The sequence below is a fragment of the Artemia franciscana genome, chromosome 10 (assembly GCF_032884065.1).
Source record: "Artemia franciscana chromosome 10, ASM3288406v1, whole genome shotgun sequence".
NCBI classification, from domain to species: domain Eukaryota; kingdom Metazoa; phylum Arthropoda; class Branchiopoda; order Anostraca; family Artemiidae; genus Artemia; species Artemia franciscana.
In genome coordinates, this window is record NC_088872.1 from 13,333,021 (window position 1) to 13,542,916 (window position 209,896).

The 209,896-nt window shown below is 35.4% G+C and overlaps 2 protein-coding genes across 9 annotated transcripts; both read right to left on the reverse strand.

Annotated features, from left to right (window-relative positions):
- Window positions 1-44,364: 44,364 nt before the first annotated feature.
- Window positions 44,365-64,274, reverse strand: LOC136031808 (voltage-dependent anion-selective channel protein 2-like). Its single transcript, XM_065711616.1, has 7 exons — window positions 64,165-64,274; window positions 59,022-59,220; window positions 56,576-56,696; window positions 53,170-53,288; window positions 49,833-49,941; window positions 46,016-46,224; window positions 44,365-44,588 (listed from the first exon to the last, which is right to left on the reverse strand). The coding sequence occupies exons 2-7, from the start codon at window positions 59,218-59,220 to the stop codon at window positions 44,497-44,499; spliced, it is 849 nt and encodes a 282-aa protein (XP_065567688.1). The 5' UTR covers window positions 64,165-64,274; the 3' UTR covers window positions 44,365-44,496.
- Window positions 64,275-69,918: 5,644 nt separating this feature from the next.
- Window positions 69,919-205,562, reverse strand: LOC136031809 (uncharacterized). 8 transcript variants are annotated; one of them, XM_065711620.1, is made up of 9 exons: window positions 176,495-176,615; window positions 161,007-162,558; window positions 126,359-126,482; window positions 111,642-111,768; window positions 96,387-96,500; window positions 88,737-89,078; window positions 78,114-78,169; window positions 72,947-72,965; window positions 69,919-71,435 (listed from the first exon to the last, which is right to left on the reverse strand). In XM_065711620.1, exons 1-9 carry the CDS (start codon window positions 176,597-176,599, stop codon window positions 71,427-71,429), a joined length of 2,448 nt encoding a protein of 815 aa, XP_065567692.1. In that variant the 5' UTR covers window positions 176,600-176,615; the 3' UTR covers window positions 69,919-71,426. The 8 variants fall into 8 exon arrangements, with proteins under 8 accessions (XP_065567692.1, XP_065567697.1, XP_065567693.1 ...); XM_065711625.1 differs by having other exon boundaries at window positions 176,440-176,586; XM_065711621.1 differs by lacking the exons at window positions 72,947-72,965; window positions 176,495-176,615 and adding an exon at window positions 205,492-205,562.
- Between the last annotated feature and the right edge of the window lie 4,334 nt (window positions 205,563-209,896).

Genomic DNA, 209,896 nt, shown 5'->3' on the forward strand with positions numbered 1-209,896 from the left:
TGTTCGTTTTGGGTTTCATTTATTCTTTAATAGTAATTGCTAGTTGTTTTAAGTTTGAGTTATTGTAGGTTTCTATTGCTTCTGATCTTAAGTTTAATATGACAATATTTTTTTATTCCAAAATATATTAACAGTTTTTAAGAACTAATAAATTATACTTAGTTTTCTTAGAGATCTAGGGCCACTGGCCAGGTGGAAAACCCCCAGTTGTAACTGAGGGTAACCTATTATAAACACGTGGATGTTGTTTAAAGAAATTTTTCTTCAAGAGGTTTTTCAAGACGTTTCAAGAAATATCAAGACTTGTTTAAAACATCTGCAAGACATTTTTCAATACGTTTCAAGATATTTTAAGACTCTTTTCTTTAAGACTCTTTTAAGACTCACGCATTCCGTAGCTCAAGGAGAATGGCAATAGGGAATCATATTGTTTCAAGCAAAAATCAGCACGCTATGTGCATTTGTCTGGAAGCATTTACATTATTTTTTGCTAGTGTTGGCAAAACTACTGCTTCTTCAGTCAGGTTTTCGCTCTCACAACCCGATTACAAATCTTATCTTGGTCCGCCTTGTCTCAAGTCGATGGTGTTGTATCCTACTTCTGAGGTTGAAGTAGCCATGATTGTAAATAGCTTGAAAAGTTCTTCGGCGTCTGGCGCTGACTGCATTCCAGCTATGGTAGTCAATTTCATTGTTCCTTCAATTATTTCTCCATTGACGAAGCTTATAAATCTTTCTTTTGAAAATGCGATTTTCCCCAGTCCTCTTAAGCGACCTAAAGTAATGGTTTTATATAAAGGTGGACCTCGAAATGATCCAGCCAATTATCGACCTATATCCTTGCTGTCTGTTTTTAGTAAAATTTTCGAAAAGACCATGCTTTCCTGACTAACAGGTATTATAGAGGCTAAAAGTTTTTTTCATGATTTTGAGTCTGACTTCCAAGCTAAACATTCTACGGAACATGCATGTGTAACGCTTTTAAATTTTCTCCACACCGCGCTTGACTCTGGTTTGATCCCTGCGGCTATATTCCTGGATGTCCGTAAGGCTTTTGACTCCTTAACTCATGGGATTCTTCTTTTTAAGCTATCACACATTGGTGTAAGAGGACAGGCTCAATGTAAGTTTTCTTTATTTTCTCTTAAGAAACAGATTGATTGATTGATTGATTGATTGATTGGATGGCGCTCATATATTCCCGGAAACAATGATAGTATTTGCATTGAATGTAATTCTCGGGATATAATATTAGGAAGGATTTCTTGACAAAGGTGGTTAAGCCAGCATTCCATTGGGGAAATCTCTGGGCTTACATTCGATTCCTACATCAGACAAAAATGTTTGACGACGGATTATATAGGTTACCTGATGTAATAGTCTTTAAGAAAAAATATCTTAAAACACTAAAATCTGGAAGAAAATGAAATCTTGGAGAGATAAAAGAAGCATCTTGTAGAAAAAAAATGTCTGGAAGAAAAGAATCTTGAAGAAAAATGTATTAAAAAACGTCATGAAATGACTTGAAAAAATCTTGAAAAGCATCTGTAAGATATAAAGAGAGAAAAAACTTATTAAAAACAACAGACTAGACTGCGGCCAGTAGAGAGAAAAAGACGAAACACGAATTGAATATTTCACCTGTATGTAAACGAGTCGTCTTCAGCACAGAAGAAACAAAAATAAAAACTAAAATAAACTAAACACATACAAAACGACCATCAATATTAATAAAATATAATTGTTGCAACTGAGGTCACAGAAGCTAATACAGTGACTTTGATGAGAACACCAAAGCAACTGAGTGAAAAAGTATAAAAATGAATATGAAGGTAATTATTTTGTTGCAAAATGGTCCTATTGTTAGCTATTATTGAAGCAATTCCTTTTGGTCTGGTAGGGAAATTCGTCCCCTGGTGATTTTGTAAAATCTTAATTCCCTTATTAACTATTGCTTTATTTTACAAAAATTAGTATAAATTGTTTCAATATTTGAATCTTCCGCATCCCTGTTTATTTAATGATTAGCAAACATATGTTTTTTGAAAGCCTCCCTTACCCACTGAGAAAAACTTCATTAAATATAGCCATGGCCTCATCAAATTGCACAAAATGTTTAGGATGAAAGAAGATATGTTCTGTCAAACCCGAACACAAAAGTTTCACGAGGTCTGCGTCTAGAAAAATAAATCCTTTTTTGGTCAAACGTTTTTTACTTTTGGTTTCTTCTTTGACAAGAGCGATGTTTTACGCTTCTGGCATGACTTGAGACTGAGTTTATATCACTGAAATTAAGCTAATTATTTCGAAATGCTGACAGAGAAACTGGTTTTAAATAGATCAAACTACTTGAGCGAGGCCGGGATAACAGACAAGTATCAGATTTTCAATCCCAGCAATGACCACATCTGAATATTCTGTATACGAAACATACTATAAGCATATACAGAAGTAGCATAAAGTTAAGTAAAATAAATTTTGTTCTGGCCTGACTTGAGACTGATGAGTGATGAGGTGTTTCTTGCCTTTTCCAAACCTTTGCCGCTTTTTCGAGATCGTGCGCTCGAGCTGAGATTCCGTGAAAAACTTTCTTGTAGAGGAGGTTAAAATCCGCGGCCACCAGTACAATATATGTCTTAGCCAGGGATAATGCAGAGAGAAACAGCTTAGCAAACCAATTGCTAAGACCGTAGCCGGATATTGGCAAACGACCCCTGTAATAGTCCATTCCATGACCCAATTGTCATGGTCCTGGAGTAGCAACTAGCAATCAATATCAAGAGAAACAAAGGTATTTTTTAGAAACCACCTCGTTATTGAATGGGTAGAAAATGAGATGTAATTACAGCCAAACCCATTGTATTGTTTGAAGGTCACCCAATTCGCTTCTTAATGTTAACTGACAGAGCTCCAAATACGAAGCGTTGACTGGAATGTATTGAAGATGCTTTATATTATAGTGGTGAATGTGTTCGTGACTGGTTTTTTATTCCAGAATACGTAGAAGGGGGACATTGGTATTAACAATTCTCGATGTTTCAACAAGGGATGCATAAAGAAATATACAACTGTCTGAGGAGAATCCGGGTACACAGTCTGCATGGATACCATGATCCTTGCTAATGAAAATTTTTACTTTGATAGTACGATCTTTAAAACTGAGAACCTCACATAAATCCTCATTTGAGAATTATTTCATTCTCAAATGGATTGGTACTATAAATTCTCCCCTATTCTGTTGAACATTTGAATTTGAAGCCACTCTGTTTTTGCTTCGCAATTTTCTTGTTGATAGTTTGACACATTCATATTGCCGCATTCCTCATAGGGTATAGTAGAAAAGGGGTAATCATCAGAGTCAAAATTTGCCACCAAACCCTCGTCAGAGATGTAAAAGGAGAGTGAGGCCGGGCTAACAGAGAAGTATCAGATTTTCAATCCCAGCAATGACCATATCTGAATATTCTACATACGAAACATACTATAAGTATCTATAGAAGTAGAATAAAGTTTAGTAAAACTAATTTTGTTCAGTCTCATTTGAATCACCACAGATAGGGCTCTATACAAATTTCATCTGATTTTAAATACAAGCATGGCATTTACTAGCTTCAACAACAGACACAACTTAAGAAATATGAGGTAGAATTCCATTTGAAGGTAATTAGAAGCTATACTATTCATTAAAAATAAAAGAACTAACAATGAAGCCTCTACAATTAAAAATTGGGGTGAAATAGAATAATACATATGTAAACCCAAACATGAGTATTTATTAGAAAATATGCCAACTCACGTTTAACCCCTCAAGAGATCGTGAATCTCTGGTGAGTGTAATAAATCTTTTTTCAAAATTCAAAATTATTTCTCACTTGGGTGTTTTCTTTTAATATCTCTTGATGAACCAGCGGTTTAGGTATTTTATACGAATTATTTCTAGATAAGAAGCTTATCAGTTTAGCAAGCGGATTTTTTTGATCTAAGTATTTGTTTTATAATAAGATTATCAGCTGGGTAAACATAAACAAAATCTATTTAAAACCACCAGAGCCATATAGCTAGAGCCATATTAGTTTTTAAGGATAAAAATAGTTTAAAAAATAAAGAGCTAATTGGGCCAAAAGCGAGCAAAATCAAAATCAAATACTATTTCCAACATGTTCTTCAGATATTTCGCATCTTCTATAATATTTAAAACGACGAAAAAGCACATTAAATATATAAGTGAAACACAATGCAAACAAAAATTAAAAAGAACAATCAAATCGAACCCAAAAAGAACAGAAACTACCACAATGAGGATCAGGCTGAACAACCCCTACACCTTCTAAGGATAAAAACATTTAAACTAAAGAGTATATAGTGATTCAAGATCAAGTAAAATGATAACTCCTGAATTATTATTTTCCTTAATAAGGTTATAGCTTTATTGTATAGCCTACATGAAAAAGTTGTTTTAAAAAAGAATGAAGAATTGACACTTGAACTATTTGACAGTAAGAAATATAAGGAATCTATATTTCTTTGTACGAAATTTCATTATTGTGTAAAATTTGGTGCCTTATCTGAAATGCACATTTAATTAAAAAAAAAAAAAACAACGCAAATCATCCGTCAAACACAATTTGAGAGTAGGTGATATATATGGCGAATCCCACAAACCTTTCCCGAGGTTCGAATTGTCAGGCTCGAGCTTCAAATTTGTTTCTCTGGAGAATACTTTACGCAATGACTTTCGTGATTTAATGATCGAACTGGTTGATAGTGCCGTCAGTCTTCTCCAAGTGGCCCTATCCTGGGCCTAAGTTGGGTTGAAATTGCAATTCGAATGGGAATTATATAATGAGAGATTCAGCTCATATTATGCCGAAGTCATAACCTCGTTTAATTTTTCTTTGACAAAGAAATGTATTTACATTAACAAACAATTATAGAGCTTCTTCAAAATGCTTGTAGATTTTAAAGAGGCAATTCATCAATGCTGGTAGATACAATGTTCTGCGTAGATTTACCCCGTTATTAAGCAGTTAAGTTGTTTATTTTTATCTAAAGGTTTATGCACCAAGATTTTTTACTTAGCATCACAACCAGATTAGAGGTTTGTTATACCTTAATTCCCTCAAAATATATAGATATTAAACCCACCCTCAACTTGGTAAAAATTGGGAAACGAAGCTTATCAGGTATAAATCAAATCCTTTTCTACATTTATGTTTTTTAGTTTTCTGACAATAGCGTCTTAGTTGGCTGATAATAAGCTGGTAGGTGAATTAATGTAAAAATTCTGATTTCTTTATCCTTCTTTTATTTTAAGGCAACTTAAAAGACAAGTACTCAATAGCAGGATAGGCTGAAAAAAAAATTGCCAAGCAATAGGTGGTGTTGGAGGAGTTGTTTTGGACGTTGTCCTAAAGTCAGCTCTAATCTTATAGGTTTTCAATACTTTTTTGAGAGAAATTAGAGTCTAAAATTAAATGAAGCGGGTGCAAACACAAATCCTCTCGAGCTTGAGGCTTTTATCCAGCTTACTCGATATGATCTGATTCTCTTTAGCCCACATCAAACAAACGTTTAACAGTGCGTTCATCAAAAGAGAAATAATAGCACTGGTATTTCATAGGACTATGATAGGAGGTAGTCTCTGCCCTTCAGTTTTTGAGAAAAAGGGATTTGTTTACATCTTTTATTCTAGAAATAACGACTGAATTTGAAAGGAAAAATCAGAAGAAAATTAACAGAGATGAAAACCAAACTCAACAGTTTGGGATCCAAATTATGTTCAAAGTAATCAACTTAAATAAAAATTGAATTTTATATTTTCATATTGTGTGTATTTATGCTAGTATATAACACTTTTTTAGTTACTCCTCTGAATAGCATTTTCGTTCCGTGTTATTTTCCTTCGGTTCAACAACTTTTTGTATTTTAACTTTAATTTATTCGTTAATCGCAAGATGTCCTAAAAATTAGAAGAGAAGAAGACTTGACGAAATTTTATGTAAAAATACATTAGCCCAAAAAGATTTGTTGTATCTCTTTTATTTGTATTGCTATTTGTATAGCTCAATCTAAACTGAATCTAAACAGATTAATTTCCCCCCTCTTTAACGGATTGAATAGACCGGTTTTAAAGCTCAGCTATTTTGCAAAACACATAAAATTAAACTGTGCATGCATAAAATTGAAATAACAAAATATAATCTGAACTCGTATAAAACTGAAAAATATACGTAAAAGGGCATTAAACGTTTTTGTCGAATGAGTAAATCTCAATGGACTGCAACAACAAGCTCAACACAGCAAGGTCAAAGACGGATATATGTCACCATTCTTTGCAGCAAAAGTAAAAAATTTCTTGTCCCACCGTCGGCCAAAGTGATGAAATCCTCCTGCTCGAGGTCAGTTTTGACACAGGCAAGCTACGTTTCGTGTTATCCCCCTTGGCGTTTTTTCCAGCAGGGGAGAGGCTGGCAGTGAAGAGCTTTTTTTGGTCAGGTTTTTTTGGTTTTCTATAGTATAAAGCACACAATAAGCAAAGCCAATCAAAGCAAGCACATAATAAACAAAGCACAGCACATAATAAACAAAGCAAAGCATGGAGAGCTCACAAGTAGGTAAGCATAGCACACACAGGGCAAGCAGGTAATACTACATCTCCCTTCTTCACGATTAGGCTTTTGTAGTGGCTGTCCACATGGTCCAGATCGAGTCACTCATAAGTTCATTCTTCTCAAAAATTTTAGAGGTCTACCATAAGACGTTCGCTGAGGGCTCGTGATAGATTTGTCAAACCACGGTTGCAGACTGGCCTGTGGTGTATTTGGAGTGTGATATGGCGGCGTTTGATAGGGAGCGGTTGCTTCTGACTGGCAGTGGCCTCGACTTAATAGTGTTATGTCTTCAGCTGGAGAGCACGGCTTGGATGCAGAAGCGACCTCTGGCGGTGTGGCTTCCGAATCCGATTTTTCACTGCGATCTCGATATCGCAGATGTCAAATTTGTCGCTCTTTCTTGACATTTGAGCGGATAAGGGTAGATGATGTCTCTGGTAAAGTTGAGTCCAGGTGAGGCCCTGGCTTCCTTGTGGAGGGTTGGGAGACTTGGATACGATTTCTTCTCAGTAGGGACCCTGTCGCTGTCCTGACCATGTATGATCTAGGGTTCTCATTGTAAGAGACAATTTCTGCTTTGGTCGAGTTACCATCTTTTCCTTCTTGTACGTAGACTTGGTCTCCCACATGTAGTTTTGGCAGAACTTTTGTTCTTTTGTCGTAGTACGATTTCTGGCGCAGCTGTTGTTTCGTCCGGCCTTCCATGAATATCTTCTGGGGGATTATTTTTGGCTTAAGATGTTGGTTTGTGCACGGTAGGACTGATCTGAGTTTTCAACTCATAAGAAGTGGTGTGGGTGAAGCCAAACCGTCAACAGGGGTGTTTCGATATTCTAAGAATCTAATGTATGGATCTGTTCTGCTTTCAAGCAATTTTGACATGATTCTCTTGCAGATATGTATTGTTTTCTCTACTAAACCGTTTGACCTTGGGTATATGGTGCTTGACGTCTTGTGTTGTATTCCCCAGGATTCAGTGAAGAGTTCCATTTCTTGTGATGATAGCTGAGGACCATTGTCAGATATTATCAGTTGCGGTATGCCACGGCGAGCAAAACGTAATTTTAGTTTATGGATGACAATTCCTGAAGTTATGTGCGACAGTTTATCTAGTTCAAAATACCGGCTATGGTAGTCCACAGTGATGAAGTATTGCTGCTTATTCCACTCAAACAGGTCAATCCCTACTTGCTGCCATGGTAAAAGGGGAATGGCAGAATTTATCAGTGGTTCTTTTGGGTTGTTTGGCACAGGTTTAGTACAGGTTCTACATTTCTTTACAAATTTCTCGATGTCAGCACTGATGCCAGGCCAATAAACCAGCATGCGGGCTCTTCGTTTTATTTTTTCCATGCCGAGGTGGGCGGCGTGAAGCCGTTCCAAGATGTTACTCCGGCACGCTGGTATGATGATTTGGGGACCTTTCAATAGCATTCCATCAAAAGCTGATAGGTCGTGCTGAATGTTCCAGTAGGAGCAGATTTTGGGATGGCATCGGTTTCGTAAAGATGACCAACCTTCCTTGAGGGTAGCTTCAAGCTCTTTTAACTGTAAGTCTGATTTGGTCTTGTCTTTGGTTTCCTGAAGTTCGGTGTGGCTGACAGGCAGACGGTTTATTAATGTATGCACAAATACCTCGATGTCTGCATGTCTGCAAGTAGCGGACAGTGAGGTCATAAGGCTGAATTTGGATCATTAGTTTCTGTATCCTGGGAGGGGCACTGTGTAGTGGCTTTGAGAGGATAGTTTTTAGGGGGTGATGATCAGTTGTTACATTGACTTTTCTGCCATATATGAAGTGGTGGAAGTGCTTACATCCGTATACTATTGCGTAAAGCTTTCTCCAACTGGGAGTAGTTTTGATCTGTTGTGTTCAGGGCTCTTGATGCATATCAGAATATAATGTTGTTAGCTGAAATCCCTGCTCCTAGGCCGTGTTTTGAGGCATCAACTTTAAGCTCAATAGTTCTGCAGCTATGGTCAAAAAAAGCTAATCCAGAGACAATAGATTCCTTGATATCCTCGATACACTCACGATGATTATTCTGGAGGAGGAAGGATTCTTCCTTGAATAAGTCTCTTAGATATTTGTTTTTCGATGATTGTTCGGGGATGTATCTTGACAGGAAGCTTCATCCTTACTGTCATCCCAGTTAACTGCATACAGGTAGAGGTCTGACTCTTCACCTGAGTTTGAGTTGCCTGGGAGCTCTCCACTAGGTGAGTTCTCACTATGCAGATGTTCCACCAAATTAACTGCTTTGCTTTACACATACAAACCCCCCCCCCAGATTTCCTGGGTATTCAAATTAAAAGCCTGCTTATGTAAATGGTGCCCCAGCTCATGCTGCGCCCAGGGATTACCGTACCCCCTTCCTTAGCTATGCCATTGCATACGAATGCGTCAAGTTGTTTTTTGTAATCTTTGAACTTAAGATATTAATATATTTTTATCTTGTTTTTGCCATTCCTTCCACCCTTCTATGAAATAAAAGATGCCACTCGGCTGTAATTTCGCTTCGGTCCTTGGTTTTTCCCCTCCTAAAAATCTACTAATACAATATTAGTTTTTAATTCTGTTGAACAAAAATTGATGCAGGCAAGGTCAAACTTAAGGGAAGGAAAATTGGAGAAAAAGAACTTTAGAGGAGAGAAAGTTGAATGAAAGTCAGAGAACAAGAAGTTTAGGGAATGGAAATTTAGCTACCCACTGTGTGTATACCGTTTGAGTCGTAAAGAAAAAAGAAAGAATAAATACTAAAATTTCAAAATAGAAATGTAATTTTTATTCGATTCAAATTGTTTTCTACGATACAAATGCCACTTGGCTGTGGTTACTCGGCTGGCTTACTCAAAGATGCCAATCATCTGAGGTAATTCAAAAGGTGTTATGTCACAGCATAAATTTTGAGGAGAGGGGGGAATAGCTGAAAAATTTATTTATTTTTCACTTTATAGGACCAATTATTTTGCACAGGGTTATTTCAAACCTAACAAAAACCTTCACATAAACCCAACATAAACCTTAAATTACTATGTGTTTCGGTTTTACGGTTTGTTTTCCGAATCTTAACTACGATTGTTAACTACTGTTATGTGAACCGTAATTCATACGATAATTCTGACAGGGCCTTGGTGTCAAAGGTTTGCTTCTTGGTCAGCATGTCAATTGTCATGTTGTCAGACGGAAACATAAAATGGCTTTACATTAAGGGGAAGCTCAGCCGAGTTGATGTATTAAGCCGACCACCAGACGACACACTTCTTCAAACTAGACCTTTCTCACTCGCGGATGAAGAAGCAGAGTTTTTTTGGCAGTGACAGTACAGATAGAATCAACTACAATGAATTCAACTTCGCCGAAAGGAAGTTTGGACTTTCTAGGTTTAGAAGTTCAACAGATTAGTAAGTACCAGATGAACACCATAGAATTAGCACCAATGCTAATGCTTCAGCACGGGACAAATGATTACGCGAAATTTGGATTTAGTAGCACAAATGGGGATGCCCTACAAAGACAGGAACATCGGGACGCCGGGTTGAGATTTAATGAAGATGGAAATGGAAAAAATAGCCATATTACAGTTAGTCCACAGGACCATGACTCCTTAGGAGAGGCTGCTAGTCTCCAAGACTAGCCTGATTATATTGATACTTCGAAAAGAAATGAGAAATTGAATGATATGAAAGGAAATGAATGTATATTTATAGATCCACAAATGAATCCAGGAAAGCTTGAAAAGCTACTGGAAAAGTGGAATATTGTGCCATGGCTGCAGAAGGAAGTTGACAGGCTCATTTTGTGGGAGAGGATCTTGTATCGGATGCCGCCACCGGAAGAAGGCAGAAAATAAAATGCGTAGATTTTACAACTACTGATTCCTATGTGCCTGATTTTTGGTGTTTTCCAACTGTTGCATTCATATGTCCTTATGGCCGCCCACCATAACGCGGAAAGAAGCCTAGTCAAACTAAGAAATATCTGCTATTTCGACAAGATGTCGACACATATGAAGAATTAGGCTCAGAATTGCCATATTTGCGTGCGTAGAAATATTACCCCCGAAGTTGTGCCCGATCTACAAAAGAATCTCTCCGCTGAAATAAGCTTTGAAACATGGTGTTTGGACACTTTAGGTCCTTTGCCTTTGTCTGGAGGCAACAAATATGTCGTTGTCTGCGTAGATGTCCCCACTTCCTTAGTTGTCTTAGAACCAGTACCTGATGTTGCTGCAGAAACTATTTGTAAATTTTTACTGCGTCGCGTTATTTCTTATTTGGAACGCGGATTTCTGTTCAAGTCTTTTCAAACGACTCATGAGTTCTTGAAGGTGAAGAAACTCTTCACCAGCCATCGGGGTCCTTCCACGAATGGAGCAGCAGAGAACAAGGTAAAACTTCTTAATCCCCGCTCTGGATAGGGCCTTGGCTAATGGGTTTTGACGTGCTTCAATAGGATCGATGTTATTGTTTTGCTATTAAATACCATTATTATGGGTTCCACACAAGGCTGTAATTGCTCTTTCAAATTTCAATAATCACATTGTAAGACTGAGGGGTAGGAGCACTTGATGTTAAAATAAAAATCAATAAGAAAAAAGTCCATTTTCCTATCTCTAACTGCTGATGAAACTAACTTCAGTTTTGGTCAAAATAATTTTGGTGTGGGATGTGTTTTATATATATATATATATATATATATATATATATATATATATATATATATATATATATATATATATATATATATATATATATATATATATATATAAATATATATATATATATATATATATATGTATCATTACAAAAATTAGCCAGGTTTGACTTTTGTTTTAAGTTGTGTTTGTTTATATGCGCATATATATATAACTGAGTGCTTCCACTCTACTAATGTCGTATTAAAATATCAGATTACCAAAACACGTACAACTATAGTAGGATACTTTCTGGGAAAAGAATAAATAAAGTAAAAGTTGTAAGATGCCCACATAACCAAGGCTTAAAGACTATTAAGACAGAGGGGCTGCTCATTTGAATTTTGGGTATACACTCGAAAAAATTTAACAACGACATGATAAAAATAGTCATTTAGAAGCTACAACTATCTTAGGACATGAAGTTCTTTGTCAGTGGCTTAGGGATCATTCTTTTTCTTTTTAAGAATTGATCCAAGAATTTATGTCTATAATTTTATGGACCAAGTCCATAAGTCGGCTTGGTCCATAAAATCCTCCTCATCCTCCCAAATCCTTATGCGCTCGCCATTTCTTCTAACGAAAATCTTTTGGACCTGGTTAAAATTGTAAAATGTGAACTCATGTCAACTTCAGAGCAGTTAATAAGTGTTTGCTATTTACCATTGAATCGAATAGGCAGTGAATTTAACTTGTATGAAACAATATCAGTGCCGTAGAGAATAAGTAACTCCCAACATTATATTAAAACTCAACCTTCTTCTGACTTTTTTGCTGTAGCAAATGATGCTGATTCATACCTGTTATTGAATCGTTATGATTTAGAATTTAATTGTGTATCCTATAAGAGAAAACCATTTGTGATAGCCATATAGTTCTGAGAATAGCTAGCTTTAAATTAAGCTCATATACTGCTTTTACGGAAGATACAAGTGCGATCAACCAGTTATGCAAAAGGAAGTAACAACGTTCTCCTCTCCATTTGCAGCTGTTTTAGACCAAGACACCTATGTCTTTGCAAGCCCTTCGTCAGGACCAGTTACCTTGAATGTTGTCTGTCCTGAATCAAATTTATTTTTAACTAATAAAACTTATAAACATTATTCATCTACGCTAGTGAGGCCCTAGTTTTTCTATCAACAGTGAAGTGTAAAATTAGTCATTCGTCTTTTATAATTCAAGATTTTTATAGCCCTGCCGCTTCGTTTCGTGCCAAATCTTTTTCACCCGTATCAGAAGTAAAAAGCTAATCTTATCATTAGATCAAGTTACGTCAAAGTTTACCATTAAAGAACTAAATGAGTACTAGCAAAAAAATTAATATAAAAAACTAATAGAATTGATAAAACCATTGAACTTCCACTCGAACTCTTCTTGACGGGCGAACCAACCAGTACTCATCCACCATCATTAACACCAATTTTTCTACTCTTAACTACATCAACAATAGTAGTTATTTTATGTATGTGCATGTCTGTGTATTTAATCAGAGAACTTAATAAATTTTCTGATACAATGTTTATGCCTATCCAAAATCTGAGGGAATAAATTCCTCCAGAAGAAGGAGCCTTGTGAAAAAGCTATCTTGTGACTAAATGCTCAAAACGGTTGATCGAAACTGAAGAGAAAGTTGAATTTCTAGCTGGGAGCCTACTATACATAAATAAAGATTAAACAAGGTTTCAGGGAGGAATTTGGAAAAGAGAAAACAATTACTTCAGTATTATCTTACCCCCCCCCATATTCATTACTTGCTCTTCTTAGCTTATGTTATTAAATTTCCCACGTGGGGTATTCACAATCTTCAAAGTCGAGTTATTGACAATTAAGGGTTATTCAACAACCTTATTGCAAAAACGGACGTACTGCCATTACCTGACAAACAAAAAAATGCACTCCTCGGCAAAGCAGTCGATATATTATGTGGTTAGTCAACCCTATATTTTGACACCATACACAGATTCACATAAAACCCTTTCTGTCTGCTCAGGCATGACGAGCATATATGACACAACAAAGGGGTCAACACTCTGGCGAATACTATGTAGGTATAAATATACCACAATCGGGAATTTTCATAACTAGACTAAAAGAAGTATATTCCTAGAATCATCTTTTTTTTTACCGAAGTATTTCAAACTCTTATGAAAAGCTCATATCAGTAAAGATTTTTGGGGTGTTGCTCCAGGTAGATTCATTTAAAATTCAGATTCGGATAACCGCTAACGTTAATAAAATTTGTGTAGTGTACCGATTTTAAAGAAAAGAAAAAAGAACCCTTGAAAAAAAGAATAGACACTGAAAAAAAAAGAGAACACTTGGAAAAAAAACAAGACTGGAAAAAAAGGATGATAACTCCAGCGATCCAAGAAAAAAAGAAAAAAGGGGATAAACGGATTTTTATCATATAATTCAATTATTTCTTGATATTCCCTGTGAGAGGTTTTGTTCTGTCAAAGATTTTTGTTCTGTCAAAGATTAAGTTCTGTCAATGGTTTTGTTCTGTCAAAGATTTAGTTCTTTCAAAGATTTTGTTCTTTCAAAGATTAAGCTCTGTCAAAGATTCAGTAGTGTTCATTGTATGTATTTGTGCAGTGTTTCGTCAAGACTAATACTTGACAAGAACCAATCTTTCGTAGCTTTGCCTTCGTGATGATATATCATTGTATAAGTATATATTATATGTTGTGTAATGAGTTCTTGTTCGACACAAGTTTAAATTCTAAAGTTGACGTAAGTTCACACACAAATCAAAGTGACTAACCTATTAGAACAAAGAATATTAGGGGAAGAAATGGATAAACATGATGACATCTTAAATCACTTTACTAATACATCCTACCTCTCTTATAATTATTACAAAACTATATTGAGTTCCCTCGGACAAAGTGCAAAAAAAATCAACCAAAAAAATTATTTTTCGTCATGTTTTCATCATTTTCTGTTTTTTTTTTCATGAAATCTTTCATTTCATGAAACCTTATGGGTTAGGGTGCTATAGAGATTTTTTTTTTCTCAGGCACTCCGATCTTTAGTGTTTCATGTTCAATGTTTTAAACCCTCTATTTTTCAGATTCTTCTCGTATAGTAGATAACTAGATCAGTGGTTCCCAACCGGTGGTACGCGTACCCCAGGGGGTACGCGAAACCCTCGCAGGGGGTACGCGAAGGTCCCAAAATTAATTTAGTCTACATCTTTAAAACTTGTTTCTGACTCAGTTCCAACATTTCCCTCAAAATCAGATAACATAACCCATTGTACGTAATTTCAGACTCATTTTCAAAACTTTCGCTTTCAGTAACCCGCTAATTTTTCTCCATAGCCGTAAGGTCTCGATTTAAACTCAGCGAGTTCAGTATCTTGTCATCTGTTGCAACACGAAGTTCGTGAATTGTGGTTGCAAACAAAGATGGATAGATTCCTGATCAGCAATAACAAGAAGCCGAATGATGGTACCCAAAACTCTGAACCTGCACCTAAGAAGAAGAAATATGACGAATCATCGGTCAAAGTGCGTCGATATTTGTCAGAATACCTAGGGCTCGGATTTAGTGCGACAAAGTCTGATCCAGTGAATGCACAGTGCGTTCTTTGTGGTCAAGTCTTGGCCAACAGTTCCATGAAACCTGCGCATATGAACCGGCATCTCAGTACTGTGCACCCTTCTCATGTCGGTAAGCCCATAGAGTTTTTCAAGCGTAAACAAGAAGCATTCGCTAGTAACTGTTTGGAAATTGCAAAAGTGGCATCAGTTTCTTCAAAGGCTCTCCGGGCTTCGTATGCTGTTTCATATTTAGTTGCGAAACAGAAAAAACCGCACACCATCGCCGAATGTCTGATATTACCAGCACTAGTGAAAGTCAGTGAAATAATGTTTGACACGAAAACTGCTACTGCCCTTCAGTCTATTCCTGTGTCGAACAATACCATTTCAAGAAGGATAGAAGACATTGCAAGCGATATTGTCATGCAGGTTATTGAGCAAATAAAGTTGACGAAGATGTTTGCGTTACAGCTTGACGAAAGCACGGATGTGTCAGGTGAAGCCCAGGTGATCGTCTTTGTTCGATATCAAGATTGTTCTGACATAAGAGAAAATATTCTGTTTTGTCAAAACCTACAGTCAAGAACAACAGGAGAAGAACTATTCAAGGTGATTGACAAATTCTTCGCAGAAGAATTTGTCCCACAGAATCTTGTGGGACTGGTGTCTATCAGTTTGCAGTGATGGAGCTGCCGCCCTAACAGGGAAGAATAATGGGCTCATGGCCTGGATAAGGAAGAAAAATCCAAAGGTGAAGTGGTTGCACTGCATCATTCACAGGCAAGCTCTTGCATCGAAAAGGATGAACGCACATCTGCACGAGACCCTCAACGAGGCTGTAAAAGTGATCACCTTCATCAAAGCCTGACCACTGAACTCAAGAATGTTCAAGTTGCTGTCCCAAGAGATGGGTTCAGAACATCAACATTTACTTCTGCACACAGAAGTTCGCTGGTTGTCTCGTGGGAAGATTTTAAACAGACTTTTCGAGCTTCGACAAGAAGTTCATATGTTTCTTCTGGAGCAAAAATCTGCATTCAGTTCACTTTTTGAAAACCAGGACTGGGTCTGCAGGCTGGCCTATCTTGCGGATATTTTCGACAAACTGAATGACTTGAATCTGTCAATGCAAGGTTTCCGTTCGGACGAACTCTCCCTGAATTCGAAGATGTGTGCTTTCATCAAGAAATTGGAGTTCTGGCTTAAAAAGGTTCAAAGAAACAGCGTTAGTGTCTTCCTGACCCTTGACAAGTTTGCGGACGATAGTGAAATTGATAACCTCAACACAATCTGTGATTGTATTCGGGAGCATCTGACAAAGTTGCGAGATGAACTTGTGTCATATTTCCCATCGATTATGAACCATGATAGAACGCAGGATTGGATCCAAAATCTATTTGTTGAAGACGTGACCTCAAGCTCCGGTCTTAGTGACAAGCTTACAGAGAATCTGATCGAACTTGCCAGTGATCGCGCCTTAGAACTGAAATTCCAAAATGTAACTGTTTCCCAGTTTTGGCTGGAGGTGAAAGGAGAATACAAGGAACTAAGTGAAATCGCCATGTCTGCTTTGTTACCATTCGGATCCACTTACCTTTGTGAAGTATCATTTTCGGCAATTTCATTGATCAAAACCAAACACAGAAACAGACTGAGTGTACAAAATGACCTTATAATTGCCGTTAGTGACATCGAGCCAAGATTTGATAATATTTTAGCAAAAAAGCAGCCTCAAGTTTCTCATTGATTTTGTAAGTACATTTAAGCACCGTCATATTGGACAATAAATCTCGTGTTTTTGAAAATCTGATTTTAGTTAAGAAAAAAGTAAAACAACGATTCTCAAGAAAGGGGTACGCAAACTTTTTGGGCCTTGACTAGGGGTACGCGGACCGAAAAAGGATGGGAACCACTGAACTAGATGATACAAACTACACCAGAACAGTTTTCAACAACACAAAGGCGGTTTGTTGGCGTAGCACCGAGCCGTGCTTTTTCGAAGCTGGGGAGTATGTGAGAAGTCGCTTTTTGTTATTTATTTATTGCCTCATCACTTCACGACAGACTGACATCCTCAAATTCTTGTTTACCCGTTTTATTTATCTGCTCTTATTTACCAGTTTTATTTTTAGACGGGTAGCCTTCACCTACGATCAAGTTCAACAGGCTGACACCCTCAAACCCTTGTTTACCCATTTTTGTCTACTCTTGTATACCTCGAGCGTTAGATAACCTTCAATCTATAGTCAAACTCAAATCTTTAATTTATTACAAAACCGGACCGAAGAGAGCGACCATTAAAAGTGAATATTAGAACAATATTCGGGGAGTTCTGATTCACAATTTCTGGACGACAGATTGATACAACAGCCCTGCTACTTTGATTTGGTTTATCTACTTTCCTCTTAGATCACCATTCTTTCTTGGATACTAGCTTTTCAATTAATACGAGGGACAGCCTGTCGTGTGTATTTACAAGATTTAACGTAAGTTTTTTGTTTCCAGATTTATACTTCTTCGCCCAAGCAAGGACTTTTCATCAACCAGAAAGAACTCTCCAGCTCAACTTCTTTCCACTTTATATTTCTTTTACCAGTTTTTTACATACTCCTTCTAAAATAAAAGTCCTTGTCTGGAGAGACTGTCCTTGTCCTTAGGAAACAGATAGACTGTTGCCATAGTAGATAGAAAAGTGAACCTATTCGCACATTGAATACTAGTGACACGCTACCATAATTCAAAGCACTAGTATTCGCTTGTTTTTTGTTTTTAATTGGAACCAGAGAAAATATATTCTAGCTTCCTCAAATTCCTAGACTCCTTTAGATATTCATTATAATTAGTCCAATATGATGTTTGAAAGAAATGTTTTCGTCAAGAAGAAAACCAACACATCAGACAAACAGATCGCTAAATCCACTGAGAGAACCCCTTGACAAATGGACATCAGATAACTTAGAGCATATCAGATAACCAAATGACTACTTTTTCAAAGAGGCTCATTAGTTTCGGAAACATCTCAGAATCTGTTCTAACTGCGGTACCAAGTGTATCATCAGCAAAACTGACAAGAGCTTGCCCATCCAATAAAATTGATTGACTTTCTAGAGCATTGATATATTCAGGATTGCACAGGCAGTTTTTATCATAAGTAAGTAAGTAAGTAAGTATAACGGTACTAGACCCTTAAGGTCAAAACCGGCAGTTCTAACCTCCGTTTCATGAACCATTAGCTAAAATTACAATGGGGGTGGGGCTGGGGGCCAGCCATCCTGTGCTTCCACTCACCTTTCCTGCATACCTTCCCCAGATTTATCCACGTGTCCATTTAAAGCTGGGTTGATTCCAAATGAGCTTACAGAATCACATCACTGACCCCTCCCAAACCAAAAACTGGACACGTCTGGGATCGAATCTTTGCCCCTTGGACTAAAAATTCTCAACCTAGTGCACGTCCACACAGCCAGGACGGCACAAACTATCATTAACTGACGCATTAAACTATCTTGTCGACGGCGTTTCTGTCTTTTAACCACCACTATATGGTTATTAACATAGATCAACGCAAGAAGAAGCCTACGAACAGAGCCTAGAGGAAGACCAAACGCAACTTCAGACAAAAAAACAGGAAAGAGAATCTATGGACATAGTTCTGCAAAATGAAAAAGAATCAAACCCGGCATAATCCTGCATGGCAGGGTTATGCTGAATTCCAGGACTATGCCAAAAGAATAATTCTATTGGTTAGAAAATCAAAAGCTTTACTGGAATTCAGAAAAATCGCAGCTGCAATCAGACCAGAGTCAAGCGCGGCATGGAGAAAATTCAAAATAGTTGAACATGACTAGTTCTGTTTGTATGTCTGAATCTGCGTGTTTGTATGTGTTTCCGTGCCACTCACTCTCAGTACCTGGGAGTCTGGGCGGGTGTTGGCTCGTCTCCAGTGTCTGTGTTTGTCTATTTGTATGTCTGAATCTCTGTGTTTGTATTTGTTCTTCTCTCTTACTCTCTTTACCCGTGTGTCTGGGCGTGTGTTTTGCTTGTCCCAGTGTCTGTCTTTGTCTCTTTGTATTTCTGAATCTGTGTTTTTGTCTCTCATACTCTCGATCCCTGTGTGTCTGGGCAATTGTTTGCTTACCAAGCCCCTGTTTCTGTCTGTATGTCTGAATCTATGTGTTTGTATGTGTTTTTGTGTATATCACTCTCAGCCTGTGTGTCTGGGTGGGTGTTTGTTTGTCCCAGTGTGTGTCTTTGTATGTTTGTATGTCTGAATTTGTGTTTTTGTATATGTTTTTATTCTGTTTCTCTCACCCTCCATGTCTGTGTGTTTAGGTGGGTGTTTGCTTGTCCCAGTGTCTGTAATTGTTTGTTTATATGTCTGTTTGTGTTAGTATGTGATTTTGTCTCAGTCAATCTCTGTGCCTGTCTTTCTGGGCGGGTTTTTGCTCTTTGCCCCGTGTCTGCCTTTGTCTGTTTGTGTGTCTGAATGTGTGTGTTTGTATATTTTTTTGTCTCTCTTACTCTCTGTGCCTGTGTGTCAGGGTAGGTGTTTACTAGTCCCCACTGACCATCTTTGTCCGTTTGTATGTCAGAATCTGCGTGTCTGTATATGTTTTGTCTCTCTCACTCTCAGTATCTGTGTGTTATTTGTTTTTGTCTTATTCTCTCTCTTTGACTTTGTTTTTGGGTGGGTGTTTGCTCGTCCCCAGTGTATGTCTTTGTCTGTTTGTATGTTTGAATCTGTGTGTTTATATGTGTTCTTTTCACTCTCATCCTCTGTAGCTGTGTGTCTGTCTGGTTGTTTGCTTGTCCCAGTGTCTGTCTTTGCCTTTTTGTATGTCTGAATCTACGTGTTTGTATGTGTTTTGTATCGCTTACTCTCTGCCTGTGCGTCTGGGCCGGTATTTGCTTGTCCCAGTGTGAATTTTTATATGTTTGTATGTCTGAATCTGTGTGTTTCTATTTGTTTCTATTTTGTTTCTCTCGCTTTCCATGTCTGTGTATTTAGGTGAGTGTTTGCTTGTCCCAGTGTCTGTGTTTGTCAGTTTATATGTCTGAATATGTGTGTCTGTATGTGTTTTATCTCTCTCACTCTATGCCTGTGTGTCTGGGTAGATATTTGATTGTCCTAGTGAGTGACTTTTTCTATTTGTAAGTCTGAATCTTTGTGTTTGTATGAGTTTTTTGTCTCTCTCACTCTCCATGCCTGGGTTTCTAAGTAGGTGTTATGTCTGAATTTGTGTGTTTTTATATGTTTTTGTCTCTCTCAGTCTCTGTACCTGTGTGTCTGGGCGGGTGTTTACTAGTCCCACTGTTCATCTTTGTCTGTTTGTATGTCTGAATCTGTGTGTTTGTATGCGGTTTTGTCTCACTCACTCTCTGTGCCTGTCTGTCTAGGCGGGTATTTGCTTGTCCCAGCGTCTGCCAGGCTCTATTTGTATGTCTGAATCTGCCTGTCTGTATCTATTTTGCCTCTCTCACTCTCTGTGCCTGTGTATTATGCGTTTTTGTCTCAAACACTCTCTTTGTATTTGTATCTGGTTGGGTGTTTGCTTGTCCCCAGTGTCTTTCTTTGTCTGGTTGTAAGTCTGAATCTGTGTGTGTTTTTATGTTTTCTTATCTCTCTTCCTCTCTACCAGTATGTCTGGGTGTGTATTTGCTTGTCCCAGTGTCTTCCAGTGCAGCCCCTCTCTTCAAGTGTCCCAGAAACTAGTACCACCGATTACCCCAATTATTATACTGTCTCAATCAAGAAAACCAACCCTTTTCAATCAAGAAAACCGTCAACCCTATTCAAAAGATCGAATAATTCAAATTAGGAAAGCTGTCTTTCTGATCGTGAAGATAAATTTTTAACTTATTTTCAAGCAGGAAGAGCCTATTGATATTTACTTTACATCTTCTCAGGTGGCAAATCATGTCCTGTCAAAATTCAAAAAAGTAATTCTTGATGGCTCAAAAATTTTTGCCCCAAATAAAGATGTGGAAAAGTTACAAAGGTATGTACTGTATGGTTTTGATACCAGTCTAAAAGTGGAGGAAATACAGACTGAACTAATGGATTCTTCAGGCCTTCTAATCAATCCTTCAACTGCACTAAGTCTAAGTTTAAACAAATAAAGAGTCCTTCACGCAAGCCGTTCAATCCTCCTTTCCTGCAAAGTTGAACCTAACAGAGAAATATTCTTGTACGGTATGTCCCTTTTTCACAAGATTAAGAGCCTAAGCCCCTACAATACTCCACGTGTCTGGCCCACGGCCACAGCATAAAAAAAATACTGCAAAAATTCCCATCCGTCTTGCCTTAAGTATGGGAAAACAGGACACACAATTAGTGAATGCCTTGACTCAGACCCTTTCTGCAGAAATTGTAACCATAAGGGACACACAGCCGTCCAAAAATAATTTTGCCTGTTTAACCAAAAGCGAGTCGTAATCCTTAGAACATCTGATAAAATGAACCTACCATACTTAGTTGTAGCTGCAAGAATCCTTTGGCAACCCACACCCCATCGGCCCAATAGAAGCCAAGTAACAGTTACTGTAGAAGATGCAAAGACAGTATCATTTCCAAATGAGGAAAACAATGTTCATACTCAAGGTTCTAGTCATTCCCCCATCCCTTACCTAAGTTTACTTCAACATCCCGCCCTCCAAAAGATTCGTCTGAAAGTAGCCAAGAATGGCAAAGGCTTGCAACTTATCTCACAGTCAGTCACTTAATTGAGGTTAGAGATGAACCTGAGAAAACCAAAAATATCCTCCAGAAGAAAGCTATCACTAAACTCCTAGGGGATGACATCTTAAAAACAGCTATAGCTCAACTATCTTCCATCAAAAAGGACATAGATTCCACATCAAAGCCAGTTAAGCCTGTATACTCAACTGCATATCAAATTAATGCAGGCTCTGACAATGCCACAACCCCCAAGACGGCTGAAGAAGAATTTCAATGTTCAAATCAAGGAGAAAGTCGATGAAATTCAGACCAAAATGGATATACAAGATTTTACGTTTCTCACGAATTGATGACTGTGCAATGATGTTGTTTTTATCTATTACGATGACCAAAGTAATTTTCCCACCAGCCCATTAGCTAGCCCCGATAGCCCCTTAAACCAAATTAAATGTGAATATCTCGACACTGTTAATTTTGTGAAAGATGTGAAAAATAAGCTAAAGGAAGAGACCAAACTTAATATAGTTTGCTTTAACATCAGAAGCATACGGGATAAGTGGGCTAACTTTAAAGATCTAATTTTAATTAACAGCTACTGCCCTTTCGACGTAACTAGAATAATGGAGACGTGGCTTTCAGAAATTGATGATACTAATGAATTTTCCCTCCATGGCTATGAAGCTCTGCATATTGTAAGAAAATTAACAAAGTCCTCTCGCGGTATTTCTCTTTACGTCCGGTCAAGTCTAAAATTCACCGGGCTATTAGACTGTGAATCCTTAGTCTTCCAACCTATAAATAATAGATGCATTTATTCAATAACCGTATACATAAGTGTTGACGAGAATTATTTTATTTTTTATTGTTTTATAAACCACCATCATTTCCGACACCTTTCTTTTTTAATATGTTTGATTATTTTTCTAGTTTTATTAATTTACCGCAAAAGAAGGCAATAGTTTTTAGGGCTTTCAATTGTAATTTACTAAATGTTAGCAATAATAATGATTGTGATACCTTCTTTGAAATATTTACCTCAAGTGTTCTTGTTCCCACAATCCTTTTTCCTACTATGAGAAACCAAAATAGAACCTATTGATTCTATGAGGTCTACAGCTTCTGCAAATGATAACATTTTGATATCCACTTCCCTGGGAAACAACCTGTCCTCCAAAATAATTTTTTTTGACCTGCCAGACCACTTTCTATTCTATCTATAAGCAAAAAAAAAACGAGGACGACTTGGCGGAGGTCCTTGTCGGAATATTTGCTTGTTTTTCATATTTTGCTACTGGCTGATAAAATCCTCGTTTTTCGCCTATTTGAATTTTCTCTTTTCATTTATCATTTCCTTTCTTTGCTTTCATAAGTCATGCATAGCCAGTATGGTCTCAGAACGTATTTATTTATCTTTCCCTACCCTCCCTACCAGCTACTCAGCCCTCTAGAACGAATACCCCTATGTCTAATAGAATATATAATACTGTGAATATGAACCAATTCACGGATCGTTTGAAATCCTTTGACTGGTCCAAGGTTTTGAATTGTCAGGACGTTAATTCAGCCACAAATGGTTTTACACAGAGACTGAGTAATCTTATCAATTCAATCTTTCCAGTCAGTAAAGCAAACCGATAAACTACCCATATACGCCCCTGGATGTCCAATAGCCTGATAATCTGTTTATACCATAGGCTAAAAATGACCTATAAAGTTAGCTTGCAAAATCAGTAGCACTAATGACCTAACTAATTATAAAAAATACAAAAACTTATATACCAAATTCGTCTGGTAAGCAAAAAAAAATATTACTATTGAAAAATCCCTCGCTGCCAAGGGAACTTGCAAAAAATTTGGTCCATAATAAGTGACATTCTTAAAAAAAAAAAAGGAACTCAAGATCTGTACATATTAAAATTAAGGACATCAATGACAAATTATTAGACCCGATTTCAGTACCGGATGTTTTTAATAATGATTTTACTAATATTCCAAATGTTAACTCCTGTCCCCCCTCCTAGTCAGCACACCCTAGCGAGAATTCCAGGTCGATGTTTTTCTCTCCAACTGATAATAAAGAGATGCTTCAAGTTATCAAAACTCTCTCTATCATTAGTACACCTGACTTGTCACCGGAAGAGATATGAAAATATCAAGAAGTGAGCTGACATAAGGATATAGGTGTCTGTCACATTCCTTGGCAGTTTCTTCCACTGAACTAGGAAAAATACCTCCTTCTCTCTTAACTCGAAGCCATCTACTTCTCCACACATGAACCTCTGCCAAAATAAGTGTTTTTCTGGTAGACGGCACGGTTAAGCCAAGAAGTTGACCGTACATGCTAGAGATATCTTTGACGGAAGATTGCAGCAAATCATCAGTACAATTCACAATATTTGATGGCAGCAGTACGGTCAGCCGGAAAGAGTTCAGCGTGTCTCTTGAGAATCGGCTCTTTAAGTCACTTATGACCGAGTCGAGCATAGGTATAAAAACAACAAGTCGATAATATTCTTCAGGTGTAGTATGAGGAGGATTATTTCGATAAACCTGTCTTTGAGTAATCCTTGGAACTTCAACAGCCAATTGGATTTTATCTGACAATTCTTTTCCTTGCTCGAATACTAATGCGAACTCTTTGTCACACGTTTCCCGTCGCTTTGCTAGAACATCCAAAAGATCGGAAACGTGGCCATCGGCAGCGCCCAAGTCCAAAGTCTTTTCTGGAATAGCCGACTAAGAGGCAAGGTCAGAGCGCAAATACTGTGTAGACACTGAAGGGAAACCACGAATTTCGCACTATGCAACGCTTAGAAAAGCGTTTTTGCCTTCGGAGCGGTCACTGATTCACTCCAGTGACTAATGTGTTCCAACTTCCAAAGCCTGGATGATTTTTGGAAGTTCGGACACAAACTACACAAGTGACTCGTGCCACTCGATCCACCTCTCGCCGATTCCCGCGAGCTGAGCTTTTAGAACCTTATTCAAGACGTAATTTCTCTTCGCAGATGCATTACAAAAATACAACAGCTTCTCTTATAATGCCTATGGCGTTTCTGATGCTCGAAACAGCTGAGCTTCTTGACAAAGAAAGGTTCAGGGCGTGGTTAAAGCAGGGACAACGAGACGCATTTTTAGCTTTTTTCTGAATTTCAACTACAGTACCACAGTTATTTGATACCATCATTGCACACCCATCCGTACCGATTCCAACGCAGTCGAGTAAATTCAAACCCATTTCTTCTAAAAGGCTTAGAACTAGCTGGCCAATCACTTTTCCGTTCACAGTCGTCTCTTTGTCTGCAGTGGAAGGTTCAAAGGTGGCATGATGAACATCAACAAAACCTATAAAGTCCTCGCGTCTATGGTTATCGAAGACATAGCAGAGAGTTAAACTAAGTTGCGATGAATGTGACACATCTGTTGTCTCATTGAAAATGATTCTGTAATACCTTGCTGACTTTACTCTTTCTAGAATGACACCTATAGCTTCTTTCCCACAACAGTCAATCTACTGGTTTTGAGTTGTTTTGCTGATGTAGGTATAATTTTTTCCTAGTGTTTTCAGTTGTTCCTTTAATTTACTGCCGCCACTTTCAGCACGATAACGTAGTATTTCTCGAAAGTTTCCTTCAATGGAAAGCGGCATGTCATCCAAGTTTAAGCTGCCATCATCCCGATGGCCCCTCAGTGGAATATTCTGTCTTCCTAGAAATATGATTGATTCAACAATCGGCTTAAGCCTCTCTCGGTTTTCTGTTACTTGCTTCATTCGCTGTTCGTTGACGCGATTATTTACAGATTCGTGCGGAGAATGGTAGGCTCTTAAAAACGACTTTCCAGCCTCTACTGCGTCATGACGGTACTGGTAAGTATCATGTACTGTCAGGTCTCCATCTTTTCCCAGTAATTTAGCAAATTTTTGACAGACCTTGTGACCAGCTTTTGTAAGGGAACCTGTCTGTTTGAACCCCCGCTAGCCCTAGTTACAAAAAGAGGGCAGTATTTGCAAAAAAGGCCTTTCTGGGCAGCAGAATATACAAGCCAGTGGAAACTCTGCAAATAAGAATCGTTCAAGTACCTTTTTTCGTCTTTCCCCCGCTTTAAAATAACAGAATACAGCATTTGGCATCCAATCAGGAGTTTCCATGGCCTCTCCAGAAGCTTGCACTTTATTCGGTCGTCAAAGGCATGTATTGTATCGATGTGGATACCAATATTTTTATCCGGAAACAGGGTAGGGGGCGGGGGTGTTGTTGGATGATCACTCTGAACGCTAACGGGGTTAACAGAAGATTGCAAAGTGTTAGGAATTTGACCGTGTTCGCCACTTCCAACAGAACCAATTGAAGAGCTACTTGCAGTTACAGTTACACTATACATTCTGCGAGACTTTGAAATGACAAAGCTGTCAAGCGTCTTTTGTCCGCGTTTTCCCGGCACCAATATTGCTTAAACAACGAAAATCTTCGTGACACTTGCACACTCAAATTTCATTATACACTGGAACTAAATGTTTGTTTTGACACTTCAGGTCCAGTTGGGTTGCGAAACCCCACTTTTACGAAACCCAAATTTACCGGGTGAACTGTTGCTATGCTATGAGGTGACAAAAAATACTCGAGGCTAGCTTGATAGTGGAAAAGCTGTGGAATGAACGTAATGTAAAAAGGTTTTACAGTCTAGCTACAACAGTTAGAATATGCGTTAATGCAGACTTCCGTAAGTGCAGTAAAAAAAATTACAGCCCGTCTAGGGGGGCGATCGCCCCCCTCAACCCCCCACCCCCGGATCCGCCCCTGAGTAAATGTTGCAGTAACAGTACTAGCATGCAGATAGCGTCTTTTGATTTAGTTTGAATTTTCCCTTAATACTGTATAAGGTGTAGTCTAGTGGTAGTAGTGTTGGTAGTTATAGTAGCATTGGTTGAATGCACATTTTGCCTTTTGGATCATATCCCTTATCATTTCTTGAATTTTCCAAATTAATACACTCAGTTATACCTGTGTAACACCCTTTTGACAATCTTTATACACATTAAATAAAAAAACTATTTTTTTTAACTGAAAGTAAGGTGCGACATTAAAACTTAAAACGAACAGAAATTTCTTAGTATATGATAGGGGCGGCTTCCTCATCAACGCCCCGCTCTTTACGCTAAAATTTGACCCTTTCTCTCAACTCTTCTTTTTAAAACAGTAAAACACTTTAGCGTAAAGAGCGGGGCGTTGATGAGGAAGCAGCCCCTTTCATATACAAAATACTTTCTGTTCGTTTAAAGTTTTAATGTCGCTCCTTACTTTCAGTTAAAAAAAACTTCTTTTTTTTAAATTTAATTTCTGAACGTTTTTGAATCAATGCATGTTTTGATTTTGACTCTCCGCAGAGGAATAATTAAAACGAAATTTACATATTCATTTTTTTGTCTATATGGCTTTCTCATAGTTTTGATCGAATGATTTTGAGAAAAAGGAGCGGAGGAGGAAGCCTAGTTGCCCTCTGATTTTTTGGCTACTTAAAAAGGCAACTAGAACTTTCAATTTTTTACGAATGTGTTTATTAGTAAAAGATATATGTAACTTATAAATTAGATTACGTAACGAACTTTTGTATTCTTGTGTTTTTATTAAATATATGAGGGGATCCCCCCCCCCGTCAGTACCTCACTCTTTACACTAAAGCTTAATTTTGTCCCAATTCATTATGAATGATCCCTGAATCACAAAAGCCGTAGAATAAATAGTTGAAATTACTAAAAATACTTTAGCGTAAAGAGCGAGGTATTAGGAGGAGGTGAGCCCCTCATATGCGTAATAATTTCTGTTCGTTTTAAGTTTTAATGCTGCTCCTTACTTCCAGTTGAAAAAGCTTTTTCATATTTATTTTTCATTGTTTTTTTTTAATAATGCTAGGAAATCTTGCGCTCCCTTCATGGAAATTTTTTTCTCCCATGACAAATTCCTCGGTGGAAAGTTCCCCCAACATATCTCCCTCTTCTCAACCCCTCCCCCCAACCGAAAAATCCCCCTGAAAACGTATGTATACTTCCCCATAACTATTACTATATGTAAGCACTGGTCAAAGCTCGTAACTTGTAGCCCCTCCCACGGGGACTGTGGGGGAGTAATTCGTCCCCAAAGGCATAGTTATTAGGTTTTTCGACTACGCTGAATAAAATGGGTATCTCAGAATTTTGATCCATTGACCTTGGGAAAAATAATTAGCGTGGGAGGTGGTCTAGGTGCCCTCCAATTTTTTTGGTCACTAAAAAAGGGCCCTAGAACTTTTGATTTCCGTTAGTATGAGCCCTCTAGCAAAATTCTAGGACCACTGGGTCGATACAATCACCCCTGGGAAAAAAAATAAGAAACACGCATCCGTGGATTTGCCTTCTGGCAAAAAATACAAAATTCCACACTTTTGTAGATAGGAGCTTGATACTTCAACAATAGGGTTCTCTGATTTACTCAATCTGATTGTGTGATTTTAGTTAATATTCTATGACTTCTAGGGGGTGTTTCCCCTATTTTCTAAAATAAGGCAAATCTTTTCAGGCTCGTAACTTTTCATGAGCAAGACTAAACTGGATAAAACTTATATATTTAAATTCAGCAGTAAAGTGCAATTCTTTTGATGTAGCTATTGGTATCAAAATTTCATTTTTTAGACTTTTGGTTACTATTGAGCCGGGTCGCTCCTTACTACAGTTCGTTACCACGAACTGTTTGATAACGTGTTTTTATTTAATTTAGCACTTCCCTCGACATTCTCTGAAAGCCTCACCTGAATGTCCTTCATTTTCTTGGAATGTAAAGCTCAAACATCCAGACCTTTTTCCAATAACATATACTATGTGTACTGTAAACAATCGACGAATCGCCTAGCTTACTTCCCTTGTCCTGAGAACTCTGGGGAGATTGACACCCCCAAAGATATGATTACTGGACCTTTTAACAAGGCTGAATAAAATAGATCTCCTAAAAGTTTGATCGGATATGTTTTTGGGAATGATAGTCTTGGGGGGGGGGATAATTACCCTCCATTCATCTTTTACTCTTAAAAAAGGCAGTAAAACTTTGGACTTCTAATCAAAAGAGCTCCATCCGATCCATCAAAACCTTGTATACCCTGGGGTGTAACTTACAACCCTTGCCCATGAGCTCTGGGAGATTGAGTCTACCCTAAAGACATTGTTATTTGGTTTTTGAACTGTTGTTAACAAAATGGCTATCTCGCAATTTCAATTGAATATGTTTCGGGAAAATAGGAAGTCAAGAAGGGGGAGGGGGGCTAGTTGCTCTCCATCATGTTTTACTCTAAAAGTGACCTAAAGCTATACATTTTCAATTAAAAGAGCCTCTTCTAAAGTTCACAAGACCGCCCCTTCCAAAAGAACCTTTTATGCCCTCGGGGCACAACTTACAACGCTTACCCCTAAATCTGGGGGATTCTGTCAACCCCAAAAGCCTCAATTATATGATCTTTGGGCTATTTTTCCCATTTGTTAAGAAATAGTAGTTATGTCTTTGGGAATGTCTATCTCCCCACAGTTCTCAGGACAAGGGCTGTAAGCTAGGCAATTCGCTCATTGTTTTTAGTACACATAGAATATGTTATTGACAAAGGTATGGATATTTGAGCTTTACTTTCCAAGAAAATGAAGGACATTCAGGTGAGCCTTTCAGATAATGTTGAGGGAACTGTTGAATTAAATAAAAACACGTTATGTGTATAAGGATTGTCAAAAGGGTGTTACACTGGTATAACTGAATTTATTAATTTGGAAAATCCAAGAAATGATAAGGGATATGATCCAAAAGACAAAATGTGCATTCAACCAATGCTACTATACCTACCACCACTACTACCACCAGACTACACCTTTTACAGTATAAAGGGGAAATTCCAACTAAATCGAAAGACTCTGTATGCATGCAAATTGTCAAAATAGCTTATTTCAAGAAATGGTTTGGGTATTAATTTGGAACTTTCAGAGAATACTTAAAGGGGAAAACCATGTCCTCAAAAGACAATATGTGCACACTACTGCTAATACTACTATTACTGCTACAGCCAAAGTTTCACTTTTGTTCCAATTATTTAAGAATAACTCCTGAAACACAATGAGAGTTTAGTTTGAATAATAAGCTTTTTCAAAAGTTCTAAGAAAACCTTAACGTAAAGAGAATGTATTGAGGAGGGGGAGTATCTCCTCATATACTTAATAATTTCTGTTTGCTTTAATATTTAATGTCGCCCCTTACTTTCAGTTGAAAAAACTTGTTTATTTATTTGATTTTTGATTATAATTTTAAATAGTGCCGGGCAACTCAGCTCCCAGTCCATGGAAAACTCCCTTCCCCGAGAATAATTTGTCCATGGATGTATCCTTCCACGTAGTCCTCCACCAGATAAATCCACCCAAAATCTTTATACTTCCCAATAGCCAATACTATATGTCAACAAAGGACAAAGTTCATATCTTGGAACCCTTGCTCTGGGGGCTGTTGGGGTGAAGTCACCCTCAAAGATATATTTACAAGATTTTTTGACTCTGCTGAACAAAATGGGCATTGTAATTTTCGATCAGACGACTTTGGGACATAATAGGCATGGACGAGGGGATAGTTACCCTGCAATATTTTTGTTTAATTAAAAAGGGCACTAAAACAGTTGATTTTGATCAAATTAGTCCTGTCCCGATCTTCTAGGGTCACTGGTTTGATACAACCACCTTTGAAACAAGAGCTAAGAGCTCATATGGCACTTGTGACGAGGCAAGAAGAGCCAAGAGCCAAGAGCCCAAATGGTATGAGCTCTAACAAAATTCTAAGAATCAATAGATTGGTTTAAAAGGAAAATCAGCAGCTTAATGCCAGTCAGGATTTAAAATAAGAGCTCTGAGTCACGATCCCCTTCTAAATATCCAAATTCATTAAGATCCGATCACCCACTCGTACGTTATAAATACCTAATTTTTTCTAATTTTTCCTCTCCCTTTAGCCCCCCAGATGGTCGAATCTGGGAAAACGACTTTATCAAGTCAATTTGTGCAGTTCTCTGACACGCCTACCAATTTTCATCGTCCTAGCACGTCCAGAAGCACCGAACTCGCCAAATCACTGAACCCCTTCACTGAACTGAGCGAATCCAGTACGGTTACGTCAATCACGTATCAAGGACATTTGCTTATTCCATCCACCAAGCTTCATCCCGGTTCCTCCACTCCAAGTGTTTTCCAAGATTTCCCCCTCCAACTCCCCCAATGTCAAAAAATCTGGTCGGGATTTGAAATAAGAGTTCTGAGACATGAATTCCTTCTAAATATCAAATTTCACTAAGATCCGATCACCTATTCGTAAGATAAAAATACCCCAATTTTCACATTTTCCAAGAATTCCGGTTCACCCCCCCCCCAACTCCCCCAATGTCACAGGATCTGGTCGGAATTTAAAATCAGAGCTTTAAAGCACAAGATTCTTCTAAATATCAAATTTCATTAAGATGTGGTACCCCCTCGTAAGTTACAAATCCCTCAATTTTCAAAATTACCCCCCCCCCCAACTCTCCACCTAAGAGAGCAGATCCAATTCGGTTATGTCAGTCACGCATCTTAGACAGGTTTTTATTCTTCCCATCTAGTTTCATCCTGATCTCTCCGCATTAAGCATGTTCTAAGATTTCCGGTCCCCTCCTACTGCCGCCCCCAATGACACTGGATCCGGTTGAGATTTAAAATAAGAGATCTGAGTTACGAGGTCCTTCTAAATAAGAAGTTTCATGAAGATCCGATCACTCCTTCGTAAGTTAAAAATACCTCTTTTTTCTAATTTTTCAGAATTACCCCCCCCCCCCCCTCCAATAGAGCGGATCCGTTCTAATTATATAAATCACGTATCTAAGACTTCTGCATATTTTTCAAACCAAGTTTCATCCTAATCCCTCCAATCTAAGCGTTTTCCATGATTTTAGGCTCCCCCACCCCAAACTCCCTCCCCCCAATGTCACCAGATCCGGTTGGGATTTAAAATAACAGCTTTGAGACACGATATCCTTCTAAATATCAAATTTCATTGAGATCCGATCTCCCGCTCGTAAGTTAAATACCTCATTTGTCTAATTTTTCGGAATTAACCCCCCCCCCCCCAACTACCCCAAAGAGAGCGGATCCGTTCCGGTTATGTCAGCTTATTTTTCCCATCAAGTTTCATCCCGATCCCTCCACTCTAAGTGTTTTCCAAGTTTTTAGGTTTCCCTCTCCCAACTCCCCCCCCCCAATGTCACCAGATCCGGTCGGAATTCAAAATAAGAGCTCTGAGACATGATATCCTTCTAAATATCAAATTTCATTGAGATCCTATCACTCGTTCGTAAAATAAAAGTACCTCATTTTTTCTAATTTTTCAGAATTACCCCCCCCCCCAACTTCCCCAAAGAGAGCGGATACGTTTCGGTTATGTCAATCATGTATATAGGACGTGTGCTTATTTTTCTCACCGAGTTTCATCCCGATCCCTCCACTCTAAGTGTTTTCCAAGATTTTAGGTTTCCCCCTCCCAACTCCCTCCCCCAATGTCACCAGATCCGGTCGCGATATAAAATAACAGCTCTGAAAAACGATATCCTTCAAAACGTCAAACTTCATTAAGATCTGATCAGCCGTTCGTAAGTTAAAAATACTTCATTTTTTTATTTTTTCTGAATTAACAGGCCCCCACTCCCTCCCCCCAGATGATCAAATTTGGAAAACAAACCGGTCCGGTCCCTGATACGCCTGCCAAATTTTATCGTCCTAGCTTACCTGGAAGTGCCTGAAGTAGCAAAACCGGGACCGACAGACAGACCGACAGAATTTGCGATTGCTATATCTCACTTGGTTAATACCAATTGCCATAAAACCCAAAAAATAAACACGCATCCGTGATCTTACTTCTGGCAATAAATGCATAATTCCACATTTTTGCATAAAGGAGCTTGAAAAACTTTTACAGTAAGGTTCTCTGATATGCCAAATCTGATGGTTTGATTTACACCAAGACCAATTTATGGGTCTTTTTTTGGGGGGGGGTCCTCTCTTTTTTCGAAAATCTGGCAAAATCTTTCAGGCTTGTAATGTTTGGTTGGTAAAAATAAACTGGATGACTTTGATACATTTTGAATAAGTATCAAAATTTCATTCTTCTGGTGTATGCATTGTTTTAACGACTATGTTTCCTAGAGTTTTGTTTGCTACTGAGACGCATCACTCTTTAGTCACAGTTCGATACCATGAACTGTTTGATTCCTTATGCATAAAGTCCGTTATGTTTTATTGTTACCTGCCAAAAGCTGTTACCGATTTACATAAAAGGAGAGAAATACCCGAAAAAAGCAAGAAATTTTCATGAAAAATCATGCTTTTCCATTCTTTTCACCAGAAAGCCCTACTGTAGACAAGCTACTGTTTGCAAAAATGGAATTTTTTTCCTAGAAGAAAAATCGTGAATATATATTTATTTGTTTTTGTTTCTTCTCTCAATGGTAATTGTACTAGATTCAAGGTCCTAGAAGACTGGGAGAGACCTCATTGGAACGGAAATTAGAAGTTCTTGGGCATTATTTAAGTGACCATAATGATCGACCCACGAAGAAGTTTTGTTTATGTCTTTTTGTGGCACCAAACTACGATTTTGCCAAAAAGACGACATCCATTAAAGATATAATCTAAGCTAATCAGTTTGAAAGAATCAAAAAAACATATTTTATGTTTCCCATTGCAGAGGAAGTATTGTCATGTGTTGCATATGATAAATGCTTAAAAGAATATTTACCTTATTGTCGATCTACTTTATTTTTCTGAAACTATGCTTAGTGATGCATAATTACGAATCAGCAACTATGAAGGAGGAATAGTGGGTCATTGTGTAGGAAGGGCGGAAGACCCTTCCTACAGATGTCTATAAGACCAAATTTAAATTCAAAACTGCTAACTCTTCACAAGCCCTAAGATAAATATGCAACAGGTTAGAGAGGGGGGGGGGGTGGTTGCAATGTAAATCTTATTTTCTTTTATTTATAATAAATAACAATAATTGTACTACAGGTTGACATCTCCTTTCTCATTACAAAAAAAAGTACGGAAATTAATTTTAAAGCTTTGTTTAAGTAAACTGATTTGCTTTGTACTGTTTGAAATTATAGCATACACAGGATGTGTAATAACGCATCAACATATGGTGAAGGAGTGTTGGGTTACTGATGATGAAGATAGGGCATTGGTCTTTTCTTATGGGCGGGGGAGGAGGGCAGATGAATCAAGAAATATATTTTAATGCCAATTCAAAGCTTTTGCTTGATTCATGAAACTGGTTAAATAAATAAAAAAAACTAAACTTTTTAAGTATTCTTAAAAAACTTCCTTATTATTCAAATTAAACGATCTTTGTGTTTCAGGAGTGGCTCTTGAGGAATCGGGACAAAATTTAAACTTTAGCATAAAGAGCGAGTTGCTGAGAAGGGGGCAACATCCCTCATATTCGTAATAATTTCTGTTCATTATAAGTTTTAATGTTGCTCCTTATTTTCAGTTGAAAAAACTTGTTTTTTATTCAATATCTGATCGTTTTTGAACAATTCAAGGAAATCTGGCTTCAACTGAACGGGAAGATCCCCATCCTCATAGAAATTTTTTCCTGATAATTCAATCCCGGTGAAAATTTACCCTGGACAATTACCCTTAACTTCTCCAGGCATAATTTCGAGTCGACAAAGAGAAAGCCAGACATAAAAAAGGAATTACGTATGGGTAATATGGCAAATTCCTCCAGTGAAAAATTTCTCCTGTAAGGTTCACCTTCATTAAACGTCTCCCCCATAAGAAATTATCTCCGTGAAAAATCCCTCAAGCGAAAAATTTGCCACCCACCCGAAAAATGTATACATAATTCATAATAACAAATACTATACGTAAACAATGGGCAAATTTTATAACTTAAAGACTTTCTTTGGTGGCTATGGGGGGTCTTATTATCTCAAAAATCATAGTTATTAGGTCTTTCAACTATACTGAAAAAAAATTAATCGGACGATTTTGGGGAAAACGGACTTGGGAGGGGGCCTAGTTGACCTTCAGTCTTTTTGGTCACTTAAAAAGAGCACTAGAAGTTCTAATATCCGTTCGGATGAGCCCTCTACTGATGTTTCAGCACCACTGGGTCGATACCATCACTCTTTGGAGAAAAAAAAAACACATACACCCCGTGATCTTTCTTGTAGCAAAAAATTCTAAATTCCACTTTTTGTATATAGTATTAAACCTCTACAGTAGAGTTCTCTGATATGCTGAATCTAATGGTGTAATTTTCATTGAGGATTTTCAGGAACGTAAGGCAAACTCCAAATGTTTAACATGGGATGTACAGGAACATTTCTTGAGAGTTCGTCCCGCATTAAGATTCTTTGACTTTTAAAGAATATTTCCTCCTTTTTTTGAAAATGAGACAAATTTTCTCAGGCTCTTAGCCTTTGATTGGTAGCACTAAACTATATGAAACTTAAATATTTGGAATCAGCATAAGAGGGAAATTCTTTTGATATGTTTATTGGTATCAAATTTCTGTTAATATTGAGTCACTCTGCTCCTTACTTACAGTTCAATACCATGAATTGTTTGACATATTAATACTAAGAGTCCTATATATAATTTTGTTTTTAATTTCTATTATTTCTCGGAAAAGTTCCACAGAAGTGTTTCGTTTGGTCAAAAAGCATACTATGGTGCAGAAAGTCAAACATATGCTCTGGTAATGTTGATTCGAAAGTTTCTGAATTTTTATTATATTCAAAACAACAGGTCAAAATTTCAAATAACTTAAACATTAACATATAGTGTAATGATCCCCAAACAAATATAAATTTTATAAGTAGAAGACAGGATGAAATCGATCAAGTTACTGCAATAGTGCTGTTTAAGTAAAGAGTGAAGTGGGCACAATGTATTATTGTTTCTTTCTGACCAAAGTACGTCGAGCGGAAGGAGTTGTCGTAGAAAGTTCAAAAGAAGCTCATTTCGATTGAAAAATTAAAAATTGTAGTGCCCTTTTTAAAAGTAAAAAGTGATTGGAGGGTATACAGCCACCTTCCAAGGCTATCAACGCCCCAAACACATGAAATCAAATTTTGAGATAGCCATTTTGTTCCATATAGCTTGAAAGTCCAGTACCTAAGCGTTGTGGAATTTCAACCTTCTCTGTGCAGCCCTTGAGGCCAGTGCTGTAAGTTTTCAAAAAATTGAGGGAATGTTGAGGGACAGATTGAGATAAATAAAATATACTATGTGCATACAAACTGTCAAAAGAGTGTATCAGAAATATCTTTAGAACGGCTCACAGTATCGAACTGAAACTTCAAGGGCTTCACGAGAGGAATTTCAAATCGCCATTACTGTTGCTAATACTACTAATACAGCAATGCTACTGCTAGTGTTATGTATAGAAGTAGCGGTCGTAGAAAGTTCGAAAGTAGCTCATTCGATTAAAAATTGAAATTTCAAGTGCCCCTTTTAAGAGTGAAAATTGTTTGGACGTACATCAGCCTCTTCTCCCACACTCATCATTTCCCCCAAAACAAAAATCAAATTTTGAGATACCTATTGTGTTAAACATAGTTAGAAGGTCCAGTAATTATGTCTTTGGGGATACATTGGATGCCAATCCCGTCTACCTTCGGCCCCACATCTCGAAGGGAATTGACTGTAAGTTATGAAACCCATCCTTTACTTATATATTAAATAAAAAAAAACAAGTTTTTTTAACGGAAAGTAAGGAACGACATTAAAACTTAAAACGAACAGAAATTACTTCGTATGTGAAAGGGGTTGCTTCCTCATCAACGCCCCGCTCTTTACCTTAAAGTTTGACTCTTTCTCTTAACTCTACTTTTTAAAACAGTAAAAAACTTAGTAGAGAGCGGGGCGTCGATGAGGAAGCAACCCCTTTCACATACGAAGTAATTTCTGTTCGTTTTATGTTTCAATATCGCTCCTTACTTTCCGTTAAAAAAAAACTTGGTTTTTTTATTTAATTTCTGAACGTTTTTGAATCAATGCATGTTTTGATTTTGGCTCTCTGCAAATGAATAATTAAAACGAAATTTTTTTTTTTTGCTCAATGGCTTTCTCACATTTTTGATCAAATGATTTTGAGAAAAAAGGAGTGGAGGAGGAGGCCTAGTTGCCCTCCGGTTTTTTGGTTACTTAGAAAGGCAACTAGAACTTTTAATTTTTTACGAATGTTTTTATTAGTAAAAAATATAGGTAACTTATAAATTAGCTTACGTAAATAACTTCTGTATTCTCATGTTTATATTACGTTTATGAGGGGGTTCACCCCCTCGTAAGTACCTCGCTCTTTACATTAAAGCTTATATTTTGTCCTAATTTCTTAAAAATGACTCCTGAATCACAAAAGCCGTAGAATAAATAGTTGAAATTACTAAAAATAATTTAGCATAAAGAGTGAAGTATTAGGAGCAGATGAGCCCATCATATGCGTAATATTTTCTGTTTGTTTTAAGTTTTAATTCTGCTCTTTACTTTCAGTTGAAAAAGACTTTTTCATATTTATTTTTTCATTTTTTTTTTTTAATAATGCTAGAAAATCCTGTGCTCCCTTCATGGAAATGTTCTTCCCTCATGATAAATTCCTCCAAGGAAAGCTCCCCTAGTATATCCCCCTCTTCTCAACCCCCCGCCCAACGAAAAAAATCCCCCTGAAAACGTCTTTACACTTCCAAATAACCATTACTACATGTAAGCACTGGTCAAAGCTTGTAACTTGTAGCCCCTCCCACGGGACTGTGGGGGAGTAATTCATCCCAAAGACATAGTTATAAGGTTTTTCAACTACGCTGAATAAAATGGCTATCTCAGAATTTTGTTCCGGTGACTTTGGGAAAATAATTAGCATGGGATGCTCTCCCATGGTCCCCTCCGATTTTTTCAGTCACTTAAAAAGGGCACTAGAACTTTTCATTTCCGTTATAATGAGCCCTCTTGCAAGATTCTAGGACTACTGGATCGATACGATCACCCCATGGGAAAAAAACAAACAAACAAACAAACAAATAAACACGCATCCGTGATCTGCCTTCTGGCAAAAAATTAAAAATTCCACATTTTTGCAAATAGGAGCTTGAAACTTCTACAATAGGGTTCTCTGATACGCTGAATCTGATGGTGTGATTTTCGTTAAGATTCTATGACTTTTAGGGGTTGCTTTCCCCTGTTTTCTAAAATGTGACAAATTTTCTCAGGCTCGTAACTTTTGATGGGTAAGACTAAACTTCATGAAACTTACATATTAAAATCAGCATTAAAATGCAATTCTTTTGATCTAGCTATTGGTATCAAAACTCAATTTTTTAGAGTTTTGGTTACTATTGAGCCGGGTCGCTCCTTACTACAGTTCGTAACCACGAACTGTTTGATAGTATATGCTATTGAGAGACCTGGGTATGTTTGACCTTTAGTTTCTAAAAAGAAAAATGGCATTCAGATGAGCCTTTCACAGAATTTTGAGGGAAGTGATGAAAAAAATTAAAACCGTTATGTGCATACACGTTGTCAAAAGGGCGTAACTCAGGAATGATTAAGTATGTTAATTTGGAACTTTTGGAAAATAACAAGGGAGAAGATCAATAATATGCAGCACAAAAGCACCACCTAAATAAAGAGCAATGTGGGCACAATGTGTTATTTATTCGCTTTTACTGACCAAGGTACTTTGTGTAGAAGGATTGTCATATAATCTTCGAAAAGAGGGCATTTGATTGAGAATTGAAAGTCCTTGTTTTCTTTTTAAGTCAAAATGATCGAAGGATAATTTTTCTTCCTTCCGCAGCTATCAATTCTCCAAATACATTCAATCCGAACTTTGACATGGCCCTTTTGTTCAGCATAGTTGAAAGATCCAGCAACTATGTCTTTTGGAATGTCAGCTCTCGCGGCAAGGGCTGTGGGTTATGGAGTTCGCCCGTGTTTACATATAGCATTTGCGATTGCGAAAGATGGGCATGTTTAATAATTACTGTCCGAGAAGAAGAAAAACATTGAAATGAACCATTTAGAGAATTTTTAGATTAACTAAATCAAAATACGTTATGTGCATACGGCTTCGCAAACGAGTGAAACTCAAGATGACTCTGTGCAATAATTTGGAGCTTATTGGAAATGATTTGAACTAAAATTGATTCAGCCTAAATTTGAACTGATTGAAAAACATCTAAAAACCTAAATGTATATGATTGATTTTTTTACAAAATCACGTAAGTCAACTTGAGCTCAAACTAGACGACATTGAACAGGAAGGGAGAAGTTATTCCCTTTTGTTTAATGATGTGAGGCAGATTCGTTTGTAGAGTGTGGGGGACCTGCGAAGCACATAAAGTTTGTCAATATGGGTCTAAGTAATATTAAGGATTCAGACGTGTTCAGCGATTTAATGTTGGATCAGATAATGTTCAAAGACCAGATAAAGTTGCCCCATTTCTCGTCCAGCTTTGATTTAAAGCGAAGAAGCAGCTTAGTGGCTCAGGCTTATTTGTGGCTGAGAACCTTACGAAACATAAGCACGATCTTCTGAAGGCTTCAAGAGATAAGTTTGGAAATCGCAGTGGGTGATCTGATCAAGGCCATATTTTTGTGCGCGAAACTGAGACTGCTCCAATCAGGCTTATCTAGTCAATTTATGATCTTTTATAGAGTTTTCTTTTTAATATTTGTGTTTTTTCTTTTTTTTCAAGTGCTTTTTCTTGTTCTTTTATGTAAAAAATGATAATGCCTGATCAACACCGATTCAGTCTTCAGGATTATTTATCAAGAGCTATTACCGGCCATGAGGATAAACCGATTGTTGAGCTAAAGCCTATGAGGTAGAGAGATTATATTCGGTTGCCGTATAGTCATGATACAAATAAAAAGGGCATGCGGCCATGTTCTTGGGATGTCCATGTAACTACAGGCTACCTGGATATTTTGAAACTAATTGAACAATTTTCTTCCTCTTTTGCCATTATAGGATTGTGTGAAACATATTTGTTCAAACCAGTCTCTTTCATTGTATTCATTTCCAGGCTATTATCTTCGTGTTTAGAAACGAGTGGTGATGGGTCATGGTGGTGTTGGATTCCTTGTAAAGAATGGGTTGAATTATAATGAAAGGGGATGATCTTAGTATATGGATTTAAGGTAAGGTTGAAGATTTTTCAATTGAAATTGAATTTGACGACGGAAAAAATATAATTAGTATGGTGCATAAGTCACCTAGTACTCAGTTGGAGGACTTTGTGGGAGGTATGATTCAGCTGATTTCAAGGGTACTGTCTGGAGCTAGTCATATTGGTATTGGTAATTATAATTTTAACCTACTTGATTTGTCTAATCATAATGTTGATTTTTTAAGTTTTATGATTTCGAATGATCTATACCCGCTTGTGAGTGTACCAACAAGTATTATTGGAAAGAGTGCAACCCTAATTGATAATATTTTCGTTTGTTCTGCCGATTTTAAGTTTTGTTATGCTGATGTTGTGGCTTGTCCGGGCTCTGACGCATCTTCAATAATACAATATATAATAATAGTTACCGCAGCAGATTGGCTTTGATGCTCTCTTTCGAATTCGAAGGATGTGAGTTCAAGTCACTCTGCGGTAATGACATAATAAACTAATTGATGCAATTAGGTTTCCTGGTGTTCGGTACCCCTTCCCCCTCCCTGGACAAAAAATCTCCAGGTATTGCTTAGGTTTCTAATAGGAATCTTTTTTCCAAAAAAATATAATTAGAATGAGAGCAATTATGAATACCATTACACCAACCCCCCAACTTAAAGTTTTGCGCCAGGAAAAAGCGGACAAGTGAAGTAATAACAAATATGCATAATTAACCCTTTAAGTGCCATCTCATGGTCAAATGACCAATGGTCAAATGACTAGGAATCCAGAGGATTTTTAGGGCTGTAACTTCTTTTGAGATTCAATGAACTGCAAAATTGAGGAAATTGTTACAAATAACTGTGTTACTGAAAACTCTGTAATAATTGTAAGATTTTCAGCAAAATTAACTTTGCATATTTTAATCTGAAATTGAGGAAACGTCAAAGACTATCTGCAGAGATAAGGACTACAGGTTTAAGTTCTTTTTCATTTTCTTTATCACCCCTTATTAACCACATCTTCAATAATACAATAATACAATATATATTGATAGTTATAAAAGCCCTTTCAGTGCTATCTAATGGTCGAATATTCCGAGATGACAAGGAATCCAGAGGATTTCTAGGGCTGTAACTATTTTTGAGATTCAATGAACTGCGAAATTGAGGAAATTGTTACAAATAATTATGTTATTGAAAACTCTGTAATAACTGTAATAATAACTGTAGTAATAACTGTAATAACTGTAATAATAACTGTAGTAATAACTGTAATAATTGTAAGATTTTCAGCAAAATTAATTTTGCATATTTTAATTTGAAATTGAGGAAACTTCAAAGACTATCTACAGAAATAAGGACAACAGATTTCAGTTCTTTTTCATTTTCTTTATCACTCCATGTTAATCACATCTTCAATAATACAATATATATTAATAGTTGCTGCAGAATATTGGTTTTGATGCTTTCTTTCAAATTCGGAGGATGTGAGTTCAAGTCACTCTACGGTAATGATAAAATTCTAATTGTTTCTCTTGCATAATTAGCGCTTTCAGTGCCATCTCATGGTCAAATATTCCGAGATGACTAGGAATCCAGAGGGTTTTTAGGGAGGTAACTATTTTTGAGATTCAACGAACTGCGATTCATCACGTACTGCAATAGTAGGAATGATTCCTGTGGGTGTGAAAAATACATCATTGTAATACAGATTACTTTCTTAAACAATTTGTTTAAAACTGCAGAGCGGTTTTCAAAATTCAAGAAATTACAAGAATTGTTATACAAAAGATAACCTCAATTCGAAATCTATACAATTATTATATAGAAGGTATTATGGTTTTAGAGGTAGCTGAAACCTAGCAAAGAACATACCACGGCATATAGTAACTGACAATTTAGATATTGCATGAAGCATGAACAATAGCACAAGTTTTGAACAATAGCATGAACAATGAATCAAAGAAGCTTTGCTTAAAAATTTAGAACCTGAATCAGCATGTTCTTGAATTTCCCTCATAGCCTTACAGCCTTAAATTGCTTTTAAGTGCTCCACCCATCTAGTCTCACAAAATTTTCGCAATCCTGTTCATTCTGTCCCTGTGATAAGATTACTTCTTTAAACAATTTGTTTAAAATTGCAGAGCGGTTAGGTGCAATTCTAAAGAAATTAATGACTTCTTTCTAAGTTCCTAGACAATTTCTAATAACAGGCACGTTGCACAAGGGCTAGGTTTAAGGAGTGACTTGTACAGTGAACATAGCAGCATGGAGAAAACTTTCACAAAGTATAGCAGCAAAACCTTGGCCACTCATAGATGAAGGTCGCATAACCTTGTCCCCGTGAGCATTTTAAATTGAGTCCCATTTCAACCAAATAAAGTCTGATAACTGTTTCTTACCGAAAAAATCTATAATTGCTGATTTTGTTTTGACATAATGAACGACTAATTAACAGAGACTTAGACTTCTATAGGAACAATAAAAAAGCACATGCGTGATTTATGTGAAATTCAACAATCTTAGGATTGTAACAGCACGTGGTTATAACAGCATACGGCTTACTTGGCGGCAGTCTGGCATTGTTCCCAACTGCACTTTCATGAAACAAAAATTCTCGTGTTGAGATCGTCACACATTACCTACCCGCTTTTACGTATACATTACTCTTTATCAACTGGATTAAAACCCATAATGAATTTGGTTAGTTTTATGACGGTTTCATTTTAAATTTCATTTCAAAAACAAATGAGCAATTCATTTTTTTTTTATCCTCGTTACTATAAGACTTGCGGAGTGCGTTATCCTTTCGTATTAGTCAAGATCTATAAGGATGTCAGCCCTTTAGGACAAATTTTCAGAATTTCGGGCGGGGGGTGTGTCCCCGTTATCACCCCCTCCCCCTGGGGTTAACCTTGCTTATGGCAATCTGAATTGCATGTAGTGCGTTGCATTTTAATTTTGTTGAACATCCCCCTAAATATCGCCTGAAAGATTTATCGTAATACCCTTAGCCTTATTAGTAGTAACAATAAAAGTAGTAGTAGTGGGAGCAGTTACGTGTCATATTACCTTTTTGTCAATTGGTCATCCCCCGAAAGTTTTAAATTGATACCCTTGACTTGAGGCATTCCTGGGAAATACCCTTCTGACAACCTTTATGCAGAGTGTGTTATGATTTAGTTCAACTTTCTCCTCAATATTCCCTGAGAATTTTACTATATATTTATACCCTTAGCCATAGAAGTTGCAGCAGTAGTATTACTAGTTCTAGCAGTAATAGAAGCAGTACTAGTATGCACATGCTACCTTTTGGTATGTTGAACATCCCCCAATCGTACCCTGGAAGTTTCAATTTAATACGATATGCCGTTTTAAAAACATTGCTAATGCACCCTTTCGACAACAGGTATGTTCATAGTGTTTGATTTAGTTCAATATTTCCTGAAATTTTCACCTTTATACCTTGACCCTTAGCAGCAGCCGCCTTAGCACTTGCAGTTGTAGTAGTGGTGGCGGTAGGATCTCAAATTTGTGGTTGGATGTCTTTGGGGGAAAAGTTCCGTAGTTTTTTATTTTTAAATGAAAAGCACTAGAACTTTCAATTTCCAATCGAATTAAGCCTCTCCGAAGTTTTTGCGACAACTCCTTTCATACAAAGTGCCTAGGCAAAAATAAATAATACAATCTGCCCAATTCGCTTGTTACTCTGTACTATAGTATCCAGATTCTATTTTGTGTGATTGAAGAATTGGTGCGGGGTAGTTGCTCTTCAATACATACCCGCCTTCTACCACAAATTCTTCAGAATAAATGCACAGTAATTTGTTTCAGTTGGAAATTGTAAGAATGTTCAAAATTCTGAGAAAAATAATTGACCAATTTTTATTCTTCTAAAAAAAGCATTTCGATATCTAGTTTGCATAGCTAAATTGAAATACGTAAGAATTTGATAAAAGGACGCATTACCTAAATAAGTGTTAATCAAATGATTTAAATAATTAATAAAACAAGCATACTACTCTTGATATTGTCCATCTAGATAGAAATGTTTTCTTAGTCTTTTAGAATAACTAGTGATGACTGAATCAAGTTCAGTACGGTCTCTAGTTTCAGTCAGCAGACGATTTTAAAAAAAATGTTAAGAAGTGAGGGGGAGGGGAAAGAATTTTCCCGACGTTTGTTTTTAACACCAAAAAATGGCAATAACCGAACTTCCAGAAAACATTATATAGCCGTATTTAAGAAAAAATCCGTATACACATAGGCTATATATTAATAATAAGAAAATGTATATATATATATATATATATATATATATATATATATATATATATATATATATATATATATATATATATATATATATATATATATATATATATATATATATATATATATATATACATATACATTTTCTCAACTGCCCAGAAGATAGACCAAATATGTCTATGCAATTAGCTAAAAATAAAGTAGTAAATGGAATCAAAGTTTTGCTGATTATGAACATATTAATAATAAGAAAACGTATATATATATATATATATATATATATATATATATATATATATATATATATATATTTTCTCAACTGCCCAGAAGATAGACCAAATATGTCTATGCAATTAGCTAAAAATAAAGTAGTAAATGGAATCAAAGTTTTATTGATTATAAACAAGATCATTATTTAAAACCGGGAAAAGCTCACTTTCCACTGTTGACCTTCAATTAAAAGCATATGAGATACAGGAACTTCACTAAATAATCTCCATTGATTTAAGCCTCAAATTCAAGGGCGAGACCAAGCTTGTGTGCCCCACTCCCGAAGTTTTTACCATCAATCAAAGTCGAAAGGGTTAACTTGACACCTATGAAAAGAAAACAAGAATGAACTTTTATAAAACCTGACATACACCTTCTCAATAGGAAGTAGGTGGAAATATTTTCATGGTGAAATGTATGCTCTTAGAAGTGATGGTAAATGCATATTTTCTCTACCCTTCTATCTCTACAAATGCATATTCTTCTTATAAAAATCTTTTTTAATTATTCTTGTATCTTTTGGATCCCAACTTGTTGATAATTGAGCAGCACATATAGGTTTTTATTCGTCGTCGTGTATCGTCGTGTTCCTCATAAAGTAAATTCGATGATACAGCAATAAATCAGATGCTAAAAATAATTTAGATCGTTTCGAATTTTTCGCTCCCACAAGATGATCGATGAGGGGGAAGGGGTTACTGTCATGCCATGTCATTGATCATTGTCATGGCTGAGATCCCTTATCACCATTTTAATTAAAGGAGAAAGTAATATCGGCGTTAACAGGGGAGACTACGTTCATCACGAAGTTTATACAAGAAAGCAATGAAAAGTGATAGCTGGTACCACAGATTTTACAGAGGTTTGATTTTTATTGAAAGTTATGGAGATACGTAATTGCGAGCAGTTAGCGACGTCCGTCAAATCGTGCAATGCATTGATGATATTGTTATATAACCAAAGTTATATCCTGAATGAAATTTTTAACAAGAGGTTTTGTTTGTATTAGACTCTTCATCAAGATTTTATAAAAAGTTTGTAAAATGGATTTTGTTGAATATTGGAAGAAGGTTGTAGTCACCCATCTTTCAAGCAGGGCCACTGTTACTGACTGATTTTACTAAAAAGACAAGATCTGGCAGTTAAGCAAAAATTAGTTAAAAGTAATTGTGAATATTACTTAAGACAGGAAAATAGGTAGGAATTCGGTGACTTATCGAAACATACCTGTTAAGGTTGCACGTCAAATTAGACAAAAAAAAATCAAACGGGATCGCTCACTCCATCCCTCTCACTCCCTCTAGTCCCTAATCCCTCTCACGCCATCCAATTTAAGAAAAACATTCTTGTACTATAAGGACTGTAGTCTTTGTAATGATACGCACTTAGTAGGTTAGATATAACCATCGATGAAACGCACTTCCCCTAGACCCCAGTTTGCCCCCCCCCCCAGCTGAATTTTGGTGTCTTCAAAAAGCTTGTCAAAACTAAAATAAAACTAAATAATTCAAGCATTCATAGAATTAGATCAGTTTTCTTTAGTATACCTTTCCCTTTATGAAATTACATGAGTCATTTTTTCTTTTCACTTGATTTGGAAAATTGGCTCCCATTTGCAACCCCCCCCCCCCCAGAATTATGACGAAACTACACCGCTACCTAAAAGACAAACTTTTGAAACGCGTTAAAGTTTGATTGAAACAGATTTTAGGCCCCTTTCTTTTTTTTTTTAGAATAAAAAAAAGATTTGTACCGTCTTTGAGTCTATGCTCATAACCAAGTCCAACTTGACTCTGGTTGTTAACTTTGGCACGAATAGAACTGTCACGATCAAGAGCATATTTAGCTCCAATACCAATGCGACTAGCGTTTGAGCCTGAGGTCCATGCTAGCTGTACAGCAGTCTCAAGAACTGGGCTAATACGATGATGGACGGATGCGCCAAACTCTTGACCATCATTCCTAGAACAAAATGGCTGAATTACGAACGATGAGTACCTCAATTTTGACAAAATTATAAAAAAAAAGCATAAATGCCAAGATTATCATTTTCCTCGTCATGCTGTGTCAACAAGAGATTCAAGCACACCTAGAAAATATTGGGAGAATTAAAAGGCATCACTGGCGGATTGCGATCCGAAAATTTCAAGTTTCACGTTGGAATCAAATTATTATCTGATTCCAACAAATCCTGTGTGGATGTTACAACCTAAGCTTCCTGGGTTTCGTAATACTTTACGGTTTATAGTTGTTTTTTTAGTATTAATAAATTGATTGATTGATGTTGCCCACACAGGGGTAGCCGAATGAACCCTAGCCACCAGTTAGCCAAGGCTGCCAATTCACGAAAATGTGGGCGGGGGGCGAGGAGTTTTTTCGATTTTTTTTTAATAAAAGTACAAAAAAATATATTTTGCTAATTGTAGGGGGGGATTTTTTGTTAGAATAAATAAAAATAAACCAAAATAAAGGCAAAATCTAAGAGGATAATTGCACCACCTTCCCATTGGTGCCCTGTGTTGAACATAATTAACAAACAAGTAAATCCTACTGATAAAACAATGTTAAAAGTCTAGAAAGTTTCTAAAACCGGCTATTTTAAAATTCAAAACCACATTTTCTGTTGAAGCAGCTAATTATAATTTTAGTGATTTTTTTGGTTGATTAGGGGTTTTTTTTAAGAATTTACTGAGGGTTTTTTTTCAGCTGGTGGCAACTATACTCTTTCGTTGAACCAAGTGTATCAGAACGATAAAATGTATTAAAGTACAGGTAATTCTAATTTTAAAACGTTGATATATTACCTGAAATTATGTGGGTAGTTAAAGATAATCTACAGCCTTATTTTTATGAAGTTAAGGCTGTAAGCAAGAATTTTATTTCCCTTTACAGCTATGCCATATAAAGTCTATAGGCAAAAATTTGAGTAAAGGTCTAGATTAGGGGCTATTGAGGAGGAAACCCGTTAAAAAAACAATTCTTACTAAATTAGACACTGTCAAAGCACTGAGGTATTACCCTAGGCACAATAATACCCAAGGGATAAACTACACTGTTTATTAAATTGATGTAATTCTAAAGGAGTGTATTGCCTTTTTTAGGCCCAGGAAAATAAAATCATTGAAAATTTTCATTCAAAGCTGAAAAAATGAAAAACTAAAAAAAAAAAAAAAATGCTCAACTGGTCTTGCACCCACAGGGCAACTCTAAGATACAAATTTTCCTTACCATGTTTTTCTTTCACTGTCATTTTACAACACTATGATTGAGTATACCCTTATGAACGACCTTGTAATTGGTGGATCTCGGTTTCCTCACAGAGATGTGCACAAATACGCATGGAAATCACCAGATTGAGAGAACAGAAATCAGATAAACCATTTCTTGGTATGGCAATCTAGCCCATATGATGTTCATGACAAGAGGAACTGATTACTCAGATCATAGCCTTATCATATCGAAATTGTGTCTATGGGTAAATCATTTCGAAAATTTACCTAATAGACTGCCGCTAAAAGAGCCCCGGACATTCCAGAGGTCTTCCCTGAAGCAATACCACCGATTCAACTTCTGCCAGGGATGCCCAAAGAGCAGCAAATAAATCGAAAAATTGAAATTCTCGGAACTGGGCCGCATATCTCCGAGACAATCGACCTGTCGGCCTGGAGACAGGACACATTCCTTGAGATATTCAAAAAAGGAGACGAAATTGAGCAGAGTAACAGGCGGGGTACAAGTCTACTGTCAACATCTGGAAAGATGCTATATCGGACAGAGGATATAAATACAACATTGTGGCTTCCACTCAAACCACTCATGAGCATATCTCAAATTCACGCTGAGACTTCTAATTGAAGAAAACAGAGAGTGATAGGATCTATCCCTATCTATCATCTAGAAAAATTCATAGGATCATCTCGGACTTTGAGAAGGCTTTCGAATTCGCAGACAATGAAAGTAAATGGAAGATCCTCACCCATTATTGAACCTCTGAGATAACAGATGCTGATATTATCGGCGAGTATAACGGTATTAATGCTGCTTCAAAACGCCAAAGGGCCAAACTTGTTTCCTTTGGATCCTATCAGGATTAATACAAGGATGTGTTCTATCACCATTACTTTTTGTAATAATGATTGATTATATTCAGAGGAACACAAATACAGGAGGCATCAGCCAAGCCCCGAAGTTCAGGACAACAACTGGATTTTGCCGACGGCACACCAGTGTTTGAGTCATGCGAAACATGACTTCAAGAATAACTAAATGAGATAACCTGAGCTGGAGTGAATATAGTATTGCAACAAATTCAAAAGCCTGGAATATATAATCGAGAACACCGGCTCCAGAGGAAAATAAACGCTCGTTATAATAGGACAAGTAAATGTCAACCGACAACGTCAAGTCTGGATATCTTATAAACTTTCTTTGAGCCTGAAGCTACGTATGCTACTATACACCGCAAAACATTGCGGTAGTACGCATACATACTAATGGTACGCTAAAGCTACTATACACCGCAAAAACATTGCACCTGAATCAAAAACAAGACAAAAATCATGACTCGGGGAAATATTGAACATTCAACAGTTACAGAAGACGACAAAACAATCCATTTGTGGAATGACGCAACAACATTTAGTGAGTGACACCATCAGGGCTTGACGGTACAGATATTTGGGTTATGCCCTCTGTATGGACAGCCACAGAACATGTATGTGGGAAATTAATATTATAAACTGGAATACTAATATTGGTGAACAATAGCCGTAGAAGAGAGGAAACGAATCTGACATTATTTTCTTCCAGTTATTATCTTCATATAGACTGTTCTATGTGAAACCATTGCATTTTACAATTGGTGCCATTTGAACCTCAAATATTGTATCATAATTGCATCAATACTAACCTCTTTTCCATGATTGTTTTTACTAACTAAAACACTAGTGTATATGCTGGTTGGTAATATCTAGTATCGGCATAACTGAGCATGACTAGTGCGTCAGAATTTTCCGTAAGTGTCCTCTGGTTTACCACAACGATAGTATGACCACCACTACAGATTAATTTGAGCATGCCTTACCCCGATTGAATGCTCTTACCATTTAGTGGCACTTCTCTACAGATTGTCTGAAAGCTATTCTACACTGTTAGTTTTCACCACGTCTCGACAATCGTAGTAGCATAAGATATAATAATTTCCTTATTTTTGAACATATCCAGGGTTTCAAACACTGCTCTTGCATTACCTAGACATTCTATTATATAAAATAATAGAATCTGTTTTTATATTTAGGTCAAGGAAGAAAAATACTACATAAGCTATAGAAAAAGGAGATGGCAGAGAAAAAATAGACAATGAAGCAAACCGGAAATAGGTGTCACAGGAAGAAAATTGCTGTTAAACAGTGAATTCATTAAATGAAAAACAGATTGTTTTTCACAGATAGTAATCAAATAAAAAATTTAGATAAACTGAATCTACGACAAAACAGTCAAAGACCATTGCAAAAAAAATAACTTGAGGTACTCGTTAATCTAGGAAAAAAAGAATAAAAAGATCTACATACACATTTGTGTGAACAGTATAGTCTGGGCCTTGGAACCCAATGGCAAAATTGCTTCTGGTCAACTTTGATTGCGCGGTATTAAACGTCATTTGGTAGCCGGCGAGCCATCCTATCAAGAAAATCAGTATAAAAAAAAGATTAACTATCATCCCCTCGCATTTTCTTTTTTTCAGAAGATATTATAATGGTAGTTACATGCAAAACCTCGTGTGAAAGACCATTTTTCAGGAGACTAAAAAAGATACTTAAGTACTTTTCCCGTTACTAAAGAGGTACACTCAGTAAATCCAGACATTTTCATTATGTTGTTATCAATCATGCAACCCCAATTCATAAGGGTGGTAGTCAAAGTGACCCAGGAAACTGTACTTCGATATCCGTCTTACCCATTATTTCACGTGTTTTAGACAAGTGTTTTAGTGCTAGAATGATTAGTTTTTCGGAAGATCATAAGTTAATGGGTAGGGACACATTTTGGGTTCCGTAGAAAAAGTAAAATGGAACAGGCGATGATTCATTTTACAACTATTATTCATAATGCATTAAATCTAGGTTTTAAAATAGGTGCTGCATTTTTAGATCTGATGAAAGCTTTCGACACTGTGGCTCATGAACTTCTACTTAAAGTGGAAGGTGTATAGTCTGAGGGGAAAATCGTCAAATTGTTTTAACAAATATTTTAAATAACCGTTAGCAGTATGTTCATCTCAATTATTCCTCTTCAGGAAAAAGCCGCGTTAAAATAGGTGCTCCGCAAGGATCAGTTATTGGTCATATATTATTCTTGACATTTAATAATGATTTACCAAATTACCTAAATAATTTTTGATACTAATGGTAATCCGACTAATAAAACAGTTCCGCTTTTTGCTGATGACACAAAAGCCATTAGCACAGCTAAGACAGCGGAACTGTTGGAGAAGTCCATGAATAAATAAGTTGATTGAGTTGTAAAATGGCTGAGGTAAATAAACTAAGGATTAACATAGGTAAGTCTATTTTTTTATTATATTATTATCAAATTATATCATTATATTATATTATTATATTATTTTATTATATCATATTATTATTCTATTATATTATTTTCTCACGACCGCCGGACTTGTACTCATAGATCAAGGAATCAAATATGTCTAATGGAGTCATAAAACGTGCTGTGTCTTTGAGATCCCTTTGGATTGTAACTGATGAAACCTTATCTTTTAAGAAACATGAAACATAAACTAGTAAAATTCTGGCCAGAAATCAAGGTATAATGAAAAAACTGCAGCATCTTTTCCCTAAATCTGTCTTCCGTCATCTTTACTTTTCTCTTATAAACTTTATTGGTCAAGCATTTGACTCTCTACTTTTCCATTTATCCTCAAACCAAAAAGAATTCTACAAAATCATGCATTAAGGGTTTAACAGGTATTTCTCCTTGTCAGCCTTTTCGGGAAATTTCATCCAACTTTGAAAATTTTGCCTACTGCAGGCCTTCGTGAATTCAATGTATTGCGGTTTATTTTTGGATTGCAGCAGGATATTCAGCCTCGTTGTTTTTGTAATTTATTACGCATTAGGACTATTATTTATTCTCACGATATAAGGGTAGTGTTGATTTCTATGTAACTAGAGGTATTGATTCCCAGTCATGTTTTTCTGTTTTTATAGAAAAACATGGAAATAGAACAGTTTAACTAGTTATGCTAAGATTTTTTGGAGGCCCCAATATATTTATAAAAACCATTAAGGAACTAATTTTGTAGAATATCAGTTTTTATTTATTGTGGGGGTTATGACGTTATGATATACCCGGAGGAAAAGTAATGATGTTACGATATACCCGGAGGAAAAGTAATGATGTTGTGATATACCCGGAGGAAAAGTAATGATGTTTCGTCTTTTTTTATATTTTTTGTTTAGTGTGATGATATTATAGGTGTAGGTGGCCAAGGTTTCTTTTTATTCTAAGGATTTTGTTTTCTCTACCTCCCCCATGGACAGGGTTTGCTTTTTAGGGCAGGTAGCAATAATTTTTGTTGATTATGAATTATGTAAATAAATCCTTCTTTCTCTTTAAAACATGTAAAGACAGCAATTGCAAAAAAATTCACAATGAATGCAACGCAATACAGCAAACACGTATGAAATTGAGAGAAAATACAATACTGGCTTGAAAAACAATATGGCGTATTCAAATACTTTTTCGGCCGTTAATTAGCAAGTGAGAACTTCTGATTTAAATGTACTTACAGAAAGTTTTGGACACTGGTCAGGATTGGGACAACATTTCTATTATCTCTAGTTCAAAGAGTATTTAACATAATTTATATAAAAGCTTAAAGACTCCCTCTGACTCAACGACAATCCAATACGGAACGTCAAAAAAATATTTCTGCAAAACGCTTAGTGAGTGCGCTTTTCCCCTTATGTAAAAACATGAAAAGATGACAAGCAACGTTTCCCTTCCGGCAAGACTATGCAAACCACCTTAATTCGATGTCGCCAAGATTACCATACACAATGCATACCATATATATATATGATGAAGCTTTCACAAGTGTAAAAGCAGAAGTTAGAATTTCAAATGCAAAACTCTTGAAATTTCCAAAACTATTTTCTCAATTAATTTTCACCCAAACTTTAAATATCTAATATTTATTTGATACAGCTTGAAAGAAGCCGTTTTCTGTCATTTTTTTCAGGGTCACGGCATTTTGTTCTTGCTTTTTCGCTGAGCCCAAACAAGCTTGACTTGGTGGTATATAATTTACATAAGGTTCTTCGAAAAACATGTAATTTTTTCATTTAAAAAAAAGAAGAAAGATAGCCGTGTTCAAATACAATGCTCTTGTAGTAATATCCTTCAAAGTAATTCTCTTTGACTGCCACAAATTCTCCCGAATCTTCTGTCATTGACAGAAGCAGTGCTGCTTCTGCACTAGAATACATCTTTTGAGATGACTCGCCGCTGGTCCATCACAATCTGCAAGATGCATTTCCTTACTGGAATCTAGCCGCTTTCTTTTATTAGTGCGTGAATATGGGGGAGGGGGGTATTAAGTCACGTAGAGCCATTAGTCAGGGGTCTCACGAGGCACAGTTATACTGTGATTGGCGAGGAAAATCAAATCCAATCGGAACAATTGGTAGGTATGTTATTATGATTGAACAGCCAATTCTTTGCAGCCTGTGGGCAGGGCTGTTTGCAACTAAAAGTTTTACAAAGGCAACGTATACCTTCTTTGCTTAGTAATTTATACCGTCTGGACTGTACTCACGATGAACTCAGCGTATTGGTACACAAGTGTGGAAAAAGAAAACTGGAAAATTTAAGATCCAAAAAACTTACCATTAAGGCCACAAACGGCAGCTCCATGAACAATTGGCCCATTCAAATCTAGGTCAACATCGCAGTTAGCAGATACGTTATCAGTACGGAAATCTGCTTTTACCATACCAGACTTCTTGCTATAAAAGAAAACGATTTTTGCAAGATATCTTATTTAGAAAATTAAAAAGGAAGCACGACATAAAATAAATGACAAAAACAAAGTTTAATGCTTTAGAGGAAAAAAGATTTCATCTACATTAAATTGAAAAACTAAAAAAAAAACAACGAATCATAAATCTTCTTTTTCGTCGAGATGGGAGATGTAGAAACACGAAAAGAGAGCTCTTTCACCTCTTCGGTGATTAGACTGTGATGCTGAATTCTATTTATAGGTCTACCGACTGCTGGCAAAACACTGTAAACAATTAAGGGGAATCTAGCAAATTTGTCCCCTTTTTCAGTACAGTAATCATCACTATAAAAATCATTGTATCATCACTGGGAGGAGGGCGAGAATTCAGAATTGCATTGAAGGTTTTACAGATGCTTGCTTCGAAGCAAATATGCTTGAGACTTCCAGTTTTCTTGAACTGGGGATTATAATCAAGTTGGGTGGTATCATCAACTGAAAAGCATGAATGACAAAGAAGAGAAGAGTTCATCCCCAATTAAATACTCTCTATCTAATAAAGGGACTCCTGATTTTAACCTGAGTTATAATATGATCTCATTTCATGAAGGGACCTTCATGGCATCTGTCGGTGTTGATTTATTGGTATTCATCTGATTACATCCCTTGCATTGTGACTCACAGAAGTGCTTGGGGTTATGAAGGCTACATTGACTGCTATTAAATCTGCCATCTCAGTATATTTAATTCTTTTATGGCTTGGAATGTGTTGGAAATCACATTACCATTTGGCTGTGGTTTTAGGAGCTGTCTTCTGATTATTTCAGATCATTGTCATCAGTAATTCGAATAATCTTTTGGAACAGGGACATTGCAGATAGGAAGTTCGTTAGAGAAAAGATATTTTTAGACAAAATAGGAGCCACAGACCACATTTAAGATATGGGGAATAACATTCAGCTCAGCAGATATAACTGATGATCCATGAGGGAGGGGAGAACAGAGGTTCGGAGAAGATGCATGTAGCTTCACCCACTTTCCTTCCTTGTAAAAACCCTTAAATCTATACGAGAGTTGTCTCAAAAATTTTTGGCCTTAATTTGAAAATGGCAGAACTTGTCAACGAAAATTGGGCAACGCGGTTTCACATCTTTTGATGGAGTCTCGCCAAATTCTTAGCCATTTTGTAAACGCACCTGCTGGGTGATAATCATATGAAATGTTGATGCTAGAGAATTGTGGAAATAGATAAAACCAATACTGAGCTGTCATCAATATTTAATTAAAATGCAATATGCCCAGGACATTATTATCATCTATTAAAACTACGTCATATACAAAAAAAAATGACGGAGTATTCAAAAAAAAAAGACAAAAACGCACAACTGATAGAGACTTATAGAGACAGCAACACTAATATTACAAATACAACATAAAGAGTAAAAAATATACACTCGCATGACATGGACGCACGGACTTAGTAGTCAAGAAATATCAAGGTCAGTTTGTTGAAGTGTATATTTACAAGGGCACTATGCAGAGAAATAAAAATGTATTTAAAGTAAAACAGTTCAAAATAGGGATGAAACCTTTTTATTGACAGTCAATAGATACAAAATTATTTAACTGGATATATCTATTCACTGTCAATAAAAAAATTTCATATCTATTCACTGTCAATAAAAAAAATTTATATCTATTCGCTGTCAATAAAAAAATGTTATATCTATTCACTGTCAATAAAAAGGTTTCCAACCTATTTTGAACTGTTTTCCATTCGTCATGGAAAGGCAGTGTGGTCTTCGAAGTTATAAAAATGTATTTCAAATGTCACGCATCTTTGTAAGGTATTAAACTTTTGAGACTACCCTCTCATTTAGGTATTTATTCTGCACGAATATTCTAAACGGATGGATTTGGTACCAGGTTTTTATTTATATGAATAATGTTAGCTTGGCAATAAGGTGGGCTCATTTCCAAAGGGGGAGGAGATTCACCAAAGGGGTGAGCTTCAGGAGTTTGTTGAATCCAGTTGGGGGCCTCTGATAGAAACAGTTTCCGGATGCGACGTCCGTTGGGGCAAACTGTCTTCTTTGCATATGTATCTACACATTAGCAGCTTACTGCCACATATTAGAATCTATGAGGAAGCTAATTCTCTTAGAAGTTTCAATCCAGACATCATTCTAAATTTAGTCAAATATATGATTTGTTCAGGGCCATAGCTATCCAAACAGTAGAATTAACAGCTTAAACACAGCTTGAACGGTGTTCAAAGATGATTGACAGCAACAGAGGAAAGTGGATATCCTTTACTAATCTAGGTTTTATGTTTGGTTTACAGAAGTCTATCGTAATTCTTTGGTGACATCCCGATTTGTTCCAGCTAGTCTTTTTAGAATGGAGAGTCTCTGCACAATGCTCGTTTTCAGAGAGTTAATTTGTCAGCATCATCATAGTTTGGAGTCGATTTCCCAAGACCAAGCAGCTTTACTTTATTACAATAAGGAATCTGCCTAGAAAGTATTTGAATTGGTATGGAGGGCCTCGATTTTAATTAGTAAAAATAAAGGGATTAATTTTCTGATTGAGATTGGAAGGCAAAATGATGAAAAAAATCAGTAGCTAAGAGTTACATCTTGTTGGAGTAGGTCAATATAGCAGGTCAATATCTGTTTAAAACACAATTACAATTAGCACATTTAGATTACCATTCTAACATATAACTAATATTAGCTTCAAAGCACTAAAGATGAAGGAAGTGAAAGAAGTTATGGGAGAAAAAAGAAACACTAAAAAAAGACAGAAAACATAAATATATAGAATTTTAGTTTTGAATCCTCACAAATTCCCCGGGGCTCATTCTATGATCTTGAAGGCCATGGAGACTTACCCTCTACACATCCTATTTCAACATATTACCAGATTTGTTTTTGACACTATAAAATCCTCAAAGAATAAAGAATACATACTCAAAAGCAAGAAGCTGTTTCCACTATTTCCCCTGCAGCTTAACAATATCAAATGAAATTAATTATCAGTTATTTTTAGGGAACCAAGAACATAACCAGAAACCCTTAACCCCTTGAAAATGTCGATTAAAACACAATGAGTAGCATTTTGGTATTCTGCAGCACCTTTGGAAACACAACATTTAGTAAACTATACACCATACCCTAATATTGGCAAAGCTACCCAATTTCCTACCAAACCTTAAAAAATTGTAGCATACTTAGATGTAGGTTGTTGAAAGAGAAAAGCCTAAAGCAAGGGTATGAAATAAATAAAACTTACTTAGTGTCTGGTGAGAAGGAGCTGTCAAAAGAGACCTTTAGACCCTTAGCAATTTGGTCTTGAATTGATATTTCAGTTGCAATAACATTGTTAGTGCTCCATTTTTCTGTGAATGTCAGACCTGCAAAAAAAAGAAGTAAGGCTGTCAGCTGTCTAACAGCATAGAAGCCTACTTAGCAGGGATGCCACCCATTAAAGTTTATTTGCGAACATTTATTTAAGTTCAGACCTGAGCATTGGATCTTGAAAATGGAATTAAATGAAATATTGCCCTTATTACCCTTACCAAAGAGCATATATACCTAATTGTTATGCAATATCTTCTAATTGTTTTTCAACCTTTGGATATTTTACAGGCTATCTTGGGATATTATAAAATTTCAGGAGCAGTCCTGCTACTAAGCTGGACAGGAGCTAAATCACGTTAATCCTTTTTTTCAGTATTTTATATTAGCACTGGAACCCTTTATTGGCTCTTAATTAAAAGGTGATCAAAAATACTTGGAACACAAAAATAATTAATAAAAACAACAACAAATAATTATAGTTTTGAATCACTAAGACTGCAAGAAGACTAGCATTATCAAAAGAGGCTGATAAAATTCTCAGCAACAACTATTTCATTCTCAATCATTTGAATTCTTGAGATAAGACTGGTGACAAAGGTTTACGGGATTTTCTTCCCTGCTGAACTAACAAGTTACTTTTTACTGAATAAATTTGAAAAATTGTGTTGACTCGTTTTAATAATCAACTTTTAACCCTCAAGAATCAGGAGGTAAATTTCAAGTGCCATAAGGAACAGACACCAGAAATCCAGATCCTGGAGTTTGTGTCTTAAGACCCAGAAACCTTTAGTCTCCAGATGAGACATTATTTCCAAAAGTGGCAGAATTTTACCCAAAAAATTAGTCTGTTCAAGAAAAAAAAATTATCTGGGGCATTTCCAAGGATCAAACAACACAAAATTCTGCTAGAAATCACATATGAAAGTGAGACCTCACAAGCCATTTTTTGGTTGTTTGTATGTGGGTCAGAAAAAAACAATTCCTAAATTGTAACAATTTAAGACTGTACATTCCGAATTCTTTTTTTCTGTTTGTGGAAAGGTATTTAACTGGGTAAAGGTGGAGGAGACCCCAAAGACATGGGCAAGTACATTCATAACTTCTTGCTATAAAAATACAGTAGATTAATTCAGAAAGACAATAATATAACTAAATTAAAGCCAATCTATGCAGCTGCCCTCTATAATTAAACCATATTTATTCTTGGTAACCCCCAAAACGAATTTACCCCTGCAACAATGCCCAATACTTTACTTTTTGCATTCCTACTAAATTAAGGAGATATTAGGATTATCAAGGGAAATACTTTTTAGTTCCAGACAGCACAAAAAAAGAAATAGCAACACAGGTTGTAAATTTTAAGTTTTTTATTTAGTTAGCTAGTCCCTTGAATTGAGAATATGACTTCTCCTTACTTTGTGATTAATCACCTGTAGGTTTTGTTATTTATTACTTTAGTTGTTTTATCTGTGCAAAACAAGCTTGTCTCTCTGCCAGATATTGGTATAATTAGTATATTATGCAGATATAATAGGAAAATAAATGAAACTGAACCTAATACTTTGCATTTCCAATTTGTAAGAACTTATAATTTACAAAACTCTATTATGTTCTTAAAGTGTGTACCCCACACCCCCAAAAGTATGTTGGAAAACTTCATTTACTTTATTTGTATTCAGTTTTAGAACAACAAATATTTTAAATCCAGAACCCAGTTCAATTCAAACCATTGCACCTTTTTGTTCAAAATTGGAAAGTAGGATACCTCAATAATTATTACAATTATTTTTTTGGTAATTCTTTATGTTTACCATTAGTCTGTATTTCTTTTACATATTACACTGTATTTATTTGAACTTAATTGAATTATTGCTCTAGATTACTTAGCCAATTTAGCTCTCAGACCTTTTGAAATAAACATTATCCTGACCTTTAATTTACATGTACAGTGCCATGTCATTGCTATCATGAAGTATAAAAATGCCATAGTTTTTACAAAATATTATCACAGACACAAATGCAAACAATCAGACTTGTATCTGCATACAATCAGAAAAAAGGGATGTGAGAAGAAAATGATATTTGCTATTTGTTTTACTTCTCTAAAAAGACCTATTTATACTGTATATATTGTTATTTGTTATTGTTGTATTTATTATATTGTTATTGTTGTATTTATTGTTATTACATGAACTCTATGGCAAAAAAAAGACAACCTACTAAAATTTGTTTCTGACATTCTACAGGAGCAACAGTGTGGTCTGTAACCAATTAAACAACTACTCTATGTAGATACCATCCAAATTTCAAAAACTTATTCACAACTCTGTCAAACTTAATTAAATTCAGCCTGCAATAATTCAATACAGACTACATACCATACTCCTTGACTTTGTACTTTGTCTCCAGTGCTCCAACTACTTTTCCAGTATCTGTACTATTGCTGCCAGAAGTTGTAAATTCCATACCAGAAGCAGTTCTAGTTTTGCATTCTAGCTTTACAAGGCCAAAATGATAGCCTTTGCCAAAAACATCCCTTGAAGATTTTCCAAGATCAGCATAGACAGGTGGAGCCATCTAAAAAAAGAATGTTTTAACTTATGGTCTTTAATTCATACCATTGACAGTTTTCTCCTATCATTGGTATTTCCAAACATACTGAATTGAGACTTCTCTATGTTGGAAAACATTTGTCAAAGGAACCTCAAATTAACTCAAGAACCCAAGCAATAAAAATTTAATGCCTCTAAACACAAACTGAGAGTACAAAAGTTAATACAAAATACCCAGCTCTAATGAAGAAATGAAAAATTATTCAAATATATTTAGATGATATTTCTGCAGAATATTCTATCTTGATTCATATGTTGCAAAATCCTTCAATAGCAAAGCAGCATCAATGGAATCTAAAATCAGTAGCTCTATGAAACCATTCTTGATAATGAATGGCAAGCTTTAAATAACATATTCATACATAATATCTACTTCATTAAGCAGATTTTTAAAAAATGCAAATCTATTAAGTTTCTAGTTATATAGCCAGAACAGTTAGCACATAAAGCTTGCATAAAAATCTTTTTTTTTTCCAGAAAAGGATTCCAAGTCTAAGAACTTTGTAACAGGTTTCAGCCATACAACAATCATACAAAATTTCATACTTTCAAAGGATAGTATTGTATTTGTACTTTTTTTAGGGGATGATAGTTTCAAACTAAGGATTGTAAAATATTGAGAAAAGGGCTATTAAAAACAGAAACTTAATGTTCTAATCCTCTTTTTAAGTAACAAAACCAATCATGCTACAACAAAAGCAGTACTTTTGGTATTTTCATGTTGCCAAATAGTTTTAACCCACAAAAAGCCAAAATATTATCTCGCAGCTTAGTAAATACATTTTTAGCCCTAAATTTTCTGATTTTTTATTTAAGATTCATCATATCAAAATAGAGCAGATAGATACTGAGCCCCATAGTTCCCTTTCAATTTAAAGGTATGGGAAAACATACTTGGTTAAATAGGAGGATAAAACTCTCCATTAGTTAAAAATACAAATTGAAAATTATAGTAAAAAAAAGAATTGTTGGATATTTTTAGTCAGAGGTGTAGGATTAGGTTAAAAAGTTAATGCTAAGAATAACAAAGTACTTGAATTAGCAATAACTGAAGATGAGGAAACAGCTTAATCAGAAAATTTTGTGATTGGATTCAGTTACTGTGGTAGCATTAGTAGTAAGGGTGGCAAATACAGTGAAAATACAAGAAAAAAGTAGAATAGCCAAGGCAAATTGTATTTGCTGCAAATGGCATATTCATACACTACAGGGGATAAAGGAGGGAGAGTACCCAGTTTGAAAAAATTTTCAAAAATCTGATCTAAAATGAATTAAGACACCAAACTCTGTTATTATGAAAAAACCCTTAAAGGCAGACATATTAGCTTAGAGGGAAATCCTATTGCTGCAAAAGTTGAGCAATAGTAACAACCACTAATGAAGAATAGACCTACATATATGATTCCCTCTTTTCTTTTATCTGCACCCCTCCTTCCTCTGACCTACTCAATCACTTTGGGTTCTAAAATAGTGGACATTTTCTTCACACAAGGGGAAAATGACCATAAGCAATGGGGGTATTTACAGAAGTCTTCTTTGAAGTATGTAATTTAGTTTTCTTTTCTATTGGAATGGCTTAACTTTTCAGATAGGTCAACTGGTTGCACAAAATTCCTTGAGGACTTGGAACATGCCAGGAATGAATCTGTATGCCCTTCTCCTCTAAATACTGTATTACCCTTCTTTGAGATTTCTCAGTCAAGGTTCAATAGGGTTTAATTAAAAAAAGGAAATAACTAAACTTAAAGTACACTGCTCTGTGACAAAACTCACGTTGAGACCCATAAACATAAAAGATTCTTCACTAACACACAGTACAGCTCCCACTTCACTCTTCAACACAACCACACGCCTCCCCATTATATAATTTGTTTTGATTTTAACCATAGGGTTCCTCCCTCCCTCCCTGGACATACAACCACCTCACCTGAATATACCAAAAAATCTAAACTTCATCTAATTTAATTTATCTTTCTTTTTTTATCTTTCATTTATTGACCTTTAACTAAATATTTATTTAAATTATTTGAACCAGCTACTTCAGTGAATTTAAAAACCTAAAATAGAAAATAAACACAATGTGAACAATAAACCAAATTCAGAGCAATCTTATTACTTACCATGTTATTTTAGTGTGAAGCAGGGTGCTTAAGGAGTCTAGATGAATATATAATTGCAGAAAATTGTAGGGACTGATGCTATAGTTCTCATTTAAGTTGTTGAAAGCTCCCCACCCTTTAATGGGCTAAATCCAAAGAATTAAAAAAACGCTGCCCAAAATTAGAAATCAATCAACAGTAGGATTGCCCAAAATACAGGAATAATTTAGCCAAACAAGGATTGCCAAAATTACGCTTTTAAAGACACTTAGAAATTAATTAAATTAAGTCAAAATAACAAACGTTATTGCCCTAATCCATACAGCCTAGAACGTAGCTTTCTAAAGATTGCTTCTTGGAGTCATTTACAAGGTCCTGTCTTAATTGGTAAAAAAAAGCGTTACAAGGATTTGCTGACTAAACAGAGAAGATTTGCTATTTTTAATTACACATGGGATGATATGATAAAACCCCTCTCTCCTCTTACTTATTTGTCTCCATAAGAATGCCCCAATAAATCATTAATATTTTCTATTTCTGTGTTTTGTGTCACTGAATAGCAATTCTTTATATTGTTGTACTTTTATTTTCCTAATAAATACAAGAATTGAGGACTGTAAATACAAATAACATTTTTTTTTTATTATTATATTAAAATAGCAGGTTCAAAATGAGAAATTTGGCAGTATTATGCCAAAATAAATAAGTAAAAAAGAAAGAAAAATGATGCATGTAAAATACAATTTAAAAAAAGGATATAAATACCTGTCACATAAATAATTTTCTGCTTGATGTTTTTTTTATTTGGTTTGATTGTTTTCTTTTTTCTTTTTAGTTTTTTATGGTTTTATATGTTTCTTTTTTTACGTAATTCTGTATCATTGTCCTGTAGTTGTTCTGATCATGCCAAAATAAAGTAATGGCCTCAAAATGATAGATACAACAAAATCATGTATACACAATACAAAAGGAAGAGTTATGGAAATTTTGATTACAAAATTCAAGTTTTTTTCCAAATAAAGTAAATAGATTTCTGTAACAAAAAAAATTTTTAGCTTGACCGTTTTTTGATTTGGTTTCATCACTTCCTTTTTCTTTTTATTTCTTCAATGATTACATAGTTTTTTTTATGTGATTTTATTATAATTTTTTTCCACTCTGTGGACATCTTGTTCAATATAGACAAGATTTCCTTGTAATTATTCTCCTTCCGTTGATGCACTTATTTAATTGCAAATAACAGGTTACATGACCCATGCAAAAAACATCAGCAGCTAGAAGTACATATGAAAAGCAAGGAGACTGATCAGCCATAGCAAGGTCTGATTTTTTTTTTTCTTATTGTTGTCTTTGTTAATCTGTTTTTTTTCCTATTTTCTTTGTTTTTTATCCATCTATTCCTGTTTGAAAATTTTAGCCACATTAAATCATTTTAGCCACACAAGCTCTTTAGAGCTTATTGGCTATCCCTTTTTATGTATTTTGTTCCTTTGATTTTGTTCTATTAAATTGATTCTTCTTTTTTTCACTCTCTATCCAATTAACAATTTCAGATATCAACTGAAACAGATTGTGGAAGGGAGATGGAAGTTTACCAGATAAAAATTTAAAAACAAAAACTGAGCATGACAGACAGTAAAGGAAACCAAGGGACAGTCAATTTTTATGACATAGTCATATAAGTGGAAGATGTTTATACAATATTGAAATTAAAAAAAAATTCATCCAACAGATATGTTTTGTTCAGGTGATTTAGCCTTAGTTAAAAATTATATCTCAAGGGCAGCATTTAAGACCTTATGGGAAGTAGAATAGCAAAACATCAGCATATTTTGATTTATAAGCATAGATATATATCACATCACATGTCTCTAGGATAAATTTTTCATTGTTCATATTATTCCCATACAAATAAAGTGAAAATACCACTCAGTGCCTTTTTTAAACTCTTTACAAATATAATAATTGCTTCTATAACAAATTCAAATTTAAGCCCTTTTTGAGTTCTTGAAAATAACCAAATATTTTTAATTATTGGGTAAATATTTTAAACTTAAAACAAACAACCTAACCTTTAAAACAAACAAAATTTACAACAGAAGCCAATATTATATTCATAGAGCTTAAAAAAAGGCATCAACTGGTATGTTCACTTTATTTGTAAGTCAATAATAGGAACAATGAAAAATTTACTGTCCCTAGTTTGTTTATTACCTCTCTAATGGATCTAGGCTTCAGGTTTAATTCTATAACTTTTTTAGCCTGTTTGGGTACTTCTTAGAGCCAAATTTTTAACTGATTTCATTTGGCTATGAATCAGATCTTTTGAAAAGCTTCTTTTATTCTTTTAGAACATTTGCTTAAAAGCAGTGGCATAATTTTGTCAAAATCCTGGAGGAAGAGGCAAAGTTAGAGCCACTTCTCCTAAGTGAAGCAATTGATAGTGAAAAAAGGGTCATATAGTATTATAAAAACAAATATGCACTAAGGAAAACTGACTAGCTGCTGTGGATGCATGAATTAGTATATACTATGCATGCCTGTAGGCTATTAGGCCTAGTTTTGACAAGATTTTTGAAGGCACTAAACTTCAGCTGAAGTAGCAAAATAGGGTCGGGGGGAGGGCAGTAGACCCAGACCCTACAGAAAATTACATTCCTGTTTAATGTTTTAGGCCTAGCCTATTTGAAATGGCCTGAGCTGGGCAATGCAAGATAACTTCATCCTGGAGCCTCGTCTATCATGGAAACTAAAAAAAAGTATGCATTCAAAAGAGAGGGCTGTTACATAGGAAACAGATTCATTCTCACCTTATAAGTTCAAAAAAATCACAGCAGAAAATCACTACAGAAGACAATCAGGTGATGAGAGTGCTGAAAAAGACGAAAATTTTCAGGAGATAATGACAGCTTGAAATTAGATGGCATTCTTAATAATGGAAATTAACCAAAAACGTTCTCTCAAATTTTCGACCACCCAAAATAAAAATTATTCATAAACACTGTTAAAAAATGGATGTGCAATTTTTTTCCTTTCTTTATAATCTTATTATGCTGAGTGAATGATTGTGGCTCAACAATACCTCATTGCTAGAGCATTCGAAGCACAATACTCAAACACTAATAATATAGCAAAGTAGGATTACTCGTTATATGCAGCAGACGTAGACTTTTATATAGAGTCCATGATTGCTAATATTTTTCTGTTTGTATATTGTTTTTTTGGTTCGATAAAAACGCCTAGAAACAAGCAAGCCTTGTAGGATGAATAAAATCTTGGTTTTAGTCTACATTCCGGTCTACTCAAAAGAAATCACTATATAACTCTGAAAACAACTTTAAAAATTACTCAAGTACTTAATACCATCATTCCTAAAAGTCTATCACTTTAATTTATCTACCTGTCTGTAATGAGCAATATCCGATGTGCATTAAGTGTATTTGAACAAAAGAGAGACGTAATCAAAAAGCATACTTTGCAGACTAATCTTAATCTTACTTTAAGCTTTCGGTACAAGTTACGAAGAGAACAAATTATCACCTTGTCAAGGCGAAAACTAAGCACAATCAACAACAGCTGACCATCAAAACAGGAGTCGAATATTTGATTTGATAAGCCCACTGTAACAGTATATTCTCAAGTCCAAATGTAATACAAATGTAGCATGAATTAGTTGTGTAGAGGTTTTCTCTTTCTACTATTTTTATACAACTAAAATCTAAATTTCGGTAACTTTGCATTAATAAGTATGAGCTAATTCAGACTTCCGATGGGCAGAGTTTAAGTAATTGTCTTAATGGGGATTCTGCCATCGGTATCAGCTATCAAATAAACAAAAAAAAATTAAGAATACACAGAGCATGTTCAGCCAATAAATAAAAACGTCACATTAAGATCATATTAAACACCGTAATTAAGAATCTCCAGTATCCTTAAGTCTTTAAAACTAGCAGTAGCACTTTGAGATTACTTCTGGTTGAAGAGGGTAAAGTTGGACGTAGCATCGAACCTTAAAACAAGCCTTGTTAGTTACAATTCTTCCCTGTGGTCTAACTAGTCAAGGTGTTCAGCACAAACAAAAACCATTTACTTGATTTTGTCGCATCAACCCTATGGGTTTTCTTGCCTCTCTTCCAACCAAGGCAAATTTCATTAGAGCCCTCCCCCCACTCTGTCTCCCAAAATATTTTAGGTCAAATTTTAACAAAATTTTCAAGCATTAAAAAAAATTATAAGCATTCATACCATCTTGAAATAACTTTTCTGTATTAGGTAAAATTTCATATACAATTTACTTATACGTATTGTCAACTGCGCCCTCCACTTTATTTTGGTAAAAATAAAACTTCAAAATTGTGAAATGATTGTATTGTATCAGATTAACGACGCTTCTTGACTACTAAGGTCCTTTTGACCGTTAGATCATTTATTTGAAATTTTGCGCTAAAATTTCTACGCCTGGGGCAAGTCTCTATCCCTCCCCCCTCTGCTCCGCCTCCACATGAACCCTGGAAGATATGAAACGAAAATAAATAACTCTAGAAAGCCTATGAAACAAAACCTTGCAGAATGTCGGCATAGCTACCATATCAAAAATACTTTGAAAGGAATAAAAAATTCCTATTGCTGGACATGCTAACTTAGTTTTGAGGTTCAACGTCATATCGGAATATCGTTTAAGAGAATAGTTAGTAGAAATTTATGGTAAAATCGTTTATTATAAGATTCGGTGGAAGTCATTTTTTCGAAGGGAATCGGTGCTAAATAGATTTACGATATAAAGTGGTGGTTTCGTAACATTAAGCCCCGAGTGTGCTTAACCCCTGTGGCACCCAGGGTTATTTCATTGTCAATGGCTAAAATTTGAAAATATAAAAAAGAAGCTGTATCTCTGCCTTACTGCACTCGAAATAAGGCATCCTCATCTGACTGAAAAATTTAGAATTTTCACTTTTGTAGACGTCTTCCGCCTCAATTTAAAAATAATTCCTTGACTCTTCCTCATATAAGACTTATTGTCCATTTTAACAGTGACCTACAAACCATTCGTGTCTTTTATTCCCTTTTTTAACTCATTCAACAAGATTTCAGCACTTCAATTCTGCTTTTTCGTCGTTTTTTTTGGTTTTTATGTCGTTTTAACTTACATACCGATTATTTTGTATCTTTTTGGATTTGTCTTTCGTGCTATGTGCAATTTTAGCAAGCGAGTAATTTTGCATTCTAGCCAACTTGGTCCATTTCCAGTATATTAGCAGTAAATACTAATCGATCTTAGAGATAGCGATAGAGATATCTTTAGCTACATTCGGGAGATCCGACAAAATATCGATAAAAACACTACCATCGACTTCGAAAAGGGAAATCAAACAGTTTGATAATTTTCTATTTTTTTGATTGAGAAGACCTGAACGTTTAGGGAAACAAATTTCAAATTTTGGATTCAAATATCAGCAAGAAAAATATGTCAGAAGTATAGGCTATATATTCTAAGACTGGTTGAATAGTAGGGTGATCGAAATCATAAGGGTTTATTGTACCTTATAACTGATTTAAATGACGCTGTTATTTTCATCACACATATCATATGTATCAGAAAGGAAAATATTAAGTCTGAGTTTTTTTAAGACAGATTTTGCAGCTCAAATGGCTGAGCTTTCAGTATATGATACGAATAAGCTAAAATCCATCAATAGTTCGAATTGTTTCATTGCCAGGTTTATCGTTCGGTTTTCGCTTGCAACCAAGAAAGCATTACTTACTTACTTATATCCCGGATGTCCTCATTCCTCGGATGTCCTCATGGGTCCATCTATTTCACACATTCATGGATCAGTTTTTTATATCATGATCAGTCATCAGCTTGTTTGAGAAGGCGGAGGAGATCCCCTCCGAAGTTGTCTTGCCATCTCTTTCTAGGTGTTCCAGGTGGGTGGCTGCCGTGGACTCTTCCCTTCAAAGGTAAATTTTGGCAGGCGTGATTTTTCCATTCGGTGTAAGTGACCCAGCCACCTGAATTGCTGTAATCACACTTTGTTGAGAATTTTAGTTTCCCGTTTTAGTTGCCTTCGAAAGTCTTTATTGAAGATTCTGGCTAGATACGTTACACCAGCTATACAGTGGAGACAATTAGTCTTGAAGGCTGAAATACTGCATTCGTCCTCGATTTTTAGTGTCCATGTTTCTCAGGTGTACATGGGAACAGGGATGATTAGTGAGTTGAAGAGCCGGACCTTTAACTGTATTGGTAGGTGGTTATTTTTAAAGGGGGTAGGGAGCATTCTCTGAATCTTGGAGTTCCCAGGGCAAGTTTTCCTTTCATTTCATCGGGATAGCTGTTGTCCCTAGGCTTCAAGAGGCCTTGAAAAGTTGTGGAGAAAGAATGCAACCTTGTAGAACACCCAAGGTTGTTCCCAACTGTTCTGTTAGACCTTTTGGGGTTCGAACGCATTTACGGTAGTTTTTGTGCATGTTTTTGATTATGTTCAATACGTTTTCAGGAGCACCGTGATGGGCTAGTAGTCCATCACATCTTACTAAATCAAAGGCCTGTTTGAAATACATGAACAGCTGGTGGATTTCTTCGCCAAATTCAAGGTACTTTCTGTGAGTTGCCTTACTACAAAGATCTGGTCAGCGGCAAACCGTCCAGCTCAGAAACCAGCCTGTTAGTCGCTTATGACATGGTCTGTTATGGCTCTCATTTGGCTTAGAAAATATCCTTGTTATGAATTTAGCTGGGTGCCTTGTAGCGCTTATGGGCTGATATTTTCGGAGCCATTATTAGGGCCTTCCCTGTGAAGCCACGCTCTCTTGTAAAAGAGCACCAGAAGAGTAAGAGAGCAGACTTTTGTAAGAGAGTATGAGATAGTTGTAAAGGATAAGTACTCGGTTTTGTAAAAATGCGCATTAGTTTCTTAGTGCAACTTTGGTATAAATTTGCTTAGTAATTAGATGCATGTATTTTGAAGCTGACTAAAATAACACATTGCCAATTGTTTCTTATGCTTAGCGGAGTCTATAGTAAAGGTAAGGTAAAGGATACGGCATTAGACTTTACAGTCCCTACCGGCGGTGCTGATCTCCGTTTCATGGCCCTTCAGCCAGGAAGTGCAATGGGGGGTTGGGGGCCAGCCATCCTGTGCTTTCGCACACCCTTCCTGTTTACCTTCCCCAGATTTCTCCAGGTACCCATTTAGAGCTGGGTCGACTCTGGCTAAGCTTACAGAGTCACGCCACTGACCCCCGTCCCAACTGAAGAATTGGGTACACTGGGATTCGAACCCTCGTCCTCTCAGACAAAGGATCCCGAATCCAGCGCACCAACCAACTCGGCCAGGACGGCTATAGATCTATAGTAGCTGAGCGTATTAGCTGAATCGGACGAGAAATAGTCATACCCAGCAAAAAATAATTTTAGATTACCAGCAAAACATATCCCAACTAGTTAAGATAAATGGTTACATAATAATTAAGATTTTTTTTCTTGCAGAACTTCAAGCCTAGGAGCAACAGAACTACAAACAGATTATCCACAAGAGTAAATCAGAATATTGATCTTATAGTTGCAGACATGCTGCATGAGTGGTGGCGTCAATTGGGCAAGGGCGAGGGGGGGGGTGGGATGCGGTGTGAATTTACCTTCTCCAGAATTTGGGGAAAAAATTTAGAATGTTTTCATTCTAAAGTTCCTTGTGAATTTTTGTTGAAAAATAACAAAATTATCCACCCCCCAGATTTTTTAAAATACATTTGTATCCTCTACCCTTCATTAAATGAGTTGATGCTACTTTGTATGGTTTTATCACAATTATGTTTTCTGATCTGAATCGGCATAATTCTAAAAGTGTAAACTTGTTTTAATTGATATTTTTTTTTTTTATTCTTTAGCATAATCACAATATTAGAAGTCAAGTTTCCAATGCAAACTTATCGGCTTTAAATAAATTATGGGCTATTACAATTATTAGTTTTGGATGTGATCGTCTCTTACTAGGTTGCTAGCTAGCGCTGCAACCCGGATAAGGGAATGCATGGTTTTATTACAATTCTGTGTTCTAACCTAAATCGGCATAATTCTAAAAATGTAAACTTATTTCAATTGATATTCTTGATTTATCCTTTAGCATAATCACAACATTAAAAAGTCACGTTTTCAATACAAATTTAACAGCTTTAAATAAATTATGGGCTATTACAATTCTTAGTATTGCATGTGATCGTCTCTTACTAGATTGCTAGCTACCGCTGCAACCCAGACAAGGGAATGTATCGTTTTGCCACAATTCTGTTTTCTAACCTAAGTCGGCATAATTCTAAAACTGTAAACTTGTTTTAAACGATATTCTTTATTTACTCTTTAGTATAATCACAATATTAAAGTCGCGTTTCCAGTACAAACTTATCAGGTTTAAATGAATTAGGGGCTATTAGAATTCTTAGTATTGGATGTGATCGTTTCTTACTAAGTTGCTAGCTACCGCTGCAACCCGGACAATGGAATGTATGATTTTATCACAATTCTGTTTTCTAACCTGTATCGGCATAATTCTAAAAATGTAAACTTGTTTTAATCGATATTCTTTATTTATTCTTTTGCATAATCACAGTATTAAAAAGTCAGGTTTCCAATATAAACTTATCAACTTAAATAAACAAGGGAATGAATGTTATGACAGTACCAAGAGGTGTGTTAAATCACAAAGCACTTATAAACAAGGAGCCAGGATAATGTAGGTAGAAAAGACCAAAGAGTATGGGAAATCGGCAAGAGTCGGATTTTTGGTTTAACATGGGAAGATGGATAAATAAAGGATTGCAGCGCCACTTTTACTGCAGCGTCTCGAAACTCCAAAAATCCCTATAACACTCAAAGCAGAAGATTTCAAAGAGAATGGGGATAAATGAAATTATTAAACTGTCTTTTTTTATAATTAAAACAAAAACTCAATAATAGCAATAAGTAATAAGGATTCTAGTACTTGTATGATAAACACCCTACCGCTCAAATTGCTTATTCATTGCCGCATTATAGAACCTTCTTTTTACTCGTTTCTTTCAGCTTAGCGTGAGAAAAAACAAAGAGAGGTGACAGAATAGATGGAAAACATTTAATTTGGCAATATATTTGCACATTATGGGGGAGGTCAAAAGATTCTTACTACATAAAAAGCAGAATAATTATACCTAACACATTAGACATGAAGACCCACTATACACCCCCCCCCCTATTATGCAAATATATAGCCCGATTTTGTTCCTAAAGTATTATAATTTTATCTTACTTCGGTATATTTCATTAGGATTGAGCGTCAGAGAATTACTATTAGAAGAATATTAGGTAGGGGGTATATCATACAAATAACAGGATTTTTTTTTTTCAAGGATAATTTTAACTCAAAATCCAGTTTGCAGAAAGTAGATACACTAACCAATCATCATGGTCAGTTCGAAAAATATTGGCAGATGAAGCAGAATAGGTGAACAAAAGCTGGTACAGGTGAAAAAACTTGGTAACCTTTACAATCACCTAAATTTTAAAGAGCCTGGAAACACAAGTCTGCAGTAGTTGATAGTAACTGACTATTCAACATAGTGCAAAAATGTCAGGGTAAAATTGTGGATCAGATACTTTTAAGCGTCTTGGAAGGTAGTTGAATTTAGAAATGAAACTCTCGGGAGTAAATACATAGTCTTAATTGAACTGCGTGAAAATATTCTTCAATTCAAAAGAAATACAACGTCAGCGAAAGACACCAGACACAAGCTGCCATGAGTATCTTTTTACGACAACGCCAGTTTTCAATCTTGCTAGTTTCTCATACTCAATGGGAATGACTAGGATATACATTCTTATTTTGCTTATTTCGCATTCACCGGATGATACCTCACACTTCCATTAATACCAAGTTTATTTGACGCGGCGGGATGAATTTCAACAGGGAGCACTTTCAATGAACAGTTGGCTTTCGGTATTTTTAATTCTTTGCCCGGCACATCTTTGGCACACTTCCGGAAATACTGATTTTCTTCATCTTCTCTGTCGTCTTCAATGTCAACTAAATCACCATTTTCATCTGAACTAAAAAAAAGATTTAATCACTTAAAAAGAATCTATATATATAAACAATAAAACAGTAAATAAATTCAAAACGCAAAAGAACAGTAGAGATATAAATGATGAATTATTTAATTTCACAGGGTTTAGTTGATTTGAAGTGTTCAATAAAAATGGTTTCTTCCGTTTTTTTTTCTCTTCATGTTAAATGGAGAGATTTCCATCATGTTAAATGGAGAGATTTCTCTCATAAATAATTTTAGCGGACTGCTAAGAATAAATTTGCTTATGCCTTTTTTGTAACTTGAGCCTTACTAAACCATTTTTTAAACCAAACTGCCTTTCAACAACAAACCCGAGAAGTAATTAAAGTGAGAAAATCCCACTTTGTCAGTGACGAAAGCTATTGCAAGCAGATCTACATTCAGTTCCATCTCTAGGACCTTTTATTACTAGAATTGAATAAAAAGTAAGCACTTAACATAACATTCACAAAACGTTAAAAAAAAAGGAAAACTCTTATGTAAATAATATCAACAAACAACATGAATACACTTTTTCTTCTGTGCTATAATTTCATCCTCTATAAGTGTAGCGTTGAGTACATATTCCAAATTTCAGACGCATGTTCCCATGGCCCTATATTTACTCAACTGTAAAACTGTCAACTAAAAACTGTAAATAAAACATTTTATCTGCCTTTTCAATAAAAATAAAAAAAAGAAATATAACTAACCAAATAAAGGGATATTTCTATTTAGGTTTCAATCATTTACGATGTTACTTTGATAAGCAGCATTAGATGGGGTTGGGTTTTTGTTTTTCTCAGAGACCAAGTTGAGTTTCATCTCTCATCAGAAACCTATACTTCTGGAAACGAATAATATCACAAAACGAATAATATCACATATAGGGAATGTCGTATCCGTAGGGGGAAGAGGAAGATTGACACTCCCCTCTATATATTTATATATATATATATATATATATATATATATATATATATATATATATATATATATATATATATATATATACCCCCTCGAATAAAAATCCTAGAAACAGCTTTGCATAAGGGAAAACATTTTCTTCACGGTTAAGTAAAAAGCATATATAACTTGCAAGAGTGGAAACTGGAGCTACTGTCAACAACAAAAAATTACCAATGCTATCTAGTGTATCGTGTTTCTAGTCATTTTGCAGTTTAATAATAAGGGGAATTAGTGTAGTTGCCAAAATTAGTACAGTAATGAGTATCGGATTTCAGTTTAAGAAACTTATAAAGTTTGAAAAATAAATGCCAAGGAATGCCAAATGCTAGATGACCCTGGTGATTTCTTTTGGAGACAGGCGCCCCATTCCAATCTTACAAGTTACCAGTATTCTTTGGTCCTAAGTACAGCAACAATGGGGCAAGGGTTGTTCAACATGATAGGATTTGGATTTTCGAGCAGTAATATCTTAGTTCCGTCAACTGGAGTTTACTGTAAGATTTACTAGTATGTCAACGAATAAAAAACTATAAACTATAATACCTCATGAATCCTTGTGCGGCTGTAAAGAGGAAATTAGTTGTAAGTAAATTGTTGGACAAGTTGAAGATTAACTTTCCAAGTTTTAGACAGTTTCAAATATAATTCCAAATATTAAACAGTGGTGATTCAATTTCATGAAAGATGACGTTTAATAGTTAAGAAAGTTCGAAGTCATTAGATAGATCTTTTACCGACGAAAGTAACTTCAGTTTAAAAAATTGAAAAGTGGCTATTCATGTAGCCATTCCTTAAGATGGATATCTATTCGTTTTTGGTCAATTTGTTGACAAAAAAAAAGTGTTTGGACAAACAAGATAAAAACAAAGCAAGAGCAGCACAGATAAGATTAAATATTTTACTTGTAATTAATTCTTATCAGAAAAAAAAAATATTGTCCTTTTTTGTCATATTAGATGAGGCAAAAGCATATTTGGAAGTTTCCTTTAAGACTGAAAATTACCAAAAGTTGTAGAGATTTGTATAAGGTAAAAGTAACATAAAGTGACAAAATTTGAGAATAAGGTTAACCTGATTTAAAACAAAAGAAAAAACTACTGTCTCTGCTGCTCGGAGTGGCCATTCAGAATGTTGTTAGGAAGACAGGATAGGGTGAAAGAGGACTCTGGTTTACAATTAGAAAAGTTCAATTTCGATCATTTATTGTTGTGAACCGATCTTAGTTTAAAGATAATTGCCAAAAAATGCAAAACACTCTTTTAGTACTTGAATAGAAGGGTTATCATAGCCATAGGGGTTTATTCTGCATTAAAATTAATGTTACCAAGATTGCTATTACCACCCCACGCATTAACATCCCTGCCTCTTGTGAATATAATTTTTTTTTAGAAACCACTAAGGAGGCAATAAATTACTGATTACAAGTGAACATCTTCATAAGCATGTCTGATAATGCCTCCAAAAATGGCCACAAAATTAGAAACTACCTCACAGAAAAGTGCCTTTAAGTTATTTCTAAGGTTAAGCTTTTGTAAATTTTTTATGAAAAGTCTTCTTTCAATTTTGACGCCTCAATCTCTTTGATATTACTGTATGTTATACCTTCTTTTCTACCAAAAGGCAGAAAAAGAGATAAGCGCAACAGAGTAATGAATAGAGCCACGTCACCTAGAAACCATGAGGTCTGTAGTCTAAACATAGATATGGCAAGGTTGTCTCCTTTCAAGATTAACGTTTTGAATTCAAATCAAGTTGCCTTCAATCCACAGCTAATTGAAGAAAAAAAAACCAAGACAGTTGATAGTCTGAGTGAGAAAAACAGCTGACATAAGCCTTTTTCAGGAATGTATAGAAATGATACCATTTTCCCCTTGTTGATAGATCAGTGTATCATCCATCCCTCCATTTTGGGATAAAACTAAGGTATATAGTCATAGAACTGTAGGGATGATCAAGATTTCTGGGTTGACTAGTGACGAACAATGTTGAGTGGACTAGTATGCAAGTGGGGGGACTGAATTTGCTTGGACTCACAGGTGAACTGTAAACCTAACCCTAATAAGCTCGCCTACTTAGAGTCTCAGGCCGACTACCGTGTTTTTGGATTGACAGATGACCAACAAGTCTCCTGGACTCACAGGCAAACAGGGAGACCAAATAGTTTTCCAAGTGTTTAGGTAAATGACCTGGACAAACAACAGGAGTAGGTATGACCTTCAAATTGGAAAAATACTTGTCTATTAACTTTTGGAGAGGCACACCGGCCTAGAGTCTCAGGTAGGTTGACCAAATTTTAGAACTGACACATGACCATGACCATGAGTTAGTTGAGTTAGTGTAGACAAGGAACAGACACGATTTTACCCTTCTGAATAGAATTTGATTCCTAAAAATTACTTTGTGATACTTCCAGGCTGCTTTATGCTGCGAGTCGGTAGTAGTAGTTATTTTTGATTTCCCATCAATTTGGAATTTAAACAAAATTCTCTGAATCTCTCTGATAGTAAAATTCGAATCATAAAAATTATCATTGAGAACCACAAACCAATACCCCATACCCCCTTCTTTAAATTTAATTTCACATATAAGGAAGATGTAGAACAATAAATGGTGAGCTCATTGATCTTGACCCAAAAGATTGCCTTAGTCCAAATAAGAGCTTACAGTGTGAAAACAACCAAACTCGAATGCAAAAATGAAAGAGAAGAAGAAAGAAATATTGAGTTAGAAGAAAAACACCATCGCAATCTTCGACAGAAAAAAATATGGCACAAAACCCAGTTCAAACCTACAAAGATACCATTAACTAGACAACTGTTGAATATTTGGGATTATAGCACAACAGCTATAATCCCAAATATTTTCGTTTACTATAGGAACTATATCTAGCATCTGCTGTGTAATTATAGCGAATGCTTGTGTGTTCTTTTGCAGCGTATAATATTCCGTTTCACCATATATATTACTTGCATGGGAGTTGAACTAAATATTCCCAGGCGACTAGCCGGATCTTCCAAACCTAGACCAACAGATACACCTGGCCGTCCTTGGATAACTCTTTATTGTAGAGCAACAGTTGAGCACAGAGCATGTAAAGGTATTCTGAGCTCAGTTAGGCTTGCAGAACATGCATCTCTGGTGGCAACAGCCCAAACTTTTCCATACATATTTATTTCTTTGCCGTATAAAACAATATTCTGGGTCAAAGCAGTGAAAGGATCAGTCACACCAAGTGTGAACGATCACACAAAGCTCCGGCTAGTAACCGGAGAACGTCCGGTTCAAATCCCTCACTTACAGCGATTCTTTGAAGCAATTGTCTTTAAATAGCATTTTGGTGATTAGACTGTTTTTAAGTTTCCGCTAGGCTTAATAGAGCATGTTGTCGTAATTACTTAATTGTTGGATCATATACATGTGTATGTTTTTTTTAACGGTCGCTCCATATTAGATCAACCAGACTACGTCATAGTCATTACCTCAGATTTTGACGAAACTACGTAGTTATATTTTGTGGAAGAGAGCAGCGAGCCATATTTTTCCAAGTAGCTCTACAGTTTTAGCTTTATGGTCATTCCAGATTTTCAGGATTTTGACTTTTTCATTATATCTCGGAACACAAATGCTAGAACTCTGCCCTTTTGAAAAATGATTTTTACCGTCTATATTTATGCAATAGTTTTATTTAATATTATCATTACATTTGGTTATTATATAAGAAATATAAAATAAAAAAATGACTTACTGGACACTCCCAGAGATAAAATGAACTATATTAGTGAAGAAGCGTAAAATTTTCAGGAAATACTAAAGTTTCGTACTAAAAGGATTAGTGTAAAATACTTAAATTCTGTTCATTACCGTGCAGTCTCACTGCATTATTCAAGATCTCAGGCTTTGCTCCAGAAGCACAAGGTTCTGAAGAATAGCAAGAACTAACTGAGTTCTAGTGGAAACTATGCGTTTAAAGTTAAGCATCCATCTTTTGGGCATAAACTGGGCACTCATATTCCACCTAGCATCGATTATGCCTACCCAGAAAATTATTTATTTATTAGTGAGTAGTCTTCAATGAAACTGTGACTTTAGAATTTCCCAAATAATTTGGTAAAGTCTTTCCATTGTTGTATAGTAGATTAAAATGCTACATGCAGCTTCCTTTACACCAATGATTAAATGGAAATGTTTCTGTTTTCCTACTGTTTCTATATTTTTTGGTTAATGTCTTCTTGTTTCCCAGGCAAACAGCTCCCTATTCCCGATGTTTATGGGGAAAACCCCTAAAAAAAGATGTGTTCCAAGAATTCGCCTTGAATATCCGATCAGAGATGTCAAGAGCCAAATCAAATATCAGGGCAGGACACTTGTCATACTATCCCTAACAAGGCCCTCTAAAACACAACAGAAAACAGCTTCTCCTACCGTTGTCTGTACATGTGTTTTAAATTTTAAGATTTATCCCCCCCCCCTGTATAACCCCTTTTCCTGTCAGTTTTTATTCATAACGGAGATATTGCAACTCTAAATAAAAGTATTGCTGCCCACCCATGCATTTAAAACCTTCAAGTTGTCATTCATTGCAAAACGGAAGCAACACATTGGCAATATCGAGAATCAAAATTCCATTTATTAGTTCCAATTATTTATTAGTTCCATTAATTCCAGATATTATTTATACTGTCCCAGTGTATCTTTTATTGGAGTTTGAATCACAATGGGTCTAAAAATGAATATATTGGAGGTTCTCACGACTGACAAACTTGCACAATTGCTAGCATCTTTAGCCTGGCCTCTTAGCGTGGGTACATATGAATCAAGGCATTGATGGCCAGGAATTAAAATCGTAGAAAAATAAATTTTAACATGAAATTAAAAAATCCCCATGGGAAAAACATAATTCCTTGCTGCGTCCCTTACAATATCTTATAATGAAATTTTTATTGAGCAAGTATTGTCAGAAATCGGGGAAAAAGCTAGACCTGCATTTCGCACTCCCTTTAATTTAAAAACAATTTTGCCATCCCTGGCGGTGAACACCTCTACTGTTAAACCTTGATTTTAACGCCAAAATACTATTTTAATCACTTCAAAATTTAAGAATTCGAGACAGTTCGCACTATTTTTAAAGTCAAAGTGGAGACTGAAATATATCCCCCCCCCTTCCACCCTGCATTTCAATTTATAAATCACTCTAAATTTTTGCCAAGAACGACACCTGCTATTCCTTTCTTTCCAAAGCCGTAAATCGCGAATTACAATAGGTATTAAAATTATACTTAATGCATTTAAGATTTTATCCCCAAAGGGCCAAACACATTCGTTTTTCAATCAAATCTACTGTCAACAAATTTTCAACCACGATAAATTTAACCAAAATTATGAAGAGCATGACCCTTCAAGTGCAATATGTTTTATATTTTCCTCTGTGTTGTCCTTTAAGTTTCTTTATTCTAGTTTTAGCTATTTTGGGTCCAAAAAAAACCTTTTCCCCCTTCTGATAAATTCTCCTCTACATGTTTAAACAAAAATAGTTGCACTTTATTTCCTTTATAAATAAAGTTTGAAAAGTAAGAACTTCTTTCAGGGTAAACAGAAGTAACAGAGAAAAATAATTTGCCAAGTAAGAGGAAAAAAACTTGAAAATTTTATTTTACCGAAAAAACTTCAAGAATGAAATTCAACAAAATAAAACCAATAAAAGAAAACTTACGCACAAATTCCATCTATCGCACTGTTTTGAGTTCGACTCCCAAAACTTGACTTAATCTAAAAAAAAATAATAATAAAGCTTAGCTAGACATACCTGAATATTAAGATGGTGAATGAAGAAAAAATAAGAAAAAAATCAGCAGTAATGAGCAGTCCATTCCACAGTTGGAAGAGGAGGTGGTTAGCACGGCAACATAGTCTAACCCTCGTTTTTAATAGTTTAAACTATAAGACTATTCTTTAAAACAGATTTTAAATAAGTCTGAATTTGAAATTCTAAAATTTGAAAGACTGAAGAAATAATCAAATTTATATTAAATTAATTAAAACATCAATAATCATGAGTTTTAGAATGCCACACCCCAGGATTAATGCATCTTGATAAATACAAGCATTTTACGGCATTTGTTGATTTTCCAAAGGGATGAATTTTCTGAAAACAGTGGATAAAATTTAATATACAACCTACACGAATATTTCGGCTGTATAACCAACAACTGTATTCAGTGGTTGTTGGTTATAATTTGCAAATATAATACAAAACAAAGAAACTAACTAAAAATTTATCGATAAAAACATTTTCCTACTAAGCAAAAACTAACTAAACTAAGCTACTAAACTGCATAACAAAAATTAAAGGCGTCATTACCTCACACAGGTTCAGCCAAGACTGATAAAAAAAAGGTCATTGATACATGCTATTCCAATCGATTGATACCGGGACCATTCCTTATTGCAGTATTGGCTGTTTTTACACCTAACCTTGTGTCTTTTGGATAACAGTTCATTTTCATTGGCTACTGATTTTAATCTATAATGTGTTAAATCCCTTTTTTGTAATTAGAATTGGGTTCATAGGGTTAAGTGTGCATTCACCCACTTCTTATATTTTACTAGAGGTGGCTTTTGGTTATGTAGGTGACATATTAGCTTAGACTGTGTATCATTTTGAATTCATTGTTTTCAGAAAATTCTTTGCTATCTTTTTACGCTTTGTAAGAAAGAAAGGCAACATGATCTTCATTATTATTTATCACAAAGGGCAATTCCTAAAACGATAGATAAACTCAAATTTTAGAAAAAAAACTACCCTTCAAAAGACTAAATTAAAACTTGATGACTGAAGAGTTAATACGCACGATTTCTATTATCACGCTCAGTGTAAAAGATAACAGAATGTTGTTTTGTTGGCGAAATCAATTCGTGTACTAATGATCTTTGCTCCCTTTATCAAGATAAGAAAACAATTCGAGAAGAAGAAAAAACGAAGATATTTTCTGCGAGTGAAAATGAAAATGGAATGCGAATATTTCCGCCGAGACCTCCGCTGGGCCGTCTTCAGCAACCGCTGAAATAAATACAAACATATTATAATATAATATGTTTTATGTATTATAATATAATATCTTATAAAAACATATTATAATATAGAAAATATTATAATATAAAAGGTTTTTGTGTGCTTTTTAGTTTTTTGTGTGCTTTTTTCTTTTTTGTTCATTTAATTGTAGTTTGGAGAGAGTGTTTGCTTGGTTGTTGCATTTTGGTACTTACAGTGTCTATGGATTCCCTTGTTGTTTTTTCTTTCGTATTTCAAGTCGAATTATCTGTGAGTTTTAATGCTTTTATTTTTCAGTGGGAGAGGCAAGGGGGGGGGACTCCTTGATGTGATGTCAATGCACGATAATGGTTAATCAAGCTCATGGGATCCCTGCATCTAGACTGGAAGAATTTGTAAGAAAATCAGCCCTCTTTAGTAATGTATTCCAAACGCCCGTAGTCCATGATAATAATAAAATTTTAAACTCTATTTTAGTCCCCCCAAATAAATATTTGTTTTCTCATAAAATAGCTCATAAAAACCAAAATATGAGGAGAATATCTTTTTGGAACTATCGTGGTTGGAGGAGTGGGCAAGGTGTGACTGAAATTTTTTTATTTGAATCGGGCACAGATATTCTTGGGGTTTGTGAAACATTTTTAGATGAAAACTCGACAAATAAAATTAATATTAGCGATTTTCAATTCTTTCACGTAGGCAGAAATGAAGACAAAGCAAGGTGGTTTAGCAATACTAGTTAAAAAATTATATTCCGGCGCGACTGAGAGAAGAATTTCTATATCTGAATGCTGAGATGGTTTTTGAAAGCTGTATTATTGAATGTTTTTTACCAAATAATGAAAAATTTTTAATTACTGGAATTTATCGCCCTCCCTCATCTAGCATGACAGACTTTATTTTGAAAATAATAATTAATAATTTATTTGTTACCCGCTTGTTTTGACAAATTAAGCGGAGTAAAAACATTAAGGAAAGAAAAACGAAATAACACAAACAATACAATTAATACAGTCTAATCAAAGGGTGGTAAGGGCCCAAGCGTTGACAGGCCTCAGCACCTAATCTAGCATAGAGTTTTTTATAAACGAAAATAATATCAGTGGCACAAAACTTTCTGATAATCTTCTGATTTCTATAAAAACGCGGCAGATACAATAAATATTTACAATAACGAAAATACATAACTCTTATGCCCTGCAAATCTTGATTATTAAACAACGGGCGCAAACCGGAAAGAAACAATATAGAATGATCGCAATATGTAGAATGAAGTCTGGATAAAGCCTTTGGTGAAAATCTGCCTCGGTTCGGGACAATTTTCGCGTACCCTTTTTTAAGTTTACTTTTAATATCATTTAGCCCACAGGATCGAAAAGCCGATAAAGATGAACAAATACTAATACCAAGCCACCGAATCGAAGAAACGAGCTTAACTGAAAAATAACCACAATCAAGATCACTACTTTGATGCTTAGCATTAAAAACTAAATATTCACATTTTTCAGTATTAAGTTTGAGGCCGATTTCCTCAAAAGACTTAGAAACAAGCTGGGTCGACTTAATTAGGCTAGATTTAGTGCGGCTGATCAAAAGTAAATCATCTGCATATGCAATGTACGAAAGATTAGTTAGGCCTAAAAAACATGATGGATTAATACGTGGCAAAACAGAATAAAGACAAGCATTAAAAAGATAAGGGGATAAGACTCCTCCTTGCCTAAGACCAGAACGGATGGGGATATTACCAACGTAGGTGTCACCTGACTTGAGTCGAACATATGAATTAGCATACCAAAAACGAAGAGTTGATATAATAGACACATTTGCACCAAGTTGGATTAAAGAATACCAAAGTTGGTTATGACAAATTGAATCAAAAGCTTTTGAAACATCGAGTGCACAAAAATGAACCTCAAAACCATTTTTATGCGCTTCAAGTAATAGCGAAACTATAGCACGATGAGCATGTTGGCATCCTATATACGACTTAAAGCCAAACTGATTAGACATATAATCTACATTAGACAGGAGATCAGGGAGCAAAACATATTCAAATACTTTACTTAAAGTACAAGCAACCGTAATAGGCCTATACGAAGCGCAACTAGTTGGGTCCTTACCACGTTTCAAAATTAACGTAATGTTACCAACTAAAAAAGAATCAGGGACTAAAGAAGAGCACAAACACATCTGAAAAAGTAACTGCAAGTGATAAACTAATTCCTCCGAATCGATGTTGAGGTGAAAAGCACTGATCTCGTCTATATCATAAGATTTCGATTTAAGTCTCTCTACACTTCTTTTGACACGGTCAACACTAACGGGAGGTACATGACCTTGAATGATTTTGTTAGGCAACAGATTGGAACAGAGTTTGGCAAAACGAAAATGAACCGCATATATCACTGTATCGAAAATGTTACTATAATGATTGATCCATGATGCATTAGGGATTCGGTCAGCCGTAGGCGATCTATCAAACTTCGCGACATTAATCACTTTTTTCCACTGGCTAGGAGACTTAGGAAATTCAGCACCATTGTACCTAATTTTTCGAAGATAGCGTTTAAAATCAAGCTTTGTTCTTTGTTTAATATCGAAAACATTACCCCTTAAGGGGCGGCCGCAAGCTATCCGAATTTTTAGCCACAACTTAGCCCGATTTTTTATTGTTTTGAGCTCTGGGTCATTCTTCCAAATTGAACTTCTTGTTTTTGCTCTAAAGCGACATAGGGGAACAGCTACTTCTTCAGACCTCTTTAAGCACGATACAATGTGGCTATAATAAATATTAAGCTGAATTCTGGCTTGTGGGGACCCAACGCTTGTACACAACAGATTAAAAGGGACTTTAATCGTTGATAGAAGGCTAACAAGCGTAGAAAAATAAAGAGGCCAGTCAGCTTTGTTCCATTCTCTTTTAGAAATCCATTTTCTAGAATTGGGACGAAGGTTCTTCTCCGCATTAGCATTAAGGGTAACAGTGAGGGATAGGGGGAGATGGTCGTAATCACGCTCATCCTGATCAACATGGACTTCGCCACAGATGAGACCAGAAGAAACGATACAATGGTCAATGTCTGAAAGTGAGCCACTATTATGGATATAGGAATGGGAGGCATCTTTCTTCAAAATTTTGTAACTATTCGGTAAGGAATCTAACAGAAGCTCAGTCCGCACTGATGAAGAGTTAATGTTACAGTTCAGATCACCGATTAATAACCAATCCAGTCCATTACTCTCAATGCCATTCAAAAGACTTTTTATTAATGAGCAAAATTTTGTAAATTTAGTTAAACTTCGGAGGGATTTCTGGTCGCAGGGGAGATAAACATTAATGAGGACAAGGTTGGCAAGACGAATAGCAATTAACAATCACTCTCGTGATAGCATAAAGGGGGTGGTGAAAACAGCGTCTTTTTTATTAAACATGCTAGGCCACCTGATGGTCTGCCAGAGGTTTTGCGTGCACTTTTAGAAAAAACTGAGTGTTCGTTACTTCTCTGTAGGGAGTTTAAGCTCACTAAAGGTAGGAGATGCTCCTGGAGGAATAAAACATCAAAATTTTCTAATTTCTGATCTAAAGAAACGTCTTTATCCTTAGTACCGTTAATATTGAACGAACATATAGTGAAATTAGTCTTAGCACTCATTTTCTAGTATAGGACGATCGTTTCGACAGAAGTTCACGAAGAATTCGGCATTTCATTGAAAATGACACATGATTGCCTTGATAGTTCGCACATTTTGGTGTAGCCTGGCACGGAGAATCAGGCGAGGATTCATGTTGCCCTGCGCAACGGGAGCAGCATTTTTCTTTATCACAATTTGATTTTAAGTGATTTGGTGATTGGCAATTATAACAGCATTTGGGTGGGCGTTGGTATTCGTAAACTCGATATATCTCATACCCAATCTTTATACCAAGTCGAAGTGCATTAGCGAGCGCAACAGCGTTTTCAAAAAACACTCTAACAGCCAAAGAATTGCCTATTCGCTTCGCATCAGTAATATTATTGCAATCAATTAACATTTCCTCATCAAAATTGGTCGGTATACCTTTAATGATTCCAATATATTTCGTTTCTTTTACTTTGACGTCACAATCTCTCATTACAGTTGGAACGGCATTGCAAAAGTTCCTTGCAGCAATCTTGTCAATTCGTACCACTAGCTTATCGCCAGAGGGCTTAATACTGTGAATACATTCATGACCTGGAATAGAGTCTATTATTTCGCGACGCTTGGCAGGATTATCTAATTCTGATGGGACTTTAGAAATAACAACGGTCGTCAGATCGGGATTCAATGACTGAGCGCCAGGGCTGCTAAGAGGGGGGAATTTAAGATCATACGACGAAATCTTCTCACGGATTTGCTTAAGTTCCGAATCAATGCTTACAAGCTTTGAGGCGAAGCTAGAATAAGCCACAGCAGGAATAACAGGAACCTCGGTAGGTAAAATAATCACGTATGTAGGCAAAGACAAATTTTCGCTGTCGCATTTCTGGAAGATTTCCATCATGTCCTTAATGTGCCGGTAATTAGCTTGATCGCCTTGGCGTCTTTGCACACGTTCACCCTCGTAAACATGAGACCAAAGTTCTATTTTAGCCGCCATAATAGACTTCTCATCGAAAAACCCAACAGCATGGTTAGCAATAACTTCATCACTTACTCCTTTTTTAAGATTTGATTGCACGAAATTCAACACTGACGAATGTACATATTCCGTCATAATGGTATAACCAACAAATATGGACAATTAGCCAAAGTCAAAAATCGAATCAGTTTATTACTCACCATGCTGTCAAACAGCTAACATCCGATTAAATTAGTTTCAAAATAATCCTTTTCAAAGTAACTGAATTCGTTATTTTCGTCACACTAAAGTAGACCGGTTTTACTCACAGTTCATAAATATCCGATTCAAACCAAATCCTTTTACTTTGAACTCCGAATCAATATAATCCAGTTATTTGAGATGTTCTCACTCTGAAAGCTAGGTTACAAAATATGTTAAGCGTGATATCAAATCTTCGAATGCCATTTTTATTCTTGGGGACTTCAATATTGACTTAATGGGATGCCTCCCATCAAGCCTGCAAAGGATTGACCAACATATCCATCAGTTTTTAGAATGTAACCTTTCACATGGTATGAGCCCAGTATGTTTTATTCAGACACGAATTACAAATTCATCTTTTTCTCTGATTGATAAAATTTTTGCACCTTATCCATGTGAGGCTACATTCGTGGTTATGGAAGATACGTCTGATCATTGTATTTTAATTCAATTTATTCAAACTTCAAACTTCATGTATTTAATTTATGTTCATTCATTTCAATTCATGTATTTAATTCAAACTTCAGAGCGCAAAAGATAGCCAATAAAGAAAACCCTATGAAAAGGAGAAATTTTTCAAAAGTAAATATGAGTGAACTGAAATCTAGTCTTAGTGATATAGAATGGAGTGAAGTTACTAACGAGAATGATTCAAATACATCCTAGGATGTATTTTATCGAATTCTGAACGAAAAAATGAATCTTCATTGCCCATATAGAGCTACATACCGGAAAAGAAACTCACCCAAAAAACCTTGGATAAGTTTATCGCTTTTAAAATCTATCAAGGAAAAAAATCGACCCTATAAGATAAAAAATGAAATACCTCTCAACTCATAATGTACAGCAATTCAAAAATTATAAAAATTTGCTGGTTAAAATTCTTAGAACAAGTGAACAAATTTATTATGAAAATTCATTTAAAAAATCGGATTCACCTCGGACTACATGGAAATTAATCAAGGAAAAAATTGGAAACAATACTAAGACATCACACCCTGAAGTTATCATAAATAAAAGTGGTGTTGAATTGAAGGGGAAGGATGTTGTTGCAGATTATTTTTGTAATTACTTTTCCCATTTTAGTGCTACTGCTGATCTGAAATCCCCTGAATCTCAACTTGGTTCATATAAAGATTATTTGCCGTCATTCAAAAATTCTAGTATGTTCCCTGCCCCTGTTACTTTCGGTGAATTCCAGAAAGTAATTACGAATTTAAAACGTGGTAATTCCCTAGGTCTAGATGGGCTCTCCACAAATATTCTGAAAGAACTTGCTTGTGTAATTTATGTCCCATTGCTTCATATTTTAAACGCATCTATATCATCAGGGATCTTTCCAGAAGTATGGAAATCTGCACGAGTTATTCCAATTCATAAGAAAGGTGATAAGACAGATGTAGGCAACTATCGCCCAATAGCTATTCTTTCTCCAATATCTAAGGTTCTAGAAAAAATTATTCAAAAAAGAATTGTATCCTATTTTAATAAAATGAACTTATTTGCTAAAAATCAGTTTGGATTCAGGTCGGGTCATTCCACTGAACAAGCTATTGCTGCGCTAATCTTAGAGATTAATGATTCATTAAATGATGATAATCATGTGTCTGCTCTCTTCTATGATATAAAAAAGGCATTTGATACGCTAAACCATGAAATCTTGATGGAAAAAATTAATAACACAGGTATTAGAGGTAAAGGCCTAGATCTAATAAAATCTTGCCTGCATGATCGAAAAATTCAGGTAGAAATAAATGGACATCTATCAAGCCATATCGTTATGGATGACATTGGAGTCCCCCAGGGATCAGTATTGGGGCCATTACTATTTTTGATCTATATAAATGACCTCCCAAGGTGTTTACCCCAAGATAATAGCTTAGCAGTAATTTTTGCAGATGATACGGCTGTGACAGTAAAAGCTAAAACCCCATCTTTGTTGGTTGAGAAAATGGTGACAGCAATGAAATCTTTGAATAAATGGTTTGCGTGTAACTGCCTAGCTCCGAACTTTTCTAAAACTGAATTCATGATTTTCGGGTGGTCACAGCGGGCGATAAATAAAATTACCATAGATGAGTTAATTGTAAATCAAAGTAGGATAAAAAGAGTACATTCATTTCGTTACCTTGGGATTATTCTCGATGAACTTTTATCTTTCCGTAAGCATTCTGATTATTTGAGATTGAAACTTGCCCATCACTTAGGTTTTCTTCACAGATTGAAATAGGTGTTTCCTTTCTCCATCCTTAAAATTTTATACCATTCTCTAATTGAATCATATCTTAATTATTGCCCCATAGTTTATCTCAACACATTTATGGTCCATCTGCAACCTCTTCAGATAATTCAGAATAAGGCAATTAGAATTCTGGGTGCTTTTGTTCATCGACCTGTGAGACTTAAAAATCTGTCAGAAACCCAAACTTTATCTATTTTTCTCAATATACTTAATCTCAAACAATTGAAGGACGTGCATACAGCAATGTGGTATTATGATATCCAATCCTCAGCAAATTATTTCACTGATTTGGGTATAATTGGGACTCCCACTTCTCCTGCCCAGTGCATCCGCTCCAAGAAGTATCGCCCTCGGCCAATCGGCCAAAAAATTAGAAAGAGCTAGATTCTCAATCAGATACCAGATTCCTCGTATTGTAAATAAACTTAACTTAGTAGATATGTCCCGAAGTTTCAAAAGTAGATTTTCTTTGAAAAAACCTATTTCAAAAATAGTTCTTTGCCTGGATGTCAGGATTGATTAATAATATATTTTAGTATGTATTTTGCTGTGGTGTTCTCACGCTGGGGTGGCCTCCTCTATGATCTCCTACCTTGCATGTTTTTTTTTTGTCTTAGTTGTTTTTCTCTTTTTGGAATTATTAGTATGACGAGACGTGTTTTTCTTTCTATGCATTTGTACTGCCCCAGCCTTACGAGCTCTGCTCTCTGTTGGGGCATAATATTGTTTTTGTATATTTTTGATTTGAATTAATAAATATTGATTGATTGATTGAAATATTGATTGATTGAAGGGAAAAATCTGAATTAATAAGTTCATTATAAATAGGGCTCAAATAAGTATTTTAGTTTTTTTTCGTTTTTTTTTAAAGTAAGTGACTAGGATTTAAATTTTACACTTTTAACAGGAAGTATATACAAATGAGAGATATGCAGGCTTTTTCCTTCTACATTTCGAATGTGCTTGAAACTTAGATGGTGCGTAATTTTTGAGGACGGCAGATCAAAACATTTTCAGGGGCACCCACCTATGAGTTCCACCCCACCTACCCTCTGTACTAAGAGCACATATTTGCTTGTCATTTGGTAGGAGGGTACCTAAAGTAAATAGAGATATTAATCGAAGAATTCTAAACCACTGAACTTTTCAGCCCAGGCACTGGTAAGCGTCAAATTTTCATCGCGCAGGGATTTCTCCTCTACCAAAAACTGACTTGTCAGCAATTATTACAGAGCTTATTCCTGTTCACGGGTGAGTGGTTATATATTTGTACTAATTGTTCTACCTTTAATGGATTTCTGATACATTTTAGGATAGGAGAATCTATGTTCAGGCAAATGGTTATGAAAGGTTTGTAAAAGCAATGCAATGCAGTGACGTAGTTTGGCAATTATTAGCAAACTATGTATTTGGCAACCAGTAATTGACAGATATAGGATTAAATTCTTTTCACCACTACATATACATATTATATTTGATGCTAAGTACCGTAGCCTTAGCTTATACATGTCTAGAAGTAACAACGTAGACAATTAGTTTTAATATTTGGGCAAAATAACAAACATGAAACATTTTCAAACTAACATTATTACTTGGATGTCAGGATATTGAAAATAAAGTTGATTTTAAGAATACTGCATATTTTGAGACCGTCTTCAAGGAACTTATATTTTTTTCTATTTTTTTACTTCTTTTAATTGTTTTTTATGTTTTTGAATTCTTCTCAAGGCGAGCGGCTTTTAAAGCTTTTAGAGAATCATAACCACAATATTCAATCGAAGGCACTCAATCAAAACGTTGTTTCCGCGCAATAACTTCATCGGCGTTGCCCATCGAAGGTTGCTAAAACATTTCACGTTGCCCTAACAACGTTAATCTAATTCACTTTTGAAATTAATATCTTTCCATTAGCTTCTGCAATTTATCATCTCTCTTTGTCATCGACAAAATCAAAGGGAATAGCATAACATGAAAAATCAAATGTACTTCGTATCATAATTAAAAAAAGAAAAAAACTTTATTTTGGAGGAGGAGAAGCTAATTTGATGGTTTTTCCAGGGAGACGGAAAGAGGTGTCTGATACATAAAAATTATGACTTTGTTTGATGAGAGCATGAACTAACTATGGATGTAATTGAGACTTAATTAATTAGTAATTTAATAGTTTCATAGATATTTCACGCTTGATACATACCCTTTCTGTCTGCGTTGCCACGTTGATCTTTTCAGATTTCTTATCACTTTTCACTTTTTTACCAGTTGGAGGTAGCTGCCACTTTGCATCTCCCAAAACATCATTTCTTCTAGGAACTTTGTCTTTCATCTGCTTAATTATCCGGTCTTTTTCTTCAAGCTGCTGCTTTAAAAGAATTCTTTCACGTTTGAGATCAACTATTTCTTCACTAAGACGATTAATGACATCGCTGCTACTTGCAACAGAATCGAGACTGCACAAATTTTGCCGCGAATCACTAAGTGCAAGCTGTCTATAGAAACCGTTCCTTCCACTTGAATCAAAAGGATTTACTGTGTCGGCCTGGAAAAAAATAATGTCTAAATAAAACATTGTTAACCAGAAAGTATAATAGAACACCACAAAGTAAAAAAGAACAAGAAAGTCTAACAGGAAATACTATTAGTGGCACCTACAGCTACTACTACAGCTAAAAACTCAATGCAGCATCAAGTCACCAGAGGCCAACAGACCTGCGTACACTCTTCTGATACCCCATACAAGCTTCACTCTTTATCCCCTCCCAAGAAAATCTAAATTCGTTTAAATTCTACCTTAAGACTTCTTCCAACCTAATTTGGGACAACCCGATTTTTCCAGATGGATGGCAAAGATGAACAGCCTCTGGCAGTCTTTCATGATCCATCTGTAAACGCGCCTTAGCTTTCCAAGTCTTTCTTTCATTATAGCCCAAGAAAGTGGGATAGATCCACTTTTTTTATACAGTTCGTTGTTTGACATACGGTTTTAATTATTCCTAAAAAAATTTCGTATACACTTCCATTAGAAAATATCCATTAAATCTTCCTTATTCTTTCATAACACCTACACTCAAGAACCATACTCGACAACTGTCATCACCAAGGCTTCCCATATTCTAGTCTTAGTTCATAGGCTTATCTTTCTTTTTTTTTTGACTTTTTTGAACAGTGAAAAAACACATTGGGTCTCGGTTTATTCTTATCTTTACATCTTTACTTCATCTATCATAAATATTAATAATACTACCAAGGTAGTATACCAAGCAATACCCAGGTATGTCAGAAATTTTTCAATATTTTACCTATATTCCCTGTTGATTTTATCGCGGTTTAGCGCATTTTCGAAATGTTCTGTTTATCTCTCTTTAACTCTTTCCTTATCATTAATTATGGCCCCATTCCTACTTTGAACTTGGACGAGTCCAGATCGACTATTCCCTCTAAATTTTTTAGCGTGCCAGTACAATATTCTACTATTATGCCGTCTGTCTGTATCTTCCAGATCATTAATTCACATTTTAATTATTCCTCTTACATTCCTCTTATTTTATTTGATGTAGCACTCAAATAGTTCTTGAACAAGCGTCCCCTCTTCACTACTAGACTTAAAGCATTTTCAATAGTATTGTTAGCCAAGTTTCTAAGACACCATCTGATACTTCCCGAACTATTTTCCAAAAATTAGTCCACCCATCTTCAATATTGTCAAATCTACAGCTTATCGGTTTAATATACAGCTGTTCCTGGAACTTTTCTTCGAATTTTATCCTGAAGTCCGCCAACTTCTCGGAAGGTAGCTACCCTTCCTAAATTTCAGCTTCAAATTAACCCTAGACACTACTAGGTTGTTATGTTTACTTTTAGCACCAATAGCAGCACTCGTATACACCCTAATATCTTGTATCGATCCAGCTAGTCTTCGGTTTACAATAAGATAATCAATAAGGTCGGCCGTCTTACCATCATGTAGGTATCATATTAAGTTATGGGCCATTTTATGACTAATTCCTTTATTGAATAGATCTAGGCTGTTATACCTACAAAATTACAGCAGGCTACAACCGTCACTATATTCTTTTCCTACGCCAAATTTACCAAGGCTATAATAACATCTATCCCTATTTCTACCAACCAGACCGAATCTAGAGGAGGAGTGGGCAAAGATGGCAAGCGTCCCGGGCGACAAAATAGAGTAAAATTGCAATACATGTGGGCAAAACCGTAATACTTAACAGTATTAATGACGAAGAGGGGGACGGAAAGTCTGAATTTGCCAAACACCCCAGCACCCGCCGAAAAAACTAACTCTGGCTCTGCGCCTAAAATACAATTAACATTCCCTGGACAAAACGACCCTGTTTCTATCCGGGATGTTTTACATTTGTTCCTGTAGGTGTAAGTAAAATTTATCTGAGTCACTACTACCTCCATCAGTCACTTCTTTAAAGGCTTATAGTACAATGGTAGATGCCTTGTATTTTCCTGCTACAAAATGAGCAGCTACCATTTTATCATTAATACCTGTCCACCCTAAGCAAGAGCAGCTCCCTTATTCATCATGAACCACACTTCCTACCAATGCGTCCCATGCTTCTATAATACCTAATAAATAAATACGTTCCGAAATACACAATTTCATCATTCCCACCCCCTGGAATATGAGTTACAGAAACTTCTAACAAGTCCAGTTCAAAACGTCTGGGCTCGTCTCTCATAATACTTGTGCGTTAGTTTTTTTTTTACGTTGTAACGTTGCAAGTAGCAATTTTCGCATTACTTAAATCATTGGAATTATTATGACCTATGGAGGAGAAATGGGTCCCCAACCAGCGCAGGACAGGACTAATACACCTTGTCGCATAAATACAATCAATGAAACCACAAGAAAACTGTTTCCGGCAGTTTCAATACTTTATTTACTTTTCACTTTGCTCAAAATATAATTGAAGCGTGGCTCAACTTAACCACGAGAACAAAAGAGAGTTAAAAGAATAACATTGAACAAGACAAGTTACAAAAGCAAAGAGCACAGCAAACACTAAAACTGAAAATCATTACAACAAAACTGAGTATTTACAAGCAAAATCTTGAACACCTGAACTTAGTCCAACTTCAAGACGGGTGACCGTTAAACCGTTCCACCAGTACATTCTTTCAGGTTTCTACAGCCCTAGCAAGAAATTAATTCCGGCAAATTACTCTATTTGCCAAGAGGGGATGGGGGGGGGATTTGAGCTGCTTCCATGTAATGTTGTAATCGCTTAAATTAAAAAGAAGTGATCCGGACTATCAATTCCTAAAACGATTCAAAGTGTTAATCAGGTCAATAAGGTGGCTCTGAGAATCCCATGGAATATGGATGGCGCCAAAAATTAACGAATTAATAGATAAATAATTGGTTGATTATCCATATTTAACAACCCTTTTAAACCAAAAAATGATGAATCAAGTTCCAAAGCCCACTCATGTGAAACTTTTAGTACAGGCTATTTATATGGATTAGAAACCACGATAAAATTTGTCATTAGAATTAAAAGAATTGAGAGGCAGAGGGGCAGAAAGAATTCTGTATGTATTTTTGATTAAGTAGGTAGCTCGATAATAAAAAAGTAAACATTTCACTTTTTATTCTACTAAAAAACTAATATTTATTAGCTTTTATTTTACCATTATTTACAGCATAAAAGAAGTAACCGCTTACTACTCAAAACTAGTAAATATAGAATTTAAATAAAAAACACTCACATGAAAATGAGCCTCGTAGGACTCCCTCCCCCTATCCATTGGCATGAATCCTTAACGGAAAAAAACATGCTTGGAAGAAAGCAAGTTGACGGAGCATTCAGCAACTTCAAATGAAATCTGCCAAGCTTAACACTCTACAATTTACCTTTTAATATACTCAGTGTAAAGCATTAACCGTAATTTAATTGAATTCTGTTACCAAATCAACATGAGACCTGTCGAAACTAAGCGTTAACCTAAAACAAATTGTATAGTCGAAATCTGCCATGAAATATGAAAGTTCTGAAGGGATGAACAGATGCAGCATATCATTACAGCGCATTCAGAGCCTATCTGCTCAAACTATAGGCTGGATTTGTTCTTAAGAAAACCCTCGTTTTACTAACAATTATTTTTAATTTCGCAAATCATGGACACCCGAGAACGAACATATGATTCAGCATAAAGCACTTCGAGTGATATAATAATGAGCTTTCCCAGCTGGAATATCTTTTTTATAATTATCAAGAGGATGGAAGAGGAGCATGCGTAGCGGTGTAGCCTCAAGCTGCTTGGTGGTGCAGTAAGTTGTTAGTAGATGTAATAGAAGTAGTAATTAATAAACTTTGATTTGATTGAAACTCAATTCTCTTTTTGCTAATACCTCAAGTCCTAGCCAATTTTAGAAACCAATAAAATGCTTTTTATGACAGTAACATCCGTATCACCTCTATTCGCTCAATCGGTCCTTCAGTTTGTTTTGGAACATATAGGTTCTCATCAGTGAATTTGTGACAGGGCTAGATTTTCAACAAGATTTAAAACTTTTTCCACACTAAATGAATTTAAATTAAACATATAAAAATACGTATATATTAACAACCTGGCTATTCTAAAGAAAAAATGAACGGAACACTTTATTTACCTTTGATGAAGGGATAATGTATTTTTTTATTTGACAATATTGTGATTTTCCCTTACCGGGACGACCTTTATCTCTCTCCTAATAAGTTCTTTAATTCTTCTTGTTTTATTAATAGTCTTATTGTTTTGTCTTTTAATATATGATGAAATTTATTTTATAAATTCGTTTCTAACTTAGCTCTCTATTGACTCCGTCTTTCCGTTTTCATTTGTTTATTTCATATCTTTTAAATACCGGAAGAGTTATTTCCATCATCAAAAAAATTTAATTGAAATGACACAAACTCAAATAATTAAAAATAATTTAAGTCATAGACACATTTTCATCAGAAGGTACAAACTGATCGTCTTTTAAATTTTAACATTTGGGTAAAGTTCATTAATTATCTTCATTTGAAGCAGTAGGATAAACTTTCTCTACATATTATTAGTTTTTGGCAGAGGTCACTTGGGTTCTCACAAAATTTTATTATATCAAAATTTTCAACAAATACTTTTGTTAATATATGCCTCTATAATATTGCTATACTTCAGCAACGGGATATTATCGAAAGAATTTCTTTGCTCTTTCTTGTGCAAAGTAGAATCCCTTTATGCTATCCTTTTAATAAGATATGTATTCAAATACCATACGGTGTTCAAAATGGAATCAAACCAGCATCTAGCAAAAGCTACTTAAAAAGAGCTTTCAAGAAGCTCATAAGATTTGCAAAGGTTCAAACGATTATGCCCATTTCATTTCAAATTTACAAGTTAATATTGGAATACACAGCATATATTTAGGAGGTGTTTTTAAGCTTCCTTCGGGAAAAGGAAGTGGGCTGATACTACAGAAGAAATTTTGTTTGAGGTTTTTCTTTACTTAGTGCGAATAAACGAACAGTACTAATTCCTTGTGTACAAGTAAGTAAATGAAGCTCATTCAAGAATAAAACAAGGTACTTATTAATTAAACGGAACACACTTAAGTTTTACGCTCTGTAAAATATAAGACAAACCAGTCTCTTTCTCTGGTTCAGTATATGCTCGGTGGTAATCAAATTAGGGCGGGAGAGAAAAACTACAATCCATATATATTTTAACTAAGTATTACAGGTGGTATTTTGGTTAGGTTAGGAATCATTCAATATAATACGTTCTGAGGGCCCGGTTTCCATAATTCTCTGTTGTAGTTTCCATAATTTTGTTACTAAAGTATTATATATTCATCATATTTAGGTATATTTCATTGGAATTACCTAACTTCTTGGGTGTGTTCTGTATAATCAACAAGTACCTAAAACAGAGCAATTTTTTATTTTCTCGCATCAATACTAATACCCAGTATATTGGGTCTGGGTTATTGCAGAAATGATACTGCATAATCCACCCTTGAACATATTGGCCTTTTGAGCTATGCACTATACTGAGCGACTCAACGTTTTGAAACAAGGTGAAAAAATTAACAAAAAGTGTACTAGACCAAGAAGATAACTTCAACAGGCACTGACAAGACTGCTAAAGTGACCAATTTGGGGAGATTAAATTGATTTTTTATGGCTAGCATAATAACAGAGCAAGAGACTAGGAAACCATTGGATATTGGTCCCGCAATTTATAACCAAAACATATAGAATGAATACATATTTACACAGGAGTGGGTGCAAGCGGAGGTGGTTCGATTGGAAAAATTGATCCATCATGCTGTAAAAATGTAGCTTTTTAATTCTTTATGAGGTTACGTTTATGATGGTTATAATCTATCATTGAAAAAATATGGATGTGATTATGTTCATCCACAGGGTTGACTACTGACGTTCTTTCAGAAATATTAATTAATCGTGCCTAAGAATGCGATTTTTAATCTCATGACCCCTCCTCCAGGAAAAAATCCTCCAATTCCCCCAAGGACTTGGCCTTTATGATGGTTAGTATGATATTTACAATTAACTACTTAAAACATAAGGCTATGCTCATATCTGCCCAAAGTGACAGCAGGTCCCTATAGCCCCGTCTGTCAATAGGGATCATTCCCACCCAAAAATTAAGGTATTGTGGCTTAAAAATATACTTTATTAATTTTTTGATGCCTCTTCCAAGGAAAATTATCTAGTTACCTCTAGACCCTGACTTTTATAAGTTCGGTCTATAATCGTTAGTATATCCAAGCATTTATTTGAGACATATGTCTTTTGGTCCTTTCAACATTTTTGCGAAAACACCTTTTTTTTCTGTGAATAGATTACGTAAGTAACATAAGCATACGTAATAAATACGTAAGCAACATAAATACGTAAGTAGAGTTTCGTAATGAGAATTATAACTCAATTTTATTTTAAGGTAAAAATTACACAGAAAATGGATACGAAGATTCAAAATCTCAAAACTTCGAGACTTGAAATATACAAATGAAATGGATACAAATCACCCTTTGAGCCATGCATTATACTGAGCGACCCAATACCTTTAAACATGGTAAAAAATTGACGTAAAGTGTGCCAGACCAAGAAGTTCAAATGACTTCAACAGACACCGACAAGACTGCTAAAACGACCAATTTGGGGAGATTAAATTTATGTTTTATGGCTAGCATAATAACAGAGCAAGTGACTAGAAAACTATTGGGTATTCATCCCACAAATTATAACCAAAACATATAGAATTTTCAGTTATTCAAGACATTCGCAACCAGCGTATAAAAGCAGCAATAAAATAATGCGCAAAATTATCTGAAAGCTAGGCGAACCAGTCATGGATACAACAAAAATATTTTCAATGCGGTGAAAGCTTTTTAAGCCAAGCTGCTTCAATCAGTTTATGAAACTAAGAGGAAGGAGAAGATCAAGTTTTATTTTAAATATTAAATAAACTTTTATTTAATATAGAATGAAATATAATTACCAGAATGAAAAGATGCACGATGTGGTGTGCTCACTTTGACTCTTGCTAAGTAATTTAAAACCTTCTAAATTTACTATATCCACCTCAATCCCTTCTCCCTTCAAATTGCATTGACTTTTAATGAATTTGTGTAGCATAAACTCACTTCTTAAATTAAAAAAAAATTAAGTTTATTTAATATTTATTTAAAATATTTTCAATACAGTGAAAGCTTTTTAAGCCAAGCTGCTTCAATCAGTTTATGAAAATAAGAGGAGGGAGAAGCTCAGGGTAAGAAAAGTGCAGCAGACGATAAAAGGAAATGAAATGGATTGAAGATAACCTGCATAAGCACTGTTCTTAGACGCAGTAAAAGCATTTTTATACTGGTTAGATCATCAGCAACACATGCATCTGAGCTTGGAATAGAATCTGCTTTGGATGAGCCAATGACCCCCTGGAAATAAATAAACTTAACTTAGTTCCATATAAGACAAATTATATTAACATTAGGCACGTACATAGGACCTTAGTCTGGAAGATTTCTAAAATTTCGGTGAAGAGATGGGGCTTTGAGTAAATGCAAAAACGAGCAATTACAGGTATATATACAAAAAAATTTAAATTGTCAAGATTGGGGAAGAGAGGGTGGGCCATGGGCCCGAAATCAGAAATAATGCGTACAATCTTTACACATAGGCAGGTTGGATGTCTTTTATAGTTTCCTCACATTTTCGTGATTGTTTTTTTTGCCCCCTCACTCTCGCCTCCGTCGAATCAATCACACGACAAGAAACATTACCGATAAAATATAATATAAACTGCTAGTCCTTTATGTACAAGTATATTGATTCAATGGCATCAAATCAGAAAGACGTTGTGGGAGGCGAGTGATTTTACGAAAACAGAGATATAAAAAAATATTTTTTAAATCTAGGTAGAAAGAGATTTTTTTAAACTAAAATACAAAAAGCTACTTTTCAAACAGTTCGTGGTAACGAACTGTAGTAAGGAGCGACCCGGCGCAATAGTAACCGAAACTCTAACAAACGGAATTTGATATCAATAGTTACATCAAAATAATTGAATTTTAATGCTGATTTTAACTATTTAAGTTTTATCAAGTTTAGTCTTACCCATCAAAAGTTACGAGCCTGAGAAAATTTGCCTTATTTTAGAAAATAGGGGGAAACACCCTCTAAAGTCCTGGAATCTTAACGAAAATTACACCATCAGATTCAGCGTATCAGAGAACACTGCTGTAGAAGTGTCAAGCTCCTATCTACAAACATGTGGAATTTTGTATTTTTTGCCAGACGACAGATCACGGATGCGTGTTTATTTGTTTGTTTTTTTCCCCAGGGGTGATCGTATCGACCTAGTGGTCCTAGAATGTCGGAAGAGGGCTCATTCTAACGGAAATTAAAAGTTCTAGTGTCCTTTTCAAGCGACCAAAAAAATTGGAGGGCGCCTAGCTCCCCTCCCAAGCTCATTATTTTCCCTAAGTCACCAGATCAAAATTCTGAGATAGCCATTTTCTTCAGCATGGTCAAAAACCTAATAACTATGTCTTTGGGGACGACTTACTCCCCCACAGTCCCCGTGTGAGGAGCTGCAAGTTATAAACTTTGACCAGTGTTTAAATATAGTAATGGTTATTGGGAAGTGTACAGAAATTTTCAGGGGGGATTTTTCTGTTGGTGGGAGGGGTTTAGGGGAGGGGTTAAGTGGGGGGATCTTTCCATGGAAGAATTTGTCATGGGAGAAGAGAATTTCCATTAAGGGGGTTCAGGATTTTCTATCATTATTAAAAAAAAAACGATGAAAAAATATATATGAAAAAGTTTTTTCAGCTGAAAGTAAGGAGCAACATTAAAACTTAAAACGAACAGAAATTATTATGCATATAGGGTTCACCTCCTCCTAATACCTCACTCTTTACGCTAAAGTATTTTTTAGTAACTTCAACTATTTATTCTACGGCCTTTGTGATTCAGGGGTCATTCTTAGAGAATTGGGACAAAATTTAAGCTTTAGTGTACAAAGTGAGATGTTGACGAGGGGGAGACATATTCGTAATAAGAACATACGCACAAAGAAGTTCGTTACGTAAGTTGTGTATATTTTTTACTAATAAAAATGTTCGTAAAAAATTAAAAGTTCTAGTTGCCTTTTTATTTAACCAAAAAGTTGGAAGGCAACAAGGCCTCCTCCCCAACTTCTTTTTCTCAAAATCGTCCAATCAAAACTATGAGAAAGCCATTTAGAAAAAAAAAAATGCAAATTTGGTTTTAATTATTCATGTGCAGAGAGCCAAAATCATAACATGCATTAATCCAAAACGTTCAGAAATTAAATTTAAAAAAAAACAAGTTTTTTTAACTGATAGTAAGAAGCGACCTTAAATTGAACAGAAATTACTCCTTATATGAAAGAGGCTGTTGCCTCCTCAACACCCCACTCTTTACGCTAAAGTTTTTTTTTTTTACTGTTTTAAAAAGTAGAGCTGAGAGAAAGAGTCAATTCAACCATGTCAAGATTGATCTGACCCCCGTTTCCCCATGGAAAAAATTGAAGAACTTGAGATTTAAATACTCAAGTTTTTCATCCCTTGACCTCATGGAAAAATCATCACAAAAACGCAATCTTTAACAAGAATTTAATCCATAGTCGCAAGAATCATAATTTGCTACCTTTTACAACACGTTGAACAGGTTAAACCTCCAAACCTTTTGCTCAGGGAGAAATGAGAAAGTTTAGCAAGAAAAATAACAAAGTTCAAAAAAAGAAAAGAAAACAAATAAAAGGAAAGAGACTTTAAATATTATAGAAAGAAACAGCTATTTTTCTAACTGCGTTTTTCTGAGCGACCAACCATCAAAAAATACTCTGCTTCTTTTCTAAATATCATCTTGTTCTGTTATATATTCTGCATTAATCCAGAGGCGCCATTTGTGCCAAATCTTGGGGTGGGCATGGGGCATTTGACAGAACTTGAGACTTTTATTATGAATCTAACCTACTTTCAAAGTTTACAATGATTAATAGCAAATAGCGTAATTACCCCAAGGGTCGTCAGGTAATTACGCTCTTTGGCTAATAGGCGTGCAGTTAGTTCAAATCATTTGAACAGAATGGATTATGTTGGACATAATGGATAATTATGGCCGGAAAAGGGCCCTTTGTGGTGGAAGCTTGGGCCCCCATGGAAAATCTAGGGTGGGCATTTGCCCACCCCTGAACCCCCCTCCAAATGGCGCCTCTACATTAACCAACATCACAGGCTAACTTAGCTATATTGGTTAGCATATTTAAAGCAGTTGGAAAAAAATGCAGCCAAGCAAATTGTTCACGCAAAGTCACAACGAAAAACTTTAACTGTAAAGAAAAACTGACACTTCCAGAAAATTGCAAGATACATCAAACTAGTTTCTATTTCTTTTTTTCAGAGCAATTACTGCTTTGCTTTCAACAAGCCTTGAGCAACTTATGCGTGGGACTTTTTTCTATGGAAGGGGAGGAAAAAATTTCAACAATATGACAAGAAATGCACTACCTAGATCATTTATGCGCGGGAAAATATTAAACAAATAAACAAATAAAACACTAAACAAATATATATCTTGATACTTCTAACCTTTCTAAAAATCCCTAAATCAAATGGCATTCAAGGAATACAGCGTTGGTATATCTGTGACTAAATTAGCTAGGTTTCATTATAACTTTTTTTTTTCATTATAATAGTATATATAAATATATACTATTTATAGTATATATTGCTAATATTTTGCAATTGCTTTTACAAATTTAGTACAGGGCTCCAAAAAATTATTACTATTCCGGCAATTTTCAAATTTTATTTTTAGTTATTCGTTCAACTTACATTTTTTTTTTTTTTTTTTCTTCAATGTTAACCTAAATGGGTTTTTGGGTCTGATAAAATCTTTAACGGTTGATAGATGCATTCAGTTAAACTAAAAAGTAGACAATTAAAGGTACTGTATTCCTTTTTTGTGTTTAAATTTAATGGTTGAATACTACCAGACGCAATGCAAATTTCTCGATTATCTTCCCATAAATCTACATACGCTTTGAATTCACTGTGTTATTGCTTGTTTCCATATCCAGTTTCTTTTATGGTTAATTATAAGGGTTAGCTCTATCATTTTCCTTTTTCCAGTGACGTTCGGCACGTAACGTCGAAATGGGTTACATATATCAGGGTGCATCTAAATAGGGTGGTTCTGGTCACAATCCTTAAGGTGAGTTTGGATTGGTGGTCGGTTTTAACCACACTGACCATTTTTGTTAGGAATAGGGAAAAGAGAAGTTGACTATTGGTTTCAGCCACCTTTTCATTTGGAGTTTAAAAAGGCCGTTTTCTCGCATTTTCATTTTTTAATTAGCCTTCCAATATGTCTGTAAAATGCCAAAAGAGAACAGGGCTTTATAGGAAGATTTTTTTTTTGTCTTTTAAAAAAAGGAAAATATTTTTGGCTAGAAAAGTTGGTACTTGTGTATTATTCAGAGCGCACTCAATAAGTGAAGTTAGCTTAGGTATCTTCTATCACTATGCGTTCCTTCTCGTAAGAGTATAAAGTCATGTTGTGTCCACTGACGCATTGTTTTGTTGTGGGTAACAACCTCTTATCCTGGAGAAATAGAATTGCCTCTTTTTCAGTCTTCAACAAATCCCAAATCTTCATTTTAAAATCCATGTTCAGCCACTATCTTCTATCACTATGCATAGCAAACTAAATTGAGTTTTGTCTTTGTGGCTATGAAACCGGTTTCTTTCAAAAAATATAACTGCATCGTATTTTTTTTCTCTTTTCACCTGAAGCCTATCTCCAGTTAAATTTAAACGGGAGATACTAATTTTAGCCGTGTTGACCCCAATGGTAATAAAAAACTGCTTCATATTCAGTCATTCCTCATCTACATACCTACTATTAAGAAAATTTGTTAGACACACTACACAACAATTAGTATATAGACACAAATTAATTACCACATACATTATACATCAAAATGGCATGTTTTTATTTTGGATGAAAGAGCTTAATATTTACTTCACGCAACGCTACCATATTTATTACCCAATGTCAAAGTACATTTTTAAGTCTAGCACAATTGACTTATACAAATAGCCAACCGTGTTTTTGCCTTTTAAAACTAGCGTGTCTAATCTAATGACTGGCAAAAAAAAAGAAAAAAAACTCGTCTTAGTTGGTTATTAAAAACTAACTAGTTAAATATATATATATATATATATATATATATTTCTTGTTTACTTTTGTTCTATCAGCCTGACACAAAATTGCAGTACTAGCAAGGCCGTATCCAGGGGAAAGTTGGGAGATTTATACCCCCCCCCCCTCTCCCGAAATGTTTGTCAGACACACAAAAACATAACAAAATGCATATAAACAAGTTTTGATGCGTTTTCTATAGTTTTTGTGTAACACCCCTTCCGAAAAAAACATCCTCGACATTTTATAATTTTACTTTCGCGTAATAGTTGAAATTAAGCTTTAAACATCGATGAGATTACGGTTTCGAACTTTTCTGAACCGTCGGAAAGGCATGAAGAACGTCCTGTTTTTAGGGCAAGTATAGATCATTCTCCGCGAAATAAAACCATAGTTCTGGCTGGTGAATGGATAGATGTGAAGCTAATAAATTCTATGATATAAGAACCTTGTCCTTTCATACAATTAAATAAAAAAATAAGTTTTTTTAAATGAAAGTATGGAGCAACATTAAAACTTAAAACGAACAGAAATTACTCCGTATATGAAAGGGGCTTTTCCTCCTCAACGCGCCGCTCTTTACGCTAAAATTTGACTCTTTCTCTTAACTCTACTTATTAAAACAGTAAAAAAACTTCCATTCCCAAAATTCCATTTTTTAGAGTTTCGGTTACCATTGAGACAGGTAACGAACTTACTACAGTTCGTTACCACGAACTGTTTGAAAGACCATGCAGGCTATGCTTTCAATTTTGAAGAAAAAAAATATTTGTTGTCCAAAAAGCCTTTAATTTTTTGTCATTTAAAATAAAGAAAGAGTGAAGAAAAAGAATACATAGGCTCATCGGCTTTGCCCATAAGGGTAGGAAAAAAAACGACACCTATACTACTGATTTGGTTAGTTAATTTCAAACGTCACTTAATTTCCACCAATCTCATAGCACTGGAATAGCACTGGAACATACAGCTTTTGGAGTCTGTTTTGCTTAACACATTCTTATTATAATTTAAACCTCCTATTTATCAATAGTGACTTCTAAAACGCCAGAAGACCAATTTAAAGGAAATAGAACGTCATTTGTGAAATGTGTAAACACTATGTTTTCCTTCAGAACCGTTTCTTTGAGTCCAAATTTTCATCGGCGACTTCAGAAACCATCGATTTTTAACTTTGGTGTAAATTAGTAATTATTTTATAAGTTTAACTGGTAGGGAGCTGTATGCAGTAGTTATGAGATATGCAAGAGTTACAATTCTAAAAAAATATTTGACTATACTGCTGTGGGGCTGAAATTTATATGTCATAGATTGTCCACAAGGAAGTATCCAGGCGGCTCGGTTACCTGTTTTGAACCCTCCCCTCCCCATCCGAAATTGTTGTCTGACTTAAAAAAAAAATTAAAAAACATACATGTAAACAAATTTGTGATAAATTTTTGTACCCCCCCCCCTCCGAACAAAATCCTGGGTATACCCTTGATTTTCCAGTGCATGTATGTTTTTTTATTATATTGTGAATGGCTGTTAGTTGACTTGACAAAAACGAACAAGAGCTAAGAGCTCATATGGCACTTGTGAGGAGGCGAGAAGATCTAAGAGCCAAGAGATCATATGGTATGAGCTCTAACAAAATTCTATGAATCAATAGATTGATTTAAAAAGGAAAATAAGAGGCTTAATGCCAGTCAGGATTTAAAATAAGAGCTCTGAGTCACGATGTCCTTCTAAATATAAAATTCATTAAGATCCGATCACCCACTCGTAAGTTATAAATGCCTAATTTTTTCTAATTTTTCCTCTCCCTTTAGCCACCCAGATGGTCGAATCGGGAAAACGACTTTATCGAGTCAAATTGTGCAGCTCCCTGACACGCCTACCAATTTTAATCGTCCTAACACGTCAAGAAGCAACGAACTCGCCAAATCACTGAACCCCTCCCCCCAACTCCCCCAAAGAGAGCGAATCCAGTACAATTCTGTCAATCACATATCAAGGACATTTGTTTATTCTATCCACCAAGCTTCATCCCGATTCCTCCACTCAAAGTATTTTTCCAAGATTTCCCCCTCCAACCCCCAAGCTCAAAAGATCTGGTCGGGATTTGAAATAAGAGCTCTGAGACATGAATTCCTTCTAAAAATCAAATTTCATTAAGATCCGATGATCTATTCGTAAGATAAAAATACACTAATTTTCACGTTTTCCAAGAATTCCGGTTTCCCCCTCCAACTCCCCCCAATGTCACAGGATCTGGTCGGAATTTAAAATTAGAACTTTAAAGCACAAAATCCTTCTAAATATCAAATTTCGTTAAGATCTGGTCACCCTTTCGTAAGTTACAAATACCTCAATTTTCAAAATTACCCCCCCCCCCCCCAATTCCACCAAAGAGAGCAGATCCGATCCAGTTATGTCAGTCACGTATCTTAGACAGGTTTCTATTCTTCCCATCTAGTTTCATCCTGATCTCACCGCTTTAAGTATTTTCTAAGATTTCCGGTCCCCCCAACTGCCCCCCCAATTACGCTTGATCCGGTTGAGATTTTAAAATAAGAGATCTGAGTTACGAGGTCCTTCTAAATATGAAGTTTCATGAAGATCCGATCACTCCTTCGTAAGTTAAAAATACGTCATTTTTTCTTATTTTTCAGAATTACCCCACCCCTCCAATAGAGCGGATCTATTCCAATTATGTAAATCACGTATGTAAGACTTCTGCTTATTTTTCCCAACAAGTTTCATCCCGATCCCTCCAATCTAAGCGTTTTCCATGATTTTAGGTTCCCTCACCCCAAACTTCCCCCAATGTCACCAGATCCGGTCAGAATTTAAAATAAGAGCTTTGAAACACGATATTCTTCTAAAAATCAAATTTCATTGAGATCCGATCACCCGTTCGTAAGTTAAAAATACCTCATTTTTTTCTAATTTTTCAGAATTAAACCCTCCCCCAACTACCCCAAAGAGAGCGGATCCGTTCCAGTTATGTCAATCATGTATCTAGGACTCGTGATTATTTTTCCCACCAAGTTTCATCCCGATCCCTCCAAACTAAGTGTTTTCCAAGTTTTAGGTTTCCCCCTCCCAACTCCCCCCCCAATGTCACCAGATCCGGTTGGGATTTAAAATAAGAGCTCTAAGACACGATATCCTTCTAAACATCAAATTTCATTGATATCCGATCACCCGTTCGTAAGTTAAAAATACCTCATTTTTTCTAATTTTTCAGAAATAACCCCCCCTACTACCCCAAAGAGAGCGGATCCGTTCCGTTTATGTCAATCATGTATCTAGGACTTGTGCTTATTTTTCCCACCAAGTTTCATCCCGATCCCTCCACTCTAAGTGTTTTCCAAGTTTTAGGTTTCCCCCTCCCAACTCCCCCCCCCCCAATGTCACCAGATCCGGTCGGGATTTAAAATAAGAGCTCTAAGACACGATATCCTTCTAAACATCAAATTTCATTGAAATCTGATCACCCGTTCGTAAGTTAAAAATACCTCATTTTTTCTAATTTTTCAGAATTACCCCCCCCCCCCCCAACTACCCAAAGAGAGCGGATCCGTTCGGATTATGTCAATCATGTATCTGGGACTGGTGCTTATTTTTCCCATCAAGTTTCATCCCGATCCCTCCACTCTAAGTGTTTTCCAAGATTTTAGGTTTCCCCCCTCCAACTCCCCCCAATGCCATCAGATCCGGTCGGGATTTGAAATAAGAGCTCTGAGACACAACATCATTCCAAACATCATATTTCATTAAGATCCCATCACCCGCTCATAAGTTAAAAATACTTCATTTTTTCTATTTTTCCGAATTAACCGGCACCCCCACTCCCCCCCAGATGGTCAAATCGGGAAAACGACTATTTCTAATTTAATCTGGCCCGGTCCGTAATACGCTTGCCAAATTTCATCGTCCTAGCTTACCTAGAAGTGCCTAAAGTAGCAAAACCGGGACCGACAGACAGACCGACAGAATTTGCGATTGCTATATGTCACTTGGTTAATACCAAGTGCCATAAAAACAGACGTTTGAAACTAAAAAATGCAACAATTAAAAAACGAGAACTAAACGAGCCTCAAATTTTTCGAACACAAAGCAAAAAGGTGGTGTTTTTTCAAATCCTTATTCCTGAACTGAAGACGAACTAGACCTACGTTGCCTGGGCAACGTGAAGTGTTGCAGCAACCTTTGTCCGGCTTCGCCGATTAAAGTGTTGCGAGAGCAACACTTTGGTTTTGTTTCTTCGCTATCGGTTAAATGCTGAAGTTGTCAAAACTATCAAAGCATTCAAAACGGCATATTCAAAGCAGAACACAATCAGTAATCACATGATCAAATTCTTCAGCGTTGAAAAAACAACCGCAAAAGAATATCGGAAGAAGGGACTAAATTGAGTTTGCAGCCAGTTGAACTTTATCCTTTTCAATCGTAGACATCGTGACCGATGGAAACTTGGAACATTATCTTATATAATCTTAGTATTATAAAGCTATCTGTAACTTTTCAGGATCAAAAGACCATAGATGTGTACCAATTTGCACAAATTTTTAGCCCTTCATGAGCCTCCTCTAGCAACCAATTCTTACTTACAAGTCCCTCTCCCGTGATATAGATCAAGTTTACCGGAAACAAATATTGGGTACACCAACTAGCAAAAGTTGCAAACCCTCTCGTAACTGAAGATCATTGTAGCGTAACAGCTGATTATTATTTACAACTCCCCTACATGTCTTACAATCGGGAACCAAGTTGTTCTTACCATCAATTACACCAGAAACAGATAATAGGTACACCAATCAGCAAAAGTTGCAAACCCCTCATTGCCAAAGATGATTATAAGCTAATAGTCGACTGTTGCTTGAAAGTCCCCCACAAATCTCACAATTGGTATCGGCCTATTTTCGGTTTAAGTGTGTACCTTACCACTGGAGTTGTCAACCCCTTGAAACTTTCAAACTGATGTATCTCATGAAGGAATTTTTGTACCAAAAAATGGTTGACATATACTTTGATCAGCTCATCAAGGTCTATCGATTGCCGTTGAAAAAAAAAATTCTATCTGTCTTAGTTCAAAAGTTGACTTTTTTGGCAGAGGCCAACTTTCTAACACCGCCACTTAAAAAGGAGCAAAGGATAAGCTCTAATTTCATTAGCAATGAGAGAACTTTTAAAATTTAAGAGGCATATCGGATACCATTTCTCTATTGCAATCCCAAGTAGAAAAAAAGAATGGTAAAGTCAGCTGAAATCACGAACAGAAATGGGTAGAAACAATAGATGGCAGCACTTTCGTACCCGTCGGAAAATCGCACTTTTTTGTTTCTGTAAATTTTTCTATTTATCACTCAAAGAAGATATATTGGCTGTGGGGCCGGGGAACTGCCGCATATATTTAACACTTATAGATTTTAGTCCATCTTCAATTTGAAATTGGTGCCTGCCTGCTAGAACGGAGCTTTCCACTCGAAAGCAGAAACATGATTTGATGAAACAAAAGCTTGGCTGCAAAACTTCAGATACTCCTTTCTGACATAGGCTATACAACTCCACTTCACTTCGCACACCATAGGCTCTGGCTCGAGGACAAGCAAAAACCATCCTTTTTGGCCCCAGGCAAAAGTTCTACGGAGCTTTCCAAAATGTAATTTCATATTCATCAATCCGGCCTGAGGCCCACACTTTCCGTAAAAACCGCACAGGTTAGACCCTTACCAGTTTCCAGGAATAAGCTGAGATAGACGGCATAGGAAAAAAACGGGACAAAACCAAAGTGTTGCTCTCGCAACACAATTAGTGGAGGAGTTTGCCAAGATGGCTCCACTTTTCTTATCAGCTTATAAGGTTCCCCGTTTTGGCCCTGTTCGATTTATTTGCAAATCTAAACCAGCACTAAATCTTCTTTCTCAACTTTCTCTAATGTTTGTAATACAGACATAAAACAATGTACAACAAAACTACTCATTTTGGAGATTCGTTTTAATTAAGCTTTAAAGTTTATTTCCGTGTATTCGCTATTTTGATAAAAGATTAATTCCAAAAAGTAAAAGTATCTTGGTGCATGACAACTTGTCGTGACTTTTCAGCAATAAATTATACATGAGTCATGCTAAACTTTAGATATCTTGTGTAATTTCCTAGATTCCAAGAGAATAAAGATAAGAATAGTTAAAAGATTCTGCTAAAGAATTTTTTTAAATTATGTTGCTTTCTTTTTGTTTTATTGCCTTTCAACAGTGTACAGATATTTGCAATAAATATCCAGCCAAGCAAGGCTGGAGCTTGCAAGGCTAATTTGTAGGTCACTTCCTGTACATAGGAGAAAGGAAGCTATAAAGGCAGATCCAAAGACAACAGATAAAAATAAGGTCAGAAAATCAAGTTAGTCTCAAGCAGGGAGATAACCACCACTACCCGGTATACTTAGTTAGGCAATAATACAATCATAGGTCAAAATCCTTAGTCTTTGCTCCTTCCTCCATAGATTTGTTTTACTCTCCTCTGGATTTTCAAAATTGAAAAGAATGCCTTTTGTTAGGGGCATTCTAATTGAAATATCCTGTTTTTGATATTTTCATTAAAAAAACAAAACAAATTGACCTCATAGATTTTGAAACACAAATATTTCCAAGCACTAAGGTTTATTTCTAAAGAAACATACGACTTTCCGACAAACCTACGGCTATATCTTCCACCGAAAGGTAAAGACATACTCATATCTGTGGGTTAGATGGAATTAAACTTATATCATTATAGTCATTTGTCTCAGATCCATCCATTTACCAAACCAGAATTACGATATTGACATTACTTAGACATTGTCTTAGAAGCTGATGTAAAATGTAATAATTCAGTAGATGAATGAAAATAAATCTCATGTGTCAAATGATATAACAATTATCGTCTTACACCACAACACTAAAACCGTAAAGTTGCAGATAAATAAAATATCAAGAACTTGCAGATGTAACATAAACCATAAACGCAATCTAAAAGGACATAGCTATGTTTATTTTGCTCCCTTTAAAGTACCAAGGACATCAAAATCTTTTTTTTAACTATCTCCATTTTGTGTATATCTATATAGGAAAACCAGGATTTTCTAGGATCTTTCTTTTGGTTGTTATAAAATATTATAAGTAGATTTTCGTGCGCAAGCAATTTCACCAGTGTCTCTAAACCGAACTGTGAAAGATAATAGAAACTAATTCGGTAAATTCGACAACGCATTCCGCGCTTAAAAATTCGAAGATGTTGCAAGAACTTGAAAATAATTTATTTGAAGACATATCACGAGTTTTCCATTACAAATATTTCATATTTATCCTCCATGAAGTAGTCATTGTTTAACTTGTATTAAATAAGTAAACAAGACCAAGAGCTTCTTCCCACCAAGTTTCATTATGATCTCTCCACTCTAAGCGTTTTCCAAGATTTCTGTTTCCCCTCTCCAAACCCAACCCCCCTCCCCTATGTCACCAGATCCGGTCTGGATTTAAAATAAGAGCTCTGAAACACGAGGTCCTTCTAAATATCAAATTTCATTCAGATCCGATAACCTGTTCGTAAGTTAAAAATATCTCATTTTTTCTAATTTTTACCAATTAACCGTCCTTCCACTCCCCCCCCCAGATGCTCAAATCGGGGAAGCGACTATTTCTAATTTAATCTGGTCAGGTCCCTCATACGCCTACCAACTTTCAGCGATCGCTATATTGATCACGTATCTAGTTTCGGACCTTCTTCATAAAAAAATTGGGGTGGTTCGGGATTCGCACCTGAAACCTGTCACACCCAAAGCGAGAATCATACCCTTAGACCACAAGCCATACTAAGAAGAACAATCATTTTTTTTTATCGGCAAATAAAATTCTTCTCAACTATCTTGTTCGCCCCCCCCCCCAGATGGTCGAATCGGGGAAGACTATTTCTAATTTAATCTAGTCTGGTCCCTGATACGCCTGCCAACTTTCATCGTCCTAGCTTATCTGGAATTGCCCAAACTAGCAAATCCCCCAACTCTCCCAAAAAGAGTGGATCCGGTCCAGTTATGTCAATAACATATCTAGGACATGTGCTTATTCTTCCCACCAAGCTTCATCCCGATCTCTACACTCTAAGCGTTTTCAAAGATTTCCTGTTTTCCCCTCCAACTCCGCCCAATATCACCGGATCCGGTCAGGATTTAAAATAAGAGCTCTGAGACACAAGGTCCTTCTAAATATTAGATTTCATTAACATCTTATCCCCCGTTAGTAAGTTAAAAATATCTCATTTTTTCTAATTTTTCCGAATTATCCCCCCCCCCCCAAAGAGAGCCAATCCGGTCTGGTCATGACAATCACGTATCTAGGACTTGTGCTTACTTTTCTCACCCGCTCGTAAGTTAAACCTCATTTTTTCTAATTTCCTGAATTAACCGTTCCCCCCAGATGGTCGAATCGGGGAAACAACTGTTTCTAATTTAATCTGGTCTGGTACCTGATATGCCAGCCAAATTTCATCGTCTTAGCTTATCTGGAAGTGCCCAAACTAGCAAAACCGGGACAGACAGACAAATAGACCGACCGACCGACAGAATTTGCGATCGCTATATGTCCCTTCGTTAATACCAAGTGCCATAAAAGCTGTTGGAAATGGATTGTTTTCTAAATAAAATTTTAATGTATAAACCAGTGGTGGTTCTAGACATGGGGGAGGGGCAGCTGCCCCCCCCCATTTTTCTGACATCTGATATTAAATCCCTTTTATTTTTACAATTCAATGGTATACCTCGCCCCCCCAGATTATGAGGCCTAAAACCGCTACGGCGTTAAACTGATAGGATGCATAATTAGTAGACTAGAATGATATTAAATCATCAATATTAGCATTATTATCACTGTATTTTATTTTGATTGATGTGTGTTAGGGAAGGAACAAAGCGTTGAGTCTTAAGGTAGTGGTAGCAGGTAAAGGAAGTTGCAGCTGTTTTGTTTGTTAAGCCCCTGCTGAGGTTAGGGTATTTTATTTATATTATCGCTCCTCCATATCATGCGGTGGCATTTGGAAGGAGCATGGTTATTTTAAGTTTTTCGCTAAGAATTGATATTAAATAAATTAAAAAGGAACCAATGGCTCCGGAGGATCCATTTCTTTTTTTGTCTTTGAACATTGCACTGTCAGACCTTTTTTAAAAAGGTCTGACCCATGTAATTTCGGTACCTTTTTATACAGATATAAGTAAACAGTCATTGAAAACATTATTTGAAAAAGATTGGGATTTAATGTCATCCCTCTAATGATTTGATTCATTCTTAATTTAAAACAAAACATAATGAGATTCGATACCATGGAGAATACGCCTTTCTCGTCCATTATAAGCCTTTTTAGTTTGTGTTGCCAACTTGCCTTAATTTGTAGATCTTGAATAAGCGATCCGAATAAACAGCAGAAAACTAAAAGCCGACATCTACTTTCCCTGAAATCTTAGAAAAACCTTATAACTTCTCTTTTTTGTACTGGAGATAGATATATTCAGTTTTAGAGAAAATTATGTCCTTAGAAATTGTAAATGCTGTTTTTTCGATTAAAGGGAGCAGAATTCTCTTTTTTCAAATTTAGAAACGGGCAGAGGCACCATTTGGGGGGGTCAGGGGTGGGCAAATGCCCACCCCAGATTTTCCAGGGGGCCCAAGCTTCCACCACAAAGGGCCCTTTGCCGGCCATAATAATCCATTATGTCCAACATAATCCATTCTGTCCAATTGATTTGAAATTACTGCACGCCTATTAACCAAAGAGCGTAATTACTTGACGACCCTTTGGGTAATTACGCTATTTGCTATTAATCATTGTAAACTTTGAAAGTAGGTAAGATACATAATAAAATTCTCGAGTTCTGTCAAATGCCCATTTCCTAGATGATTACGCGACACGAAGTGAGTCGGGGGGGGGGGGGGGTGGCAAGATGGAGTTCATGCCCACCCCAAGATTTGGTCCAAATGGCGCCTCTGGAAACGGGTTATTCTTAAAAATTTTCTAGTGTACCTGATAGGAAACTGCCCACAAATAGATGTCACTTTATCAATTTGAAAGCTCTTCGAATTTTTTGTGATGCAACCCGCTTTGATTGAAAACTTTGTCGACAGAATTCCATTGTCTTTCCAATCAAGTTCCATAATCAAATCACAAGTTCTCAACAGGTTTCAATGATAAGTAGTCCCTTGAGAAAATTCGCTAATGGACCCTTGGCCTTTGAGACAGACGACATTGAGGCTAACAAAATGATGTTTAAGGTATCGAATCCTCTTAATTTGCTAGCAACAATTCATGCAAATTTTACTTTAAAAATGCAATCTCACCTCTCTGCTATCTGCTGAGGGTGCCATCTCACATAACATTTCTTTGATGTCACCCTCCGTTAAAGTGGTATCCTTGCAATCCAAATTTTCGTCTTCGAAACTGCTAAAACCGTCACCTCGTTTCTCACTACAAAAAATATATAATAATAGCTTCAGAATATTGATGAGCTTAAACAAAAATCTTATAAATACAATGAGCAACAGTAAGTAACTAAGCCAACGAGATACCCTACCCTTAAAGATTGGTTGGCTTGGTCACGGCAAGCTGACTACAAGGACTAACATTGGTTCACCACAGTCAATGATGGGAGACTTGTAAATTAGTCTAATTGGCTTTTATGGTTATGCATATCAGGCAATGAGTTGCGTTAGATGATAGGAACTATAGTTAATTTCAATTTACAAACAAATTTTCTGGGGTAATTCCCTTAAGAAATTTGTACAGATCGTAAGATAATATTCCGAAAAGAAAAGGCTACAACGACCAATTCCGATTTTATACATTTTTCTTTTTAGCTTTTAGAAGTCAAAGCCCTACGTGAGTCGTGACAAAGAACCAGCAAATCTTAATATGAATTGCTGTTTTGTAGATTGTGTTGCCTCTTATGTAATTTATTCTATTTCCTTCAGTTTCGTTGTGCATTTATCCATCCAGTCGTGTCAATTGTGTCGGTGGGGGGGATTTTTCTCCTAGATTCTTTAGCTCCCTTCTCCCCATGCTTCAAGAAATTCCTTTAGGGGCGGGATTTTCACTGAAAATACCTTAGTTGTATTTCCAATGAAAAAATTAGAAACAAAAATTTGCACCCCTTAGATTAAAAAACACATTCATCCCCCCGGCCTCTAAAATTTTGTAAATATACACAATTATATCAATCTTGGTACATATATATATATATATATATATATATATATATATATATACGTACATATATACATGCATATATATATATACATATATATATACATATATATATACATATATATACGTATATATATATATATATATATATATATATATATATATATATATATATATATATATATATATATATATATATATATATACGTACATATATATATATATATATATATATATATATATATATATATATATATATATATACGTACATATATATATATATATATATATATATATATATATATATATATATATATATATATATATATATATATACACATATATATATATACATATATATATATACATATATATATATACATATATATATATATATATATATATATATATATATATATATATATATATATATATATATATATATATATATATATAAAATAAAAAAATGAATTTTTGGCGCTTTCCGTCTGTGTTACGACATTCACTTTGTCCTAAATATATTTTAGCCTTGTGAACAGCAATTTTGGAATAACAACCTTAAATATCTACAAATACAAAAAAGTAACCTTTAAACAATGCTATTACTAGTATTTGGTTAACTGTTTAGACATCCAATAACATTTGCAGTCCTCATTGAATAAGAGATTTAGTTATGTTCTCTTTTTTCTTTAGTCTAGTTCCCGGTCGATTCTACTTATTTGAATTAAATAAAAAAAAAAAAGTTTTTTCTTAAGGAAAGTAAGGAGCGAAATCAAAACTTAAAACGAACAGAAATTACTCCATAAATGAAAGGGGCTTTTCCCCCTCAACGCCTCGCTCTTTACACTAAAGTTTGACTCTTTCTCTTAATTCTACTCCTTAAAACAGTAAAAAAAACCTTTAGCGTAAAGAGAGGGGCGTTGGGGAGGAAAAGCCCCTTTCATATACGGAGTACAAGTATTTAGCCTTACAAGTTTTACAAAAACCATGTACAGGAAAATTTAAGTCCGCCACCTTGAACAACAAGGAAAATCACTTTTTTTTGCATGGGTAGCACTAATGTGTCTCCCGATTTTTTTTTTTTTATTTTCTTTTCAATGTTAGTGGTTTATCAGAACATCATAGAGAGATACTTAATGGCTCATTCAAAAGCTATTTCTCATAACTACGTGCTTTTTATAAATTCCACCATCTGCAAGTACCATGACACTAAAATGGCACTTTTTGTGCCATTTCACAATGGATGGGACTAGCGTGCTACGACAACATCGTAGACAGATATTTAATAAATCATATAAAAGCTATTTCTCATATCTACGTTTTTCTTATAGATTCCACTATATGCTAGTGGCAAATGGTACTGTTGGTGCCATGTCTCAAGTGGAAAAGCTGGGGCTAAAGAGCTACCAGAATTTTTTAGAGAGATATTCAATGGCTAATTTGAAAGCTATTGTTCATATATACGTGACTTTTATCAGTTCTAACATCCATAAGTACGTACTTTGGGTGCCACTTCTTAAATGGAAGAGCTTGGAAGAATAAAACGGTACCATTGTAATAATTATGGTCCAAAATCCTTAAATGGAGACCTACAGGAACCCCGAATTTAGTGTTAGATAATTTAAAAACTGTTATAAAGAAATCTTTCCTCTTATCTAGTAAAAGGTTCTTAAAAATAGACAGTTATAATAAAAAAGCCATATGGACAAACTGCTTTAATACTACAGTTAACTTGAGATGTTACAGCTTGGATATGATTTTTGAGTTATTGGAATTTGTTTTATACAATACTTATATAAGATTTGGGGGTGATTTGTACAAACAAATTATGGGAATTCCCATGGGGGGGAATGCCAGCCCATTTATAGCTGACTTGTTTTTAAGTCAACTAGAATATAAATATATGATGGATAAGAATAATCCAATTAATTTAAAACATGCTTTGTCAAATAATAAAAGATATTTAGATGATATTTTGGTCTTAAATTGTAAGGATTTCATTGATATTTCTAAAAATATATATCCATCAGAGCTTATTCTTGAGCCTAGTCATGGCGCTGGTCATGAAGATCATTTCTTAGATTTAAATATTAATATTTGTGATAATAATAAATTAAGTTTTAAAATGTATAATAAAACGGATGATTTTGATTTTGAAGTGATTAGTTTCCCATTCCCTGAAAGTAATATACACTCAAATATCACATATTCAGCGTTTTTCTCACAGTTACTTCGTTATGCAAGGATTTGTAGTAATTATATTGATTTTAAAAATAGATGTAAAATCTTAAGCCAAAAATTGATATCAAGAGGTTTTTCTGCAAATAAATTAACTTGGCAATTTAAAAAATTTAGTTTTCATTATAACGAACTTTTAAATAAATATCAAAAGAATTATCTAGAAATACTTAAAGAAATTTTTTGACTAATTTCGGAGGTTCGAGAAATGTTGTCACAGCGCCATTTATTTTGAATTGTGTTTCTATTTGAGCGGAATTTTTAAAAAATTAGCCACATGGTAAAGATGAATTATATAATTGTTTAGTTCATTCAGGTTTTTTGCAATGTGTTAATATTTGTGATTTGGTAAAATTTTTAATATTTAGTTTACCTATTGTTGCTAAAGGGAGGGATATATTAACAGGATAAGCTTGTTTTGGTTTTACTTGGTTGTTTTACATTTGCTGTGTTTTTTTTTCATAGACATGTATTTTGGGGGTGATACCTGACGCGGGGATGCCATGGATATTCTGTGGTAGCCACAACACTGTGCTGGGTAGGGAATTTAGAGTGGCGAAACCCTATATAGGCCAGTGTATTCTCCTGATGAGCCCTTATGTTGGGTGTTGCCTCTGAATTATTTGTCTATATTATTTTTTCTATGGTTTGGTAAATGACGACTTATACTTATTGACGACATGACTGCCTGTCCATGGATTATTCTTTATGGTTGATTGTGTGTGGCTATGCTGTTTGACCTATGTGATTGTATGGATGAGTAGGGTTAAGGCCTCATTCAAGTGCTGGTCTATATTAATCACTAATTTAGGAAAACAGTCTTCCTTTTCTCCTTCTGTCTCCTTTTTTTTTTTTTTTTTTTTTTTTTTTTTTTTTTTTTTTTTTTTTTTTTTTTTTTTTTTTTTTTTTTTTTTTTTTTTTTTTTTTTTTTTTTTTTTTTTTTTTTTTTTTTTGTGTTTGTGCTGTAGCATTGGTGATTTCTCTTTTCATGATATATATATATATATATATGTATATATATATATATATATATATATATATATATATATATATATATATATATATATATATATATATATATATATATATATATATATATATATATATATATGTATGTATCATGAAAAGAGAAATCACCAATGCAACAGCACAAACACAAAAAAAAAAGAAAAAAAAGAGAGACAGAAGGAGAAAAGGAAGATTGTTTTCCTAAATTAGTGATTAATATAGACCAGCACTTGAATGAGGCCTTAACCCTACTCATCCACACAATCACATAGGTCAAACAGCATAGCCACACACAATCAACCATAAAGAATAATCCAAGGACAGGCAGTCATGTCGTCAATAAGTGTAAGTCGTCATTTACCAAACAATAGAAAAAATGATATAGACAAATAATTCAAAGGCAACACCCAACATAAGGGCTCATCAGGAGAATACACTGGCCTATATAGGGTTTCACCACTCTAAATTCTCTACCCAGCACAGTGTTGTGGCTACCACAGAATATCCATGGCATCCCCGCGTCAGGTATCACCCCCAAAATACATGCCTATGAAAAAAAAGCAAATGTAAAACAACCAAGTAAAACCAAAACAAGCTTATCCTGTTAATATATCCCTCCCTTTAGCAACAATAGGTAAACTAAATATTATAAATTTTACCAAATCACAAATATTAACACATTGCAAAAAACCCGAATGAACTAAACAATTATAGAATTCATCTTTACCATGTGGCTAATTTTAAAGAAAATCCGCTCAATTAGAAACACAATTCAAAATAAATGGCGCTGTGACAACATTTCTCGAACCTCCGAAATTAGTTGAAAATTTCTTTAAGTATTTCTAGATAATTCTTTTGATATTTATTTAAAAGCTCGTTATAATGAAAACTAAATTTTTAAATTGCCAAGTTAATTTATTTGCAGAAAAACATCTTGATATCAATTTTTGGCTTAAGATTTTACATCTATTTTTAAAATAAATATAATTACTACAAATCCTTGCATAACGAATTAACTGTGAGAAAAACGCTGAATATGTGATATTTGAGTGTATATTACTTTCAGGGAATGGGAAACTAATCACTTCAAAATCAAAATCATCCGTTTTATTATACATTTTGAAATTTAATTTATTATTACCACAAATATTAATATTTAAATCTAAGAAATGATCTTCATGACCAGCGCCATGACTAGGCTCAAGAATAAGCTCTGATGGATATATATTTTTAGAAATATCAATGAAATCCTTACAATTTAAGACCAAAATATCATCTAAATATTTTCTATTATTTGACAAAGCATGTTTTAAATTAATTGGATTATTCTTATCCATCATATATTTATATTCTAGTTGACTTAAAAACAAGTCAGCTATAAATGGGCTGGCATTCCCCCCCATGGGAATTCCCATAATTTGCTTGTACAAATCACCCCCAAATCTTATATAAGTATTGTATAAAACAAATTCCAATAACTCAAAAATCATAACCAAGCTGTAACATCTCAAGTTAACTGTAGTATTAAAGCAGTTTGTCCATATAGCTTTTTTATTATAAATGTCTATTTTTAAGAACCTTTTACTAGATAAGAGGAAAGATTTCTTGATAACAGTTTTTAAATTATCAAACACTACATTAAGTGATAAATTAGTATACATTGTCGCAAAATCGAAAAAAGACTCAATTCTTTTAGCTGAAACCATTGTTAAAGAATCTATCACCTGCATTGAATTATTAACACTCCAATATGGATTAAAATTCGAAAATTTTTTAATACCAGAACAATAGGTTTTAAGTTTATTTACAATTTCCTTTAAAATTAAAGAGAGGTCAGTAACAGCAATGCGGGTTGGACATTTATCTGCTCCAGCAATAAACCGTGGTTTAGGGGGATTCTTATGAAATTTTACAGTCCAATATAGGAAAGGGAACTTTTTATCATTGTCATTTATTTTAATATTAAAATTTTTAAAAAGTATTTCTTCAGTCCTTTCAATTAAATTCTCATCCTCTATATTTACCTTTTCGTAAACATTAGTTGTGCATAACTCCCTTTTTAAGATATCACAATACAGCTTCTGACAAATTATGGCAAAATTATTATTAGCTTTATCCACTGGCACAATTACAAATTCATTCTTTAGATTAGCAATTGCTTGTTTAATCTTCGCATTATAAAATAATGATTTAGTGTTACTATTTTTTAAGTTAGAATATATTTTATTTCTTATTCTACTAATAATTAAATTCTTCCAACTTTGAAAACTCTCTTTATTTTTATTCTCTTTCTTACACCACTTATCAATAAATAAATCAAAATCATTTTCCAAGCCATCAAGAACACTCGATGGTTTCAGATGATGAGAAAGACGGAAATTAGCCCCTTTATTCATTATAATTTGAAGATCATCTTGCTTTATTATTGACAAGTCCCCTGTTATAACATGTTTGTAAGTAGGATTTACAAATGGGCCAAGTTGCTTACAATTACAAACCGGTTTCCAATTTATATCACTATCTAGTTTTTTTAGTATTAAATTATAATTAAAAATAATTTGCCCAATAGTTTTTGAAAATTTATGAGTTAAAACTGGACTATCATTATAATTCAAATTACTAGGAAGGGCCTGTTTCACATGCCGCTGATTTAAAATTTCTGGTAAATTAATATCTTCAATCTGCTTACAAGTAAAATTAATAGGTAAATATAATCTGTTATCCTCATTACTAATCTTATCGAACTTTTTCTTTTTTGAAATAAATTTCGTTTTAGTTAGAATGCAAATTGTATCACATATTACTTTAAAATTATAATCAGGAGCTGTATTATTCTTAACAATCCAGAAAAGTTTGATTAAATTCCTTATTTCATATATAAGGGGGCTGCCCCCCCCCGCCAAAAAAATCATTGCAGTGTTGCTTCAACATTAAATTTAAATTAAAACCGGACAAAGATTATTTTTTTAAAACGAAGTTTTTTTAAGGGAAGTGAAGAGCGAATATGAAACTTTAAACGAACACAAATTATTGCTTCAAAGTCTATTTAACATGCATCAATAAAACTAGTACAGAAAAACAACTAATTATATTTCCCTATGTTTGCAGGGTTATAGAAAACCAGCGCTTCATCATACCACTCTTTACTTCCCTTAGAAAAACTTAGTTTTTTTTTAATTAATGAAACTAAGTGACGAAGTTGCTTAAAAAGTAGAATAGCCAAAGCACAGGGCTAACTTCTGTATTTAAAAATTTTGGAAGAATAGAAACATAGTATTAGGAAATAAGATTAGGAAATAGAAGCCAAGCTAATACAGTGACTAAGTAAGACCCTCAAACGTGGACAGAAATACTGAGGAAGAGATCGAACATCAAACGATAATCTCTATCCAAATGGGTTAGGATAAGGCAGTTATAGAGGATGTAAAGGAAGTGGGAGCTTGATGGAAAGCCCTAAACAGAGTGGGGGGCATCAATTGGTGGGGGGACTTTGGGGCGGGAGAGTTGGGGGAGGACTGGAATGCCCATTTGCATTCCCAGATTTTTCCCGCTCCCCCTCCCTACATTTTGAAAAATGACTTCTTTGGTATGTTCATTGAAGATAACTTTTTTCCTATTTTAATTGGAAGAATAAAAAAAATTGAATAAAATAAAAAATAAAAAAATTGTCCCCCTCCCAGGATTTTTGAAAGAAATTTATTTCCATCTACATTTTTGTTAATTCGCCCCTCCCACCCACTGGAATAGAGTGGGCTGGAGAAACATTTGCAGTTGAGGTGGCCTGGGGGCGGGATTAGTTCTGCATGAGCGGTCAGTACTTTAGTAGTAATATTAGTAATCTACTTCCTTGATAATAATTGCGCTTATTTACTTTTGTGAGTGATTTGAGACCCTTGTTAAGCCGGACCTAAATTTTTCTAATAAAAAAGGAGATTATCTTTCTAATGTATTTAAGATGGACAATATTACGGTAGTTAGGCTTAGGAAGAAATTATAGGTTTGCTATTTAAAGATACAAGTTTTCTAAAGCGGAAAATAAAAGGTGCTTACATTTTGACTTTTCTGTTTATCTCATAATGATTAGCTAGTCACTAAAAGAGAGTGAACTTCTTATGTAGACCACAAACAAATATTTAAATATACTCAAGGGAAAAAAGCGGTTAAGACTCAGCCATAAGGCATATTGTACCGCTATAAAGGAAATGAATTAGGCAATTTCCGTCAGTTATTCATAGTCACAAATTGCTAGTAGTGCGCAATATTTGATACGAACGATCAAATGTAGTGCAGGAATTACCATAGAACAAGAAAATTTCAGTTATGGTATCCTACCATAACTGGATATATATATATATATATATATATATATATATATATATATATTATATATATATATATATATATATATATATATATATATATATATATATATATATATATACAAATTATAGGTACCTATAAATTATAAATTGTATGTAAATGTAAATTATAAATATATTATATGTATATAATAAATTATATGTAAATTATAAATATATATATATATATATATATATATATATATATATATATATATATATATATATATATATATATATATATATATATATATATATATATATATGTGTGTGTGTGTGTGTGTGTGTGTATGTGTGTGTGTGTGTGTGTGTATATGTATATATGTAATATATACTAAGGAATAATTTGGAGAAGCAATTATAAGACATGTATATCACTTAATATACAATAGTGATTATAATAATACCTTTGAAAGCATTTAAATTCTAATGTCTCGTGTAAGGTCTGATCAAGTTATCTTAACATTATGAATTCCGTGGATAATATGAAGTCGTACAAAATAATCCAAAAACTCGTGGCTCATCGTGGTACTCGAGATCCCGCGAAATTCTGACATTTTATGGCTCTTCATGTAGAGATTAATAAAAAAACAAGTTTTTTTAACTGAAAGTAAGTAGCAACATTAAAACTTAAAACGAACAGAAATTATTACGTATTTGAAAAGGGGTTGACCCCTCCTTAACACCTCGATCTTCGCACTAAATTTTTTAGCATTAAAAACAATCTTTTTATTGTTCTAATTAAACGACCGTTGTTTTTCAAGAGTCGTTCTAAAAGAATTGGGCCGAAATTCAAACTTTAGCGTTGAGAGCGAGTTGAGGAGGGTGCAACACTTCTCATATACGTAATAATTTCTGTTCGTTTTAAGTTTCAATGCTGCTCCTTACTTTCAATAGTTTTTTTTTACTTAATTTCTGATCGTTTTTAAACAATGCCAGGAAATCGAGCACCTTCTCAAAAAAACTTTCCTCTCCGTGTAATTTTCCTCCAGACAAATCAATCTCGGTGAAAATTCATCCTGGACAATTATCCGTAACATCTTCACGCGTAAAATTGAGTCGACAAAGAGAAAGTAAGACACACAAAGAGAATTTCGTATAATAACTCTGGCAAATTCCCCCAGTGAAAAATTTCCACTTAAAAGTTCACCCCCTAGAAACTTCCCTCCTCGTATAAAATTCTCCCTTGGAAAATCCCTCAGTAGACCCCCCCACCGAAAAATGTATGCATACTTCCTGATAACAAATACGAGCCAATATGTAAACAATGAGCAAATTTACAACTTAAAAGATCTTTCCCCAGGGGCTGCTGGGGGGTTTTGTTATCTCTAAATGCACAACAAAAAGGCTATCTCAAGATTTTGATCGCATGATTATTGGAAAAAGGGGCGTGGGAGGGGGCCTAGTTGCTCTCATGTCTTTTTGGTCAGTTAAAAACGGCACTAAAACTTTTAATTTTCGCTAGAATGAGCCCTTTTCCGATATTCTAGGATCACTGGGTCAATACGATCACCCCTGGAAAAAAAATAAAACAACAAACAAACAAGCATCCGTGATATTCCTTCTGGCAAAAAAAAAGTACAAAATTCCACATTTTTGAAGATAGGAGCTCGAAACCTCTACTGTAGTGTTCCCCGTTACGCTGAATCTGATGGCGTGATTTTCTTTAAGATTCTTGGATTTTTAGAGGGATGTTTTTCCCCTTTTTTAAAAAGTTAGGCAATTTTTTCAGGTTCGCAGCCTTTGATAGGTAACTCTAAACTTAATGAAACTTATACATTTGCTGTCTACATAATAAGCCGATACTTTGATATATCTATACACGGAATCGAATATTGGACCAATTAAGTCTCGATGCAGGAATACACACCCGTAACCGTAACCGTAACACACGTAAATATCAAATTTCGTATTTTAGAGTTACGCTTACCATTGAGCCGCATCGCAACTTACTTACAATTCGTTACAACTAACTGTTTGACAACGCCTTACCCTCCTTCCCTTACCTTAGACCTTAGTTCCTCCAGAGCCATCGGTGGCGCATAGGGCGTCAACAAAGCCTCTCCATTCGTCTCGCATTGGTGCTGCAGCGATGACGTCTTCCCATTCAGGTATTAGTGAGGTGCCGGCCGTCCTCAGATCTCGGTCATATGTTCGTCTCAATGTATTTTTGGGGCGGCCTCTCTTTCTTCTACCGTCTGGCTTCTCAGCATTCATAGGTTGTTCGAGGAAGGCGGCTCTCTTCCATACGAAGAACGTGTCCCAGGTATGTCCAGCGCCTTCTTTTCAGCAACTCAATGACTGGAGGTTGACCTGTTTTTCTGCGTATTTCTGCATTTGTAATTTTTTGTCGCCAGCTTGTATTCAACATTCTTCTGAGGATCATATTTTCAAATGCAAGGATCCTTTTTTCAAGCTGGGTGTTTATTTTCCAACATTCACTTGCGTGAAGGAGAATTGAGAGTACATTGCTGTTGAAGAGTCGAAGCGTCAGTCACATTGAATATTTATTACTTCTCCAAATAGGCTTCAATCTATTGAAGGCACCTGTAACTTGTCCAATTCTACGTTTAATCTCGGTCGAGATCTCTCCATCACAATCAATCCAGCTACCCAGGTACTTGAACTCCTGGACTTGTTCTAGATCCTTGTTTTTGCAATGGAGAACAAGTGGCGAGGTTGTGATGGCCATGCTCTTCGATTTGTCAATGTTTAACTTTAGCCCGACATTCTCTGCATTCTCGGTAACAGTGTCAAGCAGCTGCTGCAACCGTTCTTTAGACTCTCTTCGAGAGGAACAACGTCGTCCGCGAAGTCCAGATCAAACAGTTCCTTGTTGCTTACTTTTACTCCGTAGCCCGATGCGAATCCCAGGGCATAATCCATTATAATTATAAAGAGCTTGGGGGAAAGTACACATCCTTGACGAACACCAGACATGATCTTGAAAAATCTGGTTGTACCGTTTTCGGTCTTTACGCAACATTCCAATTCTTCATAAAGCGCTATAATCATATCTACTATTTTCTCGGGAATTCCGTAGTATTTCAAAACTCTCCACAAGCAATCTCTATCAACTGAGTCAAATGCCTTTTCAAAGTCAATGAATAGGAGGTAGAGCTTCTTGTTCCATTCTTTTGATTCTTCGACAAGCATTCTCAGTACAAATATTGGATCAGACCAGGATCTCCCAGTTCTGAAACCATGCTGTTCTTCTCGTAGAGTTGCGTCTAGTGCTCTCTGCAGACGCTGCAAAATGACGGAGGCTAATAGTTTGGATGAGACAGGGAGAAGATTGATGCCTCTCCAGTTATGGCAGTTCATCAAGTCTCCCTTTTTGAAGAGTTTGACTATAATGCCTCTGCTCCAATCTCTTGGGACCTTCCCTGAGGTCCATATTTTGGTGAAGAGAGAAAGTCAAATGGATATGCAGGTATTAATTGAGTACTTCAGCATTTCTGCTGTAATGCCATCAATACCCGGGGCACATCCATTTTTTAACTTCTTTGCTGCATGCATGATCTCCTCAGCACTCGGAGGATCTGTATTGATGTCTAAATACATAAAAGGGATATCAGGTACGTTTGCTTGGTCACAAGTTCTCGGTCTGTTCAGAAGTTTTTCGAAATGGGAAGCCCATCTCTCGTCAATTTTGTCTGGATCAGATATAATTGATCCATTTTCGTCCTTGACAAGGCTGATTCGGCTGCTTTGTTTTCCTACCATCTCATTTGTCAATCGGTAGACAGTCTTGGAGTCACCCTTCCTAGCAGCTTCTTCAGCTAAAGCTGCTTTCTTTTCAAGGAACTGTCTCTTGTCCTTTCTTCCACTCTTTTTTACCTCTTTATCTTTTTCTTTGTATAATTGTTTTGTTGCCAGCTCTGAACACCTTGTAGTATCTATGAGCATGGCTTGCTTGAGTGCCTTTCGTTCGTCAATCAGTTTCCATGTTATGTCAGAGATCCACCTTTCCTTTGGTTTCTTCCGGAAACCTAGCTTTTCTGCGGCAATCGTCGTGTATGCACTTTTTATTTTCTCCCATTTCTCTTCGACGCTTTCTGAGTCATTTGCCTCAACAGCCAAGGCATCAAATTTGTTCCATAAAGAGATACAGAAATCTCTGCGGATTTTTTGATCCTGTAGCTTGTCCGTGTCGTACAGTTTCATCAGATCTTGCTGTGTCTTCTTTTGGGCACGTAGTTTGATCTGTATGTGGGCGATCATGAGCATGTGATCCGACTGGGCGTCTGCTCCTCTATACCCACGCACGTCTAACAGGCTTGTACGCCACCTTCTGGTGATCAGGAAATGGTCAATCTGGTTTCGCGTTGAACCATCTGGAGATGTCCTTGTGTACTTGTGCACATTTTTATGCTCAAAGAGTGTCCTAACAACGACAAGGTCATTACTTAGCGCGAAACTCCCAGAACAACCCTCCTTCCCAGTGAGTATTAATCATCACTATGCCAGTCAACGCAGTAAGATTCCGATCTCAACCTAAACCTTGATCCAAAATTTGAACTCTATACAGACGAATTTAAATACAAGTTTTAATAATTGGAAAATGCGTTATGACGATTTTTAAGGAAATAATATTTCACTAATTTCAATTTTTCATAAATTTCAAACACATTTCACTTCATGGGCTAAGCTACAACAACTGATTGGGGGGGGGGGGTTGTGGTCTCTCCATGATAAAACAAACTTGACTCTTCAAATATTTAGACTGTTAAATGCATTCAGGCCTATAATACCAACCCGCACTGGTTGATCTTTTGTAGATTCTATACTGTCTCGACCTTAAAAGGGCGAGATGATTAGTAAAAAAAAAAAAACTTTCGAAAAAACGTAAAGAGTTAATTAAAGAGCGATATTAAAACCAAAATATACGTAAGATTTTATAGTATTCGTCAATTCACAAAAACAGGGGGAGGGGTAAAAGTATCTTCTTTAATTCTGAGGTGAGGCCCCAATGTTTTTAATAAATAACAAAAAATAGGGGGAGGGTAAACGCATCTTCTTTAATGCTAAGATAAGGCCCAAACGTTTTGAATAAACCCCCAGTTCCCTCCTCCAATTGCCACCACTGTGTAACGTATTCAATTCAAACTAGAGTTGCTTGAATGTGTTTTGCAGTAACTAGTTTTTCAATTTTTGACTGTCAGTCTTAAAGAGTAAAAAATACGATAAAATTAAACTCGTCGTTTACTATGACATATAAATGGAGTTGAGTGAAATGGAGTTATGATCTTCAAAAATGGAGTGAGGAGATAAAAAAATCAGAAACGTTAAAGTTCTATAAGGATGTTAAGGTGGCTTATGGGCAGGAGTTCTACTTTAAGCCGAATTTACCAGCTAGATATTTGACGTAGTGGATGCAGATCAGGGCTAACTGTCTGCCAATTAGTGCAAGATTTATAAAATATTCTAAAGGAAGATGTTCCAATGAAGACAAATATACTTGCCCGCTTTGCAGAGTTAGAGGATTATTTAGTGCATTGCTTAAGCCGGTGCCTGGGGCTCTACGATAAGGGAAGGGATATTTGGAAATAATCAGTTGATACTTCCAGGTGTCTTAAATAGTACGTCGCCTCAGTTTATTTGTAGAGTAGCAAGGTATCTGGAAATTTTGTTAAATAAAAAAAAATAATAATAAATAAATAAAAAATCTCAGTATATAGTAAATGTAATGTTTTATTTATGTCTTTTTCCGAGTGTTAAGCGTTCTTTTCAAGGACCTTTTTTCAAGTATTAACTACTAGCATTAGGTTAATGCAGTGTTTCATTTAAGCGTTTTATGACGATCGCTTATAAAAGTTTATGTTATTTGTGTCTTTCGTTTATGTTATTGTACTTTGTTCATGGCTGTATACTTGGCTTTAAATAAACTTATCTATCTATCTATTGGTTCTTTATTTGTTTTTTCTCTGTTTTTTACATAAAGAATGCGATATACACGCAAATGTAATAATCAGTTTCTTCATTAAAAAAAAATCTCTTGTAGTAAGAATTACACCGTAAATAATGAACAGTCAAATAAAAACTACGACCTATAAGAAAATATTTTAAAATTTGATCTTTTATAAAAACTAATTTGCAACTAGCTTATTAAGACTCATTAAAAGGACCACGAACCCCCTTAAACTGCCATTCCGGCACTAGTCTTTAAATTTCGCAGGATTTGAATTGTGTCAAACATGAACAAAAACAAAAGGGGAATTAGAGGAAGCGCAGAAAAAAAGACTATTTACCACTCAATTTGTTTCAGCCATGCCTCCAGACTAGATTCTGACTTAATACTATCACAAGCAGATAAAGTATCGTTTTCGTCAGCAGTATTGATTTCTTCCAGGCACTGACGTGGTACATCTCCATCTGGAACAATGAACTTTTTGAAAAGGAAAAAGTGTTTCACAACGTAATAAACGATTTAACCAGATTAGTGTTTAACCTATAGCCTCTCGTGTGGGAAGATAAGATTCTGAAATTGTAAATACATAATTCAACATTTGGTTTTTGACTTGTTGAAGAAGGGAGGGGGGGAAGATCCCATATATTAGTGAAAATCATAGATTTTCTTAAAAAGAAATTTTTTTAGATTTTTTTTGTCTCTAAAAGTTGAAGACGCAATAATATTTAGATAGATTTTTGCTAACAGTGATGATCAATTCTACTAGTGCTTTTTTTTCTGTCCCCAAAATAAACTGCATAAATTTAATAGAAGAAAAAGCATTTACTAGCTGCAAAGAAGTATTGCACATCATATAACTTTGTAAGACTTTAATTTAAAACCGCAAGTCATATTTAAATACGGGACGTTTATATGGAGCTAATGTGGTTGAATCGACTAACCATAAAGGTAATGATTATAACCATACGAAAGGTTAGCACAGACTGACTAAAAGTATTGTGCAGAATGCACATATGGAAAGTTTTAAGCTGGTTGATTCTTTTATGCATATATGAGTTTAAATCTCCTCCAACCCAAATTCGCCTTAACATCATTCACGTATCGAAGTCGTCTAATAATAATTCTTTGGTCACTAAGGAAAAGTTGTAAATGATGAAATGAAAATTGTAAAGATTAATCCACTTATTAAATTAATTAATTTTGACTTTCAAATATTTGGAAACTTGGCTTTAACTGAAAGCATTCAGCTGACACACAACGTTTTAGCTATATAGAAAGCATACGCACCTGCTACACTATTACTACTACCACTAAAACTACTCCTATAAAGACTACTTTAAGTAAATATCATTATTACACCGACTTCTCATACCACAATTGTTCCAATAACTACTACGACCCCTACAGCTACTACAACTCTGAGCCACTATCAGGCCTACTACTACTTCCACTAATTCTCCTACAAAGCTTACTCCAACCACAACAAATTGTAACATGACTCCTCCTACTCCCAACTATTTATGGTCATGGTAGTACTTCCGTCGGGACCGCTTCTGCCAAGACCACTGGGCTGCAAGCCTACCATGAAAATGTATCTAGTCGAACTTAAAACGAACTGAAGTTACTACAACTGAATAAATGAAAAGAAAAGAAAAATAAATTCAAGAGAATATAAAAGTCAAGTTTAAAACCAACACTAGTTAACAAATAAGAGTTTGATGACAGGCATTATCAAGCCCCTCCCCCCTAACGTCTAGAGCGTCATTTGTGATTTACTGAAAACTAAATATATTTTGAGTAATAGATTTTTTTTAAATAACGGTTTTACTTATAAGAAATCAAAATACTCATCTAATTTCTAGGAAAAATTCTTATAATAAATAAATTTTGATCAGATGTTATGGACAACTACGAGAGTGCCCGGGAGAAAATAAGAACACTGGAGGGGAGCTAATTGCCCTCCAGTCACTTTCGAACCTTGAAAAAAGTCGTAGAACTTTCAGTTTCCAATTGTAAGAGCCTATCCCCAAGTTTCTGAAGCCATCTCTTCAATACCAAGTGGCCTGGAAAGAAAACTCTAAGGACGGGATACAGACACGGGCATTTTCTTCAGGAGATGAAAAAAAAGGATATTTTAAATAGGACGTACCGAGAAATTCGGAAACATTAGGATTTCGAGGGGCTGGGCTACCCTTGCCTACGCTTCTGCTGGGAGTTTCTCTTCACTAAATTAACTCTTGTGCGTTAATTGGCTCTGAACAAACTTTTGAAATGCCTTTGTTGATCGTACGGTTACAAAGCATCGATTCTTTTAAGTTCATTTCCTGGGTACCTATTGGCTCTTTTTTGTTAAATAAAAAAAAAAATCACTTCGATTTTTTGAAGTTTTCTTCTCCATGGAGTTTTTCCTTAGAGTCTCTGGAGACTGCTGTTTCTTCTGCACTGAGCTGATGACCATTCGGTTGAATGTCGCCAGAATCGAGAGCAAATCAACCACACCCTTAATAAATCCTTTTTTTTATTTTATGTGTGAAAATTAAGCTGTTCAAAGAAAGTGAAAGTAATATTTGTTGGCACATATACCGATAGTTCTTATTTTGGAAGCTTAGCGACATCACATATAACTTGACAATATGCCAATGGTCTTGGTGATAACTGCCATTCCGCATGATTACCAGCGATGTCAGTATGTAGGCCATATATGAGAGTCAACTTAGGGTATGACCTCAAACAAATTCCAGCAGAAATGGTTCTTTCATAACAGAAATAAAAACTACGAGTAACATGCTAACGTCGAGGTCTAAAGCCAAGGGTGAAATTTGGCATTTTTTTTCTTTCATAGTCTATGCAGAGACGTAAGAGTAGTAAAGAGTGATGAATCTACAATCTACAGATAAAATGCATCTCACTTGACGAGGTTTTGCTGACCTCATCGTATATAACAGATGGTTATGTAAAGCTGTGGAAGTCTCATTTAATGGCAAATTCTGAGATTCATCACCTTTCTGAATTTACAAAATGGAACTGAGGGTACGTAATACCTTCTAAGCGACCATGGGCACTCTATCGCTCCCCACAACATGAGGTTAAAATTTCAAAAATTAGATGAGTAGTTAGTGCATTCACAAGAGACAATTTTGCAGAATTCTACAGAATTCCCATGTTCTGGAGAACATAACTCTCTAAGATGCACCATAATATAAGAAATGATATTTGCTAGACACTGCTAACCCACAAGAGGGCACGGAGCCAGTCCGCTACGGTATATGCCATGCTCCAGTTCTACAGGTCATTCCGCGTTGTCATTCTGCATATAGCATGAAGTAACATTTTTCTCTCACTCAGGGGCTCCGATTCACGGAAATAGGGGGGGGGATTGGGTACTTCATAATCGACAGGGGAGTATTTTTATTTTATTGATTTATCTTTTAGAAAAAAACACGAAAACAGGAAATTTTTCCAGAGGGCGAAATACGCCCCCAACAATTATAGAGTTTAGTCTTGCTAAGGACAATTTGTCGTCTATTTTTCCCCATACAATTGGTATGTTTCGAAGAATTTAGCTAACACTTCTGTTTCCATAAACTAAGAGAAAATTGTTAACTAGCATTGTTATTTGACAATTGGACGGCCGAAAAGGCTGTCAACTAAGTTCGTTCAAAGTGAATAGGAGAATGGGAAGGACTACTGAATTAAAATTTGATTATTAAACAGTTCGTGGCAACGAACTGTAAGGAGGAAGCGATTCAGGCCAATAGTAACTGGAAGTATAAAAAAGAGTATTGAAAACAATTAATATCAACAGAATTGGCCCTTCATGCTGATTCCAAATATATAAAATTTATTTAGTTGAATGTTACCAATTGACAGCTATGTGCCTGAGAAAATGTGTCTGATTTCTGGAAAAGGGGGAGAATAAGCCCTGAAAGTCAAGCAATCTTAATGAAATCACGCCATTAGGTTTACCATATAAGAGAACCCTACTGTAAAGGTTTCAGACTCCCATGTACAAAGATGTAGAAATTTGCATTTTTCCACGAAGAAAGATGAAGGATGCATATTTTTTCCAGGCGTGATCGTGTCGAACCAATGCTCCAGTAAGATTGGAAGAGGGCTCGTTGTAACGGAAAATAAAAGTTCTAGTGTCCTTTCTAAGTGACCAGAAAGAGCTACGGGAAAATGGCGTTTATGACCATTTTGTGGAATCAAGCTATGATTTTGCTCCAAATAAGACCAAGTTGCTATCGATTGAAAATTCTGAGCTAGCCAATCAATTCAAAACTATCAAAAACCGTATATTGAGATTTCCAGTTGCAAAGGAAGTAATATCGCACGGTGGCGCATTCATTCCTGATAAGTCATCTAGTTTATACAAGCTAAATGGTCAATACGGACACTTATCTTAATGCTTGATTTACCTAATTTGATTAACTAGATTTTTCATGAAATTATGCTTAGCGACGCATAATATTACGCATCAACTATGATGAAGGACTGTCGATGGGTCATGGACGGGGGGGGGGGGGAGAAGATGCCTAAGAACCACATTTCAATGCCTAAATCGTCTAGCTCTCCATAATCCTTTAAATAAATGTAGAAAGAGGTATGGGAGGGAAAGGTAGGAGTTAATCTCTCATCTTTCTTCATTTGGACTAAGCCTGAATAAGGGCACTGAGGGGTGATGCATCCCTTCTTATTGCAGAAAAATGTCTTCAATATATCTTTTAAAGGTTCTTTTGACTAAATTAATTAAATTATAACGCTCAATTTTGCTCAATTATACATAGCGATCTGTAAGTGCGAAAAAAAGTATTATGAAAGATGGGCGGTGGGTCATTTTGTAGACGGAGGATGTGGAAGATGCCTCAAGGAGTGCATTAAAATGTCTGAATATCCTTACTCTCATTGAGCTTTCAGATAAAAATTGGAGGAGATGGTGGTAGAAATTGATATCTATTTCCTCTTGATTCCCGGGAACATTTTTGATCTCCGCCTTTATTATTGATGCTAAAGCGGGACGGAGAGGGTAATAATGTTCCTCTCATTGTGGCGATTTTTTTCCAAGTAGCATAAAATATTATATTTACCAGCCTAACGTCACAGAAGTGGAAGAGGTGAGGTGGGTCATCATGGGCCTCGTCACAAAAGTTATTGGGGTATTGTTTCCATCGATTTTAAATGTTAATTTTTCTCCTTTTCTATTCACATTCAATCTTTCCATATACTTAAACATATGTAAACGATGTGCCACACTTAAACATCAGAAAACCCTATTGTAGAGGTCACAATGGCTTCAGCCACGTAGAAAACTAAAAGCCACACAGAATTTCCATCATTGTAAACAATAATACCTCTTTCCGTCCACCCGATATACTGCAGTAAAAATATTATTAAGAACTTATTAAACGAAATTACTACGCATCGGAATTCTTTGACTAAATATTTTAATTTTGTCCAGAATTGTAATTACAGTGTAACGCTAGGTTCTTAAGCAAAAAAAAAACTGAAAAAGCGGTAAGTTAACAATCAATTTACAATTGTTGATATATAAAACACATCAGCAGAAATTAGGGGCTTATAGGGCCGGTGCCTACATCATGTCTTGGTTGTCCTGGGCCTGATTAAAAAAACGATCAGAAATTGAACACAATTTTTTTTTCAACTGAAAGTAAGAAGTAGTATTAAAATTTAAATAGAACAGAAATCATTCCGTATGTTGTGGCTAACGAATATTGGCAGCAATCTGTTGTGGTTAGTGGAGGCCCAGTGATCTTTGGTCAAGCATACGATTTGACAATTGATAACTGAATACTGATGCAGCAGTTAAATTTCAACTAGACCCAAAAATCATACCATACATCTCAATCGCTGAATTAGTTATATTCATAAACGTCATCATCGTACCATCAAGACTTGCTTATTCTTTTGACCATATTCTAAAAACCTCTTAGGCTTGGTAACACAAGGCATCATAATCTGGAGGTTCTTCCAACACTGGGTCATCAATAATTATTCAGCGCAAAATTTTTAAAGGCAAAATGTAAAAGGTGCCTAATCTGTTCATCACTTATCAATGATTAAAAAAAAAAAATTAAATTAAAAAAGTAAGCGTATGCTCAAAAGACCCATGAAAGTAAAATGTAAATCTATAAATAAAAAGGTAGCAGAGAACTAGACCTCCAGTGCCACGGTCCCATAAACTGTTAAGAGTAACTCTGAAGAAAAAAAAACAAATGAATATGCGTTGTCAGTTTAATATTAATGTGCTGATGTTTGTTCCTTAAAAAGTGGAAAATATTTGATTTACTAAAATTACATAAGTGAAAACATCAAAAAAAAATTCAGTGAAGTGCAAATTATGTTCCGGCCTTGGGAAGGCACAGGGCTTTCGAGTCCAAATCATTTTAATTTCTGGTCGTTTTAAGTTTGACTTGAGTACAATCATAGTAGAAAGACATTTCTATTTTACTATTTTGATCTATACACAACGAGTTATTTTCAAGCCAAAAACAGCAATAGTTTTTAAGAAAATAAAAAGAAATGTCTCGATGAGATAAACAAACTGGTACTTTTTCAACGTCAAGTGATACATGCAGAGGATTTTTCAAGAGGAATAGACACAGGAATTTGAATTTTCATAGGCTTTTAACGGAGTCTGAGATAAGTGAACTACATTTATTTTCAAACTCAGAAATGTGAGAGTAGAATTTCTTTTGCAATAGTCAGAGACATAAGCAGGAATTCTTTAAGAGTCAGAGACAGATGAATGGGATTTTCAAAAGTAAGACAATTTAGATGTAAATCACTCACAGATAATATCGGTTTTCTGCAATTCGTGGAACATATTTTAGACTATTTAAATGTAAAACATAAATTGAAAATTCTGTTCATGTGCCTCTTACGTTTGAAAATCCTATTTATCTGTCTCTAACTCTTAAAAAATTCCTGTTTATGTGTCTCTGACTATTGCAAAAGAAATTCTACTCTCGCGTTTCTGAGTGTAGAAAAAAATGCAACTCACTTATCTCAGACTTCGTCAAAACCTACGAAAATTCAGATTCGTGTGTCTCTGTCTCTTGAAACCCCGTTCATGTCTCAAGCACCGTTGAAAGTGCCAGATTATTTACCTCATCGAGGCGTTTCTTATCAGTTTCTTAAAAACTATTGCCGAATTCGGTTTGAAAAAAAATTGTTGTCTATGGATCAAAACACTGAAAATAAAATAGCTCTTTACTGCGATTCAACCATCTGTAAAGATGATTTTCAAAATATCCCTAATTCTGAAAAGGTTATTTCATTAGATTTTGAATTAATTGACACTAGAGCGGATGCTGAGAATGTCCATAAGATAAGAGGGAAATGTTAGGTGATCTAAATTCATTACGAACACCAAGAATAGAGAAAAAACATCTTTATATTGACCAAATCAGAAGCTAATTGAAAAAGGAAACCCTTGCTACCCCACGAAAGCTCAAGAGCACAACGAAGCTGTTGAAAACGGAGATATAGTATACTAGAAAGGAATCGCGAACAGCAAAATAAAAGATCGAGAAAAGAAGAGTCTACCTACGGGAATTCTTCACATTCTTTGAGCAATGAATGAGCAAGATTCGTATAGAAGAAATAAAACATACAAACCATCATGATTGTTCTGGAAGAACTCCAATTCATCATTTTACGCAAAATCTCTTTACTAATGGCTCTTATATGAATATTATTACTTTATACCTGCAATAAATCTGTTTTTTCCTAATCAGTTTGTCTTAGATCATGTCTTAGATATTGAGTGTCCTGAATCTTAATGATTCATGGGATATGAAGGGCAATGGACGTGCAATGGACGGGCCAAGAAGTAACACAGGGTCTTGAAGTAGAGAACAAAAAATCATATGTGAATATCGCTAACGAAGAAAAAACTGTTCCGTTGTCATGAAATCTATCTATATAAAAATAAGTTGTCTGTCTGTGTGTCTGTCTGTCAGGTGACGTCATGTTTCTGTGTCGACTGACGTCATGAAGTTAGTTGTCGTCATTTTTGCTATGACGGTGACGTCATTAAAGATATTTAAGACATATGTTCACGTAGAAATCTATTAATGTTTAGCTTTAAAATGACTGATGAACTTACAATGGCAAAAGCCGATGAAGATGCTCAAAGAGTCTATGCCAAAAAACTTGCTGCTGATAGAGAAAGTCAGAAAAGAAAGCGTGCCGAGGAATCAAAAGAACAGCAAGGAAACAGGCTTGAGGCTGATAGAGAAAGAAAGAACACAAAGCGTGCCGAGGAATCAAAAGAACAGCAAGGAAACAGGCTTGAGGCTGATAGAGAAAGAAAGAACAGAAAGCGTGCCGAGGAACTACCAGAGCAACGCGAAAGCAGACTTGCTGCTAAAAGAGAAAGTGAAAAAAGAAGGCGTGCCGAGGAATCACAAGAACAGCAAGAAATCAGGCTTGCTGCTGATAGAGAAAGTAAGAAAAGAAAGCGTGCCGGGGAATCATAAGAACAGCAAGAAATCAGGCTTGCTGCTGATAGAGAAAGTAAGAAAAGAAAGCGTGCCGAGGAATCAGAGCAACCTGAAAGTTATCGCCTGGCATTCAGGTACAGCACAGTCGATGATTATAGCTTGAGTAGATGTGTTCAAATCGGGACAATGTCTAAAATTTGTCCCTATTGCAAGGCCTTGAAATTCAATGGTGAAACAATGGGAATGTGTTGCGCCTCAGGAAAAGTTAAACTTCCTGTATTGGCTGCACCACCAGAGCCATTGAAGACTTTCCTTACTGGAACTACGTCAGAATCTAAGCGTTTTTCGTCACAAATCAGAAAATACAACTCATGTTTCCAAATGACGTCGTTTGGAGCCCAAATCGAAAATCCAGATCAATTTATGTCTACTTTCAAAGTAAAAGGGCAAATTTATCATATTTTATCATATTAAATTTAGTCATATGCATGAATATGCTCAAGATGCCATTGCGTACGTTCGTCTCTATGGTCGTCCAGATTTATTTATTACATTTACATGTAATCAATCTTGGGACGAGATACTGCAGCTTTTACTTCAAGGACAATCGGCGGTTCATAGGCATGACATTACGGCCCGTGTCTTCCGGCAAAAGTTGAAATCACTGATAAACTATATAGTAAAACTTGAAGTGTTTGGGTCAGTGCGATGCTGGATGTACTAAGTGGAATGGCAAAAACGAGGTTTGCCACACGCACATATACTAATCTGGCTACATAAAAAAATTACTTCGAACGAAATTGATGATGTGATTTCCGCTGAAATACCTGATAAAAATGTCGATAAGGGGTTACATGATATTATTGTAAAAAATATGATACATGGACCTTGCGGTGCACTGAACGAAAATTCACCATGCATGGGCAAAGGAAGGTGCACAAAGCAATATCCTCGACTTTTAGTATCAAACACAATTACTGGCAATGATGGTTACCCACAATATAGAAGAAGATCTACTGAAGATGGCGGTAAAACAGCAATAATAAAGAAGCGTAACGGTACCACCATCGAAGTAGATAACCAGTGGGTTGTTCCATATTCCCTATTATTATCAAAAATATTTAATGCACACATAAACGTTGAATAATGTAACTCCGTAAAGGCAATCAAATACATATGTAAATACGTCAACAAAGGCAGTGACATGGCAGTGTTTGGCTTGCAGCCCGAAATCAAAGATTTCGACGAAATCGTACAATATCAGGCTGGAAGATACATAAGCAGTAATGAAGCTGTTTGGCGAATTCTTTCATTTCCGATACATGAACGTAGTCCAGCTGTTGTTCACTTAGCGGTACATTTACAGAATGGTCAACGTGTTTATTTCACTGAAACCAACGTGCAACAAAGAACCCTGAATCCACCGGATACAACATTAACAGCTTTTTTTTCGCTTAGCAAAAATGATTCTTTTGCAAAAAAACTGCTGTATACTGAAGTGCCTTCGTATTACACGTGGAATACTAAAAATAAAGTATTTGAACGTCGAAAACAGGGTAAGTCAGTCGACGGCCAACCTACCATCTTCAAAGATACCACGATAGGAAGACTCTACACCGTTCACCCCAATCAACATGAATGCTTCTTTCTACGCCTGCTTTTGGTGAATGTACCCGGTCCGACATCCTTTGAGTATTTGAGAACTGTAAACGGTACTATACATGACACTTACCGTAGTGCATGCCAAGCTCTGAATTTATTGGAGAATGACTAACACTGGGATAACTGCATCAATGACGCGTGCGAAACGTCAACCCCAAGTCAAATTCGTGCATTGTTTGGCATCATTTTAACAACTTGCTCTCCATCAGCTCCTACAGAGTTATGGGAAAAATATAAGTCAAAAATGTCCGAAGATATACTCCATCGAAAACAGTTAGAGACGTCAGATATGAGTTTTGATTTTACATCAGAAATTTATAACTACACTTTAGTTATTATAGAAGATTTGTGCGTACGTATGGCAAACAAACCCCTTCAGGATTTGGGAATGCCTTCACCTAACCGTATCGCTGCTGTTTCGACATGTGTAGAATTGGATCGTGAACAAAGTTACAGTACGAGTGATCTAGTGTCGTATGTACAAAATAACATTTCCAAGTTAACGTCGGAACAAAAAGACATTTATGATAAGATAATGCATTGTGTCGATAACAACGTTGGAGAAATTTTCTTTTTGGATGCGCCAGGAGGTACTGGTAAAACGTTTGTGATAAAACTGATTCTGGCATCAATTCGATCTAAAAATGGCAATTGCGTCGTCCGGAATAGCCGCAACATTGCTGCCTGGTGGAAGAACTGCTCATTCCGCTTTGAAATTGCCTCTGAACTTGCATTCTACAGAAACTCCCACGTGCAATATTTCCAAATCATCTGGGATGGGTAAAGTATTGCAGCAATGCAAACTTATTATTTGGGATGAGTGCACAATGGCACACAAAAAATCGCTCGAGGCTCTGGATCAATGCTTGAAAGATTTGCGAGGGAAGTCGAAACCCTTTGGCAGCACATTAATATTGCTTGCGGGAGATTTCAGGCAAACATTACCTATAATACCTAGATCAACTCCTGCAGACGAAATGAATGCTTGCCTGAAAAATTCTAATTTATGGGCACACGTAAAAACATTAAAATTAACTACAAATATGCGTGTCCGATTGCAAAACGATGACTCTGGTCAAACATTTTCAGATCAATTGCTGGCAATGGGAAACGGAAAGCTCCCAGTAGACTCAATTTCAGAACGTATACAACTACCTGCTGATTTCTGTAATTTAGTGACGTCCAAAAATGAATTGATTGAAAAAGTATTTCCGAATATTCTAAAAAATTATAAAAATAATAAATGGCTAAGTGAAAGAGCGATTCTCGCACCCAAAAATATAGACGTCCACGAAATCAACAATATTGTTTTGACCAAGATTCGAGACCAGGCAGTCCTTTACAAGTCAGTCGACACAGTTTTGGAACCAAATGAATCAATCTATCTATCTATCTATCTATATAAAAACGAGTTGTGTGTATGCATGTTTGTTTGTTTGTAAAAAGAGCGTTTGCATATGACGTCATTATTAGTACATACGGCTTTGTATATGCACAGACAATGGGAAAGCCAAGAATGTTGTATATTCGCAATTTTTACGTAGTTTGAAACACATATATAAATCTATCTATATTCCAGGTGGGACACAGGGACACAAATACAATGGCGCGTAACAAATATGGCCCGCAACGACTTACGCGCGCGGGGGGACTTGGGGGGGGGGGCGCGAAGCGCCCCACCAACTAGGTGTTGGGGTGGCGCGAAGCGCCACCCCAACAGCTAGTAATCTCTAAAATAAAAGAGTCATGACATCATAATGCATTTAAACATATTTCAATGTAACAGCGTTAAATAGAATATAACATGTTATTAATAACATTAAACATGAAAATCGATGGAATGTTTACTCAATTACACAATATCAATTACAAAATATAACTAATATCCCATCCATCGACTAGGATCCCAGCTCATCATCCATCCCAATAAAAAATTGACTTCATTCGCTGGACTATATAGTTTATTAGGATACTTAGGACACTTGATGTCTTCCAAACTTAAAAGATGGATATCCTCCTTGCACTTCTTCAACAGTAACTTATCCGTAGTGACATCCCTCTTCACAAATACAACTTTAATATCCATAAAAACACTGCAGCAATTTCACTCTGAACAACGCTGAGACTAACTCCAGTGTTACAATATGGCATTATTGGTCGTTCATACCAACCCTGTTTGTTAATGAATTTACCAGTTGCATACCATCTGTTAGTTGAGTAATAGTTTACGTTTCAACGGTGAATTTCTACGTCTTTAAATTTTTCATTCATCACTAAGAAAACACATTCAAATATTAATCCATTATCAAGTTTAGCTATAGCGAGAAACTCACTGTCAATAATTCCGAACATCATTTACTGATATTTTTCTTCAAACTAAAAGAACTATCCCAATATTCTTTTTGCTTCAAGTACCTGCTTAAAGTGGTGGCTTCACAATTGAATTCATATACATAACTAGCACTCAAGGCCGGAGAAATCGTTTGCACCAGAGTTCATTGCTCCTCCGCGTGCCTTAAGGGATCACGATTATCAAGTTCGTTCAGAGTTCAGTAAGTCTCAAGAGTACCTTAGGACTAAATTATTGCGCAACTAACATTCAAGGCCAGAGAAATCGTTTGCGCAAGAGCTCATTGCTCCTCCAAGTGCCTTAGGGAATTATCATTAATGAGTTGGTTCAGAGTTCATTAAGTTTCAAGAGTGCCTTAGGGCTAAATCATTGTGCAACTAACACTCCAGGTCAGACAAATCGTTTACTCAAGAGTTCATTCCTCTTCCAAGTGCTTTAGGATATGACCTTGGCTAGTGAGGAACTCTAAAAGCTCCATCCCCTTACCCCTCTGAGACTTTTACCATGTGCAAAAAAATTTATAAGTTTTATAAGTTTAACCCGTATAAATTTGACACATAAGTCTATATATATAAAAATAAGTTGTTTGTCTGTGGGTCTGTCGAGTGACGGCATGTCGTCATGAAGTTAGTTGTCGTCATGTTTGTTATGACGATGACGTCATTAAAAGTATTTAAGAAAATCGTTCAAAGACACATGTTTAATTGTAAGAAGATCGTGGACGGAAAAATGTTTAATTGTAAAATGACTGAAGAACCTACAATGGCAACAGCCGAGGAAGCTGCTCAAAGAGTCTATGCCAAAAAACTTGCGGCTGATAGAGAAAGTAAGAAAAGAAAGCGTGCCGAGGAATCCCAAGAACAGCAAGAAAACAGGCTTGCGGCTAAAGAACGCAAAACCGCGCAGTTAGATGAAAATCCACCTGGACAGCGAGAGTCAAAACATATCAAAACTGAAAATGATAGCGATGATGATTGGGTTTGGGATTTTGACTTGGATAAGGTCATCAAATGCCTACCAGATTTTAGTTAAAAAAACAAAGGTTCGGCGATATGTATTTCATAGTGACGCTAAAAAATAAAGAAGAAAAAGAAAACTGAAAAAGGTAAAAAACTAAAAAAAAACTAAAAAGAAACAAGAGCTAAGAGCTCATATGGCACTTGTGACGAGGTCGGAAGAGCCGAGAGCTCATATGGTACGAGGTCGGAAGAGCCAAGAGCTCATTTGGACGAGGTCGGAAGAGCCGAGAGCTCATATGGTACGAGGTTGGAAGAGCCAAGAGCCAAGAGCTCATTTGGCACTTGTGAGAAAGTCAGAACCTAAAGTTAAACTTTATAGCACAAGATCCTTCTAAATATCAAATTTCATTAAGATCTGGTCACCCTTTCGTAAGTTACAAATACCTCAATTTTCAAAATTACCTCCCCCCTCCCAATTCCACCAAAGAGAGCAGATCCGGTCCAGTTATGTCAGTCACGTATCTTAGACAGGTTTCTATTCTTCCCATCCAGTTTCATCCTGATCTCACCGCTTTAAGTATTTTCTAAGATTTCCGGTCCCCCCAACTGCCCCCCCCCAATAACGTTTGATCCGGTTGAGATTTAAAATAAGATATCAGAGTTACGAGGTCCTTCTAAATATGAAGTTTCATGAAGATCCGATCACTCCTTCGTAAGTTAAAAATACGTTATTTTTCTTATTTTTCAGAATTACCCCCCCCCCCCGCAATTGAGCGGATCCGTTCCAATTATGTAAATTACGTATGCAAGACTTTTGCTTATTTTTCCAACCAAGTTTCATCCCAATCCCTCCAATCTAAGCGTTTCCCATCATTTTAGGTCTCCCCACCCCAAACTTCCCCCAATGTCACCAGATCCGGTCAGGATTTAAAATAAGAGCTTTGAGCCACGATATCCTTCTAAAAATCAAATTTCATGGAGATCCAATCACCCGTTCGTAAGTTAAAAATACCTCATTTTTTCTAATTTTTCAGAATTAACCCCCCCCCCCCAACTACCCAAAAGAGAGCGGATCCGTTCCGTTTATGTCAATCATCTATCTAGGACTTGTGTTTATTTTTCCCACCATGTTTCATCCCGATCCCTCCACTCTAAGTGTTTTCCAAGTTTTAGGTTCCCCCTCCCAACTCCCCGCCCCCATCACAAGATCTGGTCGGGATTTAAAATAAGAGCTCTAAGACACGATATCCTTCTAAACATCAAATTTCATTGAGATCCGATCACCCGTTCGCAAGTTGAAAATACCTCATTTTTCTAATTTTTAAGACTTACTCCCCCCCCCCCAACTACCCCAAAGAGAACAAATAAGTTCCGATTATGTCAATCATGTATCTAGGACTTGCGCTTATTTTTCCCATCAAGTTTCATCCCGATCCCTCTACTCTAAGTGTTTTCCAAGATTTTAGGTTTCCCCCCTCCAACTCCCCCCAATGTCATCAGACCCAGTCGGGATTTAAAATAAGAGCTCTGAGACACAATATCATTCCAAACATCAAATTTCATTAAGATCCAATCACCCGCTCATAAGTTAAAAATACTTCATTTTTTCTATTTTTCCGAATTAACCGGCCCCTACTCCCCCCCCCCCCCCCAGATGGTCAAATCGGGAAAACGACTATTTCTAATTTAATCTGGTCCGGTCCCTGATACGCTTGCCAAATTTCATCGTCCTAGCTTACCTGGAAGTGCCTAAAGTAGCAAAACCGGGACTTTAGGTTTTCCCCCTCCGACTCCCCCCAATGTCATCAGATCCGGTCGGGATTTAAAATAAGAGCTCTAAGACACAATATCATTCCAAACATCAAATTTCATTAAGATCCAAATACCCGCTGATAAGTTAAAAATACTTCATTTTTTCTATTTTTTGCGAATTAACCGGGCCCCCACTCCCCCCCAGATGGTCAAATCGGGAAAACGACTATTTCTAATTTAATCTGGTGCGGTCCCTGATACGCTTGCCAAATTTCATCGTCCTAGCTTACCTGGAAGTGCCTAAAGTAGCAAAACCGGGACAGACAGACAGACAGACAGACAGACCGACAGAATTGGCGACTGCTATATGTCACTTGGTTAATACCAAGTGCCATAAAAACACTCAAAGAGAAATTACAGACCGGGACACAAATGACGACCGGGACAGAGGGCATATATATGACGACCGGGACACTCAAAGAGAAATTACAGACTGGGATAAATGACGACCGGGACACAGGGAATATAAATGACGACCAGGACACAGGTATTTAAGAATATCGTTCAAAGACAAATTTTTAATTGTAAGAAGATCGTTGAAAGAGAAATTTCTAATTGTAAAGTGACTGAAGAACCTACAATGGCAACATCTGAGGAAGCTGCTCAAAACGAATGTATTCAAGCCGAAGTAGCTGAGTTGGTAAAGCGTTATGTTTCAGGTTCTAGGTCCGAGAGGCTCCAGGTTTGAACCTTGGCTTTAGCATTAATACAAAAGAATAAAAAAATAAAAAAGGTAAAAACTACAAAAAAACTAAAAAGAAAACACTAAAAAATTAAAAAAAAAAACAAAAAAAGGTAAAAAACTAAAAACCAAAAAAGAAAAAAACTAAAAAAAGGTAAAAACTACAAAAAAAAACTAAAAAGAAAAAAAATTAAAAGCTAATAAAAAAACTTAAAAAAAACTAAAAACTGAAAAAGAAAAAAAACTAAAAAAAGGAAAAAAAATGAAAAATAAAGGAGAAAAAGAAAACTAAAAGCCGGGACACAGGGATTATAAATGACGACCGGGACACTCAAAGAGAAATTACAGACTGGGACACTGGGACACAAATAACGACCAGGAGATATAAATGACGACCGGGACACTCAAAGATAAATTACAGACCGGGACACAAATGACGACCGGGACACGGAGAATATAAATGACGAACGGGACGCTCAAAGAGAAATTTCAGACTGGGACACAAATGACGACCGGTATACTGGGAATATAAATGACGACCGGGACACAGGGAATGATCGATTAGCAATCATCATCAACAAAGCTCAAGGGCAATCATTAGAATAATGAGGTATAGATCTGAATACGGATTGTTTTTCCCATGGACAATTTTATGTTGCATGTTCAAGAGTCGGTAAACCTGACGATCTATTTATATGCAAAGACAATGGGACATCGAAGAATGTTGTATATTCGCAAGTTTTACGTAGTTAAAAACATATATATATCTATAACGAAAAGAGAAATCTTTTCTCTTTTATCTATATTCACAGGTGGTACACAGGGACAAAACTACAATGGCGCGTAACTAATATGGCACGTAACGACTTACGCGCGCGGGGGGGGGGGGCTTGGGGGGGCGAAGCGCCCCCGCCAACTAGGTGTTGGGGTGGCGCGAAGCGCCATCCCATCAGCTAGTTGTGAATAAAAAACGAAAGCCATCGTTCGGTTATAAGCATTTGTTTTAAGAACTATTTCTTTTATCAATTGCTTCTCAAAAACTAGGAATGTAGCCTCTTCTTCTCTATTGTAGCAAGAGTGCTTATAGAAGCCAACTTGTAGACGTTTGCAATACACAATGGAAAATCTGCATTTACAGTATCGTAGTGCAATGCAATGGTCTACATTCCATTGATTTGACTCTTACTATTAAATTCAACGGGCTAGTTCGAAATCAAATAGTATTCTACACAGGCTCATATGCAGAAGAAGGAAGTCTAACTACACAGCCCATTTTCGTATGCAGGGGCAGGGATCTCCAGGCTCCCCTTGAAATTAATTTTTTTTCTGAATTTCTTAGCACTTTTTATTCAAGTTATCAAACATTTATTTTTGTTATTGGTCCCATAAAAGAATCCCAGCGTAGGAATCTGCCCCAGTCCCCCAGATTTTATTCCTTTTCTTATAGTTGGTCTATTATTTTGCTCATACAGTGCAACGGAAATATTTGCAATATACATTAGCAGTAAAAGTTTCCATTTTCCTATTCCCTGAGGATTTTTTCGTTGTAAAAATTTGCAATATACATTAACAAATCTGCATTTATACTATCGTTGTGCCAGGAGTCACAGTGATACGCAATTCATTATTATTACTTTTACTGTTACATGCAACTAGCTCGTTCAGGACCGAATAGTATTCTGCAGAGCCTGATATGCAAGGGAAGGAAGTCTCACTGTTCGTTCCATTCTCATACAAAGGAGGAGGAATTCCAAGGTTTCCCTTGAAATTTCAATCGTTTCTGAATTTCTTAGCACTTTTTATTCAAATTATCAAATAATTATTTTGTTATTGACTCCATAAAGAAATTTCAGTGTACGAATCTGCTCCAGCTCTTCAGACTTCACTCCTTTTCTTATAATTGGTCTATTATGTTGCTCATTGCATTTTGGACTATGGCATACAATATGTTACGCTATATTTCCATACCAGTACCTATTTCTAGTCTTCAAAAGCAGAGTCAGATTCTAAGATTTGCAAGACCTAGGGAAAACTATTGCGTGATTTCGTGAAAATTTTGAAAATGTGGAAAGGAGTCAGAGGGTTATTGACAACTAAAGCTATCAAGGATTTTCAATTCTTCATCTCAGTATACAAACAAATTAGCAATCAGTAATTAGGTATTGAATTAGATCTTGAGAGCTGACTTAGATATACAGAAACTAAGTACACCCCTTCCCCCTTGAAATTCCGATTGTTTTTGAGTTTCTTAGCACTTCGAATCATCAAATATTTTTGTTATTGACCCTGTAAATAAATTCCTGTGTAGGAGTCTGGTCTAGCACCTCAAATTGTATTCCATTTCTTATAATTGCCCCTCCCTATCCCTTTCCTAGAGAAAAATAAATTGCTTGTTGTAAAAAATCCTTTTTAAAATTCTGTAGAATCCCTTGATAAAATGAAGAGGGTGAAAATCTAAAAACCAGAGATTGGTATAACCTTAAAGAAATTATTAATTTGATGGATTGAGGGATATTTGTCTAATCATTTGGAGTTTGCCTGACGTTCCTGAACAGTGATTTCGGCGGTTTTTATGTCAATAGAAATATAAAAAAATCTGGTGAATATTTTGATCTAATCAAATCTTAAAGCCGACAATTATTTTTTTATAATTCCAAAATAATTATAAAACCTGTTTCCGATTTCATTCTAGATTGCCATACTTGACACTGTTGTTGTGGGGTATCAAAAAATAGAGCAAAAAATTTTTATTCAACAATCAGAGACTTTTTTCTATAATATATACTTCCTGGCTGCAGTCCCTTCAAATACTTTACATGTTTGTGTTCCGAAGTCAAAAATTCCCCTCAAAAGACTAGATCCAGCTGTAATTGGAGCCTGTGGGAATGAATAAATTACACCAAGGGACTGACCACTCGGCTTGTTCAGGAGCGATTCAGTCAAGTATTAGTTAGTTGTAACCTGTCTAAACAGTCTAGAGAATAAATAGCGTGCAGACATCAAACTTCCGGAAATAATTACAAGAAGAATTGCTAAGGATAACCTGCACCTAATCTTAATTTTGAGTGAGTAACCCCTTAAGTTCAACCTTCTTATGTTTGTTTAATTGAAGCGACAAGGAAAACTGATACATTTGTATTTGACCGAGTTGCCGCCTAAGAAAAAGAATGGACTAGGGAGTTAAAATTTGGACTTTGGCTAGGCCTTAAAGCATCGTGCTGATTTAGATCATGCACAGTCATTATAAGCTTACCTTACGTTGACTAGGATTGTAAAATTAAGGTAGAATTAGTATTTTAGTCAGTGGTCTCGAAAAAAAAAGAGACAGAATGTTCTCTAAAGGAAAAAGGAGAAATCGATCGTAATGCTTGGTTCCAAATAGATATTTATGATAAACTAACTAAGAATAGCAAACTGATCGGGTATGCAATAATAATTAGTTTTATGTTTTATTTTATATATGATCACCCCTTTGCTTCCCTCTCAATCAACAAAAGGATACCGCCTCCCGGATATGAGTAGCTACTGAACTTTCGGTGAATTAAGTGGAGATAATAGTACTATGGCTAGCTTAGACAAGGGTGGTCACTGGTGGTAAGCAAACTTCTCTGAGCATTATATGCGGCTATTGTGGGTAGGGCTGGGGGCAGTGTTGGGAAATACTTAAGTAAAAGTACTAAAGTAATTAATTAAGTAAAAATTCTGAGTACTTGTACTCTACTTAAGTAACAAATTTCTAAAGTACTTAATACTTATACTTAAGTAAAAAAGTGAAGTACTTAAGGGTACTTAAGTACTCAAGTACTTTCTTATTGGCACAGAAAAATTATATCAGCATAATGCAGGGCTGGTGCAATGAATTGAACTGCCTATATGTTAGTGGATGAATGGATTTTAGTCTTTGAGAACAGCGGCTCCCAGCCTGGTGGAAAATTTCAAAAAAGGACGCTATCATGGTGGAACTACCATATATATTGAACAGAAAGTTTTTTGTGATAAATGGAAAATTCAAAAGGATGGTGCAGTATCTATAGTGACCCCCTCATATAAGGTCTCTTGATTATCGGCAGGGGTTCCATTTTTAATTTTAACTAATGAAAATTTTTGCTTTTTTTTTCTTTCCTTGGCTGCCTAGTCTAGGTGATACCATTTTACTGACTATCTGGGCATTTTTATTGGTAAAACTACCTGAGCTTGTGAAAAAGAAAGTCAAACCCAAGACAAAAGCACAGACAGTTCAGTTTTTGTTAGCCCAACTGTCTTAGCCTATAATTGGGTTCACTTGCATAACATTCGAGCCAGATAGGAGGCTTTTGTAAGCTTTGGACGCTTATTCCCCTTGCAATTTCAGTCAACTTATGTTCAACTAACATTAAATTAACTTTTTTATTAGTCTAGCAAATGTCTATGTTTATAAATTGAATCAATTGCCTTGCCTGACACTCATTGCAGAATGGTCCCATTTTCACTTTAGATGCTTGTTTGCCTCTCATTCTTCTCATTGTTGTTGATTTTTTAATTAAAATGGAATAGTCGTGGGCATTAAGTCATGGCTAATTGTAGAAAGGCCAAGACAGATAGTCACACTGAGTGAGAAGCAAACCTGGCATTAATTCCCCCTCCCTCTTATTAGGATTGTATAAAAATGTTGTTAGTTCATTTGTAAATAGATGTGTCTATCTATTTTCCATCCATACGTCATTGCTAGGGAAGTAGAACCAGGGTAGATAGTCAAAAAGCTAAGATAGTGATAGAACCTACAGTTTCCCGAGTGTTTGGTTAACAAAACACTTGGAAAACTTAGTGTCTGGAGATGAATACTTTGATCTTAGTGATAAAGAAACAACTCATGATAATTCTGGCAACCGCGGCCATAAAACCAATTCTGTGAAGGTGGAGGTTTTATCATATTTAATGATTATAAACCTCTAAAGTTTATACAGCCACCCCTTCCAAATATTCCTTTAATGCCCCAGGGGCATAGCTTACAACCCTCGTCCTCAGGTTCTGGCGGTTGGTATCAACCCCAAAAGCCTTGTTATATGATCTTTGGACTATTTTGAATGAAAGGACTGTCTCAATATTTCTATCGGATGCATCTCGGGAAAACATGACGTGTTTTTGTGGAGGGGGGTGTTAGCTGCGCTCCGATCACTTTGACTCTTAACTGGGGCACTAGAACTTCTTATTACCAATCCAATGAGTCCCCGCCAGAGCATTTACGACCAAGCTTTCTATAATAACCTTATATGGTCACAGGGCATAATTTAAAACCCTTGCCCTGAGAGCTGTAGGGGGGGGGGTTGTCTTTCTCATAACACTTAATTTCCGGACCCTTCAACTACGATGAACAAAATTGTTTTCTCCAAATTTGGTTGGAGGTGTTTGGGGAAAGGATTTTTATGGGGGGCATTTGCCTTCCGATCATCTTCGACTAATAAAAAGAACACTCGTCTTCACAATTTCCGATCGAACGAGCCATTTTCGAAGCTTCTACGAAACGCCTTCTATAAGAACCATATATGCCCCAAGTGCATAACTTAAAACCCTTGCTCTGAGGGCTGTGGGGGGGAGTGTTGTTATCATCAAAGACACAATTTCCACACCTTTCAACTACGTTGAACAAAATGGCTATATCAAAATTTTGATCGGAACTGTTTGGGGAAATGATGGGTCTGGGGGGTATCCACCCTCCGATCACTCTGAATTTTAAAAAGGACACTAGAACTTCTGATTACCAGTCCAATGAGCCCTTTTAGAAGTTTCTACGACAACACTTTCAATAAAAACCTTATATGCCCCCAGGGCATAACTTACAACCCTTGCCCTAAGGTCTGTGAGGGTTATCATCTTCAAATACATAATTTCCGGACTTTTCAACTACGTTGAACAAAATGGCTATCTCAAAATTTTGGTTGGATGTTTAGGGAAATGATGGGCGTGGGAGGGGGGTCCACCAATCACTCAGTGGCAGATCCAGTTGGGGGCGCTCCCTAAAGTAGTGGCGTGACCGCTTGCTAATTGCGGGACCGATTGCTATGGCTGGGGTTGGGACGAAAGTTATTTTTTGTAATTGGTTATTAGTAGTTGAGTTTATGATAAATTTTTAATTTTTAAGACTGTTTCTTTTCATAAACAAGCTTGAAACAAAGTTTCAGGTACTTCGTGTGGTCTCTGTTAGATTTTACTGATAACGCATGCTACCTAAAAGTATTTATCAAGGAAATGTCTGTATTACGACAAAAGCCAACTGGGAGGCGAAAATCTACATTCCGTAATAACAAGGAGGGGAATTTAAAATTTCAACTTCTTTAGGCTGTAGAAATGATATTTCAGGATCGTGCTGTTACAACGGGCTGATTAACATTTAAACTTCGTTTTACTAGGCTGCCGAAGTATCATTTCGACAGCCTAAAAAAGTTGAGATTTTTTACTGTCGAAAACTTGTTTTCAAATCTTGCTATGTCACAGAAACGAAGAGATTGATATCATTACTTTATTTGGCTGTCATAAAATTTGAGTTTGCTTTCTTTTGCGAAGTTGGGTGGTTGTTACCTCGTTGTTGTTTTTAAGAGTATTTGTAAAATAGAAAGTAAATGCATGAGAAGTGCAAAAATCATTAATTTAAGTTTTACTTTTGGTGAGCAAGTGGTGGCCACTTTACAGCTTATTTTCACCTAATTAAAGTTCTGCATAATATGGCATATCACCTCCTCTGTTCATCCTAAAACGTTAAAATAAAGGCCAAACTCTTTAGAAGTATTTTGACTTTAATGAAGGTTCGTATAAATGTACTCTTAAATCTAAGTATATGAATCAAAATACTCCTTTAAAGGTCGGATTAGTCATTTAAGAAAAATAGATTTTCAAAAAACCGTTTATAAAGGAGGCAAATAATTATGTGTTTATTTTCTTTTCTAGCCGGAATAGATCTGTCTCTGACTTCTCAGTTTGAATCTGCAGAATGGCATCGATTTTTTTTTTCTCAAACGTTTACTAATGGAATGTTGAAAAAAGTGGAAATTCACACCACTTGAGTTGACCACGGAAATGGAATGCAATTACAATATTATTTCAGAATTTCTCACCTTCTCAATACCAACCAGTCACAAAATATAGTTATGTTTTTGTATACGGATTGCATATGTGTCCACAAAAATATTATTTCCATGATTGTTTTTTTTATAAATCAAAATTTTTACTGGACAATTCTCTTACTTAATGTTAAATCTGAGCCAATGTTTCGATTTTTTTTTTTTTTTTTTTTTTTTTTTTTTTTTTTTTGCTCAACAGATATGTCGAGATTTAAAAATTTACATTGAATATCCGGAAATCTCAAGATTAAAAAAAATTAATTAGAAATCTGCCACAGCTTGAAACCCTGAGCATTTAAATTACCAATCTATACCTATCAAATACAAAAATCACAAACACGTAATTATTTATTTTTTAAGAAGTATTTCGATTCATATACTTAGCTTGAAGCACATACCTACATGCATCTTTATTGGATCTCAGTTTCTGACGATTTTGGTCTTTATCCGAATATTTTAGGATGAATAGAAGAGGAAATACTAACGAAGAGCTCTAAACTGACAGGACTCTAGAATGACAAGACTGGCCATTATAAACGTTCACCGAGACCTTTCGATAGAGACTGATCGTGTAATAAATAGATATGGCGGGAGTATTAACAAAGAAAAAAAAACTTTTTCTTATAAAACTATGAATTCTGTAATTTAAGCAAAACAAACCAAACTTTAAAAAGTGGAAAGATACGCTACGTTGTTATGAAAAGTTAATTTTTTTTAGTAAATTCTGACAGTTCGTCAAAGTTGACACTGTTTATTAAAACATTATTTTGAAAAAAGGAATATTGACTAGTTATTGCTTTACTACCTGTACTTAAAACGCTCGTTTTAAGTTTCTTCTATGTATTTCTGCCTCTTTGTTCTATTTTTCTAGTTACACCCTCAAAAGAACTAATATTTAACTTTAATACATCTTTTTTGAATATAAAAGTTGTATCTTAATCCTCATTTTCTACTCTTTATTGCTATCATAATTACTAAGCGATGCCACAAACTTTGGCGACATGTTAAATAGTTTGACCTGTGTCACAAAGAATGCTTGACCCTAAAAGATGGTTCAAGACCATTTTTTTTTTTTTTTTTTTGACAATACAAAGCTTAACTCAGTCGCTATAGTGGTCTGAAGTGCAAAAGCGAAAAATTATGCAGAAAAATACTAAATATCATTTTTTTATAGATGGTGAACAGCTTTTTATTTTTAACTTGCGGGGTAGTTTTTATAATGTACTATTTTTTCTCAGTATTTTTATAGCATTTTAATTCCAACAAATTTATTAGAACTTTAACTCTCACCAGATTTTAAATTGAAATGTGACCATTTCCACTACCTACCTACGACGCATAATTATTGAGGTTCCTTTTAAATTGTTGGTATTTCTTTATTTTCAAGTTTATCGAAGCAACCTATTATGCGCCCCCACTAAAAAAAAATCCTGGATCCGCCCCTTCAATCACTTTCGACTATTAAAAAGGGCACTACCCCTTTCAATTTCCAATCGAATGAGCCCTTTTCGAAGTTTTTACGACAGCTCCTTCTATACGAAGTGCCTTGGTCTATGAAAAACCAAACAATAAATAAATAATACGTTGTGCCAGCATCGTTCTATACTTAGGCAGCTAGGCAGCACGTAAAAGCTGCCTATGATATAGCGATTTACCTTCTTTCTCCCCAGAGAGGAAGAACTGGCATAATTTCGCATATTGAAAATCCATTTTACCGTTGAATCTGCAAAAAAAAGAAGAGAAACTAAATACTGAATTACTCCATTTGGTTACTGGACGAGTCGTATCTAATCATATGTATAGTTAATCATGCGTAAACAACCTCGTTTGGTAATTCATTCCTTTTTTATTAAAAACTAAACCTTTAAGAAATGTATAAAGGGCTGATTTGGACCGGTAAACAATTATTCCACCCTTATACACATTTTTTGTTTACTAAAATAGAATTTTGCAAAGCTTAATCCCTTGTAAGAGTAAATAAACGAATGTCATGATTGTACTTTTTATCATGTTTGACAAAACTATTGAGGACAAGCATCATGTTTTTTGCCATTATTAATAACGTATTTTTCCTCACCGGCCCCGTTTGGTATTCGGTTTAACATGTACGGTAATTATACTTTTGCGCAATTTAGCTCTAACCAAGCGAGTAGACAGACATGCGAAAAATATGCTCTCTTGTAAAGAACCGTTCCACCTAAATTTTAAATACCTATATGGCACTTACATCCTTTGACCTGGTGATCCAGCCCCCACAACATGGAAATATTTACGTTTTACGGAAAAAAAAACTGACGAAAAAGTAGAATACTTCCTATAATTAGATACATATCAAGTATAATTCACCTATTTTTGATCCTTTCTTCGATGTTGTCCCCCTCTCCCAAAGAAAAAGAGTCCTGCTCATATGTCTTATTCCTATTCTTTATGGGTGGTAATATTTTGCTTTTATGGTAAAAAAAACACGCTTCACGTTGGCAGCGTTGTTTCACTTTGCGTTCGTTCAGCGTAGCCTACTGTCTAGTTGTTGGATTAGCGTGAAAATACGCTCTTTTAGCGTATAAGCGAAAATTAACATTTAGATAGTACTTCTGTCGTACAGTTACATTAATTAGATACATGGATACATGTATATAGAACGTATAATTAGATATAATTAGACCCATATCACGTATAATTCACCTATTTTTAATGCTTTCTTCTATGTTGTCCCCCTCCCCCAAAGAAAAGGAATCCTGCACATGTGTGTTATTCCAAATTCTTTATGGGTGGAAATATTTTGCTCTTACGGTAAAAAAAAACATACTTTAACGATGGCAGCGCTGTTTCACGTGCGTACTGTCTAGTTGTTGGATTAGCGTTAAAATACCCTCTTTTAGCGTATAAGTGTAAAATAACGTTGAGATAGTACTTCTGTCGTACAGTTACATTAATTAGATACATGGATACATGTACATAGAACGTATAATTAGATATAATTAGACACATATCACGTATAATTCACCTATTTTTAATGCTTTTTTCTATGTTGTCCCCCTCCCCCAAAGAAAAGGAATCCTGCATATGTGTGTTATTCCAATTCTTTATGGGTGGTAATATTTTGCTTTTACGGTAAAAAAAAACATGCTTTAACGATGGCAGCGCCATTTCACGTGCGTACTGTCTAGTTGTTGGATTAGCGTTAAAATACGCTCTTTTAGCGTATAAGCGGAAATTTACATTTAGATAGTACTTCTGTCGTACAGTTACATTAATTAGATACATGGATACATGTACATAGAACGTATAATTAGATATAATTAGACACATATCACGTATAATTCACCTATTTTTAATGCTTTCTTCTATGTTGTCCCCCTCCCCCAAAGAAAAGGAATCCTGCACATGTGTGTTATTCCAATTCTTTATGGGTGGTAATATTTTGCTTTTACAGTAAAAAAAAAAAAAAAAAACATGCTTTAACGATGGCAGCGCTGTTTCACGTGCGTACTGTCTAGTTGTTGGATTAGCGTTAAAATACCCTCTTTTAGCGTATAAGTATAAATTAACGTTGAGATAGTACTTCTAACGTACAGCTACATTTATCGGATAAATAGTTACACTCGTCGAGTGTTCTCAGAGGAGCTACTCACTTATAAGTTGAAAATGAGAAATGAAGGAAATGGAAACGTTGAATTCTTGATGGTCTGGACTCAAGCCAAGTTGTCAAACACCCAGTAACCCAGGTTAAATTCCTTCACGCCCTTTTTCTGAGAAGCAGAACCACGAGGGCCCCAATAGTATCCCAATATATATATACACCAAAACGGTTAACGATATACCTATTCTTGAACCACCGAGGGGCCTGAAGAAAAACTTTGGTACTTAAAATAGCACTTTCGCAACATTCGTCTATCAGATTAAGTAAAAACTAAGTTAGCCAAGAAGTATCAAAACTAGAAGTATCATTTAGAAGTATCAAAACTACATATTGAGTTCCAAAGTCAAATGAAGTAATACCACAAGGTGGCACAATCGTTCCTGAAAAGTCATGTAGTCTATACAAGATAAATGGTTAACATGGACATTTATCTTACGGCTTGATTGAACTAAGTTGATTCCCTTGATTTGTCATGAAATTATGTATGGTAATATATATTTGCACATCAACTATTCTGAGGGAGGTACATCGATTCATTGTTTAGGCAGGGAGGGTAATAGTGACCCTCCCATTGCGACAAGATGTTTATATGTAGTATGAAATATTACATTCACATGGCTACCGGCACAGACTTGAAAAGGCAAGGCATCACAAGCCTCGCCAAACAATTTCCTGGGAGATAGTTGTGGTGGTAAGTGCTACCAGTAGCTTTGACTTCAGTTATTTTAAATGTTAATATTTCTCATTTCCTATTTATATACGACATTTCTAGGTATTTAAACATGTACATAACGTGTTGAAACGAACCCTATTGTACAGGTCGCGATGGCTTCAATCGCGTAGAAGATCAGAAGTAACGCAGAATTTCCGTCCATATGAAAAATAACACCCCTGCCCCTTCAAATAAAATTCTGTAGTAAAATATAATTAACTACTTGTTCAACGAAACCATTGTTCATCGAAAATTTAGAATAAATATTAAAATTGTATCCTAGATTTTAATTACAATCCAATATTTTAATTCTTAAGCAGAAAAACCAAAAAGGTGGGACATTACCAATCAATTTACAACTATGAGCATATACAATTTAGCAGCAAGAAATCGAGGGTTAATGGGGTCGGCAGCCCACATCAAATCCTGGTTAGGCCTGGGCATTCCTGGCGTGACCAGTTATTTTGTTTTGGACGGGGGTCAGTGGCGTGACTGTGTAAGCTCAGTCAGGTTCGACCCAGCTCTAAATGGGTACCTGGAGAAACATGGGGAAGGTAAGCAGGGAGGATGTGCGAAAGCACATCATGGCTGGGTCCCCCCCCCCTATTATACTTCCTGGGTGAAGGGCCATGAAACGGAGATCAGCACTGCCGGTTATGGACCTCTTAATGGTCTAGTGCGGTCATACTTAACACTTACTTACTGGGCATCATTCGAAAAACGACGAGAAATAAAATAAAAAATAAGTTTTTTTCAACTGAAAGTAAAGAGCAACATTTACGATGAACACTAATTATTAGGTATATGAGGGGGTTACCACCTCCTCAACCGCTCACTCTTTATGCTAAAATTTAACTTTTTGTCGCAGTTTTTCAAGGATAACTGCTGAAAAACAAGGACTGTTAAATTGGAATAAGAAGCTTTTTTTCGTTCAAAGCATTAAATACTTTAGCGTAAGGAACGTGGGGTCAATGAGGAGGTGGCCACCCTCATATACAGAATAATTTCTGTAAAACTTATGGGTGCTAAGCACTTATTAAGTTAATCAAGCTTTAATTAATAATTCTAATCAAATAATAATTTAGTATTATGAGGCGTTGAATTAAGTTTTTTCCTTTTTTTTTTACTAAACATTAAGTATTGATCAAAGATAACTAATAAGACTTTTGGGGTTGATCGAAAAGAAGAGATGTAGTTTGTTTCAATAAATTCTGGATAAAAGTACCAAGGACTGGCAAAAGAGAGGGGCTAGAAGGCCAATTGCACAGGGGTCCGTAGCATGACAAGGCCAGGATGCCTCAATGTTCGCCCACTCTTATACTTTTGGAATTATGCTCTTGCTCATGGAATTAATGTGTTAAAATCAAACACTATCCGAAATTCCTACCCACATACCCTAAAACTATTCAAATTCCCATCTAAACTCGATAAAATATGAACAAAACAAAACAAAAAAGTTTTAAACGTTCATTATTTTATTGTCATAGTGGATGTATCGCCACGTAATTTGAACTTATTCTTGACTACGACAGCTTGTAGCAGTAAAATAATTCTGGTCTTTTTTTACCCTGCTCATCAGCATTACTTTTATGAAAAAAAAACATTTGCACATATACACAAACTTAAGGATAAAGATCTATATAACAGGTCCATAAATGGTCAGAAATGTTTTCAATAGTCCTGTCTTTAGTTTATCTTTTTCTAGGTACTTTTTCTATTCTGTAAATGAAGCTGTTAAAATATTGTAACGCAAAAAGCGACTCGGTACTCTCTATCAGTGTATACGTGGAGACGGCAAAATTATCAGGAAAATCTATAAAGGTTTGGAAAACCCAGCAAAACAACATTTTGGGCCAGAATATTTATATTTTGGCACAGTATAATATGTATTTAATACATTTAACATACTAAGGAGGAGTTTTAAAGGGAACATTCGCCACTCCCTTTGGAGAAAGGCAAAACTTTCGCTAAATTCTTCCCTACAAATATATTTTGGAACTTTTTAGGACTTCTTAGAATGTTTTAGAACTTTCTTTTTAGAGCTTCCTCATAACTTTGAAAGTCAGCTTTAGCATTTATTAATCATGCGCCACTTGTTTAGTTTTATATTGCTGGTAATTGACTTTTTTTTTTTCAAAGCAATTGCAATGTTGACATTTAAACATAGGAGAATCCAATTTATGGAATGGATGTACTGGATAACCTATTAGATGGAAATAAACAAGCAGGAATCAAGAGAGCTCAATTTAGTCTGGGATTGTATTATAATAGAAACCCAGAATTTTAGGGAATTTTCGGACTCCCAAAGTACATGGTGGGATAAAGAGCATCCCTGTATATTGATCAAAGATGGTTACAACGAACCTGCAGCAGTTCAGTCCCCGTCCTCTCTTACAGAAAAAGCAAACAGCATATTTAGTAGCTACTGCATTGCAGACTGTCATAAAAAAGCAATTTAAAGTACGAATTGCATACTTGTATAATACATTCTGCTCAATTCGTATACTTTTAGACAAAATTGAATGCATTTAAGTTCGCATTTCGTGACTTCAATTTCATGAAAGATGAATAAATAAGCTGTAGCTTATATTTAGGACGACAGAACATGAACCTGTATTTCTCACACTTTCACTGGATAATAGTACCTTTTTTATCCCAAGAAATTCTCCCATCTTTTTCTGACAATTCAGCAGGAACTATATTACCTAATCTTCCTATCATACAATATCACGAGGGTTCACCTTTTTTTTCAAATTAAAGGGTCGGCAAGTTCAGTTGGCATGAAAAACATATTATGGAAAAAATTATCTAAAATGAAGCAGTTATTTAAAATCCATACGTTTATGTTTCGTGACTTGGAATTCATGGAACATGAATACATAATTCACAGAGCATACATTAAAGGCAATTAAATATGTAACTATTTCTCACACTTGTACGTTAATCACTGGCTGACTTATCCCAGGATATTCATTTTACGATTGTACTGGAATCCCAGCACCTAATTTTAATAATTCATATTTATCTAGAGATTGACAGGAGAATTGACATGGCCAATAGGTCATGAAAAAAAAAAATAAGTTCACATAGAAATGTCATAGATTAAACATAAGAATACCTATATTTCCTAGACATCCACATTTTAAATTTTATCAAGATTTTCCCTGGATTTCATAACACAATGGGTAATGTCCATCGAATGGGAAAATAAGATCCGACTGAGCAATCAAATCACATGTAATCTCGCAAAGTAAACATATGGATGCATAGTTTTGGGGAAGCGTATTTTTGAAAAAATAGCTCAATGGGACATCACTGCCCAGTATGTTCTTTTAACATTTATGTTGGGATTTGGACACTCGATTTTATTAAAGCATACAAGGGATTTCAAACTCAATTTCCTGAAGTGAAAGGTCCTTAATGTGATGTGTATCTGCATTTCATTATTTCGTTTATAAGAAAAAGCACAATATTTCGAAGGTTCAAACATAAAATATCCTTTTAGATTAAATATAATTATTATTATTATTAATCAGAAATTATAACTAATAAGATGCTTAAGTAAAACCCTAATTCTGAACGAATATTAACTGCCACCTAGCGTGGCTCTTCAGTACTAAATTAATATAACAACGTTCAGAGTAGCCTATACAAGGTGAAGTATCTGTATATGACAACAATGATAAATATTTATGGAAATTGCTAATGGATGGGATGCAGTTTTGTTTAAAATAATTCTGTTCGTATTCTATTACATCCCATTTTTGGTTAGGCAATTATCAATGTCTAAGATAAATGTGGTTGTAATGGCTTTGACAATTGGCTGAACAAAAAATTAGCTTCAATTCAAAATTCGGTTGAACTAATTCGTAAAACTGAAAAAGAACTTAGCTGTAAGATTTCCATAATATATTTTAAAACGATTAAAAAGATTGATCATCTCATAGAGCTCAGCAAATAATCAGGATTTTTTTTTGGGGGGGGGGTTTGGGGGGGGGGGGGGTTCAATGAAAAAAAATTATTTGACAATTTGGACCAATAGCGCCGAAACAATCGGGAAATATTAGGATTTTCCCCCTCCTCCAGCGTATGTCCCTGTTTAGAGCTGCATTCACTTTTTATTTATTTTTTTGAAAATGCTAGGGCTCAGGAGATATTACCACTTATGGCCCACTGAACCGCTGACATCACTGACATAAATTCGTTTAAAGGGTTAGAGTAGGTGTAGCAAATCCGCCAAGGTAGTATTTAACATTCACAAAGCATTTTATGCTAGTACTGCTCCCAGCATTACTTTTTTTTAGGCTTCGTGATTATTGGAACATAGTTAAGCCTATTCGACCGGCGGGCGCTAAACTTCAGAGCATTGGCCCATGGTTAAAAATAATGATTTCGTGGCGCAGAAATTTTTGAAAATAAAAACAGAAGTTTCTAATGTATTACATTCTAATCAGACCCTAGAGTTACTTTCCCACTCCTATAAAATCGTTACTAAGCTTTGAGTTTGTGGCTATATAACACCAACAAAAAGAAAAAAACTACAGGGGGAGGGGGGTGCCATATTAAACTTGTTCCAAATGATTTTTTCCCCGGAAACTATAGAAATAATGGCCTAAACTGGACACAGCTCGTATATTGCTCTACTCCTCCAGGCAAAAGCCCCAAATTTATGCCCTCCCCCGTAAACACGGATTACCCATGCGCGCACATATGGCCTGCCACCCCCAATTGGTATCCTGAAACCTGAAACGAACCTAAGACTATTATAATAGCTAACACAGTTTAGAAAATGAACTGGTTATTGATTGCAATATAATTATTTTTATGAAGAATTTGAAAATGAAATTCTCATTTCAATTTCTTTGTTAAATTAAAAATGTAATCAGACTTTCCCTAGTAGTTAAAGTTTTCAAACACTTCGTGGTAACAAACTGTAGTAAGGAGCGATCCGGCACAATAGTAACCAAAACTCTAAAAAATTGAATTTTGATATCAATAGCTACATCAAAAGAATCGCATTTTAATCCTGTTTTTCAATATATAAGTTTCATCAAGTTTAGTCTTACCCATCAAAAGTTACGAGCCTGAGAAAATTTGCCTTATTAAGGAAAATAGGGGAAAACACCCCCTAAAAGTCGTAGGATCTTAACGAAAATGACACCATCAGATTCAGCGTATCAGAGAACCCTACTGTAGAAGTTTCAAGCTCCTATCTACAAAAATGTGGAATTTTGTAATTTTTGCCAGAAGACAAATCACGGGTGCGTGTTTATTTTTTTTTTTTTTTTTTTTTTTTTTCTTCTTTTTTTTCTTTTCACCAGGGGTCATCGTATCGACCAAGTGGTCCTGGAATGTCGCAAGAGGGCTCATTCTAACGGAAATGAAAAGTTCTAGGGCCCTTTTTAAGTGACCAAAAAAATTGGAGGGCATCTAGGCCCCCTCCCACGCTCATTTTTTCCAAAAGTCAACGGATCAAAATTTTGAAATAGCCATTTTGTTCAGCATATTTGAAAACCATAATAACTATGTCTTTGGGGATGACTTACTCCCCCACAGTGCCTGGGGGAGGGGCTGCAAGTTACAAACTTCGACCAATGTTTACATATAATAATGGTTATTGGGAAGTGTACAGACGTTTTCAGGGGGATGTTTTTGGTTTTGGGGTAGGGTTGAGGGGAGGGGGCTATGTGGGAGGATCTTTCCTTGGAGAAATATGTCATGGGGGAGAAAAAACCGTCAAATTCAGAGCTTAATATACAATGCTGGGTGTTCGGAGCCTCTCTATTATGGAGTATAATTTGAAAATAACACAACTATACGAGCGATAAAACATATATACCACAACCATAACTCAACTAACGAAAGAACTGCTAAGAGATAACACAACTATAAAGCGAAAACAGGTGAAAACTAACGGGAAAATAAACGAACTAAGAGGTGGAAGGGGCCCAGAGAAAAAATAAAATCCTTTTCCAATTTTGAGCCTAACTTCCGCAAAGGAGTAATAATGTCAGAAGCCCCGAAATACCGAATTATTTTCTTTTTCCTATAACACCGGGGTAAATGAAACAGAAACTTACAATAGCGGAAATATAATATACACAATTCAGCCAGATCTTGTCTTTTTTTCAGGATAGGTGAAATACCAGATAGGAAAAGTATTGAATGGTCGCAAAAACTAGTGTATAGCAATGCAAGCGCTTTTCGATAATAATGACCACGATTAGCTACTATTTTACCATAACCCGCTTTAAGTTTTCTTTAATATGCCGTACAATATTGATCCTAGAAGCTAGTAGATTCCAATAAATATGAATGCTTGACCGCCGCAAATCAGAGACACAATGGATGGAGAAGTTAGAACACGGATTTCAAATGGGCATAGACTTTGCATTAAAGACTAGGTACTCACACTTATCAATATTCAATGACAGACCAACAGTTTTGAAATGTTTTGAAATAGATGATACGGAATTCGAGAGGCTAGATCTAGAACGGCTAGATCTAGAAGTATACCATCCGCATATGCAATACAAGAGACATTTACCAAATCAAACAGTTCGTGGTTTACTGTTTTAAAAAGAAGAGTTGAGAGAAAAAGTCAAACTTTAGCGTAAAGAGCGGGGCGCTGATGAGGAAGCAGCCCCTTTCATATACGAAGTAATTTCTGTTCGTTTTAAGTTTTAATGTCGCTCCTTACTTTCAGTTGAAAAAATTTGTTTTTTTTTTATTTAATAGCCAAATAAGTATACGTTCTAAGGTGTTTGGGAGACAAAAAATTAAAAAAAAAACTAATGCGCGAAATCTGAGCGTGAAAGGAATAAATTTAATATACTTTTGAATTTGGTACACAATTTTGCTTTAAACCCTTCTTAAAACAATTACACTTTATTCTTTATAAATGTAAAATTCCAAGCTTCAGAGAAACTAACTTAAAAAAAAAATATTAAGGGAAATTATGTGTGATGCTGATAGGACACTTCAGATTACATTTTCAAACTCTGTAAAAAAAAAAAAAAAGTTCTCTTTGAACCGTGCGTTTTATTTCTTCATAGAAAAAAGTTTAATTTCCTTATAAATGCTCGGTGTAACGCAATAGCAATGAACAAGATAAGAGAAATGAGTAATAAACAAGAACAGTAATAATTAGTAAACACTTATTAAGTAAAAATTCAGCAAATAATGTAATAAGTATATAAAAAATTTAAACAATAGCGAATTTCGGCAAAAGTTTAAACTAAGGGCATTTCAAACGCTTAATTTAATTAAAATTTTAGTTTCAAATTTATTGAGCCTCCTAATTGCTTAGCTGAATAGCCCTGAGGTACAAAACTTCACGAAAAAGGATATTTCGGTTACTGGTACACTTTAAGCAATTGCAAGGTTATAATGATGTTTGATTTGAGTGAAAATACTGTTTGCGCACTCTTTTAGCAAATGCCTCAACAATCATCGTTTATCTTACAAAGGAAGAGGTAAAATGACTGTACAGAGCAAAATTTATCAAGGTCGTCGACATCTTAATTTGCTTCTCTTTTGAGTCTTCTTCAAGTTTGTTGTTATATTTTAACCGGATATACGCTTCTGTTTAAAAATATTAACTTGTACTTACCAGGTTTATGGTCTTTATGCTTCGTAGCAGATGAAACATGGCCTTTGTTTTGAACAAAAAGAAGGCACGGCTGATCAATAATTTCATCATCTATAAGAAAATCTCTTTCTCTTGAAGAATGTGAAACGCTAGACTCAGATTCAGACTGTCTTTCAACCCCAGACGAACCTTGACTTGGTTCATACGCTTTTGAGGATTTCCATTCTTCTAAGGGTGGGGTCTCATGAGCACAATCTATTTCAGAGGACAGTACCTCCACTGCTTCAAGGGCACGCTCATAGTCATTCACTGTAGCAAAAACATCAGCTGTCTCCAAGGAATGAAAGTCAATATCAGTTTCTATATAAGGTCTTATTTCTACACTGTCACTTTTAGCACTGGGGGTCTCAACTTGAAGTTCCTGCTGAGTACCACAAGAACTACTAACAGATTCACGAATATAATCAGTTTCGTTCTCATAAATAACATCTTCCATTGGCTTGTTCTGGGTGGCAAGTTGCTCAAGTCGACACTGACCGTCACTAATTATCATAGCTAAAAAGGGCCCAGTTATTTCACTACAGTTAATATCAGGCTTATAACAATGTTTCTGAGTATTAGATTCGAGGGAATTTTGTGGTCGTACAGGAGGGCGTTTTAAGGCCGCATTCATTGCATCAGGACTCAAGTCGCTAATAATTTCAAAGCTCGAACTTCGTGAGTCTGAACATTTGCTTTTAGAATCAACAAAAGAAAACCGTTTCGCTGTAAATTTCCTTACCGGACTGCGAGCCTTCCTTGTAATAATCTCAGGTGTCCGGCTTCCTTGAGGAAGGGTTGAAGCCTTCTTAGTGGCTGGTATTGGAACAGCAGACGCTTGTTGCTCATTCTTAAAAATCCCACTTTTTATCCTGAAGGAAGACGACTTGAAGCTCAATCGAGACAATAGGGACTTTTTTTTAGGACTCTCTGGTGGTTGTTGTACTGTTATAGCTGGTTCTTTAGATATCATCATATCAGAATAATGCGATTCCTCAAACTTTCTATAACTTCCACGAGAATATTCATTTCTTTCAAACTCTTTCTTACTTTTGCCCAAGGCTGGAACACTGGATGTTTTCGAGACTCCAGTCCCTGGTAGGACTCCCTGTGAACCCTTAATAGTAGGGAGTTTGGAACTTGGCACAGGCAAAGAGGATCTCACATCAGGTGACTTACTGACTGATACTGTTTTGTTATAACCAAAAGTTCTTTGTGGTTGACGCAATTGAACATTACCATTTTCCTCGCGATTATCGTAAAGCCCTGAGGTTTCAGATTTATTAGCAGTTTTGCTGCCAAAACCCGGCAATCTCAGTTTAGAGGATTCACATTTTGCTCTATAGCTATTGGGTTGTACGTCAGTATAACGAGTCGGCGGCTTTATGCGATTCCGATTTACTTCAGTAGCCATAAAAAGGTCTCTATTGGTCAAAGAGGGGTTGGAAAGGGTAAATTCTTCAATAGGCACGATTGATTGATTGTTCTGCTTCTTTATTTCATGCCATATTTTTGCTGGGTGACACTCTGAACTCTGAAAAGGGTAAAAGTTCAGCACAATTAACACTTAGTTGAAGAGAGGATACCAGTAGCTTTTAATAAAGACTCTTTTTTTTCGAAACTAACAGAACAGCATTTTTTCTGTTAAGAAAGACCGAATGGATTAGGTTTGAAAAAGTGGAGAAATTGAAAGGGGATTTGCACAGTCGCTATAATTTGGTTATTCGAAAATGGTGGCCGGCGTTTACCCCCCTCCCCGTCGCTTACCCACAGAAAAATACCCCCACCCAGCGTTTACCTCCACACCCGCAGAAAATACCCCCCCGGAATATACCCCACCTTGGAAAATAAGGCTTTCCAAATTTAAGAATTTCATTTGAGTTTTGTTTTCTCTTTATTTTCCGTAGCGGGAAAGAATTTTGGTACTTGTGTATTGTATGCCACTTCCTCAAGTTTATGCTATGTAAAAATCGAGAACAAACCAGGTTCTTCGTTAGTTGTTTTCAGCTTAGTGTGAGACAAGACACAGGCAAGTGACAGAATAGATGGGAAATATATAATTTGGGCTATATATTTGCACATAATGGGGGGGGGAGGTAGGTAAAAGTATTTGGACAGTTTGAAGTCAAAAAACAATTCTTACTTCATAATATGCAGAATAATTGTACCTAACACATTTTGTATAGAGATTCACTATACTTGAACTCTCTCCCCCCTCCGCTTATGTGCAAATATATAGCCCATCTTTTTTTTAAGTAACGAAGAAACTAACAAAGAACCTGGTCTGTTTTCGGGTTTTACACATCGTAAAGTTGAGTAAATGGCGCATAATACACAATTACCGGAATTTTTCATGGACAGAGAGCCGGATTTCCCATTATTTATTCAAAAACGATCAGAAATTAATTTCTTTGAAAAAAAAAACATTTCTTTTTACTAAAAGTAAGGAGCAACATCAAAACTTAAGTCGAACAGAAATTATCATGTATATGAAAGAAGTTTCCCCTTCCACAAGACCTTGCTCTTTAAGCTAATGTTTTGAATTTTTGTCCTCATTCTTTAAGAAAGATTCCTGAAACACAACGACCGTTTAATTATAACAATAAGGTTTGTTTTAAAATTCAATATAAAGAAACTTTAGCGAAAAGAGTGGAGTCTTGAGGAATAATGACAGTGTTGCCAAGTATGGCTCCTCGACAATGTTTTACGGATAAACCATGACAGATTGCCAAAGACTGTGCCTATTGGCCATCCATCTTGGGCCAACCGAAAGCAGGTCCTCCCCATATGGGATAGAAAGAGGTCATAAGAAAGGACTTAAGGGAAATTGAAACTTCAGGTGAGGGGATTAAAGTAAAGCTTTGAATGTATTGGAGTGGAGGAGGAGCGTGCGCAGCTGTGTCAGAAAGTGGCTCGGCAATGCAGTGATTTGCCAGTACTAATAGCAGTATTCATTTCGCAAGATAGTCGCTTGCTATAACATCTATTTGACAAAAACCAGCCGTCCTAGAAGTTTAAATCTCCTGCAACATGTGCAGCTGACACATTTACCCCAGCTTTCCAATAGCGTTGGCTACTCTTAGTGAACGTTTGAAAATTAAGATTGTCAACAATCAGTATGTAAGAAAAGCTGGGACAATTAACGTAGGAAAATTTCAACGAAACTGAGTATATTCGTATACTGCAAACTTTTTATAAAGAAGGTTACATAGAAGGTCAAGATTGGACCCTATTGTATGCAAAGAACAGAGACTATTCTTATATCCCTTCCATCAGCGGAACCGACAAATTGGGGCAATTCATGCTGGGACTCGGGACTACACCAGGAAGAAGTAAACAACTTGTTAATAGTGGTTGATTGTGCTGATGATTTGTTAACCAAATACTAAAGAGACTAAACCGAGGCCAAATTATGAAAATATTGCATTTATTTTTCAACCTTATCTCCTGAATAAGGGTCATTCGGTTTCACAAATATTTGAAATTCAGGTGTACTTTTTTTCAATCGCCCTTGTTTCCCAGGGTTCAGTCTCACGGATAAATGATTGGCCAATATTTGTATTCAGCACTCTATGAACAATAGTAAAAAAACAAAATATATATTTAAAATCGGTACTTTTATGAAATATCCCCTACCACTCAAGTTGTTCATTCATTTACGCATTGCAGAACCGGCTTTTTGTTAGTTTCTTTCAGCTTAGCCTGAGATAAGACAAAGAGAAGTGACAGAATAGATGGAAGATATATAACTTGGGCTATATATTTGCACATTAGGGGAGATTGGGGGTGAAGTATTTGGACAGTGTGAAATTAGAAAATAATTCTTACTGTATAATATGCAGAATAATTGTGCCTAATACATAAGGGATGCTGAGCCGCTTCACTTTATCCCCCCCCCCCTAATGTGCACTTATATAGCCCATATTTTTTCTAAAGTATTATATTTTATTATACTTAGATATATTTCATTAGGATTGAGCGTCAGAAAAACATATTAGAAGGATATTAGGTAGGGGTATTTCATACAAGTACCAAAAAATCTTATTATGCTTTACTACTGTCTTTACATAACGAAAATCTATTAGTATACAAATTTCGAAAATAATTTACAAGCCTTCAATATATTAGACTAAGGCCAACGTTAGATCAGATATAGGCTATAATTGATGTGCGCAAGTACTACTATGTCGTCATAGGCCTGCATAATATCAAAATATTATCATAACTCACAAGTTTGCATTTAACCTTCTCACCTTTTTCCAATAAATTGAAAAAGAAGAACTCCTTTTGAGAAAACCGTCTAACTTGTTCACATTATCATATGACGCTCAAACTAAATAATTGCACTAGGGAAACCAGATATAGGAGTTAGATATGCATGCAATTACAGACCTAGCTACAGAACTATCTCTAATTTAATGTAAGATCTGATCAGGGATTCAACTGTAAAAACAGCGCTCTATCATATAATGCATAGTTTATATAATCGTACAATGTGCATAGAGATAAGATGAAAGCGAGTTTTTTTTTTTTTTTTTTTAATGCGGCAATTAAAATACACTTTACAATGCGAATCAGCATTAAATATAAACTTTGCTATACTCTAAAGTATAATACTCACGTCATGTCTGCTATTTCTCTTTTTTAGTTTGATAAGCAGGACAAATAAGTACTTATATTCGAGCAACAATTTCAAATCAAAACTGGATGCAAGGAGGAGGAGGGAGCTGTTGTCACTAGAACTGGATACAAGGAGGTTGAGGGAGCTGTTACCTCTTCTCTGGTAAAATTGTCAAGACTCCTCTCCCAATGACCAAAAAACAGGTGATAGCCTTTTCTGCTTTCTAGATTACTCCAGGATTGGCACACTTACAACTCAGGCACGAGCTACATGACGACGAGAGATTAATGTAACATAGGAAAACTTCAAATTTTATCCTTAGAGAACCATAAATTTAGAACAAAATTTCGAGTCTGCATAAAAAATAACTTTAAGCTGAAATTATTATTATACTATCCTCTTATGCCAACAAGACATTTCGCCTTTTTTATTGATTCGTGGTTAAATAGGTACGCAGGTTTGAATTTATCAAATGATCTTCACGGTTGTTGCAACAATTCTTCATGTTTCTATATAATTAATCTATTTTCCAGGTCTTTTTCAAAGTTGTGCCTCCAATATGTCAGGCAATCTTCGAACCAATTATTGCATGCGTGTCTGCAGGGTCGTATCCAGGATTTTTTTTCTAGGGGGGGGGGGGGGGGGGTACAAACAAAAACTTAAAAAACGCATTAAAAACTCGTTTATATTCATTTTTGTTACATTTTTGCGAGGACTAACATTCCGGGGTGGGCGTGGGGGGTGGGTAGTCACCCCCCGTCCCCGCGTGTCTGTCATCCTATTCCACTCGGTAACTTCCTCCAAATGAATAAAATTAAACTGGGTACTTATCGCAAAACCGGATAAAGAGCCTTTCGGATGACATGCATGAAAAAGCGTATACTCCTCTGTCAGGAGCAGAGAAAAACTATTTTGCCCTTCCCCCAAACACAAAATTCAAGATCCATTTCCCGTCCCCCTCGCCAAAGATTTTCATGGAAATGGTAGACGGAACAGGGCATACCCTCCAAACTACGTATAAAGTTCACCACCTTTTAATCAGACCAACTGACTGTATGCTGCCTCAATGATGAAAAACGCTCGATTGCCTTCATACAAAAAAAAAGAAAAACCTATACTTGATTAGGAGCACGTATAATTTTACTGACTCTGACTATGAAAGTAATCGAGAGAAAATCTTGCTTTAGTAACCCGTTGTACTGTCAACACCAAGTAATTGATTTAAGACAAGCGATTGGCTGGACGTTACAGACACTTACCAATTATATAAAGTAGGAAGATTTAAGCTTGTAGAAACCTCTTTTGGTAACCGAATTCTAAATAAATTCACATGTTTAAAAGTGAACAAGTACAAGTAAATGTGAAACAATGCATTAGCTGGATGATTTAAATTTTTTTCATTCAGTTTTGAAACTAGAGGTCCACTACCGTTAATTTTGGAAATTTGCCGGACTTGTCATCAATCAAACATTTTTGGTTATAAAAATAGAGAAACATTTCAAAGTTGCAGAAAAAAATAAGACATAGTTGAGTAAATACGGTTTGAAAAATTCTATGTTCTATCAGGCACTTACATAAAGGGGCCTTTGGGACAGCCTCTGTGCAATCTCGAGAACCTTTACATTTTTCATACTAATTTCTAAGATTTTCCATACAATTGGTTTTAATTTGGCATGTTTTTGAATCTTCCCCTTCCTCCCTCTTCGCGGAAAAAAAATACCATACTTATATTCTAAAGTTAAGTTTAAAATATATTTTTTTTTCCAAAAAATATTTTTAAAGTAACAAAGACGGTGAAAATGGTATCTGATTGTTTGAACTGGTTAAGTGGAAACCAATATATATAAATCTTCAAAACTAAGTAGAAATTGGGAATTCAATTTTTAACTAAAAAGACCTCCATATACAGTTATGCCGTTTTTGGTAGTAAAGGTTGCCAAATCTAAAAAAAAGAAACGTGGGTGAAAAACTGGCAAAAAAAGCTAAAAACAGATGGCACCAAACGGCTTAAGAAGCTGTAGCTTTCCTTTGAAGGTAGTTGTCTTTGGGAATCTATAAATTGTTAATATTTGAATTTTTACAGGCGAAAAGCGTCGTCAAGTTTAACTAATAAGTTTTTCTATTTATTTCCAAGGTTCAACGTGGCAACACCGGCAAAAAAGTGATACCGCCCTAGAAAATTCACAATTTTGAAACAACCCAAAGGAAAATCATGGTTTTCAGGTACGAATTGCCCTAACATGGGTCCAGGGAGAAGGCAGGTTTTTATTTTGATTTTCTGGGAACTTTAAGCTTAAGAGTTAGCATAAAGGTAAATCATTTCTCATACTTTTTTATTTGGGTACGTAGCCAGGATTCTACTTCAGGAGGGATCCAAACTGTCTCTATAGGGAAGAGCTAACTAAGGAAAACATCTTTTTTCGGTCATTTTGTTCTAAAAAACAGGGTATATTTATATAATTTTTCAGAGAACTTCAGGGAATGTTCATCCCCAAAAGCTCTCCCTTGCAACATCGCTGTCCAAGACTAGCCGGACCCAACATTTGTAGAATTACCAATTGGTTTGAGCTTCAATTACCGCAATATTCAATTTTTCAGTTTTCTTTTTGGGTATATTTTTAAACTAACCAAGCTCAAATTTAGTATTCTTAGGAGTAAATTCCAATTTATCCTAAAACGTCTTACGGTTCAGACTAGGAGAATTTATCAATCAAACTTTGCCATGATCCATGGGAGTTACGGATCGATACATTTTTTCGACGTTAAATTCATTAAACTTTGTCAAATAGCCAAGCATCTACCAGCTGAGGGGAGACAAACTATCGGATATCATGTACACCAGATGGGACGTGCCAAGCGTGGCGAAACTCAGAGGGAGAACAGAGGGGGCACTTGCCCCGGGGACGGAGATTTTGGGGGGGGAATTTCAAACAAATACTGTAACATTTATAATCGTTTTGTAGTTATTAAAAATATTATTTTTATAAAGTGAAGGGCGCAGTTGGCAGTACGCATAATCAAATTGAAACCGAAATTTTCATTTTCCCCATATCTTTTTCCATGTAAAATGAGAAAAATTAGATTTAAATAGATGAAAATTGTGCTGATAAATGAATATTTTGTTAAATTCTGGCCTGAAAATTTTCGGAGGCTGGGGGTTGGATGGATGGAGGGATGATAGACTGTCTATCAACAAGCAAAATGACATCATTTTTATACAATTCTGAAAAGGTGTATACCAGTTTTGCCTCTCACTCAGACTATCTGTCTTGGTTTTTTTTCTCCATTAGCCATGGCTCTTAACTTTTTATTCAAAATCCACCATCTTTATTTTAATTCAAAAGTCAACGGATTCGGTCTCGGCAGAAACAAAAATCTAATCAAGATTTAGCCCCGGGTACAAGAGAGACCAGAACCACAACTGGCGCAACTGTGCCAAGCGTGGTGGAAATGTGCCAAGTATGACAGAAGTTTACGGCACACGTGACGTTCCAAGATGTACATTATGTGGCAAAAAGTTGGCACCCCATCGCTACCAGCAAGAAAAATCATCCGAATATGCAAAAAAATATATATTCAGATGCAAGAAGGGCTAAGATGGTCATATGACTAGACGAATTGATGAAGACTTTTCGAGCCCTATAAAGACTCAATTAAATATCAAAGTCATAAGAAATAACTAAAGTCGCACCATGACTTGTAATAAGCCGAAATTGGGCATCTCATCTGAGTGCTCAGCAGGAGCGAAGTCATGCTGAAAAGGGCATAGGTTAAGTAAGATTAATACGCATAGGCCTTAACAAAATGTACCACTCATTCTTTTCCTTATTATAGTTCGGATGTGAGGCTACATTGAAGGCGAAAAAAAAACAGTGTGGTTTGGATTAATTTTATCACAAGCAGATATTCAGGATAGAGGGAGATGGGTGGGCTAAAATTCGAATTTTAGCTCGGGGTTGGGCAGTCTACTTACTTTTGGGAATATTTTACTTGTTATTATGGATTTGTCAAGTCAAGAAAAAACAAAAAGTAACAACGATTTGAAAAAAAATTCCATTCCAAAGCAGGAAACCAGGAATTGAGGATATCGCTTTTGTCAAAAAGCAAAGAAGACACTTGAGACATGTCTTCACTATGACATTTTCAGGCGAAGATACCTGTGCGATTCTACTTTTGCTATCAGTCCAATATGAACAATAATGAAGGAAGGGCTTTACATCATCAGGATCCTAATCAGGATGTTTGACCTTAGATGCACGAAACGTGGAACAAAGTTCAAAAACGACCATAAGGATTTACATGTATAGAAGACACTGGGCGATCCAGAGCGTCAACTGTATAATATTTAATATCTCTAATTGTACACCAGCGTTGCCAACACGGTGATGCAGTTTAGAGGTCCTGGTAAAATGAAGTACATTTGAAAATTTGGTACTTTTTGATAATACGGATCACACCTAAGAAGCGAAATTAGATTAATCCTAATGAAATAGAAACTTCATATAACCTTTAGTTTATATAATTATATAATTTGGGCTACATATTTTCACAGTAAGGGAGGGGTGGTAAAGTATCTGGACAGCACCCCTAATCTAACCCCCATCCTCCCCTAATGTGCAAGCCCAAATTATACAAGTCCAACACTTTCTGTCTAAGTTCAATGCATTGTATTACCTGTCACTTGTCGTTTAAACCGGTTTTCTGAGCTCTAATCTAAGCGTAATTCCTGAGTGTGTTCCGTATAATTATTAAATACCGAAATTTTTTTTAATACAATACAAATTTTACAGTCCGTTTTGGTTTTCATGCTTCTTTCTGAATCATATCTGTTCAAATTTCAACTTGTCAAAAATCTTCTTCGTGTTGCGGCAAATTTTTATCCTGATGTGCAGACAGTACAAATTAATCTCTAGTGGTATAATTTTAGTTGGAAAACTGGCGCATTTTTTTTCAAAGCGTTGGTAACGCTGCTTTACACCTCATAGCCCATTTTTAATTTCATTTCACAAGTGTTCGTACAGAACGAAAGAAGTATTTCTTCGAAATAAATACTCAACATAAAACGTATGAAGAAAATCCGAACATTCTCGGGGAGGGGGGGCTAGTGTCCAAATATTTATATTTTTGTGTGTTTGAAGTTTATTTCAGAAATAAAGAGGGGTGGGTCCATGGAAAACATTTAAGAGACACCTGTCGTGAGTAAGACAAGATAAAATATAAGCAGCATGGACGAATCCAAATGTAAAAGCAGACAAAAAGACAGCAACAACCAGAGACAGATCATGAACAAAATGTGTAGGTTTTAACAGACACTAATAATAGTCTACTTAGTCATTTAAGCTAAATCAAAACTAGCTTCCTAAACAGATTTTTAAATCCCATATCAAGTATAGCTTGAAACAGCCTTACAGAAAACATACCGGTACATTATTTATATGTTTTGTTGCAGACTCAAAATGCTGTGAATTATAAAAAGTGCGATGGGCCTGGTATTAATCCAAATCGGCTTATTTCATTTTCTGCCATTTTACTATTATTGGCGGTGCTGTCTAATTTACTTTGTATCTTTTTTTATTGTTTAGACGTTGATTGGTACTTGTTGATTATACGGAACACGCCCAATAAGTGAAGTTAGGTTAACCATAATAAAATATACCAAAATATGATGAAAATACATTACTTTAGTAATAAAGTTATGGGGACTACAGCAGAAAATTGTGGAAAGCAGGCCACCCAGATCGCACTATATTAAATACCCAACCTAACCAAAATACCAAATCTATGAGTACGTGTCTATTATAGCGCCTATGTTAAGTCTTCATCAAAGTAGAACCTGTTTCTCTGACTAATCCTAATTAAATATAACAAAATAAGATGAAAACATAATATTTTAGAAACAAAGTTGGACAACACATTTGCACATTAGGAGGAAGGGAGTAAAGTATGGCAAGTCTGCATGCAAAATGTGTTAGGTACAATTACTGTGCATATTATGAAGTAACAATTGCTTTTTAACTTCACAATACCCAAATAATTTACCCCCCCCCCAATCTGGAAAAATATAGCCCAAATTATATATTTCCCATCTATCCTGTCACTTTTCTTTGTCTTGTCTCACGCTAAGCTGAAAGAAAATAACAAAGAAACCGGTTCTACAGTGCATCGACGGATTAAGAACTTAACATAAACGCTGTAATAGATAAGTACCCAATTCTGTACTTATGTAGGCCTATTACAACGTGATCAACCAAGTTTATGCTGTGTAAAACTTGAGAACAAACCGATTTTATCTCTCTATATTAAGAAACAAATATCTTAAGCTCAGTGAAAACCAGGGGCCGGTGACAAAATACATTGGAATTATACAATTTGAGCTATATATTTGCACATTAGGGGGGTAAGGGTTAGGTTACTCCCACTCCAACTCCCCTAATGTGCAATTATATAGCCCAAATTTGTTTCTAGAGCATAATATTTTCATCATGTTTTAGTATTATCCATTAGGATTAACCTAACTTCGCTTCTTGAGTGTTGACTGTTTAATACGTAAGTACCCAGACAATAACCGGTTTATTGATGTATTTATACGGAGACAATTAGCTTTGTCTCAGTGGAAAACTATATTGTAGCTAGGTTATAATAAATATTTAGTTAGTATTATGGTTAATTTAGGTTGCATTTTGCATGCAGTCCTGCAATAATTAACCCCCCCCCCCAATGTCCAAATAAAGGCAACAGCCCAAATTGATGTATATATATATATATATATATATATATATATATATATATATATATATATCTATCTATATATATATATAAAAATAAGTTGTCTGTCTGTCTGTGGATGGATCAGGTGACGTCACCTGAAAAAACTGGATCAGGTGACGTCAAAACTGAAAAAACTAAAAAAAGGCAAAAACTACAAAAAAAACTAAAAACTAATAAAAAAAATAAAAAAGCTAAAAAACTAAAAAAACTAAAAAAAGGCAAAAACTACAAAAAAACTAAAAACTAATAAAAAAGCTAAAAAACTAAAAAAACTAAAAAAAGGCAAAAACTACAAAAAAAAACTAAAAACTAATAAAAAAAATAAAAAAGCTAAAAAACTAAAAAAACTAAAAAAAATAAAAAAAGGTAAAAAACTAAAAAAACTAAAAACTAAAAAAAACTAAAAAAAAAGGAAAAAACTGAAAAATAAGCTAAAATAAAGGTAAAAACCAATAAAAAACTAAAAAAAAAACTGAAAAAACTAAAAAAAGGCAAAAACTACAAAAAAAACTAAAAACTAACAAAAAAAGTAAAAAAGCTAAAAAACTAAAAAAACTAAAAAAAGGTAAAAAACAAAAAAAAAAAAAAAATAAAAATAAACTAAAAAAAAGGAAAAAACTGAAAAATAAGCTAAAATAAAGGTAAAAACCAATAAAAAAACTAAAAAGAAAAAAAGGAAAAAACTGAAAAAAATTTTCATCTAAAAAACTAAAAAAAACTAAAAAAGGTAAAAACTAAAAGAACTAAAAAAGAAAAAAATAAATGACGAAACTCAAAGAGAAAGCGACCAGGACAAAAGGAATGTTCGATTAGCAATCAACAAAGCACCAGGACACAGGGAGTATAAATGACGACCAGGACATAAGTAAAAAAAAAAAAATATCTATATATATAAAAATAAGTTGTCTGTGGATCTGTGGATCGTGGATCAGGTGACGTCACCTGAAAAAACTGGATCAGGTGACGTCAAAACTGAAAAAACTAAAAAAAGGCAAAAACTACAAAAAAAACTAAAAACTAATAAAAAAAATAAAAAAGCTAAAAAACTAAAAAAACTAAAAAAAGGCAAAAACTACAAAAAAAAACTAAAAACTAATAAAAAAGCTAAAAAACTAAAAAAACTAAAAAAAAGGCAAAAACTACAAAAAAAACTAAAAACTAATAAAAAAAATAAAAAAGCTAAAAAACTAAAAAAACTAAAAAAACTAAAAAAAGGTAAAAAACTAAAAAAACTAAAAACTAAAAAAAACTAAAAAAAAGGAAAAAACTGAAAAATAAGCTAAAATAAAGGTAAAAACCAATAAAAAACTAAAAAAAACTGAAAAAACTAAAAAAAGGCAAAAACTACAAAAAAACTAAAAACTAATAAAAAAAGTAAAAAAGCTAAAAAACTAAAAAAACTAAAAAAACTAAAAAAAGGTAAAAAACTAAAAAAAATAAAAAATAAAAAAAAACTAAAAAAAAAAGGAAGAAATTGAAAAATAAGCTAACATAAAGGTAAAAACCAATAAAAAACTAAAAAGAAAAAAAGGAAAAAACTAAAAAAAATTTTCATCTAAAAAACTAAAAAAAACTAAAAAAGGTAAAAACTAAAAGAACTAAAAAAGAAAAAAATAAATGACGACACTCAAAGAGAAAGCGACCAGGACAAAAGGAATGTTCGATTAGCAATCAACAAAGCACCGGGACACAGGGAGTATAAATGACGACCAGGACATAAGTAAAAAAAAAAATTAACAAAACTAAAAAGAAGGTAAAAACTACAAAAAAACTAAAAAGAAAAAAAAACTAAAAACTAATAAAAAAACTAAAAAATCTAAAAATCTAAATAAACTAAAAAAGAAAAAAAAAGGAAAAAAATAAAGGAGAAAAACAAAACTAAAAAACGAATGTATATACAGACCGGTACACCGGGATACAAATGACGACCGGGACACAGGGAATATAAATGACGACCGGGACACAGGGACACAACTACAACGGGGACACCGGGGGAAACAGGGGGATATAAATGACGACCGGGACAAAAAAACTAAAAAGAAAAAAAAACTAAAAACTAATAAAAAAACTAAAAAATCTAAAAATCTAAATAAGCTAAAAAAGAAAAAAAAAGGAAAAAAATAAAGGAGAAAAACAAAACTGAAAAACGAATGTATATACAGACCGGGACACCGGGATACAAATGACGACCGGGACACAGGGAATATAAATGACGACCGGGACACAGGGACACAACTACAACGGGGACACCGGGGAAAACAGGGGGATGTAAATGACGACCGGGACACCGGGACAGGGAATGGTCGATTAGCAATCACCATCAACAAAGCTCAAGGGCAATCATTAGAATCATGAGGTATAGATCTGAATACAGATTGTTTTCCCATGGACCATTATATGTTGCATGTTCAAGAGTCGGTAAACCTGACAATCTATTTATATGCAAAGACAATGGGACAGCAAAGAATGTTGTATATTCGCAAGTTTTACGTAGTTAAAACCATATATATATATATATATATATATATATATATATATATATATATATATATATATATATATATATATATATATATATCTATATTCACAGGTGGGACATAGGGACACAACTACAATGGCGCGTAACGACTTACGCGCGCGGGGGGGCTTGGGGGGGCGCGAAGCGCCCCCACCAACTAGGTGTTGGGGTGGCGCGAAGCGCCACCCCAACAGCTAGTATATATATATATATATATATATATATATATATATATATATATATATATATATATATATATATATATATATATATATATCTAAATTCTCGAGTGTGTACTGGCTAACAGATTAGTATCTATACCTACAACGTAGTTTTTTCACTGAGCCTAGGCTAATTGTCTTCGAATACAAATAGCTAAACCAGTTTTTGTCAGATCTTGCAGATCAAAAATCTTGAGCGTGTTCCGTGTAATTAACAAGTGCCAGTTGATTTTGTCTTTATGTTTTTCACTGCATTTCTTTATTTGGTTAAGTTCTAGTTAAGGGGCTTCTTGTTATCTTGGAAAGTACCAGATATATCTAACCTCTTTTTATTTCTAGGGCTTAAGAGTGATGACAGGGTCTGTAATAGATGACAAGTCTATTACCTAACTAAGTTTTGACAAAGAAGTTTTTACCTTAGATTTGAGTTTTTAGTCTCTTTTTCATTTACTCCAGTTTTGAAAACGCAATTATATAATTATCTATACGGGATCTTAAGCCAATGAAGGCTTTTTTCTAAATTCAAGAAATAAATTTTAAAAACTTTAAAGTCTTATAAACCAGCATAAGACATAACTTAACGCTTGACTTAACCTGATTTCCCCCGGTAGATCTATTTCTCTATGTTTCATTTTTACAGCACAGAGATTGTAAAAGGTCATCAAAGCTCGGCTCTTTTTGGAGGGAAAGGGGTGAATGCTTCATTTTAAAGCCTTCTTCCTTAGGATAAAGGTTCTGATCCCTTTCTTCCCTTCTCCTAGGGGTCAGACTACAGAACAAGGACATGATAAGTCCTAAGTCAGTTTTCTTATTCAAAGTCCATCAAAAACAATAGTTTGTTTCATAAATGTTAACCGAACATGTCAATACAAGAAGAGAATTTACCTTCATGTCTTTTTGTTTTGAATTATCAGTGGAGAGTTGAGTGTGACAAGGGAAAGTGGTAACTGGATTACCCATCAAAAGATTTAACCTGATGTGTGAATGAAGCGCGTGAGTTCAGTTATTATCAAGAGTATGACGTACTCTTCGTGTGTATGGCCTGTGTAGCAAAAAAAAAATCGTTGGCATATCATACAAAGCTTTTAATAATATTTTACCAATGCACTACAAAACTACCCATACAATTAAATACAAAACAAATATAAAATACATAAAAAAATACCCATACAACTAACTATCCATACAATTTTTTTAATTACTTCTGTACAAGCGTATTTCTACAGTGCAAAAGCCCTTTCCCAAGTTTAAGAGCATAGTACCTTCATGCATCAACCAATAGCCTACCTCTTTTCAAAAATTAGTTCCGGCACTTGACAAACTTAATTGCACCTACACCTACCCTTTCATTGGCAAACCATACAAAGCTACGATCAGCCTCAACATAACCAAGCATCACTGATAACTTTACAAGTATACCATACCGAATAGACTGAAGTCGGCGCATCAGTGCAGAGCTTAAAGAAGCGAATGCTTTTACTGCTGAGAAAAAAAAAATTAAAGATCAATACGAAGGAGAAACTCTACAGAGGCGAATACGCAGAACCAAGGAAAATATTCTGCAGGAAAAAAGGAATAAGGAATTATTTGCATCAAAAAGGTACTTATGTATTATACCACACAGTCGAGAAGTTTGCTGAATGTAAGATCTAAGAAAACTGGCCACAAAGGCAAACGACGGGTGACAGAGCGGATTAAACTTGTATAATATTAGGTATATATTTGCACACATGGGGGTGGGGTAGGGGGGATAATGTTGTGTTACTTCGCCCTCGCCGTCTAATATGCAAAAAATAGCCAGAATTAGTTAATTGTGTCTTATAGCCACCACACACAAGTTCTTTCGAGAAGTGAAGTTTGGCTAATGCTAACAATAAAGAATTATAGAAGGGGGCCGCCCAGACCGCATTATATTAAATACGTAACCTATACTAATCTAACCAAAATACCAAATAAATATTTAATTAAAATTTAGCTACAATATAGTTTCCCAACGAGCCGAAGCTAATATTGTCTGGCATAAAGACCATGAAAACCGGTTACCGTCTCATGTTTGCGATACAAGATATTGAGTGTGGTGGCTATAAGACAAAAGCACTCCAATTTATATCATTACATAAATTAAACATTTTATTTTCGTCATGATTTGGTATATTTCATTTTGATCAACCTAACTTCACTTCTTAAGGGTGTTTAGTATCATGGTTGCAGCGGTAGCAGCAACCTAGTAAAGGGCGAACCACAGCTCATGGTAACCAAAAGTTAAAAAACATGATTAGAAAAAAAACTGCCTGGTGAAAATAAATGCCATCTGACACTGATTCAGGAATAGTAACTATTATTTCGGTTCGTCTTAAAAGTAAAAGTATACTGTGAAAAGAAGTTTATGGTGATTTCGAAAAAGTGTGAAACCTCTCAAAAATGGCATAAGATCAAAATGAAAAGTCTATCATTGGAATCAGCACAGTCGAAAACCTAGTTGTGGGAAAATAGAGCCCCCTCCTTGAACAACAAGGAAAATGACTTTTTGCATGGGTAGCACTGGTCTGTCTCCGGTTTTTTTTGTTTTTTTTTTCTTTCTTTCTTTTTTTCCTAGCAAGGCTAGGGGGTGACCAGAACATCATAGAGAGATGTGTAATAGCTCATTCAAATGGAAATTAAATTTGCTAATGCTTTTTTTAAGTTACAAAAAGATTGGAGCGCAACTAGCCCCCCCCCCAAGGCCCCTTCCCTCCAAAGTCTTCCAATCACAATTTTGATATAGCCATTGTGTTCAAAATAGTTCAAAGTTCAAATATCTTTGGTTTTGGTGATGATATGACCCTCCATAGTCCCCGGGGAAAGGGTTGCACACTGTATCGGTATTGGACGTACTAATATCACGCGTATCGGTATTGGGCGCATTGGTATCGCAGGTATCTGGACAGATTTTTAATAGCTCATATAAAAAATATTGCTCATATCAATGTCCTTCCAATAAATTCAACCATCAGCAAGCTCCAAATGGCACTGCAAACGGAACTTCTGGTTACACGTCGCAAATGGAAAACCTGGGGCTAGTGGGGTATCAGAAATTTTTAGAGTGACGTTTAATGGCTCGTTTGAAAGCTATTGCTCCCTATCTACGTGATGTTTATCAATTCTACCATCCATAAGTGTGATGAAGCACTACAAACAACACTTTTGATGTCGCTTCTTAAGTGGAAAAGCTTGGAAGAATAAAACGATATCATCATTGTAATAATTATGGTCCAAAACCCCTAATTGGAGGTTTACAAGAGCACCTCTCGTATTTTCCTCCTCCAGGCCCCTTAATAAGCTACGCAATCAATTTACAAATACTAATACATCAAATTAGATTATTAAAGCCGTGATTCTGTTAGTACAGCGCTCAACTTCGAATTAGACTGTCTTGCGTTCGATTCCTGCTTGGGTCTTTTTTTTAGTCATGGTTTTATTTCTTCTATATGATCATTTTCAAATAATCTCATTGTTTTTGTAAATGCGATGCACTCATTTTTTATAGCATGTCCCAGGAAAGTATTTGGTCAAGCATTTTGATTCAAAGGAAATAGAGGTCATCCAGTCCATGGTTTGCAACGACATTCTGAGTGGATCACTAAACCCATACCCCAACTAATGACGTAATTTTGTCAAAATCCTGTGGGGTGGGGGTCAAAGTTGGAGCCAATTTTCCCAAGTCAAGTGAAAATGACAGAGAAAACTTAAAAAAAAAACAAGCCGTATAATAATAAAAAGGTAAAGATGTAGGCTACTAAAGAAAACTGACCTGCTTCAGAGGATGCTTGAATTATGCAGGCTTATCTTAGTTTTGACAACATTTTTGAGAAACTAAATTTCAGCTGGGAGGGGGGGCAAGCGGTGTCTGAAGGAATACTGAGGTCTGAGAGGGGAAGTTACCCCCTCTGCTCCATAGAAAATAACGCCCCTGACCCCAACTCCTTGCCACTTAGTGATTGGAGAAGTGTAGGCATGTGGCTCTGGAACAACTCAAAATTGTATATTAAAAGAAGGATTACTTATTGGTATACTTACTTATTCAAATTGTTTACTTGACAACTCCACCGTAATATTCTCTCCATACGTAAAATTGTGCATCCAAAGAAGAAGAAAGAAAAATGAAAACAAATCTGTAGCAGAATTCAGGTAATTCTTCCCAAAATGTTTGAAATGAACATTAACTTAGTTTATAGGCTAATACCATTTATCGTACCTAAACAAGAGTCGATCTTTTTTTTAAATGTCCGTTCATTTCGAAGTAATGAGTGGCTTTTCATTTAGGGACAGGTCAAATAAATCCCTAAGCCTAAAGCACATTTCTGTTCAGCTAGCAAAATTTCCCGCAAGTATGTCGATACACGAACCTGTCCGCTCAGTTAGCCTTTTGCGTCGAAGTTACTCGCCTGGAGCTGCTTTCTTAAGTGTGACCTAATTTATTTTTTTTTTAAACAAAGACTTAAAGATCTATTTCTCGTTTTTTAAATTTTTTACAAAGAGAAACGAAACCATGTTTTGATTTTTTTTTTTTTTTATACCCTAAAATTATTTTTTCCTTCAATTCTTGTCCGGCTTCTAAGTTCAACTCCTTAATAAGGGTTGAGGTGTCTTATCTCCCCTACATTGGATATGATTAGAAATTGCATAAAAAAATAAGTTTTTAACTGAAAATAAGGAGCGACATTAAAACTTAAAACGAAGAGAAATTATTCCGTATAAATAAAATAGGTCATAGCAGTGATGTTTCTAAATTAGATTTTAATCAAAAACGAGCATAGATTAATTTTTTTAAACAAAGTTTTTTCGAGGGAGGTAAAGAGCGAAGTCGAAACTTAAAACGAACAAAAATTATTACTTCACAGCCTTTCTAACATATATCAATAAAAATAATGCAAATAGATCAACTGGTGATATTTCTCTATGTTTGTAGGATTACAGAAAACTAGCGCATTACTGAAAACACAAAAGCCAAGCATAAAAAACAAGAACATTGATATAGGAGTCAAAAGTAAATACGTAGGCTCACAAGAACAAACTGATTTATAACGCTTTTCATAGCCCTACAGGAGCTGTGATATCAGTAACTTTCAGTATACAATTAAAATTATTTTACACTAGCTGTTGGGGTGGCGCTTCGCGCCACCCCAACACCTAGTTGGTGGGGGCACTTCGCGCCCCCCCCAAGCCCCCCCGCGCGCGTAAGTCGTTACGCGCCATATTAGTTACGCGCCATTGTAGTTGTGTCCCTATGTCCCACCTGTGAATATAGATATATATATATATATATATATATATATATATATATATATATATATATATATATATATATATATATATATATATGTTTTTAACTACGTAAAACTTGCGAATATACAACATTCTTTGCTGTCCCATTGTCTGTGCATATAAATAGATTTTCAGGTTTACCGACTCTTGAACATGCAACATATAATGGTCCATGGGAAAACAATCCGTATTCAGATCTATACCTCATGATTCTAATGATTGCCCTTGAGCTTTGTTGATGGTGATTGCTAATCGACCATTCCCTGAGTCGCCATCGTCATTTATATGTCCCCCTGTGCACCCCGGCGTCCCCTTTGTAGTTATGCCCCTGTGTCCCGGTCGTCATTTATATTCCCTGTGTCCCGGTCGTCATTTGTATTCCCTGTGTCCCGGTCGTCATTTGTGTCCCGGTGTTCCAGTCTGTGATTTCTCTTTGAGTGTCCCGGGCGTCATTTATATTCCTTGTGTCCCGGTCGTCATTTATATCCCCCTGTGCCCCCCGGCGTCCCCATTGTAGTTGTGTCCCTGTGTCCCGTTCGTCATTTATATTCCCTGTGTCCCGGTCGTCATTTGTATCCCGGTGTCCCGGTCTGTATATACATTCGTTTTTTAGTTTTGTTTTTCTCCTTTATTTTTTTCTTTTTTTTCTTTTTTAGTTTATTTAGATTTTTAGATTTTTTAGTTTTTTTATTAGTTTTTAGTTTTTTTGTAGTTTTTACCATTTTTTTAGTTTTTTTATTTTTTTTTTTTTTACTTATGTCCTGGTCGTCATTTATACTCCCTGTGTCTTTTTCTCTTATTTTTCAGTTTTTTCCTTTTTTTCTTTTTCTCTTATTTTTCAGTTTTTTCCTTTTTTTTAGTTTTTTCTTTTTTAGTTTTTAGTTTTTTTTTGTTTTTTACCTTTTTTTAGTTTTTTTAGCTTTTTAGCTTTTTTAGTTTTTTTATTAGTTTTTAGTTTTTTTTTTAGTTTTTGCCTTTTTTTAGTTTTTTCAGTTTTTTTAGTTTTTAGTTTTTTACCTTTTTTTAGTTTTTTTTTAATTTTAGCTTTTTTAGTTTTTTTCTTTTTAGTTTTTTTTGTAGTTTTTATCTTTTTTAGTTTTTTTTCTTCTTTTGTATTAGTGTGAAATAATTCAGACGTCATATGCGGACAAACACGACGTCACTCGACAGACAGACAGTTTTTTTAGTTTTTTTTAGTTTTTTTTTTTTTTACTTATGTCCTGGTCGTCATTTATACTCCCTGTGTCCCGGTCGTCATTTGTGTCTCGGTGCTTTGTTGATTGCTAATTTATATTATATTTATATTTATATTTTTTATGTTTATTAATATTTTTTTAGTTTTCTTTTTCTCTTATTTTTCAGTTTTTTCCTTTTTTTTAGTTTTTTCTTTTTTAGTTTTTAGTTTTTTTTTTGTTTTTTACCTTTTTTTAGTTTTTTTAGTTTTTTTAGTTTTTTAGCTTTTTTAGTTTTTTTTATCAGTTTTTAGTTTTTTTTTTAGTTTTTGCCTTTTTTTTAGTTTTTTCAGTTTTTTTAGTTTTTAGTTTTTTTCCTTTTTTTAGTTTTTTTTTAGTTTTTTAGCTTTTTTAGTTTTTTTTTTCTTTTTAGTTTTTTTTGTAGTTTTTACCTTTTTTAGTTTTTTTTCTTCTTTTGTATTAGTGTGAAATAATTCAGACGTCATATGCGGACAAACACGACGTCACTCGACAGACAGACAGACAGACATAACCCACAAACAACTTATTTTTATATATATTTATTCATATTTTTTTAGTTTTCTTTTTCTCTTTTATTTTTCAGTTTTTTCCTTTTTTTTAGTTTTTTTCTTTTTTAGTTTTTAGTTTTTTTTAGTTTTTTACCTTTTTTTAGTTTTTTTTTAGTTTTTTTAGTTTTTTAGCTTTTTTAGTTTTTTATTAGTTTTTATTTTTTTTGTAGTTTTTGCCTTTTTTTATTTTTTTTCAGTTTTTTTTTAGTTATTAGATTTTTACCTTTTTTAGTTTTTTTTAGTTTTTTAGCTTTTTTAGTTTTTTTTTTCTTTTTAGTTTTTTTGTAGTTTTTACCTTTTTTAGTTTTTTTCTTCTTTTGTATTAGTGTGAAATGCGGACAAACATGACGTCACCTGATCCACAGATCCACACACAGACAACTTATTTTTATATATATAGATTTAGAAGTCATAACACAGCATATAAAATAATAGATGGATCTATCAGATGACATCTTGGTCTCACCTAGTATTACTCGAAATGAAGAACATATCAACCCTAATTTTGTAAATCAGTTATTTCTCTCTATAAAACGGAGAATTTTAAGTTGTGATACAACTTCTAAAGCGAGTCTGCAGTCCTAATGCTATAAAGATTCCTTCACTTCGAAGTTGTCTAAAAAATAACCATGAAATGTCCTTTTCAGATTCAAAACGACAGTCAACCATTGAACTAAGCTGATTGCGCAGAAGCGATACCAAATTAAACGAAACAAATATATAAAGCAAGAATCTAAAAATGCTTTACTTTTAAATACTGTTAAAAGTGTCCTTAAAAGGTCTACTTTACCGTATCAAAACTCCTATATTGTTTTGCGTTTTCAGCAAAGCGCCAGTTTTCTGTAATCCTACAAAAATAGGGAGAGATCTCCAATTGACTTATTTGCATTAGTTTCATTGATTTATGTTAGATAGGCTATGAAGTGATAATTTTTGTTCGTTTCAAGTTTCAACTTCGCTCTTTTCTTCCCCCGAAAAAACTTTTTTTTTAATTAATAATATAAAAGTACCCAGAACATGTATTTTTTGTTGCTGCCATTGAAACATTTTGTATTGAAAGTTTTAATAGACAAATAGGTTTTTCTATAGCAAAGATGCAGTTATAATAATTAAAAATTTCAGATGACTAATAGGTTTTTCTATAGCAAGGATTCAGTTATAATAATTAAAAATTTTAGCAGACAAATAGGTTTTTTTATAGCAAGGATTCAGTTATAATACTTCTTTAGTAGGCAAAAATAGGTTTTTCTACAGCAAGGATTCAGTTATAATATTGCGTTCGTCGTTCACCACTGAATGAAATGAAACACGGTATCCATATCACTCTAACACTGATCTAAGGTCCTATTTCGCAATTAGCTCTTGATTAAATTTCTATAGCTTGAATTATTAGAGCTCAAATTTCATAGCTTTAGAGTAGATGATAGAGAGCGAATGCCAAAGAGAATCTTATTGGCGATTGATTGATTGATTCATTATGGTTCTCATCGCTTGAAACAGATTAAATAAAACAAAAAAAAATATGGGAGTGAATAGGGAGGTCGAAACTTAAAACGGACACGAATATTTGTTTCGAAGATCACGCAAGATACATCAACAAAATCATCCTCTCGGGAAATTTTCTAAAATTTGTAGAATTCTAAAAACTAGCACTTAACTGAAAGCACAAAAATGACCCTCTTCGCCCCAAAAAACAGAATGTTCTCTTGGGAGCAGGAAATTTCAGAAGTAGTCTGCAAAAGATAAAAAACCAGCTTATGAGGTCCTCAATAGATTTCCACTAATTATGGTATCGATTAGATAACTTTTACTGTAGCCTATAACCATAATTTTTTAACCTACCAAGGGCATCAAAATAAAAATATCCCCCCCTCCCAAGTGGCTCTATCGTAGGTTTGATTACACCAGTGAACCGAGATTTTCTAGGATTTCCCTTTTAGATGTTACACAAATATCAACAAAATTTTGGTTGTGCAAATTTCACCATTGTTGTCACACTGAACTACGAAAAAATAAGCATAAACTTACTCAACAATTTGACGCTCCTTTTCGCGCGTTAAAATTCAAAAAAAAGAGAATTTGCTGACCACAGATTATATCAGACAGGGGTAACACCCCCCAGGTTTAAACGTATCTGATGATAAGTGTTATTAACGTATGACATACAAAACGCATTAAGTCTGACAGATTTTCATTGTGTCCATGTCACCGCTCACACTGTAATATTTGTGGTTTATATAATACAAATTAAGTAATAAAGGTTATACTTCGGAATCAGAAGAAAACAAGGATTCTATGGATATGCGTAAAGGGATAAATATAAGAAAATAGGGTACCGTTTGTCTTTAAAAAAAAAAATGTTCTCCAATGTAAGTCGATTGATAATTAATCGACTAACTAATGAAAGCTAACTAATAATTAATTAAATTATATAGTTAAACTAATAATTAGTTAATTAGTTAGATAAAAGCTAACTAATAATCTGAAGCACTGATCTTAAATAATTTTGACAATAACCATATTAATGCAGAACTTAAATATTTATCTACTTGATGATACATACATTTCTTTTCAGTTCCTACTTGGTAACAAGACGTTAGGGTTACATTCTCATATAATTCTCTTATTCTCATTCAATCACTGTTTTGTTAATCCAGTTTACTGGCAATTACTGGCGGCACTATTTTTTTTTTTGCCACAGCCACCAACAAAGTTACACTTACCGAGCTCCAAAATAATACTTTTCGCTCATTATTGGCTGATTTCCACACACGGACTTATTTTTAAACTTGGCGCCTATTAAGTGCTAAAACTGCATAACGGTATATGGAGGTCTTTTTGAAAGAAATTGAGTGTCCGGGTTTCCAAATTTTTTAAAGACACAAATTTTTGAGTAAGTTCCCACTTAAACAATTTAAAGAATTAGATTTCATTTTTATTGTCCTTGGTACTTTAAAAAGCTCAAGCAAGCTGAGTTTTCAGTAAAGCTCTGGTTTTTTTTTATGTTATATATACTGGAAAATCTCATACTTCGGTTTAATTAAACCTGAATTTGTATATATATATATCTTGTACAATCGGCGTAGCCTCATGCGAAACAATGCCGTTTGTTCCCTTTAAGTTTCAACGTCACTCTTTACTAACGCAAATGAAACATTTTTTTAAATTAATTTTGGCTTGTTTGTGTTGTTTTAAGCATAGGCCTACACAGTAAACCTTGTACAAAGATCTTTGTTTAACTAAGACGATGAAATTAAATTAAGTCAACATTGCTTCTTGTTAATTGGACATTGAATATGCGTTTCACTTCCTACCTTCCTCAAACTTTCCCAAAAGGTATGTTTGACTTAAAAAAAGAATCCGAGGAGTATGTTTTCACCGGCATCTTCGAGAATTTGCACATAAAAGGTTCAATTATTGTCATGAAAATGAAATAAATAACATTTTATTTTGGCTTCCCTGTAGAAGAAAGAGGTTAATTGGACCATTCTTGGAGGGTCATTAAATAAAAAAACAAGTTTTTTTTAAATGAAAGTAAGGAGCAACATTAAAACTTAAAACGAACAGAAATTACTCCGTATATGAAAGGGGCTTTTTCTCCTCAACGCCCCGCTCTTTACGCTAAAGTTTGACTCTTTCTCTTAACTCTATTTTTAAAACAGTAAGAAACTTTAGCGTAAGGAGCGGGGCGTTGAGGAGGAAAAGCCCCTTTCATATACGGAGTAATTTCTGTTCGTTTTAAGTTTTAATGTTGCTCCTTACTTTCATTTAAAAAACTTGTTTTTTTTAATTTAATTTCTGGACGTTTTTGAATTAATACATGTTTTGATCTTGGCTCTCCGCACATAAATAATTAAAACGAAATTTGCATATTAATTAATTGCAATTAATCGGAAGATTTTGAGAAAAAAGGAGCGAGGGAGGAGGCCTAGTTGCCCTCCAATTTTTTGATTACTTAAAAAAGCAACTAGAGCTTTTAAATTTTTACAAACGTTTTCATTGGTAAAAAATATACGTAACTTACGAATTAATTTACGTAACGAACTTCTATATTCGTATGTTTTTATTGCGTGTATGAGGGGGTTCAACCCTCGTCGATACCTCGCTCTTTACCCTAAAGCTTAAATTTTGTCCCAATTCCTTAAGAATGACCTCTGAATCACAAAAGTCGTAGAATAAATAGTTGAAATTACTAAAAATACTTTAGCGTCAAGAGTGAGGTATAACAAGGAGGTAAACCCCTCATATGCGTAATAATTTTTGCTCGTTTTAAACTTTAATGCTGCTCCTTACTTTCAGTAGAAAAAAACTTTTCATATTTATTTTTTCATTGTTTTCTTCAAATAATGCTAGAAAACCCTGCGCCCCCTTCATTGAAATTTCCCCCATGACAAGTTTCTCCATGGAAATATCCTCCCACGTAACCCCCCCCTAAACAAAAAAATCCCCCTGAAAACGTCTGTACACTTCCCAGTAACCATTACTATATGTAAACACAGGTCAAAGTTTGTAACTTGCAACCCCTCCCGCGGGGTTTGCGGGGGAGTAAGTCATCCCTAAAGACAAAGTTATTAGGTTTTCGACTATGATGAATAAAATGGCTATTTCACAATTTTGATCCGGTGACTTTTGGGAAAAAATGAGCGTGGGAGGGGGCCTATGTGCCCTCCAATTTTTTGGTCACTGAAAAAGGGCACTGAAAAAGGGCACTATAACTTTTAATTTCCGTTAAAATGAGCCCTCTCGCGACATTCTAGGACCACTCAGTCGATACGATCACCCCTGGAAAAAAAAACAACAAAGAAACAAATAAACACGCATCTGTCTTCTGGCTTAAAATGCGAAATTCCACATTTTTGTAGATAGGAGCTTGAAACTTCTAGAATAAGGTTCTCTGATACTCTGAATCTGATGGTGTAATTTTCGTCAAGATTGTATGACTTTTAGGGGGTGTTTCCCCTATTTTCTAAAATGAGGCAAATTTTCTCAGGCTCTTAACTTTTGATGAGTATAACTAATTTTGATGAAACTTATATATTTAAAATCAGCATTAAAATGCAATTCTTTTTATGTAACTATTGGTATCAAAATTCCATTTTTAGAGTTTCGGTTACTATTGAGCCGGATCGCTCCTTACTACAGTTCGTTACCACGAACTGTTTAATTATCTTCTAAATCTCTCTTCTATTTGCATATAAGTTAGTATTTGTCTGTTTACAGAAAACATAGGAGATTGCTGAAAATATTACCAATTGATGGGGACAAAAATTTTACCTAGCTATCGGTTTTGTATATATGCGATAGAAATGGGTTTAAGATGAAGGAAACATCGATGAAAATATAACTTGTATTGTTGTACTATAGTTAAATTAAATAGATTACCACTAAAATGTATGCGAATAATATTTTTTCTAGAACGATTGATTTGTATTTTGACTTTTCAAATATTTGAATAAAAAAATATTGCTCTAAATGTATTTTTTTGACACACAGGCCCAATCTATTTCTGGCATTGTCTTGTCGTTTCAAGTTTTAAACGTTTTTTTTTTATATTCCATGCGGATTTTACTAGTCGGTTGGCCGTCTTTACCGAGATCATGTCACAGTATATCACAGAAGAATTGATAAAACATAGAAATTGTAGCGCTTGGCCCGTCTTGTTTTTTTTATAGACAGACCCAAAACAATAGAGGGTGGGGGCAATTCTCGCTCATTTGACATAGCCCAGGTGTAGCCTTGATTAGTGGTGTTTTCCCCCTTGCGAACCAGGGATCAGTATCAGATCAATTTTGAGATAGATTTGTATTAGGATGTAGCATATATAGCCTAAAGCATTGCTTCTAGCCCTAAGTGTCACGAAATTAAGTGGTTATTACTGAAATAACTATTAAAGTATTAATTTATAAATTTCTGTCAAATCGATGTACAACTACATGAAAAGCAGAAGCAAAAACAAAATAAACAAGAGCTAAGAGCTCATATGGCACTTGTGACGAGGTCGGAAGAGCCGAGAGCTCATATGGTACGAGGTCGGAAGAGCCAAGAGCTCATTTGGACGAGGTCGGAAGAGCCAAGAGCTCATTTGGCACTTGTGAGAAGGTCAGAACCTAAAGTTAAACTTTATAGCACAAGATCCTTCTAAATATCAAATTTCATTAAGATCTGGTCACCCTTTCGTAAGTTACAAATACCTCAATTTTCAAAATTACCTCCCCCCTCCCAATTCCACCAAAGAGAGCAGATCCGGTCCAGTTATGTCAGTCACGTATCTTAGACAGGTTTCTATTCTTCCCATCCAGTTTCATCCTGATCTCACCGCTTTAAGTATTTTCTAAGATTTCCGGTCCCCCCAACTGTCCCCCCCCCCAATTACGTTTGATCCGGTTGAGATTTAAAATAAGATATCAGAGTTACGAGGTCCTTCTAAATATGAAGTTTCATGAAGATCCGATCACTCCTTCGTAAGTTAAAAATACGTTATTTTTCTTATTTTTCAGAATTACCCCCCCCCCCCCCCGCAATTGAGCGGATCCGTTCCAATTATGTAAATTACGTATGCAAGACTTTTGCTTATTTTTCCAACCAAGTTTCATCCCAATCCTTCCAATCTAAGGGTTTCCCATCATTTTAGGTCTCCCCACCCCAAACTTCCCCCAATGTCACCAGATCCGGTCAGGATTTAAAATAAGAGCTTTGAGCCACGATATCCTTCTAAAAATCAAATTTCATGGAGATCCAATCACCCATTCGTAAGTTAAAAATACCTCATTTTTTCTAATTTTTCAGAATTAACCCCCCCCCCCCCAACTACCCAAAAGAGAGCGGATCCGTTCCGTTTATGTCAATCATCTATCTAGGACTTGTGTTTATTTTTCCCACCATGTTTCATCCCGATCCCTCCACTCTAAGTGTTTTCCAAGTTTTAGGTTTCCCCCTCCCAACTCCCCGCCCCCATCACCAGATCCGGTCGGGATTTAAAATAAGAGCTCTAAGACACGATATCCTTCTAAACATCAAATTTCATTGAGATCCGATCACCCGTTCGTAAGTTGAAAATACCTCATTTTTCTAATTTTTAAGACTTACTCCCCCCCTCCCAACTACCCCAAAGAGAGCAAATAAGTTCCGATTATGTCAATCATGTATCTGGGACTTGCGCTTATTTTTCCCATCAAGTTTCATCCCGATCCCTCTACTCTAAGTGTTTTCCAAGATTTTAGGTTTCCCCCCTCCAACTCCCCCCAATGTCATCAGACCCAGTCGGGATTTAAAATAAGAGCTCTGAGACACAATATCATTCCAAACATCAAATTTCATTAAGATCCAATCACCCGCTCATAAGTTAAAAATACTTCATTTTTTCTATTTTTCCGAATTAACCGGCCCCTTCTCCCCCCCCCCAGATGGTCAAATCGGGAAAACGACTATTTCTAATTTAATCTGGTCCGGTCCCTGATACGCTTGCCAAATTTCATCGTCCTAGCTTACCTGGAAGTGCCTAAAGTAGCAAAACCGGGACTTTAGGTTTTCCCCCTCCAACTCCCCCCAATGTCATCAGATCCGGTCGGGATTAAAAATAAGAGCTCTAAGACACAATATCATTCCAAACATCAAATTTCATTAAGATCCAAATACCCGCTGATAAGTTAAAAATACTTCATTTTTTCTATTTTTTGCGAATTAACCGGGCCCCCACTCCCCCCCAGATGGTCAAATCGGGAAAACGACTATTTCTAATTTAATCTGGTCCGGTCCCTGATACGCTTGCCAAATTTCATCGTCCTAGCTTACCTGGAAGTGCCTAAAGTAGCAAAACCGGGACCGACAGACAGACCGACAGACAGACCGACAGACAGACCGACAGACAGACCGACAGACCGACAGAATTGGCGACTGCTATATGTCACTTGGTTAATACCAAGTGCCATAAAAACATGAAAAAAGAATAAACATTCATCAATAAACTCCAAAAACCTGTAGGACGACAGATATAAAAGGAGAAAGAAAATGTGGCGGATACTTCGTCGCGAGGATAAAAAAAAATTTCATCCCCTTCCCCCAAACGCAAAATTTCAAGTCCCCTTGCAAAACTTTCAAATTTATCCTCCCACTCGCGAGACAACAATGGGGTAAACTTACCAATCTACCTACAAAATTCTTCACCCTTTCCTAAAACCTAATTGACTCTATAGAATCTCTCAGAAATAATCGCTTGCCTTCAGGTTCAGGCACAGGAAAAAGAAAAAATGATACTGTCTCAGGAACACCCAAAAACCTTTCTCTCTTATAGGCACTGGAAATCCTAAAATACATAGGCTGCAAATTTTCACAAAAATTGAGTTTATTTCATCACTGATAATACACACTTGTTAGGACTTCTACGTTTGCGGTTTTGGGATCGACATCCTTAAATACACAAAGCTTAAAATCCAAAGAAGGAAATACTGTTTTTGCTGACCAGTAACAAATTTCAAAATTAAGGGTGTGTACCGCGTAATTTTACACATACTTACCTGGTTTTGTCAAAATAAAATAAAAAAAAGCAAGTTTTTTTAAATGAAAGTAAGGAGCGACATTAAAACTTAAAACAAACAGAAATTACTCCGTATATGAAAGGGGCTTTTCCTTCTCAACGCCCCGCTCTTTACGCTAAAGTTTGACTCTTTCTCTTAACTCTATATTTTAAAACAGTAAAAAACTATAGCATAAAGAGCGGGGCGTTGAGAAGGAAAAGCCCCTTTCATATACGGAGTAATTTCTGTTCGTTTTAAGTTTTAATGTCGCTCCTTACTTTCATTTAAAAAAAACTTGTTTTTTTTTTATTTAATTTCTGAACGTTTTTGAATCAATGCATGTTTTAATTTGGCTCTCCGCAGAGGAATAATTAAAACGAAATTTGTATATTTATTTTTTTGGCTAAATGGCTTTCTCATAATTTTGATCGAATGATTTGAGAAAAAAAGAGCGGGGGAGGAAGCCTAGTTGCCCTCCGATTTTCGGTTAATTAAAAAGGCAACTAGAACTTTTAATTTTTTACGAATCTTTTTATAAGTAAAAGATATACGTAACTTATAAATTAGCTTACGTAAAGAACTTTTGTATTCTCATGTTCTTATTACATATATGAGGGGGTTCGCCCCCTCGTCAGTACCTCGCTCTTTACACTAAAGCTTAAATTTTGTCCCAATTCATTAAGAATGACCCCTGAATCACAAAAGCCGCAGAATAAATAGTTGAAATTACTAAAAATACTTTAGCGTAAAGAGCGAGGTATTAGGAGGAGGTGAGCCCCTTATATGGATAATAATTTCTGTTCGTTTTAAGTTTTAATGCTGCTGCTTACTTCCAGCTGAAAAAAACTTTTTCATATTTATTTTTTCATTGTTTTTTTTTAAGTAATGCTAGTAAATCCTGCGCTCCCTTCATGGAAATTTTCTTCCCCCATGACAAATTCCTCGATGGAAAGTTCCCCCAGCATATCCCCCTCTTCTCAACCCTTGCCTCCAACCAAAAAATCCTCCTGAAAACGCCTGTACACTTCTCAATAACCATTACTATATGTAAGCACTGGTCAAAGTTTTGAACTTGTAACCCCTCCCGCGGGGACTGTGGGGGAGTAAGTCGTCCCCAAAGACATAGTTATAAGGTTTTTCGACTACGCTGAATAAAATGGCTATCTCAGAATTTTGATCCGTTGAATTTGGGAAAATAGTTAGCGTGGGAGGGGGCCTAGGTGCCCTCCAATTTTTTTGGTCACTTAAAAAGGGCACTAGAGCTTTTCATTTCTGTTAGAATGAGCCCTCTCGCAACATTCTAGGACAACTGGGTCGATACAATCATCCCTGGGGAAAAAAACAAACAAACAAACTAGACCTACGTTGCCTGGGCAACGTGAAGTGTTGCGGCAACCTTTGTCCGGCTTCGCCGATTAAAGTGTTGTGAGAGCAACACTTTGGTTTTGTTTCTTCACTATCGGTTAAATGCTGAAGTTGTCAAAACTATCAAAGCATTCAAAACGGCATATTCAAAGCAGAACACAATCAGTAATCACATGATCAAATTCTTCAGCGTTGAAAAAACAACAGCAAAAGAATATCGGAAGAAGGGACTAAATTGAGTTTGCAGCCAGTTGAACTTTATCCTTTTCAATCGTAGACATCGTGACCGATGGAAACTTGGAACATTATCTTATATAATCTTGGTATTATAAAGCTATCTGTAACTTTTCAGGATCAAAAGACCATAGATGTGTACCAATTTACACAAATTTGTAGCCCTTCATGAGCCTCCTCTAGCAACCGATTCTTACTTACAAGTCCCTCTCCCGTGATATACATCAAGTTTACCGGAAACAAATATTGGGTACACCAACTAGCAAAAGTTGCAAACCCCTCGTCACTGAAGATCATTGTAGCGTAACAGCTGATTATTACTTACAACTACCCTACATGTCTTAGAATCGGGAACCAAGTTGTTCTTACCATCAATTACACCAGAAACAGATAATAGGTACACCAATCAGCAAAAGTTGCAAACCCCTCATTGCCAAAGATGATTATAAGCTAGATTGACGTTGAAAAAAAAATTATATCTGTCTTATTTCAAAAGTTGACTTTTTTGCCGGAGGCCAACTTTCTAACACCACCACTTAAAAAGGAGCAAAGGATGAGCTCTAATTTCATTAGCAATGAGAGAACTTTTAAAGTTTAAGAGGCTCATCTCATACCATTTCTCTATTGCAATCCCAAGTACAAAAAAAAGAATGGTAAAGTCAGCTGAAATCACGAACAGAAATGGGTAGAAACAATAGATGGCAGCACTTTCGTAGCCGTGGGAAAATCGCACTTTTTTGTTTCTGTAAATTTTTCTATTTATCCCTCAAAGAAGATATATTGGCTGTGGGGCCGGGGAACTGCCGCATATATTTAAAACTTATAAATTTTAGTCCATCTTCAATTTGAAATTGGTGCCTGCCTGCTTGCCTGCTAGAACGGAGCTTTCCACTCGAAAGCAGAAACATGATTTGATGAAACAAAAGCTTGGCTGCACAACTTCAGATACTCCTTTCTGACATAGGCTATACAACTCCACTTCACTTCGCACACCATAGGCTCTGGCTCGAGGACAAGCAAAAACCATCCTTTTTGGCCCCAGGCAAGAGTTCTACGGAGCTTTCCAAAATGTAATGTCATATTCATCAATCCGGCCTGAAGTCCACACTTTCCGTAAAAACCGCACAGGTTAGACCCTTACCAGTTTCCAGGAATAAGCTGAGATAGACGGCATAGAAAAAAAAAACGAGACAAAACCAAAGTGTTGCTCTCGCAACACAATAAACACGCATCCGTGATCTGCCTTCTGGCAAAAAATATAAAATTCCACATTTTTGTAGATAGGAGCTTGAAACTTCTACAGTAATGTTCTCTGATACGCTGAATCTGATGGTGTGATTTTCGTTAATATTCTATGACTTTTAGGGGGTGTTTCCCCCTATTTTCTAAAATAACGCAAATTTTCTCAGGCTCGTAACTTTTGATGGGTAAGGCTAAACTTGATGAAACTTATATATTTAAAATCAGCATTAAAATGCGATTCTTTTGATGTAGCTATTGGTACCAAAATTCCATTTTTTAGAGTTTTGGTTACTATTGAGCCGGGTTGCTCCTTACTACAGTTCGTTACCACGAACTGTTTGATTCGTTGTTTTAACGAAATTTTTGCTACCATAAACAAGTAAATAGAAATGATGACACTTCGAAGATTTATGGCTCTTACAGAAACAAGATTTATAGTTATAAATTTGAAGGAAGGTACTTGGGGGGGAGGTAAGAACAGATACAGTAAGGGGAAAATCTCGAGGTGGCTTAAGGCTCAAAAAGACTTAGCACATGGATTTCTGAGGCTAGAATTTAATTTTACTTGTTTTTTTCTCATCTGTACATTTTTGTTTGTTTCGGGCTTCTTTTCTTTCAAATAGTTTGCACTAACAAACTGTAAATGAAGAGCGACTTGGCACAATAGTAGCCAAAACCCGAAAAACGGAATTTTGACAACAATACATACATAAAAAGAATTGGCTTTTTATTTTGATTCCAAATATATATAAAAATCATTTTGTTTAATTTCGGCCATCAAAAGCTACAAGCCTGCGAAAATTTGAGTATTTTTTGAAAAAGGGGGAAACATCCCCAAAAAGTAAAGGAACCTTTATGAAAATAGCAGCAGCAAATTCAGTATACCAGATAACCACACTGTAGAGGTTTCAAACACCCATCTGAAAAATGTGGAATTTTGTGGAGGGGGAGGGGGGGGGGTCCCGAAAAAAAAGAAGAAAATCAAAGATGCGTTTTGATTTTTTTTTCCAGGGGTGAGCGTATCAAAACAATGGTTCTAGAAGATCGAACAAAGGTTCATTCAAACGAAAAATAAAAGTTCTGGTTCACTTTTCAGTGACCAACAAGATTAGAGCAGAACTAACCCCCCTCCTGCCCCCTTTCATCAAAAGTCATCCGATCAAAATTGAGATAACCATTTTGTTCAGCATAGCAGAAGCATCCATTAACTATGCCTATGGGGAGGGCATGATCCCCACGGCCCCTGTGGAAAGGGCTGTAAGTTACAAGATTTGCCAATCGTTTACATATAGTATTATGTACAAAGACGTTTTCCGGGTGGAGGGGGATTTCTATAGGGGTATTTCTGCAGCGGAAGAGGGATTTACTATGAAATGAATTTTCTATGGGGAGGAAAGTTTCTGGGATTGAACCTTTCACGGAAATTTTACACAGGTTGAATTTGCCAGAATCCCTGCACGAAATTATTTTATTTATCTTACTTTCCCTTTAGCAGCTCAATTTTACACGTGGAGATGTTCCGAGTAAATTGTCTGGGGTTTTTTCTGTTTGTGTGTGTGTGTATGGGGGGTCCCATACTCAATAGCTCACTCTTCACGCTTAAGTTTGACTTGTTGTCTCAATTCCTTAAGAACGACTCATGAAACACATTAACCGTTAGTTAGAATTGGAAGCTTTTTGAAATACTAAAAAAACTTTAGCGTAAAGATTGAGAAACTGAGGATGGGGCATCCCCCTCAGAAACAGATTAATTTCTGTTCATTTTCAATTTTAATTTTGCGTCTTACTTTCAGTTGAAAAATTTGATTTTTTTTTCTTATAATTTGTTTTACTACAATTTATTTAGACCAGCAGAAAATGGAATAATACTGCAAGTGAACGTGGACGATTTTTCCGGTCGAAAATTTTTTCACGAGATCATGACTAAAAAGCCACCATTAATCTTCTAGAAGGTAATTAGTGAATTCACAAATCATTAAACTGACCATATTACTTATGCGAACATCAAAGGAAAAAGAAAAATCAATGCTCTATACTTGCGTGTTATTGAGGCAATCACATCATTCCTTAGCCGTATATAAAAAAGGGAATCACGAAAACGCTCTTTTACACGTTGTTGTATTTACCCGTTGTTGCTCAAATTTGAGCTGGTAAAAAGGACACAAACCCCAATAGTTTTTCTTAGAAGAACAAAAAATACTTAAGACGCAATATTTTTTACAAACAAGCTCAAAGTTTCTCTGTGCAAATACATTTTCAAATGTATTGGACATGCACAAGGCATTCTTTTTGTTATTGAGTGTTAACTTCAACACTGAATTAGAAAGAGGATTTAAGAATTTTTTTTATTTGATCTTATTTTCACATCCATTTTTATAAGAGAGAGAGCAATTAAACAGCAACTACAAATTTAATGGCCACTCGAAAAATAAAACATTTTTTGAGGAGGTGGCGAAAAAAAATAAATGCATGTAAAAAGAATATTGAAGGCATAATTTGAATAAAAAGTAACGTAATCAAAACTTAAACATATGGGCATTGTTTTAACAATGCTTCTTGGCTACTAAGATCCCTGTGTCGGTCCTAAAGCGTGATCCAGCGGCGTAATTTCGTCAAAATCCTGGGGGGGAGGGTTAGAGTTGAAGCCGATTTTTCCAAATAAAGTCAAAATGATGGTAAAAACTGAAAAATGAGGTATTTGGTACCATGAAAGTACTATATAGTACTATAAAAGCACTATAAAGATACTGTATAGTACTATAAAAGTAAATATATACTGAAGAAAACTGATCCGTTTCTATTGATCCTTGAATTATGCAGGTTTATGTTAGTTTTTACAAGATTTTTGAAGAAATTTAAACTCAGCTGGGGAGGGGCAAACTCAGGTCGGGGGGGGGGGGGGGAACTCAGGTCTGGGGGTGGGGACAAATCAAGGTCCAGAACGGGCAGTTTCTCCCTGCCTCATGGCAAATTACGCCCCTGGTGGGATCCTACAGATGAATTTAGACTCTGGTTCCCGCATTACACAGCTGAGATCAGACCCACTGCGCTACCACAGGACAATATATTGCCCTGGATGAGGCATAAAAACTCAAATCACTGCCTCCACTTTCGATTTTGAAAATCTGGAGAAGATTGCTGGATTTCTGGGAAAACAGGATGGAATTTCAGTGAAAAAATTGGAGACAAAAATAGAAATTGTAAGCAAAAAATACCAAAAGTACTTTTTAATTGGAGGGAGCGACGCGGACCAAGCATTTCATATGGTTTCTGATCAGATTTAACAAATAATTTGATTATCATAAGATATATCAAAATATCATAAAAATACGTTAGGAACATATTTTTTCACTGAGAGAAAAGGGAATTATCTCTTGGAAAGCAGTTGTTCTAATTCACAAAAATGTGGTAGAGGGTGGGGGTAACCATATTTTAAAATTAAGACATAGAAAAGGGTATATTGCCAAAATTTGGGGGTGGGGCAATCCGTTTTTTTTGTAATGAAAGTGCCTAAAGGTCTTTTATACCTGTTATGTACTTCCACTGGCGGGGGGGTTTCCTTGCCCCCCTCCAATTGACATCCATTTGAGAAAGTTTTAAAATTGCAGCAAAAGAAACAGAAAAACTTTTTTGGGCTTAGTTTAAGCTGGAATCACGTGATGAATTTAAATATATGTGATTGGAATTACAAAATTGGCCCAGGGAACCTCTATACCACTCCTCCTCCCTTACCAACATTTTAGCAGGAAGTTAGGCATACTTGTGCCTTCTTTGAACTACATCAGGCAAGAATTATCAATTTCACCCTGGACTAATAGCCCTCCTTCTCCATTACCAACATTTCAGAAGAAAGTTAGGGATATTATCGATTTCAGTGCAGTGCAAAAAAAAGTCCAAGTTATGGATGTCTGGGTGCAGAAACGATAAATGTAGTTTACTACGTGATAAACTAGTTAACTCAAAGCAAGTATAAATTGTGAATAAGTAGTCAACAATGATTGGTAAAAAGTGACACTACAGACAATTCTCAAGAATAATAGATCGTTGCTTAATTTTGTCTCATTAATGTATGCTATAATTAATAAACAAGTTGAGTGCGAAATTATGGTAAAGGGACAACTATTTCTTAGTTGAGTTCAGAGTAAAATAGGCCTGAGTCATCTTTTCAGGCCTATTCAACTAATTTATATATTTGGTACTTTAGAATACCCTACCTTCCCATCTGGAATTGGACAGAACATTTCAACGGTCAGCCACGATTACGCTGATGGTGTCAGCATCGTACCAACCAAGGAGGAAGCCCAATCTATGCTTGAAAATGTGGTGGCATGGGCAGGTCTTATCAGGTTCAAAATTAGCAGACAAAGGATAAACTCATTACCTTAGATCGCATGTCCAGCAAGATAAGGTGGTGATGATCCTCCTGTGGAACACTTCGTTAGTGGTGAGACATGACTACAGTTTGGCGTCCCAGGCTAGGCAGCACTATGCGTTGGATCAGTCACGATCAACTCCTTTCTTGAACGCACATACAGTCTGGAAATGGACAGTGGCTTCGGAGAGTCTGCTTCAGTGAGGGCCGGCGCGTACAAAGAAGAAGTACCTGCCCTCACGTCGATGGTGACGGGAGCTTGCAGCTCCTTTGTGTTATCTCTTGTCGTACTTGCGAGGGACGAGGAGAAAACTTGAGAATTCGTTTCCGAGAAGATTGCCAGTAGCGACTGCATCTCCCCTCTTTCTTTGAAAGACTAGGGAAAGCAGTTTGAGGAACACAAGGCACTCCTCATGCGATTGTTCTGGCAAAGCCGGTATGAGCTTGGTTGCTCGTCTTTGAACATTATCGAGTGCTCTAACGTCCATTTTTATACTGGGGAGACACCAGGGTCATTCCAAATTCCAGATGTGTACATAGAATCAGCTTTGTACAGCTACTTGACCACCCACGGCTTCCTGGTGATATACGTTCGTTTTATGAGCCCTAGGGCTTAGCTTGCTTTAGCAGCTTCAGCCTGTCCATAAAACTTGAATTCTTCATCAACGATAACCCCCAGGTTCTTCTCCTGACTTACAGCCTCAAGCAGGTCATCTCAGATACAGCCGGCATACCATTAGCTCATGCCAATAGACTACATGGATCTTTCTTTCTAGTTACAAACCAAGTAAAACAAGAAGCAGGTTGAAAATTTTTCTGAGGAAACCTCTGAAGTGCAGGATATTTACACAATGACATCCAGCATAGAATATAGCATTCACAGGCGGCTTTTGAAAACAACAATCAGAGAACTGCAATACCAGCTTTTGTTATAAAGCTTCAATCTATTGGCACTGGTTAAAACAATGTTTGTTATTATTTACTGGCCCAATTGATAGGAGTACTGATATTGTTGTTAAAAGTGAAGATCACCATCTAGCAGTGTCTTGGAGTTAATTCGTAGCTGAGATTTAGGAAGAGTAGATACCTTCCAGATAGTTATGACGTTGATAGACTAAAGATGTGAAATCAACAGGAACTCCCCACAAACAGTTCGACATAAAACTATATGCTTTAACCTTGATGGAAGAGAAACCTTTAACCTTGATTGGATACAACAATGTATCCAAAATTGATGAATTTTTAAAGGTCGTGAGGGTTCAAGATTAAGTTTGACAATCAATGTTAAGAAGACTAATTTACTCAGACTAGTAATAAATGAGGATGGAAAGTTGATGTTAGGCAACAAGAAAGTTGATGAAATGGATTTCTTTGCTTCACCTGGAAGTATTGTTAATAGAGTATTGATGCATTAAAAATGAATTCTTAAACTGTGACTGTAATATTAGAAGAAATTGTTAGAAAAGTGGTCAAGCATGGAAATGTGGGCATTTCAAAAGGCTGAGGAAGATTTGTTAAATGCCTTCCAGATGAATTATCTTATGATAGTTTTGGGGGCTCATTTGACTAAAATATATCAAGCAATATGTTGAACAAGATATTCAGTTCAATCCCGCTTTCTAGGAATATAATTCATAATGAATATTATAAATATTCATTTATAGTATTATTTGTCAGTGTTTGTTGTAGTTGTTATTTTTCATAGATTTGTATGTGTGTATTATGTTGTCAGGATTGTCATAACTTCTTTTTATTATGTTTAGTGCGACAAGCTTAAAAGCTTACCGTATTTGGTATTAATAAGTAAATAAATAAATATAATAAAAGAAATGATAAGATGGATAAGCCAGATTTTGATGAAGAAAGATAGGTACTTGTATGATAAACGCCCTACCGCTTAAGTTGTTCATTCATTGGCACATAATAGAAATCGTTTTTTTTGTTAGTTTCTTTCAGCTTAGCATGAGAGAAGACAATGAGAAGTGACAGAATAGATGGAAAATATATAATTTGAGCTATATATTTGCACATATGGGGAGAATGGGGGTAAATTATTTGGACAGTGTGAAGTTAGACAACAATTCTTACTACATAATATGCAGAATAATTGTACCTAACATATTAGCCATGCAGCCCTGCTATACTTTACCCCCCAATGTGCAAATATTGAGCCCAAATTTGTTTCTAAAGTGTTATTTCTTTATCTTACTTTGGTATATTTCATTAGGATTGAGTGTCAGAGAAACATATAAGAAGAGTATTAGGTAGGGCATATATCAAACAAGTACCAAAAGATGAAACACTGCATAAATTTTACAAATATTTGTCATAGATGGACTGCCTAGTGGGTCTTATTTGAACAACATTTGGAAGTAACTTTTAATGAATTTCAAACAAATGTAAGAAATTCTTAATGCCTGACAAGAAGGAAATATTTGATCCCCCACCACCCTGAAAAAAACAAGTAAAATCAAGGATGCAGTGTGGTCTAAGAACTTATTTATGCTAAGTGCTATAAAGACAAGGCTTATCTAAATACAGATTCACCATATAAAAATACATATTGTATCATTATGCCATACAAGATATATTGTATCATTATGCCATACTAATTTAATAATTTGCTCATTTTATTATTCACCTGGACAGAATGCTTGTTCTCTCTGTAATTTTCATGACAATACTGGCATCTTTACAGCAGGAGACGCAAACAGACTAAAATCATAATCATCTGCGCAAAGATCAGAAGCTTAAGCAAATTGTTGATTTCTCTATTACAGAAGATGGAACCAGTTTGGATGTTAGATGCACCAACCTTAAAACCTTTTACAATACTCCAACTAACCCCACCTCCTCTGTGGTAGCTATCATTTCATGCTAGATTTGAAACCACTGCTATTTTCTAAAAGAAATTACTCCATTTCTGAATTTTTGTACTGGCCAATAACAAGTCAACATATTGTTGATCTTGGATCTTGGATTACGTCTGAGTTAGGATGATGTTTTGTTGTGTGTAAATCTTAATTCAAAGGTTAGTTTGTTTCAAACAAAATTAACGACAAATTACCAAAATTGTTTCCCATAGGTTGACAAGAAGGTATGTTCCTCATATAAACCTTACATTAATGAAAAAATAAAAGGACCAATTCATTTGAAACTAAAACTTTTTCACCTCGGAAAGAAAGAGGAAGCCTTAACCCTCCATAAACAAAAAAAAAGAAAGAGATAGATCGCCCTGCTTCTTGTTATGGTAAGAATAAACTAAATTACTTAAAACAGAACAAACCACAGCAATGGTTTAAGAAAGTGAAAGAAATAGGGGGTCACTTGTGCAAGAACCTTAATTTTCTTCTGGATGAAAAGCCTGAACAGACAGCCAATGAGCTTAATAAACACCTAGCTAGCTAGCAAGCATTGTGCAAACATTCCCCCTCTCTTGGAAAACTAACTAATCCCTGAAACTCCCAAACATAAAAATCCCAGTCAGAGAAGCAAATAATAGAAAAAATATAGAAACTGAAAAAAAAATAGTATTTGTCTTGTTGATATCCCAATTGATCTAATAAAAAAATTCTTTGATAAACTATCAATACTCCTTGATAGTATTTTTAGTGATATTAGTAATTTCAGATGTTATCCATCATGCTGGAAGCTGGGCTATATTACTCCAATACAACAGAAGGGAGGCATGAACAATTTTACTGGAGTACAGCCAATCACCTTAACCCCAATTTTTTCAAAAATGTACAAGGGTTTTTTTTAGTTAATTGGTCAAAGGCAGAGATTCTTGAACTTATTGACTTACAGCAATTTGAAAACCTGAAGGAGACACCTACTTCACACTACCTTGTTAGTCTTCTTGACACCATTCTTAAAAAACTTGAAAACCGTGATACTTGGTTGAATATTTTATCAATTGATCTCCAAAAAGCATTAGACCTAATTGACCCCAATATCCTTGTAAATAAACTGCTGACAGAGTTTCAAGTGAGTCCTTTTCTAGTTAAAATTGTTGTCTCCTTTTTAACAAATTGTTCTCAAGTGCTTAAATATAAAAATGTTTATTCTGATCCCCTTCCTATCTTCTGTGGGGTGCCCCAGGGAACTCTGATGGGTCCAATTTTATTCCTTATAATGGTTAATAGCCTCATGACTGACCACACAGAGCAATGGAAGTATGTTGATGAATTGTCTGCACTTGAGGTTTGCTGACAAAACATTAAAAGCTCAATTATGACATTACTTGGCAATGTCACACAGGAGGCTTCTTTGTCAAAGAAGCTTGGGGTGACAATTACTGCTGACTTGAATTGGGATGTCCATGTTCAAGACATCCTCAAACAAGCTTCCCATTTCGTTTTCCTCTAAAACTTTCTTGCCCTCCTAAGGACCTTCTCTGACTTTATAGTTCTTTATTCTGCCAATACTCAAGTTTGCTTGTCCAGTGTGGCATTTTGGTCTTTCTTCAGAGCCTATCTATATGATTGAAAATTCCCAAAAATGAGCACTTAGAATCTTAAATGGTGAAGGGGAGATTCCATATCATTATCCACTAGATAAGTTCAAGCTCATTACATTGGCCAAGAGAAGGAACTTCCTGTTCCTTTGTTTTGGTACCAACACCATGTCTGTTCCCCAATTACATTCCATCATCCTCAAACCCAACTATCCTGCCTGTATCCTGTATATAAGACCATCCTGTATAAAATCCCAAAAAGTCCCCAAACTGACTCCCCAATAAATATAAAAGATATTGCAAGAGCTTTGTTCCAAGTTTTGCTAAGCTGTATAATAACATGAAATTTAGCCATTACTTTTGCTGTTATCTATTTATTTTTTGTTTTTGACATTTCAATTAAGTGTTGACTCTTTTTTTATGTACTTTGTACAAGGAATTGTGTCTGACATGAAGGTCAAGTTCTTTCAACATGATATATAAACTAGTGCTTTGATGTAAAATTTAAATTTGGCAACCATGCTGTGATAGAAATTTTTAAAATAAAATTATATTCTAACTTATTAGATGAATAGTTTGACTGTTCACTAAAGTATCAATTTGTCCTTTCTACTAGCTTTGTATTTCTTATTCTTTACTTTTTGTCTTAATGGTAGTTTAGCAATAATAAAAGTTAGCAATTAGGCTTTTTTCTAAATTTTCACATCAGACAAGATTGCTGGCAAGTATCTGTAGCTAGTAACTACAATTCTGTAGATTTTTGGGACTTCAAAATCATTTATATGCTGATTGTAGTCTGCTGATATTGTATTTAGCGTTGACGTTTCAAACATCACATTGCTGCTTCATAGTACTACCCCAGTGTGTTTTCTTACAGTTGAAATAAGTTTGGAAGAATGGGAAGATGAGCCAGAGAACCAACATTAGAATATTGGAAACTACAGTGATGACAACAGTCAAGTATGGTTCTGAAACTTGGGTGCTCCAAAAGATGTAGGAGGATTTGATAGGATGTTTTCTAGAGGAATTATCTATGGATTGTTTTTGGTGCCTGTCTGACTGAATATTTCATAAAGAATAAGCAGTACAAAGGTGTGGTTTTATCCTGCTTCCTAGGGCTATAATGAGTGAAAGCTTGAGGTATCTAACACATTCTGTAGATGAGCAATGACAGATTGCCAAAAGAAAATTTGGCCAACCATTTAGGGCCAGACAATAAGCTGTTGTTCTCAAATGGGTTGGGAAAAATTTGTGAGGAAGGATCTAAGGTAAATTGGAACTTCTTGGGAGGATGTACAGAGAATAAACTAGGATGGAGGAGGAGTGTACATAGCTTGTTGGCCTCAGGCAGCTTTTTGTTGCAGTAAGCTGTCAGTAGGCTAGTAGTCTAGTAGTATTTCTTATAGACCACTGCTTGTTAGTAAAAAAGAATAAAATCAGCTAAGTTTTATGAGTTACCTATATGTATGTCTGGACAGGATGGAATTATTATATTAGCAGCCATTATGCTCTATAAAATGAGGGAACTCAATGGTATTGCTAGGTTATTACAGGGTTTATTCCACAAGAGGCCATCTTTTGCAAAAGGGAATACTGTGATAAAAGTCTCTACTGAACTAAAATTTACAAATGGCCTAACAGAAGGGTAGTATGATTCAACTACCCATTTAATAGTGCTTAAAAATAGCCTAGATTAGAGTGGTTGCTATTTCAATTGTATCTTAGCCCTAACTTTGCCAATTCAGCAATTTTTTGTAAATTACCATTATTTCAAATGAATCAAATTTTGATTAGAAATAAGTGTTTTGCCTAGTCAAAACAGAAATGCATTGCACATAAACCTAGGCTAGACCAAGAGCTAGGCTACATCTAGGCTAATCAGAAGTGGGAGGAGGGACTGAGTTGCAGTAATCATAGTGGCATATTTGGAAGCAGTGTTGAATGAGCAATTGACTGGTTGGCTACTAGTCACCACAGTAGAAGCAGCCTTTAAGGGCTACCAGTAGTGAACTCTAAACATGACACACATTTCATAGTGCATAATTAGGCAATTTGATGGGTCAATGTTGGTATTACTGGAACAATTGTTTTGGGACATGAAACTATTGTTAATAAATGCATTTTGACTTTTTGAACATCTTTTCTCTCTTTTACAAAACTACCACAAACTCACCATTATTGAATTATTATATATTTGCACATTAGGGGGGGGGGGTAAAGCATAGCATATATTAAATACAGCAATGGTTAGTTTATGTATTTAATATATACTATGCTTTACCTCTACCCACCTAATTACCTTAAATTACCTTAAATCGCATTTGCCAGCGAGATAAGGTGGGCAAATATATAGCCCAAATTTGCAATTTCAAATATCTGATCAACAAAAACGGAAATGATTGCAATTCTATATGTATAAATACAAGAATATTTGGGCTGGAATAACTCAATAACAGTGAGTTTGCAGTAGTTTTGCAAGAGAGAAAAGATGTTCAAAAAGTCAAAATGTATCTATTAACAATAGTTTCATGACCCAAACAATTGATCCAGTAGGCTAATACCAACATTGACCATTTGAGAGGCCATCTAAGCAATACATCAAGAAGTATATACATCAGAGCATTAGTTTCATTTGCTAGTCTGCTTGGTTTTCCATTGGAAACAGTTGTTTTGTTCCTTCAAGAAGATAGGGTCATGAAGCTTGGGTGGTTTTAGGTGTGTGTCAAAAATCTTCAATGGAGAGTATAGGACTTTTTGTTACTATATATTATCTTTACTGTGCTAATCACTCAACGCTCTTGGCAGAGTAGTCTATAATTCAGTGTCCTTATTTAAGCTACCTCTAAGTAAAATCTTCCCTGGTCTAATGTGTACCCCTTATTATTATAAAAAAATATTTGAAAGGCTTAGACATACTTTGAGACTACATTAGAGGGGAAACTCCTGTCAGGATAGCTTTGGGAAGATTAGGCTATAGGTCTATTTGAAAAAAAAATGCACAGCTTTTTTGTTGTTATAGTATGGAAACTTCCTTACACGATTGTTTGGGCCCAGTTCTTTTTTTCAATATGACATTTTACACTAGTGTTACCTTTAAAAATTATCTTCATTTATAGCCTAGGAAAACGCATTCTTCAGTTTAAATATATGTAGCTTGAGCTGTCAAATAAAAATGTCTGAACTTGCGTGAGAACTGCGAAATCTTACTGGTAAAATTCAGCAGAAATACGCCAAATGGACAATTACCAAGTGTGTCATTTTCATGCAGCTAAACTAGCCTCAGCGTCAAACAACGACTTATTATTAATAGTTATTTTCGTTATCCATTGTCATTCTTAAGCATAGGCTACAATCTACATTTGTAAACCGTGTAGGCCTGTGAAGTCTAAATCAACAATTGTGCCTTTTTTTTTTTTTTTTTTTTTTTTTTTATTTAGCCTCCTTTTTTAACTGATATGAAAAGTCAATGGCTTGAAGTGCACTTGAATTTCTAATGACATACTTTTGAAATATTTCAGCAAAACAGGTTTTTTAAAGAATAGTAAAGATCTATATTTAAACCTAAAAGGAGCAAAAGCATAGTCCTGTAATAATTCAAACATAAACGACCTGAAATAATTGTCAAAGAAATAACGAATTCAACCCTGGTTCCCACATATACGATCATTCGCATCCAAACACGATTATTCGGTCAGATATGCGAATATCACCGCCGTGTGTGAATTTTGGTTAAAATCTATTTAATGTTCCAAAATATCGTACAAGTTCATGAATCTCAACTTCTTCGATAATTTTGATGAATAAATTGCACCAAATCAATAGGGTGGGCGAGATCAAAGTGGATTCTGAAAAATCGCTTTTACCAGTTAGAAATTATAAAACACTATTATCTAAAGCTAATAGAGAGCATTAGAGCAGGCTGCTTGTCATGAAAGTATGGGATACAGTTTTAAATAAAAGTTGGTTTTGAAGATGAGATTAATAAGCCATTGGATATGGCTAGGCCTAGTTTGAAAAATATAAGCCAGGTTGTTTCGTTTTCTGCAGCATAGTCTGGGTTCTATACAAAAAGGTGTTTTATGGGCATCGCAGCTAAATATCTAGACTAGCATGGAATAGGTAAATTCTAGTAGTGGCACTTTTGCGTAGTCCATTTGTTTCTAAGCTGGAACGGAATTCAAAAACAAAACAACAGAAAATATGATTTGATTTTTCGCTTACAGCTATTTTTAAATGTCATCATTACTGACGTTTTTGATGTATCCCAGTCCCTTACTGTTACAAAACAAAATATAGGCTTTGCCCTTAGCTATTTAAAAAGCTGAGTTAATACGCAGTTTTTTCAAATGGTCTTCATTGATGTTACAATCTATTCATTGGTAATAAATCAGCTTAAAATGATAATGATAAACCCATAAAATCAATAAACTTTTGCATACTGCCCAGGTTATGGCCAATTGAGTAGGCCGTTGATGAAAATACTATTACTACTACTAATAACTCACTGCAGCACCAAGCCGCCTGAGGCCAGCACAGCTACGCACGCTCCTCCTCCAACCTAACCTATTAAAGGCCTTCCTCTTTACACCCTCCCAGGAAGTTCCCATTTCCTTTAAATCTTTATTTATGACATCCTCCCAACCCAGATAAGGACGACCTGCTTTCCGTGTAGCCCCAGACGGTTGGCCAAAAAGGACAATCTTCGGCAATCTGTCATCCTTCATACGCAGAACATGGCCTAGCCATCTCAATGTTTCTTTCGTTATAGCCTTAGAAAGCGGGATTGAACCACATTTTTCGTACAGCCTACTGCTTGAAATACGGTCAGCCAGCCGGGTACCCACAACAATCCGCAGGCAATTTCTCTGGAAAACATCTAGTACATTTTCATCTGCTTTTCGGAGTGCCCATGCTTCAGAGCCATATTTGACCACTGTCATCACTGTAGCTTCCAATATTCTAATCTTGGTTTGTAGACTTATCTTTTTATTCTTCCCAACTTTTTTTTTAACTGTGAAAAAAAACACCCTGAGCCTTAGCTATTCTACTTTTAAGATCTTCACTGCTCCCACCGTGTTTACTAATAATACTACCAGGGTAAGTAAAGCTGCCAACTTGATCAATCTTTTCGTTACCTAACGTCACCTTTTCATCTTCACTTATTTCTAGCCTTAGTAACTTAGTCTTCTTCACATTAATTTTCAACCCTATTCAAGCACCCTGAACTCACAAAACCACTAAAAATTCATTCATTTTGCTCACGCTTTCATCTAATATGCTTAAATCATCAGCATAATCTAAGTCCAGGAGCGTTTTTCCTCCCCATTTGATTCCGTGGTCTCCAATTGCCTTTCCTTGGCTCCTTAAGACGAAATCCATCAAAATGATCCATAGAAAGGGGGATAGAACACAACCCTGCTTAACTCTTGATTTAATACAAAACCAGTTGCTAACCTCATTTCATACCTTAACCGCAGCAGTATTATTCTCGTACATAGCACAAATCACTTTAATGTATTTTTCTGGTATACCATATAAGGATAAGACCTTTGCTAACGCTCTTCTATCAACAGAATCGAAAGCTTACTCATAATCGATAAAACTGAGAACCAAAGGTGTTTGACAACGAAGGGACTTCTCAATTATTAACCTAAGAGTGAAAACTTGGTCGATACAGCATTGGTCAAAACCGCAGTGTTCTTCCCTTACAACTTTGTCTACAGCATCTCTCAGTCTAAAAAAATATCATATTACTCAGTAATTTGCTACCTACAGAGACCAGACTAATACCTCGATAATTATGACACTCACTCTTGTCACCTTTCTTGTAAAGTGGTTTAATTAAGGTTTTCCTAAAATCATTAGGTACTTCCCCTTTGTGCATTACAAATGATGTCTGGTAAACTTTGGCTGTTTACATTAACTTTTACAGTAATTTTTGGCACTTAAAATCGGACGGAAATAAATTCTTCAGTGTGTCCTTTTATAATGATTATCATGCAACAAATAAAATGCAAATTTCGTGTTTAAATATTTAATACGACATTTGGTTTCTTATTGCAAAATTTTTTACGTTGGTTAATATTATAAATATTTATCCATTTCTCTATGGTCTCAGCTTAAGAATAAAAATATCGAATGCTAATTTAAATTCAGAAATTTCATAAGATGATCTGAGCGCTGGCTCTGATGAATTCAATACGATTAAAGTATAAAATTTCCCAATTTGAAATTAAGGTTTAGGTTGGTTCTAAGACTAAACTTTTGATTCACCAATAGTTTCTAGATAATATATTGAAAGAAGCCTCCTGGGAGAATGTTCAAAAGATTATCTTTGGACGAAAACGGAATAATATGATAAATATACATCAGAGGCATCTTTAGCCACTTTTATTTCGGACCCTTTAAACTCTTTTATTAGTTACTTTGCAGTGAGTCTTTGCTTCGTGTGGAGTGGAAAAATGTCCTTCTGACAACCTGGACAAATATACTGTTTTTTGATAAAGGTCAACATCTCTATCAACATTCCCTGTAATCTCAAATTTAAGACCTAAACTGTTCTTGAGAAATTTAGCATACAATTTGACAACCTAGATGCACCTCTCAACATTCCTTGAAAATTTCAACTTAATACGCTGTTCCTTAATACGATGTTCTTGAAACATTACAAATGTGCCATTTTAACTCACTGAATGTATATAGCGTTCTTTGATTAACTTAAATAATCCCCAGAACATTCCCTAAAAGTTTCAAGTTACTACTCTTAGCAATTCCAAAATAATTCTATGTTGATACTCTTAGCCGTTCCTGACAGCTAATCCTCTTAGACATCCCAAACAACCCTAAGCATTCCTAAGCAATCCTCCTAAGCATACCATGAAAGCTTAAAAGTAAAGGGTTTGCCTTTCTTATGATATTACGGATACGTCTCTTGATAATCTATATGTTACTTGATGCCTTTTGATTTCGTTCAAAATCCCTATCCGCACTTCCTGACAGTTTCAATCTCTTAGCCGTACCTGAGTTATCAGAGGCACCCTATTTGACGCTTAGGATTCACATAACGTCTTTTGCTTAGCTTCTAAATACCCTTCGGCATTCTCTCAAAGTTTCGATTTAATACTCTTTACTGCTCTTGAGATATTGTGAATGTACCCTTTTGATTATCTGGAAGCATATAATGTCTTTCAACTCCCTTCTTAACATTCTCTAGAAGCTTCAGCTGAACATCCATAGGCGTTACTGAGATCAATATAAATATGGCCAGATTCACCCTTTTGGCAACTGGGAAGTAACTAGTGTTTTTGTCATTCAGTTGAACATCTCTGCAACATTTCCTGAATGTTTCAACACAAATACCCCTAGCTGTTCCTGTGATATTGCAGATATGCTCTTTTGACAACCTGGATGCACCTAGTCTTTGATTTAATTCAAAATCCCCTCAAAGTTTTCTGAAAGTTTCATTTCCTGACATTTCTCTTATATACCCTTTTGAG

Excerpts from the sequence above, each read along its gene's own strand:
- LOC136031808 (XM_065711616.1), bottom strand. The coding sequence starts at position 59,220 with ATGGCTCCACCTGTCTATGCTGATCTTGGAAAATCTTCAAGGGATGTT. Across the intron at positions 46,225-49,832 it reads TATACTGTTCACACAAATGT|GAATGATGGTCAAGAGTTTG; the intron begins GTATGTAGATCT and ends ATTTTGTTCTAG. Across the intron at positions 44,589-46,015 it reads TGAGCATAGACTCAAAGACG|GTGTCAAGTTAACCCTTTCG; the intron begins GTACAAATCTTT and ends TTCTTTTCATAG.
- LOC136031809 (XM_065711618.1), bottom strand. The coding sequence starts at position 176,599 with ATGCGCCGACTTCAGTCTATTCGGTATGGTATACTTGTAAAGTTATCA. Across the intron at positions 162,559-176,494 it reads TATGGTTTGCCAATGAAAGG|AGTTCAGAGTGTCACCCAGC; the intron begins GTAGGTGTAGGT and ends TACCCTTTTCAG. Across the intron at positions 111,769-126,358 it reads TGGCTGAAACAAATTGAGTG|TGAGAAACGAGGTGACGGTT; the intron begins GTAAATAGTCTT and ends TATTTTTTGTAG.